We start from the raw sequence: 259,521 nt of genomic DNA, 5'->3' as shown, positions 1-259,521 counted from the left end.
ACAGACTCTCTCCACTTCCCTACACTCGTATTTTGTCCTCTCGCGCAACACTGGCAGCTATAGCCTACGCTCATCTGACCTGTACTTATTATCTGTACCTAAGGTCTGCACAGAACTAGGTAAGATGGCCTTTAGCTGTTCCGCTCCCTTTTCCTGGAATACACTGCAAGCTAAATTGAAACTGGGAAATATGATTACTTTTGATGAATTTAAAACATTAATGAAAGACCTAGAAGCAGAGTCAGTCGGGAGCTGTCTGTGTTTCTGAATATTTTCACTTTAACGTTGGCTTCAAACACTTGATTTTAATGTGTTTTGTACGATATTATGCTATGTATTTATTTTGCATTTGTTTTATGTTGTGGTGTCTGAAACTTTAATGTATGTTTAAATGCTGCCGTCTTGGCCAGGTTTCTCTTGCAAAAGAGATTCTTAATCTCAATGAGTATTACCTGGTTAAATAAAGGTTAAATAAAAAAAAAAAATTTTGAGTGTAATTTGTTTGCAAAAAACCCCCAAAAGCACAATAAACAAAGTTAAAGATGAATTTGACTGATAGCATTATTTTTTTTCTAATTTTCTATAGATATCGCGATAATGTCGTTAGAGAATTCTTTTGGCCATGATAATTGTGACAACCCTATTACAAATAAACAAAAAGCATACGAAACAAGACAAAGGCTTTTCCTAACCGAATAAGACCCACTGTGAAGTCACTGAGTAACTCAAGTGGCATCCTCAGAAACCCTTTTTTGCCAAATTCTACGTCTCCGCACTCAAGTGTCCCAACCGACCCCACTCTCCCAATATGTTTGTCCCTACTATCCCAGAATATTAGAGTGCTTTATCAACATTGCCAACTTGACAGCTTTTAAATGTAATGTTTTTTTATTTCTTGGTAATTATTGAGGTAATGGCACAGCATTGAAATAACCTTCATATTAACCTTAATAAAAAAAAGGCTGTGGAACAATTAACTGTTAAGTGGGAAATTAGAAAAGAAGCAATTTTGCAATTGTAGAAGTGGGAAATGATTTCCATCCACTATAGCTAAAGGCTACTAAATTAATCTGGCAGGCTACTAATCATCATTCAGAGGTCTTGAACTCAACCCAAAACTAATTGGTTGGAAAAAAGAAAAAAAATCACCTTTCTTTAGCTACTTTGTTTCACAGACAAATTTCCTGCCCTGGTTGGGCTTTTAACATTTCATTTGTCTCAAATAATGGTTTTAATTTTCAAAACAACTGGAGGCAATTGTTTGGGAGTGGGTTAAGCTGTCTCGCGTTAACAGACATACCATTCATTCCTAGACATGTAATCTGTTTGGGTATTTACAGGGCATGGTACAGTTCAGGTATACCGTTATCATGAGGGGCTAAGTGGCTTATTCCCAATGCTATAATACCAGTCTGAGTGCTTGGAGTGGCTATTGTGTGATCTATGGAGTTGAGTTAGGCTAAATCCCATAAACTAGCGGTTGGAAAGCATAAATAGAAGCCAATCCCCCTATAAGACGACTTAATGGAACCACTGCCCATCTAAAGTGCACAATACAAACATATATCCCCTTGCATTTTCCGTCTACCGGAGACTGGCTGACTGTGGAGCAGCACTCAATAATCGGCACACCCTGCAGGTAATAATAGTCCCTCGCAGAGCAGTTGCATTCAAAGACACATTCCAAACATAGTTGGTCCAAAAACAGCTGGTTAATATTTTCTCTGCCTCCGTTCGAAGAGGAGAGATGATACTTGCTCTACTGCATCGTATACACTGAATACTGATAATTGAGCTGCAGGGAATACACACACACACACACAGTTGTTATCCACATAGAAGAAGACACTGGCAGGAGTTTGCATAGGCTACTGAGAGTTTGACAGGGCTGAGGCAGCTAGTTTACCGTTTCCTTTCTCTGAATCTCTCTCTGTCTATTCTCGGCAATGACAGCAGGAGGGAAAAAAGCCTTTCCACTGACTATCTCACATCAATACAGCCACTCATCCCTGATATCGACCCAGTCATAATCATCTCTCCATGCTGTAGAGACAGGAGATCCACTACAAGTCTCCTGTCCTGCGGTGAAGGACTTAGCGCTGCATGACCCCCCCACTGCCTTACATCAGACCTGTATCATGCCGCATAGCCGTGGCTAATGCTGACGTAGCCGAGCGTTGGAGCATTCTTACGTAAGGTCTTTTAGTCACGCATACAGTACAGGAGCAGTGGATGTGATTTACTGTATTGGCTCATTACCTAATGGAGCTGCAGGGGAGGAAAGGAGGATGAGGATGGAAGAGGACAAAGATGAACACAGGAGAGGAGAGGAAAAGTAACAGGAAAGGAGAATTGAAGGGAATAGAGAGGCAAATCCTTTCCAGTGTCCCCCATGGGACCTTCTTTTGGAAAAAGAAATATGTAAAGTAGCCAATGACAAAAGGCAAATCATTTTTTGATCCCATTTGAATTGTGGCATGAATCACACATATGATGTTTGTCAGTTTAAAAGATAATTTTGAAACGGAAGTCACATTTTGTCATAGAATTCTTCAGTTGTGTGTGAAACTGCCATGGATTTATAAAGAGAACTGGATACAGCATTGTAGATGGGCTCCCGTTCATTCCTATGAGAGTTGCTCAGTGGCGCATGAAGCCAAAATGGCTCGACTGGAGAATAATAAAGTACCCGGATCATCCTGCGATCTTTCGCATCCATTGGGCCCATAGAGCAGGCGCAGTAGCGTTTCCTTTAACCCCGCCACCCAGCCCTCTGTCCAGCCTCAGTCTGGGGCTCGTTCATGAACGGAGGAAGGGAAATAACTCTGGATTTGGCTATAAGTGCATTTTACAACTTTTAGGACCTCATGATTTAAATAAGGGGTATTCAAGTGTTCATACTGGGAAGTTGATTTACCTAAAAAAAAAATTCCGCCAAGTTACAGACGTCTCTTTCCCAATGTTAGTCTATGGTAAAAAGTCTTTTTGGGCCCAATGACATCACGTGAAGGACGCGGAAGTTGTAGTATCACCGTTTGACGACTACGAAAATGTCCTGTTTTCTTTTAATCAGTTGGTCAGCAAAAGAAAAAAGTATGAAACACAAAGGTATCATAGCTTCAGAGAGACTTCACTTATGCGACTTTTGGGTGTGTAGTCTTTAACTACTACTTTAACTAACTTTAACGGTTTTATTTATTAACAAACTCCAATTTTCTTGACTTGCAAAATCTTTTAAATTGACAAACACGTGTAATTCAGGTGCAGTTCAAACAGGATCAAAAAATGATTTGTCTCTCGCTGTAAGTTAACAGCAAAGTATTTGCTGAAGTCAGTCTAGTTACCAAAGGTGGAACAAAGGTGGACTTGGACATCATGAGGAGGTAGCCCTGTGCCCTATTTGTAAAAATGGTGTCAGACAAGAGTAGTCTTAAAATAACAGGGTTGTCATCCTTCTTCAGACAGTGTGTTTGGTGTTCTTTGACATAATCCAGCGAGTGCAGAGCTCCGTTCAAATGCTATTATTTTAGAACAACCGGCCCCATACTTGGCAGAAAGATTATACGTCTTCAGTTGTATGCCACTTTGTGTAAACAAAAGTAATAATACTGTTATACTATGGTGCATATTGCTAAATAACACCAGCAAGCCACACTTTATTCATGAACGGGCCATTGCTGAATTTCTATTCTTTTATAAGCACAATAGCTGTTTGCCTCTAAATATTGCCAACAATAGCTGACTAAAGACTTTGAATTCACTCATCCATCAGCCCATTTTATGCAGCTCATTGGGGTCCAGATCGCAATTGGAGCAGGCTAAGCAAGGTAGCCCACATGTCCATCTCCCTAGCCATGTCCTCCAGCTCCCCACAATGACTTTGGTATATTTCAAGGCCAGGTGGGATTAAATCCCTCCATTGTGTTCTGGGTCTCCTCCCGATAGATGTGCCCAGAATACCTCCACGGGGAGACATCCAGAGGGCATCCTCCTCCAATGCCTGAACCTCTGCAACTAGCCAACACGAAAAACAAAAAAGCATCAGTCATACTATTGAGCCCCTTGAATCAATTAGCTCCTTCACTTAGGACAGCAGCTGGCTCCCAACCTGAAGAGGGCAATCAACCATTTTCCAACAGAGTACCACGGGCTTTGGAGGTGCTTAGGCTCATTACAAACGCTTCACACAAGGCTGGAAACAATGCGTTTGCATCTTAAATGCCCTGACACAGTCGGCCATCGGACAGTTCGGGCTGTCGGTGAGCGTCTGTCGGCCTAGTTCTTTTGGTGTGTCCCGCACTGTCGGCTCTAGTCTGCCTGTGTCAGAGTTTTTTCGGCATGTTGAATCGGTGGAAGTGCCCGTCGGTGAGAGAAGAGCAACGGATCATAGGAAAGCAAGCCAATGAGTAAAGTCAAGAGTAAAAACACAGAAGACTCTTCTCATTTTTCATCTTCATGTCATCTAATCATTCAAATACACAGATATTTCACAACGACATGGCCATCTGGAATGAAGCTAAGTGGTAAGTGAGAGTGGTGTGAGAATGGTTGGCAAATGCCGCTTTGTTTCATGTACGCATCATAACAACAGCTTGTATATCCGCAGTCCATGGCTGTCCCCAGCTTAATGATCAGTCCAATATAAACCATCAGAACTGCATCACCAGCAAATACCAGAGAAGCAATATGTTGATCACCCAAGAGGACATTCCCCACTCCTCAACTGCAATCTCAGCTGGAGATTATTTTAATTAACAACAGAATTTGTGCTATTGCACAACCTTGGCAGATCACATTGACTAAAGTATGGATGCAGCTCTTACTCTGGTTATATAAGGACCACATAGTATCAACGGCCCTATCGCCCGATATTTCATATTCCCACAGTTCCCCCCCCATAAGAAATCCAAGGGGGACACACACTCATAAGCCTTCTCCAAGTCCACAAAACACATGTAGACTGGATGGTTGAACTCCCATGAACCCTCACAATCCCTGCAAGAATACAAAGCTGATCCACTCTTCCATAACCAGGATCTATTGTTCCTCCTCAGTCTGAAGTTTGACAATCAGCTGCAGGCGCCTTTCTAGCAGCCTGAAATAAGCTCTCCTGGGGAAGTTGAGCAGTGCGATACCCACACAGGCCTATCTAATGCCCACTTTCTGGTCCACAATTTTTTAAAATGGGGACCACAGCCCCCATCTGCCACTCCATTGGCACGTTCCAGAGCTTTTTGGCTACCAACCAAAAGTCTATCAATGTATGTGCTGCTTCAAGAGTCAACTAGGACATCTAACGTCAATATATACACTGCACACTGTATCAGCCAGTTCTCATTCCTAAGGCGTCAAATACCGATGCTTTGTCACTGCCGTCGGCGTTCAATACCGCCACACAAGGCAACCTTGAGCGTCGGTATGAGACGCACCAGACTTTCCATTAAGTACAATGTAAACCCATCCGTGGCAACAGTAAACGCTCAGGGATAGTGCTGTGGTGACGTATAGTTTAAAGAGCGAAAAGACACACAGGGCTGGCGGGAGGGGAGGTGGATGGGTCCAACAACACAGGGCTTTCATCCAGGAGGCTTGTGTTCGTGTCCCGTGCAATAAGTTTCACGTTCACATTATAATCAGCTGTTCATTCATGTCTCGTGTTCACAGCGTCAAGTCACATTTTCATTGTACAAATGTAGTTTGTTTTAAGCCCAACCATGTTGTGATTTCCTAAATCTAAGTGGTTTTGTAGCCAAAAAGTGTTTTTGTTTCATTCACAACATTAAGCATGTGTTTACTGCGACCGAAAAGTGACACAGAGGGGTCGAACCTAAGCGTCACTATGTGACCAATTGGGATGTTGACTGTGTAGAAGCAAAGGGAAATACAAATCTTTTTAGTCAGGTGTTCATCATCGTAGTTTAGCATGTTTGCATGCTAACATTTCGTAATTTGACACAAAATACAGCTAAGGCAGGTGGGAAGACCATTCATTTGGACAAAAACTAGTTTTGACCTGATAATGGCGCTAAATGAAAAGTTAAAAAGCGCACTCCACCAATTTAGCACTCTTATAACATTGTCGAACTCACGATGGGCAGTTATGGGGGGAAAAAGGATCAAAATTGATGTAGCAAAAACAGAGCTATTTTAAGCTATCTTAATTATTCTTCACATTCTTCTTCCCTGTCAAAACCTGGTGCCTACATTACCCACAATGCAATTTCACTGACTCAAGTGACGTCTCTTGAGGTAATTCATTAAATTTCACGCATCTTTCTGGAGCCACAAAACGCTTTAAACAACTTCTTTCACATATGCAGAAACGTAAACAGTTCAATTCATCCCCAGGGGGACATTATTGTCTGTATCAAATTTCATAGCAATTCATGTAATACCTCAGATTCAAAATCGCTTTATTCATCAAATGTACAATATACACAGGAATGAACACATAGAGTCATGTTTTGGTATTTCAAACAACTTAATAATTGCTAAAATTATATAAAGGTCATTAACATGCAAGCAAAAACCTATCTGCTAGCACCGAGACTTGTCAGCATATTTAGACTTCAAGAGAAATAAAATCATGTAGGTATACGATACTCGTTGAAGGTCCTTTTAGGCATATTGTCACACCTTGCAAAATATAAATCAGACAGCCCACTTCAAATTCTCTTGTTTTATGTGATTTACCGCCCCCACCCCATGTCAAAAAATTAGGCTACCTGACAGAGAGAATATTTGACACGTCAGCCTAAAGCAAGGGGATAAAGAGAAACAGAGACACGGAGGCACTACAAAGGGAACGGAGATGTGTAATGAAAGAATAATGAAGAGAACAGATTAGAAGTGGAGGAGGGGAGAACTTTAATTCCAAAGTCAGGGGATGGGTAACACATAGCCTCGGGGAATAATAGCAAAGTATAGGCAGGGAGAAAAAGGAGTGGGAGAGATAGAAAGTGAAGGTAAGCTGTAATCTTGTATGAATTCTGATGTCTGGCCCCGGCATTGCAGGGAGGAATGAATGAAAGATGCGCCGAAGCTCCATCCTTCACATTCCCCCATGATTCTTTGATCTATTCCTTTGTTGCACTCTTTTAGTCTTTCTATATGTGCCCTCCATCTCTGTCCACTCTAATCTCACCGTATATCTTTATTACCCCCCTTTCCGCTCCCCTCCAGGTTCTCACTCTGTCTCTTTCTCTTTCTTGGCCTCTTTCCTCTTGGCCGAGCTACAGACGATCACACAGCTGTTTTCCAGGCATTGATACATAGCGGAGTGTGAGTCACAGTGCAGGATTTGTGCAGTGATGTAGCTATTCTCTGGGAAGTCCACACCGCTGTGTGTAATGTGGATAGCTTACGTTTGCTGCCAATTGGCTCTGATGATCAATGGAGTCACTAAAATGACATTATGATTAATCACTAACATCACGATCTGTTTTCTATCCCATTGGTTTTACCTGCCTTAGATGTAACAGATTGGATCACTCGCTGGGCACAGCAACAACCGTTGGGTACAAAGCTTTGTGCTCTCCAGGCAGTGTGCATTTGTTGTGTTGGTTATAACAGGATCAAATGAGCTGCTGCTCTTTGTTTATGTCCCCTGAAGAGTTTCACTGGGACCATATCTTTTAATGTGTGCTTGTGTCTATCACAGCGGATTGTGCCTGACGGGGTGCCAGGCACAATACCACCCACTCTCTCAGTTACTCTGTGGGAGGGAAATCTGTCATGCTCACTATAGGCCCGGGCCAAGCTACAGGAAGTGGTGCTGAACAATATGGGAGTCACATGCCCGCCTCTGTGCCTGCCTATGGAGCGGGTCACTGCATCATAAAGGTTATCTGCGTGGTCAACTGCTGGCCGTACAGTTTACAAGAACTGGGTCATATTCAACAGGAAACAACTGTCATTATCCACTTTAGTTTTCATGGTTTTAAAGGGTGAAATCCAGCCAAGAGAATATATATGTATTAGGAGTGGGGGGGGAAATCGATACAGCATAGTATCGCGATATTTTCCGTGGCAATATGGTATTGACACAAAGACGTCAAGTATCGATCTTTTATCATATAAACTAACCTCTTAACAATCCGACCGGCCGATATTCCGTCTTTCAGAGGTTGTAGCAGGCTCAGTTTCAAAGCTAGAGAGAAGATACTGGTATCATGAAACTAGAAAACCTAATGAATCCATTGGTACCAACCATGTCATGTTAGCCTGTTGGGAAGAACGCTGCTCCTAATGGCAACTGCAATATTTCACAGACCGGAGGAAAACAACCAATCAGAGCCGAGCTGGAGCCTGCCGTCTCTGAGCAGCTGTCAATCACTGGCAAACTCCGATCAAATGGTCAAACTAGGCAGCTCGCGAGTTTGCGAGTGATTTACAGCTGCCTCTGTTGAAGGCCAATAGAAACACTCTCTCTCTGAAATTACCTGTGATTGGCCAAAGTCTCCCATCACAGGCTACAAAACAGAGCCAAGAGGAGGTGCAGAAGTCTAGTTTTCTCTCAGAACACTTGAATTACAATATGCTGGAAGGTTATTATGGATTTCTTGCCCAATGATGCCAAAAAACATTCTGTCTACCCCCGCTTTATGTATCGTGATATCGTATCGTGGGGCCTCTGGTGATTCCCAACCCTAATATGTATACACTCTTTCTATAGTATCTACAGTTCAGTTTTAATTTGAGTATTTGAGCTCTCTTCTTAAACTGACAGGGAGAGTGAGGCTTATTGTAGTTATAATGTAATCTACAGTCAAATCCTAGAGCTGCTCCATAGACAATGAATAATGAAACCACTCCTACAACACTATGACAAAAGAAATGATTACACTGGGATATGGGGACGTTTTCTGATCCACAGCTGTAAGCCCTGCATTCCAATAAAACTCATGTAGCCTAATATCTCAAACAAAAATTGTCTGATCCCCTCAAGTCACTCACTAATTCATTGTCATATTCTATTTGTTTTATTCAAATTTGTTCTGTTTTATTTGTACTGAGAGGCCCATGAGGAAAACGACTATAATCCACTGAAAATCACCTTTGTCTTACTGCTTTTCTGCAAAGACTAGCTCAGTGTTTGTTTTGCATGTTTTATTCCGACAAAACACTATTTTTTCTTTTACATCTGTGTCAAAACAGTTTGCCATTCATTTTAATACAAAATCAATTTGCCATGATATTTTTCAGTAGGTAACCCATACCCGGAACAACCCAGTCCCCAGAAAAAATGTTGGGATTGTACGTTACCGCAAACCATGGGAAACGTTGAATATAGAGCTGCAACAATTAATCGATTAGTTGTCAACTATTAAATTAATCTCCAACTATTTTGAAAATTGATTAATCGGTTCAAGTCAAAATTCTCTGGTTGCAGCTTCTTAAATGTGAATAGTTTCTGGTTTCATTACTCCTGTATGACAGTAAACTGAATATCTTTGAGTTGTGGATCAAACGAGACATTTGAGGACGTCATCTTGGGCTTTGGGAAACACTGATCGACATTTTTCACCATTTTCTGACATCTTATAGACCAAACAACTAATTGATTAATCGAGAAAATAATCAACAGATTAATCAACAATAATCGTTAGTTGCAGCCCTAGTTGAATGTCGACGTTTCAGAACCAAAAACATGTTTCATAAGTACGTTTCATTTCAGCCTCATATCACCCTTGCAGAAACATGCACACATGTCACATGGTGACATCTCATGTGGTGAAACGATTGGTTAGGTTTAGGTTTTATAATATCGTATAAATAGCAACCGCCCTTAGTGGACTGTCTTATGTAACATTATGTCACAAGCGTAAAGTCAACGTTTATTTTTGGTTTCACACAGGACACAAACAGCGGTTTATTTGACTCATCCTGCCGCTGTTTGTGAATGTTCTCGCTTGTTATATTCGTTATTATACCCATGGATGATTATACCACATAACTTTTAATAACGGTCACTCAGTATACTATGGCACTTGCTCTGACCGATTGCAAAAACATTGACATGTAACGTATCTATGTTTTTTTCCTGGACTGGACCGAACAGGAAATCTACTTTAAAATATTTGTCACAGATAATGAAGTTGAAAATACAATTACTACAACTGACTCATTCTCTGTTCTGCAGTTGGTCAGAGGCTCATGTCACACTGTAAATGGCTAAATTGTGTCTCCTGACACCATAAATATAAATTGCGATTGCCAGCGTAATGAAACAGTTAACTAGGAATGTAAACACTAACTTTACGCTGTCAAAAATCAATTGTGATCAAAGTGAACTCAATGTTAGAGCAGATTTTTCCATTTATAGACATTCAAAAGAGTATCTGCAGTAACCATCATTATGAGGCAGACCATTATAAGCATTATTATTAACGTAAGTGGCTATTTTAAATTAAATCTTAATCCCCAGTTTGTTACAATTTAATTTCATGCCATGTTGGGTGTAGAAATTAAACCTGATCTTATTACTTAATTCATTATTCCGTGTTCTCAGTATATTTTGCCAGTCACGATCTCATTGATTGAAATTACAAATGGAAGCTTATCTACTTGAACAAAATGAAATCAAGCTGTAAAAAGTAAAAGGATGAACAGTTTAATGAGTTTCAAGAGCAGGACCATATAAATATGACTTTTCTACAAAGCTCTAAATGAATATTTTTATATTGTGAGTCTATTTATGCAGCTTACTCTTTTTAGCTCTTGAACTACAGTTGGCTTTTCTTCAGACATCTTTTTCTGTAATGCATGTAAATGTAGCTTTCTGAAGAAAATTAATTAGGAATCAGCTCTTTGCCTTCAAAGTCTCCAGCGTCTCTGCACTGCACTTTCTGTTGCTTACAAACATACACACACACACACACACACACACACAATCCTCCATGCCCGCTAGGCTATGTGGACTTTATCGTGCCTACACCAACTCAACGTTGGCGTCGTCTCTGCACTCAGACCCACAGGCTTTGAATATGAATACATAAATCATTTTATAGAATATTAATCATCCTTCAACCACTGAATGAATTGCAGGCAATTGCATTTTCTCTGTGTCCGCCCCGGGGGTTACAATAGGAATATGAAAGTGTTACCACCTCTGTCAAACTTAAATGGTGCAGTTATGTGTGAGCACATTCTTATTTACATGTTTATACGCTATCCGGGTGGGTTTCCTGATGTGACCTAAAGCAATGTTATCCTCTAACTTAAACTTGCTATGTACTGTACATTCTCAAATATGCACACATACAGTATGTTTGTGTAACCACTAACCAGACAAACATATTGTAAATATTCAGTCTAATGAGAACACAAAGGAGTTTCTATCCAAAATGAGATGTTCAGGATTAGATGATACCTGCTCTGACAGAAACAGACTGTGAATCACAATAAAAGCCTACAATTGAGGTGAACAGAAATTATATTTTTCTTTACTATAGATCATACTATGTTCTCTGCTTAAAATATTAATACTGAAACTTTGAATCAGTGAAAGGAGATGCTTAATTAAGGCAGCCAGACCTACTAACATTAACGTAGGTGCCATTGAGTTATTATTATGAGGCGTTCAAACGCTGCTCAGGAAAAATGACTATTGGGCGGCTGTGAAAAAAGTAAATTTCAGACCCTAAGTGAAGCCATTGCGGAAGTGCCTTAAACTTGCATTCTTTCTAATAGCAAAAAGTTCTAGTTGCAAAAAGAAGTCTGATTGTACAGAGGCCTATGAGAAAATGAGCCTACTTCTCATTTGATTTATTACCTCAGTAAACATTGTAAACATGAGTTTATGGTCTCAATCGCTAGTTTCAAGTCTTCTCCAATACAGCATGATGTTCATTTAGTAAATTATGGTCCCATTTAGAGTAAAATAAACCATATTGGGTATGCTTTAGGGCGTGGCTACCTTGTGATTGACAGGTCGCTACCACGACGTTGTCCGGTCTAGGAGTTGTCGTGTTTTCATCTTACAACTTTAACCCTTTCACAGTGTGTTTTCAGTTCATGAAAGTTAATTATAACCTTTTTGGTCGCCTAAAAATATCTTAATCGGAATTCAGTTGTACATAGCTCCACCCTCTCATGTCACTTATGGTTGCAAAAAAACAAGATGGCCACGGAAAAAATGCTGAACTCAAGACTTCAAAACGGCAGTCCACAAACCAATGGGTGACGTAGCGGTGACTACTTCCACTTCTTATATATAGTCTATGAGCCAGACACAGATACAATCATCTATTATTTCTATGATTTTGTAGCTTGTAATTGTGGAATATTGAAGCTTTTAATCCAGAAATGTTGTTTGCAGAGACTTTCAATCACCATCAAGTCAGCAGCTCATCGTCTGAGTATCTGAGCTCCAACTATATTTGTCTACATGACTCAAAAGTGCTGCCTGATCTGTTTTTCCACCTGTGTGTGTGTGTCTGCTGTAACCAAAGTGAGGGACCCATCTGTGCATGTCCAATGAAGCCTGAGCCATTAACATCTCTACTGATGTGGCCCCCCCAACGACAGGAGCCAAGAGCAGGACGTCCCCTGAGACGCACAGTTCCAGACGGTCTCTTTCTCACACACACACACACCCACACAAGACACAAGCCCGATTGATCTACTGGCCAGCACACTTAATCCACAAACATCTTTCATTCTTTTCCTCGCTCTTTCTGTCAAACTCCAACATCTTGTCCCTCACTCATCTCTTTCGGTCCAACTTATCTTCACCCCTCATCCATCCCTCCTCACATCCACCCTCCTCCCTCTCTCCCCTTGAAACAACCTCTCTTCCCCATAATGGGGGGGTAATTATGGCATTACAGCCACAATGCCTGTGCAGTGGGGGCAGAGGAACCGTGACACACGCTCACGCACCACGGCCAAGTGTTGCCATCGATACAGACTCCACAGGAGGGCATTAAAGGGGAGAGTGGAGGAGAGAAGAGGAAGGGAAAATGAGGAACGGAAGGGGCAAAAAATTAGAGCGATTGGGAAGAAAGACAGCAGAAGGTGGCTGTCAGAGGTGTGGAGAGTCAATTAGTGTGAAAGGAGGTACCGGAAAAGGAGATGTGGGTTGCTGCTCAGAAGTTTTAAGGGTGGAGGGAGAATGAAAGACAGAAGGGATAATGTGAGCACAGCCAGGATCAAAAGACTGAGTGAAGGGAAAGTGATGGAGAGACTGATGTGTTCCAGTGCAGCGAATCGACCCGGGGCGAGAGATGGAGTGAGTTAAAGAGGAAGGCGAACGGCCGAAAGAGAGGGTTTCTGTCAATAAAAGCAGAAGTGAACGCTTGCAAACCGGTGGACCCCTCTGACCGGCCGCGCAGATTGTCTTGCTCGGCCTGCTGTGCCGGGCAGACCCGCTTGGCATGACGAGATTTAATGCCGCTCCGTTTGTGGGCTGCTACTCGGGCAGAAAGGCTGTTTATCACACCGCTGTGACAGAGCAAGAGGAGCCTGCCACGTGTGGAGGAGGAGGAGAAGGAGGAGGAGGAGGAGGAGGAAGAGGAGGAAGAGGAGGAGGAGGAGGACTTTCAATTACATTAATTTCTAGCTGATTCACCCACATAGACAGGGGGCATGCCTTTTTATTATGTGTGATTATAAAAGAGAAACACGTAGTAATTTTAATTCAAGGAGTGGACAATGGCATTAAAGATTAAATAGCCATATTGTGGTCAACATATTCTGTCGCACCTCATTGCGTCCTTATGAGTGAATTACTTCTGCTGCCCAGCTTGCCCGTTTGAATCAATATCAGCTTTTATAATCAATTGGCAGCAGATGGTTTTTTCCCATAAATGGGATTCGACTGAAACTCGAGTGGCCGGCTACACAGCACTTGAGCAGAGTGCATTAGGGGCCCCGTCCCACAACAAAAACATCAATTAGTGTGCATGTTCCAGGGTGCGTTCGTGTCCGCGCCCCTTATAATGGACGCTGCCAGTGGATCATGCGACTGAAGTCCAAAACAATCCTCCATATTCACAGAACATCAGCCCAACATGACTCAGCTTCTACCGCTAAACAGAACCCATGACGGGCATGATGACCTCGTGGTCTTCTGTCATCGCTGTCCGGATATGAGGGAGGATGACGAAGCAGTTGACCGCAAGCAGAGATGAACAGAGATCTCCTCTGATCATAACGTGTCATAAGGTGCACGAGCAGGAAGAGTATGAAACTGAATCTTTAGTTTTTTTGGTTTATTGACCTGGTTGTTCAGAGAGTGAGTCAGCTTTGTGTAACTCTGTACAGCATTGATTATTCAAAAGAAATCATGTTGAAGGTTAAAGGCTCTAAGCACTTTGAATTACAAAGAACACAGGGCTAAAACTGCCCTCCGTGCTTTTCACAACATTTTCTACTCTAGTTTTTAATCTACGCTAAATTATTACAAGCAGATGTTCAACTCACACAAGGTCACATTGAAATATTTCTTAGGCATGAAAACAGTTTGAATCGCTAAGAGCAGCATCAAAAATGTCCTTCATCTACATGTTTTTTAGAAATACTTTATTGCCAATGTATGATATTTGTACCTCAAATAACTGTAGATAAATTATGGAGGTTATAATGCTATTAGGGCAGTTTTAGGCTTTATAACATTGCAAACTTAGGCTAAATTGGGCGAGGAAAAACTGGCATGGACATTTTCAAAGGGGTCCCTTGACCTCTGACCTTAAGATATGTGAATGAAAATGGGTTCTATGGGTACCCACGAGTCTCCTCTTTACAGACATGCCCACTTTATGATAATCACATGCAGTTTGGGGTAAGTCATACTCAAGTCAGCACACTGACACACTGACAGCTGTTGTTGCCTGTTGGGCTTCAGTTTGCCATGTTTTGATGTGTTATGTTATGATTTGAGCATAATTTTTATGCTAAATGCAGTACCTGTGAGGGTTTCTAGACAATCTTGTCATTGTTTTGTGTTGTTAATTGAATTTCCAATAATAAATATATACATACATTTGTATAAAGCAGCATATTTGTCCACTCCAATGTTTATAACAGTACTAAATACTTGACAAATCTCCCTTCAAGGTAGATTTTGAACAGATAAAAAATATGCGATTCATTTGCCATTAATCGTGATTAACTATAGGCAATCATGCAATTAATCGTGACTAGATATTTGAATCGATTAACAGCCCTGCTATATTACTTTTCCTTACAATAAAAAGACACAATCCTAATTGTGTTTACATCCGACACACAACCAGCCTTACTTTTGTTGCAGCAGCACTGTTTTGTTTTATAGTACTTTGTTTTACTGTGATCGTGCCATGACCTGTCGCTTGATTGATAGACTGCATTTTCTTGTCATTTTGCCTTGTTTTTGTTCTTGTTTGGAGGGTGATGTGACCCGCAAAAACGATTCATCTCCCTCTGTGCACTTGTGTAAGGTTGAATGACAATGAAGCCGAATTGAATGATTTCCCTCCGTCAGCAACTGTTGCTTTGCTTCATCACATAATCTTTCATTCTTCCACCTCTGGGTCCCCTCTCTCATTCTCTCTGTCTCCTCCTCCTCCTCTTCCTCCTCCCCCTCTCCTGCCCATCTCTTGTCTGAATGTACGTCCTAGAAAAAGTCAACTCTTGCTCATCTGCATGCAGAGCGCCCTGGTTCCAGCTGTGAACGGAGGATTGAAATGGAAATGGGAAGGGGAGAAAGAGCAGATTACGCTCCTCAAACGTTATGCACTGCCTCCTGGCTGGCCCACCAGCTGAGTAGAGAGAGAGAGAGAAAAAGGAACATTGGTGGGTGGGTGTATGAGACGGGGGGCTAAGAGGGAAAATGTAGGAAGCAGAGTTAGACAGCAACAAAGTGAGGAGAGTGAGAGTAAATGTGGGGAGAAACGAAGAAGAGAAAAGTCGGTAAAGTCATTTTGGTCAAAAGCAGAAGATAGAGAGGACGGACCAAGTGGAATTAATCTGCTCTGGAAGGGCTGCAAAACGGTAAAACTAGATCAAGACTGTCTGAAAGACACACACACACAGACACACACACACTCACTCACTCACTCACTCACTCACTCACACACATACACACAAGCTCTAATGAACTAGACAAGATTCATGTGAACAAACCCAGGCCGACCTTTGAGATTGCCAGTCCTTGAACTCCAGAAGGTTTGGAAAGGCAGACAGACAGTGGCTGAAAGAGAAGATCAGCTGTGTGTGTAACATTGTACACTGTGCTACAAAAAAGCACAGAGATACGCCGCACTTCTGATAAGAATGCAAGGTTTGTTTGTTTGAATGATTGGAGGTTAGAGGACACTTGCTGCATTGTACTGTGACAACCGGTATCATGCCAAAGCGTGTAATATACCCGCCTGTCCACCAGAGGATAGCGTGTCAGTGTCACGTTTTGACTCGCCGAGGCGTGAATATTACACGTGTACGAAAGCGCAGTATCAGCAGGGGGCAACAAAACCGCTCACTTAGGTTTAGGCAACAAACCACTTAGTTAGGTTAAGGAAAAACGTCATGGTTGGCCTTAAAATAAGTATGTAAACTAAGTAAATCACGTACAGAAACAATATAAGTACGGAAAACACGTTACAAACATCACTGTAGTAGCTTAAAAGGTTTCCAGAGCCACTTACCAACACAAGGGGTATGATTTCAATGCACAAACAATAAGTCCAGAACAAAAATCCATTTCACAAGATTAACCTAGGTAATGTCAATATAAATATCCAGGGGAGTAAACACCTAAGGTACGCAGATCTATACTAATAAAACAAAGACATGGTCAACATTAATGTAAATAAAAAAAACATACATACATACATATATATATATACAGTATATATGATAAACTCAGATAAACTCCTACATTCACTAAAAAACACGTCACTAACGTAACTTACAAAACACCTGTCTCGGAGGCCGGTCTCCTGGTTGAAAGTCCTGAGTCATAAGCGGTCTATTCTACGTCACTAGTTCTGAGCGTAGCATATTTAGGCGGATGCATTTACATTGCAGTCAGTTTTTTGTGTGACCAGGCTGACTGAGAAATCAAAAGAGCAGTTAACAGAAAAGCTGAAAAGTATTATAAAATGACATGATGGCAAAATGAGAAACGATTATTTTTAAATCAAGTTCTCGGTTTTATTGAAACTGACTGAAATGAAGAGTCACAGGATGGATCCTTTTTACATTACAATCAAAATATTGAAATGAACTTGAGTTTTACACACACTTTCCAAATGTCAGGGGGCTGTCAGTTTGCTACATTGCTATTCATGAGATTCCTGTGTCCTGGTACCGCAGCATAGTGGCGGGTATTGACCTCAGCTGGAACAGCCAGATGGGAAAAAGAGGGAAAGAGAGAAAGAGAGAGAAGGGGGGAGGGGGAGGAAAAAAAAACTGCGTAATGGAAAATGAAAAAATGAAATAATGAGGAGAGAAAATGAGACAGAGAGAAACCAGGAGAACAATTTCTCTATCAGGACCCAGAGAGGCATGACCCTGTGATTTGCTGCCTGCCCCTGTTCAGCAGGCCCGGAGGCTAGTGCATAATGTTAGCCTAATGTTGTACCAAACCTCCGCCACAGCAGGGCCCGGTCGTCATATTAAATGCACTCTGAGATGATGGGTCCCAGTGGTGTCTCTTGGTTTTCCACGAGGAACAGTACGATTTCTATGACTGTTGTCGGTGGTCAAATGCAATATTTGTTCTCAGCTTCTCTCTCTCTCACCCTGAAGTCATGAATCCAACAGGTCCCAAATGGCCTCTAATCACGGCTCACAAACCAGCATAATACCGTCTCCGGAGTCATTATGTGAAATTGGAAAACAATGTTTATTTTTTGGGGAAATCTGCACAATCTGCAATTGCACTGGTTTTTAAAAAAAAAAACACCATTTACTCCTGGCAGCAGAAGTTTCCCAGGAGATGTTTTGGTGAAGAAGTGTGGGTAAAGAGAAGAGGAAGCTTTGAAAGCAGCTCAGCAGTTAATAAGATTTCTGCTAACACGACCTCACCTCTCCGTCAAACTGTTTTTCGCATGCACAAATTTACACAAGCAGAGTCTAGGATTTTCTCTCTCTCACACACACACATACACACACACACTTTCCCTGTCTCTCCTCTCACACACACACACACACACACACGTATGTATGCGCAAGGAAAACAGTAGCCCATTGACAACAGTGAAGGATTGGCAAGTTTATCTCTTCAGGGAGGTAAGATACCAAAACAAAAGCCCTTTGACAGACTGAAGGTTTCCTGAGTCCAACGGCACTTTTTAAAAAAAAATTATAATTGTGTGCTTGAAATGAGTGGCAAAGGATGAAAAATAGAAAACGCAGAGACAGACATGCAGGCAGTAAGGGGGAATAAAAATCAGGTAATTGAAAAGAAAACCATAAGAGTAATATAGCAAGTAGAGAGAATGAAAATAGAAATGGTACAGTAGGGTAGAGACAAGAAGAAAGCTAGGAGAAGTAGTGAGACAGTGAGGAGGAGGAAGAGGAGGAGGAGAGAAAATAAGGGCATGTTGGAATTTGTCCAGAGGGAGGACATTAGATAGAGCCGTGGAGGTCACTGTGTGTAGGAGACGAGTATAGCACACAACAACAGCCTGAAATGAGTTCCCTCACCTCTGCAACTCTGCACCACAAACACACTTGCACACACACACACGTGTCAACATACAAACACAGCACACCTGGGTCGGGTGTCATGAATGAAAGTCCAGCAAATAGCACCTGAACAGTAAACTACAGCCAATCTGTTACAATGTGGTGGCACACTGCTGAATGTGCAGCTCTGCAGCTTCATCGAGTTACTCCCCAAAATTCAATTGAGAAACATGTTAGAAAGTCACGAGATAATCACACTGAAGCTATGCACACACACACACACACACACACACACAAAGGATGCATGTGAAGAGTCACTGTGGGTTTGCTATCTAGATCGAGGAAATATTGATACGAAAAAAAAGCCATGGCTTAAAGAAAAAACAAGAAAATGGAAAACTTGCTACCCAAACATCACCCCGTGTAAAGACTGACTTTCTGATATATTTGACCTATTGTACTTACTCATAGTTGTGCCCACAGTTTTCATGTGTTAGATACATTTAGGTGCACTTGCTTTAGGTTTCACCTCCACATAAAGTGATTTATTTCATCTGGCTAAACTGTTGGCACTGATAAAAACAGTAGCCTGATATTTTACTCCTGTAAAAGTAGCAATACTTCAAGGTAAAATATGTCATTTAGGGCTGTCAAACACAAATTCGTTTTAACCCTACTAATTTCTTTAACGCATTAACGCAATTGATCTTTTGGAGGTTGTGGCAGGCTCAGTTTTAAAGCTAGCGTCAAGATACTGACATCATATGAAACTAGTAAAACCTAAGAAATCCATTGCCACCAATCATATCATACTATCTTGTCGTGAAGGAGGTAAAATAAGAACTTGCGCTAAACTTTGGTGAGAAAGAACTGTCAGTCCATTTCCAAAAGTGTGAAAATGGGTTCTATGGGTACCCACAAGTCTCCTCTTTACAGGCATGCCCACTTTATGATAATCACATGCAGTTTGGGGCAAGTCATAGTCAAGTCAGCACACTGACACGCTGACAGCTGTTGTCGGGCTTCAGTTTGCCATGTTATGATTTGAGCATATTTTTTATGCTCAATGCAGTACCTGTGAGGGCTTCTGGACAATATTTGTCATTGTTTTGTGTTGTTAATTGATTTCAAATAATAAATATATACATTTTGCATTAAGCAAGCATATTTGTCCACTAGAGTATTAAATACTTGACAAATCTCCCTTTGAGGTACATTTTGAACAGATAAAATATGTGCAATTAATTTGCGATTAATCGTTGATTAAATATGGACGATCATGCGATTAAATATTTTAATCAATTGACAGCCCTATTTATATTTTATAAGATGATCATACAACATATTTTCCATGTAAAACCTTAATCGGCAAAGTAACTCCAGCTGTCATACATGTCGTGTTATATATAGTAACATATTTGCCTCTGAAATGTAATAGAGTAGAAGTATGAAGTAGCATAAAATGAGATCACAAAATTGAGAAAGGACAGTACTGCAGTAAATGTACTTACTTTCCATTTCTGGCTTGTTTACAATCTGTCTGATCATCTGATAATGTTTCCTGTTCCGCTGGACAACGATCTCTTATGCAAGAACAGTGTTCATAACTGATAGAAATTATGACCAAAACTTCAAAAATAACTACGTTGTAATAAAATTAAATTTCCAACATTTGCAGCAATTTTGTCAGTCACAGCAATTAGTCCCAGCTTGATATGATTTACATACAAAGAAAGATGTCCCTGTTGGTTATTAAATGTGCACTGATCCACTCTGATTGCACAATTCCCAAATACCCTTCTGAGACTCGCCTTCATCACATTTCACTAATGACACTGGCTAATCTACTCAGTTTTTGCTTGCGTTCCATGTATTGCAGTTAATGCAGTCATGATTTGTCTGTATCCCTAAAATCATCATCTTCATTGGATTCCATGTTTAATTTGACTTAAAGAGGTGCAGGGATTTGTAGAAAGCATGGGGCCTTTTTAGTAGAGGTGAAGCATGACACAAAAGTGCAGGGGTTTTAAGCCCTGATAACGAATGGTGAGGCTGGGGGAGGGGTAAGAGGGTAGTAATGGTACTACGGGATAAAGGATAAAGGGTAACAGGGGAAAGGAGATAGCAGGAAGAGGGGGAACACAGGCAGACAATAGGAAGGTTGAAAGAGAAAGATCATTAGAGCGATGAAGTGAGAGTCTGAGGGATTGTTTAGATTGGAGGAGGGAGGAGGAGGGCCATGGGTTGAGTGGAAACAGAGGAAGGAATGAGGGTGAGAAGTCAGAAAAAGTGTTCTGGTTTAACTGAAGCTTCACTTAAAGGGGAATTTCTGTATTTTTCCAACCCTATTTTCCCATGTTTTTGTGTCACTCCTCTTTCTCCTCACCTGCTTAATTTGTAGGAGCTCTTCCATCTGTGAGCTTATATTCTGAAATAAAAACGGACAGCTATCGATTTTCAAAATCATCTAAATATTCAGCCATGACAATGAGAATCTTTTAGATAACATAAGCTACACTCTCTGTACTCACGTTTCCACTGTTGGATCAGAGACTGTCGGTGGCAAAAACAAGCACTTTTAGTGGACGTAAATGATGTCGGTGCCAGCTCGCCCCGATATGATTACACTGTGAACGGCTGCTGTCTACAGCACAAGTTATTCAGCATGAAAAAGCATAAAAACGACTAATTGAGTAAAGAAATCTTAAACAACTAAGACCAAAGAATCTGACAAAATCAGATGATGGCGCTAGAAGAAATGTCAGGTTAAAGTTATTACAATTCATCCTCTGGAGTCCATGAATGTGTGTACCATATTTCACAGCGATCCATCATCATCATCATCGTTACCAAGATACTTCATTAAAGTATTTACAATGTCAACTTCGTGGTGGTCCTTAAGGGAAAGTCAGAAGATCAATAAAGTCAGCAAGACACATCATCAATCCATAAAGTAGATGTTGAGACCAAGGTCGTAACTCCCTCTAGGGACCTTGAATATCTGTTGTAAATCCATCAACAGGTGTTGAGATATTTCACTCCGAACCCCAAACGTCAAACTCATGGTGGCGCTAGAGGAAATGCCAGGGGATGAGTGGTGGTTGGCTCGTCAGAGCAATGGGCTGCTCTCCCAGGCTAAGGCCTAGTCCACACGTACAAAGGTGTCTTTATAAACACAGCTTTTTCTATGGGTTTCGGCCTTTCCTCCACATCCAAACGGCGTTTTAGGTCACTGAAAGCGGAGCTTTTGTAAAACTTCTGCCAGATGACTCAGTAGGATTCATCCTCTGGGGAACGTAAATGTCAGTTCAAAATTTCATGGCAATTCTTCAACAGTTGTTGAGATATTTCAGCCTGGATCAAAGTGGTGGATCAACTGGCATTTTCATCCCTAGAGCTATGACAGCATGGCTAAAAATGCAACATGTCTGGGTCAATCATTACTGGTGTATTTGTCATATCTGTAGAAGCAAAAGAATGTAATAACATCTCACTGCTACGACTTGGAAATTTTCACGCCATGTATGAATCACTTTATTAACTGTAAATTGAGCAAAGGCAAATTTCAGCAGACATTACTTGCTTTTTTTGTAGATTAGGAGTGATAGCTGATCATTTTGGTTTTGATTATTCAATGTACATGTATATATAAGGGTATCAAAGTTCACACGATAACGCACATTTGTTTTAACGCCACTAATTCCTTTAACACATTAACGCAACTAACTCAATTGTTTTTAGGTTGTAGCTTATTTTTAAGCCAGAATGAAGATACTTGCATCAGGTGAAACTAGGAAACCTAAGGAATCCATTGGTATCAACCATGTCATACTAGCTTGTCACAAAGGAGGTTAAATAATGTTCCAAACTTATGCTAAATTTTAAACCTCTGACCTCAAGATATGTGAATGAAAATGGGTTCTATGGGTACCGACGAGTCTCCCCTTTACAGACATGCCCACTTTATGATAATCACATGCAGTTTGGGGCAAGTCATAGTCAAGTCAGCACACTGACACACTGACAGCTGTTGTTGCATGTTGGGCTTGAGTTAAACATGTTATGATTTGAGCACATTTTTTTAATAATTCAGTATCTGTGAGGGTTTCTGAACAATATTTGTCATTGTTTAGTGTTGTTAATTGATTTCAAATAATAAATATATACATACAGTTGCATAAAGCAGCATATTTGGTGAATGGTAAATGGATTTGCATTTATATACTGTAGCGCCCGACCACTCAAAGCGCTTTAGACTGCATGTCAGCATTCAGCCATTGACACACACATTCATAAACTGATGGCAGAGGCTGCCATGCCATCTGAATACTCATTCAAACACCGATGGCTATGCCTTCAGGAGCAATTTGGGGTTCAGTATCTTGCTCAAGGACACTCCCACATGTGAAGTGGAGGAGCCAGGGATCGAACGGCAGACCTTTCGATTGGTGGGCGACCCGCTCTACCATTGAGCCACAGCCACCCACTCCCATGTCGATAAGAGTATTAAACACTTAACAAATCTCCCTTTAAGGTACATTTTGAACAGATAAAAAATATGTGATTAACCATGGACAATCATGCGATTAATCGCAATTAAAAAATGTAATTGATTGACAGCCCTGTAATCAATTAAATACAATGTTTTTGTATATATTTCAATACATCTTATGATCTTATGATCTTGTAATGGCACTCTATATCACAATTTTAATATATTTGAAGAATCGTCTTATAATATAATTTCTCCAGCTTTTCAAGGCCATGAGCCTGAAGTGAACAGTTTTCCAGTCAAGTGCTCGTGTTTACAGTAAATCCAACATGACATGAAACTCAGCAAAAGGCCACTGAGTGCAAGGGTAGCTCATGCAATCATTGCAAATGGAGCATGCTGAAGAGGATCTAAACCATCTTCTCATGCATGCGCCAAACCTTGAACATATTTCTACGAGTGTAACGCCGAGGAAAGAGGCCTGTCGAGGGGGCTGTGGGTGATGAGACATTTCTTAGATGCTGGGTTTGGTAAGTGAGTTGAGGCTGCTCTGTTGATTGAGTTCACACACAGCTTGGTCAGTTTCGGACACCTCTGCTCGGCATTTTCTTTGGAGATTTCTCCTCCCTCCCACGGAGACACACCGACAGATAGGGGGTGGACTGTGAGAGATATAGAGATGATGAAGCGGAGAGCTACAAACACACACTTCCTCCTATCTCAGTCTGTCACTGTGTCAACTATCTCCACAGCCAGTCGGAGTCACACTGGTGTCTAGCTGTCTCCCTCTGTCACTCTTTTGTTCTGTGTTGAAGAAAGCGCATGCAGGGCCGCGGCATCAAAGTGTGAATGACTTGAAAGCTCTGATCTACACACAAGCACAGCCACATCATAGAAGTAATATGGCCTACACACACACATACACACACACATATAGAAGACACACTGTGCAATTCAGTCAGTTCGGCTGGCTTTTGTAGACAGCATCTGTTCTGCGCCCTGTCATCCTCCCTTTGCACCCCACCCCCTGTGACAGGTGGAGGGGATTCAGACCCACGAGCTATGGAGACACACACACACACACAAAGCGAACAGAGACCCAAAAGTCACTGACACATGGTTTGTATTTCGCCTACACACACACACACACTCATATACACACACCTGCTGTGGGGCAGTGCTACAGTGCCCTGTGGTGCCAGGCAGGCTGAGCGGCACGTTGCATGTTTACACCACCTGCTCCGTGGCAAAACAGAGGATGAGGGATTAGCGCTGACAGCACACAGAAGAAGACACACATACAGTAGGACAGATGTATATAAAAACCATGAAACTATCCAGGAAGTCAACAAGGTCAAACGTCTTCTCTCTTGCACCCGCACACACCAAAACAAACTCATCCATCAATCAGCTTTTACACACCCACTGGGACGGATGAGTGTGTAAAGCAGGCTTCTTGTAGCCGAGGAGTTCTCACTTGCAGACTTGTAATGCAGAAGGCAGCGGTTCAGCTCTCTGCTAAAACAACACTGACCTTTTGGCCTCAGACTAATTTCTATAAACACACTCTTGCAGACTAGGGCTGACCCTCGCCACACTGCATCAACACACCATACGAGGCCTCTACACTGCAACTGCTGCGTTGGTTTAACCACTGACTTGTACAATAAGACTTCATTAAGGCTTAAAAGGTCACATTTTTACACAATTGTATCATTTAAAAAAAAATTATACATCCACAACTCGTTTAAAGAAAAGTAAAAGTATGGTTTTTCCTTAAAAAAAAAAGTAAAAATATTGAATTAATCATTTAAAAAATGTTGATGGGTCCAAAATGAATGTTTTGTTTATCTCTATGGAAGATATCTGACGGTCGGTTCCCACTTCTAACAAGGCTTGTGAGCCAATAGTATAAGGACCTTGGTATGACATGGTATCTGTTTGTTGTCAGCGATGAAGTTGCCAGTTAGTGTGAAAAAAAAAAAAGATAAATGGTTTTGACACTGGTCAAATCAGGCTGAAGATTATGTGAATATTTACCAAGGCAACAGGTGACAACTGACGTAGCCTTATCGTCCGAACAACAATAACCCATAAAATTACAAAAAAAAACAACAACAACTACCAACAGCCACAGTCCTTGAACCTGAACCAATGTGTTGTCACCGGTTAAATTGTCAAAATGAGAAAAATAACAGCTTCAATCCCATCAAGATACGCATCAGAGGGGATTTAGAAGTGGGTGACTGTCTGAACCAGAGATGTAGGCCTATAGCTACATGTTGCTAAATGACTTTTACTCGACCACAAAAGACTCATCACTTGACATGACTGTCCAACCATAAAATATGCAGGTTGTGCAACGAACTGGCAACCATTTGTCGTGAAGTGAATGCACTGGAACGGGGGAGGGAGGATGTGACTTCTAGTGGCTGAATGTTATCAGTTATGAGAATGTTAATTGATTTTAAATAATACATATATAAATACATTTGCATTAAGCAAGCATATTTGCCCACTCCCATGTTGATAAGAGTATTAAATACTCGACAAATTTCCCTTTAAGGTACATTTTGAACGGATAAAAAGAATGTGTGATTAATTTGCGATTAACTATGGACAATCATGCAATTAATCCCGTTTAAATATTTTAATTGACAGCCCTACTAAATACCCGAGCTTACTTTGATCAGCACGAAAAAAGATCTTGACAAATAGAAAACTGATTGAGGGTTTGAATGTCTCCAAAAACTGAACTGCAACAAAGGATTTTGAGAAAGCAATGCAGTTTATGAGGAAAGCATTGTGTTGTGCGGCAGGAAGGGGCTGATGTTATCTCCACCAAGCCAGAAGCATATTCTATGGGATCTCTGCCAGCTTTTCCCAAAGAAAACTCAGCTAACTCGATATGCCAGAGACTGGGAATGCTGGGAAACTTTCTGGAGGTATGTCTTGTCTTCTGGGGGGAAAACATGCCGGAGGGCATGAAGCTGTGGGTTGACAATGTGTGTGTGTGTGTGTGTGTGTGTGTGTGTAGGAGCTCTCCTGATAGTGGTTCTATTTTAGAGACTTGTGCAGCGGAGACATTTCTTAGTTATCTGCTGTTTCCAGCCCCGAGGAGGTGAGAGGCAGGTCTGCATCCATTCTCAGTGTGATCAAGCTGAGCTGCCAAAGAATTGGGAGAGTGAGTAGGTGCAGCCACCTCCTCACACGCACACACACACACACACACACATACACACACATACACTAGGCACCACAAACCACTTGGATGTGCATTTTGTTATAGTGGTAATTGTTCCACACTGGTAATTGCTATAGTGACGCCTGCTGATAATTACGCTCCACACAATGACAAATCGGCGCACAAACAAGTTGACTGACTGGAGCTGAAATCACATTAATACAAAATGTGGCTGCAGAAATGTATTCAGTCGAAAACAAGCGAGTGAACAAATGTGGAAGACCTCCTCTGGTGGATTCCACACATTTCTCTCTACCAGTCAAAGACATGTTTATCCTTCTCTCTCTCTTCCAAATTAAAGGGTAGAAGAAAAAAGAGGGATCAAGGGGAGGGAGAGGAGGGATGGGCCAGTGAAGGGAGGGAGGAAGGGTTCAGGTGTTCAACAACAGCTGGTTTCCAAATGAAAAAGAGAGCGGGCGGACACGGAGATGGAGACGAGTGAGAGAGGGGGTGTATATATAAAAAGGCTAGACATTAATATTTCCTGAGAGACATGCAGAATAATTGGAGGCTTTGTGGTGATTGACAAACAAAGACGAGACAGCCGTGTGTTGGATGGGGCCGAGAGAGCACCGCACTGTATTATATTATGCGGTGTTGTGTACTGTACTCACAACACAGTGGATGGCAGACTGGCAAACACAGCAGGCTCATTGTCCAGGGATCTGCAACACAGGACCAAGTATAAGCTCACCCACACACAGTCAGCACAGCAGGCTGTGTTCAACAGCTCCGCTCTGTTGGCAAACAATGCCTTCTGGTTATTGTTCTTCAAATCTGGACATGAATTGAGTCAACGATATAAATCTTTATTATCAAAAAGGAGACACAGATATATACATGAACACAGCACTGCACTCCCCCCCCCGCCCCCTCTTCTCATTTGGTTGTGCTTGTCGCCCCAAGGCTAGCTGAGGAACGAAAAAAAAAAGAGCCGGCACATGAAGCTCCACTGACCCAAATTGAAAATGAGAAAAGGAAACAGATTGGATGTTTTACAGTCAATTTGCCCGACGCATTACATTTTCTCTGTGGAAAGCTCCCGAAGCTGTCACGATAAACACAATGTGAAGTGTTTTATATTACGCATAAATGTTGGGAGCTAAACAAATTTAGGAAAAACTGCCAATAGCAGAAAATCATGTAGCCCCTTAAAATTGTTTGCACCTCATATTCAACTTGTAAAATGTCAGGCTTTTTTTTTTAAATACCACATCTATTTATAATAACTGACTGGCCGGTGCCATTAGATTAATAAGTGCTACTGCTTTAAGGACATGAGTAGGCAGCTCAGAGGCAATCACCCCAAAGTGCTTATATAGGCATGATAGATATTCTATAGGCTTTGGCACCCTCTGCAGGATTTCCGAAGCACCGCCAAATTAAATCAGTCAAGTGCTCTCCCTGATTGAACTTTGTGCAGGACATGCAAGCCTATCTCCTTAGAAAAAGACAAGAAATTGTGTTTTAACTTGACCCAACTGGAAACCCAATATGTAAAAAAAAGTTGTGTTTCAGAAAAGAATGTTTTTAGGTTAAACTACAAACTCACATTTCTTTTTATTCTTTAATGAGACGATTTAGGCACACCAGAAGTAGCATTTAAGGCCTGCTGTAAATGAGCAACTCACCACCCACACACATTAATGACAACCATCATGTTTCTCATTATACTGTTTTCCAAATATCCCAGTTATCTTGACAGTGAGGGAGTAAAATAGTAAATTTAAAGCATTTGTTCAATGCCATTAACATTAAGGTGGTTTAGGAAGCTGCTGTTGGTCGTTTTAGTCTCTAGGTGGCACTGTGGCCCTGAATGAAACTGCTAAATCATGACATCATTCCTTACCAGCTATTCAACTGTCAATTGCGTTGCTTATGGAAATGTAATCATCTGCCTTTATTAACTGAACAATTTTCCTTGGTTGTCATGGTATCAATGGACCAATCTGTACTAACTACATCTGATACATGAACACAGTGGCAGAAAAAAAAAAAAAAAAAAGATTAATATGGGAGCTAAGTGTGACAGATGAGAGCATTTGGCCACTGATGAGGCTCAATGTATTGGCTCGCTGACAGAGCAGCGCCCAGGAAGCCTTTTCAAAACTGCTACATGAAACTGCACCCTGTAGTGAGCTTCTGCTGGTTAGAGGATACGAGGATCTGGAAACACAACCTATGGTTGTTTGCTGCCCTTTGGACTAAATTACATTAGTCGGCCTTGTTCGTGTGGCTAATAAACTGTCTATTTAGACCAGCTACGGATGATTTCGTGCAGTAGCATCTCGCCCTTTTAAATTTTCTCTCCCTCGCCAATAAATTCGGCTCAACTTGAACACCACCAGTGAAATATGAGCCCAATGACACAATCAAACAATTTCTTATTCAGACAAGGTGAGCAGAGTACTTCATAAATACTGAGCAGACCATTTATGCCCTCAGGTTCATCTTCATTGTTCACACAAGGTAGAAAAAACAAAGAGCACACAGTGCTTGACTTTCTCCAAAAAAGATTTATTGAACAATTTTTGTCTTGTTTGCAGCTGCAACCTGTGGAAAGAACAAAGAAACAACATCATGAGGATTATTCATAAATTAAGTCCAAGAGCAGACGAGGTGTTGCAGTGCCTTTGAAAAGTTTTGTCTTCAAATCGAAATCCAATTACTTGCTGGGGATAAAAAAATATTTTAATGGTTCATCATGCTGCCATAGATGGTGCAAATCAACCCAACTATTTAAACTCTTTTGTACCAATCGCTATTAGAGCTGCAACGACTAATCGATTAGTTGTCAATTAAATTAATCGCCAACTATTTTGATAATCAATCGCTTTGAGTAATTCTTTAAAGAAAAAAAGTAAAACGTCTGATTCCAGCTTCTTTAATGTGAATATTTTCTGGTTTCTTTACTCCTCTGACAGTAAACTGAATATCTTTGAGTTGTGGACAAAACAAGACATTTGAGGACGTCATCTTTGGGAAACACCGATCGACATTTTTCACCATTTTCTTGACATTTTATTAACCAAACCAATAATTGCAAAAATTATCTACAAATTAATCAATAATGTAATTAATAGTTAGTTGCAGGCCTAATTGCGATCAAATTAAACTTCCCATCTGCTAAATATTCTATTAGTTTACTTGTAAATTTCTCACCACATTAAAGCCCACCGCAATATTGTGTTAGAACAAGAAATGTGCAACTTAAGGAAGTAAGATGCTATCAAAATGCAATTTCATGGGGACTTGAGTGAACACAGTTTGGAGGAGAAAATGTTTGTGTTTCAGTTGCTGCCAAAAACACTGAATAGTCTGACAGTACATGGCAGAAACGTGGCTTGCAAGGGGAAAATCATCAAGCTCTTAAAAAGCCATCAGAAACTACAACACACAAGGGGGATTCGTGAGGAGGTAGCGGAGCCACACATACATGCTATGTGCCAGTTTTGTGCAGCAGGTAGGCGGGGCTGAGCTCAGGTCTGTTCATCTGCATACTGCTCATTAGCATGGGTAAACAAGGAGAAAACTGGTGCCATACGGCGGACTTGCCAAGCATGAAATTCCCTCCACATGTTTACCCCCTTTACCCTTGGATTATCACAACACTGCTGCCTCTCTGCTGATTTTTTGACAAGGCTCAACTGCGATTTGTTTTTCAGTGAAGGCGAACAAACAATGCCAGTAGTGTGCCACACAAGACACATAACTCACTTGGCTGGCAGAGGAAATTTTGCCCAAGGACAAGTGCTTTAAAAAAGACTCGCATGCTGAACTGACACTGGGGCCGTGTACTCCCGCAACAGACAAGGTGTCGCATCAAAGCAAAGGGATGGTATTTCTATGATCACACACGCTTAAGGCGCCACCCGGAGCGCATCTGAACGCAACATAAATTGCCAGCGTGTCATACACAGCCAGTCACTGAAAAAAAAAACAACCTTTGGCTGGCCGGCATGAGGTTGCGATGATATTCATTCGACAGCATGGGAGCCTGATACTGGAGCATTTAAATTCTAGCAGTAGGTTCGACCAGGCTGTAGTATACATACTAAAACTCCTCGGCACAATGGCTACCATTTAAAGCAGTGGGAAGTCAACTCCCCTTTGTGTTTTTCATTACTGAGAGACAGTCGGAAACAAGTAGAGGCACAGGTAAGAAGGGTCTGGTGGTGCAATTCAATTCTCAGCTACCAGGATTGTTTATGGCTGCCAGAGGAAAATGGTCTTTACCCCTACAACACAGACTTCAGCTGCATTTGGGAAATGCCTGTTTCATTTCATGATAAAGACCAACTAAGGCCACAATCTCATAATACATACACAACGCACTTCACAGACCTAGGTTAATCTCTTAAATGTAGTGTATAAGGCTTAAGGCCGTTACACACTGGGGGCGTGACGAATAAACGACACGAAACTGCAAAACACTCGCAATATTATATTTGTAGGGCTTTTATGGTGAAAGTTTTAGATTGGAGGGAGTGGATCTGGTCTGTGCTGCAGTTTGTCATGGTTAAAGAGTAATACAGTTTGCCGTCATGGTTCAGACAATGCAGCCTCCGCGTTGTCGTTTCATAAATATAGGTGCAACTCGACCCGTTCCGCACAACTTGATTAGTGCATACCTTTATTCAAGGCTAAAAAAAACAACCTCGCTGCGAAAAAAATGACGCCGCCTTTTCACCGCATAATATTTAAGTTCCGTGTGAAAGTACTCATGACAAAACCAGGTCGAAAAAATATATTGACATGTAAATTAATTGCATAAAAAAAACACCCCTGTTGTGTAAAGGCTTTTAGTATCTCAATTTGTTATACGACTGTAGATTTTGTATGTGGGTCACATATTTGAATGGAAAGCAAAGCAGTGGCAAGGTGGTGGCAGAGCAATGGCGCGCAGTGAAAGTGTTTTAATGGGACAGCAAATTAGTATAATACGGCTTATGTGAAGTTGTGTAAGGATTTGAGGCAAGGTACAGATTCAGTGTATAACCAACACTATCAGTGCAGTAATCACTCATTAGTATTCATACAGAACATCAGTAAATGGATTTGTCCGTTTCAGATAACACACACTCACCCTGAATGACATTGTCCTTGTGTAATAAACATCTTTCTACACCCCTCCCATTGTTTTCTGTCAACCTTAATTATTTCAGTTTGTCAGGCTTGGCCCTTTGTGTACTACAGGCAATGAGTGCATTATGTTAAGGTTAAACACACTACTGTATGAGTAAATGCACATAATAGTAAGCGACACGTTCATACTTTTTTGGGTACACTACAATAGCATTGATTACCAATTTATATGTACTTTGATCAGTACACTGCATCAGCTGATCCACTCACCGGCAGCAGGGATTGTGGGTTTGGCGGTGGTTTGTCGGTGGCGTTATGGCTGTGAACCTAGGTGTAGCAGACAGTGTGTGTACAGTTTATTTGTTGGTGGATAAATGCTACGAGGCTACAACTCGCTCTGCTCAAGCGAGCCATAGGCCAGAGCCAACTTCCTGTATCTTGTAACTTCGGCTCTGCCTCTTAAGGTGGACCAGCTTTTCTCCTTAAAGAAACGAGCCGCTCCTCTGAGCTTTTTAATTAATTATTAATATTTATTTTAACCGTTTAACCGATAGCGTTAATCTGTTAATTATTAACATCCATAGCCTCTTTGTATGGTTTTGTTCAGACTTCAAATAATCAAGTTACTTGTGTGTATGTCAACATAATTAGTGAAGTTGGGTTAGTTTCTCACCTGGCCAGCAATTCTATCCAGGTCTCTGGTTCCCTGGGCAGTAAGTCTGCGACCACTGAGAGAAAGAGAACAACAATAATGAAAACAAAAAAATGAGGGAACATAATAGAATACATCAACCTATACAACTTTGTCAAAAATCAATACAAAAAATGCCTAAGCCTTCAATAACTCGGCTACTTCTTTACGCCACATTGACCACAATATTACAGTTAAGGAAAGCCTCATGTCAATACTCCATCTATACATGTAGGCAAGAATCAATTATTAACCCTGAAACAAAGGCGATTCAAAACGGAATTTCATTTTCCTGCCCACTTGAACTGAATAAAAACCAAGCCAATCAATTAGTCCTCTCGTTACAGTGAGACTACATCATTATTGCAGACTCGCAGAACAAAATTCAAGCTCATGCACTTAGAGATTTCACAGGTATCAGCATCACATTAATGGGTCTATTTTACATCATGTTCTCCACAGATAAAAATCACAGTATTGCAAGAATGAGTGACTGCATGTGTAGAGCAGAGTGTCAATTACTCCATGCCCACATTAGCCCAAAAACACACCACATCATGCACATGCCAGCTAATACATGCTGTCAGCTTTGACTGCATTGTACAGATTTTATTTATTTATATATATATATATATATATATATTTATACACACTAGGGCCGCAACTAACAACTATTTTAATAATCAATAAGTCAATAACTACTTCAACTAATCACATAAAAAGAAAAAGGCTACATATTTCTTCCAGTGTTTTATTTAAAAAAAACAAACTTATTTCTCACATTCTTGTAAAATGCTCTTTTACTACAAAAAAATATAAATTAAATAAATGGACATTGGGGTCACAGCCATGCACTTGCAAATAAAAAGGTAAATGTGACCAATATATATTTGATCAGATATTCCTCAAGTTTGTGTTGTAAAGAAATAAAGGATTCACTTTAGATTGTCTCCGACTAATGACATGAAATATTCCCAAAACTCCACAACGTTACGTTGTACGGTGCCTCTCCAACCAAATTTCAGTTAAATAGCGCTCACGGCAGATTTGCATCCATTTTGACCAACAAACCACGATTACAGATTGATTTAAAAACTGTCAGACAGAAATACCTCACATCTGTTTTCTCGGTTTTGTGATGAATCAATTTAGCCAGGCGTTTGTTTTAAAATAGCTTTCAGGGGTGTTAGCTCTATCAAGCATTAGCTTTAAAATAGCTTTATCAGGAGCCCGGCTACATTGATCCATCACAAAACAGAAAACAGACAGATAGTATTAATTAAATTAGAATTCGCAGTCGTGCCTTGGCCTCTGCACTTTTTTCCACTGTATCGTTAGTCTCCGTTTCTGCCATTTTTCAAATTACTGACCGCCATTTCTTGTAATTCATTGCATCAGCTATACAAGGCACGGCAATGGCTGGCTTACTAACCCCCCCCTTAGGGGACATTGCCACAGCGTGTGCCATGCATCATAACATAGACCCAACAAATAGATGATGAAATTAGTTGCAAACTATTTTTCAATAACAATTTAACAGTTGTTGCAGCCCTAATACACATATCCAAACAAGGCTCAGATTAAAAAGCCACACAAAACCTCTTGACAGTAATTTTTGAACACTCAAACTAGTTAATCTAGCTTTTAATGAAAGATTTTATCTAGTGGCTACAGTGAATAGAGGCACTCACCCATTGGGATCTTTCTCAACCATCTTGAGCAGCTCGAGGGCCTGCAGCACCTTACGAGCAACGTTCTTGGATCCTACACTGTAATGGGCAGGGCACACGCCATTCCTCTGGCGACTTCCATAGATTTTGGTCATGGAGCCAACACCAGCACCTCCACGGAGGTACAGGTGGCGCACTGTGGATGCTGCAGGAGCAGAAGGGATGAGGGTGTTATGTTGTGGCTTCAGTAACTAATATGTTGTTTTGAGGGTTCACTCGCAACATGGCAAAATACTGACGTTTGGATAAGTAAGCTTGTGGCCTCAGTAAGAGTGCAAGACAGGAAAATTAATGGGTAATGTGGTTTCATATTTCACGAGAAAGACATTGGAGGTCAGAGATAAACAGTGATGAACTTGTACATCATCACCAAGCAGTGAGAGTTTAACCTTACTTTCAATTACACCTCTAAGCTATGGCATTAGAAGAAACAATTTTAGTCACAACCCTTTAGAAGAAATGGCAGACAAATGAGGCACATAAGTGATCTCCCCATCATCCTTTGCTTTTCAGGCACTATTTAAAAGGTCTGAGTGCACAAACATTATGTGAATATCAGTTCTAGTACTCTGTCAACAGTAGTCATGTGTCATGTCTCAATGGCACACATCTAAAAGAAAAATAACTTGCATGCGAGTGAATCGTTAAATCAAGGTATATTCTTTACACGGGATGCCAAATCATTCCTGAGATTGCAAAAATGTTCTATAAACGACCACAAAGGCACATTCAACTGGGTATCAAATCCCAGCAGGGTTTGTGCTGACATATCAAGCCAAGTAAGCCCACGCTGCATTCATGACAGCTACCACTACGGTCTCAAAGCTACAAACTTCTATACATCCCTTTGGTGATGTAAAATGCAGTAAGAGCTATTCAGTAGGGGCAGCATGAGCTTCCAACACCAGCAAGTGGTTGAATTGCATTGCTTTACTATATACACACACACATACACTTGTTGCAACCAACTTGAGATATGTACAAAAAAAACGTTGTCTTTCTAGTATCAAAGAGACGCAATGGCAAGTGGGAATTAACATCAAGTATTTGGACTTACCTGCTCTGATGTAGAACCAGTTCTCATCACTGGGGGCCAGCTCCTTGTGCTTACCCAGCTTGACCAGGTCCACCCAGTCAGGCACCTTCAGCTTTCCTGACCTGGGGACAGGAGAGAAGTGTCAACATGTAGTAAACCACAACGGAACCCCGTATAAACACTTTGTTAGCGTGTAGCATTACTTTCTGTGATATAACACTGTTTATTAGCACTGCATAGAACTAAACTTTACATTGAGGTTAACATAAGTATGGAATCAAGTCCATTGAAAACTATATATGATCAGTCTTGGGTAGGGATGTCACGAGAACCGATACTTCGGTACCAACATTTTCAAAAAGTGACGGTACTCTTTTTCTACAGTACCGAAGGTACCGTACAATGCCTGTAATGGTCATTGGTAGTGAGGTGACGGTGAGGAAAATTTCCCACCGGATAATAAACTTTTGACAACAGCGGTGTTACTGAATACGACGGACATTTTACAAGAAAGATTACTGTCAACATGTGCAGAGCGCTGACTCTGATCTGTACCGTCGGGTAGCGGTGTGCCTGGCCTCTCTGGTAGCGCTTTTGCTGCGGGGCTCCGCTGCTCCGTGCACACCGGCTGTGACAGCTCCATCCACTTCGCAATGATTACCTCATTAACGATATGGTTCCTTTATAGCATTGGGATTAAACGTGAAATATTGCCAAATAGGTGTGTTTGCTTTTCACTTCGACAATAAATCCTCTGCCTCTTGCGCCTACTACTCTGAGCTGTGCTTTTAATACATCCATGCTCTGAGCTGACGAACCAGATGCATTCACGGTCAGTATGTAGTGTCCGTCGTCTATCGATTGATAACATGCCGCTGATACGCAAAAATGAACAAAATGGGTTTATTCTTTTTATTTATTACTTAAAGGCTACATGCCTCTGTTTTGTTATGTTCAAATGTTTTTAATAAAAGAGTGCGTGTTGAATTACAGTACAGGGGATTTATTGTTTTGTTTTTTTACCGTGGTATCGAATTGGTATTGAGAATCGTGTAAATTCACCGGTATTGGCATCGACTACTAGATTTCTGGTACCGTGACATCCCTAGTTATAATATTCAGTTTTTGATGAAACTGTTTAAAAGGGGTGTTGATTCAACTTTGTGACCAGACTGTTGTATTTTAGTGAGTTTCTAATATCTTTATATCCTGTTTATATATCAAAGAGGGCAGACTATTTGGAAGATTTTGAAATGACATGTTAAGCCATCATCATCATCAAAACACCAACTGAGGAAATATCTTTCGGAAGAACGGTATTTATCCCAACACTTTTCCTGGGCACATGAATTTTTTGAAATGCCAAAATTATGATGTGTGGAGAAAAAAAAAATACTCACTTCTTCAGGAAAGCCGACAGGGCACGGACAAACTCCTGCTGGTTGACGTCTTTCACTGTGACACCTGGCATCTGAAGAAGACATAGGAGACACATTAATGTGACATTAAACAAAACCCCTGACTGGCTACTCATGAACACGTCGCTTCACTTCTTTAAGTAACTGAACACGGACATAAAGCCATTGTGACCTTTTAATCATGCTTATTGATACTTGTATATTGGAAAAGACTGCATAATATAAAGGTGATTTTAGTATAAAGATAAAGGTGAAATGACACTAAGGAAATAAAATGTTTGGAACTTTCTAAATGTATTTTTTGTTGTTGTACGGTATAAGGACCAATAAAAGTACATTTTTCACTTGACTGAGCGTGAATTGAAGTTTATGAATCAGGTTTATGGTTGGTTGCCTTGTTCGTTGTCTAGGAAGACATAACGTGATCTAACGTTGACGCACAGTAATGAGATATAGGAGACACATTAACGTGACATTAAACAAAACCACTGACATACACTCTAATAGACTGAGTTGGCTACTCGTGAACACACTTCTTTAAGGATGCTGTTCAGATGTCAAAGAAGAAATAACGTGATCTAACGTTGACGCACAGAACATGCTGTGAGAGGCTTAACATCAGTTGCTTCTGGGTTATAAAATGCCAATTTAACAGTTCAAGCAGCAACAGTTTAGAGCCGACACATGAGGAGATGATCTTGGTTGCACGCGCTCAACCGGCGTTAGCCTCCTAGCAACAGGGCTGTAGCTAGGTAACCAGCTAACCTTAACGGACCCGACTAAACCTCATTTAGTAGTGAACGCTACCCATTTACACACAATTCACTGATCGCAATACCTTTCAAGTGGTATCCATTTCGGGAATAGGCACATTAACTTTACATTACAGCAATAAATACGAAGCTAAATCGGGATAGCTAGCCACTATGCTAGCAGGCCATGAGGTAGCATGGAGGCAGCCATTACAAACAGGAGCTATACTACTACGAGTAAATTCGTTATAAATACAAATAAACACGTCTAGTAACCTCACGTAAAGCTTAACCGTTTGTTCATCTGTACGTTATACACTACCTGAACACTTTTCGGGAGTAAATGTTAAAGATATGAAGCTATTTCGTGTCATTTATCCCGAGGAGGAGATCTAGTGTTTTACCTTGCTTGTGGACAGCGAAGGGAAGAGGGTGCGACGGGGTTTCCGACTGATGTTAAAACGGGCAAATCTCGTTACTTATCGCGAGATTCAGAGCGTTGTTTTTCCCACCGCTGCTGCTCATCACATTCACCGACCACATTATGATGGTGATAGATATGGAAGTTATTAATGGACTTTATTAGTTGTAATCCACAGAAGACATTCCACAAATGTGTACCATGATCTGCAAATATTTCACTATCCACAAACATGTATTTTTGTATTTGTGTTGTGTAACGTTACATCTACAAAAATACATGGCAATTTGCAAATACGCATAACTTACTGTGTAAATAGGTTTTTTAAGGTTTACATGTAAAGTGATATTTACACATTTGTGGAATGTCTTATTTGGGTTACAACTAATAAAGTCCAATAAAAACTTCCATAGATAGAGAAAAACTTAGAGGCACAGACTAAATTTGTTAATCTCCCATTTTCACTGAAATACAGCTTTTACTGTGGTACTATCTTGAACAATTACATATTCATACATTGTATTTTTTGTATCTGGTATATTTTTTTGTACTTTGTATTTTGCACTACTAACTTTTTTACTGCCTTTTTTACTATATATTCATACATGGTATTTTTACGTCTGGTATTTTTATATCATGGTATTTTTATATCTGGTATATTTTTTTGTACTTTGTATTTTGGCACAAAATTGTTAATCTCCCATTTTCACTGAAATACAGCTTTTACTGTGGTACTACCTTGAACAGTTACATATTCATACATTGTATTTTTATATCTGGTATATTTTTTTGTACTTTATATTTTGCACTACTAACTTTTTTACTGCCTTTTTACTATATATTCAAACATGGGATTTTTATATCTGGTATATTTTTTTGTACTTTGAATTTTGCACTTTTTTACTGCCTTTTTACTAACATGTTTTGCACTATGGAACTGTGATGCTGGACACTTGAATTTCCCTCGGTATCAATAAAGTTACTATCTATCTATCTATCTATCTATCTATCTATCTATCTATCTATCTATATAGATTTTTAAATATACTCATACAAAATGAGACTTAATTTTGAGATAGGATACACATTCTGGTGCCACAAACATTAGACTGTCTTTAAACTGAAGGTGCACAGAAAGAATACACTTATTGTAATAGTGCTAACTTATTATAATTCTACTTGTGTAATCTGTATTCCCCCTGCCTGCCCTCCTCAGGGTCACAATTAACCAACAAACATATTGTAGCTGTAGGCCTATTATAATTGCAGCAGGCAAAAGTGACTTTGTTAACCTCTGTTTTGGATTTGTATTGTGGGTATGCTTTTGTGAAATGGGGCTCAGTGTGCACCTGCCTGGAGCTTGGCCCTCCTTGGCAGATCGTGCACGGGAGAATGATTTGTAGTAGGATATGCTTGGGTGATTTTTGGAAAAATATAGGCACATTCTCCAGGCCATAACTGTCAGCCCATAGCTACAGTTCAATGAAGCTGACTTGCATTTAAAAACTAAACAGTTTGTGCACACAAAACTCCGTTCTCCACCGATTTTCAATGGTGTTGCTCCAGGCTTTGTCTCTTAGTTGTCAGTGGAGCTTTACACATTTCTCTATTTGCTAGAGAGTATTATGCATTATTGAATGATCTGTCTGAGATCACAGGAATAACATGGATAATGTAAAGTGTAAGCCTAAAGGTATATTCTTTTTTGAAGGCATGCATTCCCTCTGTAGGTAACCTAGCAATATAGTTCATACAAAGGTGCTGTCTGCTTATTTTGTTTTCGAACGATGCCTTTATATAAGACTGCAATGTCTTGGCTCATCTTTATTACCTCCAGCTCATGAGCACTCCATCAAAAAGCACATTGCGTGGGGAGTTAAACCTGAAGTAGTATATTTTTGGCATCATTGGGCAAAACTATCATAATAAGCTTTCAGCATATTGTAATTCAAGTGCTCTGAGAGATAACTAGACTTCTGCACCTCCTCTTAGCTCTGTTTTCAGGCTTTAAAAAATCTAGCCTGTGATGGGAGACTTTGGCCAATCACAGGACATTTCAGAGAGAGAGAGAGAGCATTCCTATTGGCTGTTCATTCAACGGAGGCAGCTGTAAATCACTTGCAAACTCCGATCAAACGGTCAAACTAGGGAGCGCTGATCAAATATGAATCAATATTACTGTAATGCCTATTTCTCTCCTCAAATGTTTTCAGAAACATCTTGTAGTGTACTGTTTAGCTGTAAAATGAGAACGTTTTCTCCGGCTGGTGGGCGGTGCTTGGTAATTCCTCAACTTATCTCACCATGGCTGCCGGGTCACAACACAGGAGGACACAGAGGCACATGATTTTTTCTCAGATCACCTGTCTCATGCACTACTGTCAGGACAAAGTGACCGTTTTATAAAAATATATATTTTTTAAATCATATAAACTCGCCTCCTGCAGCTTTAAGAGCGACCTCTTATTTTCCTTTGTCTTGCTCCAATTAAGAGAAAATTGCAGGAATCAAAGAAAGTCTAAAAGTGAAAAGCTATAAGAGTGAAGAATAAAACTTATTTCTGCGTATGTGTGTTTGTCAATGCTCATATGTGCATGTGTGTCTTATTTACATACTTCCTTGACTGGCAGTGGTGGTGTTGCCCTTTGCACATCTCAGACGGAAAGGGCAGCCGTGCTCCAACATTGACACAATTGATATGTTTGCAGAGACAGGAGAGAGAGAAAGATAGAAGGCAGGTGGATAAGCAGAGGTTTATGAATCAGGTTTATACTCTGTCAGCGGGGGCAGACAGTTTAGAGTGAGAGAGTGAGAGATAGAGATCCTGGAGGGGAATCAAAAGGCAGCAAAGTCATACAGAGGATAGATTACAGAGCTTTGTGTAAACTATCTGTGTCATCGCAGGGCTTCACAACAGGTAACAGTACCTTTTTATCCATAATTTACTTCTTTGATATTACTTCAACATCCACGCACCACTGACTTTTCAACTAGCTCTGACCACGCTGAAAGGTTTGGCCCTATAGCTTGGATGTTGTTTCAAGGAGCTTAATTGATTAATTAAGGCAATTAATTACACCGGGAGTGACCAGCCACCAATTTGAATTGGAAACTCACACAAGGTGGATTAAACTTCATTAATTACTTCAGTGAATCAATTTTGCTGAGGCCCCTTCAAGTGGTGAGACAACTGTGTAAAATGATTATGAAGTGGTATAAAGAGGTTATTGCAGCTAGTCATGATTATTATGGAAAAGTGACGACTGAATGTTCTGAAAAGGTCAAACTAATTACGTGAAATGGACAGGTGTAATATTGTGCCCTGCAATTTTGCTATTTCAATATCCACCCAATCTGCTTTGTGTGAGACTATTTTGTTTGAAAATGCACTAAAATTAGCTGCCAATCATTTTTGTTTTACTCACTCGGGAGAGCTCGCACTTGTGTGATTGAGCGTAAGTGTTCATGTATTTACGCATAAATGTCCGGGCCTGTTTGTGAGTGGGCGAGTGATGCATGGTGGGCCAGAGGGAGGAGAGAGGCGAAACAGAGACCAAGCAAAGAGAGGAGAGAATAGAGAGAGTGTTAACAGTGTGTTGCAACCCAGCTTGGTGCTTGTTGCTCTGTGTTTGCATGGTGCTCACATCCTCAGTGGAGAAGTTCTGTCAAGTCTGGTCTGGCCTGACCTTTTCACTCTCCAGGCACGTTTACAGCTCTCCAATACCTATCAAAAATATCTACTCTGCCCCTGGCCGTCTCTCTGCCACCAGCATATACTTGCATCACATTCTCTAGGTGCTATGTGATATGTTCTCTTGCTGACTGTTTTTACTATTCTGGCCTACACCCCTATATGCTTAACCTCAAAATTTCCCCCATCCTTTGCCTCTATTCTTCTTTGTTTTTCACTAAGTTTGACCATTCCTTTAACAATGCAAGTTAAAGCTGCAGGGGCAGTGTATTTTGAAAGAGCCATGCGGGACCATAGGGCAGGAGTGGCAACTAGAGTGGGAGTGAATGAGGCTGTATTTGCATAAGCATCGATACAGTTTTCTTTAATTTTTGCTCTTTCACATCATTATCAGTAATGACTTTTTAAACTCTACCCTTTGCCTTTAACAGTCTCTCTTTGTTTTTTATCTCCCCCAGACATGGAATTCATATTTCTGTACTCCGTGTGCCAGTGCATCCTATCTGTATCTGTAATTGTGGTGAGCGTGAGGTTGTGCATGGCAGTCAGCGGCGGCGGTGCAGTGGCTGATGTCCAGGAGGGAACCAAAAGAGACAGGCCCCAACCAGGGAGCGTCTCGAACTGTCTCCGGCTGTGCCTGGGCTGGGTGGGCGCTGTCGGGGGTGCAGTCGGGGTTCCTGTGAACGTGTTGCTCAACCTGCGAACCCCGCAGTGTCTCTACACCTGCATAACCTTGGTGTGTTGCCCCCTGCTGGTCAGGCAGTTCACCATGTTCCTGTTAATGATCCTCACACTGGATGCCCACCTACAGCACCACTTGGCAGAGAGGTGAGTCTAGAAGAGGGCTGAATCAGTTTAAAAGGTACAGTGTGTTGGCAGCATAGAGGCGTGGTTGCAGATTGCAACCAACTGAGTACCCCTCTGCTCACTCCGCCCTTTCCAAGACTGTGGTAACTCGAGCTGCCAAGTGCATCAGTGTGAGTTAAAGTGGAAAGTAACTGTCAAATATTGGCACACACAAATAAACACCAATTATTAGATAACATACATAAAATACATAAGATGTTTTAATACTTTTTTTAAGTATGTGTGTGGGTGAGGGCAAATATGTGGGTGCCAAGAGTCAACACTTTCAAGCATACTCCCAGCAGTAAAGGAAGAAAATCAATATAAGAAAAAAGCAGCAAACATACCACGTGCCATACCACGTATGGCATACAGTTACATCAACATAGGCTGTTTGTTCAGTGCTCATAAGGTTGCTTTTGATCGCACAATGCTTATACTGCCATCTGAGAGACACAGGGGCGAGTAAATATCAATAGGCTCTGAGGCTCTTAGATGTTTGATTGGCAGTGACCTACAGATCCAGCCTTTCAGTGGAAGAGAGCCAGTATTATGTCTTTTTTTTTTTTTTAAATGGTCTTCCATTGCTTTGCACCAACCAGTTCTAACCAGTTGGTGTAACTAAGATGGGATTTTTGTACACCTCGTTCAGAAGCAGATCTCTTACAAAAGTCAGAAAGTCATTTTAAAATGAAAATGCCCTTTTGCTGAGAGGAGTAACGTGAGGCATTTTGTATTTTTGGTGTTATTGAGAGATGAATATCAAGGCAGTGTACTGACTGTAGAAACTGCTTGTGTTCATTTCTTTCTTCAGTTTAGGGAATTTGTGTGCAGTTGTAGTTAGTACAAACGCTACTGTAAAAACACAAAAGAAGTGTAAAAAAACTGATTTTTTTGGCAGTAGGGGTGCCGGAAAATGTCTGTTGAAAAACAGACATTTTTTGTCAGATTAGATAAACTGTAAAAAAAACAAAAAAAACAAACAAATTATCTTTACCATAATTAAAATGTATTACTGTAATTTTACAAGAAACATCCCTATAATTCCATGAAATATTTAACTTTTAACATATATTAATTTTTAAAATAAATTCATGCACCTCAACAGAATGATTCTTTAAAAAATGATAAAGAAAAGCTTAAGTACAGATAATTACTATTGTTACTACAAAAAGTACCGTAAATCTAAGACCATTAACTAAAACACAAAAAAACATGTATTTTTACTTTGCAAGTTTACATTAATAGTCAGAAGTGTTGCAAAAAAAATCTGTCAAATTGTGTTTTTTTATTCAAATAAACTAATAAATTAGCAAAATAAATGCATTTTCTTTCTCTAAATGTAGGTTAAGTGTACTTTTACATTGCCATTCTTTATTTAAAAAATATAAACTGCAAAAAAAAGAGAATTATCTTATTGAAGTAGTATAGGATTTGCATAATATCCACATGCACGTTTGTGAATGCCAGGTACTCTTTGGTGGTGACCCGTCAGCGAGCTCTGTGTGTGGTTCTGCTGTGCTGGGTGGGCTCCGTCCTGTCCTCCTTCGCCCAGTTCATCGGCTCCGACCTCCTCGACACCTGGAGAAGTGGCGGGACCGATCCGGGCACGGCCGGCCTCGGGTTGGATGGCAACTGGACGACCTCTTCCCCGCCCCCTAAGTACCACCACGACGACCGCAAGGTCATTGGGAAGTACCTTCCATACGGAGGCTTCCTGTCCAAGTTTTACGTGGAGGACATGCACAACTTCACCTACGCTGAGATTCACAGCAGCCACTGGTTTGTGTGCGCCCCCGACACCATCCTCAGTCCCCAGTTTCTAGTCTATATCCACGGGATGTCTGTGTTCATGCTCCCCTTGCTTTGCCTGCTGGTCGTTTACCTAGACCTGCTATGCAACAAGCCCAGGAAGACTCCTTTTAGTCCCGCAGACCCCCCTAAACATGACTCCTCTCGAGTCCGTTCCCTGGCTCTGTCCCTCTCCCTGTTAGTTCTGCTGTGCCTGCCGCTCCACATCGTCCATGCCCTCGTCCTTTTCACCCCCAACACCAATCTTCCTGCCTGGGCTCATGCGGTCGCCATGTTCCTCTTCCAGCTGTACAGCCTCGTGCTCCAGATCCTCTTCACTCCTAAGAAACAAGCCGGGGAAGAACGGGCATCCTTTCCCCTCTCCGTTGCCCACCTTACACCTCCAGTAGCCCCGTCCAGAGGAAAATCCGTCCGCATGGCGCTGTGTGAGGCAGTGCAGGCAGCTCCATGGTCTTCAGCCAAACACTCCCTCAAAGCCAAAGTGTGCCCAGAGGTCTGAATTCTGGGCTGTTGTATTATGTGTAAACATTTCATCTTCAAGCAGTTAAATTAATGTTCCTTCAATGTTTTTGTGTGCATGAGAAAAAAAGCTTGTGTTTGAAACAAACAGCTTGTGCACTAAAAAATAATAAATACGGCATATTCCTGTTTGTTGTCGGGTCTGTTAACTAATCAGCAACCTTGTGCACAGACGCTGTGAACAACTCGCAAATGAAAAGGCCAGTTAATTATCAGGTCCCACACCAAATGTCAGTGAGAAAATTAAGTCTCCAGATGATGACTACTATCCTGATCACAGATGTCTGTTTTCTTTGACTGCTCTTCCTATGGGTCTTATTCTAAGCCCGCTCTAAGTCTCTGCTAAGCCAACCACCAGTAATGTAGATGTGTGAGCGACAGCGTTTAATTAAACATTCAGTAAAAATGCGGTCCAGAGAGGACGCAGCGTCACAGGGAAAACATCATTAACCTGGTTATGACACAATCGTCTTGGCTGTTTTGATTAAACTTGTAAATACGACATGATGCTCTCGTGAAAATAAAAAGTGGGCTTGCTCGCACTAATTGGATTGTTCATCTTGAAATGCGTAAAAAAAAAAAAAGAGAAATCTTTTTCTGCATGGACCATTAACATGACATTTAACATGCTCTCTCTTTTCTTTTTCCTGCCTCTCATGATTGTAGAGCAACTCGTTCTCCACATCTTGTGTCTATTTTTCCATTTATTTTCACTCTTATTATGTCTTTCCATCTCCTCTTTATGTACTCAAACAATACACAGAGTAGCTAGTACATCTTCCATCCCTGACTGGAACACATTATTGATGGAGAAATCTGGCAACGGGGGAAAAAAAAAAGAAAAGATTTTCCCCAGCTTCCCTGGCGCGGCTGCCCATTCAATTGTTCTGTCTGCCTGAAAGCTCTCTGCTTCCTGATTATGGTTGGCCTTGACACACTCAGGCACCTCAATCAATGCCTCACGCTATGCCGCCACTCTGTACACACACCTCCTCGCCTCGCTCGGGTCACAAATGCCAAGACCGGTGAACATAAGCTGCGTCCACCGTCCCACAGTCACCACGGTTGGTTTTACAGATGGATAAGAAGCGTGTCTAATCCACCATGTAGCCACCAGAAATATTTGTGTTTGGATGGAGCGTGATATCTACTGCATCTCATAGAAATGAAATATGTCTGTCATAAATGGGTCATAAACAGGGGAGTTATCTGACGTGAACCCGTTCCAGGACGTTAATCGGTGAAACTAGCATCAGGGAGCAAGTGTGGGAGTTATTCATAGACTCCTTTCTGTCATTACTGGCCAAATTATGCCGCATTCACTGCATGTCATAAACTGGGGGAGGAATACAACCAACTGTGCTTATGTCTATTGATTCGATAATCACCCTCCATGTTCACGGTGGTGGTCTGATTATCATTAGGTCTAGCAGCTGAATTATGCCATTGTTATGGTCAGATAATGGCCGGTTTCCCAGGATGCACCAGAAGCAAGCAGTAACAGCATTAGCAACAATACCCAACAATATATTTGTATGAAATCTTTCTTTATAGAAAACCAGTGGGCAACTCCGGGTCTGAAAAGTGAAGCAACTGTTGAAGTGCCTTAAACTTGCATTCTTTCTAACAGCCAGCAGGGAGATTGTCAGTCACATTGTATAGAAGTCTATGAGAAAATGACCCTACTTCTAGCTTGATTTATTACCTCAGTAATATACATTATAAACATGAGGTTATGGTCTCAATCGCTAGTTTCAAGTCTTCTTCAATACAGCATGATGTTCATTTAGTGCTCTGGGGCAGTGATTCTCAAAGTGGGGTCTGTGGCACTCTGTCAGGGGGTCCGCAAAAGAATTTGCTATAAATTATGAAATGGTGTATCATTAAAAAGTGCATTTCTACAGATGTGGACCATTTGCGCCAATAAATAAAGCATATTGTGTCCATTACTCCGACCCACTTTAGCTTTGGGCCAATAGAAACCCTGATATGATTGTGACACACAGCAATAAGTTCATTATTTTTAAGTAGAAGGACTTACTGAAAGTCAGCTTGACAGATACATTTAAATGTCTGGATTTATTAAGACTATGCCAGACGTGCTACTGTTAATTTTCTGAAAGCTTTTAAGATCAATTACTTGAATGTAGGCTGTAAATGCTGTCAAGTTGAGTCCAAATGCAATTTGAATAAAATTACCCTTGGTTTAAAGGTGAGTTAGTATTTAGGTTGAAAAGTTTTAGAATACAAATAGTTCCAATGTGGTAGGAAGCAAGGGAAGCAAACAATTTTCTCCCCTCTAAGGGGTTCCTGGCCCCAAAAAGTTTGAGAACCCCTGCTTTAGGGCGTGGCTACCTTGTGATTGACAGGTCGCTACCATGGCGTTGTCCGGTCTGGGAGTTGTCTGTGTTTTCATCTTGGAACTTTAACCCTTTCACAGTGTGTTTTTAGTTCATGAAAGTTAATTATAACCTTTTTGTTCACCTAAAAATGTGTTATTCAGCGTTCGGTTGTACTTAACCCTCTTGTTTCACTTCTGGTTTCAAAGAACCAAGATGACGACGGCCAAAATACTGAACTCGAGGCTTCAAAACGGCAGTCCACAAACCAATGGGTGACGTCACGGTGACTACGTCCACTTCTTATATACAATCTATATGTAAAAAACATATACAATAGTGCCTGAACTAGAAGGTTTACTTTTCTTACGAGGAGAAGCAGAAATAACAATAGCCTATAAAACAACCGAAACAACCAGACAGACTGCTGTGAATCACACAGAAAAACAACACATGAACCCTTTGTCTGAAGGACACACACCCGTGTTTCAAAGACATTTAAAGGGACAATATTTTTAGTTTTATTACTCATCGACCACGGTTGGTCTGATAGCAGGAGCTACCTTTGCGTCATCATAAACTGAAGATATGTCTGGTGTTGCCTTGTGTATACGTGTGTGTGTGCGCGTGTGAATTGTTTGTTGGCCCGAGTGTCAACTCACGCTGGTAGCGCCTGGCAAGTCCATTACTTTGATTGCCGTTTGACAATCTGTCTTTATGACGGGGCGACCGTGGAGCCTTGCCATCGATGGAAGAGAAACACATCGATCTATCACCCGGCGACCTCCGGCGGCTTTCAAATCTAGCCCCCGCGCACAGATGGACATGTTGAGTGCTTCTCGACAGAATCGGGTATTGATTGTGTGGAAGTTAATGGCAGTCATATTTTTCTGTATGCATCTGGCTCAACCCTCCCGTCGCCCCTTTTCTTCCCCGCTATCTGTTCGTATGATTCATTAGCGGCGCCACAGAACCTCCTGTTTTGTTTATTCTATTTATTCTGAATGAGCTGCCAGTCTCCATCTCCTTCATCTTTCTATCTTCCCACCTGTAACTCCGCTATATTCCCCATTGATCTAATCATACGCTCCTGTTCTCTTTTCACCGGATTTCAAAAACAGCACCTGCTAATTACACAGTAAACACACCCAAAAACCAGCCTGATCCCGGAGGTTATTTTTGAATTCTTTTTTATTTTGTCGTGCTTTGTATCTTTCCCCTATAAAGAATAGTTAGCTATATATCAACAATGACACATGGACTCTAAAAGAAACAAGAGTGGAAGACAGGAGAAGAGACGACTAGGCACAGGAGACGAAGAGAGAGAGAGAAAGACTGGGAAAGAGAGGAAAGGTAAGAGTGAAAAAAGACAGCAATTTCTCTACAGTAGAACCAAAAACAAACCATGGGAAGTGTACATTTCTTTAACATTTACAATTATAATAATAACAACGGCAATAATAATAACATTAACAACAATCATAATTGTTCAAATAATAATAATAATTAATAAAAAAATCAATAAGACCTCTGGTTTTTCATAAAGACAAATGAAGTTTTTTTTTATTCTTTTCTTTATTTTCTTTAAAGATCACTGGACAGTGGTTTGTTCGGCTTTGCACCTCTATAGGCTAATATTCTGTGTTAGTATAGTTGCTTCATAATGCGTTTCAATAGTAAACATTTTTTTTTTTCTTAAAAGTTTCATTTAATTTATGTTGCGGTACTTTTTTTTTTATACAAATAAGGAATTCAGAGATATGTATACTTGTTCTGTCAACATGTTTACTGTACGTATGAATGTGTCTGCATATGTGTGGTAGCATTCAGAAAAAAATATCCATCCATTTCATGTTCTCATTCATTCACTCCCCTTGCCCTTCTTATTAAGACTTTTAAACCTTTTTATCCTCTTAATGACATTCGAAAATAATTAAGCTTCTTCTTTAATGCCTTAGCAAGTCATATTCCTTTCTTCTTTGTCGGGAACGCAGCCCAACACTAATCCTTTCATTATTAGGAGCCAACAAAGGAGGAGCGATAGAGGGGGGGGGGGGGGGGGACAGACAGACAGACAGAGAGAAAGAGAGATAGAAGGGAGAGGGGAGAGGATGGCAACAGGTGAACGGAGAGGAAGGAGGAGATGGAGAGTTAATTAAAAGAAAAGAGATCTCTCACTGTTGCAGCGAGTGGAAAAAAGATGATTTCTTTTCACAAATTATTGTCGGGGCCATCCAACAGGGATAGCAGAACAGGACAGTTAAAGTCTGGATACTTCTAGACTGAAACCCTCCAGTGTTGTTAGGGAATTATATACAAGTCGCGCTCTGTAGGAAAAGATGCAATTTTAAAAATTTCCATTTTCTAGTGCTCAATAGCTGCTCAACCCCGTCCCTCCCCCCCTCCCTCCTCACTCCCACCGTCTCCATCAGTTATAGATTGAGCTTTGTGAAATAGATGGTTTTCTGCAGGCGCGGAATTATAGCAGTCATCTGCCCCTAATTCCCCTTCCACTTTGGCGGCTGCGCGGGCAGAGCGCCTGTTTTCTTTGTGCTCCCCGTTTCCCTCTCGATCAAAATAATTATGGCGTCATTTCGTTATTGTCTACATTCACCTCGCCCTCTCGCTCTCTCCATTTCCCCCCAGTTTCTCCGACTTACAGTATATGGCACAGTCGTTAATGGCTGGTGGGCCTATATAGGCTCTCTTTTTCTCTCGGTCTGTCTCTGTGTGTGGAGGGATATGGAGTGGAATGGAGCGGGATGTGTGCAGTATCTGTATACAGTCGTTTTCAGAAGGCCGCCTGTTATGGCGCTTTGTGTACAAGTGTGTGTGTGTGTGTATACTGTATATAAGGTGGGAGACAGGGAGAGGGAGGGGTAGGGAGGGGGGTGAGGTCAGAAGAGAAGGGGATAGGAAAGGAAAAGGGGCTACAGTAGGTACTCCTTCTTGCCCTGGCTGGCGTCGTTCCCATTGAGGAAAGCCTCCTGCACCTCGCCGTGTTCATCCAACCCACTGGCCTCATGGGTAAGATAGGAACCTGAGTGAACAGAGACAGAGAGAGAGAGAGCCAGAGGAAGATTGGAGGGGGAAGGTTAGGTGGCAAAGCGTCATGATCTTTACAGCGCCATGCAGCATTATCAAACCAACCAGCGCTAATAATATTATTGAGTTCCATACCTGTGACTGATTAATTCATTAGTTAACTGATTGTTAGGTCAATACCAAGCAAGAATAGGCTCTCGTGTACGGTACGAGCCTACGGGCGGAAATTAAAGGTAGGGGAATGGATGTGTGAATAGGAGAGGCAGAAGAGGAGATAATAGACGGGGAGGGAGGAGAGATTGGCAGAAAAGGGTGGAGGGAAGGTTAGAAGGCAAGAGAACAATGGCACGTTTGCGTTCACTCACAAAACCCATCAAGCACATTTTAACATCCCTCAGGTCCGTATGATTAATGAATCGGTGCAGCGCAGGTTACGCGAAGAGCGGGAACTGTTCAAGTCATCTTCCTGCTCGAGTGTCCCTTCACTCCGGGGGTGAGTGACACTCTAATTCTCCTCGCCGCAGAGGTTGACTGGCACGCTGCCAGTCACGGCGGCCCGTAGACAAAGCCCTAATGGCTCTGTCTCAACATGGTTTGGTTGTAATGGTCCTGTCTCCGCGCTGATTGGCGGTCAAGCCATACCGAATGTTGACTGACGGCTTGTCTGGCCATAGGGTAAGTAATGCTGCCCGCTACGCTGCTCTCGAATCATTTCTTGGCAGTCGGGGTGGACCGGCGAAGGCTGCCAACGCGGGGGCACTTAAAAAGATAGGGAACGCAGGGAGGCTGCTTTTAATAGATGAGCCTTGATACACTAACATATAGTCATAAAACATGGGGACCACACCTACATTTCCCACCCCGCCCCTATCTCTTCCGCTACCCGGGCCAAGGTCGTCCATCATGGACGGTGCCTGCCTGGAGAGCAGCATCCCATCCTGTCTGCTTCGCGCTGACAATTTTACACCTCAGCTTAAAAGAGTATTTTCAGGGAATCTGGGTGTAACTATCCTGCAATGATTTTTTCACAGCTTGTTATGCCAGAAAGTGGCGAGATGAGAAAACGTGCCTGTGAAAAATGTGATAAAATAATTGCCAAAACGTGTGCCCCGATTGTGAAAGAAACTTTTGTGCTACTTAGCGCGCGTGTATGTGTGTGTGTGTGTGTGTGTGTGTGTGTTACCTTTCTGTCGAACAGAGCACCAGATGGTGACGATGAGGACGCAGATGACGGTGAATACCAGCAGTGCCAGAACGCCACCTATCACCGCGTACGGTACTGCACTGTGAGTCTCCACCACTGCACCGGGATCTGAGGAGGAACAAAAGAGACAAATACCGTGTGTGGGCGTATATAAAGGAGAATATGGAGATAAAGAGGAGAGAGAAGTGCAGGCAAAGAAACGGAACAAAAGAGAGAGATGGATCAGAAATGAAAGCAGGAGAGATGTTGTGGGGAAAAAAACAATATAAAAGTGAGAGAAAGAAGAAGCACAGCAGCATGGAAGAGTACAGGGAGCGAGACAGGAGAAAACAGAAGTCAATATCTTCCACCCAACTTGCATTATCACCTTTCATCACCCCCCACTGCACAGAACGCCAGACAGTCAGAACGGGTGAGAAAAAGGTGGAGAAGTGAGGAGAGTGAATGAAAAAATAAGTGTCAGCCTCTAAAAACCCACTCCAGCCAAGCACCTGTCAAGACCACAATGCATTTTGAATGAGGGGAAACTTTGAGTGTGTTTACACCTCGAGTAGTGCCGCAGCCCTGGGAAGAGAAATCAAAAACTTCACCACAAGATGACTGAAGAGAGATAAAAAGATAAAAAAGGAAAGCTAAATTCTGTGACTTGTGGTAGTATATAATTGCAGCAGTGGCAGTGAATTTTTCATGTCGACCTCACCTTTCACCGACTTTAAAGTAACGGACAAATACTAAAAGAAAAACAGAGGAATAATGATAGGAAGCGTAGGTTAGTGTTGAAGCGATTAGTCAATTAAGCAATTAGTCAGCTGACAGAAAAGCGAAATTATGTAAATTTTAAAGAGGACCTATTATGCTTTTGTGCTTTTTCTCTTTCCTTTAGTGTGTTATACAGTTTTGTGTGCATGTAAAAGGTCTGCAAAGTTATAAAGCCCAAAGTCCACGCCAAAGGGAGTTACTCTCCCCCACAGAAACACTGCTCCTGAACTGCCTGAAACACCTCACTTGAAGTTCTGCCTTTTCTTCCGTAACGTGGTGATGTCGCCAAGTAACACTTTTGCATAATACCTGCCTAGCGGCTAATTTGGCGCGTTAGTTTTGGCCCTCAAAGCTACTTTTGCATAATACCTGCCTAGCGGCTAATTTGGCACATTAGATTTGGCCCTCAAAGCTAGTTAGAGCAGAGCTGGAGCAGAGTCCAAAGAGTTTGGTTTGGTTGACCGATCACATCAGTGGGCCAGCTGACCAATCAGAGGGAAGAGCTCAAACAGAGTGTTTCAGACAGAGGGGGAAAAGAGGTGCTGCAGCACATCCGGTATGAGAATAGTAAAGTTTTTTGAACATTAACACACGTAATAATGTTCTAGTAGAAACCCAAAATACAAGTATGCACCTGAAAATAAGCATAATGGGTTGTCTTTGATAATTGATTAATTGTTTAAGTCATTTATCAAGCAAAAATGCTAAATATCCACTGGTTCCAGCACCTCAAATGAGTATTTAAAGCTTTTTTTCTTTCTTATTTGTCACTTTAAATTGAATAATTTGAGTTTTGGGACTGTTGGTCAGACAAAACAACCAATTTGAAGACATGATGAGAATCTTTTCAGTATTTTCTGACATTTTGAGGACTAAACAATTAATTGATTAGTTTAAGAAAAAAAAGAAAATCAACAGATTAACTGTTAGTAGCAGACCTAATACATACAGTAGATCATAAAGCAAACTTAAGACCAAGCATGTATCTTTGTTTCAGTTTCACCAGCAAATCCTTTCTGACAACAACAAAAGCAGGTGACTGACAGTGCAGGGATGTAGAGACAGAGAATGAAACGCTTGGTAAAATATGAATTCAGGGAATTCGACGAAAATAACAAAAGCTTTTTTTGTTTTTTGATGGGGCTGTGGGGGCGTAGTTTAAGAGCTGGGGAGGCCAAATAGGAGACAAGGACACAGAGTTATTGATGCAGCACTTGGACCTTGACGGAACAGAATTAAAACATGAATCATTAATACAGTGCTAACACATGGGGATCAGGAGAGAAAGAGAGAGCGAAGGACGAGGTGAAGGACAGGGAGAGAAGGATTGACAGCTGAAGAAGAGGGTGCAGCATTCTTGCGCATGCTTTTCTTGGACAAGTGGCATCACATTCTTGATAGTGTGTATGATCAAGTATTGGTGTGTGATAAAATCGGTGAGACGTCGATACATCTGCAGGCACACGTGTGTGATTTAGCTGTGATAGGATCGAGCAGCAATATTTCACAGGGGATGAAAAAGCAAACGCTATACCTTTACCTCACGCCACCCTGTTTTCAATCCACCGCAGCCCAAAGCTCAACAGGAAATGAATGACAGTATTAAAAAGTACGTAGGAGCCCCTCAGATGATACATCAACATCGACTAAACGTTCACCAAACTGTTTGAGTCGCTGCTTTTCCTACGACTCTTTATGACATCCACACACGCTCAGCAGGTGAACAACCTCAACCTTGCCACAGATGGCGGCGGCGGCAACAGAAGAACAAGAGGAATTGCTGCCGCTCCCTTTGCTTCATCTCTCCTTTTGAGCAACAGAAAGGAGACAGAGAGCAGCCAAAAGGTGTGGAAAGGAGAAGAAGAGATTCCAGTGAGCGTGTGTTTGTGCGAGTGTATGTATTAGATAAATAGATTCAGTAGATAAAAAGCGCGGGAAACCAGTGAAAGAGTGTATAGTTTTACACACACACACACATACACACACAGAATCGTGTTGCATGGTATTGCGACACTAGGTAGGTATCACAATACCCTGTCATTAAAAGAAAATAACAACAGGACTCTTATTACCGATCTAATGTACCAATACAATTTGATTCAACATCTTTTCTGAGTCTGAGCAAGCACCTCCTGTAATTCAGCAAACACATAATCCACCAAAGAGCATGCGTTAAAATATTATTTTACCTTGTTTCTCAGTAATGTGAAATGGACGTGAAATTTCTTAATTAATACATTTGTATATTTTAACATTTTTAATTATTAAAAATAATAATTTTAAGATCCATATTATGTCATCTATTATTCCTTTACTTTTCCTGATGTTTTAGATTTTTGCCGTGGTATCATTTCAGTATCTGTATCCAGATATTTAGGCAGGGTATCATATCGAAGTCAGAATTTTGGTATTGTGACAACACTAGTGGAAAGGGTCACGGAGGACAAGGCGCCTGTACGTACGCTTGTGTGATTATTTACTAAAAGTATATGTAGGTGTGTTTGTGTGTGATTAGTTCAACTCAGCCATGCAGATACATGTGACTCCTAACACACAGGCGTGGGTGTGATGTGTGTGTATGCACATCCCGCGACTCTACACACATGCACGCGTGTGACTCTTGACCCAGGCTTCAGCTGCCAGAAACAAGTGAACACTGTTTGCAGGAGAAAACCAGCTGTTTATCAAAATGTGGACCATATTAATAGCCCAGTATGATTTATTATTGTTGTTTCATCATTTATGTAGCTTTATTTCAATTTTTAACAACTTTTTTTTAAGTACCTCTGTTTTTTTATAGGGCAGAAATTTTGCTTGCAGTTAGCACTTAACCATAATAGCATAGTCATAATGCACAGATCTACGGAGCATAATGTCAGTGGTTCAAACGCAGCCTCAAGCATTTTTCTTCAGCTTCAGAATCACCATTGTCTGGTTATATTTTTCCATCATGCTGCATAAGGACATAAATCCTTCAAAGTAAGTCAACTAACTAGTTTTTTATTATCATTTTAGTCAGCTTATGTGTTTTGGGGAATTTGAGATGAAGTTTTAGAGAAACTAGAATTCTTCTCAGCATTTCAGCATGCTTTTATCTGAAAAGTGTGCTATCGGCGTCTTAGATCTCGCAACAACTAAACTTTCTTTTTCCTCAGAAACTAATGTGTTTTTTCTGGTCTAAAGACAGATTTTCCACTGTGCTATGGAGAAATAACTCTACGATCGGTCCATGAAATACTTCTATGAAATCATGAACGACGAACTTGATGCACAAAACAATAGGACATAACTCCATTTGTGTTCAGTCATGTTTATTTTTCCAGGTAATCTATCGATGAATCTAGGATAGTAATAGGCCTATTAATAATTATAGGCGAATAATATTAGTCTATTAGTGAGCTTACTTTTTAGCTGTATTGTTATTCATATTGTTTTATTTGGACGCATGTGAGTGCACGTGCAGTCGCAAGATGTACACACAGTCGTACATACATATCATAGACTGTATACTGTATAAGAAGTGGGCATAGTCATCGTGATGTCACGTTAGTTTGTGTACGTTTTTAAGCCTTGAGTTCGGTATTTTGGCCGTTGCCATCTTGTTTTTTTGCAACCAGAAGTGACACGAGACGGTGGAGTTAAGTACAACCGAACGCTGAATAAGAGATTTTTAAGCGACCAAAATGTTACTATGCACTTTCATGAACTGAAAACACACTGTGATATGGTTAAAGTTGTAAGACGGACAACACCGTAGTAGCGACCTGTCTATCACAAGGTAGCCATGCCCTAAAGCATACCCTGCTTTATGGTCTATTTGACTCTAAATTGGACCATAATTTACTAAATGAACATCATGCTGTATTGAAGAAGACTTGAAACTGGTGATTGAGACCATAAACTCATGTTTACAATGTTTACTGAGGTAATAAATCAAGAGAGAAGTAGGATCATTTATGCAAGTTTAAGTCACTTCCGTATTGGCTTCACTATTCAGACCCAGAGGTTGCCTGCTGGTCCAGAGGCATGCCTGTGTTAGGAGTCACATGTGCATCTGCAATGGCTGAGTTGTTCTTTTAGGACATAATCACACAAGCGTATATGTACGCACGTCTTGTTCTCTATGACCCCTTCCACCCCCCCTAGCCATGCAGTCTTTCTGTCTCCTGCTGTGTAACATCCTCCTCACGGAGAACACGATTAGACACACCTTGATCCCTGATCCTTTCTTTCTTTCTTTCTTTCTTTCTCTCACTCTACCTCTCTCTCTGTATGTGTGTGTGTGTGTGTGAATGTGTGTGCAGATAAATATGTTTGTGCAGCATCTCCCTGGCCCTCCAGAGGCCAGTGTCAGTCGTTGCCAGTTCCTAAAACTCTTAATGCAGATTCATTAACAGTGCCCACCAAGCATCAAGAGACCCAGACCACACACACACACACACGCACGCACGCACACACACACACACACGTACACGTACACACACGTACACAAACGCTGACTGGGCAATGTGTGTGTGGGGAGCATCAAACAGCCAGTGATAAGAAAGAGGGAGAGAGCGGAAGGTTGCGCTCGGTGCACACCCAGGAGTCTGCAGGCACGTACGCTCATGTAGATGCAGGGCAAAGGAAGGTTGCAGCAGAAAAAGTGTGTGTGTGTGTGTGTGCGCGAGTGTTTGTGTGTGTATGTGTGTAGGCCACCTGAGAGTCATCAAATGACTCAGGGAGTGAAAGACACCAAAGGAGAGCAGGGAAGGACGAACAGAGAGATGGAGGCAGAGTAAAAAAGGTGTGAGTGTTTGTTACCTTCTGGGTCTGGAGCGAAGCTGGGTGTTAGGAGGGTTGGGGTGACGGGATGGGAGGTGATTGGTTGAGTGGAGGGAGTGGGAGGGACCGTGGTAGTGACTGACACATTATCTACAGACAGACAGACAGATAGACAGACAGGGAATGGGATAACACACACACAGACATGAATGCTATTATCTACAACATGCAGTGACATTTCAACAGAAGGCGTTGCAGGGTTTCATAGCAAAGTTACTACAGCCTATAAAACATGACACACGCTTTATTACTGCTGAATATTAATCCAGTTTCCTCGCCCGCTCTACCTCAGCATCCTGCTCCGTAATCATTGGACGGCGGTCTCAGAGGCAGCCGATGAGTTTTGAGAAGGAGGGAGAAGATGTAAACTGGAGGAAAGACTTATTTCAAAACACGCTGATCAGCAAACTGAGGCCGATGCCATTTCGATACCAGAGACAAATGTTACTAATTATTTCCCCAAATGGACCTCGTGTGCGAAACGGAATCGATCTCGACCCCTGACAAGCGATAAGGACAAGGACAAATGATGTTCTGTGGCGGGCCTCTGTGCCACGCTGTGCGGGTTAAAGAAGGCGTTTACAATGGGGAAGGCATGCTTTAAAGCGAGGAGGCTGAGCAGAATCATACCTGGCAGACTGACATTCATCTACGAGGCAATTGGAACATATAGGAACACATTCTCTATCACTGACACATTTTCTATGGCACAATGGCAGCAGAGACAGAGACATTGTCTGTGACAGATGCATTCCCAACGGAGCAGTGCCATGCAGGGACTGTCTCATTCAATGCAGAACAATAGCTTGGATCTTGACACATTCTCCGAATCAATGGCTGAGACACAATGGCGGGTAGAGAGGTAGAAGGAGACAAGTTCATATCGCCGTTAAAGACAAAAAAATAATGGCTGACAGGAACTAAAAGGGAGATGGAGGAGTGGGTGAGAATGTGTGTGTGTGTGTGTGCGCATTAGCACTTTATGAGTGAATAACACGCCACTTCATCAAACAATCGGTGTAAAACCGCAACGTGCGAGGTAGTCGCACTCGAAGTCTCGGGGACGCACAAACAGCTTGTTTTGAAATACATGCAGGCTTGTGCACACACACATACAAACACACCACATGCACATTTACACACATATGCATAATTGGCCATGTACGTACACACTCACACTCACAAAGGCATACAGGAACATACAGTACACACACACACACCCTGCCCTTTCTGCTCAGGAGTAATTTATTGGTAAGTATTCCTCTGTCTCTTCTCTGCCTTTCTCCCAGTGGCCCTGAGATCATCAATCTCTTTTTGCACTCCTCTTATGTCAGCACTATACCTCCCCCCCCCCCATCCTGATTTTTTTTTTTTCTTCTTCAAGCCCAGCCTTGGTCTCTTTCTCTCTGTGAAGCAATATTACATGATGCGTAGTGTATTTTGTGGGAAAGACAAAGAGATGAGCAGAGTTTTCTGTGAAGTAAAGTGAGAGAGGGAGGGACGTGGGGAGGAAAAGTGGACCAGATGGAGAAGAAGGAGAAATTACCGAGCACTTATATAAGTGTTGCTGCTCTCCTGTACGAGTGCATATACTGTATGTTGAATGTGTGGATACAAGTATGCGCGCACGTGGTTGTCACTTGAGCCTGAGGATTAATGGCCGAGGTTGCTGCACTAATTAACTGGACGCTGATTAATTTCTCTCGACTATCGCGAGTGACCTAAAAATTGTTCTTTCTCACTGTTTCCAACTTTTTTTCTTATCGTTCCACCGTCATCCCTCGCTTCTTTTCTCCCTTGTTCTTCTTCAACCAAACTCTGTTCCCCTCATTCGCACCCCCTCCCTCGGCCGCCTCTCTGGTTTCACTCCTCTGCGACTACGTTTCCCTCACCGCCTCTCCTCAACTTAATTAAGGAGAATGCCATACAGCTGTCGTCCTCTTGGCCGATAGCGTCCTTTTTTTTTCTCCCCTCCTACATCATATTGTTATTCATTAACACTATATGGCTGCCAATCAGGCACACAGCCCATGTTATTTCTAGGGACGGATGTGGCGGCACTTGCGATAATGACGTTTCTCACTCGTATCTCGTTCTCGCAGAAGTGCGCCTGAGGATACTGCACCGCCATTTTGGATGAGCCCTGTTATTCTTTCATGTTCCGTGTTCCCTGATTATAAAAAGGGCTTTGGCCCAGAAGCAGTGGTGGCTACGGCTGTCAATCAGCGCGCCGAATGCTGGACATTGGTCAGGGATTCCACTGCGGAGGCCACTTAAGGCCAACACTGATTGGCTGAAGACTCATTCAGAATTCACTCAGGCGCCAATAGAGGTGCGTCGTCATGTGTGGAGGAAGGCTACAAAATTGACTCTGCATTATCTCCGTCTGGCTTCCTCTGCCCGCCCAACCTTTTCCCACTTTCGTTCTCATTCCATGTTTTTTTTGAAAGTCTCACTTCATTAAATGGAGGACTGTGTTTTTCGTTCCAATTATCCTGACGGCTCATTACAACAGCAGAGGAGACACAGACTAATCCCTGGTCACCTAGCTTCCGTCTCCATCTCACCATCATTTCATCTTCCCAACATACGTTCCACAAATCTTTCTATAAAACTATTAGTCTCTCTAGTCTCCCCCCGCGCTCACTTTTCTGCTCTGTTTTGCCAAAATATATACACACATGAATATAAGTGCGTAACATATATGCAAACTAACAAATCTCATCTCCTCATCTGACCCTCTCTTTCTTTTTTCTCTCCATCTCCCACACTCTCTCATGCAATTCAATTCTAATGGGTTTTATTGGCTTGGCGATTCATCTGAGTGCGGCAGCTCTGTTCAATTACATAAGGGAGCCTGCCGGGCTTTCACCAGACAATCAGCAACACTCTCCTCCCAGTCACATGCACACACATTCATGTGCACCTTTTTGCGTATACACACATACAAAAAAAATCCAATTTCTCCTTAACAATGGTGGCACAGAGATGAAACAACCAACAGAGGCCACATCATTTCCACATTCTGCAGATACTTGCTGTGTGTGTGAAATGTATACGAGTGTGTGATTCATTCAAAACACAATTATGTCATTAGCGACTTTCTGAAAGTTGGAGAAAGTTAATTTCATCGCATTAACTTGTGCGCACACATACATGCGCTCTTTCCTCTAAATCATAAACACATCAAAGCGCACACACACACATTCACACACAGACTTACATGTACACACAAGCGTGACCAGTCAAATAAAGCTCGGCTTCAATGCATCACGTCTTTGCCACGGCCCGGGCTCCCCGGAGACATTCCCCACCTCTCGTTCTCTGTTCTCCTGCGCCAGCATTAAGCCTCGTCTCCCCTCATAAAGTGACAGCGCCTAAAGCACCTGTGACAAATTGGCAGCCACTTTTGCCTGAGTTTGTACTCTGTGTACGGACCCTGATGGCAGATAACTCTCGCGGAGGGAAGCTTGACATGGAATGAAAAGGAGAAAGACGAGAGAGAGCGAGCACTGGTAGTTTTTCTGCACCTGCAATAAAATGGTTTCTTTTCTGCTGAGTCATCTTTTACAACACACATCCTCCAGCGCTCCCTCCTCACCCCTACCCTTCCTCCCCCAGTGCACCCTGGGATTCCCTCTGGGAAGACTAGGAGCCAACTGTACTGACATCCCGTTTATCTGACAGGTTGTGGTAGTGCATGTTAACCTGCGTTCGACCTCCATCGTCCTTCTTCCCTCCCTTTTCATTCCTCCATCGCTTCCTCCCACCCTCTCTCCCTCCCCAACTCCTCACTCAGTTACACTCCCTTCTCTCCGTGCCATATTCTAGGAAACCTAGGCCGTCTTCGAGTAAAGAGGGCTGAACTGCAGCTGAACCGAGAACAGAGGGCAAACTGGTGGCGATGTGAAAAGCAGTTGAAAGGGTGTGGGAGGAGTGGAGAGAGGAAGTGGACAGGAGGTGTAAAAGAGGCGAGAACAGCGGGCAGAGGAAAAGAGAGGACGGATGTCGAGGAAAGGAATGGGGGTGAGGCGACGGAGGAGTGAGAATTACAAAGAGATGGATGGAGAGGTCGAAAAACAAAAAATAAGAAAGTCTGTATCTTTTTTCTATCACCAAAGTGTTGAGGAATAAGTGAAGAGCTTTGTTACAAAATGAGATAGTCACTATTTGAAAAAAAAATAAAAATAAGACACCTACAATAACAACGTGGGTGCGGGAATGACAAAAGAGCACTCTGTCTTAGCGTTGTGAGTCATCTTAACATATTTCACACAGTGCAGTCATATTTATTTTCACTATTGACTGATGAACTTTGTATTTAATCATCAGAAAGGAGCACTTCATATTAAATCATCCTTGTTGGTTTATTTGCATTAGCAGCGATGCACAGCAAACACACCGTTTAAAAATTATCTAACATTTACAAAGACGCGCATATCACTGGAAACATTACAGCCTGAAAGCAAGGAGTTCATTTGACATTTCTTGCGAAAGAATTAACACCGCGTCAGCCAGATTATTAGTTAGAGGGAAAATCAAGAGTGACTTTCAGTCGTCGACGCATTAATATGATGGCTGAATCAACAACTCTGAGCTCTTTGAGATAAGGTTTGAAACAATCTGCCCAGTGGGCGAGTACATATTTCTTTTTTGAAGTACAGCAAACCACCACTGATACGTGGCTACAGCAGGAGGATTTAAGAAGCTGATTGCTGGAAATCCGCGGTGCAGAGCAGAGGAGTCGAAGTCTGGCTTATGTTGGTTATGTGGATTTCTGGTCTTTTATGGATTTTGGTCTAAGCAAGATTCCTTACTTTAAACGTATCCCCTTTTTTCATAATAGGAGAGGATAAAAAAAAAAAAATTGAGTTAATGACCAGTGCAGAGTGACGGCATGAAATAAAAAAAGATAAATGATGAAATGTAGGAAAGAAGAAATGGCACAGAGAGGAGATCAAATGAAGGCGACAGCTAAAAAATGGTGAGGGAGGAAGCTGAGGAGGAGGGAGAAAGACAGAACATTTTTCTACAGAGGTGGCAACGCACATCAAAGCTCGACATGTCTAACCTTCTAGGATAGAGAGAGAGAGACAGAGAGAGAGAGACGAAGAGAGAGAGAGAGAGAGGGAGAGTGGGTGGGGATGTCACCTTTCATCTTGCCACTGTTGCCACCCTTGATGCCTGTGGAAAGCTGCCATTATGTGTGCCTTTTGATGCCATGCTTGTACAAGAGTGTGCGATTGTTGTGTGTGCATGAGAGAGAGAAAGAGAGTGTGATGGATGGATGAGGGGGCGCTAAGCGAAAGCAGCCTGAAAATGTTACATAAGATATCACGTCTCTACTCCCTCCGTCCGTCCCTCTGCTTCTCAGCTCCAATTCAGGTGCATCAGGGTGCAATGACTGGAGCGGCCAGCAGGGGGGGGAGCAGATGAAAAACCTGCTGAGTGACAGGTGTTGCACGTAATTAGGCCACGGATTGGATGTGAAACCGTAGAAGCCTCTAATGACGAGCTAGCTTTGCGATTTAGCTTCGCTGCTGTCCCATTAAAATCCCACAATTCCAATTTGTCCTTGTTTAACTGCGAGTTTACTCAGTTGTTTCATGGGGGGATTACACAACATTAACACGCTGATATCAAAACCTTGTTTTCAAAGTGTGCTTCAAACTTGGGGGAGAAAGTTGGCCAATTTGTCACATTTTCTGAAACACAACTATCGTGATGATAAGATTTCCATGTGATGTTGCGAGCTCCGCCGTCGTCTTCTTTGAGCCACGGTGTGCAGTCTATCTGGGTCAACCTTCATTAAGAATTTAGCAACCAACCAGTGAATCGAGGTGCAACATCTTGGAAAACTTAACAACAAAAGCCCCTTACCCACATCCTCCTTCCCCATCTGAAACTTCTGCTCAAGCAACAAGCAAAGTCGCCCTGAATATTAAATGCAACAGATGTTCCACTGTTCTTTTTGCCAAATGGTACCATGTAAAACACATAGTTCCAATAGATTCAGCATTGCATTAATATTTTGCACTGTGTGTTAACAATGGGGCCATTACTGTAGCAAAACTATTTGCAAATGTGTGTGGAGAGTTGTGTAACTATCAGATTTGTAAATGTGTAAAAAAATCTAGGAATGCTATTCAACGTGTAAATGCTATGTAAATATGTAAATGCGTACATAAATCCGTAAATGTGTAGACAAATCTGTAAATGCGTACATAAATCCGTAAATGTGTAGAGAAATCTGTCAATGCATAAATAAATCTGTAAATGGGTACATAAATCCGTAAATGTGTAGACAATCTCTAAATGTGTACATAAATCCGTAACTATGTAGACAAATCTGTAAATTTGTACATAAATCCGTAAATGCGTAGACAATCTGTAAATGCGTACATAAATCTTTAAATTTGTAGACAATTTGTAAATGCGTACATAAATCTCTAAATGTGTAGACAAATCTGTAAATGCGTACATAAATCTGTAAATGTGTAGACAAATCTGTAAATGCGTACATAAATCTCTAAATGTGTAGACAATCTGTAAATGCATACATAAATCTGTAAATGCGTACATAAATCCGTAAATGTGTAGACAATCTGTAAATGTTTACATAAATCTGTAAATGCGTACATAAATCCGTAAATGTGTAGATAAATCTCTAAATGTGTACATAAATCCGTAACTTTATAGACAAATCTGTAAATTTGTACATAAATCCATAAATGCGTAGACAATCTGTAAATGCGTACATAAATCTGTAAATGCGTACATAAATCCATAAATGCGTAGACAATCTGTAAATGCGTACATAAATCTGTAAATGTGTAGACAATTTGTAAATGCATACATAAATCTGTAAATGCGTACATAAATCCATAAATGCGTAGACAATCTGTAAATGCGTACATAAATCTGTAAATGTGTAGACAAATCTGTAAATGCATAGAGATGAGTGAGAAAATGAGATACAGTTTTGCTACAATAATGGCCCCATACTGTAGTTAACATCTTTGTCTCCTACGTGTCAGCTCACATTGTGAAATTCATTTAGTTGTCAAAACATCTCGAATCCTTATTTATTGCACTTGACGATTAAAGTTACTCTGGATTTCTGGAAGAGAGGATTGGGTCACAGGGGACAAGATAAATTGGTTCTTTACAAGAGATAGCCCGAATAATGATGTTGGTGACTAGTATTTGAACATGGAAGCCTACATGTGGAATCAATATCACTGTTGAATCAATTGCACAGGAGGTTTAGCCGAGGTTTCCTGCTGTGTACCGAATCAGGAAAAACAAATAAAGCCGAAAGACAGATGAGACAAGCGTCAGGATTTAATGGCTCTGTTGCGCAGTGCCAGAAAAGCCAGACTCCAAAGACACTGGGAAGATAAAAGGATCGATAAAATTTTAAAGATTTCTCAAAACAATATCATCCAAACACAAGAACAAGAAAGGTAACAAACAAAAGATCCATTGAACATAAAATTATTCTGAACAGTTAACAATTACCTGGGACGCTAAGACTGGAAATGAAAACAATGGAGGAAAAGAATCAATGGAGCAAACTTTTCAAGCACACAAGAAAACTTGAAACATGTAATTAACTGTCAGTGGTAGTTACTCACCATACACCAGTAAGGTGTAATGGTCGGCAGCGCGTCCGTAGTTGTTCTGGGCCTGGCACAAGTACGTCCCGTTGTGTGATTGGCTGAGACGGGAAATCTGAAAGGTGGGGCCGGAAATCTCTGCCCTCTCGGGTAAGGACTCGTTAATCTTGGACCACTGGATGTTCCTGGGCCTGACGGGACGGAGACAGAGAGAGGTTTCATGTTTAATAGTGCTGAAATTACATGTCGACACATGATTTTTGATAATTAATTCATGGCTGAAGTCATTTATCAAGAAAAATGTCATCATTTGCTGTTACCATCTTCGCTCATGTGAGGATTTACTGCTTTTCTCTGTTTTATATCACAGTAAACGGAGTATCTTTGGGGCTTTTGGGTCGTAATTTGACAAAAAAAGTAATTTGAGGACGTCATATTGGGATCTGGGATATAATGATGTATCCTTTTAATTCTTTTTTTTGACATTTCATAGAGATTAATTAACCACTGGAAAAAGAAATCAATGGATTTTATTGATCATTTAAAAACATATTTTTAAACTAGCCTATCCACTTTAACTACAACAACTGTATCTTGTTTTTTCCTCTGTTGACTCTTGTATGTATTGATTGCAATGATGTTCTATTACTGGTGCTTGTTGTGTATTGTGGCATGAAAGGCGTCATTAAATAAAATGTGTTAATATTATTAATTTAGAACTCCAACTTCAAAAACTTGACTCTGAGCTTCACATAGCCACCCACATACATGCACACACTCACACTCTACTGTATGCCATTTAAACACAGCTATATAGCAGATTTACCCATATAATTACTTCTACTACTACTATTCTGCTACTACTATTACCTCTAGGGGTCGGCTTGTTCACTGTCTTACCGGTAGTCTGATGAAGGGTTGATATCAGTTAAAGGGATAGTTTGGGTGTTTTGAAGTGGGGTTGTATGAGGTACTTATCCATAGTCAGATAAGTATCATCAACTGTAGGTAATAACAGCACACCCCCAGCTTGGAGAAGCGGGGAAGTGAAGCCTTTATCTATGCTCTCGCCAAAGCAACCAGACTCCATTTAAAAAAACTGTAACTCCCTCACAGAACACAGGAGTTGCTTGTCTACCGCTGCCTCAATCGGTTAGTTTGTTTGTGTTATTGTGTGACTTTGGTTAGTTTAAATCCACCAAAGTCACACAATAACACAAACAAACTAATGAAGCAGCGACAGATAAGCTACCCCTGTGCTCTGCGAGGTAAAATTACTTTTTTTTCCAATGGAGAGTGTTGGCTTTGGTGAGAGCATAGATGGATACACTGGCTTCAGTTCCCCATCGGAAAGGGCTGTCTCACAGCAAGGTAAAGCGGGGAAAATATTCTATATATAGCGTATACTTGAACTGATTATGCTTGTTTTAGGTGAGTCCTTGTTTTAGGTGTCTAAAATATGCTTTGCTGCCGGATCCGTACACAGCAGTACATTGCTTTGGTTCCTTGTCTGCTTCTCTAAGCTGGGCGCGTGCCAACCATCATCTATTGTAGGTAATACACTGACAATGGATAAGCCTCTCATACAACCCTACTTTAAAACACCTGAACTATCCCTTTAAGTCTCAGTGGAGAGACTGGAGAAAAAAGAGTTGTGACAACTCCAAAGTTGTCCTAATTACATGTTTTGTTTCTTTATACGTACATACGTTACATGTTAGCTAACAGTAAACCTATATTCAAGAATCACCTGGTTTTGTTCAGCACTGGAGTGAGTGTGAATCCTGCATACAACACAACAACTACCATCTCTAATTAACACGACCGCTAGTCTGAAACACACTGAGTAAAACCTGAGGTGCTAAAGGGTATTAAAATGAGAAAAGTGAAAGGAGACAGGGCATCGAAGGCACAGGCACCTGGGGATGCTATAAAAAGAGAGGTGAAGAAGGAGCGTAAAGAAGCCCACAGGGGGAAGTTGACATGAGAAGAAAGTATAAAAAGGGGGCTTGGAGATGGAGCCAATGGCAACAGAGGGGCTGTATCCTGACCAATTACGGGGAGATAGATGGTCAGAGGGCGGCGATGATGTGAAAGGGGGTTGGCAGGAGCGAAAGGAGGGCAGATGAGAGAGAAATAGGGTGTCAGATGTGCAGGGGGAAGAAAAAAAAGCAGAAAGAGTGTTACTCGAGGAGAGAGAAGAAGAGATGAAGGGAAGGAGCAGGCAGACAAAATGAATTGGTCATGAAAGACGGGAAGGCAGTGCAGACAGGAGGTGCGAGGATTACAGAGACATCCTGGCGAACAACGCTGTGTGTGTGTGTGTGTGTGTGTCTGGCTGAGTGTCATGGCTCATGCCACCCTGGCCAGATTACAATCCTGACTCATCTGGGTTCTAATCCCTCAGGACGTCTAATTAAACCTCTTTCTTGCTTAGTCACACACACTCCCTTACGCATCCTAACAAAATCTCCCTCTGTTCCTCTCTCTCTAACACACACACACACACACACACACACACACACATATACACTTGTACTCCCACACACTCCTTCAAACGTTAACACACAAATAAGAAGGCAATTAAGCGAACTGACAAGACATCGTCTCCATCTCTCCTCCTAATAACAGACAAACAATGAGTGTACCCGTCCACCAAAAGGAAGTGGCATATAATTGGTCATTAATACTTAACAGGCAGTTAACAGGGCCAGGGAGCAGGCGGGAGGGCGACAAGGGGACAGTAATGTGTGTGTGAGTGTGTGTGTGTGTGTCTGTGTGTGCAGTCCAGCATGAGATGAGGGTCAGAGTCCAGAGTGGCCTGCTGTCCCATCTCTCACTGTCACATACGTGTGCATGCACCACACAAACACTCACATAGAGTCCCCAACCAGCCGTTACAAAGCTTTAGTGGGGCTATAGCCAATATGCTTCTCAGCCAGTCCTCACTGTGGGATTTCACTTAAGTCATCACACACACACACACACACACACACACATGCACACACCTTGGCTGCATGAAGCTTCACTGGGGAGCTTTAGTGGACTCGATGCCCACAGACAGACGGACCATCTAGAGGAGGGTTTAACAGCTTAGGACCCAATACCCTTCTGGAGAGTGCACAAAGGGCCGTGGACACACTAGAAAAAGGCTTTGTTTCAAAGCTGGATCTTAAAAGTGTTGACTGCTGATTGGGTTTTCGAAGCTCCGCCACCACACACACACACACACACAGAGTCACATTCAAGTTTATATGTCCACATTTATACTCTTCTAGTAATTTCTCTCTGCCTCCGTCTTAAGCTCTTTTTCTCTCCGTCCGTCAAGCAATAAAATATGGATCAGGTGGTTTTTATCTGTCCATCACACATTAAATGTCAGGTCTGGGTTATATAACTTAATTTAACTTTCTCCGGTTCCTTGGACAAGGTGTCAATTGTATTTCCCTTCGCACCGTTGGTTTGAGATATATAGAGTTCCAGAGAGATGATGTCTAATAATGAGAGAATCAATTGGAAAAGTTTATGGGTATAGTGTCTGTGACTGTATACAAATGTTCATACCATTACCAATATATGGTCTACATTGTTTCCCTGTGGCAGTTTTTTGATTTGACATTTATAGCTGATGAATTTTTGATTATTTTGTATTTATTTATTTATTTATTTTCTTCTATTTTTATATTCTTATCTTTATATATATATATATATATATATATATATATATATATATATATATATATATATATATATATATATATATATACACATATATATATAGTTTTACTTTATATACTGGTGTATATAAATATATTTCACTTTTCTATTTTTTTGGGGGGGGGGGGGTTGTTTAATACTTTTTTAATTACATTTGTTTGAGTGATTAATTTGCACGTCAATATATTTTTTCGAACTGTCGTTTTTTAACGCAAATATTGCGCGGAACGAGGTCAATTTTTCTGAGCTCTGTCCTGCAAATAAAGGCATCAACCAATCACATCATGCAGAATAGACTTATTCAATATGTACACTATATTGTACAACACCATGGAGGTTCCTTGGTCCGAATCAAGACGGTGAACTTTATTACTCATTTCAAACATGACGAAGGCAGCGCAGATCAGATCCACTCCTTCCGTTCTTACCTTTCACAATAAAAGCCCTGGACATACAGTATACACTGCAGGGAGGGATCTCAAATTACCTCAGAGCATTTCTCTAAAAGGAAATTAAATAAAATAACTTACAGTAGCTTAGGCTATATAACAATTTACCTCAGACGGACTGCCAGACGCTGCTCTGCGTCAATAGGATACTGGTAGTTGGTCCTCTGCAAATCTATTTGAACCTTTTTATTGAACAAGTGCTGCAACTCTCGCAAATTCGCATCTCTGCCGGTATGAACGGTTTTGATCCAAGTATTTTGCATTTTCGTGTCGTTAATTCGCTCCCTGTGTATAAAGGCCTTTACCCATGTGCAATCTGGGGTGGGCGAAGGGAGGAGGGGATATTTTAAAGACTGGAGGAGCAAATAAGAACTCTTTGTGGGAAAGTTGATGAATGTCATTTTACAAGTAAATAAACAAGAATACCATGTATTAAAATTATCCATGTTCAGTATTACAGATGTTATACAGATGATAAATGCTGATGATTTACTTATACTCATTCTAACCTCCAGTATGGAAAAACAAAAATAATTTTATCACAAAAAAATTAACAAATATAAGGTGATACCACAGGTACAACTCTTCTGAGGCCTGTACTAGGAAGCGAGTTCAGCATACCCAGGGTATCTTCTCATTATCTGGCTTAACTAACCCTAACAAACGGTCCTACGACGGTGGTTATCAACTCGGTAAGTCAACACAGGGTTTCTCAATCTGGCTATGAGCGCGTTCACGTTAAGACGCGGTGTTTGCAGCATATGACCAATCGCAAACATGGACGAGTCTACTGTCAGCAGAGCGGCACATTTTACAAAGGAGGAGCAAACTATAATATTAGACAAATATGAAGAAGTTAAACACATAATTCAGTCTAATAGTAACACAGTTGAAGCTGCCAAATGCAGGAGGGACAGCTGGCAAAAGAAACAATTGCCGATGTGTGAATGCGTAAATTAACAGATTTATCAATTTAACGGAATACTCAAAAGTCAGATGTGTTCGTCCAGATGGGGCAGTGATTTCATAGAATGGATGAATAGGTTACATTTCATTATTCCCTTTAGTAAAAATGTGGCGTGTGTGACTATTTCAGCCTTCTTTCAGCTGCGTCCCCGACTCCAAAACGGACTTGAGAGCAAGTTAAAAAATAAAAATAAAATCATTTTCATACGATCTGCACACAGAGCTCTGATTGGTCAGTAGGCGGTGCTTTCATACGAGTTGATCTCTTATCTGGAACATAACCTGCTTCGGACCAGGTTAGGTGTTCAGCATAAGTTACCATGGTGATCTACCCCGGTAAGAAGTGAACCACCGTTGTAGGACGGAAAACCCTGAAGGGTTTACCCTGAAGTTACCTCCCTAACCCCAAATCCTGCTTCGTTGTACAGGCCTCTGGTTGTGATCAAACTGCGTCTTTGGCACTTTAATGTCATGATTATAGGAATACCTTGATTGGTTTGGTGATCCTGTAAATTGACATGTGATATATTAGACCTTCTTGGTTTGACTTTAATTATAATTCACAAGATGATGCATTTGGGATTGAATGGCCCAAAGGGGGCCTTCATCATTTGTGGAGGACAGCATGTGGCTGTACTTAATTCTGATAGTCTATTTCCTTATAATTTCCTAGAAAGGAGTTGATATGAAGTTGCCGTTCATTTCTAAGCATGGTTCCTAGAAAGCACCGAGATATCTTGCAGTAATTATAGGGAGTACATTGAAGTTGGTGGAGATTAGTAGTACTTGGTAATTACTTGAAGTTTCCAAGAAAGGCCCCTGGTATTATGTGGGATAGTAATTATATAGAAAGAGGTCAACTTAGTGTTCATTTCAACAACACATAATAAAGAGAGACGGGGTGAGATCTCTTGAATGCAGCTGGCTATTTTCAGCTACTTAGAGGGAGAAGCTCTCACTCATTTTCCTTTTTTTTTTTCTTATTTTAATCTGTATTAAGTGCAGATGTTCTCCGTACAGTGATGCCCTGCTTTACTCTCACACATTTGGTAACCGTCCATGAAAACCTCTGTTTTCTGCTGCAGCCAGTGAAAAGCTCCACTAGAGCAGGTAGAGGTTACTCAAGGACGTTTGCACAATAGCTGGAAGGCTTTTTTGTGTAAGGTGGACAGTAATTACTTGGAAAATGAATAGTATATGTAATAAAACTGTCTGTGTGATATTCACAGATCATCTTTCTGATTCATCTCTATGGCCCATAAATCAATCTTTTCCGGCAAACAACCTTGCCAGCTCATTGTTGCATCTGTGTGTTCATCTCATAGACTGTATATAAGCAATGTACATCATTTTGTGAACTGCCGTTTTGAGGCCTCGAGTTCGGCATTTTGGCTGTCCCCATCTTGTTTTTTTTGCAACCAGAAGTGACATGAGAGGGTGGAGCTAAGTACAGCCCAATGCTCAATAAGAAATATTTTGACGAAAAATGTTATAAATTAACTTTCATGAACTGAAAACACACTGTGAAAGGGTTAAAGTTGTAAGACAAAAACGTGGACAACTCCCAGACCGGACAACGCCATGTTAGCGACCTATCAATCACAAGGTAGCCACGCCCTACATCATACCCTGCTCTATGGTCTATTTGACTCTAAATTGGGTCATAATTTACTAAATGAACATCATGCTGTATTGAAGAAGACTTGAAACTAGTGATTGAGACCATAAACTCATGTTTATAATGTTTACTGAGGTAATAAATCAAGTGAGAAGTAGGGTCATTTTCTCATAGACTTCTATACAATCAGACTTCTTTTTGCAACCAGAGGAGTCGCCCCCTGCTGGCTATTAGATAGAATGCAAGTTTAAGGCACTTCCTCATTGGCTTCCCTTTTCAGACACGGAGGTTGTGGCCTGGTTCATCTGTGCGTTTAGACTCTAAAAACGGTTTGAAATCTTCCAAACTGCCCTGCTGCCGTTTCTTTACATTATCATTGGTGTTATTTTCATGCTGAATTCAAGCTTTTCCTACATTTATACATAGAAAAGGTGCTCTGGGTAAATGTGTGAACTGAAGTGAACTAAAGCCAGCAAAAAGTTTACCCTCCAAACAGACTGCCAGAATCAAAGTCGAGCCCTGTGGGCTTGTAGCTGTCTGTGTAGCTGCTACTTGCAGCTACCAGCTGTTTGGTGATGTTACAACCTGAATGTCATTCTCATAGCAGCTCAAAACAATTCCCCAAAAAGCGTTCTAACATGAATACGTGCTGTCCAATAATATCGTTTTGTAAAAATGTAGTGTTAGTAAGAATCGACGTTGGCAACCTCTTGCGTTTTGCCGTCAATCAAACACTTTCTGTGTGTCCTTAAGCCGATTTGTCAGGACTCGTTGCAGCTTTTCAAACACAAACGCTTTGTTGAGACAAACCTTTTATCCTTTCTGATTATTTTGTCAGGAATTCATTATGGAATGAGAAAAAAAAGCACATAAACACACTGCTGTGACAAGCTAAAAAAAAAAGCTTCACAAGCAGTGTTTTGTGCCAGCTGGTGAATGTGTCGGTTTCATAGCTTGTTGAAGGTGAAGCTGAATGCATCTAAGGCTACGTTCACACTGCAAGCCTTGGTGCTCATTTCAGATTTATTGTTCGGATCAGTTTTTTTTGTTTGGCTGTTCACATTATTTTTTAAATGTGGCCATTATCAGATTACAGTGTGAACAGGTCACTGTCCTGAACTGACGTCACACGCAGCCAGTGAAGTCAAAGTTTACGTTTTCATTTATAAGTTGATGTGGAAGCCAGCAAATTCATGAGCAGATGATAACAAGGACGAGGATGGTTGATTGGCTGAGTACATCACTGGTTGGGGTTTTTTTTGGCCCAATTTTTGTCATTTTATTGTGCTAATTTAATGGTCCGATATAATTTAATGGCCTCCGAAAAATGAGAGAGCCTCTGCTCAGCGGGCAGCCCGGGGAAAAACAGTGTGTAGAGCCCGACACTTTTACTATCTAGCTCTGTGAATTAAGGGTTTATCTTTTGACCAAACCAGAGTTGGTGATTTTTGTAACAGCAAAGAAAAATAACCAAGGTTTGGTGAGTTTTATTTTGTTTCTGTCGAGTCTGAATTAAGTGTGTTTTACGATGCTCCGCTGCTCGAACACAACTCCCAGCTGAAACTACGGCTGAAAATGATGGCTTTTTGTGGAGCAATGGCTGTTATTTGTGTTTTGAATTGAAAAAACATTCAAAACATTGCAGACACGCACTCAACATAATGTTACAGAGGAAAAAAAGGATAGAAATGATAATGAAAAAAAATGAATTGGGATAAATAAACTTAAAAAATATACAATTATAAGAAAGGAAAAAACATACATTATTCTTCTTTAAAGAGTTCATTATACACTTTGACAGTTTTATCACATTTATTAGTATTTATAAATTTGAGAGTCTTGATATATTCTTTAACCTCACATAAAAATCCAGTGAAATTGGGGGGTAGAAATGGCTGCGTCTTCTTTACGGAGGTGCGTGTGGATGACGTAAAAGTCACATGCATTTTTGATATGACTGTTTCAGACTGTGTCAAATCAGAAATCAGACCTGTATCTGATTTAGGACCGCATATGAAAGTGGCCAAAATCAGAGTTGAAAAGATCAGATTCCATGTGATTTGTGCAGTTCACACTGTTGTGAAAAAACTGATCTGAGTCATACAGTATATGCAAAAAAAAAAATGGATTTGGGCCACTTTGGCCTGCAGTCTGAACGTAGCCTATGATTCAGTCTTTTTCAAACTACAAAAGGCATCATGCCTCCTTAAACCATGAATATTTGTTTTGTAATATCAAAACAGGAGGACAAAGAGTCTGGAGTAGTGAGGTTTCTCCATTGGCTTTTCTTTGTTACCTTTACTGCCAATACCAATGATAGCACATGTGCTGTGCAGGGTGAACTTGTTTGTGTATATGTGCATGTGTTGGGTACCACCACCATATTATCATATTATCACGCTCTATAGAAGCATGGTTTGTGTCATTATGTTGAGTGTAGAAGTAGGGCATTAGAAGCATTTACTGAAGGAAGATCACACCAACACAAAACAATTTGGCACATGTGTAAACACCACACACACACACACACACACACACACACACACACACAGACTTACAGAGGGTTCCCAGTGACGGAGCAGGTGAGGATGAGCGAGTCGCCTTCTCGCAAAATGCCAGAGGGAGGAACAATTCTCACTGTTGGCGCAACTGTGGGGAGAAAGAAAGAGATAAATGAGCATGCATGTGAGAGAGAGAAAACAAGAAAGGCACGACAGAAAACACGATGGATCAAAGGGATCAAAATGGAGCGACAACCAGAGAGGACGGGGGAAAAAAAAAAATCAGGAATGAGAGAGAGACGGCGAGGGAACAAAAAGGAGGAACAAGGGGGAAAGTGAGAAAGTGGCAGGAAGGAAGGGTCTTTAACATCTGTTTCCAAGGCAACCAGCCGACACTCCGACGGTTGAGACACCTGTTATCATAAGCAGCCCACCGCTCCGGCAGCTGCTGTGCTGCACTTGCTTCAGTAACAGAGCGATGGGAAGCCAAATCCACGCTGACAGTTGGTCATTATTACCAGTTCTCTGGCTGGAGGAACCAACGGCTCGCAGATTGACAAAACTGTTGAATATTAATCATTGTGATCTATCAACAAACATTAGTATACATGTGGCAAATTAATTGTACCCAAAGACTGATGCAGAAGTACTTGCTGAATATGAATAATATCACCAATGGCAAATATTTATATATGCCTAAGGATTGTTTGACAATCCAAAATTATTGATATATCATGGGATAAGAATCATATTAAACTGTCAGGAATATGACGAGGGAACAAATGGAGTAATTGGATATTTGTTGACTTGTTGAATAGCATCAGTAACATCGGTGGAGACTGCTGTCATTGAATATAAATAGTATTGATGTATCAACTCGTGACTGAAAGTCTAAATCTGGCGCCTCTCTATTGATGTGTCACTTTGTTTTCTGGATTTTAAAAAAGGATTTGAAGACAAAATAACACCAATGAACATCATCATTAAATAGTAATCACTACAGAGTTGTAAGAAAGTGACAGTTTGTCTTCGCATCAAGGAAACGAAAAACAGAAATGTCAAAACTAAAGCAAACTCAACATGTTTGATGGGATTAGAAGCAAATAAAATGGATTTACATTTCATATTAGTATATTAAATGATGAATTTTAGTCTCTTCCAAGGATATATATTATAGCCGCCTGACTTTCTCAAGATTAATCCTACTGAACCGTCTACAGATTTGTGAAGATATTGAGAAAAATATAGTTCTATATGAACTTGTTGCCCTGGGTGAATATTATACTTAAGCCAATTATAATTTTTAATCTCTCAGTATATTCACTGTTTGCCTGCCTTGAATGGACATATGTGTAGAGATTTCACAGCATATCAAGTTGTTCAAATAAGCCATCAATCAATCCCACAGCGGTACTGGGATCATCGCACATCGCTTACTAATGTGAACCAGGTTTTCTCAGCTGATGTCGGTTAACCCCTTAAACCACAGGCCAGGACCCTAACCTGGCCGCGGGGCTGTTTCTGCCAGCTCTCTGCATGACAAGTTTAGTATGTATTACGTTTTAATGAGAGCAGGTCTCAAAGAGGGCAGTGTTGAATATCCTGTACTGTGTATAAATGAGCTTCATTCCAAAATGAGATATCCACCATTTGAAAAATGAAGCTGCTGCGCTGACAAAAATTATTGCTGGCATTAAAGTAAAACACTATAATGAATAGTCCTGAAGTAGCAACGTAAGTGACAGCGATACAGATGGAATAATCTGTTTTTTTGAAATATTTGGCAATGAACGTTATGTTACTTCATTTGCTTCCGAGATGGATGGAAAGCGCTTTGATAGAAAGTACACACAAACACGCTTTGCCTGAAGGAGAGGCTTACAATTCACATCCAGGCGGTAGTGTCGAATCTTCCTCTGCCCGCCGAGTGCTGGGTGGTTCGCCTCACAGCTCAGCGCCGCCCCGTTGTCTTTCCTTTCTACCGGGAGCCGGATGGTGCTGGACACGCTGAATGTCTTCGCGTTGTCCTGCTGGGATACCACACCTGGAGAGAGAGAGAGAGAGAAAGACGGGATGAGAAGATGGAAGGAGGGAAGACAGGTGGGGTGGCCGGGAAACAAGCTGGCAGTCAAAACATGCTAGTTCTTCCTTTTTCCCTGCTGAGACATCACACCTATGGTGGGAGACGGGGAGACTTTTAGAGGAGAACATATTGGTGGATAGAAGAAGAAGAAGTGAGCAGACTGAAAGTTAGAAGAAGTTAGTGACTGATGAATAAGCTTTTTAAAGCGGCACCAGGTAGGAGGGCAGAATAAGAGAGAGAAAACAGAAAGCAATTTCCATCTATATTTCATGGCAATTATGAGCAGCAGAACTGTTTGTTTGCAGATGGCAAATCAACTGAATATTTGTGTGTGTGTGCGTGAGTGAAAGAAAGTGAGAGAGGGAGGGATAAAAGAGAGAATATGCATAACCGAATTGAGATTTTAACTGAGCCAGACACAGCGAGGGGAGGGGCGTCAAAGGACCAGGGCGAGAGAAGAAAGGAAATGGAGAGAGGGACAGAGAGAGAGAGAGAGAGGGTGGCAAAAACGGGCATGATTGATGGTGGAAGGGTGGAGAGAAGAGCTGCGGCGAGACAAGTCCAGACATGAAAGAGGAGACGATAAGAGCGCCAAGCCAGATGCAGAGTGGAAGAGAGATGCGAGAAGAGAGGAAAAGGAGAGACAGAAGGAGGGAGGATGAACAGCAGGGGTGACACGGTCACGTCTTGGGAGTTTGTGCTTGTTGAGGCACAACACAACAATATTACGTATATCGCGCTGAGTTTTCAATTATTGCCGGGCGAGCAAATGAGAGCGGGCCCAGTCGAAGCGTGAGAGAGGACGGCGGCGGGTGCAGATGAGCAGGAATAAGGCAGCGGTGGGAAGATAGTGTCTTAATTAAAGAGTGCTTTCCCATATCTGTTGGGATCTTCCTCTAACCTTTAGTGTCACAGTTCATTAAACTCAGGGCCAAAAGAGAGGGGAGGGGTGGGGAGAGGAGATAGGATGAAATGAGATGAAACAGCAGGAGAGGAGAAGAGAGGAGAGGAGGAGAAGAGATGGGAACAGGAGGAGGGGGAGAGGAGAGGAGAGGAGATGAGATGAGAGGAAGAGAAGAGAGGAAACAGGACGAGAGGGCGAAATCCAGAAGAGAGGAAACAGAAGAAGTTAGAAAAGAAGAGGAGATAAGAGGAAAGGAAGAGAGAGGAAAGAGGAGAAGAAAAGAGGGGAGGAGATGAAACAAGAGGAGAGGAGAGGAAACAGTAGAAGGAGAGAGGAAAGGAGAGGAGATAGGAAGAAAGGAGAGGAAACAGGAAAAGGAGAAAGGAAAGGAGAAAAGAGGAGACAGGAAGAGGGGGAGAAATCCAGAGGAGAGGAAACAGAAGGAGGAGTTAGGAAAAAAGAGGAGATAAGAGGTGAGGAAGAGAGAGGAAACAGGAGAAGAAAAGAGAGGAGATGAGGAAACAAGGGAGGGGGAAAAGATGAGAGGAGGGGAGAGGAAGCAGGAGAAGAAGAGAGGAAAGGAGAGGAAAGGAGAGGAGAGGAGACAGGAAAAGGGGGGAGGAAACAGGGGGAGGAGGAGAAATCCAGAGGAGAGGAAACAGAAGGAGGAGTTAGGAAAGAAGAGGAGATAAGAGGTGAGGAGGAGAGAGGAAACAGAAGAAGAACAGAGTGGAGGAAAGGAAACAAGAAAGGAGAAAAATAGGAGAGGAAATGGGAGAAGAAAAGAGGAAACAAGAGGAAAGGAGAGGAAACAGGAAGAGAGGAGAAGAGAGGGGAGGAAACAAGAGGAAAGGAGATGAAACATGAGGAGAGGAGACAGGAAGAATGAGGGGAGGAAACAGGAGGAGAGGAGAGGAGCGTTAGTAAAAAAAAAGATGAGGCGAGAGAGACACGGCCCCCTCTCTGTCTCTTTGACTGTTAAAGCCTTTTGCAACCAGTAACCAATCACGGGGGACATCACGTCTTTGTCACCAGTGAAATTTAAAGGAAGAAAAAAGAAAGGGAGATTAGATGAAGCGAAAGGGAAGGAGGCAGAGGGGAAGGACAGAGAGGGCAGAGACGGAGTGACGTTGACAGGCGTGTTCTGACAGAGAAAAAAGGGAAGAGACGGGATGAAAGAGACGTTGAGTGTCAGACAAAAATAGAGAGCAAAAGAGACGATGGTAAAAACATCGCTCAACGCATGTCCCAAAAAACTGTTGACACCAGATTATCTCACACTATTTCATCTGGTCGGTGTGAGTTATTTGAGGGCGGCGAGTGAATTAATGAATAATGCAATACATTTGACAGCGATTTGTTCTTTTAAACAATGTTGTCTGTATTTATTAAAAATCAGAGATAAATTGAATAACAAAGGATGGCCATGAGCCTGAGTTAGAGATTCTTTGCATGAACTAGTCTCAAAGTTTTCGTGCTCAGTCAACTTTACAAGGTTTTTGAGGGATTCAAATCCAAAACTTGGCATTATACACAATTGCCGATTGAACGGCGGAGTGCGAAAAAGTGATTTCTCTGGGGTTAAACAGAATGAAGGCATGGGAAAGATCGGTCTCAGATGTATTATTGAGTGAAGTGCCCCTTTAACTGAGAGAAGCCAAGGGAGGCATAGTCAGAAAGAAGGATAGATCAAGGTAACACACTGATGGATGGCTCACAGATTTATCAGAAGCTTAGTGGGGAGGTTGGATGATGGTGAATTAAAGTGTCTCTTTGTGAACGTGTGAAAGGGTGGAAATGTGGAGTGCATGTAGCATCTGTGCTTTCATGTAATGGTGTACTTGTCAGATTATGTGTAAATACAACACATTTGAAATAGAATTTCCAAGAGAGAGCATAGGGAGATATATATATATATATAGAGAGAGAGAGGGTGAGATATCTGTTTGATAGGGAGAGAATTTGACTAGTGGAATCTTTCTAATACTCGCTGTTGATGTCTGCCTTCTCAACCCATACATCAACACGCGATGATATATACTTCTTCTGTGAACTTATGACTCTTCCTCGAAGGAAAGGAGACAGAAAAGTTCACATCTCAAAAACTGCGTTTGATCATTTGAAACTAGATCAGCGCCTATAAATATTGTAAAGCACACTTGATCAAAATCACGGAAACAAGAGGCGAGGAGAGGTTTTGGCAGCCCCTTAATTTTCTCCATCCATCCATCTTAACCTGCTCCCATCAACTGATCCATCTGCCTTTCCCTCTATCAATCCATCCATTCATCCTTCTTTTATTCACCACTCAATTTGTGATCATTTATCCACCCATTTCACTTCACCTGCCCTCCGTCCCCCCCATTAGTTTCCTCATTTATCTCTCATAATCATCTAACCAGTCATTAGTCAGGTACCTGATATCTCGCGGCCGTTACGAATCCAGCGCAGGGTGGCAGCCGGCTTGCTGCGCGGCGACACGCAGGTGAGCTCCACATCGCCGCCCTCCACGGCCTCCTGCTTCACCTCCACCGTGGGCGTCTCCGGGGGCACCGACACGGAGAGCGTCGCCACCTGGTGGTGCGTGGCGTCCGTGTAGAGCTGGCAGAAGTAGCCACCTTCGTCCATGACGCTGACATTGGTCAGTGTGATGCGCACCAGCCGTGGCGAGAAGAGCACCATCTGGAAGCGGTCATCCTTCAAGGCTGGGTAGATATGATGGAGGGAGTGGAAGTGGGATGGAGGTGGGCAGCAAGTGAGACAGCATGGGAGCGGAGGGGAGAGGAAGCCAGGGTGGGAAGGAGAAGAGGGGAGGTGTGATGGGAGAGAAGAAAGGAGAGGGATGGTGAATACATCAGTCATTGGTAGAAAAATAATAATCTGTCTGTGAAGTGAGACTAAATTAGAATAAATGCTAAATACTGTATTCATGTATATAAAGAGGAATGGTAAAAACAACAATAGCAATGATTTCACTCAGGGTCAGTATAATTGATTTCTTATGCTTCAGGGACACACACACACGGAGCAATAACAATTGTTTTAGTCATGGTGCTTTGCTTGCTTGAAATAATACACCACACACACACACACTCAAGCTGCCAAAGTGAGTGTCATATATTAAAGAACTTGTTTTAACACATTTTACTGGCAGGCTTTCGCTTGCTTTATTTTGAATTTGTTTTCCGATGACAAGTACCTCAGGGAGCGGAGTTTATGCCTCACTCACATACTCACATTTAGGCAGGCTGCAGGTTCTCCACGAGGGGGAGCTGTTTGCTCGTTGACAGACCGTTTCTACCGATACAAACCTAGCTAGATATCAGACTGATTTGCCATTTTGTTTCAATTCATTATTGGGCCTGACCTTGTGTTCATGTTAGCAGTTGTCTGTCTCTGGAGGGCTGGAATTTTGCCCTAACCAATTAATAGTGAGGGATGTATCTGTCTCGCCGGAGCCGTTAGCCCGTAGACTGTATATAAGAAGTGGACATAGTCCCTGTGATGTCACCCATTGGTTTGCGGACTACGGTTTTGAAGCCTCGAGTTCGGCATCTTGGCCATCGCCATCTTGGTTTTGTGCAACCAGAGGTGACATGAGAGGGTGGAGCCAAGTATCATGACGTGCCTTCACACATTGAGGCTTTACTGCATGTGTCAGTGTATAATGCCATTTTTGCAATTCATGTGTTGACATGAGTTGGGCTGCAAAAATAGACTGTATATAAGAAGTGGACGTAGTTACTGCTACGTCACCCATTGGTTTGTAGACTGCCGTTTTGAAGCCTCAAGTTTGGCATTCTGGCCGTCCCCGTCTTGGAATTTGGCCGTTGCCATCTTGGTTTTTTAGCAACCACAAGTGACACGAGAGGCTGGAGCTAAATACAACCAAACACTGAATAGGATATTTTTAGGCAACAAAATGTTACAACTAAAATGTTATAATTAACTTCCATGAACTGAAAACACACTGTGAAAGAGTTAAAGTTCTAAGACGAGCGAAGTCAGTTACCGATACAGTGGGTTGCAGAGGAAAGCATGTGAACTAGCTGGCTCGGCAATTTAATAGCCTCGCTCGGAGAATGATAAGAAAACATTTAACACAGCTGTCTTATCAGTGACTAAATTGGTTGCCGGCTTTGACAAAGGCTCCTACGCTGCCTGTCATTTTTGGCATTTTACCTGCATCATATTAATTGGCTTGAGTCTTTTTCCAACTAGGGAAACAACTGTCAATGACCAACAACACTAGACCAATTTCATTAGCTGGAAAAATCGTCCATGTGGCCAGCAATTGGTCTGCAGGTCTGGAGCCTGGCTAGTGCAAACAAACCCGCTCCACCTACAGGATAGTAATATCAGTTCAGACCTGTGGATGTACAGTAGGTACGCCGATGTTCTCACTTACAGGCCAAGAAAGTGACAGCTGCTGCAATTGCTTCCACTTTTCTTGCTGATAAGGACGCAGTTTAGACTTTAACTACAAAAGGTCCAAGGTTGAAGGGCTGAAAGTGCTTGCGCTGCAGTCGGCCTGGTTGTTAATAACGGCATCTATTATGTTAATTCTATATCTATATTTTTCTTTTCTTTCTGTTTATCTTTGAAAACACGGTCCATTTACCTTTCTGCAGGCCATAATTGGTAAGTGCATCATGCACAAGAGAAGCAAGGGGCTGCTTTAATTGAATGGTATGATATTATCAGCTTCGGGATCAGTTATTCCTTGTAGCCTCCAGATAGTTTGCTCTGTATTAACAAACAGTCAGTTCTATCTCCCACAGTCTGGGACAAGAGGAGAGTTTTCACCACCCTCTAATTTGTGATGTCACTCCCATGGACGGAGCTGCAGAGGAAAAACTGCAAAACATGGGAGAAATAGTGGCTGTGACAGCACCCCAGACGATTTTCTGCTCTGGAATTGATAGCCCTGCTAAATCTAAAGCTCAGTTTGATATAAAAAAGTTCAGAGAGAGTTTGCAAAGTCAGTCTCGATGGAGCAGCTCCGGGCTGTACATTGATACAACATAACAGATGTCTTGATTCTCTCATTTCCAGCTTTGAGCCAGAGTGTTGTTCATTTTCCTGAGCACTGATTGGACTATCCTAAACTAAAATGTATTCATTCATTCTCTTTGTAACTGCCTGCTTTATTCCTCTGTAAGCCCGTTTCTAATTAGTATCTGGCATTTTTATTGTTGATCTTATTAGGTTTTAATCATTATTGTTTTGCTCGCTGTGAAGCACTTTGAAAACTGCTATGCAAATAAAGCTTATTGCACAACCAAAAATTATTTTAGGAAAGCTATCAAATTGAGTAGTGCTGCCCTTTGGATCAGTGAGAGACAAGCTAATTACTACAATTGCATGCAGTGCACAAAGAACTAATAACCAAAGATTGGAAACCAAGGGTAAAAACACACTTGCAGCCAATCCTGGACCTCAGACCAATGCGCTACACTCGCTAACCCCATAATGCACAAAGGAGAAAGAAAAAAATGCACAGAGAAGAGTTGAACATGCAACAATTTTCCTTTTGTTACTGAAGAAAGAGTCGAATCAATGGCGCGAAAAATGCGGATAATAACAAATAAGGCTAATAACAGGCTGTGGGAGACGGTGGCTCGATGTCCATAGATTCTCATCCGAGACTCACTTTGTATCGACTTGACTGTGAAGCCTCTCCCTCATCTCTACTTTACTCTGTCTCTTTGTGTTGGCTTTTGCTCGCGTAGGGAACAGCGGACACTTCCCTGATGTAACAACCGGCCATCTCGCGGCGTAATTCATCACAACACACAGCGCACTACAGTGCAGATATTGGCTTTGTGTGCGTGTGTGTGACAGAGAGAGTGGTGGGAGGAAGAAAGAAATAGTCTAATATAGCTACATAATGCAGCAGGCGGGGAAAAATAATATAGATAGAGACAGAAATCCACAGGGGACAGAGAGAGAGGCCTGAAGCGATTGAGTCAGTCCACTCTTCCTGGAAGTACACCGCACTAATCCCTCCACCCCACCCCCAAAATTTCCCCTCCACCGGATGGCATTGTCAGAGAGCTATTCCCCACAGATAGGTAAATCTTTTTTCCCTCTCTGCACTAAATGGCAACTAAATGTCAGACTTCTGTTCAAGTCCAAGTTCACCTTTATTGTCCCAGCTCATTTGCATGCTGAGGAGAGCTGGCAATAGGGGGAGAAAGAGAGATATGGACCGCTGAGGAGAAAGGCTCCATTTGGTTAGTTCCACCGCTCTATTATAGCTATCAGTCCCCGCAATCTCATAAAACACACCCCTGGCTGGTCGCTCGCTTGCAAAACAGGGCAGCCTAATTCGCAGCACTTACAGCAGCGCCTCTATTTGGGCAGTTAGCGCGGAATGGCTCGGCACATAAAAAAGGCCTCAGTTTGTCAGGCTGATATCTGGGCGCCAGATGGGCAATGGGAAGAAATGGAAGAGCCCTACAGCGAGCGATGGAGCAAACGTGGAGGTAGAGAGAGCCAGAGTGAGATGTAATTTACGCTCACAGAAAATGTCCCCGATGAGGCTTTTCCCTGCTTTACGGGAGCCAAATTAGTTACGGGAAGCCATCTATACTTTATACCTTGCCTAACCTTTGGATCACTTCCCAGCGCTGTCTCTTTCTCTCTCTCTCCATCGCAATGGCTCCTCATTCTGTCTGTCGCCGTGTCTTTCTTAACCCCGTCGTCTCATTCTCCCTCCACTCTTTTCTTCATTCTCTCATTTTCTCTTTCATTGTACCTCTCACAACCCGTCTTCCTCCTCACTCTGATTAGGCTCCGTCGTGCTTCCCGATGAGTGCAAGTCCACGTCTCGCGGGAGAGCATACGGGGGCGTCTCTGTTTAAATACTTAATGGAACTTACCAGCAGAGCTGATCTGATAGAATTGGGGGGAGAGTTGAAAGTGAGGTTTCCAAAAGCAGCGACCTCAGCTACCCAATTAAGGCCACTCCGTGACCGAGGAGACTAACAAGTGAAAAAAAAGAAGGTGTGTGGAAGAACAAAAGTATCTGACTGGCGTAGCAGTGAACAGTGAAAGCAGCTCTTTTGTCTTCAGTATTTCAGTCTGATCTCAGCGAAGTGTTCAGAAAATCCTTAGTGACTCTACTACTCTGACAGAGACCGTTCCCGAGGGAAGTGTGGGAGTCTTGATTGTCGAATCAATGTAATTACAGGCGCTGGAAGTTGTAATGATTAGAAATGTGAAAATGTGTTCAAGCAGAAACTTTCACAATTAAAAATGTCACACCATATATTTGCAAATATACTATATATACACGTTTGTGTTGCAAGACTTTCACATGTATTTTCTGTGGTTAAAAACAGATTTTAGCAGTTCTTAGACAGTTTATCTTCATAAAACTAGTGATGTGAAAGTATTGCCCTCTCTTCATCATGTGGAGGTTTAACTGCAGCTCTGGATCTGGCAGCCATTCATTTTTTTGTCACTTCCACAAGTAATTTATTTAACCACGCTATTACTGTTGAGGACGTCTGCCTACCTGCTACAACACACTACTATCACTTGAATTTTTTGCCATTTTATATAATGGAAAAAATGATGAATATGCTGCCATGTTGAGGCTGTGTGAGACTGGCACTTGCACTGTCCTTGAAGCGGAGGAGTTCTTTATCACGAGCTCAAAGCCATGAGACAAATACAAACGCTGTAATATTTGGAGCTGAAATGTTGGCAGTCTGACGCTGTTGTCAGTTCAACTCAATTAAATCAAATTAAATTGGATTCCTGACTCACAGATTTATCATTATTACATATGGCCTGAGTAACAGTAGCAGATTGAGATTCAATTAATAAGAGTATTTTATAAGCTACTTTGGAACATTCAGCTGGAGCAGCTTGAGTTAAGTCAACTCAGCAAACAGACACTCTGAAAGTCTAAATCACGCTGGGAAAATTAGCACCTGTCAAACAAATACAGCAGCAGAACAATCCTTCTCAGAATAGTAACTAATAAAAACTATTTTTGGAGCAGCAAGTCAGTGAGATTCCTTCTATAAACCCCTTGGGGTTGTTTAATCTCACCTGCACAATGCTTTCTCTGTTGTTGTTGTTGTATTTCGCTGCTTTGTTTTATTGTGCGAACAAATAAATCTCAAATCAGAGAGACTGAGTAGTGGGCTGACCATTCAGTGAACCGAGAGGATCAGATCTTGGGATGTAGATATAAAAGACATTCCTCAGATAATCTTTCAAGGGGATTTGGGGGCACCGATTGACCGGTTTCAGCTTATTACTAAGTTGGATCACTTCAACTGTGTTTTTGGATATAATTTATCTATAACTGCTGTGTAAAAGAGCAGCATGACTCGCATACAATACAGTATGTGACCTGCAAGTGTGTGCTGTTCCTTTGTTAATGAGTGACCTCAGTTTATTGACAATAGGTTTCTGATTTGTTAGTTAATTGCAGAGGTGGGACCAGGTCATTGTTTTGCATGTCACAAGTAAGTCTCAAGTCTTTGCACTCAAGTCCCAAGGCAAGTCATAGGTCAAGACTGACAAGTCCTAAGTCAAGTCCCAAATCAAGACTGACAAGTCCCAAGTCCTAAACTTTGATTTGTGAGTCCTAATCAAGTCATAATGTTCTCTTTACCAAATGTAATGCTATTTTAACAACAGAGTAACTGGCACCAACTAGCGCTCAGTAACATAACATTAGTTCTTCATGGTTCTCTCCTGCAACTAGATTGGATGCTGTCGGATTGGTTCAAACCAAATTAAATTGGATCAGTGGAATTAACCAAAAACAAAACAAAGAGTCTACAGTTCAACAAAAAAAACAAAAGCACCACTTTTCGGGGATTCGGCAATAAACAACAAAAGATAGAAATTCAGTTTGTTCAGTTTGTTTTTTTCCCTCATGAATGAATCCTCTTCCCAAACAAATAGAGGATCTCTGTTCAGTTATTCCTCCCACTAGTAAATCATCTTCCAAAGCAAATCAATATAGGATCTCTCTAAAAGTAAATAAACCCAACATCTCAGAAGTCACCTCCGGTACCGGGCAGTTAATCATCTTCGAGCACACATTTTTTAAATAACATGCTTTTTAATCTTTAGGCTTGGGGTAAAGTATTTTCAAGTCAAAAGGCTCAAGTCCAAGTGAAGTCACGAGTCACTGGTGTTAAAGTCCAAGTCAACATGCAAGTCTTTTTTTTTTATTTTGTCAAGTTGAGTCTAAAGTCATCAAATTTGTGACAAATGTTTGACTTGAGTCTGAGTCATGTGACTCAAGTCCACACCTCTAGTTAATTGGTTAGTGTTTTAATATGAAATCAAGCCCACTAAATCCAACAATTTCTTTGTTATAATGTACCTGTTAATTGACCATGCATTTATTTTTTATTTTTTTGCATGTTTGTTTGTACATGACTTGGGGATATACTGATAAACTAGCAGTTGCTACAGGTTTGGCGTACGGTATAAATCATTTTAAACCCTAACCAAAGCATTTACTGGGTTGTATGACGTGGTCTCTTACGCACGAACGACCGAAACTATTTGAATATATTCAAATTCACCCTTTTGCCCTTAACTCTAAACTGTTACAAACCACAGTTTTACATCATAGTCTTAAACCCGAGCTAACGTCTTAAGAAATTTATAGATTACGTAGGTGGGGCCACGAAACATAACGCAAAAATCTGGCTCCAATTAAGCCGTCTTGCACGACTTTCAAAGGCAACGTTTGATATCCTTGATCATTGTTCTTTTGCTCAGAGGTTTCCTAGCAGCACTAGCAGAAAATCTGGCTAAGGTGCAGCTTTTGCCCTTAATTAGTTCAGAAAAAACAAGTAGTGTTTGCCTACCCCGAGGCCCTCAATGAGATTCATTATAATATTGGTTACAATGATAACTTGCCATAAAGTCGCCTTTAAAAAAACATGCGATTGCCATGGCCATGCTCTAATTGGGAGTTCTGATCTCATCACAGGGGTTAAAAGCGATTATGCAAAGAGCTGTGAACTACGCTTTTAAAACAGTTAAAGCAGTCACACTCTTAGGGCAGAGAGGTAAACCATCATCTAAATTAACTCCGGGGTTATCTGACTTTTTAATGTGAAATCGCTTCAAAGGCAGAGCGAGGACATTTGCAATAAGAAAAATGTGAAGTGCAAGTGTTGGTGAGTCATTGCTAATGTGTTTAAAAGGCTGGCTTAAAGTGGAACTGAGGGCAAAATGCATAGACACAGATGGATTAAGTTTGTCTGCAGAGAGGAATGTGCGCGCGGATACACACCTCGCGTGCCGTTGAAGAAGAGGGTCTGCCGGCGGGGATTCTGGATAACCACGATTGATCCATCGTAGTTCTGCAGGCGGCAGGAGATCTGGGCCGTACCTCCCTCCAAGACTGTCACATTCTCCGCCTGCACCGCCTGACAACGGGCTGAGGGAGAGAAAAGATGGACGTTAATATAGTGATACAGGGTGTGGGCGACAGAGAGGGAAGAAAGAGAGGGAGAGAAGAGGAGAGGGGACAAATAGGAGGAACAGATGCGGAGAAAAAGATGTTCAATTTGTGCCTCGCTTGAGATAGAACCTTTCGAAGTAAGGTACTTAAGGCATCCTTCATTTACTCGCCATTCATCATATGGACACAACAAGAGAGGAATGGAGAGACGGGGGAGGAAAAGAGAGGAGGAGACAGAGTGATGGAGATAAAGAGATTGAGAGCGAGAGCAAAGCCACTGAAGGCCTCAACAAGTAAAAGAGGGTCCTCGTGAACAATGTGCTCTTATGATTATAATAGTGGATGATTATAATTACTGCTATTCATCTTTATATACGTGCACGAACACACACATACCAACAGGCCTTTGGCTAGTCTAACAGAATGCACCAACACACACATTTGAATACATAATGCCTTATTAAGTCCCTAAGTGGTTGTGAATTTAGAGACACGCCGGCACACACATGAATGGACACACATAAACGCAAACCACATAAGGACCAACACACTCACACACAAATAGATCACAGATTCAGCCCATTCTCATTCACAGGGCGTCAAATACCGACACACAAGGCACCATTTAGCATCGGTATGAGACGCACCGGGCTTTCCACTGACTACGATGTAAACCCATCTGCGTCAATATCAGGGAAAGTGCTGTGGTGATGTAGTTTAAAGACGAAAGAGACACACAGGGTGGGCGAGAGGGAGGTGGATGGGTTCAACAAACACAAGACTTTCATCCAGGAGACGCTGTTCGTGTCCTGTGTGTTAAGTTTCTCTTCCACGTTACAATCAGCGGTTCGTTGTTCTCCTGTGTTCACAACCTTCAGTGTCATTTTCACTGTACAAACATAGTAGTTTTAAGCCCAACCATGTTGTTTTTTCCTAAACCTAAGCAAATGTTTTTGTTTAATTCGCTATTCAACATTAAAGCAGCAGTAGGTAGAATTGGAGCTAATATGATTAAAAAAAGTTATTTTTATAGAATGGTCATTATATCCTGACAGTAGTGCATGAGACAGGTAATCTGAAAAACATCATGTGCCTCTGTGTCCTCCAGTGCTCCTAATGGCATCTGCAAGATTTCAGAGACCGGAGGGAAACAACCAGCCGAGCTGGAAACTGCCGTCTCTTAGCAGCTGTCAATCGCTCATGAACTCTGATCAAACAGTCAAACTAGGCAACGTTGATCAAATATGAATCAATATTCTGTTACTGTAATACCTATTTCTTGCCTCAAATGTTTTCAGAAACATATTGTGGTGTACTTTAGCTGTAAAATTAGAAAGAAATAGGAATTACAGTAACAGAATATTGATTCATATTTGATCAGCGCTGCCTAGTTTGACCGTTTGATCGGAGTTCGCGAGTGATTGACAGCTGCCTCCGTTGAATGAACAGCCAATAGGAACGCTCTCTCTCTCTCTCTGAAATGACCTGTGATTGGCCAAAGTCTTCCGTCAATGGCTAGATTTTTTAAAGCCTGAAAACAGAGCCATGAGGAGGAGCAGAAGTCTAGTTTTCTCTCAGAACACTTGAATTACAATATGCTGAAAGGTTATTATGGTATCTTTTCCCAATGATGCCAAAAACATTCTGCCTACTGCCGCTTTAAGCACTGCGACTGAAAAGTGACGCCGAGGGGTCTGACAAAGCGTCAATATGTGACGCGTTGGGATGAGAATGTGTTGATATAGGTTGGACTGTGGCCCTGCCACCACCTGTGTGCATATTAACAGTTTAAACTGCAGCCTCATCGCATAAATCCGTGGTCGCCTCGGTATTAAAAAGCTGGCCAAAGTGCAGAGCGGTGAGAAAACGTCGGCAGCCTCGAAGGCACTTCACACACTCTCAACGCCATTTCTCATCCAGGTGCAAGCTAAACCAATTGATTACACTCCATTATCCCCATGTAATGGTTCTTATGACAGGTATTTGGAAAGTGCTAGGGAGGGGATCACTCACCAGTTTTGGGAATGAATATGCACATACACACAGACACCTGCGTGAACATTCATGCGTTCAGCAAGCACACACACACACACACAAATATGACACACATAAATATGCATGTGGGGTTGACACAGACACTCAGAAACTTTCCGACGTTATCTTTCAAACAAACTTGTTTGGCCCCTAAACTCAATATTTCTAGACAAGGGGGCTGAACAGCAGGGAGCCTCTTTGATGTTGCTGACAGCCCCAGAGTCAGTAATGAGGAGGTTGATTACACTCTGATTGGCGCGCCCTCCCTGTTTGTGGGTCAGGCTGTTGACACGGCTCGGCTGAGTCACACCTCCCGCCGAGCACAATGGACATCGGGCTACGCCGGTCGAATCCAAATGATTCATGTGCAATTAGCCATAAGGCTCCAGCCAGCAGTGGGATGTGATTGCCTTGAAGAGAGCACCAGCTTGCTGGGCTCCCCATACTAGTATTTACCAATTTGCATCCCCATTTGCATTCCCTCTCTCTCTGGCAAAGTGTTGGCCGCGGGGAGGATTTAGAGAAGGAACGACATCAATATCGAAAGCATGATGATGAAGCAGGCAATAAGAAGTGCCGATAAAGACGACGGGACTATATATATTTCACTGGCGGGCGTAGCGGTGTGTCTGGGCCCTGTAAAACACCTTCAGAAGGCAGGAAATGAGACAAACAGATGGTGGCTGCCATAGCAGGAGTTGCTGACTTGACTGCTTTGGGCCAAAATGAATGTCTATATCTGCAACCTAAGTTTCAGTGTGTGTGTGAGTGCACATGCACAATAGGTGTTGCATATGCAGGGGCTGGCATATTGCAATTAAGCTGCTTTGACATCATCTGATCCCGCCAACTTCATCCAAATTTAATTCTCCCCTCGATTTTAATCTCTTTTAATGAAATACTCAAAGCCTACATATTCATCACATCAGGGGAAACGGAGAGACACAGTGGATATTGAACTGCAGAAAGAAACCAAGAGGGGATAAAGACAAAGGGGACTCTAATACTCTATGGAACAGAGAAAAAAAAATCTTGACAATTACCACTAATTGTAGTCATTATTGCTCCCATTCTCTGCATCAATATTGTGATTCATATCGGGGGCCATCATGGCCTGCCACCGCCATCCCAATTATTTTTCTAATGGCTGTTATTACTCATCACCGTGGCAACCGGGCTCTGCCGCCATTGTTTTAAGCAGTGTTAATTGTAATAGTCTTGCTGCGCATCCCGACCAAGTCGGTGCGGCGTCTGCGTGCGATTAGTGACCCATCAGAGCCAACAGAGAAAGACGGCTACGAGTGGGAGAGCGACTCCAGACAAAGGAAGCGGTCAGAAAAAGTTTGCTTCTGGGAGGAGGCCAGAAAAAAACGAATTAGCTGTCCATTTGTACACCCACTTCTCCTGACAGCTGTCACCCCTTCAAAGGAAATTAGCTGCAGTGGCGTAGCAAAGAAAAGCGACAAAGAGAGAAGTAAAAATAAGAAATCTTTAACCGCTGTTGTGAGCGGGATGGCTGGCATCCGTCGCCCGCTGAGAGATGCCACCCAGAAACACCTGCTGGCTGCTGGGGGATGATCAATCTGGGCTAAGAGAACAGAGGGATGGAGAGACGGTGGTATGAGAGGGGGGGGGAGTGAGGGCTCAACCGGGAAATGATAGCAGGGAGTTAGGAAGCGATGGTTTTGGGTATAATAATGCAGCTGGTGGGGGCTGGACGAAATATACGAGAGATGACGCATATTCTTCCCTCTCCCGCTCATAACGCAGCTGGGTACGGCACTTTAGTTTGACTGTAGGTTTTATAGGCTGCCATTCACATCAAGGCCATGAGCCTGTGCTTCTGATCACCAGCATAAGTATAGCACAGAGAGGGAATGAGAAGGAAGGGGGAGGGAATCAACCTCTGTGACAGAGGTATTAATCTGGCCCCCATTAAAATCCGTGCCCATAATAAAATACTCCACAAGCGTTGAATCATATTAAGAGAGAATGCTGAGAGCAATCGATACCGCGGTAGTGCACCGACTGCTATGATCAACGGGTAAATAAAACAGGAAGGGGGGGGGAACAACAACAATCACTTCTCTCTCCAACCAAGCGGGGGCAGTATTTCATAGCGGTGAATTGGTGCTCCTCATCATTTGAAATGCCTATATACCCCCCTTTGCTGTCACTGGAAAAAGAAGGAGCCCTTATTTACTGCAGCAATAGAGATCCGAGAAGGGCCATCATTTCAAAATACATAAACAAATAAATAAATAATAGGCGTGCAAATTCATAAGACAAGGCTGTTCAGGGGCCCTTGCTAATGGTCCCGCAATGGGGTTGAGTTATAAGCCAAGGGAGGCAGGGGATAGAGGGACACAGGGAGGGGATGAAGGGAGGTGTGGGGAGTTAAAAGAGGGGGATTTGGGAGGCAGCCAGGTGGACTGCTGGCTCACCCTCGGTCACGGTAAATTCTAGAAACTGCCTCACTGGTGCAGGGTTAGCGGGCTGAATTACCGCCTCTCTCTCTCCCTCGGCTTTCACTCTGCCCTTATTTCCCTCTCCCTCCACGTCTCGGAGACGGAGTGGAGAACAAAAAAAAAGACAAGCCACATAAGAGATGAGCTGTCTCCATTTGCCCCAAACAAGCCCCCATGTATCCTTGAAGCAGTGCAGTCCCTGTCTCCCTATTCATTATCTCTCATTATCTTTCAATTGGAAGTGGGCCAAGCGCTTGTGTTTTCTTTGCATGCCGGCCACGGATGTACAAGGGAATCGATGCAGGCGAACACAATGCACGACCCCGTATGCTATTACTGCTTTAATTAAAACAATAGCAGCGGCTCATAGTTTCCAGTCTTGTGGGGTCGTCCGTTGGCAACTTCTCCATCTCTACCCATCTGGATGTACATTTTTCCTGTCATCCCCCCGAGTCTGCGAGGCGAGCCGGTTTACCACAGTATGTATGCAAATTAAGTTTGCAATGTTTACTTGTGTGTGTGTTTGTGTATGTGTGTATGCGCACTTGCTCCAGGTTAATCACAGAGTTTTGCGGTGTACTGACTCTATAAAATAGCTGACTTTGAGGTTCTTTCTCCCCCATACCTCCCACAACTCTCCCCCTTTCCCTTCCCAGTCTAAAATTATCACTCCATCTCTCTGAGGAAGCCGGAGCTCTGCCAATCAAATCCAGAGCAATGAAAAAAAAAACTGTTCCCTCTATAAATAATACATAATCCTTTACAAATCTCGCTCTCGTCTCTCTCATTACCTTCGTTCTGTCGCTTTCTCCTGTCCTCCTTTTCTTCCCCTTTTTAGAGCGAACCCCCCATCCCCGCTTCCACTTAGTCCACAACTCATAATTCTCTCCTCCCGCTGCCTTCGTGTCTAATCTCATTCTCACATCTTCCTCTTTCTCCCTTTTTTTAAACCCCACAGTCTCTCCATCCCTCTCCTCCCCACCTTCTGCCTGATCTAATCCTTGATTCCTCTTCCCTTCATCAGTCCCCTTTTCCTTTCTTCTTCCTCCCTCTCTTCTCCCTTATCTTTTATTGCATGGCTCATCCTGCATCTTCCTCCATCAGCGCTGTCCTCTCTTTCTCTCCTCCTAGGCCGCGGGAGAATTGTTGCAACTCTTTCTTTCCCTCTGCTGTCTTTTCACTCCATCCTTTTCTTTCCTCATGTTGTTTTTTCCCCTCCTCGCAATAGTGTCTTTCCGAGCTGCAATAGGCTTTCATTCCCCTTGCAATCTCTCCCCCTCTCTTCTTTTTCTTTTTCTGACTCAGTGGGAATCTTTTCCTGCCTCTCTGCTGGTTCTATCTCCACACACTCCTTCGCTAAATGTGATTTGTTCTGCAGCTCAAGTCTGCAGCATAATCGCGCTGTTTTTATAGTGTGCCGGGAGAGCGGAAGAGAGGGAGCATGGGGAAGACAGAAAAAAAAGTGAGGAGAGAGGAGTGAATGGGACAAAACAAATGATTGGAGCGGGAGACTGAATATCTCCGTTTTTTCCACACTCTTTCAACTTCTTCTCTACTTTTGCTTCTTTTAATTGCCAGTTGCAGAGCTCAGCCCTCTCTCTTTCTCTCTCTCTGCCTGTGTTTCTTAATCTCTCTCTCTCTTTCTCTCTCTCCTTGGCAGGAACTTCAGACCCTCTCTCCTCCATCACCCACTGGTGTCCTGTGAGCACTGCACTGCTAATCAGCAAAATCAACATAACGTTGTGTCTGTTCACTCTTGACCTCTCATTAGAAACATTTACTTTCACTTATTTATATATTTCACATCCTGTTTTTAACAGTCTGACTTTGCTCCCCAGTCACACCGCCTCCATCCTCGGCATTTCAAATCTGTTGTCTTCTTCCTCTCATCACCTTTTACCTCCTCCCCCTCCCCCTCTCCAGCATCTCTCGTTTTGACCTTCGCATCTTTATGTCTCTCCGGCCCTTTGGCATGGGCCTATTTCAATCACCTCATCCCTCTCTTACCCCATCCCCTCTTCTTCCCTCTCCCGCTGCATTGCATCTCCCTGAGCGCTCTCCTCGCTCTCCTCTTGTCCACCCATCCCATTACTTATTCTGCTCTCCTATTCACCTCTTCTTACCCTTCACAAACCACCATCATCCTCTCTCTTTCCTGTCTGCCGTTCTCTGACAGCCAAAGCTGGTTAGTGCTATCTACTGCGCTGTGTTTTATGGCCCGGGTCTGTCACAGCCCACAACAACCCCCGCCACAATGGCCGCCACACACACCCCAACGGCGGCTTAAAGGAAATTTACAGGGCTATTACGCGGCGGCCGCCACACTGGAGATTCACCACAGCCAAAATGAACTGGTCCTCAAAATCCAACACATGGCTGCCTTCCCTTTGTATCTGTGGCACACTTGTGATGCTGACGAATGTGTCTACGCGGGAGAGAGGAAATGTACGGGCGTGTGCGCGCATTTAAAAAGCAACAGAGTGTGTGTGTGCACATTCAAGGCCCAGCACGAAACTGCCCTACTGGCATGAATTGCATAACCGCGCCGACTGCCAAGACACAAACTCATTCTTTCTCTGCATCCCTCCCTCCCCTATTGTCACCCCAGCCCAGCATCCCCCTCAACATCGCACAAAACACAATGTCCTTCTGTTGATCTAATATGCAAAAAAAACAAAAAACTGAATTGAGATTTTGGCTGGCACAGAGGAGAAGCTACTGTGCACAGCGGCACAACACTTGTTTAGCAATGAGCAGCGGGGAAAAGCATATCTCCCTGCATTAGATGCATGATAATAATAATGACAGGAGATATTAATAGCAAACTCTGCCACTGATCCCATTCCACTGCTCTTTTCTCACCACCTCTGCCTCGCGTTTAATGAATATCATGACTCGTGGTTTCAAATCTCGACCTCATGCTGCTCTTTTTTGAGGTCTATAGTTTCTTGTTTTATCTTCGTACCCCCTCTCTTCTCCATCTCTGTCTTTCTTGCGCACACAACAGACGTTGTTCTCCGTCTCTGTGTTGCTATTTCTCCCTCACATAAAGCTCCTATCTGGTCAGGTCCTTCTTTCCTTGTATCTGTCTCTCTTTCAATATATATTGTCTTTCTATTTGACAACCTCTCCATTTCGTTCGCTATATCTCTCCCACTCTCGGGTCCAACTTTCTTTTATTATGTTCTTCAGAGGAGAGCTGAGAAAAAGGCTTCAGCCACTCTCATATCGCTCTCTCTGTTTTCATTCGTGACTGTCTCTTTGTCCATCCGTCCACTCTCTTTCTCTCATTCCCTGGTACTGTCACCCCCCTGGGCATACTCTCCTGTCTTCCTATTCTCTCTACTTGTAATCTTAATTACCAATTCTAACTTAATTACCAGCATTTTGAACAATTCATCTGAAGCTCTCGTTTCGTGATTCCATCACAGCGTTTCCTCCCTCGGCCATGTTCTGGGCACCGCTGCGCTGGATCTCATTCTGTATCAATTTACACCAATTAGTATCCTATACACAGTTGTGCTCTCTTTTTACATTATGGAGGCATCACAGTACAACTGGGGCTGTCGCGGTGAAGGAATTTCCCCTGCGGTGATAATGATTGGCTCAACAGCGCGATATGTGGTATTATTGCAATTTTTTTTAATTCTTTATTTATCCTGATTTTAGTGCTAAGTGCTAATAAGCTTTATTGTAAGGCTATTATAATGTATATTGTTGCTTTGTAAATGACAAACAGGAGAGTTTTAAAACGAATGAAATACTTTTTTATTGTTAAATGCAGAACATAGAAGGGCAATAAGGCACAGTGTTGTTGTTTTTTCAGTTGAGCTTTGGTTGCATCTGGTTGCTATGATACGGAATATCAATATGTCCACACAAGGTAGAGTACTTGCTCTGGATGAAGGGAAGGTCGAGGCACATAGGGAGAGAGGACGAACCGACGGTCTATGTGTATTCATTTCTCCTCCAGTGTTGTTGTTCAGCACTTGTAGCCTACATGTAAGATGTAGCGGTTGGTCATTGTGTGAAGTTTTACCCAAAGTTGAAAATTTTTCAACTCTCGGCGACCAGAAAAAAAAACACCAAACGTGCAGCGCTCAGTGCAGAATAGACGCTCAGCCCCTCATCACGCTGCTGACATTTGAAGCAGATGGTGCCTTGAAATGAAACTTGTGAGCTCGTGTTTCCAACATGGGAAGTCGTGTACACAATATGCTTGGCGTTCAAGTGGTTAAGTCGTGAGAACACCGCTGCTAAGCAACGGCAATATCAACGTTACTGTTGGCATCTAGAAGCCACAGCGGCTAACAATTTAGCAAGCTAGCAAGTGGGTAACATAAAGTAGTAAATGCAAAGGCACAATGACAGAGGACAAAGATGAGGTCGTTGGGAATATCAACTTTTTCCTTAGACATATTATAAAATTACCAAGAAAAACAATACACGACTAAAATGACAATATATTAACTTATCATGTACCGAAAAATTAATTTCCAAGGCCTCCGCCATTTCTGACAACGTCAACAAACACGTCACAAGTCATGAAGTCGGAGCTTTCAGAAACTTTCCACTTACGAGGTCGTGAATACCACAAGTGGGGGACGTTCATATGGACTCTTCTCGTAAACACAACCACATTTGAAGGCACCAAGAGTGTAAAAATGCGGCACTTCCATTGCAAAGAATTAAAAAAAACATGAACATAGCGGTTGTGACGGTTGCTTGCCATCCCCTTGCAGTTGGCTTTTCAATATTGCGGTTATTGCGACACCTCTAAGGACATTTAGAGAAACATCTGCAGGGAGTTTAAATCAAAAGAACAAAGGAGCTTGTGCTTACAATAAGTTGCCACATATAATATGAAATGAGTGTGTACACGTGAACATTACGTGCTTGTTTTTGTGACTTATAACACCTGAGTTTTCCCTCTAGAATCCATACTGCACGTCTCATTTAAGCTGTGTAATGTATGAATGTGTGTGTGCACATTTGGGTGTTGAGGCGTGCATGACTTACGAGTGATGCAGAGCAGGACCAGGACCAGGCTGCGCAGGGCCAGAGAGAAGGGGGCAGGGAGGAGGCGGCAGAGGACAGAGCTCCGGACAGGCCTCATTGTGTATTGAGAAGCCGCGCGTGTGTGTGTATGTGTGAGCGTGTGTGGATGTGCACGTTTGATCAATGGCTCCTCTGTGACCCTGCCTGCACCGCTACAGACTAACTACTCCACACACACACACAAACACACACTCTCCGATTTGTTCTCAACTGCAATGCTGCAGACACGTGCACACGCTAACTGCCCAGCTTTAGTTCCGTGCAATCAGACAGAAGTTTTTGTTTGAGGACAGCACTTAAAGAAAGGACTCTTATGCTGCATCACAACACATGCAAATATTTGGCTGCAAAGTCACATAGAACTGAATTGTAGCCAGGGGGGCTCGCACGCAATCCGCAGACGTTTGGCCAGAGCTCAGGGCGCTGACAGAGCTAGCGATTTAGACGCTATATCACAATGCACACAGGGATGAGCTTAGAGCAACAGAAAAAGTTCCACTGTGGACTTTAGCACCTTGTGCTGCTCAGAAGACATGCATTGGCTTAAATCCATACAGTGCAGAGGCTTTGCTGCTACAAAGCAGTACAGGCGCTGAGTCCCATCTGAGCAAAACGACAACAAAGGAAACACCGCAAGGCTAGCTATTTTCTACCACGGTGCTCCGAGCCTCCAGAGACAAAAAGCCCAAGACTCTCAAGATCAATAAACCACAAAAATCCAATACCAAAAGTGGCCGAAGCCAGACCTGCAACGCTGTGTTCTTTACCAGCAAGGGTATTCAGGAACGGCAGCTGTGCAATTAACCAAATGAGGGACAACTTAATTAGCTCATCACCGACTGTACGCTGCAGTGTCAAACTGGGAGCTACGCAAGCTCTGAGCACCAGGCGCCCCAACAATCAGCCACACAATTAACCACAACAACAGACTGCTTGTCTCGTGTAGGTCAAACCACACTGCTCCGAGGAACAGGAAACATCAATAATACTATATTTCAGTCGGATACAGGCTGTCTTCCAAAGTCAGTCAAGTGTATCTCCAATGATGTTGACTTGAACGCTAAGTTTTGAAATAGAGCTACCTACATTGCAGTGCCCTCGAGGACGGAGAAAATCTAGGCCAAGAATGTTCTCCAACTCGTTGTGTTTTAATGAGTCAAACAGGGTTTTCTGCACTTCTCACCCGACAAAATCGGCAGGCAGAAGTCAATGTTCCTTTGAGCTATAACCAAACTGGCCAGGCCTCCGGAGAGACGGAGACTCTATCTCACTGCAACTCATCTGGAGATAGCTAAGGTTAAATAAAATCCATTGAGCTCGAGTGCCGCTCTATAAAGACAGAGTGGAAGTGCTTGCCCCGTGTAGAATCACCAACCTGCGAGGGGGGTTGAGCAAACTGCAGTCAGACGCTTTTAGTTTCAGATATTACACTTTTAACTCTGCTATTTTACCCCAGAGACTTTGCACATTACGCTCGCAAGGTGTCTGCCATTATTCGCTTGAATGCTGGAACTCCTTCGATACGCTATCATGAATACGCTGCGGCGTAAACGGACAGTGATCTTTACATGGTAATTTTAGCCTCCTCAGAATAATCACAGGCTATCAGTGTAATCGTGCAGCATCGACCTGCCTAACTCGTCCTTTTCCAACACGCTCCGCTGGGTCCAGATAAACACTCGCTCATACACGCTGATATGAAAGTCGTGCCGTGTTTAAGATCCGGACAGGGTTCCGCTGATTGTCAGGATCTGATGCATCGTCGATCTCTGGGAGTGTGTCGCTCTCGTGTGTTTTTTTTTATGTGTGTTTAATATGTGTGTATGAGACAAAGCGGGATGAGCTGCACCCCACACCTCGCTGAGCACTATCTGATGGAATAAAGTGCAGGTGTCATCCTTAGATTACTACACGCTGCCCGCTCTCTCTCTCTCTCTCTCTGTCTCTCACTCTCTGTGCACACAATGAGCTCTAGCGGCGACGGCCCTGAAACTTGTGGCAAAGCCGAAAGCGGATCATCGCCAATCTTCCCCACGGGCGCCGACTTCCCCGGTCAACTGGCAGACGCTGGGAAAATGACTCTGTGTTGGTGTGCACCAGCAACTCTTGTTCTGAGCAGGTTTGGGGCCTTGCAAAAAAAAAAGTCTATTCACAAATTGATCTCCTTAAATTGTGTTTCCGTTCTGCCCTCCTTCTCTCTCCTCTTCCTTCAGTCCTCCAGTCAATCCGTTTGTTAGTTCCTACAAGTTTGTCCTCCTTTCGCTTCACTTCTTTCCTGTTCATCTACCAAAAACTGCTATAATCCCAATCGTTGATGATCACATCCATCTGTCTGTCCGTTTTCTGTGTTCCACTTGTTTATATAACCCTGGCCACCCTCCCCTTTGCTTAGAATGTGTCAGTGTGGGATCAGTGTCTGCATATTTTGCATAGTATTTTGTGAAGGTTAGAGATGAGTGTGTGCGTGGACGGATGCGGCGACAATGGCGCTCTTTCAGGTCGACAAACAGTGGCGGGCGTGTGTGTCTGAATGTGTCCAGTGTTGACTGAAGCAGAGTGTACATTTGGCTGTCTGTTTGGCCCTTTCACCATCTACTACCCATTAATTTATCCTCGCAGGCACACACAGAGGCATCATAGTGCCTCTTTATGTTAAATGGCCGTTTTTATGGCTGCAGGGATGCGCGCGGCTGTCTGCCGACGAGAACCGGGCACATGTTTATGTGTGGCGTTTTGTAATTCAAAGCGGATGAGGACGTTGCAGAAATGAACATGACTACGCCTGAGTTATGCTGATGTGAACCTGGCTCAATAAAAAGATATCAGCTCAATATTTTTACGCTGATGAAACAGTTGCTAACAGCTACAGTCCAACCTGTCAGTGTACTTTGCATCAACACATTGTACATAATGCAATTCCTTTGTTCGTGCTCATTGCCACGTGTACTAACATTACTGCTATTGGCAATAAAACCGGCAATACAAAGCCAATGGCAGACGCTAACTACAGTAGACGCTGCGTGCATGACTTTCATTGTCCTGTAAACTGTGAAAGGCAACACAGTCTTCCCTTTATAATGACGCCTTCTCTTGTTCTTAATCAACTGATCATAAACTATCGGCTCTAATCTGCCACGCGCTGTATTTACAAACATCTTTATGCATTCAATTTGAAACACGCTGTTCCCTATTATCAAGTCAAATAAAGTCACATTTATTTATCAAGTGCTTTTAACGAAATAGGGTCATCACAAAGTGCTTTATAGAGTGACAAAGGACATAATTACAGACAAAAAAAGAAGAACACATCACAAACATTGCACTACTGGCAAGTGTGTGTGTGTGTGTGTGTTTGTGTGTGTGTCAAAGTCCCTATGTGGGCAACCCCCTGATGGGTGTATTTGTTTTTGTCGCAGTGTGTGCGGAAGGAAGGGAGGTAATGGCAAATTGTGTCCCCTATCCTCCCTTCCTCTCTCTCTCATCCAAATCAAATTTTTAATGGGCTTCATTGGTGCCACCGTGGAATAAGTGTTGCCAAAGCACTTAAGGGGCTTAAGTCAGCAGCGTGCTGAAAATATTAAGCACTCAAACAGCCTTACAAGGATCCCTGCCTGCTTAAGTATGCCAAGGAGGTCGTGCCAGCGTTTAATACCAATGGTATTAAAGCGCCCCGACATGGGAGAGGAACAGAAATATAGATATATACAGTTTGCGCCACAACTGGGAATAGATGGCAGAGATGGAGGCCGGAGACGGAGTGAGGTGAAGAAAAGAGTGCAACTGGAGAGAAAAGGAAAGTGAAAAGAAGTGAGTCTGAGAGACGCAAGGGAGGAGAGGAGAGGAAATTTTTAAAAAACAAAAAAATAACAAGCAGTGTAGAGGAGGAGAGATGCGAGGGAATTGGGCCAAGGTGTGGGAGGTAAGGGTTGATGGGATAGCTGTGAACCAGCAGCAGTGGGCTAATGCAGAGATTCTATCGGGAGGCTTATCCAAGATTAAATTTCTCTTTGTCCTTAAGGCGCTTCTTGGGTAAGCGGAAGTGTCGAATTTATTTCTTATGTCTCCCTTGAGGTTGTGCGGGCGAGTGGGTTGGGAGAATGTGTGCGTGCGCGTTGTGGGGGTTACAAGTATATGTGTCGGCGTAGGCGTGGATCTTGAGGGTTTATTAGCTGGCAAAGTGCGAAGGAGTGCATGTGTTCCTGAAAGGTAAAGCTAAATCAAACGAACATCTCCCCAAGGGTTTTTTTAGCACCAAGTAAGCAATCCAAGTATTAGTGTGGTTAACGTAGGCATACATATAGATATCCAGGAATATAGATTGTGTATATTCTGAGTGCAATTCAAATAGAAGTTTTCTTTTTTTTTTTTAAATAAAGTTTGTTTTATGGAGCTGCCACAAAGTCCCAGACTAGCGGAAAGTTTAATCACTCACAGGAAAGTATTATCTGAACTGTCCTGATTGAGTAATCTCCTCTGGGAGTCTCTCCAGTGTAAACAAAATACTATACAACGAAGATACTGCAAAACCAATGGGCTTGATTCCTTGTACGCTATCTTGAACTTTTACAAGAAGAACATCATAAATAAAAAAAAATTTCTTATGAAAACAACGATTTTGACCCGGGTCTGAGTATATTCACATCATGCTCAGCCCCTCCCCGGCCCTCTGCTCTGGTTCTCCTCTCCTCTTCCTGATTTCTTGTTTGTCTGACTCTGTGTTAATAGCCAGCCTAGAGACATGTGCTAGCTAATCCAACTGGGTTTGCTCTGAACTCTCTAATTAGAAAAGTCACAGCTCCTCGATCTATTGGACACTATCGGTGACTGCATTTTCTGGAGGCACGGCTCAGGCTACTTCTCGCTCACCTCGCGCTCCCGGGCACGGGGATCAATACGGCCCAAATCATTTGGGTACATTTCGAGTGACACCGCCCGTCTTCCTTCACACAATTTAGGATAACAAAGTTTTGATTTTCTTTATTTTTCCACAGTCTGTTGACAGCGGAGCCTGGCAAATAAATACAAGTCGATATGGCTCGCATCATGACAGGCTAACAAGAATACAAAAACAGATATTAGTATTTGAATCACTGGCTGTCTGGAATCACATGTTTTTGGTTATGAATGCATGAGCAGGCAGCGTGTTTTTTTCATATACTCCTACTTTGCCTCACCTTCAGTATACCAGGAGATTAAACTCACTTTCTGGCAGACAAAAGACTTGGCACTGTTTTTACAGGGTGGAAGGAGAGACAATAAAGGCGCTGTGGTAGCCATTGTAGACATCCTATTATTAGCCTCATCACAATATGCATTTACCATGCGTCGACCGTGCATTAAAGGGGCCAATTTTAGCTCATTCTCTTCAGTTCTGGCAAAGAACTGAGCATGCATTTTAGAACAAAACCCTCTCAAGTGACAGACTGCGAGAACTGAAGACGGCGAACGCTATAGATGGCTGGTGCTAGTGTAGTTGAAGAAGCCAGTTGAAGCTCGCTACTTCAGTAAGAATGCTCTTCGTTTAATTCACCCTGCTGAATTTGCTTAATCAGATCGAGCAGTTACTTAACAAACACAGGACTCAGAACCTTTCTTGCATGCTTTCATCCTGAAAACTACTCTTGGGGCCCAGACATGAATGTGAGCCAGAGTTGCAATTTGTCTCCACAAGAAAATTCTGAGGAATCTTTCTCTTTAGTGTCGGTGCGGACAAAAGCTCAGGTCAAAAAACACAAAAAAAGAGACTCCTGCAAATTGCTCACACAAAGAGATGTTTTGAAATTAACCAACTTGGCACAAACACGCTTCTCTTTATCCAAGCATAGGATCAGATTTATATTCTTATATTTGTGTAACACAAAACCAAACAAAATCTTTTCAGAGCACAAAACACTAATTTCCGGTGTCAAAGCCCCGTGCTTTGTATGCCTAACTACCTATTCTAATAAGAAACGATCGAACGAAGAAAGACACACACATCCAGTGTCCGATAGGATGGGTGCTGGATCAAAGAAATATCTAGTAGAATTAAAACAGATAGAACCTCATACCAAATAGCTCCCAGCGTTTTTATTGCTGTAATGTTTCGAGAACCAGGCTCTTCTTCAGACTTCTGATAAGTGCAGCGTCGCCATATTAAAAACCCATACTGTGCCCCCAATAGTTTGTATTCCAGACTCAGACTTAATAGCTATTATAAATATAAATAAATAAGTCTAGCTATCCATTATTAAAAGGTCTTATTGATTTTTATGTAGATTAATATTTTAAAAGAAAATGAATACATCCACAGAGCCTCTACAAAGGTGAAGAATAAAAGTATGGCTTTTCCTGAAAACAATTATTATGATTGTGATGTAATCATTTAAAAAAGTTTGGTGGGTCCAAAATGAATGTTTTGTTTATCTCTGTGGAAGATATCTGATATTTGGGATACCATTTTCTAACAAGGCTTGTGAGTCAAGTAGTATAATGACGCTGGTATCATGTGGTATCTCTGGGTCATCAGTTAGCGTTGAAAAAACGGATAAATGGCTGAGATTGACGGTAAGTGTCTGGCAACAACTTGTTGTGAAGTAAATGCAATGGAACGGGAAAGGCAGAATGCAACAACTAGTGGCTGAATGTTATCAATGTTTTCAATAGCACCTTTAAGAGTTGTTATAGGGGAAAAAGTAACACCAAATAAGAAAATGTTAAATAACAATGCAAAAGGGCAGTATTGCTACAGGAACCATGACAGAGTATTATGTTTTAAATAACTACCTACCCTAACCTCCTCCCTGTGATTTCTGTGTAATATGAGTCAGACTTCCTGGACTGGAAAAAAAAGCTTTCCACTAAATGTAATCCCGGCAGCAATTACTTTTTCTACAAAACATAATTGGCAAAGCAAATTAGTATATGTATTTTGTAGGAGACCGGGTTGCACTGTGAATGACTGAGGAGGCTGGGACACAACAGGAATTATACTGAGTCAAATTGCTGTTTAGGGACAAAAACAAAGACGTTTTAAGAATAGTACCTTTAGTTTGAACCATAGACTGTATACTGTAAGAAGCAAACATAGTCACCGTGACGTCACCCATTGGTTGGTGAACTGCCGTTTTGAAGCCTCAGGTTCAACATTTTTGGCCATCACCATTTTGGTTTTTGGCCGTCGTCATCTTGGTTTTTTGCAACCAGAAGTGACACGAGAGGGTGGAGCTAAGTACGACCGAACGCTTAATAAGACATTTTTAGGCGACCAAAATGTTACAATTAACTTTAATGAACTGAAAACACACTGTGAAAGGGTAAAAGCTCTAAGACAAACATGCGGACAACTCCCAGACCGGACAACACCGTGGTAGCGACCTGTCAATCACAAGGTAGCCACGCCCTACAGCATACCCTGCTTTATGGTCTATTTGACTCTAAATGGGACCATAATTTACTAAATGAACATCATGCTGTATTGAAGAAGACTAGCGATTGAGATCATAAACTCATGTTTACAATGTTTACTGAGGTAATAAATCAAATGAGAAGTAGGCTCATTTTCTCAGACTTCTATACAATCAGACTTCTTTGTGCAACCAGAGGAGTCGCCCCCTGCTGGCTGTTAGAAAGAATACAAGTTTAAAGCAGTTCCGCATTGGCTTCACTTTCCAGACCCTGAGGTTGCCCACTGGTTTGACCAGAAAGAAAACACAGGTACGGTTGCAAAAAGTCAACAGCAGTCGTACAGGTTATGTGTGAAAAGGGCTTCAGAAAAAGCAACAGTTAGCAGTCAAGACAGGTGCAGCAGGATTCAAGGTAGCTGCAGGTCTTCTCATTTGCTCTGATAAAGAGAACTGCAGGACCCGAGGTGTTTGAGTATACCGAAGCTTTTTAATGCAGTCATGACACTTAAATGTGCTCTTGGCCCTTGTTGCTCCCATACATGCATTCATAGAAAGACACACAGTTTAAGTGTGAGAAGGCATTACAGGCATATTATATTATGCACAACCACGCAAGGCCCCTCCCCATTGGGATGCAACAGAGCGCTAAACTCCGTCATCCCTTATTCAGTAAGATAAATGCAAACAGTGTTACCTGCCGGGTTGAGAATGTACCGTCGGAGCTTCCTAACGAGTGTTTCTGTGTGCGCTGCGAGCCACATGCTACACAGCTACCTGCTGGGAGTAACACTCATTATCCGCGTGGCATCATACCTCCCAGTGACTCGCTGCTCGCTGTTTTCTCTGCTTGCAGTGCGTGTGTCAGTCTCTCCTCTTTGTTTTTCCTGAACATTTGCGTGTTGCACGTGTTGCAAAGCTCCTCTGGTCCACGATGTGTGTGTGTGACAGATAGGTGTGACAGATCACTGTCACTGTGCCTATATGTGCATGTACCGGTTCACTATCTCGCTCTTTACTTTCCAGGTATTATGCGTGTGATGTGTTGTTATTGATGTACGTATGAATCTGTCAAGGCCGCAGCTTCTGATGTTTCATTTGTGTGCGCACTGCAGGAGGATGGTTTGTATGTTTTGGCGTAGCCGGAAGCGGGGTCTGGACTAGGTTAGCCGCGTGCTGTCGTGGCATAGTGTGGGTGACTAGAAATCGAGCGGCTATGTGCCACCTCGCCGGGGGGCACCCGGCCGACCGCCTTGCCCCCATTCCGCCAATTCACAAACGCCTAACAAAGGGATAATTTCTCCCTCGCATGATATAATCTTTCCTTTCACCCAGTGCCTCAATGGAACCCTTTATGGCTTTTTATCACATCTCTCTCTCTTTCCCCTCCCTCCCTCCATCCACCCGACCCCTCCCTGCTCTCTCCTCGCTTGCCCTCTCTCCGCCTCTGTTGCTTCCCCCCCCCCCCCCCCCCCCCCCCCCCCCCCCCCCCCCCCCCCCCCCCCCCCCCCCCCCCCCCCCCCCCCCCCCCCCCCCCCCCCCCCCATCCTTTTCTTGCTCTTCTCTTCTCTCACTCTGACCTTACAGAGGGTCTTTGCACTGAAGTCACTCTTGTTACTCTTTCTCCCTTTCTCTTTCTCTCTCTCTCTGGAGGAAAATCACACACTCATCAGTTTGCCGGCTCTGTTCCTGACGAGCGGGCTCGCAAGGAGAATATTAACGAAGCTCCTCAGCCAATTAACACCTAAAGCACATAACAACCTTCTATGCCAGCAGACACACTCGCACGCACGCACGTACGTACAACACTGATGCACTGCTGCGCGCAAACACTTGCGGGGGAAAGCACACACATTGGCTGCCACACACGAGTCGGCCTAAACGCACCTACTCATATAAGCTCACATAAAACAGAAGCACACACGGGCCTCAAAGCGAGGATGCACGCACACACTAGTAGATTGAGTGTGGGTGTATAGAAGGAGGGGAACATTTATAGGAGCAAAGGGGAAGTAATGTAGAGAGAAAGGAGATGCAAACAAAGTGATGAGCAGCAGCGAGGTAGAGAGAGGTGAGGAGAGAGGAAAGATTGTGAGAGGAGCGAGGAGAAAGACAGATTTATGGCGTGTGAAGAAAGGCATAAAGAAAAGGGGAAAATCAGTGATAGAAGGTTAACGTGGCTTGGCTGCTCCTGACATGGTTCATGCTAATTTGAAAGGTTTAATAGTGGGTGAGTGCACAGGCACACACACACATACTGTATATTGGACACTGACATACACATAGTTATCTTCGCCAGGACAACACAATGCATAAAACATGGTGGCAGAAAGGGCATTAGCGGTGAACCTTTGCAGACACACACACACATTTCCGGACACATGTGGGGCAGTATCCTTGTATGCATAAAACATGGCGAGAGACGGCAAGAGCAGGGGGCGTGAGGGAGATAGGGAGAACAAGTGCGAACGGACAAAAAGCGTATGGTAATGACCCGGATAACGAAAGGCTGCTGCGAGGGGTGGAGAGTCAGAGAGAGTGAGAGGGGGGACAAGTGTGAATGTGATAAAGTAATGGCGAGGAGGGAGAGAGGGAGAAACTTTCCTCACGGCCTGCTGCTTTTGGATTGAACAGCGTGCAAATGAAAAATGGAGATGAAATAATTAGACAGGCTGACTAGAAGCGCTCATCTAAATATGTAAATGCACTTAATTTTACTTTGATTTGCTCCACTGCCTCCCTATCACTCTCTCCCACTTCCATCTCCCCCCACTTTCTTTCTGCCTTCCATTCTCTCCCTCTCATTTGCTCCCATTCCACTCTCGCTTCATGCTTTTCATCTCCTTCCTCCCCCCCTCCTCTCCCTCTGTCTCCCCCTCCGTCCTCCTTTCTACTCTGTTTTCTCTCGCTGCATATTAAAGCCGCAGTACGTTAATACACTGTAGGTATGTCAGCTCGATTATTCACTGTTTTATGGACTTGCAGGAATCAGAGGAAGAGAGAGTGTGTTTAATTAGTTCATTCACGCCTGTCTGACTCTGTGATGGGGTGTGCATGTCTGTGCATGGTTCGTTGTACACACAGTGACATGTATCCGTGTGTACGTATTTGTGGTTAAGGATACGTTTGGATAAGTCGATCTTAAAATCATTCCTCCTGTCAGTACTGGCCATGAAGCAATCCAGCTAAAGATAATATGACGCTTCAGCAGTCTGAGTGCGTATCGCTCAAAGTTAATCTTTTTAGTACAATATTTCCTCTTTGTGTTTCCCTGGACACTGTTTCCTTGCCGATTTGTGGCGGAGGGATACATCTTCACATGTAGATCTGTTGCCGGTGTTACACTGAAATCTGTGACCAATGAAATCTGTGACCGCACAGAGCCAGCAGCACATGAGGTCACCATTTCTGACGGCCGTTGTCAGAAAATGTGTCCCCACTGTACCTGTGTAATAAATGAGGTAAATATGTGACAGAAATATATAAAAATATATAAAAATTATTAAGAAACATAAATGTATTTTAATGTTTTTAATTTAAAGATATATTCACAAAACAAACAAAAAGATAGGTACAGTGGGGGCACATTTTGTGACGACATCCTTCAGAAATGGTGACCTTATGTGTTGCTGGCTCTCTGCGGTCACAGAGTTCAGTGTAACACCAGAATGCAAATACAGCAGTAAACCTTATAGCTTGGATGAGGATACCTACTTCATTTGGCAAACCTATCTCCCACAAAATTACGTTCCCATACAACTGAACTTCATTTCAATCGTATATATATACACACCGGTACATACTGTACATGCAATTTGACCTCTGCATGTAACCCATCCTACACATCTAGGAGCAGTGAGCTGCTGTAAAGCGCCCGGGGAGCAACTAGGGGTTCTATGTCTCGCTCAAGGACACAGCTGGGGATTGAACCATTAACCTTGTGATTAAAGGACGACCCACTCCACCCCCTGAGCCCAACCCCCAACTAAATTGCATTCTCAATTACATTTCGAGGGAAATGTGTTTTCTCCCAGATGACGGTCGCAGTTTTAAACAGTTTTAAACAGTTTTAAACACGTGATTAATGTAAATTGAAACAAAACAAAAAATGCAACAAAACTACTTTGTTAAGTTTAGTAAACTTAAAATAAGTGAATGTTGACTTTTAGTTTCACATTGGACACGAACACCGGTCTCCGTTGACTCTCATTGCTAACATATTTGTGATGAAACGTAATTTACAATGCAGGATTGGAACGCAGGACACAGGGATTAGATTTGGCTCTCTTTGACAACTGGGGCCTCATTAGATTGAAGCTAATTTTCGCTTTGCTTCATTCTTTTGAATTTGACTGCTGAACTGTGTGACGCCCCTCCCACTGTCTTGGAGGCTGTCCTGGCCTCACCTGGGCCCTTGAGCTATAAATGTTGCCCCCTGTGCTCACACTGTGTCTTCCTTCCAGCAGACATCATCGTCTTTTTGCACCTCCACAGCACACATATCACACATCCATGCACGGCTTTGATTGCTGATATTACTGATCTACCCACTGCATTGTTGGTTTTGTGTTAACCTTAGCTTTAATAGCTTTTGTTTTAAGTATAACCTTGCATGGACTCCCCTCCTTGTCACATTCCCAGAGCCAGTTTGTGAAAAATGGGTATAATTCACACTGCGGGTGCGAGAGGTCCCGGGTTTAATTCCCGGACGAGCAAACAATGTAGTAGATCAGCAATATCAGCAATGAAAGCAGTGCATGGATGTGTGTTATGTGTGCTGCGGAGATGTTGAAGGTGCAAAAGAAGATGATGCCAGCTGTAGGAAGGGAGAGACAGTGTGAGCACAGGGGGCCAGCATTTATAGCTCAAGGGCCCAAGTGAGCCTAGTCAGCTGACAACCCTCCAATGTCAGCCAACTGCCTGCTCAGGTTGACCCAGGTTGTCACCTTCAGTTCTGTAAAGTGAAGTCAAAGCGGAAGTACCTTAAACTTGCATTCTTTCTAACAGCCAGCAGGGGGCGACTCCTCTGGTTGCACAAAGAAGTCTGATTGTATAGAAGTCTATGAGAAAATGAGCCTACTTCTCACTTGATTTATTCCCTCAGTAAACATTATAAACATGAGTTTATGGTCTCATCGCTAGTTTCAAGTCTTCTTCAATACAGCATGATGTTCATTTAGTAAATTATGGTCTCATTTAGAGTCAAATAGACCATAAAGCAGGGTGTGCTTTAGGGCGTGGCTACCTTGTGATTGACAGGTTGCTACCACGGTGTTGCTCGGTCTGGGAGTTGTCCGGGTTTTCGTCTTAGAGCTTTAACCCTTTCACAGTGTGTTTTCAGTTCATGAAAGTTAATTGTAACATTTTGGTCACCTAAAAATATCTTATTCAGCGTTCGGTTGTACTTAGCTCCACCCTCTCGTGTCACTTCTGGTTCCCAAAAACCAAGATGGCGACGGCCAAAATGCAGAACTCGAAGCTTCAAAACCGTACTCCACAAACAAATGGGTGACGTCACGGTGACTACGTCCACTTCTTATATACAGTCTATGGGTTGGCCAGGACACACAACTGTTTGTGCAGCCTGTGTCGGTTCTCCCCAAACAGCCAATGTACCAACTGTACCAACTAGCAAGAAGCTGGCATCGCAGCTCAGACTGATTTGAGAACTCACCAACTCCAGTTCTCTCTGTCATGTCTTTTCCCCCACAGTCTCTAATTTTTCCTCTAACTAGACGCACATTTTTGGTTCAAGTTGAACATTTTTCGTTGTGTCTTCGTCTAAGTTTGTGCCGCCACAAGCAAAATTACGGCTAATCGTCCAAACTCCCATCTTTCCTTTGACTTTGTATGCAAGCACGCCGCCTCTAAACTTCGCCTCACATTCTGTCTGAAAGCATCTTTTACAGTGGAAGAGGGTTGCCTATAGCTTCACAGCATTTCAACATACCTACAGTATGGCATGTGAGTATCATATGTGTGTCGGCATGTGGATCATATAAAAAGGTGGCTCCTGTAATCCCAGAAGTTAAGGCACAATGCACATTATCTATGTTGTTTTGAACTATTCTCTGGAAGCTGCCCATGTAGTTCACATCTCTACTGTCTTTTTTTTAAAGTCCAATAATTATGGTAACAGTTCACAGATCCCGTTCCAATTAAACACATTGTGCATAAATTGTAAACATGACTGGTTTCTGCAACTTGTAAACAAAACTGACTGCAAAGCACTGTGAAATTAAAATCTACCCTCCTCTCACATTTTCCAAGAATTTTGGTAATTGCTTTTTTTTTAAAGTGCATGTTGACTGAACACGTTATTAAATTAGCACATTTGCATTGTCACTTGTATTTGCAGAAGTTTCTCTTGAAACAGAGATCTCAATTTTGATGAGACTACAGTATCCAGAAGTGAAAAATGAAAAGTGTGAACGCTTTGGTCTGTGTGAGTGTGTGTGAGGATTATAGATTAGAAGACACCGTGGAAAAAAGGCAGCTGTCCTTCTTAATGACAATCTGTCAGAGCTCTCCTCTAACCGCTCCTCCTCTTTCATCAGCCTGTCTTCTCCTTTTCCAACCCCGTCCTCCCCTCTTTAGTCCGACTTGTACCAAACATCCCTCACTGGGACACTCACTTCCTGTTCCTACAAGGTGACTCTGACAGCAGTCCGCCTCATTTTACGTCTTTGTGCTTCCCTTTTTGTCTCTCCCTTTATCTCTGCCAACTTCTGTCTCTCTCTATATCTATTTGAAAATCTTTTTTTTTTCTTTTTTTTTACTGGAATGTCAGATAAATTACAGAATTGTGAGGATTTATATGAAGATCAGAGCTTTTACGTCTCAAACACCTTGATCTATCATCAATATATAATATATGTATTAGGGCTGTCAAAGTTATAAGATAATAACGCTAATTTCTTTAATGCATTAACGCAACTTGCTGTAGCGGGCTAAGTTAAAATTAGAATGAAGATACTGGCATCAGACTAGAAAACCTAAGGAATCCATTGGTACCAACCATGTCATACTAGCTTGTCGAGAAGGAGGTTGAATAAAGCTCCAAACTTGCGCTACATTGTGGCTATAGGAAAAACTGGCATGGCCATTTTCAAAGGGGTCCCTTGACCTCTGACCTCAAGATATGTGAATGTAAATTGGTTCTATGGGTACCCACGAGTCTCCCCTTTACAGACATGCCCACTTTATGATAATCACATGCAGTTTGGGGCAAGTCATAGTCAAGTCAGCACACTGACACACTGACAGCTGTTGTTGCCTGTTGGGTTTGAGTTTGCCATGTTATGATCTGAGCATATTTTTTATGCTAAATGCAGTACCTGAGGGTTTCTGGACAATATTTGTCATAGTTTTGTGTTGTTAATTGATTCCCAATAATAAATATATACATACATTTGCATAGAGCAAGCATATTAGTCCATTTATTAAATAGTTCTTCTACTTCTACTATCTCCCTTTAAGCTACATTTTGAACAGATAAAAAATCTGTGATTAATTTGTGATTAAATATTTTAATCGATTGACAGCCCTAATATGTATACATCTTAATTTAGAGCTGCAACAATTAGTTGACTAATCGATTAATCCATCGACAGAAAAATAATCGCCAAATATTTTGATAATCGATTAATCGTTAGAGTAATTTTTTTATGCATAATTGTCAGAATATGCTGTTTTCAGCCTCTCAAATATGGAGATTTCCTGATTTTTTTTGTTTTATGTCAAATTAAACTGAATATCTTTTGGACAAAACAGGACATTTTAAGACATCACCTTGGACTTTGAGAACTGGGATGGACATTTTTTATTATTTTATGATATTTTCTCGACCAAACGATTAATCTAAAAAATAATTGCAGCCCTATTTTAATTTATTTTCCACTGTTTAACACTCTGCACAGCACTTTGAAATGCTTTTATACGACTTTGCGCTCTACAAATAAAGTGTGCACTTGAGCAGCCGCCCACATTTCAGCTTCCCACATCACCGTTAAATGATCATATCAGACAAATGATGATCAATGCAGACAAATGACTATCCCACTAATCGTGACACATGATGAGGCTTCTAATTGTGCTTTACGAGGCAGTGCTTGGTAAAATGGATTAAAGTAATGATTACTGATAGAAAAAGCAAGTGTGATTTATTGGATCAGAACACGTTTATCACTTTTCTTCAGGCTATAACTTTGCTCTCCTTCCCGCCATCTGTCTTCCTGCCACTGCTGTCTCAAGTCTAGGAACATGAACTGTCTTATGGCTTTTGATTTGATTCCTTTCAGCTCTTTCTTTGTGGTTGTTGTTTTTGAGGCTTTGTTATTTCTCTGTTTTCATGTTTTTTTTTCCCTCTGAGGAGAAAAACAAGGGTGGCATTCTTTGTGCTCAAAGTTTCTTCTGCTGACATCAGATTAGCTAAAGGTATCAAATGCAGTCTATTTTTTTCTCTGTCCCTCCCGCACTAACACTCACAACACTGCCCACATACATCAGTACTGTTACTGTACTGAACAGCATGTTCAAGGTACCTATCACTGCCTACACACAAGTGACCCTGATACAACACTGTTTGTATTCATGAGCCCTTTGCTCCTCTTCTCCTCTCTTCTTCATCATGTCCTCCAGCTCTAACCAGGGCCTGCCGACACCAGGGCAACACCGGGACGCTCTTACCTTTAGATAATTTGCTGGAACAATTACTTGAAAATACATATTTGTGAAAACTTTGTATAGCATTTGTGTGTCAAATAAAAGCTTTTTTATCCCCCTAATTTTCACTGACATAGTGGTCGAAAACTATTTCGGAGATTTTGTCCTGAACACGATCAAGACACACGAGCTCTAACTACCTCAGGCTCTGTTTATTCATATATAATGTGCCACCACTGTTGTACCAACATGGTTGCACTAAATAGTGTGTGAATGACACGGTAATTCGCAAGTAATTTCTCGTACATTAAGAGTGACATTTTGCGTGTCATTTGTGCACAATGTAGTCTGTATTGACTGCAATGTAAATGCATTTGTTACACTCAGAGCTAGTGACGCAGAATAGGAGTGAGAAAGACTGCTTATGGTGGGTGGTAAGGATGGGCGGATTGATACTGTGGTATCGATACTACTTTTGTATAATGTTTGTGCCAAAACAGCCCTGACATATTTAGCTGGCTCATGTCACATGACTGTTGAAACCATGTGACTTCAGAACTTAGGTCCAACGAACACATGACTTTCCACCAGGAGACCCGTGTTCGAGACAGTGGTTCGTGTCCCAAAGTGTTGTTAAGTTCTTTTGAAGTTACATTAGTGACATTTGTGACGCTATGTTGTTTTGTTTGATGGTGTAAAAATGACAAAGAGGCGTACAAATGGCATGCAAAAAAGGCAGAATGTCCTAGTAAAGTCATGCTATTTATATGTCTTCCTCATCTCGCACATGACTGAGCAATAAATATACAGCTGTCCAGACACACACACCAATCAGTCACTACTGTGTGGGAATAATTAAGTTGACATATCTACAATATATTAATCATACTTTTAATAAGCAGCAAGGACCAAATTTATACACACATTAGCAGACATTAACAATGGCTCTTGTCTCCAATCTGCTAATTGTTTTGCAACTGGACTTTTGATTGATTATTATGAGTTCAATGATTAAAAAAAAAAGAATTCATATTAAAAGCTGTCAAATCTCTATTTCCCTCTACCTTTTATCAGGGCTGTCAATTACACACGGAGCACTCAGCGGATCACAGCCGGGGCCGAGAGGAGCAAAAGATGGTCCGACCTCCATCCCTCTCGTGCCAAAGTGACAGAAAAAAAAGTGTATCAATTCATCAAAGAGATTTCCTGTCCCTCGTTTATTGTACAGCGGGCTACCGGGCACTGTTTGCCTTTAACAAGCAAATACTTGTTCAGACGGCTTTAACAAGCCAACAGCACACCTCTCAGAACACACAGGCATGCACACACACGCCCGCATTCCTCTATTTACTCCTGGACGACTCAAAGTGGACGGAGAGTCTGCAAAGCCACAGCAGAGGGATCCGACAAATGAGCCGAAAGTAGCTCAGAGCAATTAACCAGCCTGAATTTTATTATCCACCTCTCGCCTCTTTTAAAGAAATAAATAAATCCAGATTTCACATTTCATTCAGCTTCACTTCAGCAGCACGGTTGGTTGAGGGAGCTTGGGGGGTTTGAGACCTTTTAAAGACTAACCACAAGAAGGAGAAGAATTAGACCCCAACTAGCATGACTAATGCTTGTAACACTGCTGCTATCAGGCAGTGTTTTATCTGTGAGGCTCCCAGTACACCTGTTGGTTATTCTAATGAAGAGAATAACACCCCCAGCAGGGGACCAAATTAAGCTGCAGCAGTCACAAACAGGCCTAATAAGGCACTACGTGAGGCCTGCACACCCATACATAGATTCCAAGCTCTGTGTGTGTCTGTGATATAGATGGAGGGGTTCCAGTTTTATTATATGACCTGAGGAAACCCTTCATAACTGACAGCATGTTTGCATAAGTAAGCTTCAGCGCAGGGTTTGGTAATGATAGTTATTACATTGCTCTGCCTGCAGGAGGCCATCACACTGACACACACACACACACTTATATGCCATTTAATTGATACATGTGCAACTGTGCAGTTCAATCATGGAGTTATTTTTGGAGGCAACCAACACAGTAAACTGTGCAAACACACTCATGCATGCAAACACATAAAACCACACACACACACACACACAACCCCACACAGCGTCACACAGACCTTGGCTGTGTCCGACATCATTCATCCCTCCCTACTCACTATCTAGGGAGTTCTATATAGAGGACTATATAATGAGCTCATCAGCAAAATAAAATAAAAATAACAACTTTCGGACACTACTCGGGTCATTTTCCTCGGCGCCGCTAATGACGTCAATGCTTTAACATAATTAAAACGTGCCAGATCAACGTCTGATGGTAGACCAACCATAATAAATACTGACATGTATTTTTGTGTGTGGTAAACACATATTGTAAGCTACTTTGTTGAGCTGTCTCTTTAGTGAAATGCTCTGAGTGAATTTAAGTTCCCCCTGGTAAGCAGTGATGCAGCGTATTATGTCTAGGGCTTTTATTGTGAAAGGTAAGAAATAACAGCCGTTGTGAATGAGGGGTCAATAAGTGTAGTTTCTAGGGTTGTCAATTGATTGAAATAGTTAACCGCGATTAATCACAAATTAATCACACATTTTTTATCTGTTAAAGGGAGATTTGTCAAATATTTAATACTCTTATCAACATGGGAGTGGACAAATATGCTGCTTTAGGCAAATATTCTTATGCTAAATGAAGTACCTGTGAGGGTTTCTGGACAATATTTGTCATTGTTTTGTGTTGTTAATTGTGTTGTTAATTGATTTATATATATATATATATATATATATATATATATATATATATATATATATATATTTATATATATATATATATTTATTTATTTATAACTGGAAATCAATTAACAACACAAAACAATGACAAATATTGTCCAGAAACCCTCACAGGTACTTCATTTAGCATAAGAATATGTTCAAATCATAACATGGCAAACTGCAGCCCAACAGGCAACAACAGCTGTCAGTGTGTCAGTGTGCTGACTTGACTATGACTTGCCCCAAACTGCATGTGATTATCATAAAGTGGGCATGTCTGTAAAGGGGAGACTCGTGGGTACCCATAGAACCCATTTTCATTCACGTATCTTGAGATCAGAGGTCAAGGGACCCCTTTAAAAAAGACCATAACATTTTTCCTCACCAAAATTTAGTGTACGTTTGGAGCGTTATTAAGCGTCCTTCAAGACAAGCTATGACATGGTTGGTACCAATGGATTCCTTTAGGTTTTTTTAGTTTCATATGATGCCAGTATCTTCACTTAGTATCAGTATCATCATTGTCCACTACTTTTCACGATGCATTGTGGGATACACTGAGTCCACTATAATAATTCTCACTATACATTCGGACAGCACTACAAAATGGCAAACGGTGAGTGATTCCAGACACAGCCATAGGTACACACAAACACAATCATCCTTTGCAGCTGGTCCTTCCTCCACACCCTGCTCCTCATACTAACAGCCATCGCCTAGCAACCGCCTATCAGGAAACACGCTCACCTCCGAACCCGAGTCGCCTGCCCCCGACAGGCAGCCAATCAGGTGAGTTGCTCCCCTGGGAAAACTACTGTGATCAAGAGGAGGACGGGGGGGGGGAGAGGGGAAGTCAATAAGGATTCAGTGTCACCAGCACAGACCCTCCTCTCTTTCTCTCTGTCAAGCTTCTCTGTTATGTTCTTCTGACACAGTTATTGATGTCAAAGCACTCCAGCTTCATTGTGTGTGTGTGTGTTTAGAAGGCACTCTATAACTTTAAACCTTGATATGCTGCAACAGATAAACATATGCTGTAGTAACCGAGGACTGTTTTCTATCAGTATGACAGATTAGAGAAAGATGAGATACCACTCTCACGGAAATAAATACTGGTGTCATTTACAGGTTACAGATATTTATGCTTTTCTTCCTCTAGTTTACATTTCAACAAAAACATTTGCATTGCAGAGAGACATTTTCTTGACATTTTCTCTTTTTTTTATTGTCATTGTTTTCTACACTTCATCCTATCAAATCCATCTTGAAATGTGCTTGTTACCCCTGATAACAAATATGCCTCCAATAACAAGACACAACTGTGAAGGTATTTTAGATTGTGACAGTGTTTGTGTTGCAACATGTATTGAGAGGGATTACGTCCTGCCAGAGAATTTTATTTCTTCTCGTTGGTTTCAGGTGATTGACAGTAAGCGGAGCGCAACGTAACGCAGTGATATGAAAGCACTCGACCTGGGGACTCTCTGGCACAATGAGATAATGATAAAACAGAACTCGAACAAGACCAAATCAAGGCTTCAGTTTTTTGCACTGTGATGGATTTTCTGTCTAAGGCAATTTTCAAGTCGATTGAAAGTTGTTTTTCAAGTGGAGTAAAAAAAAAAAAAAAGGAAGCAAAAAATGGTTATCGTATTTTGTTTTAATACACCACGGGGAAAAATATAAAGTAGAGAGGCACAACTCAAACAAACTACAATATTATCGGCTAACAATAAAACTGAAATGTGACACTGACTTTGGGACCTCTAATCTCACAAGAACTCACTTGATCCAAAGAAACCCCTAATCAAAACAACAATGGAGGCAGAGGATCAGACTCAGCATGCTCAGCCTCACCTCACACAGTAAGAAACTCTGCTCTCGCTGGTTATACTGTCAGACTGAACCTGTGGCAGGATTTTGTCCAGATGTTGGGTTATAATTATCAGACATTATTGAGGAGGCTTCACAGGGTTAGCTGAAATTGAATCCCTCACTCTATCAGATGAATTTAGGCTAACCACTGGTCTCGATCAAGCCTTTGATCCAATTGTCCGGTCGGGCAAATCTGCTGTAAATCAGGCTGATAATCCTCTGGCATACTACTCCATCTATGTCTTACACCCTTTCTGACTGTCTCTCTCTCTCTTATTCAATACTGCGCCTATTTTCTGTTTCTGTTCCTGTGTATACTTGTACATCCTGTTCATATTGTGCAAAAACAATGGGCCCCATGCAGGAAGCAATATAAGAACCGCTTATTTTTGTTCGTATCCACGATTTGCTCCTATTTTGTTAGTACTCGTTGATTTCTGGGATTCAACATTGTTCTCTTATTTTTTCTCTTCTCTTAGGTAAGAGAAATATTCCGAGTGGTCTGGAGCACTCTTACCAAGATAGGAAAAAAACATCTTGTTTCCACAGTCAACAAATTGTTCGTCCAACGCAAAGAACAATAAGTTTTAAATCTGAGGCACATTTATTCTCTAATCTATTAAAATATTTAATCGTGATTAATCGCATGATTGTCCGTAGTTAATTGCGGTTAATAGCAAATTATCACACATTTTTAATCTGTTCAAAATGTACCTTAAAGGGAGATTTTTATTAGTATTTAACTCTTATCAACATGGGAATGGACAAATATGCTTGCTTTATGCAAATATGTGTATATATTTATTATTGGAAATCAATTACCAACACAAAACAATGACAAATATTGTCCAGAAACCCTCACAGGTACTGCATTCAGCATAAAACATATACTCACATCATAACCTCAACACGTCAAGCCCAACAGGCAACAACAGCTGTCAGTGTGTCAGTGTGCTGACTTGACTATAACTTGCCCTAAACTGCATGTGATTATCATAAAGTGGACATGTCTGTAAAGGGGAGACTCTAAATGAATGAAAATGGGTTCTATGAGTACCCATTTTCATTCACATATCTTGAGGTCAGAGGTCAAGGGACCCCTTTGAAAAATGGCCATGCCAGTTTTTCCTCACCAAAATTTAGCGCAAGTTTTGAGTGTTATTTATCCTTCTTAGCTCCAAGCCTCCAAGCTAGTATGACATGGTTGCCAATAGACTCCTTAGGTTTTCTAGTTTCATATGATGCCAGTATCTCCACTCTAGCTTTAAAACTGAGCCTGCTACAACCTACAAATCACAAGTTGCATTAATGTGTTAAAGAAATTAGTGGCGTTAAAACAAATTTCCATTATCGCGTTAGCTTTGACAGCCTTAAGAAAAATACATGAATATCATATAATGAAATTTATATTATTATATGTTTTAGAGTAATTCTAATGATTGGATTATTAAATCAATACTATTGGTCCATTGATCCAACTAAGACTATAAAAACCCTTGGATGATACTGTGTGCGGTCAGCTTCTGAATGGCTTATATTCTGCTCTTAGATGCTACTGAAGCTCTGGAAAATCATGTTTACTTTGTTTAAGTTTATTTAACATAAAGCAAGCATTATTTGCCCACTCCCATTTTAATAAGAGTATTAAATACTTGACAAATCCACCTTAAAAGGTAGATTTTGAACAGATAAAAGAATAATTTGCGATTAATTATCTAATGCTAACTTTTGGTGAATTTAGGAGAAATCTACAGACACAAATAGACAAAGTGTAGTATAGTGTAGTGGATGTTTTCTTTCCACTAGTCTGAAAGAAGACATGTTACGGAAGCAAAAATAGCCCTCAATCTCAAAATTGACCAGTGCATTAAAAACAATGTTGTTGCCTTGGGTGTCTCGCCTCAAAAAACTGATGACCATAACATAAACCTATAGTTTAGTTTAGAAACCGCAATGTTTCTACGTTGAGGAACATGACAAAAATATATATTTCTGGAAGTAGCAGCTCTATTCCTACTGTGGCCCCTAATGTGAATAAAAATGTATTGTGCACAAGTGTGAGGAACTCTGGCTACAAGCTATGTTATTATGTTACCATGTCATCATTTCAGGCAGCGGGGAACACTGAAAACCTCCTGCTTTTTGTGTCACTCCATCCCTCCCTCTGCTCTGCCCTCCTACATCACTGTCTCTATCCGTCTGTCCCTGTGCCTCAGCTGCCATCCTTCCATCATTTCTATCTCTCCCTGGTGTGCTGTGCTTTTTCGCCTCATCGCCTCACCAGCCCCCCCTTCCTCTCTGGCCCCCCCCTTTCTCTCTCTCTCCTCTTCTGTTATTCTCGTTCAATACTCTACAGCCCCCCCCCCCCATCGCCACCTCCATCATGTTACCTCTCCTTGACTCCATCCTTTTTCTCCCACTGCCACTCCCTCCTTCACTCCCCCTGTCTTTCTTCCTGTCATCATGCATCATGCCGTTTCTTATCTGTTGGTCACATTCTGCTTCTTGCTGGGTATTCATAATCTGTTACACTATCTCTCTCTCTCTCCGTCTTTCTCTCTTTGTGTCCTGTGTTTCATCTCCTCCACATGACGCAATTATCTGGCTTTCATCGCTGTCGTCTCACATGTGCTGATGCCTCAGTAGTGTGTACTTGCTCCTGTACGTGCCGTGTCCACATGTAACACACGTCTATATGCTGCATGATGGCGGGCTCATTATTTTTCCATTTTTCAAAGATTTTTTTTTTCCACATTTGTTCTTTTTTTTTTTTTTAAATAAGAGAAAATATTAAGAATGCAAAAAAACTCTTGGGGGAAAAAACATTTGCAGAATCAATATTTGTTTTATTCTCTTATTGTATTATTGTTTATTACTTCCAGAGGCTCTTGGAAGGCTAGTCTGCAGCATAATCAGCCTCTCCTCATGTTCACTTCTCCATCTATTAGCAGAATTGTATTCGGAGTTGCCTTTGCCACGGGAAGACCTTGAGTTTGCTGTAAACTGCGGTGAACGGTTTCCTCTGGCAGCGGGAAACAGCGACGTTTTGGTGCGTGGGAGCATAAAATTAAACTGAAAATCAGTTTAAACTGATCTGGTGTGTTCCTTTCAATGAAACTCTGCTGGCTTTTTTTTGTTGTTGTTTCGGTGAGAATCGTTAAGAACGGAAACCTTGTGCTTGTGTGTGTTCCCAGAATCTCATTGGTATGGTCCTTGTGTCCGGCAGTTGTTGCGGTGAGTGCTGGAGCAGAGTTCAAAGAGAGGACAGGAGAGGGGAGGACCTACACAAAGAGGAACCACAATTCAAAGTGATAGCTCCTGTATAATATTGGAGCACAGGGACACACACACACACACACACACACACACAAATTATAGCCACCCACAGATGAAATGTGTAGTAGTGGCTGTCTGATAGTTCCCTACAATATACTAGAGCATGGGGACATGCACTCCTGCACAGCCAGGAAGCAGACAAATGCAAATTACAATAGCTAATATCCCGGTGTGCAGTCATAGCATGGACACACACCTCACACACACACAAAACCACAAGCTTACTGCATTCAACAGAGCCCTTTGATAATGTCACAGCCTTTAGGCCAAAATTGTCCCGAAGAGATCAACCCCCCCATGCTGCTTTGATTCAGCATCTTAAAAATGTGTGCGTATGTGTGTGTGTGCGTGTGTTTGTGTGTGCTCCTCTAAGGCCAGCGGTGATGAAGGCTGCCTGCGGTGACAAGACAAGCTTCACCGTGACACCAAACACACCCTGGGGGACCGTAGACACCCCGCCGCTCACGGAGGAGTGAAAGAGGGACGGAGGGACAGATGAGTTGGAGAAGAAAAGGAAAAAGAGCATGCGAATGGGAGATGGAGGCCGTAGATGAGGAAGACATACGAATGGAGACGGCGCTGCGCTGAGAAAAGGGGGAGACTGAGAGGAGAGGTAATTTGCGATGACAGAACGAGAAAGGGAAAAAACAGAGGTAGCAAGAGACGGAGGACACGGGAGAAGATATGCAACGTGATGGATAAAAAAAAACAAACACAGAAAACAAGAAAAAGATGAAAGGCGTCAGACAGAGAGAGATATGGAGGGAATCTTCATTAGAAGAGGAGAAAGAGGTAGAAAGAGCATTTATCTAAGCCCCGAGGGGAGGAGAAAAAGAAACGCAGCGAGTGGGAGACGGCGTACACAAGAAAGAAAAGCAAAAATGGAAGAGCGAGGGATGAACATGAGCAATGAGAAGCTGAAGAGGAGCTGCCTTTTGAAAGCTATTTGGTCCTGAGCCCCCATTAATTCAGCCCGCATTTAGCTCTCTCTGTGAAGTGCTTTGGTAACAATGGATTCATCAAGCAGCCTGTACGATTTGAATTTAACTCCAGGAAGGGAGAAGGGGATGGAGAAAGGGTTGTGGGAGGAGGAGGAGGAGGGGGCCGAGTGGTGGCAGAGATGCAGTTAGTAGAAGAAGAAGAGGAGGGGACGGGCCGAGTGTGTGGCGCTCCTTCATTGTGCTGAGGGCCATTCATCGTGAATAGATGCTCGCGGGAAGGGCGGGGTGTCAACTTTTATTGTCAGGAAGATGAGTTATTGTTTATTCACCAGGACAGACACAAAGGGAGGCAGGGAAGATAAGGGCCACCTTTGTGAGTGTGCAAGTATGTGAGAGAGTGCAGCGATGTATTCGTTGTGCGTGTGTGTGTGTGTGTGTGGGCAGAATCAAACAAGTGGAAGGCAAATGCAGCGTGATTACTACGCATGGGGAAATCAAAAATAATTACATGCAATTTATTCTCTAGAAAATCACGTTTAAGTGTCATCCGGGATGTTTCAACCGCGACCACATGCAGATGAGGCTACTATGCTGCATTTTCAGGAGGCCGCACATTTCTGACATAATCGACTATCCACTCCTCCTCCTCTGCATCCTTTCCATTATTCCTGACCCCCACACACACGCACACATCTCCCTCTGCTGGGATTATTAACCATTTGCAGTACGTCACGGCATCATCTGTCACTTCTCATCTCCTCCCTCCCATGTCACTTGTCAAACACTGAGGTCATTGTGAGCCGTCAAACAACAAAAGCATCCTCTCTTTTTTTTTTCCGTCTCTCCCCTTCTCCATTGTCTCCCTCTTCCCATACTTATCTACTGACTTTGAAACCTACTGTGGGACAACGGAGGCCAAGTAAGCACCATACGGGCTGAGATAACAGCACTCGGCTAACACGGCGACCAATAAACAACACAGTAAACACTCTGCACGATTGTCTATCCATATCAACAATCACAGCCTCCATAAAGTCACACAGTTTTTCACCTCTGTAGTGCCACTGTTTTATGTGAGAAAGTCACAGATATGTATGGCTAATTGTCACGGAAAAATACCCACATTTTCTCAAAGAAAGAGAAGTTCACACCCATATTTTTATGTCCGCACATTCACAAAAGTTGTTGTGGATCCTGCGGCAAGCTGATCACTGCTGTTTACAGTAAATGAGGTCCTTTTGTGAAGAGACGGCTCAGAGAATGTTCCGGTAATAGAAAGCGAAGAGACAAATGGGTACAGAATGCAAATGAGCTGCTGATTATGCACCAGAGTCCCGCTAAGTCACAGACGAATTATGAGCTGATGGTCCCCTGGGTAAGGATGTGTAAAAAGGCTTCCTAACTTCGGTGGTCAAGTGGCCACACAGGTGGAGACTTCTTTATTTCATCTTGCAGAGTCAAAGTTAACCAGATTGCATGGTGTCAACTACAGAGCAGAAGACCTGCTGTAACCTGAGGGGACAAACACACACCAGCCCTTTGAAGGTGTCACAATGGTTTCATTCTTTTTGCCGACTTCAAAGAGAATATTTGGGTTATTTCTTCAGTTCAACGACTTTTTGCTTTTTTTCCTCTCTACAATGTGAAATCTTGCTGTCGATTCACACAGAAGCTCTGGCTTATATGGGTCCCCCGCCCTATTGGGCCCCCGGGGCCTGTACACAGTCAGCCTGACTGACAGTCTATCCATAGAACAGTTCAAAACCAGAGCAGGAAATGGTGGTTTTATCATCTGAGATTCACCAGGATTATTGATTCGATTTAAGATTATTTGTTAATACTTTAAAGGTACAGTGTGTAGGATTTGGCAGCATCTAGTGGTGTGGTTGCAGATTGCAACCAACTGAGTACCCCTCCGATCACTCCTCTCTTTCCAAGACTGCGGTAACGTGAGTCGCCGAGTGCAAAACCGTGGTAACACCGTTCGCCTCGCTCGGAGGCCCATAATAACACTATACTTTAGGAGCAACGGAAGTCAGACTCATTCTAAGCTAACAAAAAAACAAAAAAACAAAATATTTTCAGGTGATTATACACTAATGAAAACATAGTTATGAATATCATATTCCATTTCTGCTAATAGATGCACCAAAATGTTACACACTGTTCTTTTAAATTAAGCAATTTTCTTTTAAATTCCAAGAAGTTAAAAAGATGACACAGATAAACTGGAGGACATGAATAGAAATGATAGACTACAGAAGCAGTTTACTTACACATCACTTAGACATACGCATTCAGCACACATACACACAGACGCGCATGCGAACACCACCACCACTACCATCAACCACAACAACAACATCAATAGAGCTTCTGGTATTAATCGAAGCTGATTTGACAGTCAGACCAACCTCCTATTTATTCTCAGCATCGGGCCTTGTTACGTCAGCCTATCATCAGTCTTTGTTGACCCTTACACACACATACACACACACTGCGTGTCTCTGTGACACAAACAGAATTGAGAAAACCCCAGAGAGGGTCAGCGCATGAAAGGCCTCTCCTCCAAACGGCTCATGTATTCAACCCGTTCCCCCGGTGGATCTGCCCTATATTGACAGAGCAGAATGGCGAAGGCCCTCGTCAAAGTATCAGACAGAACAGCGTGACACAGTTCTCACACTACCTGAATGACACGGCAAATAATACAACAATGCGTCCCTCCCTTTGAAAGGGCAATTTCAATGAGTTGTGGCAACATTCTCATTGTGTATGAGGCCAACGCGGAGCTACATTTAAAACCTTCTAAAGGTGAACAAACAGCCTATATTTTAGAGGGAATGAAGCGGCGTCTGAAATATGGATGCGGCTTGAAAACAAAATCAATGCGGATAACACGGTGAAAGTGAAAAAAGCTGAAGAAGCAGTGAAGTGTTATTCTCATAGAGAGCTTTTATCTTGTCAACCTTGAGAGCCATACATAATGTGTGTGTGTGTGTGTGTGTGTTTTGAAGTAAATAAAAGTCTGTTTTGCAGCCCTTACTTATTGATTAAACAGTAATTCCACTACAGGCATTTCATAAGAAAGGTTTACATTTGTTGTTCTAAGGTACAGTAAAAGGAAAAATGTATTTGTGTGGCATCTTTATATAGCGAGTGTCACAAAGTACCTCTCAAGTCAATAAAGCAAACTTCACGACGGACTTCACACGGTCATCGACAAAACGCCACTTTGTACAAATAGGTGCTCAGACGCATTTTAAAACAGTCTGACCAACCTAAAGGCAACAAGACCCTGAAGGCCACAACAGCAAAAAGGCTCACTGATCCTGAAACCTGACTGAGGGATAGCCGGAAATACTTGTCCAGTATGTAAAGTACAAACATAAGTGCGGGGGCCTGATTGCAGAGAAACATACAGGTAAACAGAATCTCCAAATCAACATTGCATTTCATCGGCTTTCAGTGACACAAAAATCAAGAATAGGGGCGAAATGCACCCCGCGGCTGTTTCTACATAAAAAGCCTTGCTGTGGCATTCTGAAGCAGCTGTAATTTCTGCAACGCCGACAGCCAAGAGAGACCGAAGCATGTATAATCAATTCTAGTAGTTGTTTTGAAGCACAATAGACTGTAGTTTGGAAAGATTTCTAGGATGGAAAAAGCAGAAGTGGAACAGAAGAGACTACTGCAGATGTGCTGTTCACAGTGAAAAGTTATACGAATCAAAAACAATGTTGAAGTTTCTACAACATTGTTGTGAATTTTCAGTCAATAGTTGGCCTCAGCAATACCTTACATGATAATGCATACTTGTGTTTTTTTCAGTTAAGCTGGAGGGAACTATTGGCTATATAATCCTTATCAGCAGTTATACAGTCCTGTACCACAGCTGATATGGTTCTAATCTAAGCGGCAACATCTGGTGCTGAGAAATGAAGCCAACACGGAAGTTCCTCAAATGGCCACTTGAGGCTGGCTCCAAAAGAGTTAAAAGAGTTAAAACGCCCAACTTTAGAGCAGAAAGAAACGTGTTTTCAGCCTGATACAAGAAACGGTTGACTTTGCTGATATCTCCGTTCATCACAGCTGTAGAGGGGTTGAATTTTTCTACAACTCACCCGTTTGATTTCTATTAACGCTTAAAATTATGCTTGAGCCAGACTGCCCGCGTGAGCAGTGCGTGACGGCTGTCTCGCTGAACCCTGCGTGTCCCACTCGTGGGTTGTCCACACCGGCAGCGTTTCTGCTGCTGCCAGCCCTTTCTTTCTACATTGAGTTTGCCTTTCATAATGGCCATTTAATTTCATTATAAATGTCATTTATATTTATAATAGACAGAAAAAGGTTAAGAAGCGTGTGCTCATTTGAAAACGAGGCAAAAGTGAGCATGGCTCACATACCCCCGCTCACTGCTTGACCCCTACTGAAGTAGGGGATTAGTCAAATGCTCAATGTGCAGCTGTAAGTCGAAAAAAAATCTAATTTGAGGCACCCTGGACTTCTAACCCCCAAATAACACAGGTGGACCACACTGCCAACCATCATGCCAAATTTGAAGTTCCTAAGTTAAATAGTTTCCGAGTTCTGCTCAGGAAACAAAAGTGTGACGCGAACGAACGGACGGACGGACGGACGGATGGAAGGACACGCGGAGTCCTTTACCCCCAACTACTTTGTCTTGGGGGTATAATAGTAGTAATAATCCACAATTAAAACTCTGTACTTTATTCATTCATGGAGCAGTGTAAGTCAATGCATTTCCTATAACACTGTCCTGCAAATATTTCAAAATAAAAGCCTTGTGTGACCAAATGAAGGAATTCTGTCCACAGAAAAAAACGCTTGAGGGCTTTTATTTTGAACTGAAAGCAGAAATTGTTGATTTAAAAATAAATCTTCACCTTTTTCATGTATGTGACATATTTTACAGTTACAGACATTGAAACTGTCGTAATGTTGCTGTTATGATGTCAACATACTGTCAAAAGATCATTTTCTCTTCGGCCATTTTTGGATTAGTTGGGAGTTAAGCATGGATTTCTAGAGAGGGGCGCCTGTTCATTCCGATGAGAGTTGCTCAGTGGCGCATGAAGCCAAAATGGCTCAACTGCTGAGTGAAAAAGTACCCGGATCATCTGGCGATCTTGTGCGTCCATTGGGCTCATGGAGCAAACACAGTAGCGTTTCCTTTAACTCCGCCTCCCAGGCTTGGAGTTTAGCTGTGTTGTCACTGCTAAGATAGCGTCCACTTTGAGCTTCACAGTGGATCTACAGATACCTTTGGGTGACGTTACGGAGACTATGTCAATATTTTATACAGTCTATGGTTCTTATGAATGCCATAGCAGCGTCTCATCTGCATAAAACTGTTGAGGTGTCTGAAATTGTTGTGGTGGCACTAATTTCTTTTGCGGAACAAATAATGTGGCGTCTCTTACAAAAACATCAAAGTAACCTGTGGACTATTTTGACAACTGGTGCCGCTTTGGAGCTACGTTGTTTTTTTTGAGTGAGTCCTCATTCTGTTTGTGTCTTTTGCTCTACTAGACAGATATGCACACACACACACACCACCAACGGTTTCACACAATTCCACAGTTGGGGGGCGTTAATATGCCAAGAAACCTACAGCAGTACAGTGCCAACAATAGTTGCAAAGTGTTAGTTCGCAGAAATAGATGCAAACCATGCAGGTTTCAAAATATTCCAAAAATGTTTTATGAGGGGAAGGAATTTGTGTTACTGTAGACCTGAAGAGGATACACAAGAAACACTAAATGCAAAGATATGTGTGTCTGTTTACACTGTGTATTTCTTGATATAGTAAGTACGGGCCAAAGCCTCCCCAATAAATACATAAATATTAAACTACTTTCACTACTTAGCGTGGCCTGACAAATCAACTTGAGCTTAATAACCCCTTCTTTTAATCTAAAGTGTTATTGGAGTCAAATTACCAGGGAGGAGGACATTTTTCCCGTTATATTTTGCCTCCTTCCTCATTTGTAGCTGATGGCCAGAGTGAACTGGAGGGGAGCGGCGAGGCTGCGAGGTGGGAGGGAGGGACAGTGGGTGGGGAAGAAAAGTGGCGCTGCGCTGCTGATGGGACTTTTATGATGTCCTGTGTCGCTGGAGCGTGGAGCTGGAAGAGGAGGGATAAGGGCCAAGAGAAAGGAGTGTCAGCAAGGCTTCTGAAAGGATACGCTCCAGAGTGAGCGCCTGGTGGGTTTGGAGGGCTCAACAGAGTGGGACAAAGACAGTGAGAGTGTCTCAAACTGTGTTAGTGTGTGTGTGTGTTGTTCTCCTACAGTATACAATACTCATATTTTATTATACAGAATGAGAAAGTTTTTGCAAAATCATTTCTTATAAAGTTTTTTAGGCTTTAGGTTAGAAGCACCATGTTATTTATGTACAAAGTGATGTTTTAAGTCATAAGGGAACAGAACTTCAATAAGTAATTCACTGCAGTTCTTGCTGAAACAGATGTTGGGGCTGAACATACTGTAAGGCAGGAATGAGCACAGAAGAACAAAAAATGTCCAACAATCTCTAAATCTTTGCGTGAAATTGACTCCTCGCACTTTAAAATGAACCAATTCAAGCTGTAATCATGCCTCAACACTCACACAGTTATAAGGTACTATATGTCACACTTCACCCTGCATTTAAAGCTTGTTTACAAGGTGAGGAGATGGTTAACCTCTTCCATCCTCTGGATGTGAATAGAAATAAATAGAAATAAAATGCACAATTTTATATTGAGCCACTTAAGACATGATAGTTTTCTCATTTCGTTTTCGTTTAAGGAAGAGGCCATTATTACAATGGTGACAAACTATCCAATCACACTGTGCAGCAGTCCTTGACATTGCCAGCATATTAGGAAATTCTGCATGTACAAGAGGAGCCAAAATCCTGCCCTGTGACACTTTTCTCCAATCGGAAATGTGTCAAGACACATCTGTGTCAATCAATCATGCATTCGCAAATGAAATTTTGGAGAGCCAGATCAGGAGAGGAAACCGTGTTACCATGTTTCCACTAAAGTTTCAGGTTTTATATGATGGAGCCGACTGTTCCAAAAAAAGGTAAAATTACATTTTGAAATGGGCCTTACATAAGAACTGAAAATGAAAACGAGAATTACTGAATCACGGTAGTATGCCTCTGCCAACCAGTCAAGTTGCAGTTTACATTCATGTCTGTCCAAAATATCATCACTTCATCAATTTATCCTGTTAGAAATTTGTGTGAAATTGTCATAATTCGTATATGAATTCTTGAGTTATGGTCAAAAAATTGTTTTGAGAGGTCACAGTGACCTAAACCTTTGACCAACAAATTCTAACGAGCTCATCCCAGTGGTCTACCTCCGGGTCTGAGAAGTGAAGCCAATGCGGAAGTGCCTTAAACTTGCATTCTTTCTAATAGCCAGCAGGGGGCGACTCCTCTGGTTGCAAGAAAAAGTCTGATTGTGTAGAAGTCTATGAGAAAATGACCCTACTTCCCACTTGATTTATTACCTCAGTAAACATTGTAAACATGAGTTTATGGTCTCAGTCGCTATTTTCAAGTCTTTTTCAATCCAGCATGATGTTCATTTAGTAAATTATGGTCCCATTTAGAGTCAAATAGACCTTAAAGCAGGGGATGCTTTAGGGCGTGGCTACCTTGGGATTGACAGGTCGCTACCACGGCGTTGTCCAATCTGGGAGTTGTCCGTGTTTTCGTTTTACAACTTTAACCTTTTCACAGTGTGTTTACAGTTCATGAAAGTTAATAGTAACATTTTGGTCGCCTAAAAATGTCTCATTCAGCATTCAGTTGTACTTCTTGTGTCACTTCTGGTTGCAAAAAGAAAAAATGGCGATGACCAAGATGCCGATCTCGAGGCTTCAAAACGGCAGTCCACAAACCAATGGGTGACGTCAACTTCTTACATACAGTACATAGTTAATCCTTGAATCCAAGTGGATGTTTGTGCCAGATGTAATGAAATTCCCTCCATGTGTTTCTGAGATATTGATTTCACGAGAATGGGATGGACGTAAGGTCAAAGTGACCTTTGACCACCAAAATCGAATCAGTTCCTCCTTGTGTCCAAGCGGACGTTTGTGCCAAATTTGAAGAAATTCCCTCCAGACGTTCCTGAGATATCATGTTCACAAGAATGATGCAGACGGACGGACAACCCAAAGTCATAATACCTCGAGACATAGAAACAAAAAATATAAACATTTCTGTTTTTATGTTGAAATCCGTTTTACTTTGTGGTCACTAAGATGACTGGTTGGGGTTGGGAGCTCAGGTTGGGTTCAGGTTAGTGCAAACAGAAATTGATGGGAAAACAGCCTTTGACACAACACCAGCAAGTCTTATGAGAGAGTCAGGGCTTAAAATAAAATGTCTCTCCGCCTCATGAGAGTTGACATGCTGTATGCGTAGGGGTCAGTGAATAAGGCTAATTAATGAGAGGTAAGGACGAGTTCACAGACACAGCCATGAACGCGCTACCCCAATTTACCCATCAAATCATGTTTGTGTGCATCTCCATCTACCTGTGTCTGGACCATTTGTGTCTGTGTGCTCACCCATGTGTGCATGATGCAGTGTTTGGAGGTGCCTGAGTACATCTCTCGCTGTGTGCAATCTGGAGCCGGTCTGTGGTTGTTGTATTTCTTTTTTTTCCCCCTTCATCCCTCCGTTGGCTCCTCTCAAATGGCAATTTGTAAAACATGGTCCTCTGTTAGCCCTCTCCCTCGCCTCAAAGCCCTTCCCTGCACGACTGCTCCCCTCCCTCATCGGTCCTCCCCCTCGCCTCTTCGCATCACTCGTTTTACTTCCTTCCTTCACTTTCCCGTCTCTCTCCTCTCATTTCCATACCTCCTGTGCACTCTGCATCCTCGCCTATCTCCCTCTCTCTCTGCCTGTTTATCTCCCTCCCTCGTTTCCGTCTCTCTCCCTCTCTCTCATTTGCCCTTTGTATTCCATGTGATTTTTCTTCTTCATTATCTCTACCTCTTTTTTTCCTTTGTCCATCGTTGCTGCTGCTGAGAGTCATTACCTCCTCCAGCTCACACTGCTGTACTTACTTTAGGATTCTTTTAGGCATCTCAACTGGCGTCTTACTCATAATGTAATTAAGAGTTTGTTTCTCTGCATACAGTATCGTATTGATATGCACATAAAGATGCAGACACTGTTGAATCTCCACTTTAAACTGCATACTTTATGAACTGCTGCTCACTCTGGCTCCGTTCCCAAGAGGAAGTGGTTGGGAACAATGAAAAAAGTTTTGCACTGCTCGCTCGAAGTTAAAAGAAGCAACCTGCAGATGGTTATAAGCCGTTCTCACTCCCACCTCGTCACATATAGACGCTTGGTCACGCACTGGGTACCCCTTTAGCGTAATTTTTCAATGTATAGGGTAGTCCGATATACTTCTTATGGTTAACGATGTGAAATCAAACAGAACTACTTCATTTTGGTTTAGGAAAAGATCATGATTTAGGTTAAGTTACGTATGTAAGTTAGGTACGTCATGTAAGTTAACTTACGTACGTAACTTAAAATAAGTTAACTTTGAGTTTTGGTTTCACACCATAGACTGTATATAAGAAATGGACGTAGTTACCGTGACATCACCCATTGGTATGTGGACTGCTATTTTGAAGCCTTGAGTTTGTCATTTTGGCCGTCGCCATCTTTTTTTGCAACCAGAAGTGACACGAGAGGGTGGAGCTAAGTACAACCGAATGCTGAATAAGGCATTTTCAGGCGACCAAAATGTTATAACTCCCAGACTGGACAACACCGTGGTAGCGACCTGTCAATCCCAAGGTAGCCACGCCCTAAAGCATCCCCTGCTTTATGGTCTATTTGACTCTAAATGGGACCATAATTTACTAAATGAACATCATGCTGTATTAAAGAAGACTTAAAACTAGTGATTGAGACCATAAACTCATGTTTACAATGTTTACTGAGGTAATAAATCAAGTGAGAAGTAGGGTCATTTTCTCATAGACTTCTATACAATCAGACTTCTTTTTGCATCTAAAGGAGTCGCCCCCTGCTGGCTGTTAGAAAGAATGCAAGTTTAAAGCACTTCCGCATTGGCTCTACTTCTCAGACCCGCAGGTTGCCCAGTGTTTGACACGGGACATGAACAACGGTCTCCTGGGTGAAAGTTCTGTGTTTGTTTGACCGATCCATTCACCCCGACCTCCTCCGTACGCCAACGAAGTGAATGGACGGCTGGAGCAGTTGCTTTGAGTGTCTAATATTGAAGCAGATGGGCTTACATTGGTGTAAGTTGAAAGCCCGGTACCCGCTATGTACAGACGCTAAAGGGTGCCTTATGCAAGGGGCGTGACAAAGCATTGGTATTTGGCGATTTGGGAATGAGACCGGGCTGGATGTCGTCAGTATAATACTAAAAATACGAAGAGGGACTTGTACATAGCCGCTGGTGTGTATGCTTGTGTTTCACTCAACAGTTACAGCACCTGTATTGCCTAATGGTGCTTCAACAGAATCGGACACAGTGGCTGTTGCAGAGATTGAACCTTGAAATTTAAAAGAGGAATAGCTGAGAGCTGCTAAGTGTAGAAGGAAAACGATGGAGGATAATGCATAAATGGAGAAGAGGAGAGCGATGAACAGACAGACTCTCTTCTCTCAGCCTCGTCTGCTTCATATTACTTCCCTCCTCTCCATTTGTCTCATTTTCCAGCAATAACATCAATTGTTTACCCTCGCCTATTATTCATTTCACCTCTATTAAATATGTTCCAGGGTTTCTCCAGTACTTTGCATTATTAGCCAGATGCAGCTCTCTGTCCTTTGAGGTAAACAGTGTCTCACTCTTTTATCTTCATTAGCCGTCCGTCCACCCCTCTTTTATATCCCTCTCCCTCCCCTTGACCAATCCATCCATCCAGCCACATGCCTGCACACAAACACACACACGTGCGCTTGTGTGCGCCACTGGGCGTTTCCATGACAACGTCAACACGGAGACCGCCCCTCTCTGCCCGCGGTTCAGCTCATTTGCACTTCATTTGCATGTTTCTGGAGCGACCGGCGGCTTTTGACTTTGACAATGGCGGGGGAAACTGGCATGACCCTGCCTGTTTCCCTCTCTCTCTCTCTCTTTCTCAGTGTGTGTGTGTGTGCTTCGTCCTCTCACCCAGCGTTTAACCTCTCAACTCAATCTCTGCTCATCACTCTTTTCCCCCTCTCTCTCTCTCTCTCTGTCCATTCACCATAATAGTGTCAATCAAAATCACATTCCCTTTTCCTCTCTCCCCATCCGTCTTTAGCTGCTTGTGTTTTGAAAACACATCGCTTTCACTTTGTCAAATTGCACATTTACCTCCTCCTTCTCTGTTTCTCTCATTTGTAAATATTTTCTTCCATCATTTTCCAACACCCATCTGAAAGAAGCTGCAACTGTAAGTCTTTCATTCCCTCTCTGAATGGAGAGAGAGAGCTTTCCATCCATTTCCTTTGCAGACAAACACAGCTGCTGTTCAACACTCGTGCACACACACTTCGCTATTGACACTGCATCGCATTAAACTACGCACAATTATTGACAGTCTATAACGAGAAACATACTGGCACGTGTGCACAAACATATACGTGCGTTGCCCACATCCCTACTGAGAGAAACACACATTAGTAGTAGAAAACAGACACTCCTGCACACACCCACACTCAAGAAGACGTCCCCAAGTAGCTGTGAAATTAAACTTCTTTTTCAGATCCAACATGTTGAAAAATCTTTTGAGTGGTTAACCAGACACAAAAGCACTTGCCTTTTTTTTCCCTCATGTCTTTTTCTTTTTTCCATCATGAGGATTTCCAATTAAACAAATTCTCCATAACTGAGATTAGCATCACTAATTTGCTTCCTCCACTCCACAACAAATTACATGCCAACATCAACAAAATGGCAGTCACCTCCTATTCCCCATATTCTGCCGGAGAAATAGCAAAGTTAAAATTAGAAAAGTGCACTTCATAAAGTGCAGCTCTCCACCCAGAACAGTCCTGAAAAAGAAACTTTAACCATCCCGAAGTGAATGAAAACCGTCCCCAAAATCAATATGTTGTTTCTCTGCTTCGTTATTATCATCTATAGTTGTTAGCGGCATAATAAAAGTACCATTAAAATGTTGAGGAAATAAATATTTATATTTATTTTTGCTAGCCCTATAGCAAAAAAAAGCAAAAAGTCACACTAAAAGATGCAGGATTCATTTTAAAATAATCCAGATTATATCTGAGTTAACTGCCATTTCTTATTGTTTTATACGTAGTTTATGCAAAGCACTTATAATCAATAACAGCTATTTACACTTTTTCTTATCAAAGTACAAGTACCTCGGCTGTGTACTTCAGTACAGAACAGGAGTATCTGGTTACTTTCATCTCTGATATAAGTTTGGTAAAATGTAAATACTGATGTAAAGTGTCTGGAACCCCGAACTCAAAGTACTTTTACCTCCAAACTGTACTCAGCTGAGGTAGTTCGTACCGGGAAAGATCTCTGTTCGTCCCAAACACATTTTCTGTCATCCCCAGAAAATGACCAATGCTGCAATGTTTTATCTTGGCGTGCAAAGCTGGAAGAACTAACCTGTAGCGGCAGTAGGCGATTTGAGGGGGGGAGGGGATACTATCCCTCTTGTAAGCTAAAATGACCAAAATGCATCCCCCTTTTTAACCTGCCATCCCCCCTCTCCATCCCCTAGTAGCAGAGGGAGAGCAGGGGCAGAGGGGTTGTTTAGTTGAATATGTTAGTCTAGTCTGCCTGACTCATTGATTGTTTATTTGACCGAGGGTTGTGCCAGTTAGAATCTATGGCACCGACCATGAACCATATAAATCCATGGCGCTGTCCGAGGTGCTGAAGTAGCAGACGTATTTGTAATTGCAACTTTTTCTCTCAGTCCCGCCCTTCTGTTAGTTTCGTCTTGGATCTATAATATTTACTTTATAGCTAGAGGGGCCAGTTTGCTAGTCGCAGGTGAATTAAATGAATTGTCCCCCCTGTAAAAAAATAACAAATCTCCTACTGCCAAGCGGAAACAAGATTCCAACATGAAGCAGCTGTTGATCATTTTCGGCCCCTAACGGCTGATTGAGGATTGAGTGATGAGTCAGCAGTCAATCATGGTATATAACAGTAAAAGTTTTTTCAAAAGATGTGAAAATCACCGCAACCACGCGAGGTCCTTGAGCATAAAGTCATAAATGATCACAAAAAATATGAGGGTGCTAGGTCCAGTAGTATGTGCGATTAGCCGCGGACAGACAGATGTGCACGCACACACACGACCAAACGCATGATCCCCCCCCCCCCCAGGCTTCCGCCTAGCTGAGATAATGATGTGTGAGTATAACAGAACATGTCTGTCGTACGACTGTGTGTTCACATCCTCCGCTCTGGAGGATTTAAAAAGCCGTGCTCAGGATCTCTGCTTTAATTGGCTGCGCTGTTGAAGAGCAGAAGTGTTCACAGGCTTCATTACTGCCAAGCCTACATGAGGCATGTCAACGGGGTAAAAATTAGACGCCATCACCAGTCACTACACTGTGTATATATTGTAAGTGTGTGTTTCGCCGTCTTTGTGAGAACCAAATGTGTGTGCTCGCATGCATAAAAGACAGCATTACATATTATTATGAGTCACCAACCATATGTGTGTGAGCAATGGAGGGTGCAAAGAAGTGTGTGTGTATGTATGTAGAGAAGTGGAGGAAGCATTCATTAATGCTCGAGTGTGTTAGTGTGTGTGTACTTACTCGCACTGCATTTGTGTGTTTGTGAGAGACAGAGAGAGGGACATTGTGTGTGTGTCAAAGAAAAAAGAAATCACTGCTCTCTGGCTCTCATCTGACATTTTCAAATCCAGCAAGCGGAGGACAGAGAAAGTTTTTATGAAAACAGACTAACTGTCCAGCAGAGATGACAGACAGGGAGACAGCGAGAGAGAGACAGACAGAGAGAGAGACGGGGGCGAGAGCATTCAAAGAGAGAGAAAACGCAGCGGGAGGGGAAAGTATTCAGAGAACGAGAGAGAGAACAGTATTCAGAAAGTCAGAGGGAGAGGAAGGGCCTGTGCAGTTTCATTGATTTGAACCGGTAGGAGGGGAGAGAGCGGGTACAGGGGGAGGCTCGGAGACAGAGCGGCTACTGTAAGAAAATGGCTTTGTAACACAGTTAAAGAGCAGCACAGAAGACACTGAGTCTGACGGACGGACGGGTAGAAAGGGACAGCATAGAAGACACAGAAAGTATTTGCATGTATTGGACTTCTCAAATTGTGCGATCCACGTTCATGTAAACAGCTGGAACTGTTATTAACATCTCAAAGTGACAATCTGTAGTCTTCAGACGTCCCACTTACTGTATGATGTCTAATTAATGCTGCTATTGTCAACGGCCCATTTATTAGTAGAAATGTTCAACAAACTGTCACCGTTCTTGATAAAAGGGTCACTGATATTCAAAGCAAAGAGAAAACAGACACCATGTATTTGTAGGATTTGCACTTGTTTATTTAATCTAAAATTGAGATGTATTGGTAATGTGATTTGCACAAGTGCTTGAGAAACGTGAGAAGGATTTTATCATGTCAATAAAGCGTCTTTGAATTCATTTGAACTGATATGCGACAGACAGGGAGAGAGAGAAAAATGAGAAAAGGTGTTAGGAGAACAAGGCTGAATGGTGAAATTCTATATTTTTCTTATTGTTAAGAAATTCTATGAAAAGATCAAAACCAGTAATGAATGGGTCCTACTACATATTGTCAGTGTAGACAAAGCCTGAAACAGCTTATTCATCTGTGGCATTGTTGTCAAAAAACTATTAAAAACACATCAATGAGCCACACTGTTGCATTTCGTGATATTTCAGTACCATAAAGAGGGGTTTATTTTGAGTCAATAGACCCTTTTACAGCGGACGTCATCAAAAATATGCGTGCGCGCGTTGGCAACGGAAGTGGCGCTTTGAGCCAGCTATAAATACAAGTTAGCAAGCTTTAAACATTGAATTAAAACTAGGGCTGTCAAAGTTAACGCAATAATGACACGCAAATTCGTTTAATTGCAATTCCTTTAACACATTAACGCGATCGATCTTTCTGAAGTTGTACAGGGCTCAGTTTAAAAAAAATACAGTGAAGATACTGGCATCATATGAAACTAGAAAAACCTAAAGAATCCATTGGTACCAACCAGATCATACTAGCTTGTAGTGAAGGAGCTTAAATAACGCTCCAAACTTATTTTACATTTTGGTGAGGAAAAACTGGCATGGCCATTTTCAAAGGGGTCCCTTGACCTCTGACCTCAAGATATGTGAATGAAAATGGGTTCTATGGGTACCCACGAGTCTCCCCTTTACAGACATGCCCACTTTATGATAATCACATGCAATTTGGAGCAAGTCATAGTCAAGTCAGCACACTGACACACTGACAGCTGTTGTTGCCTGTTGAGCTTGAGTTTGCCATGTTATGATTTGAGCATATTCTTTATGCTAAATGCAGTACCTGTGAGGGTTTCAGGACAATATTTGTCATTGTTTTGTGATGTTAATTGATTTCCAAGAATAAATATATACATACATTTGCATAAAGCAGCATATGTGCCCACTCCCATGTTGATAAGAGTATTAAATAAATGACAAATCTCCCTTTAAGGGTACATTTATTTATAAGATTAAAAAATGTGCAATTAATTTGCGATCAATCGTGGACAATCATGTGATTAATCGCGATTCAATATTTTAATCGATTGGCAGCCCTGATTAAAACGTTTACTGGCATCAAAATGTCGGTTTGTTGCGTGTTCGGTTTTGAATGTCTTCTACTCTCTCACTAATAGCACACAGATCTGGAGAGTCAATTTGTTTAGGTTGTATTTGCTGTCTTTGGTGGTTAATGCTCTTGCATAGCTTGACAAGTTATAGCGCTCCGCCGTATTTCCATTGCCAAAATGCGTGCACACTTACGTACATCATCATTGTTTGCAAAGTGTAAAAGGGTCTGTAGCACATACACCATCCTGCTGCTGTATATACACGCTAAGGCACCAAATGTATGTTAATCCGCGGGTGAAAATAGTCCCTAACAAATGTACCATTTACTCTTGTTTAAGTAATGTTTGCTAAAAACCACCAGTGTCCAGCTGTTTTAGGAACCTACTTACCAATTTAAAAACACAAACTCTATATTTTGTAATCCGTTTTTAAAGATTTACGACATCAAGAGAAAACAGATCAGGCAAATATAGCCGTATATATTTGCATGATTTGTAAAGGTGTGTTTGCTTATTTGTTTAATCTAAACTGGTAATGTGATTTGCACTTGTACCTTGGCAACGAGAGAAGGATATGATCGTGCCAATAAGCCGACTTGAATAGATTTGAACTGAGGTGAAACGGATATGGAAGAGTGGGAAGAGGTGAGAAAACGAGTAAAGAGAAAATCAGTAAGTGATAAACATAGTGTTGTTTTCATTTTTGTTTTATATATTTCATTTAATTCATCGCTTTGGCAAAGTCGTGCATTTCCTTGCTAATCAAGATTCCATGTCAAGGATTATGTAAACATAGTATGTAGACTTGCAGAGTGCGTCTCACTACAGAGTAAGGTAATCAGACATCCAAACAGAGAGACGGCGCTGAAGCAAGGACGAGGTCAGATAGCTAAGTGGGAAGAGAAAACAGAGAAACAGAGACAGACAGAGAGATGAACAGATGAGCTCAGAGCACCAAGAAGTAAACAAGCCCAAGCTGCACTCTGTCGTGACCTGCGGTGACCCCGTGACAATGTGACTAATGGCTTTGCAACATACAAGGACCAGGAGACTAACCGCTGATGGACACATAGACAATGTGCTGTTGGAAGACCAGCACGGCTCCAAAAGGAAACAGGGAGCGTTATTAGGAGAGATGGAGAAGATAAAAGCGCTGCATAGCTAGGAGTTACATTTGTCTACTCCTTGCAGGAGAAAAAAAATGGGCACAAATGTCTCTTTAACCCTCGTTTTGCGTAGTTTAAAGGTGCTCCATGCATCATTGAACAAGAAAGCAACAAAGAAACAACCAGCTTCTAAAGTCCTCTGAACCATCAGCAAACCTGCTGCAGTAAAGTAATGCAGGGGAACATGCTTTACAACACAAAGAGGCGTCTGTTCTTCCAGTGCAAACTGAGATGAAGCCATCAGCGCTTGCACTGCGGCAGATGGTGGATCACACTGTAGAGCACATAATCCACTTGTATTTTGTTAAATCGTTGTCATTATCTTACATTTGATATGGTCATTGTGATTACCAGATGTTGACAAGGAGACAAGGGGACGAGGACAAAGGAAGACTCCAGAGTCCAGAATAGAAAACGATACAATACAATAGAACCACTTTTGATCACGGTTATGTTTTCTATTTGATGGTTTGTTAAGCATGTTTACTAATCACTTTACTAGGTGTTACTGAAATTTGATTAATTTTTTCGGTAACAGGTAGAGTTCATATCGTCAAACCATGTCCTAATACAAAAGCGTTAATACCACATTGACTGGTGGGGTAAACAGCCGGCAGTCAAAGAGAGGAGCAAGAGACCATAATCTTTTTTTTTTTTTTTTATATATGTGGATAATGGCGCACATTTTAAGACTATCTTTCCTGGAAGGTGTTCATAGTGTTGCAATTGGTTGTACAACATGAAATGTGTCAGAAGTAGTTTCAGGGAAGCATGAAAATCAAGAGACCTTGAGAAAAAAGTTACGTGTTTTCTCACCTCTGCACAGCTGGCTAATCACTGTGGGAAGTAGGTGTGAATGTCAGATTGCCCGTTTTGGAAAGTTACAGAAATTGTCAGATGCTACATCCCATCACCAAAGGTGGATAAATACTTGCAAACCATAAGCTGACTGCTACATGTGTTCTACGGAGTTGTTTAAGGGAACCTTTGTCGGAGCAGGGATGAGAAATGGAAAGTAATTCTACAAGTAATGAACTTCTGTTGTTAAAGTTACTGTGAGGAACTTTTAACTGGTTATGCAACAGACTCAATTTAATACTGATGCCTCTATATGACGTAGATAAGTAAAAGAGACCATCAGTGAGAAGATTGGCTATTTCTATTTATTATATGGCTTTGTTGAATACTCAATTCTGATTGGTCAATCACAGCGTTCTACAGTCTGTGATTTCTTTATGGCAGACCGTTCCGTTGCTATGTATAACAGACCGTTGCTATGGGTGCACTTCTGATGTCGGACTCTGGCGGACCATTTTTGTGTCAAATTATTGATTTCTTAACTAAGTAGCCGTGTAATAAGCGGGATAATGTACAGCTAGCGGGTCATTGTTGTGAAATAAACCCTTTCAGGGCGATGCATCAGTGACCGGCTCGCTGTGCATTATCCCTTACATAATTATTGTTGATGCTTGTCATCTGTGCCACCGGGTCAGATTCCCGCCTTCGACCTGCAGTCGGAGCTCCGGCGGGAGGTGAGGAGCTCTCCGCCAGGCAGCAGCGGCTCCTCCTCCGTCCAGGAGCAGAGCTTTGCCTTGCTGCTCCGCCGGTCCCTGCTGGGAACCAACACTAATACCACGTTGCTGGAAGCCCAGGCTGTATTGATGGGCCTGCTTTAGGGAAGGGAGGCACAGGAGAACCAGAACCAGGACTGCGTGGGGCAGACTGCGTGGGGACTCTGGTGCTCGGAAACACTACCGCAACACAAAATTAAAGTTCCTCGTAGTACCTTTAAGTCATTGATTAGGTTTTTTTTTACAGCTGAATAGAACAGACTGACAGCAAAGACAAAAACTGAAGACAGGGCAGATGGCAGTGAGTCAGGATTAAATTCATAGAAAGATGGGGAAGGATTGAGATTAATAGAATGATTGATTGTCTGAGCCCCGAAAAAACCTCGGAGGTGGCCTATTTTTCATCACCTTCATCTTTTCTCTCATTGAATTTCATTCCTCCCTCCGTCTTTCCTCCTATCTCTCAATCTCTGCATCATTTTTGCCACCGGGCTCTCTTGCATCTCTCTTTCTTTCTTGTTTGTGTAACTTTGTCACTGTGTGTCTTTTTCGGCATCTCTTCCTGTCTTGCTGTATCTCCTTAAACATCAAATCCCTTTTCAATTTTTACACAGCTTTTCCTTTCTCTGTCTCTCTCTCCGTGTCTTTGTCACGTTGCTCCCTCTCTCAGTTTCTCCGTCACTCAAATTATACAGTATTGTCGGTGTCAGTTAGGGATGTCTTGCTCACCGCCCACGCTCGAAAACACACCATTAGCAAGCACGGATTGACGCGCGCTCACGCACACACACACACACATAACAAAGTGACGTCTCGGAGAAGACACTGTTTCAGTCACCATCAGTTGATTGGTCACACTGTCTTGACACACTCTCAAAGACACATGCAAGGGGGCACGTTTCAAGACGGTACATGTCAAAGCATGCTTTTTCAACACGTTCGCGCTGCCGACAAAGCTCCTCCCACTCCACAACTTCCTCTTTCTCTCACTCTTTCACAGTTTTCGTTCTCCCTCTAGGCCCCCGTCCTCTCTCTTTCCCTTTGTCATCCCCCTTTACTCTTGGGAGGCAATTACTGTTTTCCCCTGGACTCAAACTAATTAGCTTAAAAACTCCCACAAATAAATAAAGCATTCTGTGTGTGTGTGTGTGTGTGTGTGTACTGTTTGTGCACCTATGTGCTTGTGCTTGCGTGTAAACGAGTGGAAAATGAAGTTGAATATATAAATACTAATATGGCACAGATTTAGGCGAGGCTAAAGCCTGTTAGAGTGTGCCTCCTAAAAAATGGATCTAATGTGCTGTGCATGCACACACACACACACACACACACACACAGACAGACGCACACACACGCACAGACTGTCACGGTGGCTCAGTATCGATCAAAAGTATGCACCCCAAAAGACATGCACATCTCTGACAGCTTAATTTTTTATCAAATATGAAATGTGTACACAGGCTTACACACAGTCGCCTATATACGGTATCTGACAGCTCGTTTTGCTGCAGATGCAGGGCTGCTGGAATACAAAGCCAGCTGTGTCGCCGAGACATTTCTACATGTCATTTTTTAATGATTCACTGATATAAACAGTCTTCTTTTAAATCTACACAATGATCTATAAAAATAATTAAATAAACTGATATAAATCCAGCCAATTAGAGTGTTGTCAGGCCATTAAACAGGTGTTATCCGTCAGTGTTATCGGCCGTATTGGTAGGCCGGCTGGAGGGAAGGGAGGCAGGGGGAGAACCAGAACCAGTACTGTGCGAGGCAGACTGTCGGACCCTGCTGCAGTAAAATGAGAGGTTTTCTATAGGTACTCTGGTACTCGGAAACACTACTGCTTTTGTCCACAGGGGCCGCCAAAATCAACATAAAATTAAAGTTCCTCGTAGTTCCTCGTTAGTAGCTTTAAGTTATTGATTGCGTTTTTTAATTGCTGAATAGAACAGAATAGAAAAAAATTATCTAAATTATAAATTAGACTGGCCTGGTCAAGCCATTAAACAGGTCTTATCGGTAGTTATAAGCACCATAGATGTGGGTCAATAGGGGCCTTCTACACCCAGTAGTAGGTTTTATCATCTATTCACATGGTAGATCACCGAAAGAAGGTATAAAAGAACATGACAGCGACCTCTAACGACTGTAGTAATTATGAAAGGAGCAGAAACGGAGGTCAGGCGCTGTAGTATAGAGAGCCCGAAACTCCGTATCAGCTGGAGGTTGGGAGCGATGGATGGGACGCAAAACACAGGGCTTACACCCAGGAGGCTGGAGTTTGCAGCCCATGTTAAACCAACAATGTGTAGCTTTAAGTTTCACTTTCACTTTTGAAACGTAGTTATTTTAAGCCAAAACATTATGTTTTCCCCTAAACCTAAGTAAGTGGTTTTGCTGCCTAAACCTAAAGAAGCCTTTTTGTTTGTGTTCAAAACATTTCATTTAGTTTTACAATGTGTTAAAACGTGTGGCTTTTATGTTTTGCTTTCACTTTTACTACATAGTAGGCCCCTATTGGCCCACAGCTATGGTGCTTATAGTGACCGATAACAGCTATTTAATGGCCTGATAACAGCTGAAACGGCTGCTAAAACTGAGTTGCAAACAGCTACTCATGTCAGTTTGGTCTCTCCAACAACAAAGCAAACTTTATCACCCAGGGGGCTTTCGTACCAGCCGGTAAATCGAATACATGTAAGTAGGTAATCACCTTACTTATCTGGGCTGAGGTATGAAAAATTCACAAGCAAAAAATGCGATAAAAAAAGAGTGAATTCGAGACCTGACGTACAGCAACGAGGCAAAACAAGATTTCCAGGGTTGTATTTCTCTTGCATTTTGAGCTTTCATGCAACATTCAGCCCACGCATAAAAAGAACACATATCACACATAACAGACACACACAGAAGGTAATGCATGCGAGAATAAGCACACCGATTTCTTGGAGCTCTAAAAGATGCGCTTACAGTACACACTGGCATGCACCTACACTCAGAGAGCAGCACAAATAATTCTTGATTCATCGATTCCTCCAGGGGAACACGGGGTTACTCTTAGTAATAGCACTGTCTCTCTGTAGCCAAAACGAACGGAAACACACACACATACACACAAAAACACGTGGCACCCTGGTGGCGAGGGGAGCGTGTCCCATTTTTTAATAACAAAAAAGCTCAGGGGAGCCGTGTGTGTTGATAGCTAAATGACACTTACAGGTTGATGTGCTGTGGATGTGGCAGGGAAAATAACAGGCTGCCAAGCACAAGGGGAGGCAGGCCAGGGCTACATAGGGAATTCATGCGGCAATGAGGAGCTGATTAAAGTGCCTGGCAGAAAAACTGGCTGAGCTGCAACTAGACACACTAGATCAGTGCTAGCCAGGGAATCTCAGTTCGCAGAGTGACAATACTAATCCCTGCAGGCACAAATATTGTGTTTTAACAGCCTGTGCTTCCACTGAGGGTCTAAAATAACATTTTTAACTTCGACAGTTCTGGAAGATAAACTCATTTTAACCTGTGGGAAAACTCTTGTTTAACTACCTGGCTGGTGGCAAATACTGCTAGACTGTATATAAGAAATGGACGTAGTCACCGTGTCGTCACCCATTGGTTTGTGGACTGACGTTTTGAAGCATCGAGTTTGGCATTTTGGCTGTTGCCATCTTGGTTTTTTGCAACCAGAAGTGACACGAGAGGGTGGTGCAAAGTACAATTGAATAAGGCATTTTTAGGACTTCATGGACTCAAAAGACACTGTGAAAGTTGTAAGACGAAAACGTGGACAACACTTCTCTTTACACTTTCTATTTTGAGTTCATAAGTGCGTTCACACTGAGAAGTATGGCAAAATGCGGTGCACTCAAAGTACCCGGATGTTTTACTCAAAATGGTCAAAAAGTTGAGTGTGGAACGCTGGACACTTCTCGCCCTCAACGGTCGCCATCATAGCCGCCTGTAGCGGAAGAAGGGGAGGGGCCACCAGCCTATTTCAAACTTGTGAAATCGGCGAGGCGAGGAAGCTGCAGCATTTGCGATTGAGACAGCGAACACCAAACTATACAAATTGAAGTTATACATGTATTTTATTTTTACTAAGTATCACTATACTGTAGTCGGATAAACTGTAAGCCCTTATTGGGTTAATTTATCTGTCTGATCTGAATTACTGCCGATACGGCGTGATGTCCGTGGCTCACCATCACCAGCTGATCTACCAAGCTTCCGTTGAGTGCACAACAGCCGCGTGATTTGAGACAAAACTACCCTGTCGAATTTCACGCATTACGCAAATAAGTACATAGTATGTACAGTGTACTACATTGAAGTGGTAGCGACCTGTAAATCACAAGGTAGCCACACCACAAAGCATACCCTGCTTTATCGTCTATTTTACACTAAATGGGACCATCATTTACTGAATGAACATCATGCTGTATTGAAAAAGACTTGAAACTAGCGATTTAGACCATAAACTCATGTTTACAATTTTTACTGAGGTAATAAATCAAGTGAGAAGTAGGGTCATTTTCTCATAGACTTCTATACAATCAGACTTATTTTGCAACCAGAGGAGTCGCCCCCTGCTGGCTATTAGAAAGAATGCAAGTTTAAGGCACTTCAGCATTGACTTCACTTTTCAGACCCTGAGGTTAATGCCCACTGTTCCTACCCTACTTGCAAATTACATTTACAGGTAAAACCCATTATAAACGTGGGAATGCAAAGCTATGACTTCATCTACAGGTGGTACAGTACAAGCATACATAGTATGTAAAAGGAAGTAATATGGCTTTATTTTGTTTCTAGGCCCTGATACACGCGTTTGCAGAAATTCTTTTGGGTTATTTAAGAGGTAAAGCAGTACTGAATGTAAAATGAGTGTGAACACACTACTTTTAGACTGGAAAATGTACATCTAACTCAGACACAGAATTGGAAATGTCCGAGTTTGCCCCCCGCTGCTACCCAGGCTTTACTGTAGCTGTTAGCACAGTCGGACCGCCTCCGCTGAATTACTGACAGCCCTCGCTAACGTCAGGCGAAATTAATACACTTATATAAAATCAAACCCCGAACCTGCAGGGGGAGAGAAAAGCAGAGGTGCCGCTTCACACAGCAAGGGCAATATAGTTAATGAGTGGGGCTATTGTTTGGACTTCCTCTCGTAACTAAATTGATCACCGCAGACGAGACGCCATAAGGATCTGTCAGGGTCAGCTCAGCGGAAGACAGTGATTGATCAGCCTTGGACATGATACAAATGCTTTCACATAATTGTTAAAAGCAGCACGTAACAAAAGCAGAAAGCCTGATTTTTCTCCAGCCGGGAAAATGATGAGGTAAATAGTTTAATCAGTCACAATCATTTGGGGATGTGTGACGAATAATTAATTGCACGTATGAGAGAAGCAACGGCCCTGTTGGCCAGACACCAGATTGAAGTTATTATGGAGTTGAAAGGTAACCTGTGGTTCATGACTACTAGATGCTGTAGACTGAGAAATGTTTTAATGAGTGAAATTGACAATTTTATACTTTAACCTACCAGCTCTGCTAGTCAATTTCCTGAAAAACAAAACAAAAACAAAAAAAGACCCTGAATGCATTTATTCTCCCGGACTATAACAGGATTGTAAGCCTGTGAGGTTTCTGTATCTCACATAAACACACCGACTTGATACCACAACACGAATACTGTAAAAATCTCCAAGCACACAGGTCCCATAGCTAGTTGATCATGTTCAGCTATTCAGTGCATGTGTGTGTCTATTAGTCTCAGTTTCTATGCCTACGCTGAGAAGCAGCAGGCTCAATAAAAAACTCATACGATATATACTGTGCTGTGCTGGGCTTTGCAAAAGAAACAACAACAACAACAGGTTTTATTGGTGCATAGAGCCAAATGTGTCGCCTATGGTGAAGTAGTCGATGTGTACATGCACAGTATGTGTGTATGTGTTGCGAAAAAAAGGAGGAAGAGTAGTGACTTTGCTCAGTGGTGACAATGTGTATTACTCCCATCTGATTACGAGAGAGAGGGCGAGGTGGGAGATGGAGGGGGTGAAGTGAAGCGGGAAAGAGGGAATAAAAATGAAAGAATATGAATAGAACATGGCTGTGTGTATATGTGTGTTTGTGTGTGTGTGTGTGTGTGTTCTACTATCTTAGCTACAGGTAGTATATCATTAGAGACAGAAACACAGAGATCCTTACTTACTGCTGCTTCGTGACACACACACACACACACACACATACATGCACACACACTGTGTACCTGTTCCTCTTATCTCCACCCCTGTCTGTGTACACACACACACATATTGACATGGACACACACACTGACATGGACACACACACAGTAAGAGAGCTGTCAGTCCGAGCAGGCTTTTTTTTTCCAGGGTTGGAGGTATCCAACAAATACAACTGGAATTAGCCACACATCTGCCAGTATGGATTTTTAATCTCTGTCAACATCATTATATTTAATAGCATCACTATCTCACCTTGAAAAATGCATTTAATAGACGGACAAACACACACACACACACACACACACACACACACCCACACGTATACACAGTAGCCCTTTAGCCTTTTTTTTCCCCATTCTCTCCTTCTCCTAGCTCCACCCACGCCCCCACAATATACATCTCCATGGAGACTGCCGCCTGGCAACAGCTGGAGGAGAGCCAGTTGCCGCGGCGACACTCACGCCCAATGTCCCCTCTACAGTAAGGAGCAGTGATGTCACCGGGCGGCCAGGATGGGCCGACTACAATAGGCCGGCCAGATGATGACCACTGTGAGAGTTAAACAATCGTCTTGTCCTTCATCGCCGCCATGACATCAATCAGCCATCACTCGTCTTCAATGACAGATTCTCTCTGTTGTTCATCTTCATTAGACGTGTTTCTGTGTTGTCTTTGTTCATCTCTCTCACTCTCTTTCTGTTTCTCTCCCTCAATCGGTCTTTCTATCCCTCTTTCTTTGTACTCATCCGTTCCTCCCTCTTTCTTTCTTTCCCTCTTCAGGTCAGCTAAACAGCTGTTCACACTATTCTTATAAAAATGCAAAACACACCGCCTATATGCATCTCCATTTAGATTAAAGCAGACAAGACTACATGTCTCGTATTATAAAATCAGCATTATGCTAACATATGCAAGAGTGATAATGTTTACTTAACTCATTCTTCACGGGCTTCAGAAGGAGCTTTATTCTGTATATGATTATAGCCAAAATGAAAATGAGCAATGGAGAGTTCAGCTAGAAAACATCAGTGTATTCTGATCCTTTATTTATGTAAAAGTTACAATATGATGCTGTGAAAATACAGGTTGATACACTGGTATGCCTCCTTTCTCACTAACAGAGTTCAAATTGTAAAAATAAATAAAACCCTTTCCACTGCCATCACGACCAACGTCGGGGCCCCTCAGGGTTGCGTGAGTTCAGCTATGCTTTTCACCTTTTACACCGATGACTGTCGTACAAATACACCAAATCAATACATCCTAAAGTATTCTGATGATACGGCTATAATATCCCTGTTAAGTCACTCGGACAACCCTGAGCTGCACCAACATGGCGTGAACAAAACGGTCGAGTGGAGTGACAGTAATGCTCTTCAGATTAACACAAAGAAAACGGAAGAAATTGTATTTGGTTCACCATCTGATTCTCATAAAGTTCCTATTGTTATTCATAACGAAAAAATCCTGCAGGTATTTTCATATAAATATTTGGGAGTAATGATTGATCATCTGTTATCTTGGAAAGACCACATTGAATTTGTCTGTAAAAAGACAAAACAAAGAATTTACTTTCTCCGCCGTCTCAGGTCTTTTGGGGCGAGTAAACAAATTCTTCTATTGTTTTTTACTTCTGTGATTATGAGTGTTCTACAGTATTGTTATACTATATGGTACAAGAATTTGTCAACTACTTTAAAGTCAAAACTGCTCCAACAAATGAAAATCTGCTCAAAGATTGTTGGTCAACCCCTTGAGAAACTCTATGAATCAGCCTATCATAATAACATCTTAAGGCTAGCTAACAACATCGTCTCTAACCCCAATCATGTTTTGAACAGTGAATATCAACTGTTACCATCGAATCGGAGATACAGGGTTCCACGATTTAATAAGGTTAGACTGAAGCACTCTTTTTTGCATCAGTCAATCCTTAAACTTAATATGGAGCCTAATCCCAGATCAAATGTGCGTTAAAGGGCCCTGAATATTGTCTTCTGTGATTGTAATGTTTAAATGTTTGTATCCTTGTTTATTGTCTTTGTCCTTTCTGTGATGTTGCAAACGGAGCTGCTGTTATGCAAAACAAATTTCAGACCTGTCTGACAATAAAGTATAAAGTAAAGTAAGGTAAAGGTGGATTCAACATTTTATTTAACCCTCTGAGACCCACAATAGACCCATTTTTGTCTTTTTTTTGTCTTTTTTTGGGGACTAACATCATCACAATACAGTTGGGCTCATTGGATCCACAAGAGTCTCAGCTTTACAGTGATACCCAATTTATGCAATTCCAAGACTGTTTAGGGCCCCCAGTATGCAGAAATACCCAAATACAATACTTTGGAGTGTTATTCGCCTCCTTCCCTGCAAGCTAGCATGATATGGTTGTTACCTCCTTAGGTTTCTAGTTTCATATGATATCTGGAACTTCACTTTCGCTCTGAAACTGAACCGGCTACATCCTTTGAAAGACAGTCAAGTTGTTCTGGATCGCCCGCGATCCCTCAGGTCTCAAGGGGTTAAGCAAAGAAATACGCAGTATTATCAGTATTATCATGTACTTATGAACAAGCACAGGAGACACAAATGCAGGGTTCTACCACTGGATCATAAATCATCACGGTCTAAACAAATTGATGGGAAAATGGGAAGTTGTCAGTTTGCTGTCAGTTGTAAGAAGAGTTTTAAAAGTTATGCCACCATGTCATTAGACATGTTCTAAATGCTTTAGATCTGTCACAGCTTGATTACTGTTTTGTGATTTGGTTCAGTGCTTCAATGAAAGATTAAAAAAATTACAAGCAGCTCAAAATAAAGCGGCCCGTTGTGCGTTACAGTGCTCTTACAGAACTAAACATGCATGACAGAAGTCTGGCAGAGATCCACGTATGCTTTGTTAAATTTAGTCAGAAATGTACTGGTGGCAAGATCGTCAAAGATTTTATGTAAAAGGTTATTCTCTCGGTTTGCTCAACAGTTATCAAACACGATTTGCACCAGAAAGATGGTTCATGCTACCTAAAGCGAAAACAAGTATGAAGCAGAAAACCGTTGTGTACAGAGTCATGGTCAGATGGAATCCATTGCCAGAGCATAATCTTCAAGAGAATATTGAAGATTGGTTCAAAATGTTGTTTAAAAACAGTATCTCCAAACATTTCAGGAACCATAATTTAATATTGGTGTGTGTAAACTATGAATAATGGTGTAAGAAAGAAAATGTAAAACTGGGTGAAAGTAGAAATCCCTCTTGGCAAAGAATGAGAAATGTATTTCAATAACCTTTTTTTTTCTTGCAATTAAATGTGTGAAACGCAGGATGAATAAATATAATATAAGGTCATTCAGACAAGGATTTCTTTAGTAAGATATCTATGTGTATGATTAAGGAAAAACAAGGTTGCTATGAATTCTTGAGGAATTGTGATTGATTATTAAGTAATGTTTGACTTAATGTTTGTTAAAAGGATGACTATATTGTTCCTTTTCTGTAATAGATGAATACAGAACAGCTGTGGCTATAATGTGTATAAGTGTGTTTGACTGTATATGTATTGACCCCAGGAAGAATAGCCGATGCATATGCCAGTACTAACGGGGATCCTAATAAAGAAAGAAAAAGATACCATACATATTTTATTAGATTATTTTTATTGATGCATTAGCATATAAGCAGCATTTTAATATTGTGGAGGAAGATCTAACTACTACTACATATACTGTTGGGCCGTTGAATCCACAACAATACATCATATTTAATAAGTTGATCACAATAGTGTGTTATGCTTTGTCAGTGTTATATATGCAAAGTAACTAGCTCTTACTGAATGCAGTGGAATAAGAAGTACTATCATAATGGTAATATTTCCCTCTATACGGTTGTTAATGTTCTCTTGATATTCTTGCATGCTCTTTGTGCAAAGTAAATTCCCAGAGGGGTGATAAAGGTTTAATTCATTCAAATTTGTTTACAAGAGCACAAAGTTCTTCATGGATCCAGCCTGTTAATTTTGCTCTCAGAGCACCAGATTGATGCATTTAAAGCTGCAGTAGGCAGAACATTTTTGGCATCATTGGGCAAAAAATCCATAATAACCTTTCAGCATATTTAAATTCAAGTGTTCTGAGAAAAAACTAGACTTCTGCACCTCCATGGCTCTGTTTTCAGGCTTTAAGAAATATAGCTTGTGACAGAAGACTTTGGCCAATCACAGGTCATTTCAGAGAGAGAGCGTTCCTATTGAGCGTTCCTATTGGCTGTGCTCCGGCTGGTGGGCGGTGCTTGGTATTTATTCAACTGATCTCAACATGGCCACAAACTTTCTAGTTTTACAGCTAAACAGTACACTACAAGATGTTTCTGAAAACATTTGAGGTGAGAAATAGGCATTACAGTAACAGAATATTGATTCATGATATTGATTCAGTTTGACCGTTTGATGGGAGTTTGCAAGTGATTGACAGCTGCTCATAGACAGCAAGCTCCAATTCTACCCGCTGCTGCTTTAACTTTAACACGTAAACTACAAAATGTTCTTTCTAAATGCATGATGTTTCCAAAGTCTGTGAGTATGTTAAATAACCATAATCTCAATCATAATCGAGCAGCTCTCCATGTACTTATGCACTGCACCGCCTGGATTTTGTGTTCACAACAGGAAGTGTACTTCACCTGGCAGCTCCCAGGATCTATGTGTGTCTGTTGACTGAGTCTGTGTGTGTCCCTCCAGCTCTGAAATATTCCCTTATGTTCAGCGATCTGCCACTCTGCATGTTGCAAACAGGACTCTTGTATTTCCGGAACAATTGTGTTTACCACTAAAATCTCTCATGTGCACCTGTAGAGGATTTGTCATATCTGTCGCAAAAGCTTCTGATGCCGCTGTCGTCATCGCCGCTTAAAAAAAAAAAAGGAAGTCAAAACCACTAATCATTTTCTGGGACTACTGTTTTTGGCTGCTTCGTGCTGTAGAAAGAGGTGCACCTGCACTTGTTTGCTTCCTCCTACTCTGTATTCACCCTTTTTTCTTGTCACGACTGGCACTGCCACCCATCACTCTCCTCTGCTGGACAGCTGTCCTACACCCTGCCTCAATGTCCCCCATCAAGCTCTCCACTTTATCATGTCACCCACTACTCATCTCCCTCCCTGCATTCATCAACTGCTCATCCACTTGCTCCAATCAAAACCGAGCCACCAGCTGAGCCACATCTTATTCCTTGCACACACACACACACACACACATATAAACCCAACTTGCAGGGCTAAACACTGCAGATAATAACAGAGCCTCTCTTTGTGTCCTATAGCGCACACAGCTGGACATTCATTTTCCAAGACCTTAACCTTACTATTAACCTTTCACTGCTACACATCTCACCCTTAGCTTAACCTCAACCCGATCCTAATCTTGAGCCTAAAATAGAGTCGTAACCCGAACACATGTTCCGATGACAAGGGGTCTAAATCTCAATGAAAGGTGGGTAGAAATACAGCGCTCAGACAGTTCTCTTCTTTGTCATGGTTGGCCGGTGACCCCGGGAGAGAGAGAGAGAGCAGGGAGGGCGAGGAGACAAAGAGGTAAAGCCAGGGAAGAGAAACAGCCGTGTGATGAGGGAGGCAACTAGGCAAGACAGAGTGGTCCTGCTTCAGTTAGCGCTCTAACGTGATCTGAAAACCCTCCGCGCTGAAAGTAGACTTAATTAATAGGGCGGTGCAGCGCCTATAGCTGAGCTAATGCTAAATGCAATGAGGGAATGAACACAGGGGCTAATGCTACTGGAAGTGCTGCAGACAGTAGTGCTGGGGCGGAAGAGATCAGTGCTAAATGGCTTGTGAATTAAGTAATTTGCTCCAGAGTAACTAATGTTCTTGTCTCGGTGCGGCAGGGGAGTTCAGGGAAAACACACATAGCAGCAGATACTGTTGGTACACATCAAGACATGTACACTATGTTAAGCAAAAAGACGATCAAGCAGACTTAAATACCCGTTCCTAAGCAAACATGTTAGAAGAAAATTAAGGGATTTAGTATTTCTCCCTCAAACCCAATATTTCTAACAGTGTGGAGAATTCTTTGAAACAGCCATTAGATCGTCCGTATAAGAATCTAAAGAAAATATAAATGAACAGATAAATGAATAAGAAAAACTTGTTTACATATTTGTTGGGTGTCTAGCTGAATACTGGGGCTGCACTGTGGACAATTTAGACTCCTCAGTGTTTCTATAATCCTGGATACGACCCTGTGTCCTTGTTCTCAGAGGTCACGAGGTGTGCAATTGAGAAAATGTGTGGGAATAAACAGTATTGTGTGAGATGCCGGTGTGTGGGAGCTCAATAGCACTGAGTGGATATCGGGGTGAACCTCAACACGTGATATGCATGATGTTGTTTGTTGTGTGGTCGCTAACTGGTAGTGAGGCTGATTCCTGGCCCGCCTAGGAGCCGTCTCGGGGATTAAACGCCGACTTTGACTCTTTGGCCTTCCCTGACACTTCTCTCATCCCATTTTCTCACTCCCCCCACCCCAACCCCTCCAGTCTAATCTGTCCCTCTTTCTCTCTGCCACGGGTCTTGTTTTTCCTTCCACTCCATTTGTTTTCTGTCCCTTTCGGTCGGTTCTCCCGTTCGTCTCCCTTCTTCCTCTCTCTCTGTCTCTCCTCTGGCTGCTTTGGGAATCTAAATAGCCTGACACAAATTAACAGAGAGAACCCACCCACACACACACACACACACACACACACACACACACACCAACAACCAACAGGCACACATACCCTTTCTCTAGGCTGCTGCTAATGGTATAGTTGGACGATTGATTGCCTCCCATCACCAACATTGGTTATGTGTAGATAAGGGCGCAAACAATCAGGTGCAAATACCAAATACACAAAATAGCACATAAACAAGCCTCCCGCAGGCAAATTAGTTTTAAGCATTAGACACAAAGAGGAATTATTTTTCCTCTACAACTATTTGTTTCTTTTGCTCTCAGACTACATCCACACAAAGCGGGCAAAATCTGTGCTATTTACATGTGAAATCCACTTAAAGGACCAGTGTGTATCAATGAGGGGGATCTATTGATCTGGGTATGTTTTCTTTAGTGTTTAATCGCCTGGAAATAAGAATCGGTGTGTTTTCGTTACCTTAGAATGAGACGTTTATATCTACATAGGGAGCGGGTCCTCTCCACGGAGTCCACCGTGTTTAACCGCCATGTTTCTACAGTAGCCCAGAACGGACAAACCAAATTCTTATAATTTTTCCTGTTTGGGCCGGAGTCGATAACGTTACTCTCTCCTGTCGCCGCCGCTCTCTCTCTTGCTTCACCACTCACTTCCCACATACAGAGACACTCTTCGCACTGGCTCTATGCTCTGCTCCTCCAACAGGCTCCAGAGAGGGCCATTAAACCTGGCTTCCGCGACGACAACATCCCACCACTGTGGGTTGGGTCGGGGCGGCGTTATCAGCGGTAACCGCCATATGAGCATCGCTGTGCCAAGCGTGTGCAGTGCAGAGCGGCCACGATTAGTTAGCCAGCGGGACATGAACACAAACGAAGGGAGGGGAAGAAAGGGGTTTTCATTGGTAACGCAAAAGTACTCTAACAAGTTACTTTTTTCAGTAACTCAGTTACTTTTTAATGGCACTAACATTGTAATGTAATAATTTACTTTTAAAAGTAATGTTACCCGACACTGAAGTGACAGCCAGGTTACTTTGTTGAGTCTCAGCTGGTTAATTTAGTCTTCTGCTCCTGCTCTCAATGGTCACCTATACCATGTTTCTGTACAGCCAAATCAACAATTTAGCTGCTTTCATTGACATCTTTTTGTCTATTTCTACTGTCAAACAACTGAACAAGCAAGACTGAGGATTTTATTGAGACCCATAAATGCAATTCCTCCTTGTCCATCAGTTACTATTGGAAAAGTCAGCAAAAAAAACACAAATACAATATAAATACTATTGTGAGATTGTAATTGCAGAGAAGGTTAGGGGCAACCGAAAGTCATGTTCTTAACTTTACTAACCATACAAACCCAAACACGTCTAAACAGGCTTACATCCAGCTACATTTCCCCTGACCTTACATGAAAACCTGAGGCCAGCGTTTCTGGATTCATCCACACTGGAGAGCTTTTTAAAAAGCTCAGTTTTTGGGTGAAAAAAATGCCAACTTAGGGTGAAAATAAGGCCAAAATGAACATACAAAGACTTTGCCAACTTAAGAGGCCAATGTACTCTGGCAGAACTGCTTCTCAGATGGTCAAATAGCTTCAGGAACCTCCTCTCACCTCTCAACTTTCCCATGTCAAATTTTTAACTTTCCAAAACCGTGAATCCAACATTCACAAAATTGATTGACCAGCTGTGTCGAACTCTGCTTCTTTCTCTATCTCTCTTTTTTCATTCGTTACACAACCTTTTCTGTCACTTTTCATGTGAACAAACTGAGTGAAACTCTAGGACTGTCTTCCAGGAGTCTGAAAATGTGCGTAGTTATCTCCACATTTGAACAATATCATGTCTCCCTCTTTCTACGACGGCTGGCTTTTCACTCTATACCTTCCAGTGTGACCATTCGGAAAACAGCTAGAAACACTTATGATTTCCGACATGGTCGCACAACACGACGTTCGATTTAGCTCTGATTGAGCATAACCCGACCCTGAAGGTGGATGTAGTTTAGCTCTGTGCTCCTCTGGCCCAAAGGTTACCGTCTGGGTGAGAACTTGATGGTTTGTTGTGCCGTGAAGTTCCACAGAGAGCGAGGCCGAGGGACTGAGAGACCAGGGCCAGCCAATCCATCTACTGTGGTCAAATACAGAAACAGAGATAGTTGACTGAGCACACACACACATACACATACACACACACACACACACACACATCCACGGCTAGGCTGAAAGAACACACACACACACATACACTACAGCACACCCGGCGAAGGCATTCAAGCCTAATTAAAGTACAGTTGACACTTCATTGGAGATACATGGGTATGCTCAGTAGCCCTTGTGTGTGTTTGTGTGTGTGTGTGTGTGTGTGTGTGTGTGTGTGTGTGCGTGTGTGTGTGTGTGTGTGTGTGTGTGCATGGCTGTGTGGGTGAGAGCAAAAGCGGGGGATTATGTGGTGTGTGTGCACTCAATCTTTTAGCCTGTTAATGTTTGAGTTGGGTGAATACACATGGGAGAGAGCCAGCCTGTGTGTAGGCAAGGCTTGAAGAGCTCATTAATGCATTTGTGTGAATCAAACCATCTCTAAAAGGATGTTTGACTCCTGTCTGACTGGGACTTCTCCGTGTCTTGTGGGGGTGTCCCATTATTTATGAACCGATTAATTTGTGTGCCCTCACTTCAGGTGCGTGCACGAGTGCAGGCTCTATCGCCTGCAGGTGTGTGTGCAGGCTTTATTATTGATGAATTGGGTTTTTTTTTACACAGTTTTATCTTTGTAGGAGCAGCTTTTCAGTGACTACGATTTTATGTTTTTTGCCCTTATTGCAAAAAAAACAATATTCCTGCTAAACTGTTTACATGGCTAATGAAAATGAATATTCCACTAATATTCCCATTTACATGCAGCTGTGCATACTCTATGTGATTAATGTAGCCAGTGGCGTACTTGTTTGACCGTGCCAACACAGACTCCCTCTTTCATTCCTTCAACCACCTTCTTGAAAAGGTCGGTGTTGCGATATTTGCGCATATTCAAAAAACCTGTTGATATCCAAGGCTTTTAGAAGTTTAGAAGTAGATGTGTTTCTCCTTCTGACAAAAATGTGAGCAAAGAATGCCCCTAAAACCTGTATAATATTGGCATATGCCACATGTTTTAATCAGAAAATGCTCCATTCGGAATTAGGCCTAATTCAGGATATCCAAACAAGAATATGATGTTTGCACGACCTGTATCAAATTCCGAATATTATCATATTCGGAATAACAGTGTGCATGTCAACGTTGTCGCTGTGTGTATGTGTAAGCTACTCGTAGCTCTCAAAAGCTGTGTCTGAGTGTGTGTTCGTTGTCGTGCTGATCAGTAGGAGGGTAAACTCAAAGCACAAACACACACTTGCACTGTCTGCCAGAAACAATTCTCTAATTCAAGCTCCTCTCCTACCACTGCCTCGCTGTCTCTCTTTCTCCTCCTGTTCTCATCCGTCCTTTTCTCCGTCTCCTCTCCCACTCCTCCCTCCTTTGCTTCGCTGTCTGTCTGACGGTCATGACAGGAAGACTGACGGATGCACAATGACAGACAACCCCCTCTGCACATTTCAAAGGCCACACACAGACAGGCCCAAACGCACACAAGACAGGCTCACAGGGACATGGAAATACACACACTGTATGTATGCACACACACACACATACATCACGAACAAACAAAACCTCCAGTATACAGTTAAATAGTCACAGAGGCTGAAATAAAGACACACAAATTTGAAATTAGACGCACACACGAAAACTCCCACGCATCCATATACACGCATACCATGTGGCCAGACTGAAGAAGCAGGATGGCTACTGGTGGGCTGCCCAGTGTGTGGGTTGGTTGGAGCGTCTGAATGTAACAGCTTTATAAACTGACCAACATGACTCTCTAAGATGAACCAACTGCTGACAGTCTGTGTCGTTTGTCTCTGTGTGTGTGTCAGACTGCTAACGGCACACACACATATGAAATCTAACGCAGAAATTGCTTCTATGTTTGTGAAGGTTTAGAGCTTGTAATGTATACATTCCTGACACCTGCCACGACCTGATACTACGCCAAAGAGTGTAACAGACCCACCGGTCCACCAGAGGAAAGCGTCAGTGTCATGTTTTGCCTCAGCGAGGCATGAATATATAACGTATATGAAGGTGCAGCAGGCTACCAGAAGTGGGCAACAAAACCACTTATTTAGGTTTAGGAAAAACGTCATGGTTGTCCTTAAAATAAGTACGTAAACTAAGTACAATACATAAGGAAACAACGTAACATCAGTACCGAAAACATGTGACAAGCATCACTACAAACACGTGACAAACGCCACTAACGTAACTCCTTGTTGAAAGTCCTGTGTTTGTTGGACCCATCCACCTCCCAATAAGTGGTCTTTCTCACTTTTTATTCTACATCATTAGCTCTGAGCGTAGCATATTCCCACGGCTGCATTTACAGTACATTGGAATCAGTGCAGACTACATGGTGTGACAATCACACGCCTAAAGCAAGAACGGCATTCTTATTACACACTTTTGCCTTTGCCATTATCGTGTCATTCACACGCCTTTTTCGTGCAACCTGGCTTCCTGCCAGTATGATGCACTACACCTCAACAACACCAGAAAGTACCAAAAAGCCTAAAAAAAGTAAATATAGAGTTGAGTGAACACTGTCTCAATAAAGTTCAAACACCGCAGGCTTCACATTTGAGTGGGCATTGCACTGGATTGCTTATATTTCATTGCAGCAGACCGCCACACCTGCATTCCTACAGCGCATAATATTGCTTTAAATATCACTATTTGCCAGACGTCACTCAAATTGTCACAGCAGGAGCCCCGCTGTTCTCTGTTCTGCTTTGTGCATTTGCCGCAGTAAACTAATGTTACTTTTGGTACATTTCGATCGTGTACAGTGCTACACAAGAAACTCATTTTGTATGTGAGATAGAGGAAGAAAAATGATGAAGACATGCATAGGTGAGGTTGTTCGATGAAGATGCGCAGAGGCTAAGGTAAACCTTTAACATATAATTCTATACCGTCTCCCTCCCTCCCTCCTGTATCTGCCCTGTGGACATGGAGAGGGCAGAGAGGGCAGTGTTGCTACAGCTGTGCTGTTTGCTGTACACAATAACAGTAATCTTACAGGAGGAACTGTGTGTGTTACACTGATTAGACGAGTTGGACATGTCTGCCCACAGCTCAGTAAAAGTGTATCTGGTGTTTTATCTGAAACGTGGTTTCCATGTGGCTGTGTCAGTTATCTGAACATACCCACACTACTATGATCATACCATAGGAAAAACACCATCTACCCAGGAACAAGGAGTATTAGGGTTACACCCTCCTGATATAACCTCTGGCACAGTTTTGTTCTGCTATGTTATTGGTCAGTTAATGACAAAGTGCAAAGAAGAAATATCTGTTAAAGGAAACTCACCTTTTCAGTGCTTGTCCACATACATTTGGGTGTCTGGAGTGCCTACCAACCCACATAGTTTAAAAGTCAAAATTCCTATGTCAAATGCAGGCTCGTTAGAATATATCGCCTACAGCTTGAGAACTATCTTTGCAAAGGTGCACCATATTTTTCTCACAAGCCAATCAGAGCAGAGGGGTCGTAAAGAGACAGGCACTAAAACGGTTTCAGACAGAGGGTGAATACAGGTATATTCAGACAGACAGTATGAGAAAATAATTAGTTTTTTGTACATTAAGTGTCCACCAAAGCTTTTTTTTATGCTTTGCAATGGGAGCACCGCATATTTACGCTTTGGTTAAAAATGGTCGTAGCGTGATGAGACGCTGAGCGTCTATTCTGCACGTTTGGCATTTTTTTCTGGTCGCCGAGAGTTGAAAAATTTTCAACTTTGGGTAAAATGCCACGCTTGTCACTGTCACTTTTCACAAAGCCGTCCAATCACAGTGGAGGAGGGGCGGGACAAATAGCCTACCACAAAGATGTGTTTTATTACGAGTATGTTGTGGTCTTATCGTGTATGTTATGCTATTGTTTTTTTCTGTTTTTACTGTGGAATTGATGTTGTCCTCATGTCTGGAGCACTGGACAAAATTAATTTCCCTGTGTGGGATAATGAAGTGGATCTGAATCTGAACCGAACGATCGTACTCGCCGAGCTGTTTTCTCGCCCACAAAACCTCATGAACCCACATAGATCGGCAGGTCCGTCCTCTCTCCCTACAGTACGTGCTTCAGCCTTCCCTTCATCCAGAGCGAGGGCCAGAGCAAGCACTCTACCGTGTGCCGACATGTTTACTTCTGCGGATTTTCCATCATCACATCAACCAGACGCAACCAAAGCGTCTCAGCTGAAAAAACGCTGCACCTCCAAAGCGCTCTCAAGCGTTCCCAGCTGAGCGTTTCTCAGAGGAGCACCTGTCGTTTTCAGCTGGGAAAAAAACGCTTTGGTGGACACAGCCCCTAAAGCATGTAAAGATGTTCTAGTAGAATCCTGATATACAATTATGAACCTGGAAATAAGCATGATATGTCCCCTTTAAACTGATCAAAATGTGTGACGTGCTCGGGCAGCTGGCAGCCAGAAGATGTTAAATGATGATGCTGATGATGCTTACACTGATATCAGTGGGCCAAAACTGAGACATATGGCATACACACCATTGCGTAACTGTATTAGTGCTGTGTTCATAAAAGGATTTGCTGGCCTGTGTGCGGTAAGTATTGGATTTTAAGTGCAGAATTGCAGTACCTGGCCACCAAACCTAATGCATGCAGTGAGCTTCCAAAGTCATTATTGGCCCATGTCGTATTATGTAAGAATCTCATTTACTGTTGTACTTGAGTCTGCCAGTAGTTATTGAGTAGCAAAGTAATTGATGAGGCAGCGCTGGGAGGATCCTTGAGGACATTGACAGCTACAGTTGTGCCCTGTGTTAAACAGTATGCAAATGGAAAACAACACACATTTTAGTACCGCTGCCGCTATTACTGGTACCATTACCAGCTCTACTCTTTTTGTTTTTATTGAACAGATTCAGAGTGCAGAAAAAAAGAGGAAAACACTAAGGGGGAAAAAGGGCTAAGATGGCTTTTGTGAAAATATTCAAACAACTACCCACACGGAGTCATTACAAGCCCAGCTTCAAACAATTAACACTAAGTAAATCTAATCACACTGAGAGTAAGGCAATGCAAGGCAAGTGTATCTGTAGAGCACATTTCCTACACAAAGGCAATTTAGAGTGCTTTACATAATGAATTAAAACGCAAGAAACAGAAACATAAAAATGCAAATTAAAGGAATAGAAACATTTAAAAAAGGAAATAAAAAGGTTAAGAACATAGACATAAGATGGTTCCTGATTGGTATTTAAGGTTCAGTCACTTGCAGTGAAGAACATAAACGTTTTTAACCTGGATTGGAAAGTGATCAAAGTTGGTGCAAGTCTAATTTGGAAGTTTTGCTGCAGCTCTGCGGTGCACAGAACTAAATGCTGCTTCTCCATGTTTAGTTAGTACTCTGGGAACAGTTAGCAGCCCTCTACTGATGACCTCAGAGGTTGAGAGGGTTCGTATGGTAAAAGACATTCAGAGATGTATGTTGGTCTTAAACTACTGAGAGATTTATAGAGTACTTTAAACTCTATTCTCTGACACACAGGAAGGCAGTGCAGAGCCCTGAGAGCTGGACTGATGCGTTCTGTTGGGACTCTACTATAGCAGCAGCAGCATGATGAATGAGCTGAAGTTTTTTTGGGGGGAGAGTTGAGAAAAGACAATTACAGTAATCGAACCTGCTGGAAATTAAAGCATGGATTAGTTTCTCTGAGCCCTGACTGGACAAGTAATCATCCGATTCTTGCTATGTTATCTTAAGAGGGTAGAATGAAGATTTCACATGGCTATCAAATAGGGCTGACCCCTTTTAGTTGACTAATCGGTCTTATTGGTCTTAGTCGATCAATCGTTTTTATGCTTTTTTCATGCTGAATGACTTATTTCCAAGAAACTTATGAGCACATCTCTGGTAAACACAAGATTTAACGTGGTGATTCTTTGTGGAGAAACTCAGTATAGTACAGATTGTCGATTAAATCAACTATTTGACAAATTATTATTATTTGAGAAAATTGTATCAGTGTTAAGCATGATTTATGTTTGCTGCATCCACAAGGGTCAAGAGTGTCCAAAGTGACGTCACGCCATCAGACACAGCCTTTCACGGGGGTTCCGTACGGCAGGTTTTCGCTCGTCCATTCACATCCAAATTTTTCTAACTAAATGGATGGATGGAGAAAATGGAGAACTTTGTCGGTTTGCCGCGAGGAGAAACCTGCATGTAGTACAAAAGATCCAAACGTTTCATGACCGGGCGGCCGTCTGTGTGGAAAACATAACCTAAGCTTTAGCCGACTAAGAATGTGTTTGAAGGAGGACAACCCTACTATTAAAGTTCATCTCCAAGATAACACAAAGATTTCTGACTTGTTTTTTGTTTTTCAGAGACAGAAAGTCGAGATGAGCACAAACTCTAAGCGTTCATTCTTTTGCGCCAAAAGAAATTAGCTCAGTTTTGTCTAAAGAAAGTTCAGGCACATCCAGTCATTCATTTGTTCAATGCCCTTGCAGAAAGAATCTATGGGAGTGAAGTCGCTTGGTGACAGAGCAAAGTAAATTTGGTTGTCGTCTGCAAAACTATGTTCTGTTCTGTTTTGTATTACGTGGTCTAATGGAAGCATGTAAATGTTAAAAAGAAGAAGTCAAGGACTGAGCCTTGTGGTCGGTCCGCTCACTGGATACGAGTTCTCTTTCAATTCTTCACAGGAAGCGGGTAATTAACGGTACATGTGCTTTTTTTCCATTTAAGACTATCTTAAGTTCCAGATAAGGTAAAATTGGCTTAGTCGACATAATGAGAGGTACGTTACGTGCTCACACGCTCACGCCGTTCATGCTGAGACTCTCAGTGTGCGACTACATGGAGTTGTATCTATGAGCTACTCGGCGCTGACTCCCCCCAGAGAAGCACAATGATAGTGCAGTCACTTATTCTCACCAGGACACACACACACATGCAAGTACAGGGGCCCACAAACTCATCACAAAAGCATATAACGCACTGCCTAAGCCTCTCTCTCACACACACAGTGTTGAATCCACCCATATTTTCCCATCTAGATAGAGTAACGCTACAGTAGCCTCCAATTCCATTTTCTGCACTGACTCTCGCCCAGCCCTTCCCTTCCTCGCTGTTCCCGTCTCTCACTCTTTTCTCTCCCTTTTCCCTCTCCACATCTCTTTCTCCGTCTCTGTATTCCCTCCGTCTCCTCCCGTGTCACAGGCCACCTTCTTATTTTCGTTTTTCCACTCTCAATCCCAGTCTGTTAACAGCTCCCTTGTTGCGTTTACTCCCTATCTCACTCTCTTTCTTTCTCTTTCGGTATGGTCCAGCGGGGCTGTTGACAGTAACCACAGTACAGTAGGTTGCAATTAATCTTTCAAATAATTCTTTCTCACCACAGACACACATGCAGAGAGAGAGAGAGAGAGAGAGAGAGAGAGAGAGAGAGAGAGAGAGAGCTGAGGGAAAAGGGGGGATGGAAGGAGGCAGAAATGTGAGATGGATGGCAAAACAAAAGCAGACACCAGAGAGCAAGTTCTATTCTTACATTATAAATGTGATGAAAAAATAAACTTGCTGCCCATGTGTATATGTAAGCCCATTTATTTTCTTCCCTTTCCATAATATTCACAAACTCCAAGCAGAGCGGAGGCGGAGGGGTAGAGTCTCTGGCTGCCAAATCTGTTTCAACACGTCACAATCTCAGAAGGGATAATTAATCAGAGAGTGATGCATTAAACATGAAGTCCACATTTTTAATATACACCACGGCTCCATTTTGACTTTCATTGTTTAATACAGCGGCAGCCAATATATTTTGTTGAGCTGTTGGTGAAATAAGACATTCAAAAATGCTTAAATCTGAAAAGCTATTTCCTGCAGTTGAGACGGTGCACTGATTGAGAATGACTCAAGGTTTGAAGGTTGAAAATCCACCTTCACTGTACAATAAGCTCTCCTTTTGTATTATTTGTACAGCATTGTGAGGAATTCAATCTTTTTCACGGGTCAGACAGGTGTAAGCTTGAGCTTTTTCTTCGCTTGTCAGGTCAGTATTCTATGTCCATGAAGTGATTGATCGAAGGTTATTCTACTAATAATATACACATTTTACATTTTTTTTGTATTGGTGAAGTAGTGCACTTCTACAGTGAGTGAGGTTAAGTGGCATTGTGGTTAAGGTCGGCTGGCACTAAAAGATTTTGAAAATGTAAGAGACTCCATACATAACGACATGTTATGTTAAATGCAACAATTTTGTTCCTTTAGTGTGTGGTGAGCAATGATTTGGCCAAAACAGCAAACCACAGATTTCATCCATGAACAACAAGTGACCCGACTCAAAAAAACGGAAATCTCGCAAAATCTCTCGTGATCAAACGTGATTTGAATGTAAACAAACATAGCGGACAACGGACAGGAAGAATTTACGATGTTAGTTTTTGCACTAGTTTGTACTGCAAATTCACGAAGGATGAATGAATGAAGTCATGGAGACACGTTAAAGAAACACTCATGTTGTTGCCACAAATTAACCAGCTGATCCTCCATTTCTGAGCTCCATCTTACTACTTTATGCTCGAAATCGAACCCAAAATCGTGTAGATTCTGGTGTAGTGTGTATCCGGCATTGTAGCGACGCACCTCATCGCAGCATGGCTTCAGTCACCTCTGCTTTCCAACTCTTTATAAATTTGACCATAAAACTATCAAGGTTATGAAGTTCAAAGTCATCACCACTCACTCACCACCCACTACAAGGTACTTTTGGTTCCTTTTCTGGAGCATTCGATCATATAACATGGACTTCATCAGTAGTATCTACAATATCTGGCCAAGAATGAAGATTAAACTTCAGCGTTTAGGCAAAGTGCTCACCAAAAAATAGACATTTGAACATCTACAATTTCAAGACAACTGAACAAACTCTACAATTTCTCAACTTTCTATTTATATTTAGGATGTGCATACTGTACATCACCAATGCTGTTTTGACCACAAATAAGAAAATACTGAACACCAAACTATTCCTTCGGGTAAAATAAAAGTTATGGTAATTGTTGGTTTTGCCCATTAAGATGCAACTTCTGATCAACTTCTCTGTTAACAAGTCACAGAAACTAAAAAAAATGTCAATGTTACAACAAATAAATATTTCACATCGATGTCATTCACAGAAGCTGTGAACAAACCTGTCAAACCGGAGTTTGGTGGCATGTTGAGACGTGCTAAATTGCGCATGACCATCTTCCCGAGTGTCTTTTAATCACACTGTTTAATTAGTGTTTATCCCTTTAGACATATCATTGCCTGAGTGTCTTGGCTTTTTGTTACACAAGCGAAATGTGCCCTTGTAACATGAAGTCATTTTCCATGCTTGCTGGTGTACGAAGAGTAATTAACTCTTAATTTTGATTCATTTAATTTAATTGGAGAGGTAAACATACAGCCAAGAGTGGATCTTGTAAACGGCTACATGAGATGAAAGTAAAGAAGAGAAGAAAGGAAAGGACAAAGGGATAGTGCCATGATGATCTAGCTACTGTAAGAAGTCAAAGGGGATCAGCGGGGGATGAGGAGAGAAAACAGCATTTTGTGGTAAAACAAGGAGTACAAGAATGAAAACAAGAGGCGAGACCGAACAAAATGAGAGGGAGAGAAAAACAGGGAACAAAGAATAAAGGAAGAAAGAGGGAGGAAAAAAACAAGAAAACAGATTAGCAAAGAAAAGAGTGCTAACAAAGAAACGAGCTATAGGGAGCAGAACAAGACGGGAACAGTGGGATGGAGGAGTGTGAGGAGAAGCAGGTGTAGATGAGGAATGAGCAGAGATGAGGGATTACAGAGAGACAGTGTGAGACACAGAGATGCTCCAAGAGGTCACTCTTCGCTCTTATTGTCTGCAGAAGACAATCATGGCTCACAGTGAGTCTGTATGTGTGATGGTGTAATGTGTAAACATCTGTGTGAATCTGTGTGTGTGTGTGCTGACAGACCCTTTCTCATCACTACAAGGAATAGTAGGCGTGAGGTTGGACAGAGGGGGAAAGGCTAAGAGACCATGATGCCAGCAGGCAAGGAAAGGAACAATATGGTGTTGTACTTCAGCTGTAAATCAGAGAAAGACATTTTACATTTTAGGCATCTGATCAAGGCTCTTGTTCAGAGTTACTTACAGTGAGTACACTACATTGCCAAAACATCCAAGTATAATCCGATGGAGGGAGGCCAATGGAGCGAGACAGACACATTGTTTGCTCTCGGTGCCATGAATTTGGCGAAAATAGGCAAAAATTCTACTCTAACAGGATTTTTGTCTGCTGCAATAAAGTGAAAGACAGTCAGTGCCAAGAGGGAAGCTTTCCAGGCATAAATTTCTCCCTCCAGTCAGTATTGTACATAGCGGACGTTTTTAAACTGTGAGGACCGCCTCCCCAGGGACGAGTGAGGCAAACACACTGTGTGAGGTGTGAGGGACAGGTGTTCTGAAAACAAATGGAAGTTGTTGTAGTTTGTCCAGCTGAATTGGTCCAAATACCGACAAGGTCAGCAGTCGGAGCTGCAGCAGAAGCTATGACTCACAAATCAAGGAGGTAATTGAGGTACTTTGAAACACTTGGCGCCTGACTGCCTCAATTTGCATCCAAAAAAATCGCCCTCCTTCTCACACTGAGTTATAACTCAGTCAAATTTGAAAACACAGATTTGATACACATATTTTTAGATTCAGTGCGACTTACACTTCCCAAGAATATCACCACCATCTATTATCCATTGCGAACAAATATCCATAAATCTGCTTAGAAAACCCTTAAAAAAGATTATCCTTATAACTCCAGAACTCCCCTGAGAATCATCACATTTTTATGTTTTCTTCAGTATGAAAGTAATCCAGTGATAGTTATATGTACATCTAGTACAGGGGTGCCCAATACGTCGATCGCGATCTACCGGTCGATCGCAAAGGTAGTGTGGGTAGATCGCATGGCATTAAAAAAAAAAAAAAAAAAAAAAAAAAATTAAATTTTTTTTTTTTTTTTTAAAATAGACGTCAGCCAACAAATTGCAACACTGTTTCACCTGAACTCATCTGGAGTGGAGGATGAGATTTTGACACTACAAGCTGACATTCAGCTTAAGTCCATGGCTCATGGACAGTTCTGGAACTTCCTCACAGAGGAAAAGTACCTCAACATGAGGAAATGTGCTACCTCCTTGACTGCATTATTCGGCTCCACTTATTTATGCGAGTCAGCCTTTTCCCACATGAAGATTATTAAGTCCAAATACCGTTCCACCTTGACTGATGATCATTTGGAAGTGTGCTTGAGGCTGGCTATCAGCAGCTACTGTCCGGACTATGCATCCCTGGCTGATTCCATTCAGTGCAAGTCATCAGAGTAAGGTAATGACAAAAAATGTACAGAGTTATATTGTACAATATGGGTTCATGCAGTTATGCAAGGTACACCAACATATATTGTATATATAAAGAATACTCAATATATTTATAAATAAATATATGTTTTGCATTTTTATAGTAGGTAGATCATTTTGACTTGGTCATTTTATAAGTAGCTCGCATGCTGAAAAAGTGTGGGCACTCCTGATCTAGTACATTGCAAACAGGAACTGCTACTAGCTAATTTGGCATACTTTTAAAGGTTCCAAGTAGACGGTCTGAGGTGGTCCCACAGGAACCTGACCCGCCAGATGGTTTGTTACACAGATTCATCTGAGAAGCCGTCATTGAAAACTGTTTGGAAAAGGGCAGGCACTTTCAAAAAATAGTTGGCAGGTGATTGGATGAACCATCTGTCAATCAAACTCTTGCCGAAGCCACTCGGGAGAAGAGCGGAATATCGCCTTCAGTGCCGTTCTTTGCTCTTCTTTCAACAAAGAAATACTCTCCAGTTCTGATATAACTGATGCTATTGCAGCATCTACGCTAACCTCTTCAGGAGTTGCCATTGTTGTTTAGAACGAACAGTCGGTCCGTGTCGTCTCACACACCTAAGCCACGCCTGTAGCTGCCAGTAGCTTCTCACATGATGCTGATTGGTCCGTGGTCTGGCTTGCCATTATTTGAAGCCTGACAGGATGGATTTTCGGGTGAAACGTCATCCCACAATTTTAGTGTGATCTTGTGGCATCGTGAAAATCCAGCTACCGTGCAAGGTAAGTCTCACAGTGTGACTTTGAAAAGCCTTGTTATACAGTAAGGTAGTGCACAGTTGCTGCTCATGGGGCGGATTACTGATCAGGCCTATGGGTCATCGGCCCCCGGAGTCCAAAGGGTGAGGGTGCCTCTAATGCCTTGTTCACACTACACAACTTTAGCCCGGATTTTCTGCTCCCTTACAGTTTTTTTGACCTCCACAACAAAAACCCCAGATCAGAGGCAAATCAGTGTTGGCTCGCCGCTCGCATGTCAGCGCTCGAGCATCATGTGTGAGTATGAAATACTCAAAGACGAGAGCCGAGAGACTCTCCGACGCTCACCGATGCCTTGCAGACATGCTAAATATCTAGACCTGTTGGGGATCCCGACCACGAGCTACAGCCAATAAGAGTGTGAAATACAGGTTGAGAGGAAACATGAAGGGAGAAGGGGTCGCCTGTAACAATAGGAACTTATTGTATGTGTTGCATTTGCAACACAGAGCAAAGTTGTTGCACCTAGAGGAATAAATAGGAAAAAAAGATTGTGGAATCCGGTGGCAACAGGCTAATTTCTTGCATGTGTTTTCATGACAAAATGTAATTTGGAGACCTCATCAGGGATTCCTCTTAGTGAAAGATCTTGTAATGTGTGACCTTCTGTCGCCGGTCAGTCATGTAATGTGAAAACCGACTTAAAGACTCGATTACAAGACAGCAAGTTGTGTAGTGTGAACAGTACAGCGATCTGACGACTTTGAAAGTCGTGTAGTGTGAACTTAGCTTAAAGTACAAATTATTCTTTCCATGTCTGCATAGCCGTAAAGGTCAATGTGACGTAAATGTTATCATCACCACATTAATAAAAGCTGAATTTCCTTTTTTCTTTCCTTCTTTTAATGGAACCTGCCAAACCTGACATGGAAGAATTAAATTGCTTAAGATTGAAGTTTAATTTCAAGTTGTTCCAATGAACCCGACAGAAAAAAGATCACTAAAACACTATTTCTATTTTTTAATTTAGATTCATAATGCAGGTAAACCTTCACCCTACTTCCTGTGTGAATGCTCAGTCAGGTGTGTAAAGGGCAGAGCCACGCCGACCTCACCAAATACGGGAAAATTATATTCTTGTATTCTTTGAATGAATTATAGAGAAAGGTTGGAAAGGTCATTTTTTTTTTCCAGCGGCAGAGCCAGAGAGACGCAAGACAGAGAGACAGTGTCGGCAACAGTATGTGGATTGATTAATTAAAGATCTTTATCTTTCATTCCACTGACAGAAGGAGAAAGAGGAGACTGCGCTCCGGAAAAAAAAGGAGAGACGATTGGATAAATTGAGAGGGAGAGAGCTGTGAGGTAAGGAAGGAAAAGATGGAGAGATGGCTAGATAGATAGAAAGATAGTGTCGAGAAAAAACGTGACGGTGATGTGGAAGCGAGGAGGGCAGATGTGAGTGGGGACAGAGGAGGAAATGAGGCGACATATAAGGATGAAGGAAACTGTAAAAAGACAGGATGAAGGTGTGGAGAGGATGGGGGGAGTCTGGGTGAGAGGAATTTTTTTTACCTCTTTCCTATGATGGAGTGACGAGAGGTGGGAGGCGGAGAGAAGAACGGAAGCTGTAATTAATGGAGGAGACAGAGAGGGAGGAGGTGGGTTGAGGGCTTGCGTCGCTAAAAAAAGAATAGCACAAATCTTCACCCTCTCTCAATGGATGTTAAGGCATATGTGAACTTTAAAGTAACACCACCCATATTCCAAATTATACAAATTCAACCTGCATGGTTGCTCGCGTTTACATCATCGCGTAACAAGTTGTTACAAATTATCCTCATTTGCACGGCACCTTAAGTGTTCAGGGTAATTCTGTTTGCATTAAAGTAAGCCTGTGTTCCTATGCAGTCAGGTAAATGGCTTCATGGGGACAAACACTCCATATTATTACTACAATTATCCCCTTCATTACGCTGTGATATTATTCCACTCTCTTGCTTTTTGTAGAGCAAGTGGATATTTCGAGTTTATTTATATAAACACCTTTTAATGACCGGCTCCTCATTCTGGCTCGACGTTTCATCCACAGTTTAAATTTTGGTCTGGTTTGTGTAATGGCAGCGATGTGCTAATTGCAATACACAGGATGTAATGTAGCCTAACGCCTCCTTATGTCATTATCCAAGCCAAGCGTTTACACAGCAATCTGGCTCAGATGACAAAATAAAAGGTAACGCTGCCATCACCCAGCACAGATTTTTCCACAACGCCTACACAAACACGCGATTCCAATATTCACTAAACCCTCTGCAAACATTGCGACGACAGTCAGCACTTCTCCAAATTTACACTTACCTGTGCTTCAGCCCAAAGGACTGCAAAAAGACATTTCCAAAGCATCAACATCATGAATCTCTGTGTTACTACCGGCTGACTTCGCTGCCTTTAGAAGCGCTCGCTCAGCAGCTGAAAAAACACAGTCGCACCAACAATCAATGCCCAAACTGATGTTTGACCCCGCTGGCTTGGAAGAGCTCACCTATCAGCTCGGAGATTTACAGTAACTTTGCAAAAACTGTGGCATCTTTTCTACAAGCATCTTATATTTCCTGAATTACTTTTTCAGCTGCAGTGCAGTACGTTCTCCCGAGCTGAAGTATATGAATACATCAAATCGCTCTCCATCACCTCCATCGAGCACTCAGTGTGCTTGTTAATGAATGGCTTTGTGAGAAGGGTCCAGAGGTGCTACAGGAGCGCTTAGGATTCAGGTCAACATCACTTGACCCACGGGGACAGGCTGGCTGAATAGCCCTGGTAATAAGACTGGGGGTTGAATGAGAAAAGTCATTATGAAGAAGTAACTGGCAGGCAGAGGGAGATGTTTTGATACTAAGACTCTGAACTCTCACTCTCCTGTCTCGCAGCTTCTCCTTCCTCCTCCTCGCCGATTCACGCTCTCATCCACCTCTGGCATCACTTTACTCGTTTCATCACACTCCTCTCTAGCTCGTGTGTTTTTGCTCCTCAGGTTATCTCATTTGCCGCTGTTCTATTTGCACCTCGAGAAGATCACTCGTTTGCTCTTGGTCTTTATTTCTCATTCCGCCATTCATCAATCTCTTTCACCTTCTCTCTCAATCAACTTCAAGCCTTGAGCCATTTTCTCCCCATCTGCAACTACACCACTGACTCCTTTGTTTCTAGAGCTACAACGATTAATCGATTAGTTCTTAGCTTTTAAAATTGATTTACTAACTTTTTTGATAATCAATTAAATCGGTTTGAGTAAAGTTTTAAGAAAATAAAAAGTCCAAATTCTCTGATTCCAGCATCTTAAATGTCAATATTTTCTAGTTTCTTTACTCCTCTATGACAGTAAACTGAATATCATTGAGTTGTGGTCAAAACAAGATATTTAAGGGCGTCATCTTGGGCTTTGGGAAACACTGATCAACATTTTTCACCTAATAACAACTAACAACTAATCGATTAATCGAGAAAATAATCAACAAATTAATTGACAATGAAAATAATCATTAGTTGCAGCCCTACTCCTTTCCTTCTTCCCTGCCCTTCTGCTCTGGCGATTACAGATGATGATGATGATGATGATGATGTACAAGTCTTAAAGGAGCAATATGTAGGACTGACAGCTAGCATTTAAAATGGGTAACAGCAGTTCAGACTCAAAACATTGGAGGCATCGCCCGTCCGCTCCTCTGATGTGACTGATAGAAGTTAGCGCACGTTTTCACAACGTTTTCTGACCAGCAGCAGTAGTCGGAATCACTTCACCATCTGTGTGTCTCAAATACTCTTTGCCTTGTCAACCAAGCTGCACCTAGACCACAGAGAGATGTGCCGAGGCTTTTCAAGTTGGTTAGAATCTAACGTTAACGTTATCTCTGTTGATCCAGTTTGTTAGCTTGCTTCCATGGCTGAAGGAGGCTGTGTTTTGTGTGCCAATTTGTTTCATATGTGGCAACGGGGTGTTGAAATGGGCAATGGACGTGATCACACCGGCCAAAACAAAAAAAACAGCCATCCCGGACCGGAATGGAAATGTCAAAGGAGAACATACTGGCTGTAGCATTGTTGACGGAGAAGCCAGTATTTCAATTCAGCATGTTTCCTTAATCTCTGATGACATATCTTGGCCATTTTATGATTTATTACAATACATATATTAAATATTGGTCCTTTAAATGACTCTCACAGGACAGTAAAAAAAGCCTTAGTGAATCAAAGGAAGTTGAAATTGGAAATTGTCACAATATCTATAGCTGGATTGCATAATCATCTTCTTGGCTCACCCTTCCTTCCCTCCCTTCATACCCTCCTCTTCACCTTCTATTTCTATCCCTCCACTCGTCGCTGCAGGGCAGGTGCCAGGTCTCATTAGAAAGTGTTGGCCGACACAGCCTTCCCACTGAGCTCCCCCGCTGTCTCGCCCTCTCTCTCTCCCTTGTACCATCATGTCCTGACCTCTCACCTGTCACAGCGAGAGAAAACACTGCTTGCACTACATTCCCCATGAGCGCCGATACCCAAACACACAAAAACCTGCTCGTACTTCATCTAAAACCGCTGCTTGAACCCTCAGGTTCAGATAACACGCCGCACAGCCCCAGCAGCATCACCTGCAACACAGTAAATTGCACAGACCGCTCATCCTGGATCACATAAACACATGTGCAATCCGCTCTGCACACAAAATCTCTCTATACACCCTGTGACCACAGCTAATGCTCGACCCCTCGGGCTCAGACAGTACACCAGCAACAAGCTCATTCTGAAAACTAGTCAGATTCAGCGCTGTACTGGCTCTCTACTCCTCACACACTCTCACTGTGGGCCACCGACTCAAATTGGAAGCCTGCCAGCAGCAAGGTCAGGGTGGGTGTAATATGATTACACAGGCGCAACATAAACACACCATATCGGCCCATTACAGCCAGCCAACCCTTAACTTTTTTTTTCGGAGAGCTTCATTTTAGGTCTGGGTTCCTTAAATGCATCTTTGTCCACATTCTCTGTTAAAATTTTAAAAGGTCACAGTAGGATTAGGACAGGATTATGATCTACTCGCCTGTGGTTCTTAAACTAGGAGATTGTCTCTCTTGAGATGCTGCCCAGAGAACGGAAGCTCGCTGGTCTGATTCCCCAGATCAGACGTGCTTCTATATCTCCCTGAGTTTGGACAGAGTTGCCCTTTTACTTCTGGAACAATGTATATAGACAGACTTGAAATTGTCAGAGTTGTTTGAGTCAGTTTTAAAGGATCTGGACAATAGCACTTTTTGCCTCTAAATGTATTGTTTTTACTTTATTTTGACGGTTTTCTTTACTCATCTTAGCCTATTTATGTTATTGTTATTGTGATGGAATTTTCTATCTATTCTTCTCTCCTTGGTTGGGAGGTCAGAGTGTCTCTCAGAGTGTCCCTCTGTTGACCTTATTGGGTTGGATTCCTGTCTAGGGGCGCCACCGTTATCTGTACAGCTGTGTCTCTAGCAGGGGCCATAGAGCCAGTCGCTAGGGCAACCAGGGTCACAGATGCCAGAGGTAAGTCAAAACATGATAAAGATAAAACACTGAGCACCAGGGAGAAAGGGCAGAGTTGTGAGGCCTTCACGCAGAGACACCACAATGTGGAGGCCTGACAATTGCTGCTTGATCAAAGTGTAAGACATCAACAGCTCCGGGGCCTCTTCCTTCCGGTTGACTGAGTTAACCTGAGTATCAGAAATTCCACAACAGTTGTAACAATGCAGCGTATCCTCAACGGTTCATATATCTCACGAAAAGTTATTCCTCATTTTTCGTGCGTTTTCCTACAAATGTCCAGCAACACGTGACCAGACTCCAGTCTTTTCAAAATAAACTTCCATCTTCACAGGAAATAACTTAGGTTTAGGCAACAAAAAGATTGTGGTTTGGGTTAAAATAACTACGGAAGTGGCGTTACTTAAGTACGGATGTTACAGTACATGACAAATAAATCAACGTTGACTTCTGGTTTCACACCGGGTACGAACAGCGGTCTCCTGGGTGAAAGCTTGGTGTTTTTTGACCCACACATCCATCCCTACCTCCTCCCTACGCAGCATTTGTCACTCTTCTTTCTTCCTAGTCTCGATTACGTGAATTACATTGATTGATTTCATGGGATACGTACAAATTAGAGTGCATTCCTTTTCGTAGGTATAGCTACGAACAGTGTATGAGAACAGCATGTACAATGATTTATGCTGCCCTCTTGGCCGGGTCTCTCTTGAAAAAAAAAAAAGGTTTTATAGAGAGGAGACCTGATCAAGTAATGGTCTCCCATATACATACTCTACCACTGAGGTCCTCATGGCCAAGCACTCACATTCAAGTGGAGCATTACATTGGATACAATGTGTGCTGTATATACTGTATATACACTGTAGGGTTGTTATAGTGTGGGATTTTACATCAGTGAATACATATATGTTTTCAAACTTCCAATTTCAGTCCACAATGTAGTTTTTATGATCACAACAACCTTGGTTTGAATCCAGCCAGGGACCTTCGGTGGATGTTGTCCCCATTATGTATTTAAATAAAGGCAAACATGCCAACTGTATTTTTTTCAAATCTAGACAGCATTGACAATACAGGCTGTTTTCATACACCGTTCATAGCTATGCCTGCAAAAAGTAATGCACTGTAATTCGTATATATCCGACAAAATCAATTTGTATGTAATCCACATAATCGTGACTAGAGATGTTCCGATACCATTTTTTCCTTCCCGATACTGATTCAGATACCTGAACTTGCGGTTTCAGCCGATTACGAGTACCAATCCAATACTACTGGATTAAAAAGATATATCGTCTTTAATATTATTATTATTATTTAACAGCTGTTTAATACACTACTACATTTACCTCACTCTGACTACCATTATACTCTCCACTAGCACTGAACTGTTGTTGTTTGCTATCATGCTACGTGACAAACTAGCAGCAATCTGTTCTTCTTTGATGTTTTAAAACAGTATTTGCAAATTGCCATGTTGATTTATTTGTCACGTAACTTCCGTACTTATATTACGCCAATTCCAGAGATATTTTAACCCAAAACACGATGCTTTCTTAAACGTAGTTGTGTTGTCTAAACCTACAGAAGTTTATTTTGAAAAGATTAGAGTGGAAATTGCATGTGCATCACGTGTTACCCGACATTCGTAGGAAAACGAGAAAATTAGTATTCATTTTTTGTAAGATATGAACCGTTGTATGAGGATACGTTGCAATACGGCACTTCCTCTCAGAGCAAGAAAGGCTGCTGTTACCAGACATGTTGGTGTTTAAAAGGAGCACCATCTCGTAGGGTAGTTATTGTCAAGGTTTTTATTCAATGGTGGCTCTTGTTATTGTTTCCCCAAGCAAAAAGAAAACACTTTTTCACAATAAGAAAATATTTTGAATATTAACAATATGGCAAGGTTTGAGCTCTTTACTTCAGGCTAACAAGAGCTGATATCACGTGGATGTATCCAAGGTGAACAGTCTAATCATAGAGGAAAAACAGGCCGGCACTCCAACGGTAAAACATATTGGAGAGGCTCTTGAGATGCAAAAAATGATTAATGTATTTCATATACAAAAGAGACAAAAAACATGAATAAAAGGTGAGTCCATAAGACCATTCTTGGCAAACACAAGAACCCTGTAGGCTATTTTTAGAGATTAAATAGGCCAGCAGATAAACAGCGAGGGCCAATCAAGAGAGAGACGGAAAGAGGCAGAAGGTGTATAAAAACCTTTTTGCCTCTCAGCACCTCGCTCTTACAATCCCTTCCCTTTTTGCATCTGAAAAGCCTTTTCTAGTTTTTCGTCAGAGCGTGTGCCTTTTGATGGACTATTCTTGTCATTTATTTGTTTTTTTCACAATGTAATTTTTATTTGTATCTCAGTTTGTGACAGTGTTTTTCAATTTCCTAAATCTTGTATTTACTATGATAACCTTGGTCTGTTGATGGTTGGTCATGTGCTTTTTTTGATTTCTTAATTATACCTTTCATGCGTTCTTGCTTTTTGACGATGCATATTAACATCTTTTCATTCCAGAAAACAGATTACAGTCTTTGAGCCTTGCAAAAAAGAAAAAGAAATGGATAATTTTTCCAAAGAATTCACTTGGGTGACACAGTGAGTGCAGGAGGGAGATTTCTAGTGTATAATAATTACATTTGGAAAAAAGGCCTGAGGCGTCAGACTTTTGCGACTTGGTTATAATGGTTGTAATGGAGGTGTTGCTGGTTTGGCAGATAGGCATGGTTTGGGCCTATGAGCTTGTCTCAACCCGAGGACTGGGTGGCAGCTCTTTCATGCCGTCCTCTAACTGTCATCGTCACGCACCCACTCACGCGGAACTCAAATTATAACAGCATGAAGCCATGTGAATGCATGGATTTGTGCTGAGAGAGAAACAGAGAGTGAGAGAGAGTTATCATTGTGTGCCTTTTTAATGTGTACGAGAGAGAGAGAGAAAGAGAGAGAGAGAGAGAGAGAGAGGAAGAGAAAGGAAGGAGAGAGAGAGGGAGATGACGAAAGGTTAGGGCTAAACCACATCTCTAAATTTGGCATGAGCTCAGATCAAAGGACTGTGATGGTGGAGAAAGAGAGAAAGAGGAGGGGAAGCGATACCCGAGCAACAAAGCTCCAGAGTTTCTCTGCTCCCCACTCCATCTTTTCTGTACTATCATTTTTTCGCCTTTGAAATTCCTTGTTTTCTTCTTTTAGAGTACTGCCACAGTAGGTCACATTTAGAAAAACATTTTTTTCTCTTGGTTTCGGCCCTTTGTCCACAATAACGTGGAGTATTACACACCTGAAAAGAGAAGCTTTTTCAAAAGAAATCTGAAAACGCTGGCGTTTTAAGGCCGGAACATGCTTCTCTGGGCAATCAGTGGTTCTCAAAGTGTGTGTGGCGCGCCCCCCTAGTGGGGCGCAGAGGCATGACAGATAGGGCGCTCGTGAGCGGGGAGGAAATGTGATGCGGAATTAATGTTTTGAAGACGGAATCTTTTTCACGGTGGAACAGTAAACAAATCGGCTGTAGCAATGGTGTTCATTCAGACAGATAGTCTGCAGGTTTACAGATTGGACCGATATTTGACAGGGACAAAATAAATACACAGAAGAAACGATGCTTCGGAGACAAACAAGACAACGTGCTCAGTGGATGGTAATCAAAAGAAAAATATGATAAGTAGGACTGCAATGAATAGCTCAGAGCTTCATTCATAACATTGGCATTGAAATTATTATTATGAAACATTACCTTCAACCTTCTCTTCCTCCCTCTCTCTTAAACACACACACAAACACACAGCGAGCGATGCAGCGCTCAATCCATCTCTGTAATTGTAATGTAATTTCCAAAATCCACAATATGTTTTTATCTAACAGAATATTCTGCTTCAGTCCATATTTGTTGGCGTTTAGCCTTTCAAAAAACAGCATTTTCACTGTTTACTCTCCTGCACGCCCCTGTATTAATGGGGTGGTCTAGGAGCAATCTAACAGCACCATAAACTACATTTATATAACCAGAATAACACAAAATCATATTTTCCCTATTTCTTTTTAGGGTGATAACATCATAAAATATGATAACAGACATTTGAAGGGGGTTTTGGGGTCATTAGAAGACGCTTGTGTGCCTGTTTCTTTCTTTGGATTTACGTTCTTTTCCATTTTAAACCACCTAAAAGGATTTATATCAATTAATCAGCTTGCTTGACGTTCAGGTTTGTACAACGCATTGTTGACATTAGGGAGGTTTGGTGTAACCTACGGTTATCCATAACATCCCTCCCTGCTGTAGACCCACAGCGATGTTTACGTGCACTTTCAGAGAACAATCATTTCAGCCTTTGAGTGAACAAAACTGAGCTATTACATGTTTCAGAGGGAAAACACGAGTGCGTGTTGTTTTCACACATAAACAGTATTTTCAAATTTAGCCGGCGTCATCGTCACAATATGTCTCTTTCCTCTTTTTTTGTCTGTCTGCCTCCCTCCATCATCTCTCTTCCCTTCCAACCTTTTTGCCCCATCCCAACTCCCAAATGGTTATGTGATTCATCACGCTCCCGCTGCCTCTCTGTTTCCCTCTTTTTCGCTCTCTCGTTCTCCGTCTGACTCTCTCTCTACACGGGTGGAACAAATGGAGATCAGTCGGACTAATGCTGAGTTAGGCCCCTCGTCGCTCTGACAAAGCTACAGCATTACCCCTCTCATTTAACCAGCGCTCTGATCCACAGGCTTACACACACACACACACACACACACACACACACACACACACATACACACACACATACACACACACACACACACACACACACACACACATATATACACTTGAAAGGGCACGCTTTATCTCCATTTCTCTCTTGAGCACTCTTTTACACATTCGCATGTACACACATGTCCAGAGCATTTCACGCATTCTTTTCATGCATAAGTGACATTTTTGCTCGCAGTGTTTCCGGTGCTCAGGTCAGCTGCGGCGCTCTTCAGCAGAGGGTAATCAGAGCTAAGTGTGTCGCAGTCTGGCTGCTGTCTGTCATCTTGAAACACGTTCTTAAAGGATAATTATGGTTTATAACAACTTGGTTCTTATTTTTTTTATAGTTGTGGCCATTGTTTCTATTGGTATTAACAACATTGTACTCATCAAGTTGATTGCTGGTTTGGGAAAAAGAACTGACGGGTCAAGAAACATCAATCTTTTGGTATATCTGCGAGCAGTAAAATAAATTATCAGCCACACTGACTGGATGTACTAAAAATTGTATCCAAACTGTCCGTTTTAAACATCAAGATTTACAGACTCACTTCATGACTCCACTTTGACCATGATGTACTGCCACAGTTGTGCTGACACAATGTTCCTGCATGACGCCCTTACTTCAGATTTAGCCTCCAAATAAAGGGGTACAGAACTTGTTTAAAGGGGACATATCATGAAAAACTCACTTTTTCAGTGCTTGTGCACATACATTTGGGTATCTGGAGCACCTACCAACCCAGAAAACTGTGAAATAAGACAACCCAGTCAGTTTTTTGTGGGCCGCCTAGATCACAAAACGTGATTCAACAAGCCGTTTAGATTTGGCTCCCCTTCCAAAATGCAGTTTCATCAGAATATCTCCACACACGGCTTGGGAACTACCTTTGCAAAGGCAGGGAGGGTTAAAGGAGGAGATATCACGGCTTCATAATTGCGTCATATCATCGTGATATCATATCATATCACATGCGCAGTAAAATCTGGTCTTCATTTGCTTAAAGGCTCACAATCATAGAAAATGAGGATTATTGATTAGTTTCACTGAGGCGTCCGCAGGGAGTGTTGCCTACTTTATGGGTGAGCATTACAATTCTGCAATTATTGAAAAGATCTTTAATAAAATACCATAAACAAATACTTTCTATTTGAAAATGTTCTATTGTTTTTCGGCCGCCATCCATTCAAGCGTACTTAAAAAGCTCTGTCAGGCCGATCGTCCCGTAAAGAGCACATGAGTGGACACCATCCCTTTATTTCTAGCGCCGTCTGATGTACCTCTCCAACATCGCAACTCCAGTTACGCATGTGTCATAACCCAGAGCTGTCCCAGCCTTCAATTGGTCGTGTCTGGAAGGTAACCCACAATTTGGGAAACTCTCGCAAGATTGTTAAGGTTAGGCACTGACCTCGAATAGTTAAGGTTAGGATAGGTCGTCGGGCAGCGAGTTGTGCGAGAGTTTTTGCACGTTTTTGTAATTTGCGGGTTCCTTCTGTACACGAACAATATGGTGCCCCATATTTTTCTCACAAGCCAATCAGATCAGACTGGGCTTTTTCAGGAGGGAGTCTTAAAGAGACAGGCGCTAACAGACAGACAGAGGGCGAATACAGGTATATTCAGACAGACAGTGGGAGAAAAACAATGTTTTTTGATCATTAAAGCATGTAAACATGTTCTAGTAGAAACCCCAAATACAAGTATGGACCTGAAAATGAGCACGACACCTCCCCTTTAAGGCTTGTTTACAACCTGTTTGATCATCTTGTGTTTATTGTCACCATGTTCCCAGATCTCAGCAGTTGCTTTGTTGAGTACAATGTAACCGGTAGACATTAAAAAGAGGAGACCCAAGTCGTAACAAACAAGGAGTTATCCTTTTAAAACATTCAGTGTGTCGGCACACACACACACGTAACAGGATTTAGGCTCATTATCACCTCTAGCGCTGCTTTTCTTTGTTTCAGCTCAAAATCGTGTCCTTCTCTAATGCGGTTCAAGTGTAGGAGAAAAACACACACCCACACAAACTCACCCACACACACAGTCACACCCGCACTCGCACATTACAGCACCATAAAGCATTAGTAGGAGTCTTGTACTTCAATCAGTCAATTAACCTGGAGCAGAGCAGAACAAAACATTTGGCATTTGCCAATAGGGCAGCAACCTTCCAGTGATAATTACTCTTTGTGAGAGCACACACGCACAGACACACATACATATACACACACAATTCCCCCAGCGCAGCATCCATCACATGTCATGTTGGAGACAATGGCGGCTATACTTCCAGCATAATCAATTATTTATCCTCGTCCACACGCGAGTGATCTCAAAATGTCCACACATAAACACACAGACACACACACAAAGTGAAGTGTTGTCAAAGTTGACATCAGCACGCAGACAATATGAATTGTGTGATTCGGAGCAAACGCCGAAGGGCATCAGAGGGCTTCATGAAACGGGAGGCCTACAGTACACGCGTTCTTGGATAAAGGCAGGGTAACACACAGACACATGAATAAGCTCAACATCGTGTGTACAATTGAGACATTTTTCTTGAGAGAGCGCGCCGCCTCGGTTTTGAAATGTCAAGATAAAATGCTGTGACAGTGGCGGAAGAAAACATGAGCGGATGTTTGGAGGAAAGAGAAAGGAACGAAAGAGAGGGAGGCCTCGAAAAAAAAACAAAAAAAAAACATGTATATTTGATTGAGAAAGGAAATGCAGGGAGATGAAAAAGGAAAATGAGGAAAAGGGAGAAAAGATGATGGAGAGTTACAGTAAATTGGCAAGGCCGCCTCGGAAAGCACGCTCTAGGGGAGAGGGAGGGAGATAGAGTGAAAGGCAGAATAAGAGGCAGAGGCTAGGGAGTCGGAGAGGAGTGCAGCAGCAAGAATGGATTGTTAGCTGGTAAACGACTGTCACTTTCTTTAGGGAGATAAACAGATTTGACACCTCTGCATTCTTCCTCTCTCCTCTCGTCCCTCCTTTTCTCTGACTCTGACACGGCCTGACAACCCTTCAAAGAAAAAAATCACTTCTCCTATTCTGTCCTTTGCTGTTCTGTACCATCTCTCACTCCTCCGCTGCGTTCCTTCTTCTCTTTTCTCCTCTCAGATATGTGCGACAAACTCGCCCTTCCGGCGGAAGAAAGCGGCATATAAGAAGAACAAAAAGGGAGAACTACATGAATAAAAGACCCCATTTTTCCATTTGCCACGCGCCTCCTTCTCTCTTCCTCACTTGCCTTGTGACAAGATTAGATGAGGAGGGAGGAAGGCGGGGGGAGTGGGGGGGGACAAAAATCAAATGAACGAGAGATTCCTTTCCTGACATCTGGAAGAGGTAGAAAAGGATAGAGAATAGAAAGGGGAGCAGGCGAGATGGAGAGTGTAAACGACACAAAGAGGAGGATCAGAGAGGAGGGACGCGCTGAGAGTCGGAAAGAAGGGAGATCAGTGGAGAGATGAAGAACTTAAAGGAAGACATGCGTCGATGCAGAAAGCTTGTGATCAGCTGTCACTTGGGATCTGTGGGCACCTGCCCACATACGGCGTCCTTGCTCGCAAAAAAAAAGTTAAAAAAGCTTCGACGCACACACACATAAAGTGAGTTGTTAATCATTCCCATCATGACCGCTGCCTTCAGAGTGAAAGCAGTGTTGTGGACTGGCATTGACCAAAGAGACAAACACACCAAAATAGATATGAGGAATAAACAGAGGCTTGTTTTTATCAGGATGAAAGAAAAGGAGATAGGAGGGAATCAGAGACAGCGAGGGCGAAAAAGATGGAACAACAGCAATCATTCAAATAAATGAGATGGTATAAGAAAAGATGGAATAAAAGGGGGTCTGAATGCATTAGAGCGCTATGGTTTCTGTGTTCTCGCCCTGTGATGAAGGAAGTTGTTGTGCTGTGATAGTGAGGCCTCTGGAGGAAAGATGGGAAAATCTAAACAATGTGGAAATTAGGCCACGCAAACACTCGCAGACACACAAACACATGCACGCGTGCGCTTTTTGCTGCGCACAACACATGTTACCCACTCAAAGGGGAGCGTGAGAAGCACAAAGCGAGCCTCCACTTGTCGGCAAGTATCTCCACAAACACATACATTCACACTCGGGCTGTTTACGTAGGCAGCGGCAGGAATAAATAAGAGGCGAGCATCTGACAAATAAAATGAATTTTTAATCAATGGAGCCATTTGAATTAGCTCTGTCATTAAGTAAACAGGAACAAGGCAGAGTTTGAAATATTCATGTTGGGCCCTGAATTCATCAGGCTGTTAGGAGGTGTGGCCCCCCACACTCAGATCTGGGACAACACTGAGGGCACGATGATATATATATATATATAAATATATATATACAGTACATACTGTTATAATGAAGGGGAAGAGGGGGATGAAGAGGAAGCAACACTGAGAAAAGAGAGAAAAACCAAACTGTTCTAATGCACTCAGAGGGCTTTTTATAGATTTTTTGGGGAGAGGGGGTGGTTAGCAGGAAGATGAAGGGAAAGTAGAAGAAGCCTGGAGAAATTGCAAGAATGACAGAGAGAAGAGAGGGATGGATTAAAAGAGGAAAAGAAACCAAGGGGGAGAGGAGGGGGATTAAAGGACGACGAGAAACAAAGTTAGTTGAAAGGGAGGAGGAAGCAGAACACAGCGAAGAGCCAGGAAAAATCAAAGTAGCAGGTAGGGGGGGGGGGGGGTGAAGACGGGAAGAAAGAGAGAGGTAATTCATAGTGAGATCATAGGAGGCATGGATAACAGATATAAAACAGGCGTGAGGATGATGTGTTCTGTGGAGAATAGTACAGGATTTACATGCACATCCCACGTTATTAAAGCGAGCCGCGCACCGGGAGGGAGAGGTAGATAACGGAGGAGATGGAGAGATTATAATGTGAAGCAGAGGGGGGTACAGAGGAAAAAGGAGGAAAAGACAGAAGCATCAGAGAAATAGAAAGTGAAGGAAAAGGGAGGCTGCGAGACCGAGTGATGGAAACAGATTGAAACAAGAAGAGAGATGAAATGAAAGGCAGAAAGACTGAGCAAAAACAGAGGAGGAAATAAATATATCACTCCAATATTTTCCTTACAGCATGTGACAGAGAGCAGCGAGAAAAGAAAGTATGGCAGGAGAGAAGGAGAGAGGGAGAGGGGGATGGAAAGGCAAGAGCAAACGATTGAGGAAAGGAGGGAGCATTGCGTAATGACTTTAATGAAAGCACTGAATCCCCAACGGACACTTTAGATACGACTCCTGGGGACTGACGACGGAGGAAAAAAGGAAGAGGGAGGGGTAGGAAGAGGGAAGGAGGAGGAGGAGGAGGGTGAGGGAAGGCAGGAGAGAGAGACCTGTGAATAGCAGTGAATGAGAAAAAAAGCACACAAAAGGAGATATTAGGTTGCATCTTTTAGAATAACAAATTGAACAGGAAATAGGTGCATGCGTGTGTGTTTATGAGTGTGTATCAGGGAGGGATTGGCGAATACAACAGAGCATATTATAGAATTTTAATATGATGAAAGCTCCAGGGGGTTTGGCACTGTGTCTTACAAATAAATCTTCCACTGCCTCAAGCATTTATGGGAGTGTATAAGGTATTCTATTTTGCCTCCGCTTTCATTTACAAATGGGGAAAAAAATAAGTGTTTTTGTGTCGCTGTGTGTATTTGTGTGTGTGTTCGTTTTGAGGACGGAGTGACGCACAAAAACATCTTGTCATCTTATTTCTAATCTCATGACAGCTCTCTATTGAGTGCATAATTCCACAAAGCTGACCAATCAGGCCTCATTCTCAACCGTTTGTAGTCCTAAGCGAAACAATCGGCCTTACCTAAAGCCATTTCTACCATCTCTTCTACCATCTTAGCGTACTCCACCGATTTTGGAAAAAAATATATAGAAAGGATCAAAATCTATGCAGCAGAACCAGAGATATCATCTTTTTTTCATTATTATTCCACACATTCTTCTTCTATGTCAAAACCTGGTACCGACATTAGCCACAATGCAATGCTGACTGTTTGGTCTGAGATTGCGTTGAGTTTAGTGGAGTTTTTTATGATGTGTTCAGCTTCTATTCGGTGAAAATGAGCATTAGATGAAGGTTAATTATAATGTTATCATGATGTGTTCAAATGTAATCTTGTAAAATGCAGTTTTTGGGAAGTAGAGAAACCTGAATAAATACAGTTGTTTGAAGGAGATGTTTTCAAGGCAATATAAAATAGATATTAGAGGTTAATGTTATTAAGTTAAGCAGGTCATAATCCCTTCTCTGAGCGTTTATTGTTTTGTTTTTGTTTCATCAAGAAAGATACTGGACCCCAATTTCTCCTGATGGTTAGGCCAGTGCCTTGCGTGGCAGCTCCAGCAGCCCTGTCTCCTAAAAATTACGTTTCCATAAAACGAAACTACACTGTGAATTACGTTTCCCTCGAAACGTAATTTGTTGCAGATTACATTTGTTTTTGACGTATGACAAATATGTTTGGAATGATAGTCCATGGGGGTCCGTGTAGAGAGGAGGTCGTGGTAGTGGATGGGTCAAACAGGACTTTTGCCCAGGAGACCTGGGAGTTGTTTTGTTGCATTTTTTTTGTGTTTTGTTTTAATTTCGTAGTAATTTTCAAACAGACCATGATGCTTTTTTTTATTAAACCTAACGGGGTAGTTGTGTTGTGTTTTATTTAAAATGTCAGTCATTTTGAGCTAAAACATGATGTTTTTTTTTTACCAAACCTAACCAAGTAGCTTTGTTGTGTTTTTTACTTTGTTTTGTTTCAATTTACAACATTAACCACATGTTTGAAACTGTTTTAAAGTGCAACCGAGAAAATATGTTTCTCTTGAAGCGTAATTGAGTATGCAGTTTAGTTGTACGGGAATGCAATTTTGTAAGAGACAAGGTTTTCCTCAGCCATGTGTGTGTATACGTTTGTGTGTGTGTGTTTGTGTTTACAATGAAAGGCACATTGTAAAGTGCTTTGGGTAAAAACTAGCAATTTTCAAAATCCATTTTCATATATTTATTCTGGATAATCCAAACAAAGCACTTTCCAAATGTTTTCATTGCTGTTGAGCATCACAAACCTCCACTGTATTGAAATCTCATAGACAGATATCTCACAATCTGGGCAAATAAAACCTAATCTAGTCTAATCCTGATACCACTAGAGGTAAAGAGAGAGAGAATACGTTGTTGTTTTTTTGTGGTTTGTTTTTATAGTTTTGTTTTTTGGATGAACTGACCCTTTAACTATCCTCACTCGTCCTGAGATGTCCTCGTTCCCAAGGTCTAGAGTTCACAGGAACACAAACTCATTCATTCACACTTGCTCCTAAACCCCTCTTCTGCAACACAAAAACATAGTCTGAAATCCTCGGTGTGTCTGTCTCCCTCTCCGTCTCTTCCTCCCTCCCCTCCACAGCCTGAGGGAATAAGACAGACTGAGTCAGACAGAGGAAGGCTGGAGGTTAGACGGGGGTTAATTTAGTCTTTTAAACAGGACAACCGATTGGATTACCGGCGCGGCAGAGCAGGCAGCCACTCTTAGAATTAAAAAGGACACGCCTCAAAAACATGGGCAACCCGAATTAGACTCCCGCCCTCTCGCAACTCCAATCACTATGCAGATCATGGAGCCAAGTGTTTGCAGGGACGCGTAGGGAGGCCAAACTGGGGTTGCTTTGTTTTGTCGGCCCCCGTCCACCTTAAGCAAATACCAAGTGATTTGTTTTTAAATTGAGGCTCCCAAAAAGAGCAAGCGAGAGCACTAAAAGAGGAAGGTTGAAAGAAGCCCCACACGTCAGGACGAGATGAAAGAGGGGCAGACGGGACGAAGGGAGTGATTGATTTTCATGACGCTCTAAAGCGGATCCCTCTGGAGGCCTGGATAACGTGAGAGAGAGAGAGAGAGAGAGAGAAAAGGGGAAATTGAGAGAATAAAGGAGATAATAAAGAACAAGATACGTTGCCCTACTCCAGTTACCGCCAAGCCTTCTCTCCCCCTTCACTCCCTCCATCCATCTTTAATTAGTTTTTGTATTCTTCCTCTTTTGAATTACACAGGGGCTGTCTTTATTTTGACTAGAAACCTAATGGAACCTGAGCGCTTGCCGAGAGAAAAAAGAAGAGAGCGAGGAAGAGGAGGAAAATGAGTGACAGAGAAAGAGAGACAGATCTAAAAGTGGGATGAATGACTGCATGGACGGAGAGAAAGAGAATGGGCGGAGAGAGCGAGAGAAGAGGTGCGGTGAGTGAAGTGAAAAGTTGGGTAGATCAGAGGGTCCAAAAAAAATCACCACAGAGATTGCAAAGGAGGTGTGTGTGTGTGTAGGTGTTTGGCTGCCTATCACTCTGTCAGTGTGGTGGTGTGGTGGATAGAGAGAGACAGGAAGAAAGCAGTGATGGGGGGGCCAGACTGGGATAAAGGGCTTTGCAGCCATGAATGTCATACTAATAAAGCCCAGTCGGATATTGAGGTTCAGCCTGGGAGGTGAGAAACGACAGGAAGGAAAGAAGAATAGAAGAAGGGACGATAAGAGAAATTGAGAATAGAAGAAAGATGGAGGGAGTGAAGAAAATGACATCGCTCAGGCTGACACATTCACACCGCCACTAAAACTTCCTCAGGAAAAAAAAGAGCGTTACAAAGGAGGTGAGAAAGTGAGACAGAGGGGTACGGAGGGATTAGGGGGGGAGTGTGAGGAATGGAGAGGGCAGAAAAGTGAATAAGAGGGAAAGTAAAAGCGAGGATAAAGGTGGGAAGAGAGAGAGGGGGGGATGACGGAAGCAAAAAGAGAAATGAGAGCGAGGCAGAATGAATGTTTGTTGATATCCCATTTTCCACAGAGGAGATGAAAGGGAGAAAGAGGGAATAAGAAAAGCGTGGGCAGAGAGGAGGAATGAGCTGGTGATACGGGAAAAAATAAAGTGGTACGGGGGAGAGAGGCAGAGAGAAAGAAATGACAGGAGAACAAGTGATGGAGGGTTAGAACGGAAAGAGGGAGACGGGGGAGAGTTTGATTCTGCTAATCAGCGGCATGGGGGATGTTTGTGACGTGGGAGAGTTATCATTACTGCCATCTAAAAATAACATTGGCATTGGGGCGGATGTGGTCTGAGAAATGGGGTGGGAGAGCGGAGAGGAAGGGGTAATTACAGCAGGCCTATTAACATGCACGGAGCCCTCATTAAATATTCAAACAGGAAACTGGGACTATGAGGAGTAATGCTTCTGGGAAAGCGCCAGATAGCCAGCCTGCCAGCCAGCCCCGCGCACTGTTTGGACATGCAGACAGCAACAAAGACAGGAAGAAGATGACTACCTATTCATCCATCCATTCATTTATCGACTCAGCCCAAAAGTCCACAGGTACAATACCACTGAGACACACATAAAGGTGGCCATGCATTCAGCCATTCCCTGGGTGTCTGCAAGCTAAATTTAAAGAGGACCTATTATGCTTTTCCCTTTTCTTTAGTGAGTTATGTAGTCTGTGTGCATGTAAAAGGTCTGCAAAGTTACAAAGCCCAAAATCCAGGCCAAAGGGAATAATTCTCCCCCACAGAGACACTGCTCCTGAACTGATTGAAACGCCTCGCTTGAAGTCCCGCCTTTTCTTCCATAATGTGGTGATGTCACCAAGTAACACATAAGGGATAATGTACAGCAAGCGGGTCGTTGTTGTGAAATAAACCCCCGACAGGAGCGGAGGGGGCTTGCATCGCCCTGAAGGGTTTTATTTCACAACAATGACCTGCTAGCTGTACAATATCCCGCTTATTACAGGGCTACTTACATAATTAATCATTTGACACAAAAACAGTCCGCCAGAGTTCGAGATGAAAACTGCGTCCATAGCAGTTGTTATAAAGAAATAACAAACCGTAGAATGCCGTAATTGACCAAACAGAATTGAGTATTCAACAAAGCCGAAGCTAGTAAGAGAGGAGCTGGAGCGGAGTCCGAAAAGTTTGGTGCGGTTGACCAATCACAACAGAGTGGGCCAGCTGACCAATCAGAGCAGACTGGCCAGGAGCTCAAACAGAGCGTTTCAGACACAGGGTGGAAAGAGGTGCTGCAGCACAGCCGGTATGAGAAAAGTAAAGTGTTTTTTGAACATTAAAGCATGTAAACATGTTCTAGTAGAAACCCAAAATACAAGTATGCACTTGAAAATAAGCATAATAGGTCCTCTTTAATGTAAGGGTTTTTAAGAAGAAAAATAAATATATACCAATCAAAAGATGAAGCTAAACAAACTATTTCCATGCAACTGAATTGAAATTTTAACTTTTATTTTGTACATTAGCAATATAAACAAATGGACACCAGGCAATTGTTAAGGGACATTAAGTGCAATTGCCTTTTGTAATGTAAACACGATTAAAAAGGCGTTTATTAGCCTTTCTTCTGTTACTCCTCCTGAATAAAGAAACTGCACTGGGAAAAATAAAGTCTCTAAACTGAATTGGAATCGAGGACATTTTCATTTAGACAATTTAAGGTATTTTCAGGCTTTCAAGCACCCAGAGATGCTGTGATCCGAGCGGCCAACAAGCCATGAAGCCTATTAGTTGAGCAGACAAACACGTAGCCAGACGCAGAGACAGTCTAATGAACAGCAGGGAGAAACATGGCTCTGAGCCCGCTGACAGAGCCTCGTGCACTAATCTACCAATTTACTGAGTTGGTGCTGCGGCAGCGGACATGCATGTAATGAGTACACAGCCCCTCGTGCTCACATGTACGTGCACACGTGCAAACAAGCCCCCTCAAAGACACAAGGATAAACAGATGAAAATAGAAACGAATGACATTGTTGCCATACGCATACATTAAAAAAAAGACTAAGATATAGACAATAATCTCGACAGACATTTTGACGTAATGTTTCACTGACACTCATAGCCATCTAAGCGAACATAGACACTCACCCCTAGTGTGTTTAAACACTCAGTGACGTTAATCCCGCCTGACGTTTCGACATGAACGCAGAGCAATATAAATAAACATACGTCCACAACACATCTCACACCCAACACAACACCCCTGGCACTGATCCGAGCAGACAGTCTGACACAGAAACACACATTACACTTTCTCCTTGGCTCCACAAGTAGCACACACACACACACACACACACACACACACACACAGAAACACACGCACATGCTACTGCAAATAAGCAAAAGCACAACAGGTGTCATGACGTGCCTTCACGCCTTCAGCCTTTATTGCACGTGTGAAAGCAGCATGGCATTTTGCAATTCATGTGTTGACATGAGTAGAGCTGCAAAAATAGATTGTATATAAGAAGTGGACGTAGTCACCGTGATGTCGAAGCCTCAAGTTCGGCATTTTGGCCGTCACCATCTTGGTTTTTTGCAACCAGAAGCGACACAAGAGGGTGGAGCTAAGTACAATCGAACAGAGACATCTTTAGTCGACCAAAGTGTTACAATTAACTTTAATGAACTGGAAACACAATGTGAAAGGGTTAAAGTTCTGAAACGAAAATATAGACAACACCCAGACCGGACAACACCCTGGCATGAACTAGTTTATGGTGGCATGTTTACAATGTTTACTAAGGTAATAAATCAAGTGAGAAGTAGGTTCATTTTCTCATAGACTTCTGTACAATCTGACTTCTTTTTGCAACCAGAGGAGTCACCCCCTGCTGGCTATTAGAAAGAATGCAAGTTTACGGCACTTGGCTTCACTTTTCAGACCCGGAGGTAGCCCACCAACTGCAACTAACGATTATTTTCATTGCCGATTAGTCTGCCAAAAAGTACGATGAATCATTTGGTCGACGAAATGTGAAAGAAATAGTGATCACAACTTTGCAGAGACCAAGCTGAATATCTTGATGTTTTGTCCGACCAAAAGCCCAAAACCCAAAGCTATTCAGTTTACAATTATATATGATAAATACGAGCTACAAAATTCTGCCATTTGAGAAGCTGGAACCTGAGAATGTGTAGCCTTTTTTCATTATTTTTGCTTGAAATATGACTGAAGTTATTTATTGATTATTGCGAATTATGCGTATATAAAACATAATATTTCATCTTTATTTTCAAGCTGCAATAATACCTTTTATTTCTACAATGAAAAAAACTGACAATGTGTACAATGAAAGGAGTCACTCGTAGTGACAGATCCACAAAAAAGTACGCATCACCTGACTCCGCACTTCTCCTGAGCTCTTGGATTTGAGGTGTCAAAGAGCTGAGTGAAGTTTTTCAGCGTCTTTCTGCTCATTGTTTGCCTCATTTCGTCAAGGCTTTACTGTTTCGGTTCCGTCTCACTGCTCTCATCAACCTCATTTCAAGACACAGCAGGCAGCTGTTTTCAGTAAAAAAAAAAAAAAGCTCTGATTAACCTTGTACATGACCTGCCCACTACCAAACAACAGACGGACAAAGTTAGTGATTCAGTGTGTCACTGTTTAGCAGCTAAAGAGTCAGAGATTTCCCTCAGGAGTTGCTGGAGTCCAAGACAGAGTTAAATATATATACACTGTAGATTCGCCAGTTTGAGCAGAGACATGGCTCCAAATAAATGCTTAAGTTGCTGCGTGTGTGCCTGCTGGAGGCAACTGTTTGCAAACATGCCATAACTACGTTTTAAAGTGAATAATATGTCAGTGTTGTGCTTACAGCTTATTCAGCTGCCCATAAGTCAGCAATAAAATCAATGAATTCAGGTTTAATAGCATGACAGAAGTACAACGGTTTGAGCCCAAAGTGGCTCTTCACCAGGTACAGCGGGACTGATTGGATTCTTCTGTACATGATGGAAGCAGTTGCAGCGTTGCATGACTTTTGAAATAAATGGTTTATAATATCTTAATAATTCCATGATGTAGATGCTGTGTATATATATGATGTACTGTATATTTTCGGTAACAAGGAGTTTAGCAGCTCTGGTGGAATGTGAATGGTCAAATCATGTTAAGATACATTTTAAAGGGAAACTCTCACGTCATTATTGTTGACATTTTAGCAACCTTAAATGCCATTACAAAACTAAACACTTTTCAATTTTAACCAGTAGTGGCCTGGAAAATGTAATTTTTCTCATTCTTTTGCAGAAACAGACAGAGATAGATATACAGGACACAACGACAGAGAGACAGACACATGTTGTCAATAAGTGAGACGGGCTCAGATACTAAATTACCCAGAGTCACACCTTGGCACACACTCACAGCCGGCTTCCCGAAACTAACAAGTACAAACATGACCTAGCCTTGTCCCCGAGAAAAATCACACTGGTGAGCTGGCACGCAGTGAAACAGCTCGATGCCAACTATAGACACCCACACACAGTGTACCTGCAGCACAGTGACACGAGCATGCAAATAGACGGTGCTGGGAAATGGAGAACGCTGGATGTGAATAAGCAAACGCTTACTACAGTCAAGAGTTGAGATTGCAGAAGTTGACACATATACGCCCATACCAACACAAAGAGCATTCACACACACACACACCCAGACACACAATAATCATTATCCTACGGACATCGTAAAAAGGTTTTCATTTTGCCACGACGTGTTTTTTGATTTCCTTTTCAAACCCTCAAGCACCATCCCTGACCTCTGAATGCTTTCAGGGCATGTTCACATGCAAGTGGTCTATTCATACTCTGCATTCATAACTCTTTCGCTTTGATCCATTTGTGTAGGTGACAACAAAGCCGATTTAACTTTGGTGCCGCTGAATAAGAGCACCTGAAAATGTAGGTCTCAGTATTCATCCAAAGAAAGCAGTGGTGCAGACCGCTATGAGAAGCTGAAACGACTGCAACAAATTACCCTTGGATGTAGAGCTGCACGATTATGGCCAAAATGAAAATTACGGTTATTTTGATCAATATTGAGATCACGATTATTTATCCTGATTATTCATAGACTTTAGGGACAAAATATTTTTATTGCAATTTCCCATTCAAATAGACGCTAGCTCTGCTTTCACTTCCATGTTGTGCTACATTTCAACTGTCAAAAACTCTAAATGTTATCCTTTTACTTTCTTATTGTCATGTACAGTGGTTATTTGTATAAAAACAATTCAAATGATTCGGAAATAAATTATTGTATTTTCATTTAAAGATTTGCTTTGAATGAGAAAAACCTTGGCATTAGTAGTTTTAATTTTATATTATAAGCTGCTTATAGCTAGTATTAGGAAGTTACACAGATCATAATTCCCTCTCTAATATCTATTTGATATTGTTGTGAAAAAATCTTCAAATAACTGGATTTATTCAAGTTTCTCCCCAAAAACTACATTTTACAAGATTACATTTGAACGCATCATGATAGCATTATAATTTACCATTGCCCAATACTTATTTTTACTGAGTAGAGCTTGAACGCACCATAATGTGCTCTGTGCTGTCAGCAGACAAGTTGGTCACTGTGATTACTCTGAGCAGCATTATGGGAATGAATTACTATATAATAAGAGTCTGATTAAGTTAGTTGTTCCAAATGCTTTTAGGGTTGTTCCTCCACCGCTTATTCTGGACTTGCAGTTGTTACAAATTGCAGCTTTATGTCTTCTTCTCTCACAAAGAAGAACTTCCACACTGACGACATGTTGTTTGCGTGTGAGATGTTACGGACTATGCTGCTGTGTGTTATTGATATTTGATTAATTGTGCAGCCTTAATATCCGCTATCATAAAATCCTGTGGTTGGTTTGTTTGCTTTCACCTTTTCAGGTGGTCTTGGTTCAGTTGTTTGTTCTGCACCAGGGTTCAATTGACAGCTTTCACACCAGCCCAACCGAACCGAACCGAACTAACCGGGCAAACGGACCCAAGTTCGTTTTAACCAAACCAAGTAGGTTAGGTGTGAAAGCACCCTAATTGTCTTTCTTTACGCACACTCTGACATGAATAGACACAGACAAAAAAAAAATTGCCCTCCAAATCGGGCCAGGGCTCCTACCCCCCTATTTCTGGCGCCCTTGCTCTGACCACCCCCATCTTTGAATTCGGCCTTCATTTTGATCTCAACTACACGCCCGTAAAGTTTCATGACTGCACGGTTGGAATGCTATCGCAGTGACTGACATAAATAAAAAAACACGTGGCAAAGTACTCAAAACTGCTTCTGTGGTGGTTTCCGCTACAGTAGGTGTGTCCAGGATCACATTTTGTCGTGATGACTCACACAGTCTCACAAGGTGAAAACAATACCTGTGTTGTTGTCTCAGCTGGTAAATAACACACACACACACTTAACCAATATCAGACCAATTAGGCTAAAGGGTGTCAGGTCCAACTCCTCACTGCTACAATGTCCCTACAACTCCAACTGCTGCTCCCCATCCACAGGCCAGACAAAGCCTGATAGTACAGCCCCAGTTTCAGACATTGATTACGTAAATCTTGCATAACAGCTCCACAGGGATAAGTGTTTGTTTGTGTGTCGCCTGAATCATCGAATGTGTGTGTAGATGCATGAGAGTCGCATTATGTGAGGAAGGGTATGTGTGTTTTTCTGAGTGCTTCTGTGTGTGCATGCTGCAATTGTTTGTGTGTTTTTGACATCTGTGCTGTGAGTCCCCATTCACAGACAGCTGTGCCTCAAATGTCGATCCATTACGTGCATATAGGTGCTTAAGCTGGAGGAGTGCCGAAGGTCAGCTGGATATATTTGGAAAATGTTGAACAACAAAAAACAAATAAAGCTCCACATGAATTTTCCTTCTTTCTGGTTCATGAAGCCCCACGAGAGAGAGAAAAATGCGCTATGTTCTTTCAATCTACAGAACAACAGTCTGGCTTGTTCCCCCAGTTCGTGCAGATGCACGCAATGGCTGACTGATGGATTGAAAGGACAATGTAATTGGGTTTTGGAAGCGTCTCTCTCCTGGGGAACGGCTCCATGTTTGCCTCTGTGATATTTGCGACACAGAGGGAGTTTCCTGTTGCAAAACCACTGACATTTGAGATGAGAACAACACATACTGTCAAACATAGTAATCAGCGCTGTGGTAGATAAAAGATGGCGAAGCTATGACATCCGCTCAGAGATTATCAGAAGGGCAGACAGCATTCATTAATACAAAAGAAATGAGTAATTTGTTTCCAGGAAAGTCTTGATTTGACTATTTATTTATTAATTACTGCACAAATGATATCACTTTGATGCTACTTACTGCAAGTTATGCTCATAGTTGTACAGATATGAGCTGGTAGAAACAAAGTGGCACAAGTTATTTGAGGTGTGTACTGCCTGTACGTCTGTAGATACACTCTGTGTTTCAACTGTATACAAAGATAGACGACATGACAGCTCCCCAAAAGTGAAGCCAAAACATCCCGGTTGCCCCCCTGTGGCTGGCTGCAGTATACAGTAGCTCATAAATATAATAAAATAGTTTGTCCCATGTGACAAACTAAAAAATCAAAGTACACATCAAATACATTTTTTCCCCAAAGATGGTTTCTGTCATTTTAGGTAGTTCTTATCACACTGATGTATGTTCAAGTGTTCATTTTTCTGATAAGTTTGGTTTTAATACAGTGGTGCAGGGATGACGTATTTTTGAAGGCCAACTAGGAAGTTAGCATCGCCCTGGTTCCCTCGACAAAAAGACAATGGGATTGTTCCATTGGGTTTTGGATTATTGCAGAAAATAAGCTCTGTGGCAAACAAAGGTTTATGATACTTACACATTTGTTCTGCCCGATAATCTTCACAAATGAACACCACTTTTCAGATTTTTGAAGCATAACTGCAATCGGCAAAAGCTCACATTAGGTTCTAAACAAACTACACCTCGGTTGCATGAGCGCGAGTATACACAACGACACTGTAAAGGCGGACGAGTCGGCGTGATGACGTTCAGTAGTCTCATTTAGCCACTTGTTAGCAACTACCCTTTTTAAGACACTTAAAGACTCCAAAATTCACGAGTGGGAAATTTACTGAAGTGTTTTATATCGTAGAATAAAACGTTAAACTCTTTTAAGCTTGTGTTAACCACGGACCTTATTTCAGGCATCGAAACAAAATCTCAAAAAACCCATTGCCTTTGAGACGAGGGAACCGGAAGTGCTAAAATGCTAACTCATTTCTGGGGTTTTAGGACTCATTCCTGTAGGACTCTATTAGTTATTCCATGCTATAAGAAGAGGGTGAGATGTCTTGTTTGACAGCTGCTCTGAGTGAAGCAGTTGCGGAGCCGTAGGATCGGGAATTGTTTCGAGAGAGGAGATGTAACTTTAACTTTCCATAACCGTCACGAGTCGTCTGTGTAATACAACATGTGTCAATCAGATTATTAATGTAGTTTTAGAGATATGATGCTTAGCTAGGTGGCTCACGTTAGAAAGCTGTGGCGGTGCTTGGCTCGTGCTTGGCTCATGATTGGCTCGTGATTGGCGCGGGCGGGTGTGTGGGCGGGACCTCGATACCGCAACTCCAGCCCCCCTCACCCCCCCCGATCACAACTGAACAGACTCCAAATGACATAAAAAACTCAAGATATCAGCTCGATAGTGGGATATTTTGGCTTCACTTCTGTGTGGGAAGAAGTGGAGACGTGTCATCCATCTCTATATACAATCTATGGTTTCAACTCAAACACTATAAAGCCATAGACAGTCTCTCAGAGAAGCTACAGTACATTCATTGACATTCACAGTTACACACAGCCACACCAGGGAGCTCCCCAGTACAACTGCAGGCTTCTAGTATAACACCAAGCAGGTCCACTGGAGCAGCTGAGGGAATGTAACCTTGCTGATGTTTTTCAAGAGGTGAGGACAGCATTTGTCTTTTTCTTCCCCCACATAGATTTTACCTAAAGGTAAGACTCGACAGCTCATCTTTTCCGATGGATTGTAAGTGTAACATAATGTTAGATTAGTGCAACAAAAAACTCCCCATGGATATCATATGTCAAGCTGAAAAAAGGATTCATTCATTGTTGCATTCATTAGATAAAGGGTTAAAAACGACCCCACACTGGTGCAATGGCAAAATGCTGCAGTTATCACATTTGGTCATACAAAGCGCATGGTTGTCGCCTGTTTACGCTATTTCGATAAAGCCGCGGGGCGTTGCAACGGCCAGAGGTATGGGCGGAAAGAGAGAGCCACACAGGAGGAGAAAAAAAAAAAAAACAGGGAGAGAAAGAGAGAGAGTGTGAGAAGCCCCCAGATATACAGAGAAGTGGTTGTGTTTGCACGAGATAAGGCCAAGGAGCTAAATCACATAGTGAGCGAGGAGGTATGCTATTAACCAGGACAAATATGCCTATTCAAACAGCAACTTTCACAGCCCAAATGAAAATACGTTGGGGGCAAGGGATGGAGGGGAAGAGGAGGGAGGGAGGGAGCGAGGGAGCAAGAGACAGGGAGGGAGGAAGGGGAGAGAAACAAGAGGGAGAAGACAGGGAAGGGTAAAAGGGGCAACGGAAGGAAGGAGCCAGAGATGGATTATGCCCAACAGAGGGAGAGCAAAGAGAGATAAAACGGGGACGACGCTATTTCATTTGTCTAATTATATTTATCTATCTCTCGCTCACAAACAAACAAAAGAGACAAATGGTGCTGACTGAATAAAGCAAAGCTGAATGGGTACAAACAGGCACTCAGACACACGAGCGCAGGCACACATATTAACCAAAAGGCACGCAGCAGCGGCGGCGGCAGCAACAACAACAAAACAAATCCAAGGGGAAGAAACAGTGAGGGTGAGAAGAGGAAAATACAGGAAGTGAGAAAAGTGGCAAAGAAATGAGAAAAGCTGAGAGTGGAGAAGATAGTAGGGCTAAGGGCACAAGCCAGATTGACACTGAAAAATTAATGCGCAATTGCAAAGAGGGCGATGGAGGGAGAATGTGTGAGTGACACAAGGACGGAGGGGGAGAATATTGGTCCCAACGCTGACAGATTTAAGGTTATGGTCTATGCACTTCTCACACACACACATACACACCTTCACTTTCTGCCACTCGCTCTCCTCTCATTTCCACTTCCCGCTCCAAATGCCGTCTCTTTTTTTTCTCCCTTTCCATTCCCAATTCTCACATCCCCTTCCTCCCCCTCTCTTCTTTCTCCATGCATGTGCATCGTGATCTGGCTATTTGTCTCCTGCATGTCACATACAGTGTGTGCACACACGCACACACGCACACACCATCAAACGCCTGTTCATCTTCGTAGATCTGATTGTGTCAATTTGTCTCAGTGTCACGCCACTCTCCAATTTGCCATCTGCCTTGACAGGATCTTATTGATTGGCCCACACACTTGTCATTCTTCCAGTCTCTCACCCTCTCGTCCAATCTCAGCATCTCCATATGAGAATAGTTTCCAGACACCCCCTCTCCCTTCCACCTCCATACATCCCTGCCTCCATTCTTTCATTATCACACCTCCTCCAACACTTATCTCTCTCCATCTCTCCACCCTTCTCAACACCATTCCCACATCCCACTTCACTTTTTTTCTTTCATTTCACTCCCCGCGCTTTATGGCGCACACAAATCAGAGCTGTGGGCTTTTATGCTGTGATCAGTAACCCAAATGGAAACGCAGGCATAATAGTGATTACCTGTCATAGCAAGGCTTAGCTTATAAGCAGTGCGGGAGCATCCATCGCCGACTTGAAACGGTAGACTAACAGTCTTAACAGCCTCTGTAATTCAGCAGAGGTTCCCGGCAGTCAGAAAACTGTGTTGCTCTCTCGCGCGGCTTTAAATGCCCCAAGAAAACTTTGGACTCATTGAGAAGTTTAACTTCAAAAGATGAATACGGCAAAAGAGAAAAATCAACTTGAAGGGAAACAAGGAGGTTATTGAGCATTTTTTTCCCTCACTACTTTTGACCCACCTATGCTGTCATTCACTGCGGCGCAGTTTGAAACTACTTTTTTTTTAAATATATTTTGAAGTGTGTTTGTGTGCAACTGTGTCTGTGTGATTTGAAGTCTCCTGGGAATACACTGGATTTAGAACTCCATCAAACATCCCGCTGACAGACAATCTTGTCAGTCTGCAGCTGCAATCCATCAATGTAAATGCAGCATGTTCATTTTATTCAGGAGGAAAAAGCTTCCCTTTCTCAATTGTTCATTTCAGGCAATGACTTTGATAACCTGCAGCGTCTTTACAGATAAGTACTTTGAAACAATGTGCTCAGCAGGAAACCAATACAATTTGTTTGTTTCAGACAAGACTAGTACAAAGACCATATCGACTGTCATTTCCTGTTGTGTGTTTTTTTTTTTAGGGATGTCAAATTTGACGCAAATTTGTTTTAAACGTCACTAATTTCTTTGACGCAGTAACACAACTTGCGATTTTTTAGATTGTAGTGGGCTCAGTTTTAAAGCCAGAGTGAAGATACTGACATTATGAAACTAGAAAATCCATTGGTACCAACGTGACATATAACAACATGACATACTCACTTGTTGCGAAGGAGGCTACATAACACTCCAAACTTACGCTAACTTTTGGCGAGGAAAAAGTGGCATGACCATTTTCAATTTTGACCTCTAACCTCAAGATATGTGAATGAAAATGGGTTCTATGGGTACCCACGAGTCTCCCCTTTTCAAGACATGCCCACTTTATGATAAGCACATGCAGTTTGGGGTAAGTCATAGTCAAGTCAGCACACTGACACACTGACAGCTGTTGTTGCCTGTTGGGTTTGAGTTTGCCATTTTATGATTTGAGCATATTTTTTATGTAAAATGCAGTACCTGTGAGGGTTTCTGGACAATTAATTAATGGTTTATAGATTTCCAATAATAAATATATACATATATTTGCATAAAGCAAGCATATTTGGCCACTCCCATGTTGATAATAGTGTTAAATACTTGACAAATCTCCCTTTAAGGTACATTTTGAACAGATAAAAAACGTGTGATTAATTTTCGATCAATCACGATTAACTATTTTAATCGACCGACAGCCCTATTTTTAAAAAAACAAGTTAACAGACAATCAACTTGTATCTTTGTTTTAACTTGTATCACTAAATCCCTGTAGTAATTTGGAGAAGGAAAGGATGATGCAATGTTTGTTGCCCTCAACAGAAAGTCCACATGTTCAGCTCCCACAACATCTAAGGTGCCGATCAACTGCCATGTGTCTTCTTGATGTGGGAATCTGACTCGCTCACTTTAATCTACTCATGAGTAATGCATGAAGAAAGTAGGGAAAGCTCTGTTGTTCACATAAAATAGCAATGTGATCCAGAAAATGAGACATGCACTGAGGTTTCTCCTTCCTCTCTCTCGTTACCAGTGTTATTTAATTTGTGAAAATACCTCCTGTAATTTCTTCTTGGTTAGGTTTTGCTGTCATTTAGTTCCCTCTACCCAGTTCAGTAGGGCTTTTGTCATTTGGCTTTTGTGCTCCATTACTTTTGAAGTGTGTTGCTTTATAAGCCTCTTGCCTTTTATTATTTTCTTCTTCTATTAATGTTACCTCCACGATACCGCTTTGTTCCCTGTGCTTTGTCATATTTATTTGCTGAAATAAAGCCTACCCCGCTGAAGCTATTTCCAGGAATACTGGGTTTTACAAGCCCAAAAAGTCTCCTGCCATGATGCAAGCAGCCCGCACCCTTTGACTCTGACTGCAGCTGCCATGAAGCACAATGTAACCACGCAGAGGAGAAGACATGTCATCATGATCAACCGGAGCCGGGTAAGACAGGAGGAAACTGATGTAGGCCCACATAAGACTGTCAAGGCAGTGGAGTCAGATGAGTGCAAGCGCTGTCTGCAGTCAGAGCTCAGGAGCTGTCTGGGGACTCTTCAGACCCAGACCGACTAACCAACCAACACACTCTGCCTCCACGCCAACCAATCACTGTTTTCTCTGCATGCAGAGCAACAGTTCATCATTCTCTCTGACAAACCCTGTTGTTTCCACTCCCCAGACTCGTGTGGAGCACTTCTTGGCAACCAATGCACCCAAATATGTACTGTGTTTATTTCAACTGCTTCGATTAGGGCTGCACAATTAATCGAATATTAAGCGCAATCACGATTTTGGCTTCCCACAATTAAATGAGCATGATGCGCTGCGATATTGACATTTAAAATGCGTGCTCCGCTCATGCATCAAGCACTTCCTAAGCTAACAGCCAGCCTCGAGGGGGAGGTCGGGATGTTTTGGAAGTGCACCCTACAGCGCTAACCTCTTGAAAAAACATTCCTTACGCCTCATTTCCACAGGGTTTTGTTTTGTGTCAGTAAATCCGTAGAGTATACGGATTAAGACCCCGGTGTTCAACACAAGGAAATGCATTTCTTTACGGATAGAAACACCACCACAGATATGGGAGAGAAGTTACTACATAGATATAAAACTGTGTTTTTATATCTATAAGTTACTGTCTGCTGCAAAAGCAAACACATCGGAGATCACTGAGGTTCCCATAGGAATGAATGAACTTACGGTTGACTCACGTACATACACAGAGCTATGTGGAAACGAGGTGAATCTAGTACTACATGAAAGTGAAAGCTGCGCTCTCATACTTGCCAACCCTCACGATTTTCCCTGGAGACTCACGTTTTTCATTGCCCTCTCCCGGTTCCCTCCTGGGGTCACAATTCTCCTGTATTTCTCCCGATTTATGACCCATTTTTCACACTTTTTTTTTACCTTTTCCTTATCTCAGCCTGTTTCTGGCACTGTACAGCCTTTATAAGCCCTACTATTTCTACCCGGTTGAAAATAAAGCTACATCAAGTGTCGTTTCCAGGTAGTCGCGACAGCATGCAGCGCCCAATGTCGGGCTTTGCTCGACGCAGCAAAAAGCCATCGTGGCAAAGCGCAAGCCGTTGGAAATAATGGGTTTCAGAGCTCAGTGGTGCCGTTGACGCATTTTGTCTGAAGGGACCTTCAGTGAGTGAGAAATGGAGAAAGAAATGGAGAGTACTAAGAGAAAGAAATACTCAAGCAGGGGCAAAAATGAATGAATGAATAAAAATTTCCAAATTCACGCCAGAGGGGCGAATTATTCAGTTTTCTTTCCTGAGAAAGTAAAATCAAAAGTAGGCCTATTTAACATAAAAATGCTGTTGCAGTTATTATTTTGTTATTTTCATTCTTTAAAAGTCACCAGAATGCACGAAACAAAGTCTCTGAAACTCATATTTTTCTGAGGAGGACCACCAGACTCCCACTTTGGTTAAGAAAGTCTCCCTATTGTTGATGTCTTAAGGTTGGCAAGCAGTTTATTTAAATGTGAATGTGCAATAAAATATATTTTGTCACTAAAATCAATGAATAATCGTGATAAATAATCGCGTTCTCAATACTGATCAAAACAACTGTGATTATCATTTCGGCCACATTTGTGCAGCCTTAGTTTCAAGGCAAGAATAATTACCATTAGGCCAGTAGATAATACTACAAACACGTTTCCTGCTCTAATGTACCTTTCCCCCCCCACTGGTTAATACAGGATTGGTAACAAGGTGTCTATTTAACAAAGGCTAGACCATCAATATACATACTTTGATCCTTATTTCAAACGTTCAGGAGTGTGTTTGATTCATTTGTACAAGTTCTGTGTAAGTGATAAATGAGGTGAAGCCATAAACTGAGAGTCTACATCAAAAAGAATTCAGAATTGGACAAGCACAATATCTTGAAGTTAGATCTGTTGAAAAATGTTTTTTTTTTTGTTTTTTTGCCAGATGGATCTATGTCTGCAGAATCTGCACTTTATTATATTATCTACCCTGACATCTCCTTCTACATCTTCTCTCTGAGTAACTGCTCAATAGGCGACCCGACCCAGCAGTTTTTAAAAAGGTGGAATAAGCAAGATCTTCGCTGATCGATAAAATCAAATCAACATATACTTCTGCAGGGGTTTCATAGGGTTGATTGATACCAATGTCTCAACACTTATTTTGTCTGGCATTGAGTTGTGTGGTTTTCAAAAAACATTTTGAGTTTTAAAAAAAATCCCCCCGTTTGATAATACACAAACATTTCCTTTGTTTCAAAATCTCATTTTTTAACTCAGCTCTTCTGAGATTTTTCAGACAATCTTTTCTGGCTTATCCGTGGTTTGCGGGGCATAATGGGAAACACTGATTTAGGAGAGGAAAAGACACAGCTGTGCATCTCTGCGCTCGATCCGTCAGCCGCACGTGGTGAGCCGCATTTGATTTGGAGAGCAGCGAGTGGAGAGATAATCACACGTCCTTCTGCGAAATGGAGTGTTTTCAAAAAGAGGCTTCGAACATCCACAGGGGTGTCGAGGTCAGTGAAGGGGGGCTTTAATATGAGAAGGGGGGGCTACGTGAGAGTGGGGGGGTGGGGGGGGAAATAAAAGATTAACTTCATCGTATAATCAATCACACTTGTTCCCTACCATTAATCAGCTCTTCTCCGCTCCTCAAGTGCCTCATTTTCCCCTTCCCAAATTCATTTCACAAGCTTCGCTGTGCATGAGCCGTCCTGCTTTTTGGTTCTCACAGATCAAGCCGTTTCATTATATTTCACGATCTGCTATATATCATCACGTCTCGTAAAAAGTGAAAGCAAAAACCTAAGAATAGCTTGACATATTATGGATTGTTTTCAACCTGCTGCGGCTGCCAGATTGGATCAGCTGCAATAACAGGAATTTTAAATCAAAGTCATCCTACAGAATGTGGATATATACGCTTGGCAATGGTCAAAGACAGTTAAGTGAGCACAGCGACTACACCTGAGGTAGCCAACTTTGAACTGAACGTCATCTTTTTTTGCCAACAGCTGCTATTTATAAATCACATTTGCATGAATGTCCAGTAGCACCCTCATCCTATGCATAATGAATAGGCTCCCTCGTTCTAACCTATAATAGCACCTCACCAGCAGCAGAAAGGGAGACTCAATGGACAATCTGGAGAGAAGTCTTCAGTTACACCCACATAGGTGAAATTCCTCCTTTGTTCAACTTTTTTTGCCTATTAATTATCAATATTAAAGAGGACCTATTATGCTTTTGTGCGTTTTCCCTTTCCTTTAATGTGTTACATTGTTTTTTTGTGCATGTAAAAGGTCTTACAAAGCCCAAAGCCCACGCCAAAGGGAGTTACTCCCACAGAAACAATGCTCCTTAAACACCTTCCTTGAAGTCCTACATTTTTTTCCGTAACATGGTGATGTCATCAAGTAACACATTTGCATAGCGGCGTTTGGCATGCCCTCAAACAAAGCTAGTTAGAGCGGAGCTGGAGCGGATTCTTAAGAGTTTTGTGCGGTTGACCAATCACAACAGTGAGCCAGCTGACCAATCAGAGCAGACTGGGCGGGAGCTCAAACAGAGTGTTTCAGACAAAGAAAAGAGGTGCTGCAGCACAGCCGGTATGAGAAAAGTAAAGCATTTTTTGAACATTAATGCATGTGAATATGTTCTAATGGAAACCCAAAATACAAGTATGCACCTGAAAATAAGCAAAATAGGTCCTCTTTAAAATCTAAAAATCTATAACACCTCCTTTGAGACCCTTGAAGGATCCGGTTATCAAATCTGCTGCTTCTTGTTCCTCACAAGACAAACAGGACTTGGCTTGGGTAAAATTACCTTGAGCTGTCTGCAGCAGATTTCATCTCACTGTTAGTGGAGGGATGTTGCCCAAGGCAGGGCAGGTGATCAATATTATCAAGGTGTATTGTCCATTGGAATCAATCACATCTGACAGATTTCCAATAGAATGGCAGAAATGATATGTGCCTTTCTCCTGTGAGGAAGTGATGAGAATCACAGCGGTCACTAATGTGGCTGTGTCAGTGGCTTTCCAGGTCAACGGGTTGGTCTTTAACAAGGGTTTTGTGTGACTATATCCCTAAGGTTGGTATTAAAGGTGCTGAATGTGAGATTGGGAGCATTTCTATTGCCTCCGCACGGCTCTCAACATGGTGACGGCTAGGCCGGCGGTTCGTAGAGGGACAGTGACTTCATTCTCTGCTCAGGTAGACATTACTCCTCTATATCTTCACATAGACAATAGTTGTTTGCTGCTATATTAATGCTCTGGATATCATATAGAGAACCTTTAATTTATAAAGACTGCTAGTAATCAATTTTTCATTTACTTATTTCATTTGCTCTAGTTCTACTTTGTTTTGCACTTCCAGAGACTAAACTGTAACGATGTTTTCATGAATTTCACTCTAAACCAAACTATGCAATGCAGTTTTATCTAACTCTACCCTCAGGCCAAATAACATTTCATATTTCACAAGATACAAATCAGGAATTTATCACCTAATATTTTAATGCTTCACTCGTGGCCTGAAAAGTAACACCTACGGGCTTTTGATTACTGCCTGTAATCATCCCTAAGTTTTCTTTCTTTCTAAACAAGCGTCCCACTTTCAGGCTTCTGATGAAACAGCAGGCTTTCTAATTTGGCATGTAATGTGCCAGCAGGTGGCAAATGAGTCTCAAAGCCCGGGACGGCAGCTCCACCAGCATGGCCGCCCACTCTAAAAGAAGGACCATCTTTGATGTAGGCAGCCAGAGGCCTCGCCACTGACCTGTACTGTGTGTGGGGCGGCCAAGATCGACTGGCTCTTGATGGGAGCTGCATTTGATGACGGCAGCGCCCGCTAAATGGGTGCGGCTCCAAATTATGCCTTAACTACCTCTTTTATCATTACCCAACCATCCTTATCCCCCTCTTCTCACTTCCCACAGGGCTCTGCAGTGATGAGAAAGAAGCCCGTCCAACCGTGAGGCTCGAGTCGGAATTCTCTATTTCTATATGTATGTGTGTGTGTGTGTGTGTGTGTGTGTGAACGCACGCAGGTGTGCGTTTGTGTCGACCAGACTTCCGTTCATCACTGAGCTCGGCTCTCAAGGCACCGCTGGAGACATAGGTTGTCTCGGAGGACACTGATTGGCTCAACAGGGGACGATGAGCTTGAGGTAGATGAGGTGGAAATGAACTAAACCTGACCTGCAGTGCAAGTACGCACAGTCTCTCTCGCACACACGCATACACCACCCGTGTGTTTTTTCATGTGCACAAACACAGACACACTTGTACACATAAAAGCTTCTCGCATGTCTCGCATTTGATTCAACATTTCATTTACAATAAATGCACACAGACCCTCTTCATCTGTACATAAATGTATCGCACAGCTTGACGACGCCATATGATGATGGCTCGTGTCTCTCTTGTTTGTATTCCCTCCGGTGTTGCTGTGTACGTATGTGTGATGTTCTTAATTTTCTACATCCCACTGTGTACATGCATGGCAGGTTTACGTTTCCTCGTGGATTTCTGTATTTCAGCGGTTTCACATATGTGTGTCGGAGAGATGTTTTATCTTTCGTCCCGCTGTGTGTGTGTGTGCCCATTTTTATGCAACTGTGTTTGGCTTCAGATAGCAGTTCGCTTTGATGTTTATATATGCACGAGGGTGAATTATGTGAAATATCATTTCTATCTATGTTTGGGTGCGCTGCTCTATGTCTTCTCTCCTTTTTGTGTGTGTTTATGCCTTTCTGAACCCCTCACAGGTCTATCGTGATTATTTTTAGCACCCTCTGGCTTTCCAAATACTGGGACGTTGTGTGTATCACTTACATCACCAAGACTAAATTTCTGTCAGCACAAAATAAATTTGGGTACCTTGCCAGGACTATTAGAGTACCAGCACAAAACACAACTGCACAATGTGTAATGAAACACATAAATTGCGTTGACAGTGTGGTTATGGCACGTTACACTTCAAGCTTATTTTCGTCCTTTCTCTAATGTGGAACCAGTGTGCGAGTTAAATACTTGTTTTACCCTGCCTGTACTTTTAAACTTGACGCAATCAGAGATCAGAGATTTGTGAAAGTCTGGAGGGGATTTTTGTTTCGTCTCCCCTCTGGTTACTCCAATGGCAGAATTACTTTTTTTCCCCTTCAGCAATGCAGGAAGTCCTTGCGGCTACCTGTCTGCTGGGAGAATCATGGACTGTACGAAAACACAGACATTTGTGAGGTTTCTGAAGGGACGTACTGAAGACCGGCCATCTTTGTCAGGTAATTTGTATGCCTGCAAAAAAGAGCTTTGTACTGTTTTGAATTCAGTTTCAGCACTGGGACTATAGCATATATAACACATTATTACACAACACAACTTGTCTTATTTTCATATCTCATTATATTAACAAATATCCATTGTATTAGGATAAATGGTAAAACCTAGAGGGGAGGTTTTACTATAAGCCCTTTGTGCAGGAGAGGTAAGAAACCCCAATCTATGCAGTTTGTTGTTATGTACTTGTTTTTTTTTATCACTTTCCTTTGTGCTAATAAACTAAAACTAAGTATGACATTGCCAGCATCATATTTTTGGATCGCCACACATCTCGTGGGAAAAGAGTCGAGAACACTGACACTGTGCAGAAGTCTGTATATTTGTGATGGCCAAATTTGAGCGTAACTCACTAGTCAGACAAAAACCTTTTGCCATGCTGACTGAACTAAAATAACACAGACATGATGTTTGTGAGGTTTCTGAAGCGACGTATTGAAGATTGGCCATCTTTGTCAGTTATTTTGTATGCCTGCCAAAAAGATTTGTACCGTCTTGAATACCGTTTCAGCACTGGGACAACAGCAAATATAACACATTCAAGTATGATATTATCGGCGTCATATTTTTGGATTGCCACAAAATTTCTTGGGAAAAGAGTCGGCAACACTGACACTGTGCAGCAGTCTGTATATTTTTGTTGGCCAAATTTGACAAAAACCCTTTGCAATGCTTACTAAACTAAAAATAAGCTTCTTTTATAGCTTGTTAATAGTTTTAATGATAGAACCAGCACTTACAAACAAAGCAGCAACTGTACAGCTGTTATACTGACTCGACTGCACATTAAGTTCTCCAGTGTAATACTAACCCATCCATCCTGTTTGGGTGGACGCAATCTTGGAACCCATCGGCTATCGGTCATTAGGTCGTTAGAGTTGAGAAACGACATCTCACCTAAGCTGATAAAAAGTTGTCAGAAGATAGCCGATGGGTTCGGAGATTGTTTTTCAGCCAATACATTTTGCCTGTTTTGCTCTGTTTATCTGCATGGAACCAAAGCCCGCTCATACATGATTGGTCAATACTACTCGGCTACAAATGGACTAAAAATGGAAAACAGGACTAACCAAGATACCAAGATCTTGTCCCATTGCCTACAGATTCTGCATTCATAATATGCATATATCTGTTTATAGAGATTATGGTGGATGTACATCTTCAGCATCAACATGCTCGCCTGGCCGACTTTGTTTCAAGTGTCACGGTAACCAATAATTCCTGCTGACCCCTGCATGGCACAGCAAGCTGATTCAGGGCTATCTCCATGCTGTTTGATACCACTATGTAATGTCTGTTATTACAGTCAGCCTGCCATCCAGCGACATCAATTATGTCAATAAGACGCCTCCTCTGCCAACAGTTCACATACATTATGGAGTGTTGACACATCAGTTTTCACCCTAGTGTGACAGTAGCGGGAGGTGCGCTGCTCGCCGCACAGAGAGAATAAAGCTACAAAATTAACTTCATGCACATCATTAAAGTGAGCTCAAGGATCAGTGTTGCTGACTTTACCACATTCAGGGATTTTTTTTTTACTTGTATTGTGAAAACAAGGATTATTTTCCTGCAAAAGGCAGATCGTTTAAATACAAGGTCAATAACTGAAGAGAAAATACTGAATGGCTATTTTCATTCAAGGAGAAACCGATCACTAAAGAAAAGAAGCATCAAAGAGGACTAAATCCTCCAAATGAAAATGACCCCTTACGGCTGAGGTTCCGTCCATCTTACAAGACGTTCAGAAGTTAAAGGATATAAATACATATACTTTTCGTTCTATATTCTATATATACAGTATATTAGGGTTGTCGATCGATTAAAATAATTTGTCGCGATTAATCACATGATTGTTAATAGTTAATCGCAATTAATCGTAAATTGACCACACATTTTTTATCTGTTCAAAATGTTTTCTTCACCCTGCTGTTTTATATACAAGAAGTGCCAACTTCAGGCGGCCGCGTGTCTGAACCAGAAGTATTTAAAAAGCAGATTGCCATAATCCATATTCATAATGATAATTTTCTTCATCGATTAATTATTGGTTATTTTCTACTTATTTGGTCAATAAAAGGTTGGAAAATAGAGACAAATGCCCATTTCAACTTAGAAGAGCCAGAGGTGACATCTTCATATTGCGTATTTCATCAAACCAACAGTGCGAACAGTCATATTCGACTTAGAAAAAAATAAATATTCACATTTGAGAAGCTTGAATTTTCAATATTTGCACCTAACAGTGACTTGAAGGATTCATCGATAATTAAAAATTCAGCCAATACATTTTCTGTTGATAAACTAATTGCTTAATGGACAAATTGTGTCATCTCAGATAATTATAATTAAGCATGTGTCGATAGTGGAAAGATTACCAGTGAGAGCTGCTGACCCCATGAGCGGAGAGGATAAACCGCCCGTGCCCTCTGTCGCTATCAATCCCTACGGCCACCAGCCCTTCACAGTCCATCATATCCCTCTTATACTACCCATCACACTGAAGCGGAGAGAAGGAGAGGAGTGATAAAGTGAGCAGATGTGGAGTCGAGGTGAAGGTGAATAGTCAGCTGAGGTGAAGTGAAAGAAAAGCTCAGGGCAGCGGAATAAAAATATAAACAGGGATGACATGAGCGATGCAGGTAGTCAACCAACAGGAGGACCAATACAAATCCTTGTAAGGCCCAGGAAGCCACGGGAGAGGATGAAAAACAGGAACCGAGGAAAGGGGGTTGAAATATAGGGGGAGAGAATGATGCGCGTCCTGCGGGCTTAGAAAGGCAGAGAAGAGTAACGCCGTCAGGCACTGAAGGAGAGAGCAATTAGATTTATCTGCTCATTAACAGAAAGGATAATTGACTACAAGAGTCTGCAGTGATACACTAGGAGACAGGGGGAGAAGGAGAAAATGAGCCGGGGAGAGAAATGAGAGCAGGTGGAAGGAGAAAAGACAGGAGGCAAGCAGGGAGGGATTGGGAAGAAAAGGGAACAAGGCAGGGGAAATAAACAAGGGAAAAGAGAAAAATGAAAAGAATGGGGAGAAAGGAGAGAGAAGGATGGAGGGGGGAGAGAAAATCGGCCCGTAGAGAGCGCTGAGCGAAAAAGGATTAGTGAGGGGAGAGGGAGAGTAGGAGGGGGAGGCAGGAGGAGTAAATGAGGATAAATGTACAGTGTGGTGTTTGTGCAAGAGTGTGTGTGTGTGCGCACTGTTCTTCTGTTTCTGTTTTCAGGCATCAAGGCAAGTTCTTACACATCCTCGTACGTTTGCGTAGTCTCTTGAGGAGTGTGTGACATCACAGAGTGTGTCAACATGACAGCGGAGACTGGTTTTACAGGACTGGTAAGAAGTACAGTCTGAGTCACCTTAACACACGCATGCACACACATGAACACTGGGAATCAGAGCTGAGTTAAGTTACAGTACATCATCACTGTCTACCTGCTGATCCCCATTTTCAACAACAGTTACAATCAAATCCTGACACACTGCTCACAAACGGCACAGCGGCCTGCATATCATCATGTACGACATTAGCTTTCACATAGGCATTTATTAACTAATGAAGTTAGAATATGATGGATAACATCTTTTATCTCTTACACAATTATGTGTTGACAGACTGAAGACAAATCGCACAGCTTTGATGTCTGTTTGATCAACTGGCCCTGCTTTATTTGGGTAGTTTAAACCTGCAACCTTGTCTTCTGAAAAATGCGTTCATGTACTGTAATACTTATTTTCTTTTGCAAAATGTTGCTTTGAAGGAGGTTTAATTGCTGCATGGATTACATTCACTGGCAGTTTTTTCTCTAATCCAGAATGTGTTACAGTGGTTGGGTGTACAAAGGGGACAACGGGAAACTCAGGATTGCATCCTGCATTCCAAGTGTTATTTGGTTTAAGGCTACTAAAATTCTTGGTTCGTAAAAAATTGTGGTTTAAATATGTCAAAGTCAAAATGCCTCGTTTTGTGCATTCATGGACTTTTTTATTAGCAACGCTATAGCGGAGTGGCTACTCTCTCCACCACTTTGGTACAGACTGAAATATCTCAACAAATACTGGATGGATTGCCATGAAAGTTTGTAAAGACATTCATGTTCCCCAGAGGATGAATCGTAATAACCTTGGTGATCCCTTAACCTCTCATCTCCGCCATCATCAGGTAAAATTTTATTTGTCCAATACTTTGGTTTACAACCATACCACTAAACGCCGGTGATACTACTGTTGTTTAACCATGCATTCGCGTGGACAACCGTCTGCATCGTGTATGGAATTGTTCACATACTTGCCTATTTACTGCGTGTTACTGGAGGATTCACCCAGAAGGAAAATCAGAGAACTCAGACCGTATAGAACTTCATAGCTGCAATTAGTGCTAATTAATGTTAGAAATTAAGATAATGGTCACAGAGCTGCTAGCATACTCTAAGCCTTGTTCAGTACTTCAAGGTGGTAAATACGGGATTGGGAGCATTTCTATTGCCTCTCTACAGCTCTCAACGTGGCGACAGGTGAGCCGCGGCACGCTGCTAATGGTGCTTACAACGCTAAACAGTGCAAACAATGGCTAAAGTGCTGACAGAGATAGCAGTGTACGGCGAGACGCATTATCAGCTATAACCGGAGCGGCGGCCGTGAGCTAGCCAGTTTGGCACGCTCGCACGCATGAACATGCACTAAAAGCACGCCGGCCGGTCGGCTATGTCAACAAAGCAAGGAGAAGCTCGTATTACAACACACAGAGGGAGAGCGACTTCATTCTCTGCTCAGGTAGACATTACTCCTCTATATCTTTACATAGCAAAAAGTTGGTTGCTGCTATATTAATGCTCTGGATATCGTATAAAGCATCTTCAACAAAGACAACAATCTTCCCCTGACTTTAACAAAGTGCTTTGAGTCGTCTATACATGACCGCAAAACCGTTAATCACACTTTAGTTGCCAGGAACAGATGTTGTAGTGAAAACAAATCAAATATGTTGACAGTGAACAGTTTGCAGATATGATCAGTTGAAAAGTGTCCTCATTATGTTGATTAAAAACCTACTTAATTAAATGTAACATTTTATAAAAAAAAATAAACATATGTGCTAATGCAAATGACTTCAATATGAACATTATTTTTAGGAGACACGGATAAATCATGATAATCATCTAGGCCTATCTATTTATTTATATATATATATATTTATTTATATTCTATTTATCCATCTGTTTGTCCCTGCAGAAAAACACATCCTCCAAAAATCTACAGCAGCCCTCAGCCAACCGTATACCTCTTCAAGCTCTGTGGGATTTAGGATTTAAGAGACAAAAGCTCCGAACATTTGACTCCGTGAAGCAGCAGCCTGACTCTGAGCCAGACACGCAAGTGTTTCTGGGATGGCTAGACACGAGTCAGCGTGTGACGTACCATTAATGCAACATCACGTCTTTGATCCTTCAGGAGGTGAGCAGGAGGTAGAGACGGGGAGGGAAAAGGAAACAAGAGAGAGAGCCACCCTTCGTCGCCTCCTTCATCAGCCGTTATTTTATTTTTTTTCTGATGATGACTCAATGAATCTCGAAGTAAAGCAGCCGTTGCCCTCAGTTGCATCATGGATACGGAAAAGATGAGAAAGAAATATAAAAAAAAAACATGAAGGGGGGAGGAGGTGAGAGGCGAAGAAAACTCTTGACTCTTCATCACTCCTTAACTTGCACAATTTCATTTGCAGTTTTGCCTCCCCTTCTCTCTTCCTCTCACTTCTCCTCATCCCTCAGGCGCTAAAACTGTGTTGAATTACTCTCTAGTCTGATATGTTTATTCATTCTGAATTAGAAAATAGAGTTGCATCATTCTACTGCAGATAGTGTGTGTGTGTGTGTGTGTGTGTGTGTGTGTGTGTGTGTGTGTGTGTTGTGATGGCAGTGTTACATGGATTGGATTTATTCCACTAATGCAATTATCCATACTGGTAATCAAGTGATATTTATGGGGTTTTCATGATGAGAATATTCCAGCATTTAATTAAACACATTTATATTGTATTATATGAATGTTTGAGCCACACATGCACACATAAATGTAGTTTCAAAGTCTCGTACGTTAAAGCTGGGGGAGGAAGGTTGGAGCAAATATGATTAAAAAAAGTTATTTTTATAAAACAGCCACTATATCCTGACAGTAGTGCATGAGACTCTGTGTCCTCCGGTGCTCCTTATAGCATCTGCAAGATTTCACAGACCGGAGGAAAACAACCAAATCAGAGCCAAGCTGGGACCTGCCGTCTCTGAGCAGCTGTCAATCACTCGCCAACTCCCATCAAACGGTCAACAGCAGCGCTGGTCAAATGTTTTCAGGAACATCTTGTAGTGTACTGTTTAGCTGTAAAATGAGAAAGTCTGTGACTCAGCCACCATGTTGAGATCAGTTGAGGAAATACCAAGCACGGCCCACCAGCCGGAGCAAACTTTCTCATTTTGCAGCTAAACAGTACACTACAAGATGTTTCTGAAAACATTTGAGGTGAGAAATAGGCATTACAGTAACAGAATATTGATTCATATTTGATCAGCGCTGCCTTGTTTGACCGTTTGATCGGAGTTCGCGAGCGATTGACTCGGTTGAATGAACAGCCAATAGGAACGCACTCTCTCTGAAATGACCTGTGATTGGCCAAAGTCTCCCGTCACAGGCTAGATTTTTTTAAAGCTTGAAAACGGAGCCATGAGGAGGTGTAGAAATCTAGTTTTCTCTCAGAACACTTGAATTACAATATGCTGAAAGATTGTTATTGAATTTTTGCCCAATGATGCCAAAAATATTCTGCCTACTGCAGCTTTAAAGCATCTTCTATGTTTTGGTTGAGATCTTTTACATTTTAATAAATCTTCTGTAGCGTCTTTTTAATGCAATGTCATTCACTTGCATTCATCTCCAAACAGCACAAAAAACAACTCGGTGAACATCTTATTCAGTCTGCACAGATTATTCATCACTGACCACGAAGCCATCAATCACGCTTTGCAGAGCTGTATAAAATATGAAAACTTTTCACTCACTGTTTCTTATGAATGTGAGTATTTCATTTGAATAAATAAAGCCTGCAAACATTTGCAAGGTCTCCTACTCTTTCTCTTTTTGATTCTGCCGCATTTCTGTTTACTTCTTCCAGCGCTGCTGCAGTTTAAAGGGTTTTACGGGAAGTGTGATTGTGAAAGTGAGATTTAGCTCCCAACAGTTGGCCCGCTCTCGGCCCATAAGACTGTGAAACTGCCTGACGACGCAACTCTCCATCCAAACACGAGCGCGCACCGCGGACGTGCATGCACAGACACATACATGCACACACACCAGTGTACCTCCATGCTTGACAGGAAGAGGAAATGGCTTTTCTCCATTTGGAGGGCCACAAACAAGAGGTGCTGCCGGCCCATTTCAGATAGCAGCCCCTCTTAAAGAGCCCCTCTGTCTATGAATATGGAGATGAGGATTTAGGAGAGAGGGAGAGGAGGAAAGTGGGGAAAAGAAAAGTCGAGGGAAGGAGAGATCAGAGAGTGAAAAAAAGAGGGAGCAAGGGAGAGATTTTGTGTCTCTGAGGTGCTTTTCCTGCCTGCCCTGTGGCCCTGGGCTGGATTTACGCACTGGATTTAGAGTGTATGTGTGTTTGTGTGTGTATGTGGTGCAAATGAGAGTGTCTATGTAGACGCAAAGCCAGAGGCAACAGGTCAGAGAGTAATCACACACAGCCATAGTCATGGGACACTCGCACACCTTAATCAGCTCCCCTCTCCTCATCTATTTTCTCCTTCCCACAATCCCCCCTATTTCCTCCACTCCGTTAAACACATCTGCAATCGCACACTCACATACAGAGCACATACAGCCGTGCATCAGCTGAGTGCACACAGCGCCTTCACTTCTCCACCTGGCTCCTTCTCTCATCCTTCTGCTCGTCTTCCCCTTCATTCACTATACCGAGCCAGCATTTGTCGCACCTTAGATAAGCCTATATGGGTTTCCTTCCTGCCTGCGTTCATTTATATGCAGCTCCCCGGCAAAACAAACAAGTCGTCCGTGTACAGCAGATAGCATCTCCGTATCGCCATCCAGCAGCCACTACACAGCACATGAATTATGGATCGGTGTTAGTGTGAGGAGCAGGTCAGACAGGAACGACAAAGGGCATTCCCTCCCTTAGCCTGTTAGATGATTGACGACAGCAAATGTAACATTTCATTTTCTTCATTATCAGTGTTAGCACTGTGGTGATGATAGAAACACTCACAATGCCACTGATAACATGTGAGAGAAAACTAGGGGCTGACCGATGACTTCAACTAAATTAAATTACATGTGTAAATGAGTTACATCATTGTCATCATCATTGGTGCCCACAGCACCGTCATCGCCATTACTATAACTGATCATTATTGCAACCGTACTGACGCTTTAAGTAAGCTTCACTTACCTCATCATGACTTTAACCAATTATTATATGTATCATGGAAAATATGGTTTTCTTTACTGCCATATACAGTAATTAACAAATAAAGAAATGCATCTGCTGACGAAAGACATAAACACCCACTCCTATAATCCATTAAAAAAAAATCTAATGAAAATGTACCCCTCAAGGGAGATTTGTTAAGTATTTAATACTCTTATCAACATGAGAATGGGCAAATATGCTTGCTTTGTGCAAATGTATGTATATATGTATTACTGGAAATCAATTAACAACACAAAACAATGTCAAATATTGTCCAGAAACCCTCACAGGTACTGCATTTAACATAAAAATACATGCGCAAATATAACAATAACATGGAAAACTCAAGCCCAACAGGCAACAACAGCTGTCAGTGTGTCAGTGTGCTGAATTGACTATAACTTGACGCAAACTGCATGCGATTATCATGGGAATCTCTGTAAGGGGGAGATTTTCATTTTCATATCTTATGGTCAGAGGTCAAGGGACCCCTTTGAAAATGGCCATACCCGTTTTTCCACGCCAAAATTTAGCGTAAGTTTGGAGCGTTATTTAGCCTCCTTAGCGACAAGTTAGTATGACATGGATTCCTTAGGTTTTCTAGTTTCATATGATAACAGTAGCTTCACTCTAGCTTTAAAAAAACTGAGCCTGTACTACAGCGTGGAGGAAGACATCAGCCAGGAGGAGGCCTAACAAGTTGCGTTAAAGAAATGAGCAATAAAAGCGACTGAATCTTCAGCAGTTTAAGTTAGACAAATCAAATGGGCATCTTCCAGATTTAAAGTCTTTTTATTATGAAATTCCCTCTTAAGCAGCCTGGTGGCCTTTAGGTTTAAGGCGCCGACCATGAAGTGCAATGTCCTCGGTTTGAGTCAGACTTTTAGTGTATGTTGTTCCTCATATAATGATAATAACTTTATTTATAGAGCATCTTTCAAAACTACTGTTACAAAGTGCTTTGCTGACAAGGACAAATAAAAAAAAAAAGCAGAAGCAATCAGATACAAGATCACAGCCAACAAATAAAAATAACACATAAAACAGCAGAAATAAAAATAATGGATAAAAGTACACATCAAGAACAGATAAAATAAGTAACAGATAAAATAATTTGAAAAAAGATGATCGGTAAAAGTGAGTCTTGAGAGATGATTTAAAACAGGACAGTGAGTTTTGTAGTCTAACTTCCTCATGTAAGCCATGCAACAGGGTTGGAGCCCAAACAGTAAACATCCTTTCACCCTTGGTCTTCATCCTTGACCAGGGAGGAGCTAACAGGGCCGTATCAGAGGACCTCAGGTTGGTACGTAAGGAGTTAGAAGCTCAGCCAGGTAGCTCGGTGTCATACAGTACCCATGCAGGGCCTTAAAAGTCAAGATTACAATTTTTAAATCAATTCTAAAATGGACAGGCAGTAAAGGGAAGCTAAAATAGGAGAGATATGATCATGATTCAGAGATTTGGTGAAAAGTCTGGCAGCCTGTCTCTAAAAAAAAAAAAAAGACTTAAAATAACCAAAAACAAGAAATTGACTTTGTGAACCGTGAAAGAAGGAATTTTGCATGAAAAGATTTTGGAAGATACCACTTGAGCTTAAAAATTATTTTTTTGCAGAGAACTGTAGATTCCGTCCCTCTTCTTTTACACTGCACAAGGTACATTTTGAACAGAAAAAAATGTGCAATTAATCTGCGATAAATTATAGACAATCATCCGATTAATCGCAATTAAATATTTGAATCGATTGACAGCCCTACTTTGAACTAAAGTAATTTGAAGACGACACCTTGGTCTCTGGAAAATGTGATGGGATACTTTTTACACTTTTTACTTTTGACATTTTAAAGTCTAAATGAAATGTCATCACATATCAGCTGAGGGAGTCCTATAACCTTTTGTTAGCTTTCTCAGTTTTTGCAGGTGAAAAAAAAAAGCTTGGACACACACTGCATTTTAGACCACTGCTCAGTTTGTGCTGAACCCAACGAGCACACTGACCCCTCGGACACACAATTACGTGGAACGGCCGAAAAACATGGTTTAAATTTAGCTTCCGATAATTAGCAGAGCGGGCTCCAACTCCCCCCCAACAGGAACTCTTAACGACATTAATGTGAGTGCATGACTATACTGTATGTGATAACCCTGTGATATACCTCTCATCTACCACCTAATGCATGCTGGGAAAGGCTCCAGCCCCCCTGTGACCCTGATAAGCGGGTACAGAAATTGGATGGATGGATAATTAGCAGAACTGACAGCGCTGGCAATCATGACACTGTGATCACATTTATCATCTCCATTACTGTGATCATAATTCCAACCATCATAATCATAATCAGCATTACGGCAGCATCTTCATCACCATCATCGCCCGGCCAGGAGGATGGTATCTTACATTATTACCTCCGCCGTCATCATCCCCGACGCTATAACCGACGTCACCGCCGCGGCCGCCCGCAGCTTCATCATCCTCCTCCTCAGTGGTTACACAGAGGTCTCATTTCTTAACAGCGGCACCATATAATGAGAGCCATAACCATTATTGTCCAAAGGTCTCCTGTTCCAATCCTTTACTTTACCAAATGGCTTTCCCCTGCCCCGGCTCTCTCGTCATCTCTATTTCCCATTCCCCTGCTCTAATTACACACTGTTTGTTTGGCCTCCTGGCTGCCCCCTAATGCAGAGGAGAGGCGTCATTAAAATGATTTACAGATGTAATCCCCCCTCCCTCCACGCTCTCTTTCTCTCCCCCCACCCTCCCTCTAAATTCCCGCCCCCTTGGCACCCCCAAATATAACTCACCCTAATATCACCGGCGGGATTAAAATCCGTTTCCATTAATCCCTTTAGCTCGCTGCCTCTCTCTTTTCATGCTTTCTCTCTTACTGCCCTTTCCACCTCGGCAACTTTCTCCAGCGCCGTCGCCCCCCCCACACACAACTCCCAACTTAAAAACTGTTTTTATGAGCTGCCTCCTTCACTCTTCCTTTCCTTCCCTCCTCGCCCCCTTGCTCCGTCACCCTTTCAGACACATAAACATTATTCCTCTCTGTAATTATGTCATGGTTAGAAACTGCAATCATCTCGGATGCCTGACTCAAATGCTATCTCCTTCCATTTACTCGGCTTCAAACGTGAAGAAAGGAAGCGAGGCCTTCGTCTTCTTAATCTGCCATCACAGCCCCCGATGGCTTTCACTTTTTTTTAAACTTTTTTTCTTCGCCTTATTTGACCTCCTGGAACAAGCACAAGAACACAGTCATACACCAACCCACCCCTTTAAAATTCTGTATAAAAATGTACACAACAAACAGCAGGATTAAAATCAGATTCAATTAATCTCATATTCCCACCGCCTCCTCCTCAGAGATGTGCCTTTTCTTGCGCACTTTCCACATCGCTAACTTGCTCATTTTATCCCTCAACCCCCTATCTTCTCAGGTTAAAATGGGTTTTTGTGTATGCATGTGTGGGTGTGTGTGTGTCCATGTGTGGGCAGGTAAATCATTTTTTATTCAGCTCCCCGGCTCCATGTTATCTCTCTTACCTGATTTTCCCACACCTCCACTCTCTGCTTTTAATTAACGCTCTTTATTTCACAGCTCTCCCCGCTAATCTCTCCATCAGAGGCCTATAGCACTAGAGGCTGAGCTTTAACTCCCACCGAAGGCTCTTTGTACTCTCTCAAAACAGAAACGGTAACAAACACAAGTCTAAGAGCCGTGCACACGCAGATAAATCCCACACACACTCACCCCCACACGCATCTCTCGAAACACATTAATACACTCAAATGAAAAAGCAAAAGTTAAGATGCAGAGGCGAAAATATCCGTCATCAGATTTATGGCGAGAAACGTACTCTCTTTCTCCCTTTGTGCTGCGCGTTTCAGGTGGTGAATGATGCTGCTGCATTAACACTTTTGGGTGATAACTGATGCGTTTCAACCGAGGCGTTTCATCTCTGCAGACTGAGATCCCATACTGATTAGTCGCTACTTTACAGAGAAAAGGAAGTGATGATCGTGTTTTTCGGTGGACGTACGAGTGTGTCTGCATGCTGATTAATGTGCAGACACATACCTGTGACTGTGTTCATGCTTCCGCACTCATATGAGGTTGGTTCAAAGGGGTCGGTATACTCCATCAGAGCTGCTTGTCTGATAGCTTCAGAAACACCTTCCTCAACACCTTTCCAACATCAGATACGACCACTTCTATAACTTTCCTAAAAGACGATCCGACATTCAAACCCACTTCACAAAGCGACTGGCCAGCTGCGCGGAGGTGGCATTTTTCATGTGAACAAACTGAGTGCAATAACTGTCTTCCAGGAGAGGAAAGTCTGAAAATGTGAGCCATTATTTCTCCATATCTAAACGATATAGTGTCTCCTCCATTGCTATGGTGGCTGGCTTTTCCCTCCGCCTTCGAGTGTGGCTATTCAGACCAGCTTTAACCACTGTGGCTTTCCATCGTGGTCAGACAACACATCGTACATCAGCCACAAACCAACCCTTAAACTCTTTTCACCACAACCTGATGGTTCAAACATGATCCACATAAACTATGAAAATATGTGTGTGCACAGAAAGAGTGCATGTGCTATTTTCCACGCATGCATTTAACAGAAAGAACAAGTCATGAGCATATCTGTATGTGCCCCCTCTAGGCTGAAGCTAACCATTATCTTCATTGTCCTTTAATCTGTTAAAGGTGTAGTTCAGGTGTTTTGAAGTGGGGTTATATCAAGTACTTATCCATAGTCAGTGTATTACCTACAGTAGATGACAGTCGGCACGCCGCCAGACGGAAGTTACCGCACGGAACCAAAGCAATGTACTGCTGGGGACGGGAACAGCAGCGAAACATATTTTAGCCACCTAAAAGAAAGGCTCACCTAAAAAAATCTATATCAGTTCAAGTGTAAGCTATTTTTTTTAGAATATTTTTCTGGTTTACCTTGCCGTGAGACTGCTATACAGTCTATGTTTCTAACTGGGAACTGAAGCCGTTATCTATGCTCTCGCCAAAGCAACCAAACTCCATTGAAAAAACTGTAATTTTGCCTTGCAGAACACATTGGTTGCTGCAGCCTCAATTGGTTAGTTTGTTTGTGTTATTGTGTGACGTTGGTGAATCCGAACAAATAGCATAGATGGATACAACGGCTTCAGTTCCCCGTCGGAAAGAGCTGTCTGACGGCAAGGTAAAGCGGTGAAAATATTTTAAATATAGCGTACACTTAAACTGATATTGATTTTTTTTAGGTGGGCCTTTCTTTTAGGTGGCTAAAATACGTTTTGCTGCTGCCCCCATCCACAGCAGTACATTGCTTTGGTTCCGTGTTGATACTTCTGTCTGTTTCTCCAAACTGGGGGCGTGCCGACCCTCATCTACTGTAGGTAATACACTGACTATGGATAAGTAACTCATACTACCCAATTTCAAAACACCCAAACTATCCCTTTAATTTCCTTTTTGATCAATTAATTATTTAGTCTGTAAATGTGAAAAATCACAAATTTGTAGAATCAGAGGTGTTTTGGTCATCCAAAAGTCTAAAACTCAAGATATTCAATTTAGAATAATGTAACACAAAAAAAAGCAGCAATTTCTCACATTTGACAAGCTGAAACCAGCAAAAATTTGGAGCTAAAGAAAAAAATGACTTATACCGACTTTACACAAGAAGGTCTTGTCAAGCCGTGTCAATTTTATTCACAAGGCTCGACAGGGAGGTCAGTGTACGCGTCATGCTTAGTACTACTCAGTCTTAGAGAACAGTTGCATAATGTCTTGTGTCTAAGAAGGAGCTTTGTCAAGACTGAGAAAATTACCCTTCATGATGTCATAGTGATGTCATCAGGGATATCTCAGCTAACAAACAGCCTGTGTTACAAACATGGACTAAAAGTCTGAATATATCTGCCTCAATTTTAAGTGTAACGCAGAACCACAGGCTTTTGAACTCTTCATTCCAATAATAATTGTCAATTAATTTTCTGTCCCCTGACTACTCGATTAATCAAGTAATCGTTATCGAGCACTAACCCCCGCACATGCTTTACACCGTGCTTACAAAGACCTTCATGAGCGGGCTGACCTGACTGTGAAACAGCAAATGCGGCAAAGAGAAAGATAATATCAAAGAGGAAATTTGGGCTTTGGGCTACATTTTATTTGGAGCCTTAATCTCTGCAGCACATCACGCCATCAGCCTCAACACATCCTCAACACGGCTCCACACAACACTCAGAGACTAGTGCATTAACATCCTGCTTTCTACATGATGATTTTTATTCTTGTACATGTTTAAATACATCGTGTTCAAATTGTGCTGTAATAACATGCATTCGATGCATTATATGGTATCACGAGGTGCGGCGTGAATAGGCTGTTAAGGCTCACAACGTATCAGTGTGTTATGGATGTGTGTAATTACGAATATGACTGCTGTGAAGCTGTCAGAGGACGTTGCCAATGCCAGATTAAGGACAAAACAAATCTGGTTTATGTCCAAATAAGGTCAAACAGGGATTCGTTGACATCCATTATTGGTTAATTGTGCCAACAGGCGTGTGCCCTTGCGCAAAATTTCACACTGAATTTGACAGAACAATGCGTACACGGGGGGTAATACATCTGGCAGAGAGTTCGCACATGTATATTTCTGCTTTGGTGTGTTATCACAGACTTTTGAATCGTTTGCCCCCCCAGAGCATCGACATCACACTTGTCTGCACCTGTAAACACCTGCAGGCCAGATTCATCAGTGCTGACAGTGCGCCGCACGGCTTCGGCTCAATAGACTTTGTGCAAAATGGGCAGACGAGCTCTCACTTAGGGAACTAAGCTCGGTGAACTGCTCTCAGGGGTGCTTGACAAATTCTGTTATTAAGCCTGGGGTTTGACTATTCTTCACGACAGAGGGCAATCTTTCTGAACTGTGAAAAATAACTCATTGTACTGGCTGTTTGAAAGCAAAGATTTTTAATTAAACTAAAGCTGAAACGTCTTTGTCTTATAGGATACTTCCATTTCCCCAACCAATCTATCTCCCATCACTTGACTATTTGTTTTTTACAGTATTCGTTATCTTGTTTTTATTGCTGCAGTGGTTTGTATAGGAGGGGCATTTCCTTCTTCTGCTGTCTGTGCAGTGCAGACTTTGTACTGTTACAGTTACTGGACTGTTTTCCAATAAAATGCCACTGAGCTTTTCTGTGCCAGACTGTAATAAAAGTGTCTCCTGGTCATACAGTCTTATAGTCATTAATGTCTATAGTCATTAATGGTGGCTGAGGGAGGCTGGTGATGATGTCACCACATTTGGCATCTTTTCAGAGAATTTTCATTCACGGACAGTGCGTTTTTGTCCCATTACAGCTAACGAATTATTGCACTAATAATATGACAGAAGTCTCCTGTGGTGGAAGAAGTACTCTAATTAAGTAAAAGTAGCAATACCACAATGTCAAAATACTTGGTTACAAGTAAAAGTCCTGCATTCAAAATTGTACTCAAGTAAAAGTACAAAAGCATTAACATCAAAATATACTTTATATACCAAAAGTAAAAGTACTCATCATGCAGAATGTCCCATTTCAGAATAATATATATTATATTATTGGATTATAATTATTGAAGCATTAATGTGTTCATCACTTTAATGTTGGAGCTGGTAAAGGTGGAGCTACTTTTAATTCCTTTATATACTGCCATGTGGCTCAATCTACAATAACGTATCATAGTTTGATGATTATTTTGTATTAATAATCTAAATCTACAAAGTAACTTGTAACTAAAGCTGCCAAATACATGTAGTGGAGTTAAAAGTAAATGTACTTAGTTACATTCCACCACTGCATGTCTCTAACCTGCATCTCCATTGTAAAGTTATATAAGTCATGTATTGGTCTGATGCTATACAGGGACTAACTACTACTGATGCTGAGCCAGACTGATGCTGGATATTTGAGGCCAATATCTGTATTTGAGTTTGTTTGTTTTTTTATCTGATAATGATAAATTGCAATAAATTCAATATTAATTTTCTTATATACCCACACAACATACACAAACATTTTATAAGGATCTCTTAAATGTGTTTTTGTGTTTTTAACTATTTTTGGCATTTCTGTTCTGCAATTTCTTGTTAATTATCAGCCAACAAATTCACTGATACCAATAGAACTCTGCCAATATATTGTTAGAGCCAGTTTATCAGTCTAAGAATAAATGTGTTTCTGGTAATGCGCACATATACACACATTTCTGAGGATGTTCACACAGTGGAGACGTGTTAAGCAGATCGCCGTAGTGTCCCCAGCACGAGGGTGTGCGAGCCAAAAATGACATCATCACGTATTGGTCGTGCACATCTGAATTCTTGTAACTAGGCGCTGCTGTGCGCAGGGGCTTTTCAGACATGACAGCCTCAATAAGATAAAAGCAAATAACTTAAATTAAGAAGTAAAATAAAGAATTGGAAAGACGACCAATTCATTTTTAAATGCTTTAAAAGCAGGATATCTCTTTATGCCAGCCAAATCAGATTGTTTACAGGATATCAAACCTTTCAACCTTAGTTTATACATGACTCCTTTCTTTACAGGGATTGTATAAAAGGTGACAAAGTATGTCCATGAATATGAGATATGAGTTTACTGTTAATTACAATTCCTCCTCAGCACTGAGGAGTTTGGTTCATGGCATTTTGCCGATAAAACTTGTTGACTTCTTGCTTTTTCCCAGAATCTTTTCTTTATATGCCCTCTGGTGTTTCAGAGAATACTGCAAAGAACAACGCATTGAGCATAAACACCTTTGTGCGTGCTCGTAGCTGTATAGGCCCACGGCATGGTGCTTCGCACGACTATAAACAAAGCTTTACCAGAGCATGTTTCTGCGTGTGTAGGTGTAGGTTTGTGAAGCGTTGGCATGCACCATAACAACTCATGACTTAAAAGAACAGTATGTAGCATCTGGCGGTATCTAGCGGTGAGGTTGCAGATTACAACTTCTCCCCTGTGTGCCAAGCGTGTTGGAGAGCTACGGTGGCCGACACGAACACGTGAATGGCCCTCTTTAGAGCCAGTTGTTGTAAGAGTGCTAAGAGTGTGTGTACATGGGAAGTGAGTGGTGAAGCAAGAGAGAGAGAGAGCGGCGGCGACGGGAGCGGGTAACGTTATCGACTCCGGCACAAGCAGGAAAAGTTAACAAAGTGTTTGGTCCATTCTGAGCTACTGTAGAAACATGGCGGTGCAACCCGACAAACGCCATGAAGAGGACCGGCTCCCTATGTAGATATAAACGGCTCATTCTAAGGTAACGAAAACACAACGACTCTTATTTTCAGGTGATTATACACTAAAGAAAACATAGTTATTAATATTATATTCCATTTCTGCCAATAGTTTCCTCTAATTGTTACACACTGGTCCTTTAACAATTAACATTACTTAACAAATATACATTGTTAAGTAACATTGTTTTATGAATAGAGGAGAAAAACAAGGGCAGACGAGGGAAAATGGAAGGAGAAGTTGGGAGTGAACTAACACCATGCAGATGAGCCTCTGTGACTGTGTTGATCTATCCATCTCTGTCAGCCACCCTTGAGACGTCTTTATTGCAGCGAATTACATTACACCGCTGTGCTGTGTTTACACAGGGGAGACACATCACATAATTGAACGAGTGTCACACTAGGATCCAGGCGATTGTTAAATGTAAATATAGCATTGCTAAAGTGGCTCTGAAGCCCATGTTGCATTCCTAACAGTGAATAGCGAGTAAATTCGAGCGCGGCAGTTAAGCGCAGCTGATATCGTGGAAGTCTAATGGCGTGAAAAAACAATGTTCTATCACAGGTGCTCTAATACGATGTTGAGGGGTAAGCAGCCGCGCGAGGAAAAATCAGTGCTACCTTTGAGTGAAGACATCAGGTGCGTAATGTCATCACATACTCGCTCTGGCCTGCTTTTTAACACCCTGTTCTGAGAGATGGCCCACTCCTTCCAATCAGGCCTTTATTGTCCTGTAATGAATACATTTCCCATAAAAGAAAGCCGCTGTGGGAAAAGGGGAGAGAGGGAGGCAGAGTGATAAAGAGAGAACCAGCGCGGCAGAGAGAGGTAAATGAGGATAAAAGTGGAACGAACGACACACACAAGCAGGAGTGAGTAGGAGTGGTTGGAGGGATTTGAGGGTGAGCAGGCTGGAGGGTTTTGGCCAAGTTCTTTGCTTTTTCCGGCACCTTCATATTTCACTCTGATTGTTTTCAGTTTGGTATAAAAGGAGTTTTGTCAGACTCCGGTTTGTACTTGCAGTTGCAAATCAGCATTCAGTTTGCTGGTTGCTGTGTGTGCCTGTTTTCTGGCCCGTTAAATAACCCTCATTAAAGGGCAGCAGCAACTAATAACAATGTCCGAGCTGCACCGAGTTTGTCCCGGTGCCCTGTCCCCTTCTCTCCTTGTTTAATTTCCCCTTAAGCCTGCTTATTGATTTCAGCCCCTCCATTCCGTAACTCTTTTTATTAATAACGCAAAGCAATAACAAGAGTGTCACAACCCCCGAGTTTCGCACAAGCAATTAATAAGATTAATCTAAAGCTGGCGGATGTGTGTTTGCGATGCTCTTTACAGTACGGGTCTCTCCCTGGCGGCGCGCCTGACCTCACCTCTTTTTTCCTCCCTTTCTCCTCGAGGCATTCCCTCCATAAATCTCTGCCAACTCAAACTTCTGAAAGAAGGTGCACGGTGAGAGACAGAAAAGAGAGCGCCATAGGTTCGGGCCAAGTACAAAAGAATGGGATTTGATACCGAGACTGAGCAAAAGAGACTATGACGGAAAGAAAGGGAGGCCAAGAGGAAAAAAGACACCGAGGGAGAGAAGTGAAGGGCGGGAGAAATGGAAGGGGGGAACTGCCAAAAGGCAAGCCTTGGTGGTAAATTCAGAAAGCGGACAAGGTGGGAAGAGAAGGAGACAGGGGAGGAGGCAGAGAGAAATACGGATGTGCTGAGGGGAACAGAAATGAATAAAAGATGGAGGGAGACAGATAGGATCGAAAGGTAGCTGAGGTGAGTGAGAGAGCTGCCGGAACTATTAGATTCTCAGTAGGCAGCCGCTCCTTCGCTCTACCTCTGCTGTAGTTATCAAGTCGAGCTGCGTGCAATGCTGCTAATACAACTACTAAACTGTCACAGTTTGACGTGTGCGCAAGTCCAAGTTGTTTGTGTGCATTGCGTGCACGGACAGTATATATGTGCAGAACTCCCATCTGTTGTCTTGAATCTCTACGAGCGTGTGGGAACGCGGAGCGTGAAAGAAACTTTTCAGAACGGTGTGTGTACGTGTGTGTGTGTGGGTGGGTGTATGGCAGAACATCACCAACTACAAGCATGTGAAAGTTTTTTGGATCCATCGACAGCAACAGATTGTCTGGATCGCAGAGCAGAGATGGGGACTCGAGTCTGCGACTTTGGACTTGAGTCGCACTTAAGTCGCACAGACAGTAACTTGAGACTTGACTCGAGACTCGTCCTCAAAAGACTTGAGACTCAAGATTTGAGACTCAATCATTCATCATTACATCAGTAGGCCTACATCATTTTCCACACAATCGATACACCAGTACCAGCTGTGCTTTCTCATCCTCTCTTCTCTCTCCAACAGCAAGCCGATACAAACACACACACACACACACACACACACACACACACACAAACACACACACAGCACTGCAGCGCCCACATAGCCCCGCCTCCTCTCACTCACTCACAGTGCTGTCACTCGTCTCATTCGCTTCAGATATAATCATTTGCGTGTCGTCGTTGTCATGTTATAGCGTTCAGTGTTTTTCCATTAATTCCATAGACAGTAGGCTCGCCATAGTTTCATAATAAACTTCTTTTTTTTTACACTTAAAATCTTGGCGGGTTCGGTGTGAGGATCACCTTGTGGGACCTCTCCGTGACGGTGCGCCAAGATTGTGTCCATTACTTCCACCCACGTTTTTTCGCTTTTAAGATCGCTTTTAAGATCAATTACTGTTTATCACTATTAATCAGGTCTGAAGTATTTAGGTTGAAAAGTTCTAGAGTACAAATAGTTCCACTGGCATCTAAGAGTACAAATGGTAGTAAACATATTCTTAATCAGTGTTACGATTATGAGGGGGTCCTTAGAAAATGTTCTCCCCTGCAAGGGGTCCCTGGCCCCAAAAATTTGAGGACCCTTTATTTGAGTACCAAAATTGCAGAAAATTGTTTACAAGAGCACAAAGTTCTTCATAGCCTCTTAATTTTGCTCTCAAAGTGCACCAGGTTGATGCATGTGACTTCACGTTGTCATATTTATCTCTTAATAAAAATCTAAAATTTGATGCCCTCAATGTTGTTTTAATTTTTCCCTGAGGTATCGAAAATGGAATCGAATATCAATATTTTTCAAGAAAATTGATATTCCAGTATTGTGACAACACTACTGATATTGTCTATACTAATAATGTAGATAAAGGAGTGATGATATCACAACACATGCTTTGAATTCCTTCGATATATAGCTATCCAGTGTTCTAAGCAGACCGGATGGCATGCAGCAGATCATTATAACCATAAGAGAATTAGAGACTTGACTTGGACATGCACAAAAATGACTTGTGAGCATCTCTGTCATATAAACACATTTGACATGACCACATTTCAGGTGAATCACCCGACCTGGAGGATGGAGGTTATGTACCTTCTTTGACACTTGGGTAAGAAAACACCACCAAACAGACTGGCTACCTGTTACAGCTGAGATGGAGCACAATTGTCAGCTGTCTAGCTCTTTTTTTATATATATATATTTTTGGTAAGCCTGCCAGGTGTAACTCACAAACTGTCAGTTTGTGAACTTGCCCAAGGCTGCCAAATATCAGAATCACTAACACAATTGTGTCTCAGCTCAGCGATATGTGCAACCAGGGACCGGTACTTCCAGTTGATAATTCCAGTTTATCACAACTTGGGTGTTATTTTGTAGCTTTGGTCATAATTTTTTATTGGTTATGATAATATTGTACTCACCAAAGTGAGCAGCAAGAATCACAGATGGTCAGACAGGTTGTAAACGACCCAACTGTTCAGCTAGATAATCTAAATCACTTTATTTAATCCTAAAGCAAGTGCACCTGAAATCTAAGTAATCAATTCAATGAAGAACTGCTTGCATGTACAACTACGGTACGTACAGTAGGTCAAAATTAATGCAGGAAGTCATCCATACCCTGTCTTCCAATTAAGTTTGAATAAACCTGAGAGTTGGTTTACCATCTGACTGCTTTTTTCCCCCATGGGATTTATAGCGAGGTCGCAGTATTCCCCAGTCTCAGCAATTAACTTGTACAATGTTATCATGATTCATAACCAGTAGAAAAGATGGTCACGACCACAAAAGTAAGACCCAATTTGTAATAAACCAGAATTATCCTTTAGTCAGTCTAACAGAAAAAAGAGCTTCAGATATGTTTAGGTCAAAAACATCTCTAAGATTAAAACCATAAACTGTATATAAGAAGTGGACGTAGTTACTGTGACATCACCCATTGGTTTGTGTACGGTCGTGTCTAGAAGGTAACTCGCAAATTGCGAAATCTGGCAAAATTTGCAAAAACTCTCGTTAGACTCGCTGCCCGACGACCTATCCTAACCTCAACTATTCAAGGTCAATGCCTAACCTAAACCATTTTGAGAGAGTTTCCCAACTCGTGGGTTACCTTCTAGACACAACCTTTGTGGACTGCCGTTTTGAAGCCTCGAGTTTGGCATTTTGGCCGTCGCCATCTTGGTTGCTTGCAACCAGAAGTGACACGAGAGGGTGGAGCTAAGTACAACCAAACGCTGAAAAAGACATTTTTAGGCGACCAAAATGTTACAATTAACTTTCATGAACTGAAAACACACTGTGAAAGGGTAAAAGTTCTAAGACGAAAACAGGGACAACTCCCAGACGAGACAACGCCGTGGTAGCGACCCATCAATCACAAGGTAGCCACGCCCTAAAGCATTCCCTGCTTTATGGTCTATTTGACTCTATATGGGACCATAATTTACTAAATGAACATCATGCTGTATTGAAGAAGACTTAAAACTAGTGATTGAGACCATAAACTCATGTTTACAATGTTTACTGAGGTAATAAATCAAGTGAGAAGTAGGCTCATTTTCTCATAGACTTCTATACAATCAGACTTCTTTTTGCAACCAGAGGAGTCGCCCCCTGCTGGCTATTAGAAAGAATACAAGTTTAAGGCACTTCAGCATTGGCTGCACTTCTCAGAACCGGAGGTTGCCCACTGTTTAAAACCTGTTTTTGAAAAACAACAACAACATCATCAGGGTCATGAACTCACAGTTGTGCTTTATAGACTACATCGTGAGGTGGTAAGCAGTCAGTGTCCAGAACATATTCAACCCACTGTGTTACTAATGGCACTAGCAACATCAGGCGAAGTGTTTGTTATATCAGCTTCACACATAAACCCACTCACGCAAAGGGAAAAGGACAACACATGCATCCTGGGCAAATGACGCACTATTTGGTGTGATTGTGCTGTTGGTCCCGTCCTAGCGTGGGTGGGTGACCAAATCGTGTAGCTGTGCTACAGTGCCAGTGACGGTCAAGTATCAGTGTTTGAGTATATGTACAGAAACTATGTGTGTGTGTGTGTGTGTGTGTGTGTGTATAATGAGTGCTGCAATGAAGGTGTTATCATCTCCCACTGCCTTCCTCCCTCCATCCATCCCACCTCTCTGTCCTCTCAGTGGCAGGTCTGTGTAAGTTGCGGCCACATAATTTTCAGGAGGGTCGGATGGCAGCGTTTTGCTCCTCTACACCCCCCTCCCTCCCTCTATTCCTCCCTCCCTCTCTATCCATCCACCACCCCTGGCCATTCTCGCTACTTCACAACTGGATGAGCAAAGCGGCGGCGGCTACCTACCTGGCTCTGTGATTGACTGCGGTGCTGCTGAGCGTGCCTCACTGTATCTGTGCCGTGTTTATTGCTTCTTTCACCTTCGCCGTAATTGAGTCCCTCTCCCATGCGAAATATGCACCGTCAGACGGGCGGATGTGTGTGTGGAAGGAATCTGTCAGGGCTGTGTGTGTGTGTGGGGGGGGGGGGGGGGAGGGTGGGGGGAGCTGGGAGTTGACTGACAGGCTACATAACTCAATTCAGAAATTCGCAGGGAGCCTGATGGCTGTTTTCTTGTGTGTATATGTGTGTCGGTTTATGTGTGTGGCTATCTGACAGTGTCACCTGTATATATGTGGAAGTATATATGTGGGTTTCTATATAGCTCTGTGGGATTTTACAGACTAGAACCTGGCATATCTCTAAAAGGAAGGTGTGTTTAGGTGTGCGTATTTGAAAAAAGAAGTACGCAAACTATATTAAATATATATTTCTAAGAGCACGTGCTTGCGTATGCACAACTGAGGCTGCGGCCGAGCCAGTCAGGAGTGTGTTTGGCATGACAAAAACGCCAGGACAATGATGCATGTGTATATGCCTGCATGTGTGAGCAGAATACTACTCAGCCTCTTTCTAAGACACACCTACACAACTGGATGTGCTAATATGCCAAGAACAGGCCAAGTACAGTATAAGAGGTGAATCATGATATATATAATGGATAAGTGAGATAAAGTGCCACGGAGGTCAAAGGAGAGAGATGGAAAGAGGAGGGTGATGAAGTGTGTGTTTGTGTGTGAGCGATGGCCTGATCACAAGAGATTGGTAGGAAGTGGATGAGGGGATTAAATATGAAGGAGCTAAACTCTGCTTTGCTGCAAATAATAGGAAAACATAGTTATGCACAGGAGAATAAAAGGAGTGGGGGGCTGGAAGGGGGAGAGAAGATAGGGTTAGTTAAAAACAGTCATGGGAGCGAGAGGAGGTGGGTGGGGAGATGAATGGAGATGGTTGGGGGGACTGCACGGTCTCTGAAGTGCACGTACGGTGAAAATAAGCCTCCACCTCCAGAATATTGCAGTGCAGCGTATAAGTAAAAATGCACAGTTCAGCAAGCCCAGAGCGAGAGAGACGGGGAGAGAAGGTAAATCTGGAGGTACGGTAAAAAGGGGGGCGTGGAGGGAAGGGGGGGTCAATTGTCTATAAAAAGAGAACAGAAAGTTAAAAGTAAAGGAAGGAAGTGAAAGTGTAACTTATTCCGAGAAACGAGAACAGCGGCAGGAGAAGCGGGGAGAAATAATATTGGAAATGAATCGATGCGGCGTGTGTAAATGGAAGGAGAGAGAGGAAAAATAAAGAGTCAGACAGAAGGAAAAGAACATTTTGTCTATGCAAATCAGAAGGGGAAAGCAGCACAGGCGTTCAAGCTGGCCACCTGGGTCCTGTCAGTCCTCCCTCTCTCTCTCTCTCTCTCTCTCTTTTTCTCTTCCTCTCACAGTCTACCTCTCCACACCTGGCCCTGGCATCCCTTATAGCCTGCGGCTACAGTATAGGAGCTAGATAGGAAGAGGAGGCGGGAACGGGGTGCAAGCAGCAGGGAGGCAGGAGAGACTGTTAGCCAAAAGATCCATCAGCGAGCGATCCTGGCAACCGAAAGTGCCCTCCTCCCCTTCACCAAAAATCTGCCTTTCCAACTATCACTGAGTCTCCCTCTCATTGCACACTCTCAGTAACAGTCGGAGCAGACTCATGCGGACACATGCACCTGGAGCACATCAGCGGAGGGTGTGAGTGGGCATGGACATCGGCATTTAAGTACCAACAAGGTTAGACGTAGAGCGACAGGCACACAGGGAGGGGGTATAGGAAGGATAAAAAGGCTTTTGGGTGATCATGGTGAGCACAAATAAAAAGACACTAAGTCACCGCTGAAGCCCCTGAACCTGCTTCCCGCTGCGGGAGAATTCGGAGTGAGGGATCAGAGAGGAGGGAGGGGTTGAGGGAAAGAAAGACAGATGAAGGGGGAATAAAGAACAAGGTATAAACTAGAAATACCGCCTCTCAGTTGTATGCCTCCGCCAACCAGTCAAGTTGTAGTTGACATCCATGTCTGCCCAAAATGTCATTACTTCACCATTTTATCCTATTAGACATTTGTGTGAAATTGTCATAATTAGGATATGAATTCTTGAGTTATGGCCAAAATATGTTGTCCAGTCACACTGAAATATAATCAGTTTATCTTTGAGTCCAAGAGAGCAGTTGTGCCAAATTTGAAGAAATTCCATACAGGCGTTCCTGAGATATCGCGTTCACAAGAATGACATATCATAGACTGTATATAAAAGATGGACAACATGACAGCTAACCAAAAGTGAAGCCAAAACATCTCGATCGCCCCCTGGTGGCTGGCTGCAGCATAGGTCATAAATCCCTCCTCCTTCATGTTAGTGGATGGGACATGGGCCAAAATAAAAAGTCAAAGTTCACGTCAAATACATTTTTCCCAAACATGGTTTCTCTCATTTTAGGTATTTCTTATCACGCTGATGGATGTTCAAGTGTTCATTTTTCTGATGAGTTTGGTTTTAATTAAAGTGGCAGCAGGCAGTATATATTTTTGGCATCATTGGGCAAACATTTCATAATAACCTTTCAGCATATCGTAATTCAAGTGTTCCGAGAGATAACTAGACTTCTGCACTTCATCATGGCTCTGTTTTCAGGCTTTAAAAAATCTCTCGGCTCTCATAGACGTTAGCTGGACAGCAGATCACAGGTCAGCTCTGATTGGTTGTTTTCCTCCGGTCTGTGAAATCTTGCAGATGCCGTTAGGAGCACCGGAGGACACATACGCACATGACTTTTTTCAGGTTACCTGTTTCATGAACTAGTGTCAGGATATAGCGACCGTTTTATAAAAATAACTTTTTTTTTTAAATCATATTTGCTCCAATCTCGCCTACTTCAGCTTTAATTATTTGATGCTATAAAAAGGGGGTGAGACGTCACGATTGGCAGCGGTGAGTCTCTCTCGCTGACAAGCTGCGGCCGTGCTCGGCTCGCGACTGGTTCGGGCGGGTGACCTCGATACCGTGGCTTCACCGCCCGATCACTACTGCGCAGACTCTGGCTCCAAATGACGTCAAAATAGCAAGATGACTTCTGTACAGTGGGAGGAAGTGGAGACGAGCGGACCATCTTTATATACAGTCAGTCTATGGAACGTACAGATGGACTGACGGACAGACAACCCGAAAACATAATGCCTCCAGCCACAACTGTCGCCGGCGTGGAGGCATGAAAAGGCAGGGAGAGGAGAAAACAGGGAAAACAGGTTTTGTCTGAGAACAAAAGCTTGAAAAGGGTGCCGCATGGATGAAAAAAAAGTCTGGAAATGTGCATTTGTGAATATGTTTTTGTGCACGTGAAACACAATCACCCGGTGTGTCTCTCTATTTGTCAACACTATCCTGGGGAAGCTCATAAAAAGGAGGCCAGAGAGGGTACATGGCATTTAAAAAGGCACAGAGCATCAAGACTCAACGCGCTGCAGTAAATAAGTTTGGAAACACCAAAAGGTCTCTCCGGTCTCCTGAGTGCAGTGTAATGTTTGTATTCATGCATATGCAAATTTGTGTGTGTGTGTGTGAGCCACACTGCCAACCCGCCTGTCTGTTTTGCCGCAGATTTGTGCACACTTCAGAAACACGGCCAGAGATTTATACACAAGTCATCATTTGGGATCAACCTGTTTTTTAATTACCTATGGTTTATGTTTGTTTTTAATTTTCCCCATAAGCCCATAAATCGCTTTCCCCACAGCGAACTCAAATCCATCTCCACGGTAAATAAGCATCAGTTATAATTGCATATACAAGTAGTGTGTGCTGTCACAAAACTACTTTATTTTACCAATGCTGTCATGGATTTGAGTGAATTGCTTTAGAAGCCGAGGGGAAATATGTATAAATAAAGTTGATGTTATTATAATGAATCTACACTAGTAATCTAATTAGGAATTTGAGTTTTTGATTTTGTACCTAAACGCCACTGAAGCAGTTAAAGACATGTTTTGCTGATGTGTAACTTACTTATTGAAATATAAGGCGAATTTATCAGTGTGAAATGGCTGGGCAATATATCAATATTATATTGATATGACACTAGATATCGTCTTGGATTTGGGACATCGTAATATGGCATAAGTGTTGTCTTTTCCTGGTTTTAAAGGCTTTGTTACAGTAAAGTGACTGGACTGTTTTAGCTGTTCTATTATTTGCCTTTACCCACTTAGTCAGCATAACTAAGTGTAACCTTGGTACCACTGTGTTATTTTAGTATGTGCACTTTACACTTTAACAAATAGTGTTGTCAAGGAGGAAGAAGTGAGCCGTTTTCTAATGCTGAAATTGGTCTTTCTATACTGATTGACTTTTAAAAAAAAATCTTTTATCTTAGTTGATGAAACTTTAGAGATTAAAGATTAAAATTTTTCCCCAAAAAAGTTGTCCAAAATATCCAATTATGCTTTGTTCCACTTTTGGCAGCGTTATCTAACCAACAGCGACACATTGACCAGATACGGGCAACGTCTCGTCCGTTATCTCAGCTGATCAAATTCTGACGTTGATGAATTAACTTGTGCAGACTCACGCTTCCTCGTACAATCTTCCCTCAGTTTGTTGAGCCTTCATCTTTGTTGGCAGCCTCAATTTCCTGCCTTAGAAAGCATACATCAAGTTTTGCTTCATAGTGCCGGCTTGACATTAACAACAGATCGGTGCAATTTAAGTTTAAACTGCTGTTATGCAAGACTCATAAAGTGATGCTTTACACTTGTAATCATGATATCTGTGATTTTATACTTAATTAACCAAAAAAAACATAGTTGGGAATATTATATTCCATTTCTGTAATAGATCCCCCTTAATCCTACACATTGGCCCTTTAATGACAGGAAAATCACATTATAAAAAAAAGTTAAATCATGTATCACGGGTAATTTTGGATCTGATATAAAGGAAACTGGAAGCTTGGTGGCTAAAACTGAGGACAGAGTTGCTCTGATAAATGGCAGGACAGATGGCAGCCATCTTGGCCCTTGGGAAGAGAAAAAAAATAATCAAGAATGAAAGAACATTCCCCCACAGTTTTCTTTTATTAATTTCTCTTGCAATAAAGTACAGTACATGCAGTCACGAGGCGACGGAGTCGTGCTGTGTGTACTGTGCGGCTCTTCAAACTGTAGGGTCTATATTGCAGACACAAAAGCCACTCGCTGTCCGCGGCTACGGAGTCCATAAAAGTGAAAAATGCCTTTGGTACCGACCACAGAACCCCACTGGCCTCTGCAGGCTGCTTCACAGCTCCGTTCAGCAATATAGCCCAGCGGGTGGCAGTTGCTATGAACCACAGTTTCTCCGCAACTGCACCCAATGCCCAGGGCCTGTGTCAAACTCATTCAGTATCACAGACTGCACGGCTGTTCCGCTCCTCTACTGCAATGGCCACGGCCCTTCCTGCATCCCATGATAACATTATTCAGCCGACAGATGGACACGGAGATAGGAACACGTCCGTGGACACGAGTCAAAGCACCGCTTCAGACTGCTGGTGCACTTTATGGGAGGTGAGGGGCGAGCGGGGGGGGTGTACCTGTTAACAGCCATAAGGTGAATCAGCAGTCGTGCACTTTAAACGCCCCTTCAGCCACACAGGAGAAAATGAATCCTGTGAGAGAATCAGCCGGCGCTTTCCTCAAGGTCGCCGGTGCTTGGCCACTTTTTAAGTGGCCTTGCCAACTGTAACAATCTCTGTAGAAACAATCGCAGCACCAATCCAATTTGGCCTGGCTTCTTTTCTTCTCTCCTTACTTCAGTGCAGAAGGCTGCACAGCCTCGCTTTTGTTTTGCCCTGCTGAAAGCGGAGCATGAATTGATGACCTTATGAATCTCAAAAGAGCCCGGCAAATGATTGCGGTAAATCTCGCCCCAGCACATTAAGCATGACCGCAGGCTTATTCCCCCCCATTTTTTTCCCCTTTTCTTTGTCCATCTCTCTCTCTCTCACTCTTTCCTTCCTACAAGCGCTTGGTGGTGTTTGAGAGCGGCCGACTTCTCCAGGATTGTTTTCATGTGCTGCTAATTAATTGCCTATAATTAATGGTTATTTAAGGTTTGCTAATGAAGTGGATCAAAGCTTGCTACTCCTGATGTTGTCTCAAGCCGGAGAAAGAGATGAAGAATAGTGTAGAGGAAGTATCGTGAAAGCCGCAGTAGATTTTTTTTTTTCAGTAGCTGTGTCAACAATCACTTGGCATCTGCCCAGAATGGACAATCTGAGTTTGATCTATGGGCCGCTGCTCTTATCACTCGTCTTTCGTTGAGTGATAGCATTTGGTTTTTAAATCGCATACAGTGAAGCAGAGTGTGTGGGTTTCTGTAACATTTGCACAGATAACCTGTGATAATCTTTCGCTTAGGAATGACAACGTCCACTTCTTTTCTGCCAACTTAAAATGTTCTTTCAGAACACTTTCAACATCCGTAAGTACGATCTAATCAGGTCTGATTACACTTGAATCAAAATAGAACAAAAAAAAAGGGTCCTCGCTGAGGTTTCTGCAAATGACACCGCCACTTTATCGATGCGAGACGTGATCATAGCTCAAATGAATCCGCCACTCGTGGGAGAGACATTTTGAGAGTTCTCTAAGATAGAAAACTCATCTGAGGCCTCTTCAGCATTGTTGTGTCCGCCTTCTGAAAATCTCCATCTGATTTCCCAGTAGATAGTGCGCTGCTGCTTTGACTGGCAATTTTGCAGCATCCGACAATCTCATCAAAGCCAACCTATTAATGCCGATGATACGAAGAAGGATTCTAAATGGCAGACAGATGAATAGCCCTGCGCGTGTGTGGGTGTTTAATTCTCCGAGCCGAAGCAGCTTCTCTCTGAAAGTGGGAGGACTGGCCGTGAGCTGCTGGGAAACAATTTCAATTCTTGTTTGCTTCTGTGTGTGTGTGTGTGTGTGTGTGTGTGTGTGGAGGGGGGGGTGGGGTGTGAGAGTGTGTGTGCGTACTGTGACTTCATCGATCATGACACCTTGTGTCTCTGGTGTGGTCACCTACACAGTGCTCGCCCCCTCTCTCCATCTTTATCTTTGTGTATCACCATCCATCTCTCCTCCTCCTCCTCCTCCTCCTCCTCACCTCCATCCTCTCCTCACACTAGCAACCTGTACTTTTCTGCTTTGGTCCCACCCTCTTAATGTCCCCCTTCCCTCCTTCCTCATTTTGTTGTCCTTCTAAATCCGTCATTCGTCACCGTGGGGTGGCGTGGGGGGGGCGCTCTCTCTCCGTCTCTCCCTTGTATTTTTTTTTTTTTTTACACCCTCCCATTTCAGAGCTGAAATCCCGCAATCATTCACTTGTTTGTTGGACTCCTCTCCGCCTGACTCTCTCCTCTGCTCCGTTCCTGCCTGCTCCACTGGTCTGTGACGCATGCCCGTGGCGCTCCTCGCTCCCTTCCTTCACTCTTTTATACACTGTGCAGCCAGCCATCTCTCCCCCCCCTCCCCTCTCTCTGTTTCACTCTACCTCTCTGACCCCATCAGTCCCTCGGTGCCCCTGCTAAGCCTGGTCACTCTTCATCAGCTAGCCTCCGCTGGACACTCAGACCTCCCAAGGGTAAAAGGGAAATGCGGTCTTGTTGGCAACCTCCGTGCCCGGCCTTGACAGTTTCACCTGGGTTTAAGTCCTTAACTGATCCTCCTTACCCCGGGATGAGCACCTCATTACCAGCCATCCCCTCCTACATCAAGTCTTCCAGATGGGATGTGTATTAGCCTCCACACTGCCAGAGTACATAGTCTCCAGCTCTTCAATTTTAGGCACTTGCCCTTTTCAGCTCAATCAGCCTCTCTCGTCCAATCACAGCTATATAGTGGGGGCTTCGTCGCAGCGCCTGAGCGAGGATAATCACCTTGGTTACCGGCGCTACTGGAGGCCGGTGTCTGGCCAAGTTAGCGCTCAGCCCTGCGGGAGCTTCGGAGACAGGTGTCACTGCACCGGGGGAGGGTGTTAAACAAGCCCAGGGCCACGCAGGAGGTATAAACGTTTACTCTTCGTCATGGAAACTGTGTCACCCACGGCGAGGAATGCTCACCCCACGGTGGTTTTACAGACTAACTCTTTCTCTTCCTCCATCTCAGTTTCCCCCGACCACAATTCAACTATGACTGGCTTAAAACATTAGCACACCTCGTACACCAGCAGGAAGAATACATAGCAACTGCCTTTGTGTGCAGTGCCAAGAAAGCAGCGTGGAGGGAATCGCTGTTTACTGATTTCACACTCCCGTGGCAAAGACAAATATACAGCGAGTGGGGTCAGCGGCTGGAGAAAAAGCTGCTTGCTCAGGGGACGCCAGGTCACAGTACGGAAAGCTGCACCCGAAGAGGAGGAGGAGGGCGTTTTTTGCTTTTGCGCCGAGCCAATCAGATCAGATGGAGTTAAAAAAGCGCTGGGATTGATTGGCAGCCTTCTGATGCCAGCAAATGGAGGAGACGTCCTTGGCATCCCACTCAGCATTAAAAAACTTCAGCGACAAAGTTGGTGAAACGCCAGTTGTTCTCAGAGAGCGACACGTAAGGACGACATAGATCACCATTATGATAATCACAAGCGGCGCTGTCTGGGGAATAGTAATGGGAAGGAGATGAGGTGGCAGCTATAAAGAGTGTTTCTACATTAGCGCCGGCCTGATTAGATTGACAGAAAGTTTCGCTAATGGACAATTAAACAAATGGTCAAATGAGATATAAGGCTTCAATTACCAATTGGTGTCTTTGCGAGCCCCTTTCCATCACTGCGCCTCATGCATTCTGTTTATACATGAACCTCTCGGTGAGGACAAAAACAGGATGTGAGAAGAGACGGCCACGTCAAATGATATGTCCTTGCAGGGGAACCAAACTGACTTGTCATGTCTTATTTCCCTTTATTTCTATTTAAGTCTATGTAGAAATGAAAATCCTCTCTGGACCTAGTCTATAATGCTGGAGGGGGTTATTGAGATGCGATCATTGTGTGAAACAACAGGAGTTATGGATCTCATTGAAGACTAGGGGGCAGATTAGGAGATAATTACTGTAAAATACATCACCTGCACTAAACGGTGAGCCCAGAAACTTCTCCTGCTTCTGAGTAATGGACCCATAAAAGCCCAGGGGAGAATAAAACCAGCACACACTGAGCTCCGCAACTCTCTCAGTCATGACTCGCCTAAAAAGCAATACGGTCCAATTTGTTTATGGAGCTTATGTATGAGCAGTTGCTCCGCTGAGATAGTGGGCCACCCTGTCAGGACCCTTTAAGGCTTCATCGGCTGATCAAACAGGGCCGCGCACGACAGCAGTAGGCAGTTTTTGTTTTTTTTAAAGAGGCTAATTTCAGCTTCTCTTGTGTTGACGGGCATGCCAGCAACGTCTGCCAAGTTCAGCTTGTCCAATTATTTAGACCTACAAAAGACAGGGAATCACAGGAAAAAAAAAAGAAAATGGGAATGGAGCAGTGAAATCTGATTGTGCGCCCAGCTCAAATTTACACCGTGAACCAGCAGATGGCGGGGCAGAGAGCGAGGAAGGGAGGTCTCGCTCTTTTTAATTAAACTGTCGACAAGTTTATTTTATTTTTTGGGGGGGGGGGGGCTGAATTATCCTCCAAGGTTCGGATCAAAGGATAAACCTTGGCTTTACTGTGAAGACTTTTTCAGCGCATTATGAGAACAAAGAAAGACGCTGAAATAGCAAGCGCTGCGCAATGTGGAGGAAAGTGAAAAAGGCAATCTCGCAACTCATGGCATGATGCAAACTGCGTCTGACAAGCATCAAAAAATGTGATAGGGCTCAGGCAAAACTCTTGCATTAGCAGTCCTATTCCAATGTTCAAAAGAAACTAATGTACAACGCAAGCGGTTTGTAAGCAATGTGAATGTGTGTGTGCACACGTGTGCTCAGATTTTTTTTTTGTGTGTGCAGCATTTCCCTTGATGTTTGTGTTTACACGCCAAGCCTCCCTCCTGTGACTCACAGCGACATTGATTTATGCGTGGCCTCTGTGTGTGTGTGTGTGTGTGTGTGCGAGTGTGTGTGTGTGTGTGTGTGTGTGCCCGCACACATATACCAGCTATAATTGGTATTCAAATCTCCTCCCACAAGTACGTTCAACTGCTGCCGTTTTTCAACCAGCCAGAGCCCCAGCCAAGGTCCAAACAGCGTGATGTGGAACAAGCTCAGAACGGATGGCTCTCATTGCACACATTCAAATAAACAAATGGAGGTGATTTAGTGCCCACAGCGATAAGGCAGGTGGTAATGGAGGCATATATAGGAGAGGAATGGGGAGGAGATGGGAGAATGGAAGTGATTGTGGCGGTTTAAGGGTGGCCAAGCAAGCCGAGGTGGAGTTAACAGCATTTGTTACTGTACGTGAGGTTTGAGTTTGGCCCCACAGCTGCTGTGGATCAGCCACCCCCACAAAGCCAATGCACTCGGTGCACAAACACACTCTGTGTGCGAGTGATTGTGCGTGTGTGTGTGTGTGTCCCCGCAGGCCTGCCCGTCAGACACACTATGAAGTCTTTCTGCCTTTCTTCTCCCACTCTCCCTCGCTCTTTTCTGCCTTTCCTCGCTCTCTCCATCCCTCCATCCCCTTTCCATCGTTCCTCAAAAGGAGGGCCAAGTCTCCCAGCCTCGCCATCTTCACAGCACCCTCTCAATCTATCTGTCTGCTCATCCGTCTATCTGCCCAATCAATCTGTCCATCTCGATCCTGGCATAATAACAACCCCCATCGCCCTCCCACCTTTTCTCTCCTTTCTGCTAGATTAGTTTTGCCATTTTTTCCTCCACGGAGGGAAAAAAAAATTACAGAGACATGCTGATTTGTTATCAGAATTTTTTCTTAACACATGGAAACAGACCGTCTCCACACTTCCTTCCTTCTCTCCTTCCTTCCTTCCCTTCCTCCATCCACCAACCCCCCCTGCCTGTAACACCCCTCCACCCCCCACGGTCCCCTGTCTCTCCCGGGCCCCTGTCAGTGGCTAGATTAATGACAGTGATCAGTGAGCAGCCCCCAGCAGAGGTTGCCTGCAGCTCTGGCAAAACCCGGCACTGTAAGCAGCAGCACACACATAAAGCACATTAACATGCAACACACAAGCATGTTCATAAAACGGACGGACACAAAGCTCTTACACAGTTAGACCGATATACAAACGCCTACACGCTTATGCATAAATCAGTCGAGCAGACGTACAAATAGATCCACACAAGGGAAGAAATCAATACGGCAGGCCATGGAGAGGTTGGTATCAGTGCAGCCGGAGGAAAGGCTACGGAGCAATGTAGCACTCCCTATGGAAAAGAGACATCATCACAACACAGCACAGCACAGGTCTGACTGTGACAATGTCCGACCTAGCATTTAACCCTCCTCACAGCCTCGGGACAACGTAAACAAAAGCCCCCACAACAACAACAACCACAGGAAGCAAATCAGTGTGCACTTCCATCGTTTGCCATGCATGCTCAGCCAGAATCACTGGAGCTCTGGGTTGGATTTTAATAAGGATTGTTATATGAGACTGGGTTTTTTTTACCACATCCGAGCAGATGGCACAAAACACCGTGAGGGCTAAAGTTGCTCACGATTGAGCCCAATCCAAATCCCTGTTTTTTTGCAGCAGATGCACTTGTTATAGGGGGAGTGATCATGGAGTATACTGAGCCCCATGAGGGAGCAATGCAGGACCATCCCAGACTGAGAGTAAACGCAACACACACACACACACACACACACACACACAAAAGAAAAAGGCACTGCAGGTGCCATTACAAGGCAACTGATTGTTAGATGTTATTGTATCTGATAAGGTGAGGTCTCAAAGGTCCTCTCAGTCCCTCCAACTGCTGCTGCAGAATATAAAAAGCAGCACTCCTGGGTCTGCTGGAGTGTGACACACGTCTGGTCCACTGCGGGGATTTGTTGTTATGAGCTCTCTCAAGGTAGCTGTCAGAATATTCTCTCTATACATGCATGTGCTGTATGCACATATATGTCTCCAGGGAGGATCCAGCAGCTAAGATACAATAATATAAAAAAAAAATCACAATGACAACAGAGCATGGGATGATTTCATACCATCTTTCTGCGTGGGGCAAGAAAAAGTGAAAGCTATATCATGCATGCCTTTCACTTTTGCTTTTGTGTTGCTTTGAGGGGGTTTTTCCAGCTTGACCATTTTTCGAGAAGTGGTCAACACAATGACTCATTCCCCTAAATAGCAAAAACGGATGTAGCCCAGACTTGCGCACTGGGCTTTTGAATCTAATCACCCTGTGGATGGTGAATATTAACAGTACAGTCCGCAGGATGATTGGAAAAACTGGAAGAACTGCACGTGTTTCTTATGTCCCAGCGTGGTGAGCGTCTCCTTCCTCTTTATTCAGGACTTAAGCAAACTTGCACTGCAAAAGCCACCACAACACACATCTTGGTGGCTTAACACTCTTCTTCTCATTCACATCACACATCACACTCATTCAGTCTCTTACCGGTGCGCACCAGGCAGGCGACGAAGATGATGGTGGTGAGAGGGACGCAGTAGTTCCACACGGTCGCGAAAGCCATCTCGCTGCTGTGATATTCCTCTTCTTCTGTGTGATTCTCTTCCTCGGTTTTATTCCTCTTGCTATAAGGAGAAGAAATCAGAGTGACATGAACCCGCAGGTTCACTCTCACCGACAGCGCCTTCAGCGTCTGTGTGGATGTGGATATGTGTGTGTGTGTGTGTGTGGGGGGGGACTGTGCGTAAAACGAGTGTGTGTGTGTGTTTTGTCAAGCAGCGCTCAGTGGCAGGTCTTTGCACACACACACACTTTCTCTCTCTCTCTCTCTCTCTCTCTCTCTGTGTGTCTCGGTATGCCTGACTGTGATGGCTTGGTCGGTTTTTCTTGGTTACTTTACATTGTAAATATATTTAAAAGCTTTGCCAATAGGGGCGGGACTGTGCGTGCTGCTGCAGCCAATCAGCAGAGAGCAGGAGCAGGTGGAGGTGGAGGAGGAGGGATGTGTGGATGAGAGAGAGAGAAATTGGTATTATATATTATATTATATATATATCAGTATTATATAGCGAAACGTTTATTTATTTTTATTTCATTTATTTTTCTCTCCATTTTGTTTTATCCATATTCCATTTTATTTTTATTTTATTATGAGGAAAGAAAAAAAAAAATATATATATATATATATATATCAACCAATCACATAGAGCAAGGAGCAGGAGCAGGAGCAGGTGGAGGTGGAGGAGGAGGGGTGTGTGGATGAGAGAGAGAGAAATTGGTATTATATGTTATATTATATTATATATATCAGTATTATATAGCGAAACGTTTATTTATTTATTTTTTAAATTTATTTTTCTCTCCATTTTGTTTTATCCATATTCCATTTTATTTTTATTTTATTATGAGGAAAGAAAAAAAAAAATATATATATATATATATATATATCAACCAATCACATAGAGCAAGGAGCAGGTGGAGGTGGAGGAGGAGGTGGAGGAGGAGGGGTGTGTGGATGAGAGAGAGAGAAATTGGTATTATATATTATATATATATCAGTATTATATAGCGAAACGTTTATTTATTTATTTTTTAAATTTATTTTTCTCTCCATTTTGTTTTATCCATATTCCATTTTATTTTATTTTGTTATGAGGAAAGAAAAAAAATATATATATATATATATATATCGACCAATCGCAGGGAGCAGGAGCAGGAGCAGGTGGAGGAGGAGGAGGGGTGTGTGGATATGAGAGAGAGAGAGAGAAGGGGGAGGGAAGAAAGGGATGCATCTTCCCAATTAATTGAAATCAATTCGCTCTCTAAATATGATTGATAACCAACATTAATTTCCCCGACGCAAATAACCAATTTATTTGGAATACAGTTGCGCGCACCGAAAATTATGATGTGTGTGTGTGTGGTACAATGAGAGTAAGATGACGAAATTATGAAGCAGATGTTTATTGTTTTGAAGGGGCAGTAATAATGTTGCAGTCATTTATTGTGTTCTGAAAGTCACTTTCGATGTTATTATTGCAGTTTAATCAGCAGATAGGCTAAAGGCTATGTGCTGATTCATCTGTATGTCTTATAGCCTATAATAAAGACTCACCTTTTTACACATTTTAAAGTATATTTCAAGCCTATTTTCACATGTTTCTGTGTCTAAGTGACTCACACCATTTTTTAAATTGGTATTATATATATATATATAAAATATATATATCTTACCAAAAATGTCAGTACAAATAAAAAAATTATATATATATATATATATATATAAATAATGCCAATTTATATTTTATTTTATTTTATTTATTATTATTATTATTATATTTATTTTATTTTATTTTATTTATTTATATATATATATAATACCAATTTATATTTTATTTTATTCATATTTATTTTATTTTATTTGTTATTATTATTTTATTTATATATATATATATATCAGTATTATATAGCGAAACGAGTTGCAAGAGCCATTGTGCAGCTTTAACGTTCACTAAAAGTGCTTGTTTTTGCCCTTCATATTGTTATTTGAAGTGTCTGACCACATGATGGACCCTTCAGACACATATAACGTTGTTTCTTACCTTTCGCTTCATCAGGTGTTTATTGTTGTGTCCAAGTCCTGCTCAAGGAAAAAGTCTCGTGGTGAAATCTCGTTGTCAGCAACATGTCCCACTATTTCTAGCATCCTTCCTCAGTGGGCATTGTGGTCCAGCACCGAGAGGAACACCAGTCTGCCCAGTTTCATGGCCTTGTAGCAGCTAACATGAGCTATAGTTCATCCTCCTCTCTCTTTCTCCTTGTCCACTGTTCACTCTTCATCTGCTCTTCAACTTGCTCTTCATCCTGGAGGCCTTGCTGATTAAATACTATTAAATATTAAATCCACATTGTTGTAATTATCTGAATATTCAGCCATGATATTGAAAAAATTAGACAACACCACAAACTACTTTCATTTCCTTCTTCTTCTTCTTCTTCTTCTTGAACGAGACTAAAGAGTATAGAAGCAAGGAGAAGAAACTCTTTTTTTTTTTTTTTACAACAGCCGCTGCCACCATTTTGGACTGAAAACGCTTATTATATTAATATTTTATTCAATATTTCCTTATTTTATTATTTTATAGATGATGGATGGATGGATGTTCAACACAGGCCATTTCGGTAGAATATGACAAAAGAATAGAAATCATTTCGTCTTTTGAACAGCACTTTTTAGGGGGATGTTTTACTGGCGTCCGGTAGTGTGAAATAGCAGAAGTGTAGCTTTGCAAACTCCATTGCATGTTGCAATGGAACTAGCAAATGACTTTCATCTCTTATCAATATACGTTCTTTAACGAGACTCTTTCCATAATGTTGTCAGGCACTTATAATAACAACCAGAGCCTGCCAGTGGAAAAAAAACAAGCACTTTTAGTGAATGTACATTGACGTGAGAGTTGCCTCGATATGATTACATTGCAGCCTGTTTGGCCATTGCCAAGTCTGCAGCAGTATCCCCCAATACTAGACCAATTTCAGAAATTGTTGTCCCCATTTTTAGTCAGTTAGACACAAAAACATTGGAAAATAGGGTCTATGTTGAAAATTATTCATTCATGCCTCATTTATTCCTTATAAATATGTGTGAAGTCTTTTAATACATTGCATCATTTGAGGTTGAGGCAACTGCAATTTCATAATGCCAGCATAATGACAATAAAGTTCTTGATTGATTGATTGAAATAGCTTCCAAAGTTACCCTTTAGGCTGAAATGGTGGCAAACAATTATTTTCTGTAAGATTAATTTTCTTTTTTTAATGATTATTTGCCTATGTGGTGATTCAAACTGGAGGAATATATTGACTCTCTGCCAAATCAGAATAGGCTATGTGCAGCAAGCAGTCTTTAAGTGCATTGAGATTAGGAGGCATTCTGTCGCAGAAGCTGTTTTGTCTCCAAAATGTGCATATAGGACTCATCAAGGAGAGCAGGGAACAGACCTGAGTGTATTCGGTTAAATCACCATTCACAATGACAGTAATGGTCCGGAACAAAAACTTGTGCTTCGGACGAACCAGCGTTTCTGCTCATCTGTAGTCAGGGTCTATTAGGCCCCGCTAAAGGCTCTTTAACTCCTCCCTCATGCTGTGGCCACAGTTTGCCCATAATTGTGTTTTCCAGTCAGGGAGCGCTGCTTCATTATGAAAATTGTTTCTCTCTCCACATCTCTTTTTCCCCCCTCATAGTCTAGTGTGATACCATGGGTTTATGGCCTCCCAGGCTTAAAGGCATTTTTTTTTTAAACCATCTTTGGCGCCCCCTGCAGTTAACTTCAGGGATAGCATGTCATGGGTCTCAAATCTGCTTAGGCCTCTCTCTCATCTGACACGAATCCTGACACTTTAGTCAGTTTGGTTCAAACAGTCAGAAAAGTTCAAACAGGCAGTAAAGCATCAAAGCAGTCTATTAGCATTAATATTAATATTTCTTCCCTTGACTTCCATAAAGTTGTTTGAACTCTTATCTGACCTCTTTTTGCGTGGATGGATCTGTGTGAAGTCTCAGCTTCGGGGCTCTCTCCTCTCGCGCCTTGATTTTTTCGTTCTCGACACAAGTTGTAACCTTGTTGTTTTGGCGAGGATAGTATCTGCCCAACTCATTTCCCAATTCCCATCCCACCCCATTTTTCCCTGTCAGCCTCTCTGCGAGTGTTTGTTCCCCAGTTGGCAGGGAGTCGGTGGCAGGCAGGCAGCAGCTCCCCCGCACCAGATGGGGCATTGTCAGGAAGTAATGAGGGGAAAACACCTGCTTCTCCAACGAACTCCACTCCTTCATTTTCAGCCATTTGACACAACATATGCGGTATGAACATACAAAACCAAGTGACCGTGACGAGAACAGCAGTGGGCGATGGCACACAGTTACAAATGCCTGGCTCTTTGTTGCATTAGTCAATGAGGGGACATGTTTGGTATAATTCACCTTTACTTGTAGGTCGGTGAGGGCTGTCAGGACGTTTGCCTTCCTGACTAACTAGTGAGAAGTTGCCAGACTTTATTGTCACAGATCTTCATCCTGCCACCAGACAAAACATTTCGGCTGCTCGGTATTCTCTGCACAGCTCCTGCATCGCCCTGAGCTGTTGTCCGGCGGTTTATCCATGAGGCACTATCAAGGTCAAAATGTCTCTGTAAACTACACCTCTCTCCCTCCCAACCAGAGCCCTGTACCTCAGGGACACCTCCACTGTGTGAAATTCCTGATATATAATCTTGTCTTTTGTGGCCAACCGGTTAAAGCCCCAGGAACCAAAGCCCACCAGGGAGCACACAGCGGCTTTTCACTCATGACTGACTCAAAGGCCAAAACACGATGGTGCTCGCTGGCATTTCATATGCAGGAGGGCATTTCAAATTTACAACATTGTATTTTTTTCCTACAGAGCGTGAAGATTTTTCAAACTGTTTTGGTTAAAGTCGCCCCCATCTGTTGTTTCTTTATTCCTGGGCTTGCCATAAGACTTAAATTAAGTTAGTAGAGTTGGTAAAAGGAAAACAAGGAAGTCTGTAAAATGCTTGACAAAGAGTGTCTGCAGCAGAGGCGAGCTGTACATGGGGGGGGTTTGAATAATCAGTTTAATAACATTATCCTGGCGGTGCTCTGTGGCGCATGCACACGTTAATGGAGTGTCATTGTTAAACTGCCGCTTCGCCCATTATTAACGGCGGCCTACGGTCAACCACACACCGATAATAAAACCGCATAAAACCCAACATAACTTCAACAGACAAGCGTAATGAAATCCTCTGCATTACGAGCACGGTTATGGTAATAAGCGATGGTGCTGTGGCACGGCGTTAAGGGTTACAAGGCAGCAGAGGAGAAAATTAAAAAGATGAAGTTGTAGTCTATGATGGTTAGTTTGGAGGGGGAATCAGAATAGACTAGTTCATATTGAAGTAGAACTAGCAGTACTCTTTAAAGTTTCAAGGTTACCTGACTTTATTCTCACCGCGTGCGAGTGTGAGTTTTTAGTTCACACGTGTTTGTTAGCTGAACTGACTGAGAATGGGTTTGTGCCTGCAGGCAGATTGGAAGAAACGCAAGCATGCACAGGCATAGCACTTTGAGTAAAGGTCATTGCCTCAGACTAAGGTCTCACAGACTGAAAGGGAAGGTTGGTAAACAACCTGATGCAAGTCTGAGATGGCATTGGATAGAGAAGCGGTGCATGTCCAGCTTTCACCACATTGTCAATACTCCCCAACCTCTTTTGTGTCTCTAAAATGGAACAAAATCAATGGCGCACGCAGGAGGACAGCAAATAATATTTTTTCTGAAAGCCATTTAATATCAAAGAAATCCAAAGTACAGTAAATTAAATAGTAGAGTGCAATGCGCTTGAGAGCTGTCACAGTAAAAGAGATTATAATAACCTTCCCACAGATGCTTTGAGCTGGTTCTGGTGTGGAAAAAACGAGGTTGAAAGGGAAACAAAATCAACAAAATAAAACCTTGTCCTATCACCCATTCATAATACACAGCTGAGCAATTATGTTTGCAACAGAAAAGAGGGAATTGCATGTGGAGTCTTTACAGCTCATACAGTACACAAGATGAATCTCCCACCATTTCCCTAAGAATGTAGCTCACCATTTTCCACGCTGCAGAATAAATGAAGAGAAAATTGCCCACCTTTGCTGTCCAGGATGCATAAGTACAGCCTACGCACACAAGCAAAGCAGCTTCTGAGTCTCTAAAGCAATCATTTGCCCTTAAGTTTTTTAAGCTCTCCCTTCCTTACAGTCTCCAAATATCCCTCTTTGCTTCCCTCATTTCCTCCCTCATGCAGTATACTGCACATCTTCCCTCTCTAAGTAGCCCTTCTACACCATCCCTCATTTTCTGGCCACCCACTCCCATTTTCCTCGCCGCTCGCTCCATCTTCCTCCTCCCTTCTTCATGCTTCCACCTGGCTGGGCAGTCAAACCAGAGGTTGTTTGTCTCCGCAGGTGGAGGGCAGGGACTCAACACTGGCTTTGTAGATGGGCTTCTTCTGAGACTTGTCGTCACTGGCGAGAGAAGGAAAGACAGAGGAGCATTATTATCAGTATATCGACCTCCCAGTAGGCACTAGAGAAGTATAAGTGAGGAAATTATAGACTAGAACGGAGCGATGGAGCCTCGATGTGAAAGTCCATTTTTCTCTCTTTAGCTCTCTGTCTCTCTTTTCATACACACATGCTCATAAACACATGGCAGCACAGCGGCCACACAAGAATCAAACCTTTTCTACTATCCAAACGCCACCACAGAGACACAGAAACCATGTATGAAGCAAGCCCTTATGGAAATTATGCCTATTGAAAAAGCAGCTCCTGTGGGAAAGAAGTTAATGAGCGAAGCTGCGTGGGGTCACGGTGCACATTGGCATGCTGTCAGCAATGAGTTTAATGGGACTTCCGTTACTGCTCTTATCATTGCTGTCGCCTTTATATATATATATACTTTATCACAGAATAAAAGCTGCCGCTATTAGCCCAGGCTTTTCACGAGCAGAACGTGTGCTGAAACACATGGGAGAGGTGGAAGCACGGAAGAGATCAAGGACGGGGTCAAGTGGGTCAGACCTGCTGAGACAGATTTTAATATTCAACGTGGATAAAACGCATAAAAGCACACCAGCGCTCGTCTGCACGTGTGTGGAAAGGATTTATGCAAGATAGCTTGGCAATACATAACAAATACACAATGTGAAGTATACACACGCACCAAAACACACTCTGTAACCGAAATGGCCTTGGTTCTATCACATGAGACAGAATGAAATATTGCAGCAATAACCATATCCGTAATATGAAGTCAAACTGCGGGAGGAGAGAGGGAATATAGGAAGGTGAGTGTGGATAAAGTGCAGTAAAGAAATCAAACAATCACACAGGCGCACAAACACTCCCCACGCATTCAGAGGCACGTTATCCATCTGATTTTGATTTAAAAAGATGCTTATTATGTATGAGAGGAGCGGACACAAACAGTTGTTTCTTACATGGGTCCCTTGCTGGTCCTGGCCTGCTTGGCCCTGCGGCACAGGAATACAGTCATGGAGAGGATGAACACCAGGAGAGAGACAGCCGCCGCTGAGGTCATCAACATGAGATGGCCATTACTAGACGCGTACCAGGGGGCATCCTCTGTGGGACAGATCAGTCAGACATGAAGGGAGACATGCATCACACGGACTCGGAAATCAGCAAAACTACAAGCTTCCTGCCTCCAGGCAAAGCTTCTAAAGGCATCCTCCTGTTTGTTTGTGGAAGAAAAGAGCGTCTGTGCAGAGTTCAGACGACCGTGCTGTCAGACACAGCAGTGATCTTCAAGACGTCTGCTTTTTACAATTTTAGAAGTTATCCCCTGCATGTGCATACATTTACAAATGACATACATTTGCAGATTTCGTGAACCTTATGTTCTAAAACCTTTCTTTAGAATAGTGGACAAAGATTGAAGAGTTACGGCTATGAGGATTTGAGGCAGCAACAAACACATGCTTTGAATTCTTCCGTATGTTAAGAGGATTTCTTGGCAACAGGAGTGTTTGCTTAAGGTTTGTACTGCTATTGTAGTGCAACTTCAAAGCAACAGCGGTAACACGCAGCGTTTTGCTCACCATACCTTCAAGGATGAGCAAACATCCTTCCAGCATCTAGAGATGATTACCTTTTTAATTACTACATGTGCTTCAGAGAAAATACTGGAGAAACTGTGGAGCTCAATGACCAGTGAGTCAATTGCAGAAGTAATAAGACAACTCTAGCATAATAAATAACATGCATTGGCTTAATTGCATTTTTAGAGGTTGCATAATTTCAACGATTGAAATCACAAGGCTTATGAATCCTACTGGGGGGAGAGGACGGTGTTTGAAAACTGCAGTGCATTAACACAGTGCAGTCATCTCACAGGTCACTGATAAAGATGATGAAGACGGATGAAGTGCCGTAAATTGGATTAGCTGGAATGTTGTAATGAAATTAGTTGTCCACTTGAATGCAATCTTCACGTTTCATGAGAAATAAGACAGTTTGTCAGTCATACAGACAAAGAAAAACCCAACTTTCACCTATTATTAACATGCAATGTAATGTACGGTATACTTTCTCGTGAAAGTCCTAAGGGTGTATCTAAATCTCAGATGACTATACGACATCATTTGGAACGTATAACAAAAAAGTTAAAATAAAATAACAAAAGCACAGCAACCAATCTGCTGCTCGCAAATTTCAGTTTCTCGTGGTTCACAAATATTTATAACTAAACTCTAAACTCTTCGCTGAGCGCTCTAGAGCAGCTGTGGTGGGCCTCACAGCAACCTCTAGTGGGTGGCGAAGGTACTGCCAAATGGTTACAATTAAATGTTTTGGTACAAAGCTACGTATTTGCTCAAGAATTCACATAAATATAAAAACATTACATGGACACTAATTAAACATTCATTATTTAAGGACTTTGAGTGGATAACTAACCGTGGTATGGTTGTCATCTGACAAATTTACTGAACATGTCAATGCTGTAACTTTAATATACCTTAATTTTTTGGTTATTTAGTTATTGTCTGTTTGCTTTTATTTATCTTTTACTATAAGTCAATCATCACCTATATTGTTTTATTTATTTAATTTTTATTTTATTATTATTTTTTCTTTCTTCTGTCTGGCATTTAGGGATCGTGTTGTTGGGTTTTCTATGATGTCGTTTTGTGTTGTTTGAAATTTAAAATTCAATAAACTTCAAGTCATACGAAATAATTAATGTATGAAGCAGGCCCTTATGGAAATTATGCCTTTTGAAATTATTTTTCTTCAGCCCATGTAGGAGAGAAGTTAATGAGCAAATGTCAAATTAAAATGCATGTTTTGCCATTGTTAGCTAGCCAGCATTCCCTTGAAGTGATGTTGGAGTCTCTTCTCAGTTGTGAAACAGAAAATGTTCCCATATAGACAGAACGTTCCCCTGGGTGCTCTCAGTGTTGTCTATAACACCTCTCCCAATTCATTGTCTATAGAGCAGCTCCAGACTTGATACCCTATGACATCACAAGTTTCAGTTTTAGCAGTCGTTTGCAATTTTGGGATTTGGGAGAGTTGTTCAAGTTTACTAATATATTATTATAATACTAATAATTTTCTGGACTGTCACAGACCATAGGACGAACATGCATGGATTTTGAAAATGGGCGTTGTTCCCCTTTAATGTTCAAAAAACATATTATTCTTCTCATACCGTCTGTCTGAATATACCTGTATTCACCCTCTGTCTGAAACACTACGTTTTAGGACCTGTCCCTTTAAGCCCCCCTCCCAAAAAAGCTCAGTCTGCTCTAATTGGCTTGCGAGAAAAATATGGTGCACCTTTACAAAGGTAGTTGTCAACGTGTGGGCAATATATTCTAATGAGCCTGCATGTGACATAGGAAGGGAAGCCAAATCTGAATGGCTTGTTGAATCACATGTTTTCTGATCTAGGCAGCCCACAAAAAAACTGATTGGGTTGTCTTATTTCACAGTTTGTGGGTTGGTAGACACTCCAGATACCCAAATATATGTGCACAAGCACTGAAAAAGTGAGTTTTTCATGACATGTCCCCTTTAAGTTAGAAAAGGTTGAGAACCTCTGCTCTAGAGTGCGTTTATGTTTGACTTGACATTTCTGTCAAAAGAAAAAAAAAAAATCAAAGGTCAGATAAAACCATTGCTTCTTTTACTCTATATCTAATAATTATACTCTTATCCTTTAAAGTCGGTGCAGTTCTGTCATGGCCATTTATTTATATCATTTTAAATGTATTAATGTCCTCTGGTATCATCTCACCTACTTTCATTTGACATTTTAAAGGTAATTTAATTTTGTACTTCTTTGTCACCTTTCTTTATGTGAGGTGTTTTCATAAATGTCTTCATCTCTCTTGCATGGCAGTCTTTTTCCTACTTATTATTATCATTCTTGTGTGCAGATAAATTAAACCATGACCTCTTTACTGCTTCTTTAGAAAAGCAGGGCTTTAAAGGTTTCACACTTTCACAAATGACAACTTCTGCTTATGCTCCTGATGACGTAATTGCACACAAACAGGTGACCTGTCTAGTAACATTTAAGCAGTTGATTGAAAAGGAAGTAAAACACAACGTTTCAATGTTTATGCTTAGAGGGAGTGGAGAGCAGAATTTCCCTACAGTTACAAAGAAATCCCAAACCAGTTCTTAGAAAGAGGAAGTTGGGAAACGACTGCTCTATACAGTGTAAAGGACAATGGGTCTTGTCCAGTTAAATCTATAGTCTTTTCTTACCAGGCAGCACCGTGATGCTGATGGTGTGTTTCTTGCTGAGTGACTCCACAGAGGGATGCTGGGCCATGCAAGTGTACTGGCCTCCATCCATCGCAGTCACCTTCTTCAGCGTCAGCGTGGAGAGAGGCAGGATCCAGTCGTCACCCTGTGAGAGAAAGATGGAGACTTAAAAGAGAGCGTACAGGAGAAGGGAACAAACAGAAAGCGGGGCAGAAAGTCGAAAAGAAAATATTGGCTGGATTGTTTGCAGCCCTAAGAGAATCAACAAACTCCAACAAATTAAAATTGTGCTGAGCTGAGAGCACAAGAAAGATGGAGAATAGACGATGCTAGTTGGCAAAAGAGAGAGAAACAGAAACGGTCAGACATGAGGAGCGTAAAACAGAGAAAGAGAAGGAAAAGTGGCTGATGTGTGTATAAGTGAAAGATGGACAAACAGAGAACAAAATAGGACAAGAAAGGGAGAAATTGGCAACGGAAGTGGGACAGACAGAGAGACAACTGGTGCACGGCCCCTCAGAGAACAGTTCCCAAAGTCCTAAATTAAGTGTATTTACCTGAACAGTAATCTCAGTAAATGAACGAACACACATCGACACAAGTCAATAACCCAAATAACACCATCATCCGCAAAGAATGAAGCTGCGACAACAGACTGTTAACACAACACATAATGAGATGGCGAGGGAGCGGGATGAATTGTTGACACAAAAATAACAGCACTATTATGAGATAGAGCCCGACATGGGAGGAAACAAATAATAGGCCAAACACTAGGATTGGAAAACAAACGAACATGGAGGAGGAGGAGGTAAAAAAAAAAAAAAAAGACATTACACCATGCAAATGATTTGGCTCCTGGGAGCTGCAGCTCCTGCCAAGAAAGTCCATTTCAATTTGAATGGATCTGAATTAAGAGGATTTCCCATAAAGGCCAGGTCTGGCCAAAGCAGCATTTTGTATGCAAATCCACTGGCTCCCAAAGCAGTGGCCCGTTCCTGCCTCTGTCCTGCTGTCATTATTACCGGGGGCCAATGAGCCCACGGCGGCTGTCTGTCAAAGTGGGCCATTCTGATGCCACTTTCTGCCCCATATATCCACTCCTGTCATACGTACAGTAAGCTGTCACACACATATAGAGGAAAACACACCCACCAAACACTCTATCTCATCTTGAACAATTCCAAAGTGACTAAATGGAGCACTAATAGATTGACAGGTTAATCATGAGTGTTGGTAAGTGATTCCAACTCTGTCAGTCATGCTGACAATAGATATTATTATTCATCAAAGTGCTGTATATTCAACAAATAATGACAAAAAAAGCATTACATATGATCATGTGGAGGACAAATAGTATTAGCAGTATAAAATGTCCAATGAATTGGATTTGGTCTTGTAAGCCCATTTAAAACCCGGATTAGCAGTGACCTTTTAACAAGCACATTAACCCCGAGCCGACTTATCAAAAAGAATAACAAAAGGGGGAACTTGGCAATTACGTCTGCCTGTTCCCAAGATATCTCCATGGTTGCGGAGCTTCATTACACCTGTGACTTGCTGGTGGCGGTAGTGGACTGTTATCAGGCCATTAAATAGGCGTCATCGGTTGCTATAAGCACCATAGATGTGGGTCAGTAGGGGCCTGCTACACCTACTACGTTGTAAAAGTGAGAGCGAAACTTAAAAGCAACACCTTCTAACACGTAAAACTGAATGAAACGTTACGTTTTGAACACAAACAAAAAAGCTTCTTTAGATTTAGGCAACAAAACTTCCACTTTTTTAGGTTTAGGCAAAAAACGAAGAAGACTTGAAACTAGCGATTGAGACCATAAACTCATGTTTACAAAGTTAGTACAACTATACAATCAAACTTCTTTTTGCAACCAGAGGAGTGGCCCCCTGCTGGCTATTAGAAAGAATGCAAGTTTAAGGCACTTCAGCATTGGCTTCACTTCTCAGACCCCGGAGGTTGCCCACTGGTTGTGTCCCATCCATCATACCCACCACATATGTTGTTTCCTGCTGTCTATACTATGGTGCCTGCCTTCCGCTTATGCGCATGTCATAATTACTGCGATCACTAGAGGTCGCTGTTTTGTTCTTTTATACCTTCTTTCGATGAGCTACCATGTCAATAGATGATAAAACTTACTATTGGGTGTTGTATGCCCCTATTGACCCTAATCTATGGTGCTTATATGCTTTTGATGACACCTTTAAAGTGTAATGTAACTTTCTCACCACAAGGGCACCGTGTATCTCATCAACTTCTTGTTCTACATGCCTATTGTCACTGTGGCGTTTTACACAGGGATGACTTAATTTCCCTCGACGAGGGTTTCTTAGCCCAGCGAAGAGCCAAGTTGAATAATTCAATACTGGTTAACCAAACACGCACACGAAAAAAATCATTAGAAATCTATCCACATAATTGTTTTCAGGTTGACTGGCTCTTGTCTAGACCTCATTAAACTATTAATCCTCTGTAAGTGGGCAAGCTGCAATCCCCAGCGAGCGGTGGGCCTAAGCCAACCGGTCACTTAAATACAGAGCACTTCTTCTTCAGAGGAGGGGATGGAGAGACGGCGGCCGAGGCGGGGGAACAAGTGGTTTGAGGAACTCGGGGAGAGGAAGAGTGTTAGAGGAGGAGAGAAAATTAAAAGAAAAAGGGACCTAGAAAGACTGGAACAAGACGGGAGAGAAATAAAGAGGTCACATGAAAGCGCAGGGAGCCAGAGAGAGAATGACAAGTTTCCAACAGCATAATGAGGACGCTGGCACTGTGCAGAGGCTTTCTCACGTCTTTATTCCAGAAGTAGCTCGGCTTCTCTGATGAGCTGGCAGAGCACTTCACCACCACGTCTTCGCCGAGTCGCACCTTCAGCTCCTGCGAGACGTCCAGGTAGCTGGTGTAGCCTTCCCTGTACAGCGACAGATCCCCCATATCTGAAACCCAGCGGGAAAGAGGAAGAATGATCAAGCATTAATGAAGCAAGACATTTACTCTGAAGCGTCCTCTTCAAGAGCTCGGGACGTGACTGGACGCATGTTTACAGTGGCGGCAGCTGCTAAGCACTCCGATCTTCTAAGTATACAGGCTCAAGTATGAATGCCTCCCAAAGGCACAGACTGTACCAAGCAATCAATAATAATGATAATAGGCTTCATCTTATCGGAGTCTTTAGAGAGGCAGTGTTGTGAATAATGGCTCATCTTCCATCTCAATAGATGGCCCACGTCCATCCAGCTCCTGGCTCCTCTCTCCAGTCCTTTAGTCCATTCTAATCTTTGCCTCGTATTGATTCCCCCCATGAGGCCGAGGAGCCTATCAAACAGCATTACGGTCGATTTGATGGCCACTGAGAAGATAGAGGACACTGATAATCTGACTGACTACGCAATGGATGCCGTTTCATGCAACTATATCCTGCACTGATAGCTTCAAACTTGAGCTCCACCGGGAGAACACCTCTTTGAAATGAAATGACTATAGTCAACCGTGTTTGCACTGGATCTGTACTTTCTGCAGCTGCATTGCATATGTGTCTTGTCTTATTAACTATTAATGTGTTTTTCTATCCCTCACTGTGAAGAAAGCTGTGTCCACAGTGTCTGAATAATGTGCTTTACCTCCTGCTGGTTGGAAATATGACGGAAATTGCGAGAGTCTTTCTCTGTTCCGTCTTCTCACCTAGACTGTTTGTACAGTCAGGTACTTTTTATGCTTCCTTCTTTGTCAGTACGCTCAGTTATGCTGCCCCACATTTCCTTATTGGAAAGTGAAACTCAGAAGCTGGGTATCTTATTTGCAATTCACATTTTTGCCTATTGTCAGATTCTTGCAGAAATCTCTTTGACCTCTGCAGGACACAGACTATATGAAAAATCTAAGGTTGCTTTATTTATCAAAAGGGAAATACAGTGTCGCTGAGTCATTGTTCCTCCTACCCATAGCAACCCAGGCACTCACAATGCACTTTGAAATCCAGCGTCCGGGAGGAGCTGTCTGGCTCAGTCACATTTTCGGCGTCGGACACACAGCGGTAGGGCCCCTGATAGTACCTTCCAGCATGGGGGATAGAGAGGACTAGACTCTCTACAGTCTGTTTGATTTCCAGCGAATAGAAGCAGATAGATCCCTCCCAAACTGTACGCCATCTCCGCATGTACTGGTGAAGGCAAAGAAAGATTCAAAGAAAGACTTTTATTAAGCTTAAAGAAAGGGATGGTAAAGATTTTAGTCATGGGATTAAAATGTTTCATAACGGCATGATTGTCCATGATTAATCACACATTTTTTATCTGTTCAAAATGTACTTCAAGTTTTTTTTCAAGTAGTTAATACTCTTATCAATGTGGGAGTGGGTAAATATGCTGCTTTATGCAAATTTATTTATATATCTATTATTGGAAAACAATTAACAACACAAAACAATGACAAACATTGTCCAGAAACCCTCACAGGTACTGCATTGAGCATAAAAAATATGCTCAAATCATAACATGGCAAACTGAAGTCCAACAGGCAACAACAACTGTCAGTGTGTCAGTGTGCTGACTTGACTTTGACTTGCCCCAAAACTGAATGTGATTATCACAAAGTGGGCATGTCTGTAAAGGGGAGACTCGTGGGTACCCATAGAACCCATTTTTATTCACATATCTGGAGGTCAGAGGTCAAAGGACCCCTTTTGAAAATGGCCATGCCAGTTTTTCCTCGCCAAAAGCCAGAGCTACACAGACAGCCAGCTGTTCGATGATGTGATATTTACATAGAGCATTTGACCGCCCATGTAGGGACGGCCAGTGCAAATTAGTTCAGACTGTAAATGTTATGACGTGAGTGACGATGTTGAGTATCAGCCTGTATGTAAAACAACATTTTTTCACTACAAGAAGTATTAAATCAATTAATAATTCAAACAATAACAAACCACCTGAGCACTTTGGCCTTTCTTACCAACACTGCAGTGTTGTAAGCAAACATGGCCTGACCTTTTCCTCTATTTCCTCCCATTTTGTTCCCATGGCTCACCTGGGAGAAGACCTCGAAATGGACCTGGCTGATGTTGTGTTCAGAGTCCGAGTACAGACACTCCAGTGTGATGCTGTCTCCCTCCAGGACCGGCTCGGTTGGCCCTTTAATGAGCAGGGTGGCTGCATGTGGACAGAGATTACACATACAGGTTATTGATCACAACATGAATAGACAGGGGAGGGTGGGAGGGGGGTCGGCTCACTGGGGATCGAGCTGCTGTTCTGGGCAACACTTTGAAAACAACCGCTCCCTTCCTGACATTTGTTCCAGGCTCCTGTGGGAAAACTGCCAATACGCTCAATGTCACCGCGGCCGCATGACCAGAAACAGGTTCTTCCACTTTACTTGCACAACAACAGAGGTTGTTTGTCTTTCACTTCACGCAAAAGAAATGTTACACAACACAAACATTATGTTTTCACATAAGCTGTGAGTTTTATAGAGACAAGACTCTGTACACAGTGTGTATAAGAAAAAATAATATTTAATTGTTCTTTTCATCAGTCCCTTGATAATTCCCCCAACATTTCCTGTTTGAGTCTTGTAACCACCAGGGGAAACCCATCAGTGTGACAGAAGAGAAAATAAAGCCCTTTTCTCCAGAGGACCTACGCACTAAGAAACAGACAGGCGAGCAGACTAACAGGCACAAACACACACACTCACACACACATCATAGCAACTGTATGAATATATTTGTGAGGAAAAAGACCAGAAACACACCAGAAGATCAAACCAATAGCTCATTACAGAGCAGCAACACAATTCACTGGTTTGAGGAGACAGGATGAGAAAATAAAACATATTTACCATAACTGCCATGAATCAGGGCGACCAGCGCAGCAACCAGAAGTACTTTCATGACTGTGAACACAAACTTTTCAGTATTAGAAAAATGCTGTGCACTCCTGTGCAGTTTCTTATCTGAAGTGAAAGTTTGCTCTGCATTTATTTATAAGGAGGTGGAGGTGTGGCTTCTGCAGTTTGAGGAAGTAGGCTCACAGAAAGTCTGAACACACAAAGAAAATAACCATCTAAATTATGATATTGTCGAAAATAAATTGCTCAATAGGCTATTAAGTCTCTGGTGGTGTTATGACTCGCTCTTTCTGAGGACAATTTACGCCTGAAATCTAGTTTAAATGTGAAGTGTAAATACAGGAAGTGCTGCTCACTTTCAGTGCGTCATTAGTCTCTGAGAAGAGTCGTGCCTATCAGGTGTTTTTCAGTCTCAGCTTGTTGTTGAGGTCAGTGTTTTTCCCTTCAAAGTTCAACAGGATTTCAAAGGAGTCTCGACATGTTAACCGCAGAGCTTTGCAATTTCCCCTTGTGATATGTAACGCTGAACAAGCAAACATTTAACGCTTCACTGGCTTTGACCTTTGATTGATTAACTGTTAACCAGAGCTGAAGAGAAAGAGATTCAGTCTGTCAGACAGCGTCTTACAGTGTGTTTACTGGACGCTTACTGAGTCTCATCTTTAGACTCACTGAGTGACACAGACCCTCTAAAATATTAGTTTTTCACTTTCAGTGAGATAGATAGAGAGATCTCTCTCTTTCGCTCTCTCTCTCTCGCTCTCAATTTATGTATATAAATACTTAAACTATATCTAACAATTGTTAACAGGACAACAGTCCAGTTCTGAGGTCTCTACACTGGCTCCCTTTCTCTCAGAGAATTGATTTCAAAATACTCCTGCTGGTTTACAAAGCACTAAATGGTTTAGGGCCAAAATACATTTCTGATCTTCTGCTATGTTATGAACCTTCCAGATCTCTCAGGTCATCTGGATCAGGTCTGCTTAGTGTCCCCAGAGTCAGAACTAAACATGCAGAAGCAGCGTTCGGTTTTTA

At 42.2% G+C, this 259,521-nt stretch overlaps 4 protein-coding genes across 11 annotated transcripts; 1 reads left to right on the top strand and 3 right to left on the bottom strand.

The window, feature by feature from the left end:
• Nucleotides 1-28,844: 28,844 nt before the first annotated feature.
• Nucleotides 28,845-37,551, bottom strand: rps19 (ribosomal protein S19). 3 transcript variants are annotated; one of them, XM_037786079.1, is made up of 7 exons: nt 37,465-37,551; nt 36,291-36,361; nt 34,912-35,012; nt 33,816-33,999; nt 32,107-32,161; nt 31,655-31,760; nt 28,845-28,901 (listed from the first exon to the last, which is right to left on the bottom strand). In XM_037786079.1, the coding sequence occupies exons 2-6, from the start codon at nt 36,359-36,361 to the stop codon at nt 31,674-31,676; spliced, it is 498 nt and encodes a 165-aa protein (XP_037642007.1). In that variant the 5' UTR covers nt 37,465-37,551; the 3' UTR covers nt 28,845-28,901; nt 31,655-31,673. The 3 variants fall into 3 exon arrangements, with proteins under 3 accessions (XP_037642007.1, XP_037642006.1, XP_037642008.1); XM_037786078.1 differs by having other exon boundaries at nt 31,704-31,760; nt 37,465-37,550; XM_037786080.1 differs by lacking the exon at nt 31,655-31,760 and having other exon boundaries at nt 37,465-37,550.
• Nucleotides 37,552-40,085: 2,534 nt separating this feature from the next.
• On the top strand, nt 40,086-44,892 carry LOC119497707 (adenosine receptor A1-like). Its single transcript, XM_037786049.1, has 3 exons — nt 40,086-40,398; nt 41,631-42,000; nt 43,489-44,892. The coding sequence occupies exons 2-3, from the start codon at nt 41,633-41,635 to the stop codon at nt 44,327-44,329; spliced, it is 1,209 nt and encodes a 402-aa protein (XP_037641977.1). The 5' UTR covers nt 40,086-40,398; nt 41,631-41,632; the 3' UTR covers nt 44,330-44,892.
• A 2,969-nt stretch (nt 44,893-47,861) lies between these two features.
• On the bottom strand, nt 47,862-242,155 carry cadm4 (cell adhesion molecule 4). 6 transcript variants are annotated; one of them, XM_037786041.1, is made up of 11 exons: nt 96,352-98,720; nt 86,660-86,806; nt 78,795-79,082; nt 75,273-75,434; nt 73,448-73,538; nt 64,158-64,330; nt 56,500-56,610; nt 51,638-51,668; nt 50,917-51,045; nt 49,869-49,947; nt 47,862-49,728 (listed from the first exon to the last, which is right to left on the bottom strand). In XM_037786041.1, the coding sequence occupies exons 1-10, from the start codon at nt 96,446-96,448 to the stop codon at nt 49,902-49,904; spliced, it is 1,275 nt and encodes a 424-aa protein (XP_037641969.1). In that variant the 5' UTR covers nt 96,449-98,720; the 3' UTR covers nt 47,862-49,728; nt 49,869-49,901. The 6 variants fall into 6 exon arrangements, with proteins under 6 accessions (XP_037641969.1, XP_037641971.1, XP_037641970.1 ...); XM_037786043.1 differs by lacking the exon at nt 51,638-51,668 and having other exon boundaries at nt 96,352-98,719; XM_037786042.1 differs by lacking the exon at nt 49,869-49,947 and having other exon boundaries at nt 96,352-98,717.
• Nucleotides 242,156-247,598: 5,443 nt separating this feature from the next.
• Nucleotides 247,599-258,630, bottom strand: si:ch211-79k12.1 (uncharacterized protein LOC568891 homolog). The gene is made up of 7 exons (XM_037783918.1): nt 258,475-258,630; nt 257,662-257,783; nt 256,597-256,795; nt 255,427-255,572; nt 252,621-252,765; nt 249,323-249,467; nt 247,599-248,345 (listed from the first exon to the last, which is right to left on the bottom strand). Exons 1-7 carry the CDS (start codon nt 258,524-258,526, stop codon nt 248,258-248,260), a joined length of 897 nt encoding a protein of 298 aa, XP_037639846.1. The 5' UTR covers nt 258,527-258,630; the 3' UTR covers nt 247,599-248,257.
• Between the last annotated feature and the right edge of the window lie 891 nt (nt 258,631-259,521).

This window comes from Sebastes umbrosus, chromosome 11, assembly GCF_015220745.1.
Source record: "Sebastes umbrosus isolate fSebUmb1 chromosome 11, fSebUmb1.pri, whole genome shotgun sequence".
Lineage (NCBI taxonomy): Eukaryota > Metazoa > Chordata > Actinopteri > Perciformes > Sebastidae > Sebastes > Sebastes umbrosus.
Note: the sequence above shows the minus strand (reverse complement) of the source record. Positions and strands in the feature narration are given on the sequence as shown.

Bases quoted from the DNA above. Each gene is read 5' to 3' on its own strand.
- rps19 (XM_037786078.1), bottom strand. From the start codon at position 36,361: ATGCCAGGTGTCACAGTGAAAGACGTCAACCAGCAGGAGTTTGTCCGT. The intron at 32,162-33,815 runs GTGAGTGCCTCT...TCTTTCTCTCAG, and splicing joins GTTGAGAAAGATCCCAATGG to TGGTCGCAGACTTACTGCCC. The intron at 28,902-31,703 runs GTGAGTGGATCA...TTCTTTCCACAG, and splicing joins ACCCACAATCCCTGCTGCCG to GTTGCAGCTGCAAACAAGAC.
- LOC119497707 (XM_037786049.1), top strand. From the start codon at position 41,633: ATGGAATTCATATTTCTGTACTCCGTGTGCCAGTGCATCCTATCTGTA. The intron at 42,001-43,488 runs GTGAGTCTAGAA...TGTGAATGCCAG, and splicing joins CAGCACCACTTGGCAGAGAG to GTACTCTTTGGTGGTGACCC.
- cadm4 (XM_037786039.1), bottom strand. From the start codon at position 96,448: ATGAGGCCTGTCCGGAGCTCTGTCCTCTGCCGCCTCCTCCCTGCCCCC. The intron at 56,611-64,157 runs GTGAGTAACTAC...GTCTGTCTGTAG, and splicing joins TTACACCTTACTGGTGTATG to ATAATGTGTCAGTCACTACC. The intron at 51,046-56,499 runs GTAACAAACACT...GTTCCTCCTCAG, and splicing joins CTTCGCTCCAGACCCAGAAG to ATCCCGGTGCAGTGGTGGAG.
- si:ch211-79k12.1 (XM_037783918.1), bottom strand. From the start codon at position 258,526: ATGAAAGTACTTCTGGTTGCTGCGCTGGTCGCCCTGATTCATGGCAGT. The intron at 256,796-257,661 runs GTGAGCCATGGG...TGCCTTCACCAG, and splicing joins ATTTCGAGGTCTTCTCCCAG to TACATGCGGAGATGGCGTAC. The intron at 255,573-256,596 runs GTGAGTGCCTGG...GCTGGGTTTCAG, and splicing joins GCTGGATTTCAAAGTGCATT to ATATGGGGGATCTGTCGCTG.